The sequence below is a fragment of the Hypanus sabinus genome, chromosome 1 (assembly GCF_030144855.1).
Source record: "Hypanus sabinus isolate sHypSab1 chromosome 1, sHypSab1.hap1, whole genome shotgun sequence".
Taxonomy (NCBI): domain Eukaryota; kingdom Metazoa; phylum Chordata; class Chondrichthyes; order Myliobatiformes; family Dasyatidae; genus Hypanus; species Hypanus sabinus.
Genome location: NC_082706.1, coordinates 104253378 through 104474046, shown reverse-complemented (window position 1 = coordinate 104474046; position 220669 = coordinate 104253378). Strand labels below are relative to the sequence as shown.

The 220669-nt window shown below is 41.2% G+C and overlaps 1 protein-coding gene across 1 annotated transcript; it reads right to left on the bottom strand.

Moving 5' to 3' along the window:
• Positions 1 to 24535: 24535 nt before the first annotated feature.
• On the bottom strand, positions 24536 to 189637 carry LOC132396041 (eukaryotic translation initiation factor 3 subunit E-A). Its single transcript, XM_059973374.1, has 13 exons — positions 189488 to 189637; positions 181103 to 181220; positions 165850 to 165967; positions 146782 to 146824; positions 145997 to 146101; positions 132519 to 132644; positions 132216 to 132340; positions 118343 to 118469; positions 102306 to 102407; positions 66684 to 66793; positions 46650 to 46752; positions 34771 to 34905; positions 24536 to 24727 (listed from the first exon to the last, which is right to left on the bottom strand). The coding sequence occupies exons 1-13, from the start codon at positions 189575 to 189577 to the stop codon at positions 24689 to 24691; spliced, it is 1341 nt and encodes a 446-aa protein (XP_059829357.1). The 5' UTR covers positions 189578 to 189637; the 3' UTR covers positions 24536 to 24688.
• Positions 189638 to 220669: the final 31032 nt, after the last annotated feature.

Sequence of the window (220669 nt, the reverse complement as noted above, 5' to 3'; positions counted from 1 at the left end):
TGGGGCTTCAAATGGTAAACCCGCTACACGCCCTCAACAACTCTGGAAACTTCGCACGATCCAGGATAAAGCAGCGACCCACACCCTGAACACTCCCTCCCCCCCCCCCCACTGGTACACTGTGGCTGTGGTGTGCCCCCTCTACCTCACTCCACGCCCCGTCCACCCCACCCCACCCCCTGAACACTCCCTCCCCCACCACTGGTACACTGTGGCTGCAGTGTGCCCCCTCTACCTCACTCCACGCCCTGTCCACCCCACCCCCTGAACACTCCCCCCCACCACTGGTACACTGTGGCTGCAGTGTGCCCCCTCTACCTCACTCCACGCCCTGTCCACCCCACCCCACCCCACCCCCTGAACACTCCCCCCCACCACTGGTACACTGTGGCTGCAGTGTGCCCCCTCTACCTCACTCCACGCCCTGTCCACCCCACCCCACCCCACCCCCTGAACACTCCCCCCCACCACTGGTACACTGAGGCTGCAGTGTGCCCCCTCTACCTCACTCCACGCCCTGTCCACCCCAACCCCTGAACACTCCCCCCCCCACCACTGGTACACTGAGGCTGCAGTGTGCCCCCTCTACCTCACTTCACGCCCCGTCCACCCCACCCCCTGAACACTCCCCCCCACCACTGGTACACTGAGGCTGCAGTGTGCCCCCTCTACCTCACTCCACGCCCCGTCCACCCCACCCCACCCCCTGAACACTCCCCCCCACCACTGGTACACTGTGGCTGCAGTGTGCCCCCTCTACCTCACTCCACGCCCTGTCCACCCCACCCCACCCCCTGAACACTCCCCCCCCCACCACTGGTACACTGAGGCTGCAGTGTGCCCCCTCTACCTCACTCCATGCCCTGTCCACCCCACCCCACCCCCTGAACACTCCCCCCCCCACCACTGGTACACTGAGGCTGCAGTGTGCCCCCTCTACCTCACTCCATGCCCTGTCCACCCCACCCCACCCCACCCCCTGAACACTCCCCCCCACCACTGGTACACTGTGGCTGCAGTGTGCCCCCTCTACCTCACTCCATGCCCTGTCCACCCCACCCCACCCCCTGAACACTCCCCCCCACCACTGGTACACTGTGGCTGCAGTGTGCCCCCTCTACCTCACTCCATGCCCTGTCCACCCCACCCCACCCCCTGAACACTCCCCCCCCCCACCACTGGTACACTGTGGCTGCAGTGTGCCCCCTCTACCTCACTCCACGCCCCGTCCACCCCTCCCCACCCCCTGAACACTCCCCCCCCCCCACTGGTACACTGAGGCTGCAGTGTGCCCCCTCTACCTCACTCCATGCCCTGTCCACCCCACCCCACCCCCTGAACACTCCCCCCCCCCACCACTGGTACACTGAGGCTGCAGTGTGCCCCCTCTACCTCACTCCATGCCCTGTCCACCCCACCCCACCCCACCCCCTGAACACTCCCCCCCACCACTGGTACACTGTGGCTGCAGTGTGCCCCCTCTACCTCACTCCATGCCCTGTCCACCCCACCCCACCCCACCCCCTGAACACTCCCCCCCACCACTGGTACACTGTGGCTGCAGTGTGCCCCCTCTACCTCACTCCACGCCCCGTCCACCCCACCCCCTGAACACTCCTCCCCCACCACTGGTACACTGTGGCTGCAGTGTGCCCCCTCTACCTCACTCCACGCCCTGTCCACCCCACCCCACCCCACCCCCTGAACACTCCCCCCCACCACTGGTACACTGTGGCTGCAGTGTGCCCCCTCTACCTCACTCCATGCCCTGTCCACCCCACCCCACCCCCTGAACACTCCCCCCCCACCACTGGTACACTGAGGCTGCAGTGTGCCCCCTCTACCTCACTCCACGCCCCGTCCACCCCACCCCACCCCCTGAACACTCCCCCCCACCACTGGTACACTGTGGCTGCAGTGTGCCCCCTCTACCTCACTCCACGCCCTGTCCACCCCACCCCACCCCCTGAACACTCCCCCCCCCCACCACTGGTACACTGAGGCTGCAGTGTGCCCCCTCTACCTCACTCCATGCCCTGTCCACCCCACCCCACCCCCTGAACACTCCCCCCCCCACCACTGGTACACTGAGGCTGCAGTGTGCCCCCTCTACCTCACTCCATGCCCCGTCCACCCCACCCCTGAACACTCCACCCCCACCACTGGTACACTGAGGCTGCAGTGTGCCCCCTCTACCTCACTCCATGCCCCGTCCACCCCACCCCACCCCCTGAACACTCCCCCCACCACTGGTACACTGTGGCTGCAGTGTGCCCCCTCTACCTCACTCCACGCCCTGTCCACCCCACCCCACCCCACCCCCTGAACACTCCCCCCCACCACTGGTACACTGTGGCTGCAGTGTGCCCCCTCTACCTCACTCCATGCCCTGTCCACCCCACCCCACCCCCTGAACACTCCCCCCCACCACTGGTACACTGTGGCTGCAGTGTGCCCCCTCTACCTCACTCCACGCCCCGTCCACCCCACCCCCTGAACACTCCTCCCCCACCACTGGTACACTGTGGCTGCAGTGTGCCCCCTCTACCTCACTCCATGCCCTGTCCACCCCACCCCACCCCCTGAACACTCCCCCCCCCACCACTGGTACACTGTGGCTGCAGTGTGCCCCCTCTACCTCACTCCACGCCCTGTCCACCCCACCCCACCCCACCCCCTGAACACTCCTCCCCCACCACTGGTACACTGTGGCTGCAGTGTGCCCCCTCTACCTCACTCCATGCCCTGTCCACCCCACCCCACCCCCTGAACACTCCCCCCCCCACCACTGGTACACTGTGGCTGCAGTGTGCCCCCTCTACCTCACTCCATGCCCCGTCCACCCCACCCCCTGAACACTCCCCCCCCACCACTGGTACACTGTGGCTGCAGTGTGCCCCCTCTCCCTCACTCCATGCCCCGTCCACCCCACCCCACCCCCTGAACACTCCCCCCCCCACCACTGGTACACTGAGGCTGCAGTGTGCCCCCTCTACCTCACTCCACGCCCTGTCCACCCCACCCCACCCCCTGAACACTCCCTCCCCCACCACTGGTACACTGTGGCTGCAGTGTGCCCCCTCTACCTCACTCCATGCCCTGTCCACCCCACCCCACCCCCTGAACACCCCCTCCCCCACCACTGGTACACTGAGGCTGCAGTGTGCCCCCTCTACCTCACTCCACGCCCCGTCCACCCCACCCCACCCCCTGAACACTCCCTCCCCCACCACTGGTACACTGTGGCTGTATTTCAGTTACTCGCCCAGCCCTCCTCGGACAGAAGTCCCAAAATAGGCCTCCCGTCCCACCACGGACAAGGGCAGCAGGTGCAGGTTCTGCACGGGGACACATTCATCACCGCTGGGTCCAAATACAGGAAACGGGAGCAGGCCGTTCGGCCCACCTGCTGCGCTTTCCCTGTTCCTGCCGTCTGCCCATACTCCTTGAACTTGGGTCTTCCCACCACCTCTGTGGAGGCACTTCCCCCACACGGACTGCAGAGGATCGAGGCAGCAGCTGATCCCACCACCCCCTCAGTGGTAGTTAGGGTTGGACAGGGAGTGCTAGTCTTGCTGTGGACGGCCTGGGAATGAATAATTAAAATATGCCTCCATCTGGGAACTCTGATTATACTCAGCCCTAGTAAAGCTCTAGTGGATGGCTCCAACATTTACCTACATAGGTGATTTCCATGTCGTGAGGGAAGTATTGACCAGGTCCCCTTGTACTTGCCCAGGCGGCAGATAGTTTTGTTTATTGTCTTTCACACCGTTTTGAAAAGATCTCACGGGGTGATTATAGAGGAAAAGCTTCATTTTTTTTAATTGGCCGGTAGTCCCACTCTGTGCCTCACTCGCTCCTTCCCCCTCTCCCCTTCCCTCACCTCTTCCTCTATTGCCCCATAACCCTCCTCTTTCCCCATTCCTTCTCCTCACCAGTACACCCTCCCTCCTCCCTCTCCTTCCTTTCCCTCCATCTCTGCTCATTCTCTCTTCACTCCCTTTACTCGGGGTCAAAGCGGACAGAGTCACAAATCAGTTTCCGCTGCTGCCCCTGGCCAGTGCTGCATGCAAAGTAGGAAAATCGCAAGCTATTGTCAAGGGGAACTGGCGGGAACCAGGAACTGGCTCTCCCTGTCTGGGCTGGGGGCCAACCCACCACTGTTGGGCAAGAGGCTCAAAGCGTGTGGAGCATCCAGCCAGGATCTCATTCCGGCGTAACAACCTAAAGGGGCCGAGTAGCCTCCCCACTGATCCTCTATATCCAAGCAAGATGCTTTGACAGGGGTGCTGCTCCCTTTCGACAGTCACATCTGCATCCCATCAGGGCCGGTACCACAGTTCCATCAGCCTCCTCACTGACCATGATTTACCTCTTTAATTCAGCCAAAGATAAGACGGGAATGTCATTATGTTAAACTGTCGTGACCCGAGTCCAAATCCACAGAAGGTGAACAGTGATATTTGTAATGAATGTGATCATTTATAAGCTGTTCAGTTGTTTTTACATCACGCAGCCACTGGCTGACAACAGTGGTGTAAGAATTAGCTCAGTTATTCAGGGAATGCTAGACAGTTCATTTTCAGTCTATGAAACTAACTAGGTGGTCTATTAAACTCCATCACAGCTTTACACAAAAATCTCAAGACACCACCGGAGAGTTGGGCTTGTTGCTTAGGGAGGAAGCTTTTCTTCATGGCATACAAGCCTGTAATCTCACCTCCGCACAATCTCTGCCTTAGGTTGACTTCTGAAGCCAGGTCTTTATTAAAGCAGGAGCTTGCGAATCCCACCTTTCTCCTTCTTGCCCCTTCTAGTTACCCATCCCGGAGCCTGGCAGAGTGTGCCCAGCAACTTTTGTTCACACTGCTGGGAGTTTTACTCTGAACAGGGTGCAGCATCACTGCAGGTTGGAGGGGTGACCCACAGAGGTCAGAAAGATCCGTCTCAGCCAACCAGGCAGTTTCATCAACATTGTTTGAGGGGAACTTTTCTCACACAGAAGAAAAGCAACTAGATCTTTCACACCTTCTCAAGGTAAGGCCCTAGCTCTATAGATCTCTAACCAGTCTGCAATGCTAAGGTACACCACAATGAGGAATGTACAGTCAAATCTCGAGTCTGAAGCTCAACTCCACAACTCAATGGCTCAGAGGCAAGAGCCCTCTGATGCATAATTAAACTAATTACAGTATGAGAGAACACAGCGAAAAGGGCATTAGAACTCAATGAGAAATTAATTAGTACTCAGATTGGTGCACTCCTTGATGCACGGCTTGCTTCACTTTATGATACGGATAACGAGAGGCCAGTCCAGGCTTCAGGCTTTGTCTGCTTTGCTGGAGCTGAGCAACTCGGCTCTCGCAGAGCAGAGGAACCAGGAGATGTGACAAACTGCAATCAAAACACAAACAATTTGCTGGAAACATATTCCAAAATTGTCAGCATATTAGGTCTTGCATCTTAGACTTTTTCTCAGGATAGAGGAGTGTAAAACTAGAGGACATGGAATAAGGGGAGAAGGGGAAAATCTTAAAGCGATCTGAGGGGCAAATTTTTTTATACAGAAAGTAGCGGGTAAATAGGAACGAGCTCCCAGAAGAAGTGGTTGAGGTGGGGACAATGATCACATTTGGACAGGTGCATGGAAAAGGTTCAGAGGGCAATTGACCAAAAAGTCGTTCCTATTTATCCAATGTATATTAAGGTATTGAGGAAAGAAGTCTTTTCCACAAACATAATACGCTGACAATTTTGGAGTACAATTTCCAGATGAAATGCTTGGGGAGGGTACTGGCGAGAGGGATCTCAGAGTAACACAGACCCTTTAGCCCACCTGGACCATGCTGAATGAACTGTCTAAGCTAGTACAACCTGCCTACTTTCGGTTCGTTTCCCTCTGAACCTTTTCCATGCACCTGTCCAAATGTGATCATTGTCCCCACCTCAACCACTTCTTCTGGGAGCTCCGCTACTTTCTGTATTAAAAATTTGCCCTTCGGGTCCCGTTAAAATATTTCCCTCATCACCTTACTCTATGTCCTCTAGTTTTACACTCCTCTATCCTGAGAAGAAGTCCAAAATGTAAGACTTAAGGCAGTAGATCAGTTGTAAAGTCTTTATGACTGATAACCACGGTCAAGGTGATACACATGGCAGAATCCTCCAGCATGCACGAACACTGCTGCACAGTAAGATCCCACAGTCCCGAAGTCTGCACCTCCCCTGAGTAAATTCTGTGAGCAGGTGCACAAAAGAGAAGCAAGTAGGTAGCAGCTGATGAACATGCCGCATTTCCCAGCCAAATTGTGGATCATAAGTTTGGCTATTATTGCTACAAGTTGGCGGAGTTTAATTTTGCTCACACAGCAAATGACTACAGTGGGCCAGTTTCTCATTGGCTGTGAAGGCCTGTCGGAGATCCTATGGACAGAAAATGGCATATCCCTCCTACTGAGGGATGTACTTACACTGACAATATTTGGCACGTTTGAAGAAGGTCTATGTAATTCAGGTACGACACGTACATACAAAATGCTGGAAGACCTCAGCAGGTCAGGCAGCATCTATGGGGGAAAATGACCAATTATTTTGTGTTTGTTGAACCAGATTTCCAGCATCTGCAGTGTCTAACACAAGAGATGCTGGAAATCCAGAGCAACACATGCAGAATGCTGGAGGAATGCCATATTTATGGAAACAAATACACTGTCGATGTTTCAGGCCAAGACCCTTCATCAGAACCGAGTCTCTCTTGCTCTTGTGTATTGCACGTTTGCTCTTCACAAGAGAATTACTGTTAAAACCTGTATGGAACTTCATAAAAATCATTTATTTCAGTTTCTGAAACATTGAAATTGATGATGTAACAGAATTATATGGACATATTTAATACGTGACAGATGTGTTCATATCCTGAGTGCTTAGATATGAATGTACTGCCTAGATGGGCTGTGCCACTAATGACCGCCATCAGTACTGATGCACTGTTTTGGCACCTGTGCAGAATCGAAAGTGTTGCCACTTTATTGCCAGCCCGATGTTGGTTGACAGTGCCGGAATCAGTGGTGTTAGTTCCATAATCGGTGCAGGCCAATTAACAGACAAAATACAAAGGATATAGGAGAAAAGAAAGGGAATGAGAGATGGGAACAAAAGAGAAAAGAAGAGGAAGAAAGCAGAAGAGGGAGAAATACTTGCATCACTATAGTGTCTTTCACAACATGGCATTATCCTAAAGATCTTCCCAGCCAATGAAGCCATTGACGTGATACAGGAAATGAGGCCACATTTAACGGTCCCATAAATGTCTAGATGATCTGCTTTTGTGATGTTTATTGAAGAAAGTTATTGGCTCATGGGTCTTGAGCAAGAGCACCCCTGAGCTCTTCACCAAAGTGCCACCAACTCTCCTGAAGCCATCCACAAGCTCTCAGTTTAGTGACTCCACATGCTACTGAGCCCAATGATCTCTTCATAAGTGACTTCAAAGGGTGAAATGTTCCCCGCTCAATGTAAAGAAGGTCTGAGTCCAGCATCCCACATTGCCTTCATCACCCACCAGACAAGAGTGGGAATGACCCGAGGCTGGAGTTCATGGCCTAAGGAAGAGATGGTGAGAATGGAGAAAATTGGAGAGAGCAGACAGCTGGTAGGGCAGCACATCAACTGTGGAGAATTGCCACAGATTGGTGAGGAAGGTGAATTTGCATCCGAATGGCTGGGAGTGAATGTGGGTGATGATCCTGTCCTGAGCTCACTAGGGAGAGGAACACATAAAGTTTGGGCTGTGCATTATCTGTGAGTTTGAGGGCAAGATTCCAGGGAATGAACACACACCAATGACTCAGTGCCTGGACATTACACTGAACAGATAGCAAGTGACAATCCAGGCATTCAATGTTTATCCATTGCCCTCCAATGCTAAACTATTGGTATAGGTTTATTATTGACACATGTACTGAGATAAAGTGAAAAGTTTTTGGTCTGTGTCTGATCCAGACAGGTCATTCTGCACATAATAACCTCAAAGTGGCAAATAGAAAACAGAATGTTTTACAGTTACAGAGAAAGTGCAGAGCTGGAGGACAATTAAAGTTCAAAGGCCACGACAAGGTAGATTGAGAGATCAAGTGTCTATCTTTTAGCATGTGAGATATCTGTTCAAGAGTCTGATAATAGATAAGAGTCCATACTCCCAGGCTTTAGTGTCTTCTGTCCATTGGGAAGTTTAACTCAAGCCCCGGATGTGAAGTCCAGGCCAAATCATTGGGCACCAGCACTTGGGGAAGAGTGGATGGCATTTCATGAAAGGTCGGGGACTTGGCTATTAAATTAGAGGTGAGGAAATTCTGGACAAACCGAGGCGTATTTCCTAGAGTTAAGACTAGTGGGGATTTTAAAGAAGGCTTGAAGCAGGGTTGAGAGAGCAGAAGGATAGGAACTTTACCCACTGAAGAGGAATCTGGAATTGCTGAACATTAAAACTGGCATTTTTGGAATTGTTAGAAATTCACTTCTGCAGAAGATGATCAAACTTTGTTGCCTTCTTTTGCAAAGAGCAATAATTAATTTTAAATCTGGGCTTGATAGATTTTTGTTAATTGAAGTATTGATGGGGATGGGGAGAGAGTGAAATTTGAAATTAGGTCACAAGGTGAACCAGGTTGAGGAGTTCCCCCCGACTCCCTGTTCCTCATCGCAGAGAGCTGAGGACATAGAATAACAGTGAGCCGGAAAAAAACCACGAAGACAAGGGAAACAATTCTACGCATCAACCAGTTGTTATGCATTGATTGACAGGATGGTTTATGGCCCAACAGAAGCCTTCGCAAGGATAAGCTCTCCTAGAAGTTGTTGTAGTTGTACAAGGAGAGAACAGAGCAAAGGGATCGAATGGATTGATTCTTAAAGGGCCAGCATCCATTTGTTGGGCTGAATTGCCTGGGATCTGACCACAATTGCAAAAGAAATTATAAATTTTCAAATTTAAGATCTGATTGCTCCTCAGAGCTAAATAAGATTTAGTGGATTCTGAATATCAGGTTGATGTAAACATTTTATGATAGTGAAATAAATTATTCATTATCCCTCTTTGCTGTAGCGGTGATCATGTTACCTTCTCCTAAAGCCATTACAGTGCAGCATGACACATTTGGGAAGGACTTTAGTAAGATTCAAAATTGTCTCCAATAAATTCCATTACCTGCACTTGAATGTAAGCAGACTTTTCAAAATTGCATGTGTGCTTCTCAGAGTTTTGTTTTGCAATTCCACAGTGACAGTTCTCGGCACGCAGTGAATTAAAATCATAATCGAGGTAGCGCTGCATAGTGAGGGAGAAATGGTGAACAGAATGTGCCTAATGTCATTTCAAAAAAGGTTATATATGATAGTTGCCTAGGCATATCACGAGCTAAAAAGTTATGGGTTTCAAATTATTAATAGATGATCCACAAGTATGAAAAGCATTTCAGAAGAATTACATTGCTCAAGTCCTTGATGCAAGTCTGTGAGATAATATGCATGCTTTCAAGGGTTATTCTGATTAAAAGCAGGCAACTTTTAATGTTGAGAGTCCACCATCACTCACAGGCACAGAGCACTGCCTGTGACTTGGAGAGCCATAATTCAGTGGCTATGCAAAGAGGTTTGATTAAGGCTAAGCAGACAGGTCAGTTAATCGGATTCTGTACCATTTGATAGATGTGTTACCCTGTTACGCCATTTCTAGGGTACACCGTTTCATTCGGCCTCCCACGTGGATTAGGTGTCTATCACCAATCTATCACCAATAATAGGGGGAAGCCTCGTCTAGTTCTGTGACTCCTGGTACTGGCAAAAATATTAATTCCATTTCTCTCTTGAACAGTGCGTGAGTTGAGCAATTTCAATGGGGTAAAAGATAATCATGTGAGTTCGAAAGAAACCAAAGCTGGGAATTGGGGAGTAATTTGGAATTGTATGCTCTTCCTAAGCTTGGAATGCATTTTTTCTGCCTCCCTGGCAGTGTAGAGCAGTTCAATGCTTTCTCCAGTAATTCAATTGAACAAAGGTGACTCACTCAACAGGAGATGGCAGCCTGACCAACCACAGCCTTGGAGTGAAAAGATAGAGGGAGGGCAGGATTTTAGGATGATTTGAAGGATTAGTTTACATACAAAGCATTAGTACTTATGTGTGATCTCATCAATGACAGAAGTTCATGTAAAGATACTACAGAGAGAGGAAACAAAACACATTTCTCTGGGTGGGTTAGCTCAAAGGTGGTCTACCTTAGAAAAGGGGCAATCCGAGGGTATTGCAGCCTCTCTCAAAATGGGCTGCAAGACCATAAAACTAAGAGCATAAATACACCATTCGGCCTATTGAGTTTACTCTGTCATTCCATCATAGCTGAATTATTATCCTCTCAACCCCATTCTCCTGCCTTCTCCCTGCAACCTTTGACACCCTGACTAATCAAGAACCTATCAACCTCTGCTTTAAAGATATCCAATGATTTGGCCTCTGCAGCAGTTTGTGGCAATGAATTCCACAGATTCGCCACCCTCTGGCTAAAGAAATTCTTTCTCATCTCTGTTCTAAATGGACATCCCTCTGTTCGGAGGCTGTGCCCTTTGGTCCTAGACTCACCCACAATGAGAAACATCCTCTCCACATCCACTCTATCCAGGCCTTTCAGTGAGATCCCCCCTCATTCTTCTAAATTTCAGTGAGTAAAGGTCCAGAGCCATCAAACACGCCATATAGATTAACTGTTTCATTACCAAAATTGCTTTCATGAAACTGCTCCAGACCCTCTCCAATGCAGCTCTTCTTTTCTTAGAAAAGGGGCCCAAAGCTGCTCACAGTACTCTGATCAATGCCTGATAAAGCCTCAGTATTATATCTTTGCTCTTATACTCTAGTGCTCTCAAAATGACCACTAACATAGCATTTGCCTTCTTTACCACTGACTTAACCTGCAAGTTAACCTTTAGGCAAGGGTTCACAACCTTTTTTATGCCATGGACCCCCTACCATTAGCCAAAGGGTCAGAACCTCAGGTTGGAAACCCCTGCTTTAGGGAATCCTGCACAAGGACTCCCAAGCCCCTTTGCACCTCTGATTTTTGAATTTTCACCCCATTTAGAAAATGGACTACACCTTTATTCCTCCCACTAAAGTGCATGACCATAGATTTCCCTACACTCCATTCCATCAGCCACTTCTTTGCCCATTCTCCCAATCCATCAAGGTCCTTTTGCAGACTCCTGCTTCCTCAACACTACCTGCCCCTCCACCTATCTTTGTACTGTCTGCAACTTGGCCATAAAGCCGTCAATTCCATCATCCAAATCTTTGACATAGAACATGAAAAGGAGCAGTCCCAATACTAACCACCATGGAACATCGCTTGTCACTGGCAGCCAACCAGAATATGCCGCCTTTATTCTTTGCCTCCTGCCAGTCAGTCAATCTTCTGTCCATCCTATTAACTTTTCTGTAATATCACGGGTTCTCATCTTGTTAAGCAGCCTCATGTGCTGCAACTTGTCAAAGGGCTTCTGAATTAATAAGTAACCAGCATGCACTGACTCTCCTTTGTCTATCCTGCCTACTATTTCCTCAAAGAATTCCAACAGATTTTTCAGACAAGAGTCCTCCTTAAAGAAACAATGCTGAGTTTGGCCTATTTTATCATGTGCCTCCAAGTTTTCTGAAACTTCATCCTTAATAATGGACTCCAACACTTGCCCAATCACTGAAGTCAGTCTAACTGGCCTATAATTTCCTTTCCTCTGTTTCCTTCCATTCTTAAAGAGTGGAGTGACACTTGCAATTTTTCTGTCCTCCAGAACCATTCCAGAATCTAGTGAGAATCTACTCAGCTACCTCTTTCAGGACCCAAGGGTGTTGTCCATCTCATCCAGGTAATTTATCTACCTTCAGACCTTTCAGCTTTCCAAGCATCTTTTCCTTAGAAACAGAAATTTCTCTCACTTCTACCCCTGACACTCTCGAAATTTTGGCAGATTGCTAGTGTCTTCCACAGTGAAGACTGATGTAAAAACAAAGTTTCTTTTTTCCTCATTACTAACTCTCCAGCATTATTTTCCAGTGGTCCAATGTCCACTCTCACCTCTATTATTCTTTATACACTATCTGAAAAACACTTTTGGTATCCTCATTTATATTATTAGCTTACCTTCATTTTTCATCATTTCTCTCCTTTTGGTTTTTTAGTTGCCTCTGATGGTTTTCAAAGACTTCCTAATCATCTAACATCCCTCTAATCTTTGCTATAGTATACACCCTCTCTTTTTTTATGCTGTCTTTGACTTTCTTGTCAACCACCGTTGCCTCAACATCCATTTAGAGTATTTCTTCCACATTTGGATATGTCTATACTGCACCTTCTGAATTGCCCCCAGAAACTCCAGCCATTGCTGTTCTGCCATCATCCCTGATAGTTTTCCCTTCCAATCAACTTGGCCAGCTCCTCTCTCATGTCTCTGTAATTCCCTTTACTCCACTCTAATACTGATAAATTTGATTTTAGCTTCTCCCTCTCAAATGCATGATGTCTCCCAAGGGTTTCTTTATCTTAAGCTCCCTCATCAAATCTTGTTCATTACACAACATCTGATCCAGAATTGCCTTTCCCCTAGTGGGCTTAACCGCAAGCTGCTCAAAAAAGCCATCTCAAACAAGAGAAAACCTGCAGATGCTGGAAATCTGAGCAACACATACAAAATGCTGGAGGCACTCAGCAGGCCAGGCAGCATCTATGGAAAAGAGGATAGTTGACGTTTCGGGCTGAGACCCTTCAAAAGGACTTCAGCAGTGCCATAGAACCACAGAACATTACAGCACAGTACAGGCCCTTCAGCCCTCCATGTTGTGCCGACCGTATAATCCTTAAAAAAAAAGTACTAAACCCACACTACCCCATAACCTTACATTTTTCTTTCATCCATGTGCCTGTCCAAGAGGCTCTTAAATACCCCTAACGTTTTAGCCTCCACCACTACCCCTGGCAAGTCATTCCAGGCACTCACAACCCTCTGTGTAAAAAATTTACCCCTGATGTCTCTCCTAAACTTCCCTCCCTTAATTTTGTACATATGCCCTCTGGTGTTTACTGAAGGGTTTCGGCCTGAAACGTTGACTGCACTCTTTTCCATAGATGCTGCCTGGCCTGCTGAGTTCCTCCAGCATTTTGTGGGTGTTGCTAAAAAGCCATCTTGTATGTATTCAACAAATTCACTCCCGTGGGATCTGGCACCAACCTGATTTTTCCCAATCTACCTGCATATTGAAATTCCCCATGAATATCATAACATTGCCCTTTTCTCCTGCCTTCTCTATCTCCCATTGTAATTTGTAGCCTACATCCTGGCTACTGTTCGGAGGCCTGTATATAATTCCCATCAGGATCTTTTTACCCTTGCCGTTTCTTAGCTCTACCCACGAGGAATCTACATCTTCTGATCCTATATCATCTCTTTCTAACAATTTAATTTCATTTTTATCCAATGGAGCCTCTCCACCTCTCTGCTTACCTGCCTATCCTTTTGGTACAGTGTGTATCCTTGGATGTTAAACTCCCAACAATGATCTTTCAGCCACAACTCAGTAACATCCACAGCATCATACCTGCCGATCTCTAACTGAACTTCCAGATCATCTACCTCATTGAATATACTGTGTGCATTCAAATGTAACACCATCGGTACTGAGTTCATCACAGTTTTCGATTTTGCCCCATGTGACCCCTCAACCCATCTCACTGACTGCAATTTTTCTCTTTCGCCTGCCTTTCCCTCCTTACAGTCTGAAATCACATTGCATCTACTTGTATACCAACAGCCCCCTCCTCTTTCCTCTCACTCCAGTCCCCATCACCTGCCGAATTAGTTTAAACCTTCCCCAGCAAACTTGCCCACAGGATATTGGATCCCCCTGTGGTTCAGATATAACCGATCCTTTTTGTTCCGGTCACCTCTGCTCCAAAAGAGGTTCCAATGATCTGACAGCCTGAAACCCTGTCCCCTGCACCAGTTCCTCCTGCCACTTATTCATCTGTACCATCATACTATTCCTGTCCTGACAAGCACAAGGCACTGGAGCAATGCAGAGATTACTACCTTGGAGGTATTGCTCCTTAGCCTTCACCCTAATTCTGTATACTCACTGCACAGGACCTCTTCCCCTTTCTACCTACAGCACTGTGCAAAAGACTTGGTTACAGATACGTATGTAGCCAGGGTGCCTAGTGCTTTTACACAGTATTGTATTTGTCAACGTGGAGTGGAGAGCGAGTTTGTAAATCTGGATGTTAGGAATGTTGAGGGTGGAATGCCATGGGAGGGGTGTGGGACAGGTGACAGAGAAGGAGTACCAGGGACAGGGGGTGGCGAGGGTGCAGACACACCCAGAACCGGGACATCAGGCAAGGCCATTTGATTCCAAGCAATTGGTTTATTAATCATTACAGAATGTCTCTCTTATGCCTCCTGCTCCCTCCTCTCTCCCTTCCCACTTTCCCTAAAAGGATTCCCCTCTCCTTGCTCCCTTTCAACTCTCAGTCCATAATATAGAACCATATCAGAATCAGGATACATATACATAGTCCTAAGACTTTGCATATTGTTGTATGTCATTGGTGCCGAAGTGCATTACGACTTTTGGCTGCACACCCCCCCTCTTGAGAATATTCTGCAGCCACTCAGACATCCTGGATGCCAGCACCTGGAGGTAACTCACCATCCTGGCATCTATTCTGCAGCCACAGAACTTCCTGTCCATCCTCCAAGTTATTGAGTCCCCTGTCACCATCGCTCTGCCTGACTTTACCCTTTGCAGCTGAGCCTCAGAACTAGCCACAGTGCCACTGGCCTGGCTGTTGCTGCTGTGCCCAGATGGATCATTCCCCCAAAGCAGTATACAAAGGGCTATCAAATCGCAGACGAGAGAAAATCTGCAGATGCTGGAAACCCATGCAACACACACACAAAATGCTGGAGGAACTCAGCAGGCCGGGCAGCATCTATGGAGAAAAGTACAGTTGAAGTTTTGGGCCGAGGCTGATGGGAATGGCTGCAGGGGAATCCTGCACTGAATATTTAGTCGCCTTACTTCTCCCGGTGGTCACCCATTCACTATCTGAAGCCTGAATGTTCATTTTCACATAGCAACTCATAGCTGAGTGGGTTGGAGGAACGATTCAGCTACAACCTGATTGAGGCTGGAGGTGGGGTCTAAATGCCAACTCCTTTCTGGCAGACATTTCCTTTTTTTCAAGAGCAGCACAAGTAACATTGGGCGAAGATCAACTTGGCCCAGATTGTGCACCAGAGTTGCCCTAATAATGCAGAGAAGGAACAGCAAGATCCTGTGCCATTCAATGCATGTAAGCAAGTTACAGTGCCTATAAAAAGTACTCATGCCCTCCCTTGTAAGTCTTCACATTTTATTGTTTTAGAGCATTGAATCACAGTGGCTTTTTGACACTGATCAACAGAAAAGACTCTTTTGTGTCAAAGTGAAAACAAATTTCTATAAAATAGTCTAAATTTAATATCTCTATTTTTCCCTTTCGGGGTTCTTTTGCTGACCCTGACCTGCAGTTACACGGTGACTATGGTTCTTTGCAGGAATGGGACCTGCTCTCAGGGTTTCATGACTGGCTGTTATCCGACGTGCCAAGGGCGCGGCCTAAGATTTCGGCTCACATTTGGAGGCCTGGGATCTTGGAGCTCTGGAGACAGGTTGATTGAAAGTCGGTGTACCGACAGACTGGTGTGTTGTGGGAGCTGGAAGATCTTTGGCTGTGTGCCCAGAGACCTGGGCACAGAGCTTGGAAAAAGTGACACAACGGACTTTTTAACATCATAAACCAGCAAGTTGTTTGTTATGTCTCCCCTCTTGCTGTGAAACGGAGACACCTCTTTCTCAGTTATTAGAGAGAGAGAGAACCTGTGGTATGTCGAATACAGGGTGAATGAGTAGTCTGTGTCTTCACTATTGCTTTTGCTGCACGCTTGAGTGCTCAGTGGTGGGTGCTGATTTTTTTTGGGGGGAGATTGTTGCTTGCTGCCGCCTATGTGCGAGATGGGGGGAGCTGGGGGGTACTTTGGGGTTCTAACATTTAACTGTCACTCATCCTTTGGGGCACTGCTCTGTTTTCAAGGATGATTGCGAAGAAAAAGAATTTCAGGATGTATATTGTATACATTTCGCTGACATTAAATGTACCTCTGAAACCTTTGGAAATTTATGACAATTATCAAACACAAAATAATTGATTGCATAATTACTCACCCCCTTCAAGTCAGTATTCAGTAGATGCATCTTTGGCAGCAATTACAGCCTTGACTCTGTGTGGATAGGTCTCTATCAGCTTTGCACATCTACAATTTTTCCCCTTTCTTCTTTACAAAACTGCTCAAGCTCTGTCAGATTGCATGGGGATCGTGAGTGAACAGCCATTTTCAAGTCCAGGCACAAATTCTAAATTGGATTGGGGTCTGGACTCTGAATTGGCCACTCCAGGACATTAACTTTGTTGTTTTTAAGCCATTCCTGTGCAGTTTTAGCTTTATGCTTGAGGTCATTGTCTTGCTGGAAAACCAATCTTCTCCCAAATTGCAGTTCTCTCACAGACCGCATCAGGTTTTCTTCCAGGATTTCCCTGTATTTTGCCACATTCCTTTCACCCTCTACCTTCACAATACTTCCAGGGCCTGCTGCAGTGAAGCATCCCCACAGCATGATGCAGCTTCATGGTAGGAATGGTGTTTTTTTGATGATATGTGGTGTTTGGCTTATGCCATAGTGTTTAGTCTAATAGTCAAAAAGCTCCAATTTGTTTTCATCAGACCACAGAACCTTCTTCCAGCTGACTTCAGAGTCTCCCACATGCCTTCTGGCAAACTTCAGCCAAGATTTCATGTGAATTTTTTTTCAACAGTGGCTTTCTCTTTGTCACTCTCAAAGCTGCGACTGGTGAAGCATCTGGGCAACAGTTGTCTGTGCAGTCTCTCCCATCTCAGCCACTGAAGCTTGTAACTCCTCTAGTGTTGTCAAAGGCCTCTTGGTGGCCTCCCTCACATGTCCCCTTCTTGTATGGTCATGACAGCTTGCTCGAGGCAGATTTACAGCTGTACCATATTCTTTCCATTTCTTGATAATTGACTTAACTGTACTCCAAGGGATATTCAGCTACTTGGAAATTTTCTTGCATCCTCTCCTGTTTGTGCTTTTCAATAACCTTTTTACATAGCCGTTTGGAGTATTTGTTTGTCTTCATGGTGTAGTTTTTGCCAGAATACTGATCCACCAGCAGATCTTCCAGATATGGGTGTTTTTACTACAATCAATTGAAACACCTTAACTGTGCACAGGTGATCTCCATTTAACCAATTATGTGACTTCTAAAACCAATTGGCTGCACTAGTGATTATTGGTGTGTCATATTAAAGAGGGCAAATATTTAAGCAATTATTTAGTTACTGGTATTTTTAATTAAGTTAGCTCACTTTGTAGAGATCTGTTTTCACTTTGACATGAAAAAGTTTTTTTCTTTGATCAGTGTAAAAAAAAGCCAAATTAAATCCACTGTGATTCAATGTTGTAAAACGATAAAACATGAAAACTTCCAAAAGGAGTGAATAGTTTACTTTCTGAGCAGTGACTGCCCTCTCAATCTTGGGGGATGTTACAATGGCTCCTGAAAGATACACACCCAGGGGAGCATAAAGAGGTAAGGTTTCCCTGAACGGTGGATTCCCTGAATGTTGGACCCTCATATGGAGCATTAAAAGGGAAGCAAAGAGCTAATCTGGGTGAAGGCTGTAAAACTTTTATACTGGTTGTCAAATCTTGTCTCATCTGCTGAGTGCCCTACACCAGTTGAGAAGGAAGTAGAGGCCATGCTGCTGAAGGTTGAAGGACTGAGCCCAGTACTCAGGTATACAGTGGGTAATGATCTGTGCTAACGTTCAGAAGGGAAGTGGACACAATCTCATTGGATAGGAGATTTCAGACACTCATATGCTCACATAATTAATTATGGAAGATCCCAGGAAAGGTAGGCTAACAGAGCTTCTTTTCAGTATGTTAAAGTGTAGGTATCTGGTCACTGAGCTAATGATGGGTGTTCAATTATTGATTTCTCTCACAACATAGCCTACCCTTCCTGACCACCTGTTAGGTGCCCATCATGTCAGCATCCAGGCAAATCTGCTGGTCCTTTAGATCAGACATTCCTGTATTTTTCAATCTGGTCACAAGGCCACTTGAAATTCTGTCACACCCCAATCCCATTCCAGTGTTTCCTCACCAGCCCCTCCAAGTTGAAGGACAGAAAAGTCCTTGTCTGGGCACAGGCTTCTCAACATCAGTCCAAGGATTGCCAAGTGCACAGTAGTGTTCACTTTGCATGTTCTGATTATCAGAGAACACTGTCATTGAGCTGATACTCTGCTTCATGGCATTGCATTGAAGTGTCCCTGCTGACAGATTTAGATCAGGTCTGTGAACATGTGGTCGAGTAATTCTCTTCCTGAGTCTCACTATCAAACTGTCAATTGATGCTGTACATATGTATTTATAAACCTCCCAATCTGTTCAATTCGTGCCATAGCTTATGGCTGGGAGTGTGAAATACTCACATCAAGAGCTTTGATTACCCCACGCTACATCTGTGTCACACGGAACCTTCATTCAGGGCTACAGACTTGCCCTTCCGTGTGGGTGAACTGTCACAAAAATAAAACAGAAGGCAGCTTTGAAATAAATGCTTCCAAAGATGAAACCTCTCATCTCCTCACCACAGTACTGCACATACCCTCAATGTGCTTAAGGTATTTCATTCACTGCATTAGTTATCATAAAACAACAATTCAATAAACCTTACTGCACAAACCATTAGACCTGTGCTAGTCCATTGAAAGAATGCTCCAATTAACTCCACCTTCCCTGCACATGCTTCATGCATTTATCCAGTTTCCCTATTCAAAGTTCCAGCTGAGCAGTTCCCAGATCACAATACTCTCTCCTCCTTTCTTCATTTTCATCAGCAATATTCTTTGATCAATGTCCTCCAACATTAGACATAGGTTGTCAATGACTACCAAAACCATTGCTTCCTTTAAATTTCCTTCCCCTCTGCTCCAAAATCTACCCTGGCTTCTCCAGCTACAGTCCCTGTTTTCTGGGACTCCCAAGGTAAACCTCTCCATTTTCCAGAGCCCCATCATCTTTCTTAAGAGTTGGTCTCAGGACCTGATCCAAGTGAAGCTTAAACAAAACGGATTAATTTCCAAGCATCTACTACACCTTGACCCTTTACCCCAGCTCAGCCCTCCTTATGGCCCTGCTTCCCTTTCTACAGCTGCTGCCTGAGAGTTCCCTGCAATGATTTTATTTCTGCTTTCCGTCATCTGCAGCATTTTGCTTTTAGATTTAATTACCCTCTGATAATAATAGTGTACAAAGTGGGTAACCCTCCCAAAGCTGAGAAGGTTAAGAGGAGTTCTAAACAGTCCCACAGCCAACTGTAAAACATATCAGGTTGCTGTTTGACTGCAGCTCAGCATTCAATACCATTATCGCCTCAGTATTAATCAACAACCTCTGTGCCTCTCTCTCCAACCGGTTTCTTGACTTTATCAGACCAGTCAGTCTGGATCAGTGATAACATCTCCTTCTGATAATTTCAAGGATATGTGCTTGACTCATGGCACTACTCTCTTTACACCCAGAACTGTGGCTAGGCACAGTTCAATTGCCATTTATAAATTCAAAAGTTAGCACTCTTGTTGATAAAATCTCAGATGGCAATGAGGAGGCATACAGGAGCGATAGATTGTTAATTCACTGGTGTCACAACAATAATCTTAGACTCAATGTCAGCAAGACCAAAGAATTGACTGTGGATTCAGGAAGTATTTGTTGGAGAACACACACCGGTCCTTATTGAGGGGTCAGTGATGAAAATGGTGAGCCACTTTAAGTTCCTAGTGTCAATATCTCAGGATCTCTCCTGAACGAACATATCGATGCAGTCACAAAAATGGCACACCAGTGGTTCTACTTCATTAGGAGTTTGAGGATACTAATACTGACGTCAGGCTGCTGTTTATTGACTACAGAGCATTTAACTGTCATTCCTACAGTTTAAAAAGCTCCAAAGCCTGGTCCTTTGTACCTCCCTCTGCAACCAGACCCTTGACTTCCTCACTGGAAGACCACAGTCTGTGCATATCTATAAATTTGTGTATGACATAGCTATTGTTGGCAGAATTTCAGATGGTGAGTGAGATAGATCAGCTGGTTGTGGTGTCGAGCAAGAACCTTGCATTCAACATCAGTAAGACCAAAGGATTGACTGTGGACTTCAGAAAGGGTAAGACAAGGGAACACACACTTGTCCTCATAGAGATCAGAAGTGGAAAAGATGAGCAATTTCAAGCTCCTGGGTGTCATAATTTCTAAGGATCTATTCTGGGCTCAACAAAAAAGGCATGACAGCATTACAGCAGCTTATTTCATTAGGAGTTTGAGGAGATTTGGACTGTCACCAAAGATACCTGCAAATACTGTGGAGCCACTGGCACAGGATTGAAATAAGCTGTAGAAATTTGAGAATGCAGTCAGATCCATTATGGGCACTAGCCTTCCCAGCACCCAGGACATCTTCAAGAAACAATGCCTCAAAAAGGCAGCATTCCATCATTAAGGACCCCCACCATCTAGGACATACCCTCTTCTTATTGGTACCATCAGGGATGTGGTACAGGAGCCTCATGACACACACTCAACGATTCAGGAACTGCATCATTTTTCTGAATGGCCATTGAACCCGTGAACACCACTTCACTGTTTTTTTCTCTTTTTGCACTACTTATTCAACTACAAAGGTATATATATATCAATTTTTATTATGCATTGCAATGTACTGCTGCTGCATAACAACAGATATCATGACATATGCCAGTGATATTAAATCTGATATTAATACTTGGTATGTCACCAAAGACAAATTTCTATAGATGTACAGTGGAGGTTCTGACTGGTTGCATCATAGCCTGGTATGGAAGCAGAGATGCACAGGATTGCAAAAAGCTGCAGAGGGTTGTAGACTCAGCATCTCCAACATGGACACAATCCTCCCCGCCATCGAGGTAATTTTCAACAGGCAGTGGCCTCAGGAAGGTAACATCCATTGTTAATGGCCTTAACCATTTGGCCATACCCTCTTCTTCTTACTTACATCAAAGAGTTGGTGCAGGACCACAAAGGCACACACTCAATCATTCAGAAAAAGCTTCTACTCACTGGTCCTCACCATCATATTTCTGAAAAGTTCAAGAACACTAAGCCATTATTCCACTTTTTTGTAATTTATAGTAATTTTATGTATTTAGCACTGTACTATTGCAGCAAAACACTAATTTCAGATTGTACAAGACAGTGGTAATAAACTAGATCCTAAAGAAGGGAAGCTTGGATGCAACTTAACAAGGGCTAGTGAAACTGCAGGAGGGCAAGAATACCCAAAAGACAATGATTATGATAAATGGAATGGATCCTTGTCTAGGTGAGTAGGCAATAGATGATGCTTTTACACAGTGAGTATTGTGATGTGGGATGCTTTAGCAGAAGGGTTAAAGGCAGCAGAGTCACCAGTATCTTCCAGAAGGGAATTGGATGAACACTGAGAAGGAAAAACCTGTTTATGGGAAAGAAGTTGAGTGGGACTAATTGGAAAACTCAGTGCAGGTCAGCTGAATGGCTTCCTGTGCATCCACACCTAAAAATCACTAGCATGATGTTAATGAAGCTTTGGTAATGAATAAAATCAAACCTTTCTTGCTGTAAAATATCTAAATATAAAGGGCCAACAGTTGAGATGGGGAGAGAGCAGAACCTCAAAACATGCAACAGCCAATGAATTCTGTTTAGAATTTGGAGATGCAGGAAACAGTGACCAACCTTTACAAAGCAGGATCCTATAAACAGATACAATTAATAAAAACATAGAGAACATTACTGCATCAGAGTAAGCCTTTCAGCCCACAATGTCTATGCTAACTAAACCGACAATTTAAATGGCACAGCATCCACACGAGGCCCATACTCCTCCATTCTCTAACTATGCATGTGCCTGTCTAAATGCTTCTTAGACATTTGTTGAGTGCCACTGTGCCTTATTGGTTATTTCTGAGGACTTGTAATGCATAGGATGGATTATAAATTGGAACCTTGCCCCAGCAGTGCTTGGGGCACCAGACAGCTCCAATGAAACTTAAATCAGCGGAAGCCAATGTAAGCTCCACACCCCCTGCAGAGCACCCCACACAAAGCACAGCCCCAGGACCTCACAACTGGAATTTTTCAGCATGGTATTCTAGACCCAACAATTTTATAAATTTCCCTCCGCAATACAGAAGAACGGCGGATTCTGCCTAGAGATCCGGCAACACTGATGAGAGGGTCTTACTCACAGACAGAGCTAGTGAATAACATGGTCCATCCCTGTCTGATTTATGGGACACACAATGACTACTTCCAACAAGTGCTCGACTGTCTCTTCTGGTATTCAGTGTATGTCATCATGGAATTAACATCCTAAAGCCTGTCATTATAACTGGATCAGCCACATAGTGGTGCAGAGAGTGGATCAGAAGCTGGGCACCCTGCAACAAGTGGCTCCACCATCCATAACCTACAAGTCAATAGATTCTCTCCACACAAGGTCATCACCATCCAGTGCCAAGTAGCCCATATGATTGGTGCAGCCACTTCCATGAACATAGACCCACTCCATCAACAAGGTGCAACACATAATGTGACTCAACAAACCTTCTCCACCAGCAGTTTCCAAATCCAAAGTTGTGACAGCTTAGAGACGGTCAGAAGATGCCTTGGTTCATCAATGTCTAGCTGAAAGGGTCAACTGTTTAAGGAGAAACAGTTCCTCTTAAGAAATGATTCCAAACTGATCTTGGTCTATCATTTAGAAATCTTGTTCATCTCCCTGAACTGCCCAATGAACTAGAGGAATTCTACCCAGTGAACCATTTTCAAACAAAACAGTAAAATGAAAATGCTAGAAATACTCAATATGTCAGGCAGCGAGTGTGGAGAGAAACAGGTTTAACGGTTCACCTGAAGGGCTATCGATCTGAACTGTGTCTTCACAGGTGCTGCCACTGAGTATCTGCAGCATTTTGTTGTTTTCTATCAGGGTTTCATCGTGGGCAATATTTGGGCTGTTGGAAAAGTGAGAGAGACTACTTTGAGGAAGATAGCCAAGAGAATGCCAGGCCAGCTCCCACTTTATCACCAGATGCATACAACAGTGATGTGAATTCCACACAGCCGAATAGAGAAATCTGTATCATAGAACATAGAAATTTACAGCACATTACAGGCACTTTGGCCCACAATGTTGTGCCAACCATGTAAGTTACTCCGGAGACTGCCGAGAATTTCCCTAGCACATAGACCTCTATTTTTCCAAGTGCCATGTACCTAAGAGGCTCTTAAAAGACCCTATTGTATCTGCTTCCACCACCGCTGATGGCAAGGCATTCCACACACCCACCGCTCCCTGTGTGAAAAACTTACCCCTGACATCCCCTCGGTACCCATTTCCAAGCACCTTAAAACTATGCCCCTTCTGTTAGCCATTTCAGGCCTGAGAAAAAGCCTCTGACTGTCCACACAATCAATGCCCCTAATCAGGTCACCTCTCATCCTCTGCTGCTCCAAGGAGAAAAGGCCAAGTTCACTCAACTTATTCTCATAAGGTACACCCTCCAATCCAGGCAACGTCTCTGTGAACCTCCTCTGCACTCTCTCTATAGTATCCACATCCTTCCTGTAGTGAGGTGACCAGAACTGAACAAAGTACTCCAAGTGGGGTCTGACCAAGGTCTTATATAGCTGTAGCATTTTCTCACAGCTCTCAAACTCAAACCCATGGTTGATAAACGCCAACAGACCATATGCCTTCTTAATAACACTGTTAACCTGAGCAGCAGCTTTGAATGTCTTATCGACATGGACCCCAAGATCTCTCAGATCCTCCACACTGTCAAGAGTTTTACCATTTATATTATACTCTGTCTTCAAATTTGACCTACCAAAATGAACCACTTCACACTTATTTGGGTTGAAGTCCATCTGCCACTTCTCAGCCCAGTTCTGCATCCTATCGCTGTCCTGCTGTAACCTCTGACAACCCAGATTATCCACAACACCCCCCCAAGCTTTGTGTCATACACATCTGTTAAGTTTACACTACCTGCTGAAAGTAAGCACCATGTGAATTCTTGAACCGTTTTGGCCTTGTGATTTCAGCCTCTGCATCCAGCGGCATTTACAAACTTTAAGTCATGACAGGGCACAATGCTTCACCATTTACAATCAGCTTCCTCCTGCAGAACATTCAGAATAACATCAAAGCAATTTCCTGATGTATTAATAAATTACTATTAACAACCACAAATAAACCTCACACAAAAATAGTTGCAAATATTTTAAAATCACATTTTATTTGACCCATAAACACAATTTTCAAAATGTGACAAAGATATTAAAAATGGATTATTGCAAAGATGAACTTCATTTGGTCTGGTAAACCAGGACTGGTCTGATCTTCAATTTGTATATTATTCAGCATTTATTTTCAGTAAAAGCCAGAGTCTGTAGTAGTCCAGTTGGGAGCCTGCAGAACAAGAACAAGATCATATTCATTAAGACAAAGCACAGGAAGATTTACTTAGCACATGCTACACCTTGGCACCTTAAACTGTAAATGCATTCAGTTAATCAGACCACACTATAACATAACTAGTTCACATTTGCTAAATAAGGAAATCTGTATTGATTTAAACTGAACATTTATTACACTCATTGGTTCAAATACCATTAATATAGTCCAAACAGCAAATATCCCTAAACAATTAAGTTCCTGAAGTGTGACACATCATTTTGATAACAATTGAATGCATGACGTAATGTTCCTCTCCTAGAATGGCAACAAATACCAATTTTCCAAAAAAAAACCAAAGGCTGCCGTAGAGAGAAGGCTGGGCATGATCAATATGTACCAACCACATCAGGAAACCATAACTGCTTCACCAAGAAAATAGGAGGTCACTCAGCCTCTCATTCTAACCTTCACTGCAATCATGGCTGATTTTAACCCCATCACAAACAAGAAAAAAATCTGCAGATGTTGGAAATCTGAGCAACACACACAGTGCTGGAGGTATTCGACAGGAAAGACAGCATCTAAGAAAAGATTTTAACCCTATCCACCTTCTCTGTTTTTATAATGCTTCTAATTCCCAAATTTTTCTGGATAGTTTTTCTTCAGCTCTTCTATGGATAAACTGCTTCCTGTTTGAGCCAAAATTTTCAAATTTTGACTCATCAGTTCACTTGCTGCCATCGTTCAGCAAACCAGTCCTTGTGTTTTTGTGCATAGGTGAGTATCTTGATTTTGTTTCCACTTTGAAGGAATGGTTCTCACAGCAACTTTTCCATTAAGACCATTTTTGACTAGACTTCTCCGTACTATAGAGGGTGTTCTTTGGTCACCGTGGTTTCTGTGAATTCAGAGTTGATAGCAGTGCTGAACTTCTTTGGATTTAGAAGGGTTGTCAGCTTGTGCATCTTCAGAAGAGCTTGGACAGCACATCTTAAACCGTCTGCTACAACATTTCTGCTTGGGAGAGACCTTGCTGATGCAGAATGACCACCTTGTGTCTTTTTGCTATGCTCACTCTTGCCATGGTATAAGAATTCTTGAGTTTAGTTCATTCAACTCATTATGTTATTAATCAGCACCTGTTTGTTATATTGTTTAATCCTGCACAGGTCTAGATACCTGCGAAGAAATCAAGTTTTCATTTGAAAAGTGGCCTATTACTTAATATATTACTTTCTTTAATGAAATACAAAAAAATCTCCAATGTTTAATCTTTTGGAAAAAGAAAGTTGAGATCTAAAATCCATTCTTTTCTACTGACACATTAATGTAGAAGACAAACAATAAACATCTAAAACAAAATTTATAAAATCTAGGGTGCCTAAGACTTTTGCACAGTACTATTACGTCAGTGATATTCAACTTGATTCTGATCTCTTTAAAAATGGAAAAAAAAAGTCACTGGTATATTATTTCCCATCTCTACATCATGCAGCATGGTCCCTGAAGCTCTACTGACAAAGTACCCAGTTATGCCAATGAAAACACAGATGCTCAACAGAAATGCTACAAGGGATAGTCGGCATAACATAAATGCTGTGTACAAACACTTAAAAATAGGGGATAAAACAAAAGTTATATTATTATCCATCTCCAACATGGACAGAAATCAATCAAAAAGGAGACTCACTGAAATAAGTATTGAGAATTTCAGATACTCTATGTAGCAGTTAGCATAATGATATTACAGCATCACCTGTAAGAACAGAGTTCAATTCCTGCCGCTGTCTGTAAGGAGTTTTCCCTTGAGCATGTGGATTTCTCTGGCTGCTCTGGTTTCCTCCCACATTCCCAAGATGAACAGGTTAGGATTAGTAAATTGTGGGCATGTTACCTTGGCACAGGAAGCACAGTGACATTTGCAGACTGCCCAGCACAATCCTCGCTGACTTGATTTTATACAAACAACATATTTCACTGTGTTTTGATATACATATGACAAATCTTTTATCATCTTCTTTTATTTAAATATTTAGATATTACATGAGTATTTCCAAAAATATGCCAACTTAGTTCTAAGCACCAAGTTAGTTGTGAAGAAATTCTTATGTATCTACCTTCACGTTAACAATAACTTAAACTCAAACTGTCTTATCTGCTCCAGTACACTTGAGTCAATGCTATTCTGAACACTGACTTGTCACACCCCAAATGAATGACAGTAATACTTCACATATCAGAAGCTTGATCTGTTAAACCAAAATCATCTGCACCATTCAGCAGAATTTCCAACATGCAGAAAGGTCTTGGTATCCCCACAAAAATAATGAGAATGGCTCAGCCAACTGCAGGAGCACTGCAGTCATGTCATCACTGACAGTGTCAAATGTTCAGGAGCAACATGCAAAATGCTGCAGGAACTCAGTCAGGCAGCATCTATGAAGGGAAATGGATAGTTGAGGTTTCAGATCAAGACCCTTCATTACAACTAGAAAGAAGCAAGCCAGTGTCAAAGATCGGCGGGGGGTTGGGGGGAGGTAGAGGGTAGAGCGGAGGAACAAAATCTGGCAGGTCTCTTTCTTGTGTCTGTCAACATTCAGGCAGCTTTAAATACAACTTGATAGCAAGTCAACAAAAATCCAGTAGATACATGGACTACATATCTGCAAGGAAGGATAAAGAACTTCCCTATTTAGGATAACTGAAAGCATTTGATCACTAGGAAATATTTTGAAGAGCATTAATGAAAAGTAGGAAGTGGAAAGAATCCTCTGCGTAGCAAGCGCCTGAAAGCAGCATGTAAAAAGGAGAGATCATTTAATATTAGTGGAGGCAAGGTGAAGTATTTTGAATACAGTTGGGGAGAGGGGGAAACAACCTACCTGGGGGATGTAACTGGGCAGTGTCTCTAGCACTGAGTCTACCCCTGTGGCTCAGAAGGGTAGGGAACTGAAGAGAATGGCAGCAGTAATAGGGGACACCATAGTTAGGGGGATAGACAGATGACTCTGTGGATGCGAAAAAGAAACATGGATGGTAGTATGCCTCCCAGGAGCCAGGGCGCAATGTTTCTGAATGCATTCACAATATCCTGTAAAGAGAGGGTGAACAGCCAGAAGTCATGGTACATATTAGTACCAAGGACATAGGTCGAAAAAGGGAGGAGGCCCTGAAAACAGAATGCAGGGAGTTAGGAAGAAAGCTGAGAAGCAGAAGCTCAAGGGTAGTAATCTTGGAATTGCTGCCTGTGCCACGTGACAGTGAGGCTAGGAATAGAATGAGGTGGCGGATAAATATGTGGCTGAAGAATTGGGAGCACAGGTCAGGGATTAAGATTTCTGGTTAATTGGGACCTCTTCTGGGGCAGGTGGAACCTCTACAAAGAAGACGGGTTGCACTTGAATCGGAGGGGGACCAATATTCTTGTGGGCTGTTGGGAGTGGTTTAAACAAATATGGCAGGGGAATAGGAACCAGCAGGATAGAGCTGATGATGAACCAGGTTTACAAATAGACGATAATAAAAATAACATGAATATGGAAGGACAAGCCAGTGATAGGATACAAATATAGACAGAGCAAAAAGTTAAGTTAAATTGTACCACAGAGGCAAAATTCAAAAGGGCGAAGAATGCAGGACTAAAGGTGCTGTACTCGAATAAAGTGGGCGAACTTATGGCGCAATTAGAGACTGGTCGGTATGACTGAGTCATAGCAAAAAGAAAGCCATAGTTGGAAGCTTCACATCAAAGGATATACTTTGTATCAGAAGGACAGGCAGGAAGGCATAGGCAGTGGTGTGGTTCTGTTGGTAAGAGATGGATTTACATCTTCAGAAAGAGGTGACATAGGGTCAGAGAATGGTGAATCTTTGTGGGTGGAGTTAAGAAAAAGCAAGAGTAAAAAAAATTATGCAAATCACATATGGGCCTCCAAACAGTAGCCACGATGTGGGGATGAGAAAGCAAAGGAAGCTGGAAAAGGCATGTAATAAGGATAATGTCACATTGCAACAGAGGGAATTTGTTGAATGCCTATGAGATAGCTTTTCAGAGCAGCTTGTGCTTGAGCCCACTTGGGGAAAGGTTATCTTAGTTTGGCAGTCATGTAACAACCCAGATCTTATTATGGAGCTTACTGCCCTTAGGAGACAGTGATTATAATATGATTGAATTCAGAGGGCAATTTGAGAGGGAGAAGCACAAGTCACATGTATCAGTATTTTAATGGAATATAAGGAATTAGAGAAGCATGAGGGAGCATGGTTCCCAGGTGGAACGGAGGAGGATACTGGCAGGGATGACAGCAGAACAGAGACAACTGATGTTTCTGAGAATAGTTCACAAGGCGAAGAATAGATATGTTCCACAGATGAAGAAGTTCTCAAATGGCAGGGTACACATCTGTGGCTGACAATGGAAGTTAAGGATTGCATAAAAGCCAAGGAAAGGGCATATAAGGTAGCAAAAGTGAGTGGGAAGTTGGATGTTTGGGAACATTTTAAAATCCAACAATAGGCAACTAAAAAAGATCTAAGAAGGGAAAAGATGAAATATGAGGGCAAACTCGCCAATAATATAAAGCATGATACCAAAAGTTTTTTCAGTTATATAAAAAGGGAGGTGATAGTTGATATTGGGCCACTGGAACATTATGCTGGTGAGGTAGTACTGGGGGACAAAGAAATGGCAGATTAACTTAATGTGTACTTGCATCCGTCTTCACTATGGAAGACACTGAAAGTATGCCAGAGGTCCATGAGTGTCAGGGAGCAGGAGTGAGTACCATTGCTATTACAAAGAAAAAAGTGCTAGACAAACTGAAAGGTCTTCAGGTGGATAAGTCACCTGGACCAGATGGACTACATCCCAGAGTCCTGAGAGAGGTTGCTAAAGAGATAACAGATGCATTGGTCATGATCTTTCAAGAATCACTTTATTCTGGCATGGTCCCAAAGAACAGGAAGACTGGAAATGTCAATCCACTCTTAAAAAGGGAGGAAGGCAAAAGAAATTATAGGCCAGTTAGCCGAACCTCAGTGGTTGGGAAAATATTGGGAGTCTATTATTAAGGATGAGGTTTTGGGTACTTAGAGACTAATGATAAAATAAGTCAAAGACAGCATGGTTTCTGTAAAGGGAAATCTGACAAATCTGTTAAGAGTTCTTCGAGAAAGTAACAAGCAGGGTGGGCAAAGGAGAGGCAGTGGATGTCATTTACTTGGATTTTTAGAAGGCAATTGATAATGGCCCACACATGAAGCTGCTTGAATGAATGAATGAATGATCTTTATTGTCATTATACATAGATACAATGAGACTCTGTTTGGCTTCCTCTCAGGCAATCAAACAAAGCGGTAGATAAAAACAAGACAGTAATAGAAAAACAGTATTAAATAGATAAGACACAGAAAATAAGTTGCAGCAGCACCAGAATATCACAGTAATGTACAAAGTGCTGTTAGTGCAAGTATTCGAGTCCTTGTGTGTGCATGTGTGTGCTCACAATTTCAATCATTGTTCTGGCTTTTAGTGTCCTGAACCTCTTGCTGGACAGCAGCGGGTCAAACAGGGAGTGGCCGGGGTGTGTGGTGTCTCTGGTTATGCTGATTGCTTTTCTCCTGAGTCTGCTGGAATAGTTGGTGTCCAGTCCTGGGAGCGCCATCCTGACAATTTGCTGGGCTGCCTCCACCACACGATGCAGGTCTTGTCACTCAGTGGCTGTGCAGTTGGCATACCACACTGTGGCACTATTAGTCAGGATGGTTTCAATAGTGCTTCTGTAGAAGTTAAGCAACAGCTTTTGTGGGAGTTTGGCCTGTTTCAGCTTTCTGAGGAAGAAGAGTCTGTGTTCTGCCTCTTTTACAAGCAGCGAGGTGTCGGTGGTCCATGTCAGCGAGGTGTCGGTGGTCCATGTCAGCGAGGTGTTGGTGATCCATGTCAGCGATGTGTTGGTGGTTCATGTCAGCTGTTTTGACAACATAACTCCAAGGAACTTTAGGTTTTCCACACTACCTCTCCACGTATATGTCTTAACACTTACCTTAACAAGATAAAATCCTATGGCACTATAAGAAAAATACTGGCATGGATAGGGGAATGGCTGACGAGCAGGAAGCAGTGAGTGGGAATAAAAGGGGCCTTTTCTGTTTGGCTGCCGGTGATGAGTGGGGTCAGTATTGGGACTGCTTCTTTTCAAATTGCTTGTCAATGATTTGGATAATGGAATTGATGGCATTGTGGTAAAGTTTGTGGATGATACAAAGATAGGTGGAGGGGCAGATTGCAGCAGGACTTAGAGAAACTGGAAGAATGGGCAAAAAAAGATGGAAAACTGTGGGTAATGTATGATAATGCATTTTAATAAAAGGAACAATAATGTGGAGTATTATCTAAATGGGAGAAGGTTCAAACATCAGAGGTGCAGAGGGACTTAGCAGTTCTCAAGCAAGACTTCCAGAAGGTTAATTTACAGGTTGAGCCAGTGGTAAAGAAGGCAAATGCAATGTTGGCATTTATCTCAAGGAGAATAGAATATAAAAGCAAGGAGATAACACTGAAGCTTTATAAGACAGTAAGTAGTCAGGCCGCACTTGGAGTATTATGAACAGTTTTGGGCCTCGTATCTCAGAAAGGATGTGCTGTCATTGGAGAGAGTCCAGAGGGGGAGAGGAATCTTATTGAAACCTACCGAGTGTTGAAAGGACTAGATAGGGTGGGTGTGACGTGGATGTTTCCTATGGTGAGGATAGCCTGAACTACCTGAACTAGAGGGCACAGCCTCAAAATTGAGGAATGACCTTTTAATATAGAGGTACAGAGGAATACTTTTAGCCAGAGAGTGGTGAATCTATGGAATGCTTTACTACAGACTGTGGTGGAGGCCAAGTCTGTGGGTATATTTAAGATGGAAGCTGAGTTTCCTGACTAGTCAGGGCATCAAAGGATATGGTGAGGATGCAGGTATATGGGTTGAGTGAGATCCGGAATCAGCCATGAAGAGATGGAGGTGCAGACTCAATGGGCTGACTGGTCTAATTCTGTTCCTGTGAGTTATTGTCTTAAATATTGGTCAGGGTAACTGGGAGAATGACTTGTACTTCGGAGGGGACATGAGTTTCTTTATATACATTAAGAAGCACAAAGTGAAACATGAAATGCATGTTATTTAGCAAGACCATTCTGGACCAACGTGCATGCACCATCAATGACAAATGTTACAACAAAAAAAAACACTCTATTCTGGCAGCTACAGAGGTTTGGCAGTGCTTTTCTGCTTGATCTTTAAAGGAGAGACTGAGTTCCAATACTAGGATCACTGGGATTTTTCCCCTCTTTCTTTAATTAGTAGTTCTAAAATTAAAATTCTGAAGTTGCCTGAATTTGTTTGGTGCTAGTCACTTCCTTTACTAAAAACTCTTTAGCAATTTTTGTTCAGCTTAGAAGTTGAACAAAACTAATTATTTCCACAAATGACATAAAAGCAGAAGGATATTTGTTATCTTAATCTGGCAGAGTAGTTAAAATCAATTCTATCCCACCAGTCATAGACCTAGCTAATCTGAAGGATTATTAGAAAAATGGAACTGAAGTGCTCTTTTAGAACTTAAAGATACTTAGTGTTAATTTAGCTAACTTCTAGAGAAGCAGCTCACAAGATCCCTTCATTATACCAGGGAAATAAAATAGAGACATCCTGTTCTTTTCTTTGACACATATTGAACATGGATTATTATTTCAGGAAAAAACCTCTCTGGACTAATACTTACCTAACAGTTTGCAAAGACAGGATTCAAAATAACCTACAGTTTAAAACAGCAAAGCACTGTCAAAAATGTTTAACTCTTCTCAATAAATAAGGCACAAAATATTATCCACATGATTGCTGGTGTAGATGGTTGTGCAAACAACAGAAATTTTCTCAAATTTGAAAAAATAAGCTGCAAGCATGATGCACTGACCAAGGAAAGAATTCAGAAGAACTGGCGGAAATCCTACAGATTCAATAACAGATTTAGTATCCTACAAATATTTCCTTCTTTCCAGATCACAGCCTTTCATTGGCTGGTGGAGAATGAAGAAAGGAGGAAGGCTGCAGCACAAGCAACTTGGACAATGAACTGAGCATGCCCACTTGGGCTGTACTGCGAAAATACGTGGCATAGAGTAATCCTCGGCACAGCTGGACGTTGTTTTGTTGACTGCACAGCTTGTTCACATGCTTCCTCCTCTAACCCAACCCCCCCAAAGTCCCCCATCCCAACTACATATTTCAGTCAGGATCAAGAACAATGAAAAAGAAAACAGCAGTCTGACACCAATGTTTAATCACTCATGACCAATCCCCTATCTTCATGGCATGTAATTTTGCCACCACCCACCAGAATAGCTAAACAAAGTTGCATGTGGATTCAGCTCTGGTGATGAACAGATCGGAGATATTAATGTTTTTATTAAAACCATGTAGAACAAATGTACACACAGTACTTGTTTCCAAAGTTCCCTTTTAACACTTACTATTCAAGCTACACAAGACGTTTTCACTAATTCCCCAAAGCAGCCTACAGATGTTTTTTTCTATAGTCACTTACTTAATTTTGCATTTTATAATCACACTAAATTTAACCTTATGTAACTATGAAGTTCAGTTTTGATATTAGTTATTAAAAACAGACATATCATGGAATAACCATCAACATGGCTGAAGGATGTACTGATTTCAACCCATCTGAAAAATCCCTAGATAAATCAGTGCAAGAAATTTACACAGCTCCTTTGCAAAGCCAAATAAAAATGGGAAGCAAGGTAATTTTTCTGATTGGGGGCACAGGAGAAATGACCGGCTCCCAATTTGATGTGTTATTCAAATATGGGTTAAAAAAAAGTAAGACACTGATATATTTTACACAAATCAATGTCGAAGTTTTTCCACAGTACAGCACCCACAGACCCTAGAAGACTTTGCATTTTTGCCAAGCTGACTATGGAGAAGGGAACATTATGATGAATGCCTAAGATTCAGTTTAAGATAAAATGTGTTACAATAAAATTGTTTCCTATTACATTATTTTCTGAACAAACTATATAAAAGCTGTGCATGAAATACCAAATGGAAATGTAAACTAGTGGGAAGGAGACAATACTCACTGGAAAGAAATTTCTTGAGAACTTGTAGTGAGGGAAGATTAGGTCATTACTTACTGACATTAGGTCATCACTTGTTAACTAGAAAAATATACCTTTTCAATCCCCATTTTATTTGGCTCTCACAATGGATCTTGCGATGAAACTGTGTGGATCTCATGTTGATTTAACTAGGGACTTTTTAAATGGAATGAAGTCAGTACAAGCTTTCAGCTGTATTGGCAAGTCTGTTTTTAATAAACAATAATAAGGGCAGCTGCATGGAGCAACGAGGCGAGTTGCTGCCCTGCAGCTCTGATGATTCAGGTTCAATCCTGACCTCTGGTGCGGGCTGCATGGAGTTTACATGTTCTTCCCATGGTTCCAGGTGCTTCAGATTCCTCCCACATCCCAAACAAGGACACTATAAATTGCTCCATTGTGCAGGTGAGTAGCAGCGATAGGGGGTAATAATATGAATGTGAAATGAATAAGATGAGATTGACACAAGATTAGCTTAAGTAGCTGCATGATGATCAGTATAGCCTCAATGGGATGAAGAACTTTGTTGTACAAGTCTTTGCTAAAATAAATTTAATTTAGTGCCATTTATAAATGCAAAAATTATGTTGTTGCAATTTCTTCTTCATTACCTTTGCTCTAATTTCAAAGAGACTCAATTCAATCTGAAGTTGTAGTGACTATGGGTCACTTAATTACACATCATTTGCCATTTAAAACTTCTGTTTTGTGCTGTAGAGCTAATGATAACTACATTATATCAACTTAAAATGCTAAATTAATATTAAAGAACTGGCTTACAGATTAGGTTTAATAATGAATAATTAATCAAACCTAGTCTAACACTGCATGGCTCTGAACATTCTAACTCTTACAGAGACCCTGTAAGACCACAGCAGTTCACATTGCTCACCTCAGTCCTGTTGTTTTGATTCATCTTTTTCTCAATGTTCATAGCCAACATCTGACTCCGAAAAGAGAGGCTTTTTGTTTTCTCAATAACCTGTTGGTATGGTGAAACAGCATTGTTTCCCATGACGACATGTCCCTACAAACAAAGAAATAGTTACCTCAACCACTGGAAAATTTCAATGAATTGCACACATCTGTAACTTGCAGTCAGTGGACTAAAATAAATCAAAGTTTATTGAGCAATGTAAATAATTAAGAAAGAATGGGAAATTCTCAGGTTACCAACACTTATTTGATATTTTCTCCATTTAAAGCAGAGATTGTTGAAGATGGTGATGGTCACTCATGGTCTTCCACACAACATTACAGAGGACAGCTGTATCCTTTCAATACTTAATATGAGCCCATGAGTCACATTATCTCACCAACATTCAATCCTGAATTATACCAGTTTTAATGCAGCAAGGTTATTGAGCTTCACTCAACATCAGAGCTGCAGCACTTAGAAAAGCTCGTCAAGTATAAGTGGTGGCATTCCTGAACTAAAATCCTTCTAGGGTTAAAATGAACTCATTCTTCAATTGGCAAAAGTACATACAATGAATTACAATTGGAGTAACAGCTCAGCTGGAGGGCAACTCTGAGAAATCATGCAACCGGTGTTAACACAAGACAACTACTTCATCAAAACCTAAACAGGCAAAAACAGCTGTTGCAGATTTCCTATTTATTAGTTCACAAGAAAAGTGCCTGACAATATTTGTTTGTTTGGCCTTCTTGAATTTTCTAGTGAGTTGAGGTTTAACAAAAGCGGACACTGTAAAGACTCTCATTACAAAAAGCTGTCAGCTTATCAACCACTGGATATGGTTAGCTGAATATGAATATTCAACTTACAAAAAAAATAAATTTGCATAAGATATGCAAGAGGTATTCAGCTCTGAAATGTTAACCTCCTCCAGCTTAATCAGGGCTCTAGGAAAAAGTCAGCTTTAACATCAGTCAAAATCATCTGTTCATTACAACACCAGTCACCAACCTGGGAAACTGTACATAATATATACAGCAACAAATACGACGACTGAACCCAAACAGTCCACGTAACACTCCATTCATGTCCCTTCCAATCTCTCTTATCAAAATCTATCAGCACTGCCTTCCTCCCCCACCCCCTCTCATTTACTTACCTGGTCTCCCGTAACTATTCCTTGTGAGAGCAAACCCCACATTATCATCATTGCTCAAATGGAGAGTTTATACTGAATTCCTTGTTGGATTTATGGTGACAATTTACACTGAAAAACTTTAATTATGCTTTGGCAAGCAGATGCAAACATTATCTCTACACCCGTTTTATTAGAATCTTCCGTCTTCAATGGTCGCTCCTCTAACTGGCTTTTTCAAAAGTAGCCCAATCTGTTCATCCTTTCCGAATGTTTATATCCTGCATTTCTGCCATCTACATTATAAATCATCTCTATGCTCTCTCTAGTGAATAATTTGCTGACCTAAACAATAGTAAATGCTCTAATCGTGGTCTAACCCAGTGGTCCCCAAAGCATGTGCTACCGGGCCACGAGGAAACTATATGATTTGGCTGTATGAAATGATACGAGACAGCTGCACCTTTCATCATTCCCTGTCATGCCCACTGTTGAACTTAAAACGCACGTGAGGTCATCAGTCAGTCATTACCCTACAACTACCCGATGAGTGAAAAACAAATGTCGCTTGAGAGTTTCTTTGGAAGAGGTGGTAGGGACATAAAAGGCCTAACGATGATGATAACACAGAGACAGCTGAGGCCAAGACTGCAAAAAAAAGAATGCTTCCTTCAACAGAAAGTACGACGAGTCATACATAAAATATGGCTTTAATGCGACCAGTGACTTACATGCTCCAAGCCCCCTGTGTGAGATATGTGGACACAAGCTGTCAAATGACACAATGAAGCCCTCAAAACTGCTTCAGCACCCTGCACTTAAAGACAAACCCGTTAAGTTTTTTGAGCGGAAAAAACATGAGCAAGCAGAACAGAAGCAAGTGCTGAGAGCCACCAGCTCCACAAACGCTGCTGCTGACAGCGTCGTACTTAGTGGCCAGCTGTATTGCTAAGGCTAAGAAGCCCTTCACTGTTGGTGAAGAATTGATTCTGCCTGCTGCCAAGGACACGTGCCGTGAACTGTTGGGAGAAGCTGCAGCTAACAAGATGGCACAAGTTTCTCTTTCAGCTAACACAGTTTCAAGGAGAATTGATGACATAGCAGAGGACATCGAAGCACAGCTGTTGGAATGGCTTAACAAGTCGCCATGGTATGCTATCCAGGTCAATGAGTCTACCGATGTCGACAACAAGGCAATACTGCTTCCTGGTTTATGTGCGATATATATTTCAAGACGATGTGCACGAGGATATGTTGTGTGTATTACTGCTGCCAACTAACACAACTGAGGCAGAACTATTCAAGTCTTTGAATGACTACATGTCAGGCAAACTGGACTGGTCATTCTGTGTTGGAATATGCACAGACAGGGCTGCAGCTATGACTGGACAGCTGTCTGGTTTCACTGCCTGTGTCAAAGAGGTTGCTCCTGAATGCCAGTCTACACACTGTGTCATACACAGGGAAATGCTGGCTGGTTGAAAAATGTCACTTGAGCATATTGAGTTACGTTGTCTTCAAGCTGGCAGATAAAAATGTCTGCTTTCAAAGCCAAACTGGAACCGTGGGGGGACAGCGAGTGGACAACGGCATATTTGATATGTTCCCAACATTAGCTGGGATTTTGGGAGAGACTGAGGCTGCACCATCCTTCTCACAGCTGGTGCGCGATCACCTAGCTTTGCTGTCGACAGAATTCGAGCATTACTTCCCAACCGCCAATGACCCAAGACGTGCAAAGGAATGGGTCCGTGACCCATTTGTGACCCCGGTGAATCATCCAGTCAGCACGGGAAGAAGATCAACTCCTTGAGCTTGCAAATGATGATGGGCTGAGAAGTATGTTTGACATAACATCTCAGCCGGCATTCTGGATCAAAGTCAAGGCTGAATATCCTGAGATAGCCACGAAAGCACTCAAAACGTTGCTTCCATTCCTAACATCATATCTCTGCAAAGTGGGGTTTTCTGCAATGAATGCAACAAAAACTAAATTGTGGAATAGACTGAACATATGGAACCCCCTTTGAGTATTGCTGTCTCCCATCACCACTCGATGGGACCGTCTTGTTGCAGGGAAACAAGCCCAGGGCTCCCACTGATACACCAATATTGGTGTGTTGCAATGATTTTATATGTTCATATGGAGGAAAATATGCGCTGTGTTTAATATCCAAACGTTACTTAAAATGTTATGATGCTATTGACTTCTAAATGAGTTTTAATTGACTTATCACTATATTCATGCAAGGAAAATATGTGCTGTGTGTTTAATATTAAATTCGTTAGATAAACCCTTTTAGAAACAAAATTGAGTGTATTAGTCACTTGTAAGTGATTTACAGTTAACTTATCACCTATATTCCAGTTGTAATTAACACCTGCCCCCCCACCACCACCCCGTCGGCTGGTCCGCAAGAATACTGTCAATATTAAACCGGTCCACGGTGCAAAAAAGGTTGCTGAGCCCTGGACTAATCCAAAGCTGAATACAGCTTTGATCATAACTACCCCATGCAAGCTAACACATCTAGAAATAAATCCTGGTCTTGGTTTGCATTTTATATGGCCTTGCTAATCTGTGGTGCAGCTTTTAATGACTGCTGAAGTCCAAGATCTCATTGTTCTTCTAGCCCGTGTACTGTAGATTCAAAGTTTCCAACTAAAGTGAACTCCTTATTCCTTCCACCAAAAAGTATCTCTTCACAATTAGCTGTGTGGAACTTCACTTGGTAATTAATTGCTCATTTGGCATGTTGTTTAATATGCCGCAGTAGTGCTTAAGAGTGCCTCTGAAAGCCCAATCACCACTTCCAATCTAATATTACCTGCAAGCTTTGGGATTCTGAAACTTGAATCCTAAATGTTTAAAACTGCCTTTTTAACTTATGTGTAACAACATAGGGGATTACTTAGTCTCTTTTATCCAATAATGTCAACAGAGTAATCCCATCAGTCCCACTTGCCCTTCCTTCTGCATTCCTCTGCAACTTATTCTCCTGCATGCTTATGAACTCTGATTTGCTTTGTGTTTACTGCCCACCTGCATCTTTGGGATGTGGGAGAAAACACCCCAGTGGGTGGGGGGGGGGGGGGGTTTGGTTGTGAGGGGGGCAGATGGTAGGTGAGCTGTGTGGCCACGATTGTAGTGAGGATTGGGCCTCAAGCTGTGGTGTCACAGCTGCCCAGTACAGAGGTGTTGGGGTTGGTGCACTTCATCGGAAGCAGTGTGGCACAGCATCCAAGCGAGAGTCAGTGATGCCCCCAGTGTTCCCTCAGCAAAAGAGAAGCTGTATTGTGTTTGATTGCAGATTGCTGCAACATTCATGGACTCACTGTTTTGGACTATATTGTTTTTTGTGTGATTTATTTTACTGATATCTGTACTTGCTATATTATATGTGCTACAGGTGCCTTTGCTGTGTATGACTCTACTGTGTTTTGCACCTTGGTCCTGGAGTAACACTTTTATTTGGCTGTACGGTTATTCATGTATGGTTGAATGACAATTAAACTTGAACTTGAATCTGAAACAGGGATGATGTGTAAACTACACAAGAGACAGCACTAAAGAGCAGGGTAGAAACAGGGTGCCCACATCTATGTGACTGAAATCTCTTTAAATTGTGAATATAAATGGTATAAGTGCTCAACCTTGTGAACATCAGTACCCATTTCCTTCCAATATGGTAGCTACCCTTTACTTCCACTCTCAAAGTTCAAAGTTAGTTTATTATCAAAGTACATATATGTCACCATATACAACCCTGAAATTTGTTTTCTATCAGGCATACACAGTAAATCCAAGAAACACAATAGAATCAGTGAAAGAATACAGACAAATGTGTAAAAGACAGCAAGCTGTGCAAACCCAAAAAGAAAGAAAAATAACAAACAAATAAGCAATAAGTATTGAGAACCATGAGATGAAGAGTCCTTGAAAGTGAGCCCATAGGCTGTGCGAACAGTTCAGTGATAGGGCAACTGAATTTGAGTGAAGTTATCTCCGTTAGTTCAAAAGTCTAATGGTTGAGGGGTAATAACTGTTCCTGAACCTGAAGGTGTGGGTTTTAAGGTTCCTGTGCCTTCTTTCTGATGACAGTAGTGAGAAGAGAGGTTCTTGATGATGGATGCTTGGTTGGTGGATGCTGCTTTCCTGCGACAGCACTCCGAGTATATGTGCTCAATGATATGGAGGGCTTTACCTGGGCTGTAACCATTACTTTTTGTAGGATTTTCCACCCAAGGGCATTGGTATTTCCATACCAGGCCATGATACAACCTGTTAATATACTCTCCACCACATATCTATCAAAGTTTCTCAAAGTTTTAGACTTGGCATGACATCTTCACAAACTTCTAAGGAAGTAGAGGTGCTGATGTGCTTTCTTTGTAATGGCACTTACGTGCTGGGCCCGGGACAGATCCTCTGAAATGTTAACAATGAAGACTTTAAAGTTGCTGATGTTCTCCACCTCTGATCTCCCAATGAGGACTGGCTCATGGACTTCTGGCTTCCTCCTCCTGAGTTCAATAGTCAGCTCCTGGGTCTTGCAGATATTGGGTGACACCACTCAGCCAAATTTTCAATCTCCCTCCCATCGCCTTGGATTTGGCCAATGACAGTGGTGTCGTGGGCAAACTTAAACATGGTACTGGAACTGTGCCACACAGTCATAAGAGTAAATCGAGTAGAGCAGAGAACGAAGCACACAGCCTTGTGGTGTATCTGAACTAATGGAGCTTGTGGAGGAGACGTTGTTGCCAATCCAAACTGACTGCAAGTGAGGAAATCGAGGATCCAGATGCACAAGGAAGTACTGAGGCTAAGGTTTTGAAGCTTACTGATTAGTTTTGAGGGGATAATTGTACTGAATGTTGAGCTGGTCTATACAGAGCACCCTGATGTTCAGGTGTTCTAGGGTTGAGTGAACAAATGGCATCTGCTGTGAAACTGTTGTGATGGTGGGCAAATTGGAGCAGATTCTCAGGCAGGAATTGGTATGTTTCATCACCAACCTCTGAAAGCACTTCATCATAGAGGAGATAAGTGCTACTAGACGATAGTCATTACCACATTTTTCTTAGGCACTGGTACTGTATAAGTGAAAACTGCTTGAAGCAGGTGGGTATCTCAGACTGCCTACATGAGAGGTTAGAGTTATTGGTGAACACTCCAGCCAGTTAATCAGCACAGAACTCCAGCACTCGGCTAGGTACCCCATCTGGGCGGGATGCTTTCTGTGAGTTCACCCTCTTGAAGGATGTTCTCAAGTCGGCTTCAGAGACTGAAATCATGGGGTCATTGTGGGCTGTGGGAGTTCATGAAGTTTCTACCATGTTTGGATGGTCAAAGTGAGCACAGAAGACATTAAACTCATCTGGGAGCGAAGCCTTGTTGTCACTTATGTCGCTTGGTATCACTTTGCAAGAGATAATCACATTCAAACCTTGCCACAGCTGTTGAGCATCCTTCTCTGCCACTCTCTGCCCTGAAGCCATCCAGTATTCTGCTGCTCATTCCCTGATCCACATTTTCTGAGCTTTTGTCTTTTATATTAAAACTCTCAATATATTATATCTACTGCATTACCCAATTCCCACAACTCTCCAAAAAGATTCATCACGCACAAGTTTTCTTTTGGAGTCCATGTTGATTATCAATTCACTTACTTTTCATTTTTTACATTCTATTATTTCATAAAATTTGATTTTTTAATGTCACATGTACTATGGTAGTGAAGAACTGTTTTGCACCCCAACCATACAGATTATTTAATCACATCACTGCATTGAGATAGTACAAGGGAAAACAATAACAAAATGCACAATAAAATATTACTGAGAAAAGTGCTGTGCAGGCAGACAGTGAAGTCAAGAGTCTGTATTCTTTCAGGGAAATGATGGGCTGGTGAACAGAAGGGTGAGAGGGTAACCAGAATGGGGAATGGAAAGGGATGGGGTGGGGGCTAGACCAGAAGTCAAGAGAAATGGATGTTCAGCCATTAGATTGGAGGCTATTCAGATGAAATATGACATGTTGCTCTCCTCCAAACTGAGTTTGGCTTTGTCATGCAGCAAAGGAGGAGATGCACAGACATGTCAGAATGGAAATGGGAAGTTGAGATGAAGCGGATAACCACCAGGACTTCCTGCCTTCTGTGGCTCTTGTGTTTAAGTGTTCTTCCTTCAGCAAGAATCCCATTACATTATCCATCATCAATACTAAGCTGACTGGTCTATTGCTTTCTGGATTTGCTTCATCCCCATTCTTACCATTGCCAGTCATCTAGCAGAACATCTTTTTCCAGTAAACTCTACAGCTTCATTTTGCCCCTAGATTACTTTAATATGCAGTAATACAATTCATTTAGAGCAGAGTTCTTTAAAGTACTTCAAACTGCCCACCATTGATGAGCTGTTTGATTTGTGGACTAACAAAAACACCTTCCTTAATCTTGGCATCAATTATCTTGGGAAACATCTGTCTCAAATATCGAAATTCTTCACATAAAATTTTGTGGCTGGTGTCAAGACGATTCCATCCTTGAACCCAGTAATTCTGCTTTTGCTTTTGACAACCCAAAGTCTCTGACCAGATCATTTAACTCAGATTGAGTTATCAGATAAAAGTTCAAAACTTGTACGTGTCTCAGCGTTGTTTTCCATTCCTGGCTTATGCATCATGGCATCTTCACCTCTAGACTTCATATCTCTGGTGGTTTTGGTACTGGAAGACTATTGCCATGCAGCAGAGGTCCAAATACTCCCGAAAATACAATTACTTCTTTACAATGAGTACAATACAACATGCTATGTGCGTAGAACATGGGCAACAATGTGATCGCAAACCGATATATATGTAAATGCAATGAACAGAATGGTGTGTGTGTGTGTTGTTTTTATAGCCTTTCTAATACCTCCCCTCCTACGCATGCCCAGGCATGCCTGGATAGGATAGAAAACCTTTCAGCTTACATTGTGGGCAACATTTTAATTTACGAATAATGAATTAAAATAACAAATAGAGTCGATTTTTTAAAAAATGACGCCTGATAGTGATTTTCAAGATCAGCAGCCCAAAATCTGTAAGATACACCCAAATGCATTCAGGAAGCAAAATCTTTGTTGTCTAGTGTTATCAACCCAACCTGTATTAGTAAATACATTTACTTTACTTTATGATACTTGATAATGTTACTCTTTTTAAATTAATCTCTTCATTGTTTCATTAGTAATTTGTTATTTACTTGTTGATTGTTCAAGTTTGCCAATGTCCTCCTCTAACCCCTACATCAATTCATTTATGTACTATTTAGTGCTCTTTGTTTACCCTCAATTATTCTCTTGTCTTTTTTAATTCATGGAGTACTTATTTTGCACTTTCCTGGGGAATCAATCTGCACAGCGGTGAACACAACTGCAACTGATTCTCATTGTCCTACGTCACTGAGGGGAGGTATTTGTTACTTTATCTGCACAAGTTCCATTCTCAGCTTCTGAAAAACAGCTCTTCTCCAATCTGTTAGCTTGGCGTATTTACATTATTCCTGTCACTTCAAAACACTACTTCATCACACTATGGTCACTAATGATTTATCCTATACCTGGATTTGTCCCTATACATTTTATCCTCATTCTCTGTTATTAGCTCAATTTGAATTCTATTAGTTTGCACTTAATATACAGTGTGGAATAGGCCCTTCTACCTCAATGAGTTGGACTGCCCAGCAACCCACCTATTATAACATTAGCCTAATCACAAGACAATTTACGATGACCAATTAATTGACCATTTACAACTGACCAATTACAATCCAAGTATGTCTTTGGATTGTAGGAGGAAACCAGAACACCCAGAGAATCTACTGAGTCATGGGAAGAATGTACAAACTTGTTACAGACTGCACTGGAATTGGTAGGTCTGTAGTCTAGTGTAGTTGTTTTTTCTCTCTTTGTGTCGTTTTTTTACGTAGTTCAGTCTAATTTTTGCACTGTGTCATGTAACACCATGGTCCTGAAAAACATTGTCTTATTTTCACTATGTACTGAACATAGCAGTTATAGTTGAAATGACAATAAGAAGTGACTTGACGACTTGAATTCTGAACTCTGAGCTGTAATAGGGACAAGCTAACCTCTGTGCTACCACAGTGCCTGGTTTAGAAAGAAGTCTTGTATATTTTGTAGGGACTCCTTTCTCTGATCCCCTTTATTGTTCAATTAACATCAGGGTGGTCGAAATCCCCTGTGATTATTCTATTTTTAAATTCATTTCCTAAATTTATTTCTATATTTCTTTCTTTACCTCCCTTTCACTAGTAGATGGCCTACAGGCTCCACCAATTAGTGCAATCTTGTAAGTCACCCCCTCACCATCATTACATTTGCTGCTAATTTCAAGGCATTGGCACTATAATTTCTGCTTGATCACAGGTCCCATGCAGTTCTGTTGAATCCGTGCTGTTGGTCCTGTCTTGGAACTAGTGTCAAGGTATCATGAATATGAATCCCTTTGTCATGTTAATCCTTTAGCTACCAATTAATTTGATGATGTGAAGGTCTATATCAATTTACACGTTGAACCAATTAAAAAATTCTCATTCTTCTTTCTATCACTTCCTGCAAAACTCCACTCTACATGGCTTCAACGGTTATCATTAATCCTAAATCCTGGAACAGTGGATGCATCTTCAACATATGGACTGGAAGGGTCCACAGCAGCTACTCATCCCCACCTTCTTGAAGACAATGAGAGATGGATGTTGTTCGGTATTGTTAGCGATGCTCACATCTCACAGGAATAAAATATTCATGGTTTGTAAGTGTAAAACAATGTTATTTATATACAAACCATGCTCCCTGATCTTACCTAACTTTTAGCAAAATGAACTTGTTCATAGCTATTGAGCAAGCCATGGAATGAGTGAGCTAAAACACTTGGCTGAAATATTCCGACAGTAGTGTGAACCATCAGGCTCAAGGGAGAGAGGGTGAGTATGTATGTTTCAACGACAGATCGTCTTTCTATTTGGATTACAACGTTTCAAGTCTAGTGTTCTGATTGATTTCTAGTGTCGGGAGACAATGAGGAAATCAATGGTCTACTTGGTTCAGTCAGGGAACCACATCATGAGGTTTTATATCGATCAATGCCAGATCTTAAAAAAATCTTAGTGCTGTTCAGTCTGTCCATTAACACGAGATGGACCCTCTAGCTTTAGGTGTCCAGGCAGTTAACAATGCTCCTCTGTTGGCCAGATGAAACAGTAGAAAGGCTGACTGTGAATATCCACAGACAACAGTTTCAGTCTACTATGTGCCATAACCCATCTCATCAAAGCTTATTCCTTGAAAGAGAATTTATTAGGGTTTGGTTTAATGCCACATGGCTTAGTGTCTCAAAACACTACACAGTTTTAAGTATTCTTGTTATTGCTGTATAGGCAAATTCAGCAGCTCACATGGTGCATGCAAGCTCCTGCAAAATATGGTAATGTACATGGCAAGGGCATTGTTTTGGGGTTTAATTGTAAATTTTGACCAGGTCATCTAGTCAGCTCCCAACTTCTCAAATGTTTACCCAACTGCAAGAATGATGGTCTTAGTTTACAGGCTCATCTAAAAGAATTGCACTTGAAGGAATGCAGCATTCTTTCAATACTGCACTGAAGTCTTGGCTTGGATTAATTGCTCAGTATGGATTGAACCCACGAACATTTAGTCAGTCTATTACATTAACTTGTAGGTTCCAAATCTTGAACTGAAATCTGAAATTTCTTTTAGTACATCTTGCAAATTTATTTTTCATCAAGTTAACTTGGTGGCACTGCAATTAACATTTCAAGTATATTTTATATTTATATTTTATATTTGTTACATGAGTTATGAAGTTAAACTCCTTATAAGGCCTGAAGAAGCAGCTGAACCAAAAACAGTATCAATTAAAAACACAAAAAATGCAACCACATTGTGTTTGTAGAAATAGAAAGCATTTAGAGATCATATAAAGATGTGTGATTAGGGATAACTAACCATGATTGTCTGAACAGTGAAAGGAGAATGGCCTGCTTTCTGTGAGGAGTCACTGTAAATGGAAAGCCTGCAGACAGCTGGTTTATTGGAAAGTAAAGAATTTTTCGCCACAAGTTTTTTCATAAGGTAGTTGCAAGTTTAAGTAGGTAGGGCAGCCCGATAGCATAAAGAGTGCACAGCAGTGTAATGGGCAGCACAGTAGTGCAAGTACGTTAGTGTAGCAGTTGGTGTAACACTTTGCAGCACCAGCTGTAAGATTGGGGTTCAATTCCTGCTGTTGTTTATGAGGACTTAGTACGTTCTTCCCATGGGTCTCTTCTGGGCGCTCCATTTTCCTCTCACATTCCAAAGGCACTTGCGGTTGTTTTGGAGTACACATGACAGATAAAGCTAATCTTTAAGTTGGCTATTCCATAAACAGCTTGCCCAACTTTTCTTTCAGTAAAAAGGTTACATAAAATTGATCAAAAACTATACAAAACGCGATATGCTTCCATAGAACAATGAGGCCGTCTAGATATTGCACACTTCTGTTATATACTTTGAAAAGGGGACAACTTGATACTAACCACTGAATTCCCCCCCCCCCACCTCCTTGTTTCACAATAAGACACAAAATCCACTTGAATTGATTTGCTTTTGAAGCAAATGAACAAAACAACATTTTCAGAAACCCTCTTACCAGTTTGGAATCTATTTTTGCATCTAGCCTGGCATTTCGAATCAAGTTGACAATCCATCGCTCTGCTTCTTCAGGAGTCATATTCAGTTTCTCTGCAAGCATGCTGAAACAAGGAGAAAGGAAAGTCTTTACAACAAGGCAATTTGATCATTTACATCTCTGAACAAGCTGCAAGAGTCTTATAAATTGTCTTCAGATGTGGTAAAGTGACCAGCCTTTAGCAGTAGGAAGGATAGAATCTACAGCACAGCAATGAATAGGCTTTAAATCTGGTTGCATCAACTGTTAACTATAGCAGAAACAAAAACCAAAATTGTGATTTACTACATAATTTGTAACTGCAGGTTTAAAAGAAAGAAAGTTCCTAATCAATATTTAACTACAATTTTACTAGCAGATCAGCACTTTTGTAACAGCAATGTATCATTTGACTAGGTTATCCAAACCATACGTAATCTAAATTATTTACCAGCACATCAGGACCAGAGATATTTTGTTTAAAGGAAGTTGGAAACAGTTGAAAAATTACAGCAATTTTAAAGGAAAGGAGGCAATGACAGGTGGAAGGAAATAATTTTATCAGTGTGTACAAATAAATATGAACTGGGTCTGAATGGAATAGACAGACATTTGTCACATGGATACAGTGAAGGTGGTAGGGAAGGTAGCATAGTGCTTGTCAGTAGGGTCAACATCACTCCTCAGAACAATCCTAATAAACAGCGGAAGATTTTCAGATATCAATGTGTCAACATTGACTTAATACAATCACAGTAAACAGCTTAGGTCTGGCCAAAATAACAAACCACGTGAGAAAATTATTACTTGCTTCACATTACCCAACTGTGGGTCAGACGATCGGCAAATGAGAATAGAGGATGCAACTGAAGGCACTTGGGACAGTAGTTCATCAAGAATGGAAGTGGATTTGTGTGCCTATGTGGTGAATCCAAGATCATTCTACAGTCTTACACTACTGGACAGTGTTAATGTTTTCCATACAGTGATAATGCCAGTGTCACCAATTTCCCCAGAAACCTACTCTAGTACCTCCACCAAAATTCGTAGTTGCCTAAGCTATCCGTGTTCCTTAAATCTTTTCTTTTTGTTCTCTGGATAGCATTCAGTCCTAAGTTGGCAAGTTCAAAACCAAGAATTCAGTTCTAAACCTTAAGCAGGAGGTCTTGCCTGTTATAAAATTTCATGGAACTGCTTTCAAGAGAGAAGAGCTTGATGTAAATAGATTAACCAGTATTTGTGGTAGCAACATAGTTGGTTGATACACTTCCTATTTCATAGCTTTGAGACTTTGATGCTGGGAAAGGTGTTGAATGAATCTCTTTTACCATTTTGATCTTCTGTGAGTGTAGTCCTAGAAAATCTTTACAATCAATTTCCTGTGCAGATGAACATAGTCGTTAATTCCTTTATGATTTTAACCTTACCAGCAATGCCCAAAACTCCCCACAGAACTCTGGAGAAACTATATTGCATCACAAATTTCCTTTCACTTTCCTGCTGCTGAACTCCATGCCATTTCTAATTCAAAATCCATGTCAATAATGTCAAAATCCACATTAATAATAAAACTTCAGCTTCAGTACTGAAACAAAGAGCTTTTAGATAGAATAGAATGGCCTATTCTATTGATATGAGACTGTAAGACTGGGAGGATTTTTACTTGAAGCAGACCAAAACTACAACAGCTGTTGGAGTCATACATTATATATCAAGTGTTAGTAAATTATTTCAAATTGCACTGGGAAAGTTGAAGAAAGGGGGAATGTACTTGAGGCTTTTTATCATTTTGATGAAGCCCTGAGTGTTTGCTCGTTATTGCATAGTGCCTTGAAAAAGTATTCAGCCCCTACAACCACTTTAGCATTTTATTGTCTCATTTTCTAAATCTAAAATATACTGAAATAAGATTTTTGAGCTAATCTACTAAACATTATGCATCATGTCAAACCAAAAAAATTTCACAACCTGTCAAAAATCTACTAAAAAATTATTAACCAAAATTGTGAGGCAGTAACAGTATTTGTTCCCTTTGCAATTACTATGCTAACTTTCCTCAGGTTCAATACTGTGTATTATCTTATCAACTCACCCAATGTGTTGATGTAGAAAATTGGAGAATCACCTATTTTCTATTAATTCATAAGAATAAATAACCCTCTTTCTGTAAGATCCAAGTATGGTAGATTTTCAAGAGACCTAGCCAAAATGAAGATAAAAGAGCATTGAAGACAAGTCAGGGAAATGATAAAAGAGAAGGGTGATTTTGGGGAAAGACTACAAGACCATCTCAAAGGCACTGAACATACTTAGGAGTTCAGTGTAGTTCATGCTGAAAATGTGGAAAGAGTATGAAAACACAGCCACTGCATAGGTTAGGCTGCCCCTCTAAACTTGAGTCGCCAGAGAAGAATGGTACAGAGAAGAGAGGCTACTGTGATTCCAACAGTCACTCTGAGTGTGCTGCAGAAGTCAGAGGCTGCAACTGAAGATGTTCATGGTTCGCTAATCTCTAAGGCCTTGCACAAAAAGGGCTCTTATGGAAGAGTGGCAAAGTAGTAGCTCTGGCTAAACAAAAAGCATATTCTTGCCCATAAAACATTTTGCAAAGTGTCACTCAGAAGATAACATAAAGATGGTACATGGATGATAAGGGTATGGAGAACTCTGGTCAACGGGAGTAGGCAGATTAAATGGCACAGCATGGATTAGATAAGCTCAAGGGACTGTTCCTGTGCTATACTTCTCTATGTGGAAGAAAGATGAGATTAAAATGGAACATTTTGGCCTTAACACTAAGCGATACATGTGGCATAAATCTAATACTGTACATCAACCGTCTCTATTGTAAAGTGTGGTAGGGGTAGCATCAAGCTGCAGGGAATGGAAATCTGGTCAGGATTGATGGGAAGATGAATGCTGCTAAACACAGAAAGATCCTGGATAAAAATCTGTTAGTCTCTATCAGAAAGCTTAACCTGGGAAGGAAGTTTCCCTTTCAGCAAGACAATGACCCAAAGCACATGTCAGAGCAACCATGGAGTGGCTTCAAATGGAAAAAACATTGTTTGAGCGGCCCAGTCAGACCTAACATTATCCCAATTGAATAACTCTGGCAAGAGCTCAAGGTTGCTGTCCCCTGCCACTCCTCAACCAATGAGGCACAGCTTGAGCAATTTTGCAAGGAGGAATGGGTAAATCTTGCTGCATCATGCTTACTAAAAAGACCACCGGCTGTAAAAGCTGCAAAAGGTGGTTCAACTAAGTACTGAACAAAGGGGGATGAATACTTTTAAACTGCTGACATTGCAGTTTTAACATTTTTAGTTTTTCATTTCTTCGGCTCAACTGTGAAAAAATGAGCATGTAATTCACAAATAAAAATTCTAAAATGAACTAGATCAAAATCCCTGGTCAAGGCACTGTTTATCATCCAATGCAACAGGATACCAGGGTTACAAAACCCACCAGCCCAAATTTTTACAGCACAATACCTGACGTCTGATGTGGAGTTTGCAATCTCTCCACAACTACAGGTTTCCTCCGCTATGCAAAAGTAAAGCGTTCCTATGAAACCTTTTGTAAGCTGAAATGGCGTAAAGTGAAGAAGCAATTACCATTAATTTATATGAGAAAAATTTTTGAGCATTCCCAGACCCAAAAATCAACCTACCAAATCATACCAAATAGCACATAAAACCTAAAATAACACTAACATATAGAAAAGGCAGGAATGATATGATAAATACACAGCCTTTATAAAGTAGAAATAATGTATGTACAGTGTAGTTTCATTAACCAGAATTGGAAAGATTTAGCCAAAACCGATTTGTAGAAAAAAATCGGCACGTACCCGCATGCGCACATACCTGCCCGCGCAAGGCTTCACTGTCATGGCAGTCTTTTTCGGGGTAAACACAAGTTTAAAGTAGGCGTCTTTTTTCGTAAAAGCAAAAATCCTCTTTGGAATTCTTTCGGTTAGCGAAAACAGGTACTAATGTAGGTCTTTCATAAAAGCGAAGTGGCGCAAAGCAAACATTCATAAAGCTGGGGACACCTGTATGCAATTCCGTTGTACTATATGTTAGTGGCACACCAAGAAACCACAACAAAAATTATATATACAAAATGCTCATTAGTACTTTGTTAACCTGAAGCACTAATTCTGAAATGGCAGCTCAAAGAGATTCTGAGGGTTTGCAAACATGGTATGTAGTACTCAGCGTCAAGACTGGATCTCAGCTCAGATTCCAGACTTGTCTCAACTATTCTCCCTGCCTTCAACAGAGAACATCCAAGATGTTCTACTTTTGACTAAGAATCTCAAGCATAGATGTCATGGCTTGTGTCTTTTCAATAAACCCAATACATTTCCTGCTGCTCTGTAGCTAGTTTCAGAGCCCCATAAATCCTCATCTATCAACACTACAGCTCTCAACCAACTGCTGGCATTTTCCTCAGCAATCTGAGTCTACCTGGCAGTAAATAGCATGCAGTAAACCCTCAGGCCAAAAACTCTGCAGCTTCCCATCACTTCCTGCAATTAAATTTCTTCAAAAGCAGACTCTCCACAATTAACTGTCTTCAACACAGTAAAGGCAATCATAAAAGGTCTTTATGCTTTAAAGACGAACATTTGAATTTTTTAAGACTACACTTGGAATACAAAAAAAGTACAGGCCTTTGACCTTTGTAGTGTGCTGACTGTGTCCATTTTTTAACCTACTCCAAGATCATAGTCCTCTTTTTTTTCTTTCAAAAATGGAAGGTCCAATGGGCGGTCTCTGTAAGGGTCGTGGAACGTGTAGAGCACGACTAGACACAGAAGACGTCCTGGTCATCCACTGCGCCTAGTCCCATCTCCAGCTGTCTCGACTCTTGACTTGCCACTGGATCCAGATGGGAATTGGGAATCCCTCACTTAAATCCAAATCAAGCGCTAGTCTTGACACCATCATAATGGTGTTGAGGTCTTCATCGACGACAATGGACAAACACACAGTTCCTATATGTCATCCAACTCCAGTTCTCACAGATGTATTAATCATTGGGGGTCTCCCAGGTCTCCTACATCTTGCAAGAGGAGCACACCACTGTTCTGGGATTTATTTGCACTCTTCTAAGTAAACAGTATTAAAGTAAGAAGTAGAAACTTGATAGAAATCTCAACTCTTCTCACCAAAGCCACAGTTCCCCAATCTAACTCTGTCCACTCACACCAGGGCTGCTCCCACAATTATATATGAACAAACCTCTATGATAGGCCCCACTTTTGAAAATAATAGCATATTTGCAGGAACACTAACTAGGGTACTCCCCCTGTTCGTCCCTCACCTAACAGCACTCACAAATAAGTTAATTATTTTCTTATTTTGAAATACAAGCCCACAAGAATACACTTATTGGTATAATCATCCATGTAGTACATGGACATGAGCATGTATACACATATACCCAATACCACCATCGAATCAAATCTCAATGGCAATAAGGGATAGAAATAAAACAAAGGAAAACTCTCCAACCTAAGGATAACAATGAACATGCAAAGATTCACTTAATTCACCCAACTTTACAGGACAGAATCTGCTCCAAACATACCCATACAAGAGGAAGAATTCCTTAAAATTTAGTTCTACTTTTGCTGAAGCATAATGCATGCCCCGTGGTCTACCGATAATGGATAAAAGTAGGCCATTTTAGACTACAGACGCACTATGCAGATTCGAATAATCTAAGCCCAACTTATCAAACCTGAATATCAAAGCTTCAAGTCTTTTTCTGTTTAACCTCTTTCAGGCTCACTTATTTCACCAATTTGCTCTAACAGTGATGATGATACCACACCATGAATTAACCTGGCTGCAAAGCACTCTAGGACATGCTGAGGACATTAAGGCATAGTGCCTCCTTACAAAGCATCGGCTAAGAGAATGAATGAACAAGTTGTTAGAGAAATATTTCAGCCTTGTTTCCCATAAAATATTTCAACAGTTGCAAAATAGCAGTAATTTTCTTTAAGGAGCGTGCTAGATTTGACCATGTTTTTGGGAATGTTATAAAACTTAACTGGCAAGAGCTTGCTCGTGAATTATACACAGGCTCTGCACAAATCAAAAGCAGTGTCGGTATCCTTGTGATATAAAAAGTACAAGAGCCATCTGCACAACACAAAAAAGCTCTCAGCTAAAAGCCATTGTATTCCAGTAAAAATAGTGAAATCTGTTATCCTCTTGGAATATGGAATATCTTTAGAATACATTATTAAGCTTTATTTTCCCTGGCATAATTTATTAGAATAACTCAGGGCTTTATCAACAAAACTTCACAATGAGTTCTTCAATTTAAGTAGCATTGCTACACATTGGGGAGAAGGAAAGGATGTTGAAGCAGAACAGAAGCAGAATAGAGGCAGAACAGACATTGAAGGTAGTAAAAACCTGCACACAAGCCAGCTGGTTCAAAAACCAAAATAACAGGGCATGGAAATAGCCTTCTTGTGTTAACTCACTGGTTAGACACATGAAGGTCCATAAAACGAAGCGTGAAAAATGGTTGTTTATTTCCTAAATAAAATTTTGCTTCCTTTGTAAATATGGAATAAATCTGGAGGCATAATCCAGTAGTAGAATCGCCTACAGCAGTGCTGCATTGGAGAAACATCAACTAAATGAGGTGACTGCAACAAGTTTTAGCCAATACATGCATTGATAGAAACTACCTTAAATACATTTCCACTAGATAGGATCTGATTAACAGTAATCTGTAATATGGGCACGTCAATGGTTGACTAACTCACCATACTGATTACCAGACAACTTTTACAGACAGTGCCAAACATTAACAAATGCTCTTTCACTTCACTAATATGATACAGCAAGTAGTGAATACCCCAAGTGTATCTACTTACAAGTTCACGTGTAGAAAAGTCTGACATTGAAATCTCTGCTCTCTTCTGTTTGGTTGATAAATTGTGATCAAAAACAAAGACCACTCCTACATTTCTTCAAATAATGCAAAGGGATCTTTTGCATTTGACAGCCAGGACCTCGAACTACTCTCTCATATCTTTTATAACGCAGCACTGTTTTCAGCACTAGAGTGTAGTATCTGCACAGATTAAAGACTCAAGTCTGATGATGTTAGATAACTCATAGTCGAGTCTAAAATTCCTGCAATGATTTGTTGAGTTACTTCTACTATGGCACACCTACTTAATGTACCAGATACAAGTTATCCTCAAGTATTACCTTAATCCTCTTTATGCAGCTCCCAATTAACCATACAACTAATAGATCATGTTGAACAATATTCAAACTGCTACTGGTAACTTTACTTACATGGCTAATCCAGGTTCAGATTACACAGTACACAAATGATGGAAATGATAAACAAGGATATTCATGACCAACAGTTGCAAATATTTTAAATAATTTGATAGAACAAAATGAAGTGATACTACATAGCTTTTAACATGGCTTCCCAAAGATTCAAAAGGAAAAGCACATATAACATACCAATCCCTCCCTCTGTCCCCAAATGTTACAGTAAGGTGCAATGAACTGAGATATGGACAAAAAATTCCAAACGCTAGTTTATGATATTCCAGACATCCTATGTAATGAATCTCAATTTGACAAGGAAGTTTTTCACAGATGTCCATTCTTCAGCAATGATTCAGTGTCCAATGATACAACAGCTGAATCTCCCCTCAGCTGTACACTGGTTTCCCTCATTCTGGGAGTTGGCTTTAAAGCAGAATACCAATACCTGCAGAAAACACCAGCTTAAAAGTCCAACAAAAAAAAACAGGAGAGCCAAGTCAGCCAGAGCTCCGAATAAATCAAGGTCCATCAACAGTTTTGGAGGTAAATTTTCTGCAACACTTTTGTTAATGAATCTTTTGTTCAACTGCAAATTCTTCAGCCATGAAACGCTTGCAAAAGCACTGGCATTTCAACATCAGCCAACAAGAGGTAAAATTCATTCAAATAGTTTCTTTAACAAGGATGGTCTCAGCTGAGTTCTTCCAAAATGGGAGATGAAACTGAAAATTATTTCTCAACTTAACATCACTGGCTTTCAATGAACATTTTAACAAAAGCTTATTGAGTATTCAGTTGGCCCTTCATATTCATCTGTGCCCATCTCCCCCAAAAAATCCTCTGATCATTAAGGAAACAAGATATCTGCATTTAAAAATAACAGCAGAGAGACAGATTTCAGTGTCCAACAGGTTCAGCTCAGTTTTTTGGCGAACACATTTCTTAGCTGTCCAAACTTCATTGCAGAGCTTGAGGCTTCTGATATCATGGAATGAAATTTGCTTCTGTGAATAATGCTGAGTGATCCATAGCTAGAGTAAATGCTAGCATCTAGCCTCAAAGCACAATGGCCATTTCTTTTGTATTTCACAATAAAAATATTTGTGGGATTCCATCTTTACTTCCTCCAGTGTTGAACACTTGCCATACAAGTCTATGTATGGCTTAGCTGCAAACTCTAACAATAAGTTCACTTCAAGCAGCAGCTCAATGATTTAAAAGGAAATTAATCTGATTATAATGCTTGCTAGAAAAGACCAACTTTGATTGTAATTGAGCATATTAGTGCTATCACATAGCAGCTCTTGAGTCCGTTAGCTACTGGCAAGCACTCAGCAGCTTAGCAATTCTATTTGTCCTTAAAAGTCACATTTTAAAACAATTACTTTCTTATTTGAAGCATGTGACTAATTGTTTGTGCAAACTGTGCTGCCCCTTTCTCAAGTTAACTGCAAGACAAACAACTAGTGTGGAACATTCTTTTGCCATGATGAGGCCACTCTCAGGGTGGAGGAGGAACACCTCATATGCTGTCTAGGTAGCCTTCAACATGATGGCATGAACATTGATTTCTCCTTATGGTAATTTCCCATCCAGCCTCTTCTTCTAATCCCTGCTCTGCCCCTCCTTCTTCCCTTTCTCCCATGGACCCCTCTCTTATCAGATTCCTTCTTCTCCAACATTTTATCTTTGTCACCTACTTGGCTTCACCTATCACATTCAAGATAGTCCTCCTACCCCTCCTCTCACTTTTTTATTCTGGCATCTTCCCCCCCCCCCCCCCCCTTCCTTTCCAGTCCTGAAGAAGGGTCTTGGCCCAAAATGTTGATGGTTTATTCAGCTCCAAAAATTCTGCCTGACCTGCTGAGTTCCAACGACTTGTATGACATAAATAAACAATATAATGAAAGGAATAATGATGTTAACTACCCAAACAACTTCTCTTGAAAGCTTCTTTCCATGATCAAATTTCATTTCCAATCCTTAGGTCTGTGTAGTTTTTTGTCAGAGTGATTTGGCTCTGTGAAATGCCTTTCGGCATGAGGAGAGATTGAATAGGCTAGACTGCTTACACTCAAGTTTAGAGGAGTGAGAGGCAACCTATGGAAACTTACAAAACTCTACAAGGCTTGACATAGTGAATTCAGAGAAAATGTTGCCCCAGCTTATGAGTCCAGAAACAGAGTGCATGATTTCAGAACAAGGGTTATGCTGCAGTGGTTATGACTTGGAATGAGGACAGAGTAGATGTGGAAAAGCTGTTTCCCTCAGTGGGTGAGTCCAGGACAAGAGGTCACAGTCTTAGGATTGGAGGGTACCCATTTAAAACACAGATGAGGAGAAATTTTTTTAGCCAGAGGGTCATGGATTTATGGAATTCGTTGCCACATACAGCTGTGGCGGCCCAATCATTGAGGGTTTTCAAGGAGGAGATTGACAGGTATCTAATTAGTCAGGGTATCAAGGGATATGGGAAAAAAGGCGGAAATTGGAACTAAACGGGAGAACAGTTTAACTCATGGTGGAGCAGCTCGATGGGCCAAATGGCCGACTTCTGCTCCTTTGCCTTGTGATGTTGTGATATCCAGGAACAGATCAGGCTCAGCTCATTTCCAAAATGTGCCAGGTCTCCACAACAGAAAGTTACTTAATTACTCACAAACAACATCATACTGCAAATGCATATTTGTCACTTAGCCCCACTTGTAACTAAAAGGTGCTGCAATATGCAAAGAATACCTTTTGCACAAAAGCCTGTATTTATCTGATAGTCTGTGAAAGAATAAGTTTTTGCAAAGCAATAATCAATTAATGTAGATAAAAGCAATTTACTTCATTGAGGTTTGTGAAACATGCCATCATCAAGCTTCCCTTCCTGACTATAAAATTTGTGTATTGTGCGAAGTAAACATCCAAATGTCCCAGGATGGGGAAAGTAATGCTCCAATAATTAACATGGTTTTGTGGCAGTTCAATTAAAAAAACAGGACACTGATTATTAATTGAAAAGCAGTACCAATTGATCAACAAGCTACCATCAATCCTGAATTTTGAGAAACCTGTTAATATTTCAGATGTCAGGTGTTTCTGTTTAAGGCCAGGTTTTACTCTGCAAGAATGAACTACAGATGTGCAAACCTGTGCTTACAGAACCTCATTAAAGAGAAAATTATATCAGTGGTTTCTTGGAAGTGATTTATTTTCTTGTGTTAAGCTAATATGAAACAGGAGAACCAGTCAATTAACTTATTACCTTATCAATGGTAGCTCCCTGATAATCTGGTGCAGAACACCAAAAATAATTAACAATAAGATAACATGACCATATAATAGAAACACCATCACTTCCCTTAAAATTTGTATGCTTCAGTGCATTTTTTGTATCTTTCACGAACTATTTTAAATCAAAATGTCAGTAATTTTAATTTTTGTCTGCAAATCGAAGCAATACCAAATTAAAGCTAAAATGAATTCAGATTTGGATAACTTTTCTGCAGTCCTTTTTATTTAAAAAAAAGTATTTAAAAATTTGCACTTTTGCCCACTCTAGTTATAATACTGACATCATGTCTTAATCCACTTGAATAATAGTATCAGAAGCAGAATCATATTTTCACAGAATGCAGCTAGATCAGACCAAAGTTCTTGTGCGTATATCTGCATTAATCACAAGAAAACTGACCACAAAGATGAAAGAACTGACTTCGTTGTCCAGATGGAATAATTTCAATAGTAATTAGGAAATTAAGGATTTCTAGAGATTACATGATTTATTGATGTACTTTATTAATAAGTGTATGTAACTCAGTGTCTCCCAAAAGATTTTTGATCACATCTCTGTCTCAATTCTCTCAATGCTAATATTGTTGTATCAACTTGTCACACTGTACATTCAGCCTCTGGTCATAAATTGGCAGTGTCACAGGCAGATTTTAAATGAGAAATTTTTAAAACTTCATTTCAGAAGCACATGATAATTCTTGAGAGGGTATGTTAAATTTATAGCAATACTATATCTTCTGATTAACTATAAAGAATCCCTTTTGTTATTGTCAGATTTGAATACTAACTCAGCACTACTTATCCTACATAACGTGCTTTTGGTAAAACTCAGGGGCACCCGCACTCCACAAAGCTTGGCAAGGGAGTGGGATATAAACAAATCAGCTATGAAACTTATCTAAAGACTGGTTGGATTATGCACTACTTCATTAGTCGTGTGGGTTACTACCACTTTATTTATGGAGACCAATTTACAATAGGCACTCCTGACAAGATCCACCAACAGTCACTCTGTAAGATCCTCCAAACCCAATAGTAAAATTGGCAAACCACGTCAGTATCTGGCTTCAGGCCAAATCTGTGGTGTCAAGACATGATGATGCTCAAATCATCTTTTCAGGGTGAGAGATAGTGTGCTTCATGTGGGTTCTGGAAATCAGCAGACTTTGCCAATAGGCTGGGTAGGATCTTTGGCTGGGTGTATGTTCCTTCCTTTATTTGTGCTTGCCCTTTGAGTGCTCTCTTGTGGGAAATGCTGAATATCCTCAACCTTCTTGGATCCTCACTGATAAGATTTAGAGGTGTTTGGGTTCCCATGAGTTGTTGAGGATGTGGCAAATTTCCCAAGGTGGCTTTAAACACATTCTTAAAAGTTTAAACACGAAGTCCTGACAAAGGGTCTTGGCCCGAAACTTTGACAGTGCTTCTCCTTATAGATGCTGCCTGGCCTGCTGTGTTCCACCAGCATTTTGTGTGTGTTCCTTAAAAGTTTTCTCTGTCTACATCACTCACACCAGACTCTAGAAAGAAACACTTTATTCTAAACAATGTCACTGCAGCCGATTTCCAAGGACACAGCAGTCACTTCTATGGTGTCTTGAAACAATAAACAACTCACCAATTCGAGAGAATCCCAGACCTAAGACAGATCACAGATCTCAGACAGCTAATCACACACGAAACCACTTGGTGTGTGTTGCAGCATCTCTTGTGTCTACCGATTAAGATCATAATTGCCTGGAGAATAATCCTGAAAAAAATGTAAATGCCTAAAATAGCTGGAACAGTTAACATCCCTCAGTGAAGACTTTTATGAACAACAACAGAAGCCATATTGGTGTTTGCCAGTACTGACCCCTAACTGGTAGATTCTTAGACAACTGTCAAAACTCTGTTGCATGTGACTGTTCTGTTCAGCCTTTGCCTTGATTTGGTATTTTATAACTTTGCACTCTTATGGTAAATTTTAACTTGCGATTTACAGTTCAGCAGCATTTATCTACCATTAGGGCAGGATTACTTAAGGCCAGCTGTCAAAATTGCCAAGGTGCTGCATGATATGCTCCATCCAATATACTAATGCTATTAGATTGACAACATTCAGCTCATCCCACCCAGTCAATGGCTGATGGACAGATGCACAAGTATGCATTAATATCAGAGACATGCAATTATGTGACACTGAAATTTAATGTTAGGCATTTCACTGCTCAGCTCTTGAGGGAAAAAGTGACTAATGGTACCCTTTTGGTCTTTGTAGAATACCTCAAAGCAGGTGGTGTAAAATGGCATTTCTTCTAGTTCAAAGAAAGGTCATTCACCTCCATGTGACTGCTTGGTAAAAAAAAATCACTACTTGCAGTATACTACTATTGCAGACGGTTGGTAATAGAAAGATACACAGTAGTTCCATGTACAAGCTTTATTTACATTTTGGCACCAAAATGCCTTATATTAAACAGTTTCAGAAATTTCTGTAGCTGATATTATCTATTTGCAATGGAGGTACAAGATAGACTGCAGATGATGTAAGTCGAGCAACACACAAAAATGCTGGAAGAATTCAACTAGTCAGGTAGGATTTATTTAGGGAAATGGACAGTCAACATTTTGTAGACTGACCTGTGTGCAGGACTGGGAAGAGGGGAGTTAGCCAGTATATAAAGGTGGGGTGGAGGTAGAGCCAGAGCTAGCAGGTGATAAGTGAATCATGACGAGAAGGAAAAGACAGGCAGGTAGAAGAGGGGGAGAGAATGGAAAATAATGTAAGGGAACAAAATGGAATCTGATAGGATAAGAATAGATTATGGAATATGGGAAGGAAGCAAGAAAGGGAATTAGAGGGTGCAATGAGTAGGTGATGGGCAGTTCGAGAAAGCGGAGGAGTAATAAAGAATGGTTGAATAAGGGTAAACGAAAGGGCAGGGTCAGAAGTGAGTGGTACGCTGAAGAAATCAATATTCGTAACATCAGGTTGGACAACAGCAAGGTAGAATATGAGGTAATATTCCTCTCATCTGCACCTGGCTTCAACTTTGTGAACAGACACGTCGTCATAGAAATGGTAAATAGAATTAAAATGGCTAGCTACAGAGCGATCATCACCATTACAGCAGATGGAGTGGAGATACTCAACGAAGCACTCATTAATATAAATGAGACCACACTAGGAATACCAGATGCAATAAGTGACCTGATGGACTCACAAGTGAAGGACTGCCTCATCTTGAAGTTCTGTTCGGGATCCTGAAAGTTGGTGAAGGGAAGTTGTAGAGGCAGGTGTAAATGCTTAGTGCTACATCTATTTGCATTGGACAAGAAAACAGTCAATTTCAATCGTTTTTCATGAGTCAATTCAAACAGAGGTCTCAAGCAAGTGTTTCCCTCACTCACAAAGACCCTCTTCTTGTGAGTATAATCTCAAGATTTACTGAGGATACATACATATACAAGCAAAACAATCTCAGTCTGCATGCATTTTTACACAGGTGTATAACTACTAAGTCAGATTCTGACAATGAATCTACAATTTATGGGTAATTTACTAGCCTTTAATTGCTTTCAGTTATTAACAGCTTGGATTCTCATAAGGAGAACTTACAAGGGCCTTAGATTAGCCAGGTGAGCAAATGAGTATTATGTCTGTGCTCCAGGCTAGGCATGAGCAATGCCACATTACATCCAGTGTGCATGTGTCATATGCAGTATCCTGTACAAATGAGATATAGCATTAAGGTAACCCCAAAACACACTTCCAATTAAGTATATTTCTGACTTGAACCATGAAGTTGCTGTTTTCTCTTCAACCTACAAACTTTCACAATCACATATTGACGTTAACGTAATGTAGCTGGCAATGTGCATTGGGAGGGAGGAAAGAACTGGGCTTGTTTTCCTGTTGTGCTTAGCGCATGTTCTGCTCTGTTGTGTTCTGTGTTGCACTGCCAAGCATTCCGGCCATGCTACGTTGGTGCTGGAATGTGTGGCAACACTTGCAGGCTGTCCCCAGCACGTCTTTGGCTGTGTAGGTTAATGGAAATGACACTTCACTATATATTTTGATGTACATATGATAAGTAAATATAAATCCGAATCAGAAGTGGGCTAAGAGAGGGATGGGAAATGTAGGTTGGAACTTGGTTTCAAGCCAGGTTGTGAAATCAGTGCAAGAGATGGCAAAACCACACGAGCTAGTTATACAGAAGAATTAAATTTAATGACCCCCAAGAAGTGAGTGGTTCAGGCTCAGCTCTGCTGTTTTGCGTGATATGATATTCTATAATCACAGCTCCATCTTTCAGACAGACATAAGCAAAAGACAAGAATCCATATTCAACAAAGCTGGAGCTGGAATATTCCACATCATTTGGAAAAGACAAACTTCTGCAAAAAGAAACTACTCAGCTGGCTTTAATTGCAAAGATTTTGGCAATAAAGCATCAGATTATTTTTCAAAAGAAATATCTATGCCAAATATGGCAAGATTGGTTAATTCATACATGTTGGGGAACTTCTCACCTAATCCATTAACTTGGGAAACAGACTGACACCCAGCTGAATCCTCCAAGAACTAAAGAATTTCTTTAGGAATTTTAATCCAATATTTTACTGCTCCCTTAGCCTACAAAATACATGTGTGACTGACTAAAGAGCCATTACTTGTAGAAGTGTTTCTCACAAATGTCTAGTAACTTATATAAACATACAAGCTTCAAAAACCATTACTAATAAGCAGTAGAATTGAAACAAATAGACACTGACACTGTGGGGCCCTGCTCTCCTCAGAGAAATTTAAATACATGAGCTGCTCTGTTAGGCATTTAATGGTTTTATGAATTTTTAAAAAGTAAAATATAAAAACAATTGAGTGAACTTGGCCATTTCTCCTTGGAGCAACGGGGGATGAGAGATGACCTGATAGAGATGGATAAGATGATGAGAGGCATTGATTGTGTGGATAGCCAGAGACTTTTTCCCAGGGCTGAAATGGTTAGCATTAGAGGGCACAGTTTTAAGGTGTTTGGAAGTAGGTACAGAGGAGATGTCAGGGATGTGTTTTTTTTAAAACGCAGAGAGTGGTGAGTGTGTGGAATGAGCTGCCGGTGACAGCGGTGGAAGCAGAAACGATAGGGTCTTTTACAAACCCCATTTCCAGAAAAGTTGGGATATTTTCCAAAATGCAATAAAAACAAAAATCTGTGATGTTAATTCACGTGAACCTTTATTTAACTGACAAAAGTACAAAGAAAATATTTTCAATAGTTTTACTGACCAACTTAATTGTATTTTGTAAATATACACAAATTTAGAATTTGATGGCTGCAACACACTCAACAAAAGTTGGGACAGAGGCATGTTTACCATTGTGTTACATCACCTTTCCTTTTAATAACACTGTTTAATCGTTTTGGAACTGAGGATACTAATTGTAGTAGATTTGCAATTGGAAATTTTGTCCATTCTTGCTTGATATAAGACTTCAGCTGCTCAATGGTCCGTGGTCTCCGTTGTCTGATTCTCCTCTTCATGATGCGCCATACATTTTCAATAGGAGATAGATCTGGACTGGCAGCAGGCCAGTCAAGCATATGCACTCTGTGTCTACAAAGCCACGCTGTTGTAGCCCGTGCAGAATGTGGTCTGGCATTGTCCTGCTGAAATAAGCATGGACGTCCCAGGAAGAGACGTCACCTTGATGGCAACATATGTCTCTCTAAAATCCTAATATTCACCTCAGAGTCAATGGTACCTTCACATACATGCAACTCACCCATGCTGTGTTCACAGATGCACCCCCATACCATCACAGATGTTGGCTTTTGCACCTTTTGCTGATAACAATCAGGATGGTTGTTTTCATCTTTGGCATGGAGAACTCGACACCTGTTTTTTCCGAAAACTAGCTGAAATGTGGACTCAGCTGACCACAGCACACAGTTCCACAGTTTTTCAGTCCATCTGAGATGAGCTCAGGCCCAGAGAACTCGCCGGCATTGATGTATAGCTTCCTCCTTGCATAATACAGTTTCAAGTTGCATTTCTGGATGCAGCGATGGACTGTGTTAAGTGACAATGTTTTTCCGAAGTACTCCCAAGCCCAGGTGGTTATAATTGTCACAGTAGCATGACGGTTTCTTAGGCAGTGTCGCCTGAGGGCTCGAAGATCATGCGCATTCAACAGTGGTTTCCGACCTTGCCCTTTACGCAGTGATGTCTGAATTCTCTGAATCTTTTCACAATATTATGTACTGTAGATGTTGAAAGACCTAAATTCTCTGCAATTTTGCGTTGAGAAATTTTCCTTTTGAACTAACAATTTTCTCACGAATTTTGGCACAAACGGGTGAGCCATGACCCATCCTTGCTTGCAAAGACTGAGCCTTTGATGGATGCTACTTTTATACCCAGTCATGATACCTCACCTGCTACCAATTAGCCTGCTTAATGTAGACTCTTCCAAACTGGTGTTACTTGAATATTCTGTGCATTTTTCAATCTTATTTTAACTTTGACCCAACTTTTGTTGAATGTGTTGCAGCCATCAAATTCTAAATTTGTGTATATTTACAAAATACAATTAAGTTGGTCAGTAAACTATTGAAAATCTTTTCTCTGTACTTTTGTCAGTTAAGTAAAGGTTCATGTGAATTAACATATCACAAATTTTTGTTTTTATTGCATTTTGGAAAATATCCCAACTTTATTGGAAATGGGGTTTGTAAGAGACTGCTGGATTGCTACATGGAGCTTAGAAAAGTAGAGGGCCATGGGTAAAGCCTAGATAGTTCTAAGGTGGGGACATGTTTGGCACAGCTTTGTGGGCCAAAGGACCTGTATTGTGCTGTATGTTTTCTATGTTTCTACAATAACTTTTGAGAGATTTTTCCAAAGGCCGTGAGATCTGTGCTATCTTCTGCTTCCTAAACAAATTAATCACCATAAATAATAATTGTCATTTTCACCACTGCCATATGCGTGGTGCGATATTTTTATTATGCATGCTTTGAGCTTATTTTTAGTTAACAGATTTCTTGATACTGAAAACTATTCTCCTTCCCAATGCAACCCCCCAGAACACTAGTTAACAAGGGGCCAACAGGTCTTGTCTCATTAGCCAAATGCATGTTAATCATTAGTTAAACAATTGCTCTCAATATGTTGAAATAGTACGTGTATTCTGCGGTATCAAACAGTGCCAAACAAGCAACTATTATACCAAATATTACAAACAAGTCACAATTCTGCTGTAATGGCTACACCTCTTTTGTCAGCTCCAAGGGAAAATAAGTTATTTTATTCAAATAGATACACACGCACACTGAGTGGCTTTTAAAGACACTTCAACAAAAATAAAATTCTAGTAAATTTCTTGTATTATTCACCATTAAAAAATTGAGAAGATTCCACACTTTTATTTAAAACAAACCACATTCAATTCTATATAATTGACATAAAGATTTTCTTTGTTCTTTTCAGGATTTCAGCCGCCAATCAAAAATTAATTATCATATATTGAAAAGGTGGGTGAGGAGGTTTTTACTGTCTTAAGCCTACACACCAACATCCTTAGGTTCAATTTTCCGTTACGTTATCTTTCATATCATCATGTTGCAACAGATTTCATATTCTTAGCCATAAAAACTATTCCCTCACCCCTCGGAAGTTCTCATGTTTCATTGTTTTACAGCACTAGATCACAGTGGATTTTATTTGACTTTTGTGACACTGATTAACAGAAAAAAATTCTGCGGATGTGACAAAACACACTAATCAAGAGAGAGCAGTAGATGTAGTGTATATGGATTTCAGCAAGGCATTAGAATAGGTACCTCATGCAAGGCTTATTGAGAAAGTAAGGAGTCATAGGATCCAAGGGGAAATTGCTTTGTGGATCCAGAACTGGCTTGCCCACAGAAGGCAAAGAGTGGTTGTAGTTGGGTCATATTCTGCATGGAGGTCGGTCATCAGTGGCGTGCTTCAGGGATCTGTTCTGGGACCCCTACAGTCGGTCAATGATCGGAACAAATTTAAAGGATAAAGTGAGAAAGGCTGTGCCCCAATGAAAGCTACAATTATTACTAGGCGACGCAGTGGTTTAATTATTTGGTTTTGGGGTTTTGATCCTCACATCAACCCGGCACAGCGGAGAGCGCACTCGATAGCGATCTGTCACTGGATCGAACTCGGGAAGACGTTCCCGAGTCTGGCGCTGAAACATACGTTAAGTGTTTTATATGCATAGAAAGGTAAAATATATACTATATTCTAAGACAAACGTTTGACTAACTGACACTAAATAATACCAGATGTACCTGTTCCAACTCACTGAGTAAGAAAACTTCCGATTTTTTTCAATCCCAATCCACAATAACCCACGCACATCCTCCCATATAACTTTAAATCATCTCTAGATTACTTATAATACGTAATACAATGTAAATGCTATGTAAAATAGTTGTTATACTGCATTGTTTAGGGAATAATGACAAGACAAAAAGTCTGCACATGCTCGAACAACAAGTGCTGGAAAAGCACTTCTGGGTTTTCGCAATTCACAGTTGGTTGAATTCGCGCATGCGGAACTCGCGGATAAGGAGGGCCAACTGTTTATAAAAGTCAAATAACTGTTAAACTAGAGATTAGTAGTGATATCTCAGATCCTAAAGGAAACTAGTCACAACATGAAAGTGTGTTGAAAACAGACAGAGGAGATGCAACGGTGAGAGAAGTTTGAGCACAAGGTGTCTGAAATCACAAGCTTCACTCAAAATCAAATCTATATCAAACAATACATCTCAAAAGGAATGAGGCAGACACACAAAGCGCCAGAGTATCTCCAATGAATCTCACTTCAAGTGCAGACACATGAATTCTCTCAAACTCCACTGGTTTAGTCCACTGGTTTAGAAATTATTTGAACAGTAGTAAGCACCTCAGAACTACATAGACAGTAACATTTATTCAAATAAAACTTAAACACAAGGTCCCATGACCACTATCCACTTAATTTGCAATTCCATCAGTTAAACTGAAGTTAGAGTATTACTCAAGCACCATTCAAAAGACTGGCTATAATTGGGTTCCAGGAGTTACACATTTCTGGGAAAAATCAACTGTTGCTGGAAATGAAAAAAAACAAAATGCTGGAAACACTCACCTTGACAGGCTGCAGCTGCAGAGAAACAAACAGATGAATGTTTCAACTCTGAGACCCTTTGTCGGAACTGGGAAAGGGTAGTTCCCAGTTCTGATGAATGGTCTTAGACCCAAAGCATTTACAAGTTTCCCCTTCCACAGATACTGTCGAGTGTTTTCAGTATTTTCTGTTTTCATGTCTAGAGAAGCTCACTGTGAGATCATGATTTAAGACGTGCTTCTACACAAGCTGGTGATTAAGAGGCATCTGTACCTGATGCTAATGCACTGATGAATACGACAAAATGTCTCAAAGATAAAGAGCCGGGCATTCTCTATGAAGTCCTCAAGGCAGGCCACCAAGAAGAAATCATTCACAAGCACCTGAAATGAGAATATATATATACATAAATAATCAATGAAAATTCCACAATAAACCATTAATATAGCAAATAACACACGTTTTACACGGCCCTCTTTCACTACATTTGTAGTAGTTTGCAATACATCCTAACCTGAAATGATTCTCATCTTGGAACATCAGCACCAAAAAAAATTAAGTTTCTACATAACAGCAATGAACAGAAAGATTTAGAGCAACTCTACGAGCAGAAAAATTGTTAACCAGCAAAAACACATCTCTAAGCAAAACTATTCATTTTGGAAACCAGCAAGAGAGTTCTGCCCTTAGTAAGGTTAGCTGTTAGATAAAGGGAGAAATAAAATTCTTTTAAGTATTGTTTTATTCCCCTGAACAGATTGACACAGATGGATACCAAACTTATCAATATCAACCCAAAATTCTCACCAGCCAATCTAAGATTTTAAGATGGTACTGACAAGTGGTTAATCTTTGCATGCAGCTCCAAAGGGAATCATCAAATATTCTCATTTAGGACCACTACAGCTGAAATCCACAGTCATAGCCATGGGTATTTTAGTAAGAAACATCATTTTAAGATGTTTTTAAAAATCTACCTATCTTCTATCAGCAGACCCCGGACTAGAGCATCAGGTCACGAGTACAATTCCTCTTTAAGATAAAGTTAGTTAGTTAAAGTCTGTCCCGAGCCTCATAGGCTCATCAGGCTGGTGTTAATGCCGGTTTCCGTGGCCTGAAGCGACTGAGAGTACAAGACTCACCCCCACCCCCCGGATAGGACACCAGTCTATCGCGAGGTTAACCCCCAGCATTTTGCCAGTACCCATTTTCAGCTGGGTGGACTGGAGCAATGTGTGGTTAAAAGCCTTGCTCAAGGACACAACATGCTGCCTCGGCTGGGGCTCGAACTCATGACCTTCAGATCACTAGTCCAATGCCTTAACCACCTGGCTACGCGCCACTCTTTAAGCAAAAGAAAATGTTAAAATGCAGGGCCGTTAGATCCCCATTTCCTACTATCCTACTGGCAAATGTACACCCTCTGGAAGATAAAATTGAAGATTTCAGAACAAGATTGCAGTACCAAAGGGACATTAGGGGCTGCTGTGTAACTTGCTTGCAGGAAACATGGCTCCCCCCCCCTTCCCCTGCCATTTTGGATGCAGCTCTGCAGCCTGACTGCCAAGACAGGACAGCCAAACCTTTTAAAGGTAGAGAAGGAGAATTATGCTTCACGATTAACTCATCGTGGTGCACAGATGTGTCAGTTCTGCCTCAGTCCTGTTCATTTGACCTGCAACATCTAGCAATCAAGTGTCTTCTATTTAATCTGCCAAAGGAGTTTACTACCATCATCCTGGCTGCAGTATACATTCCACCCTTGGCCAATGTCAGGCAAGCACTGGAGGAGCTCAGCACAATGATCTGCAGTCATGAAAAAGGGCACTGATACCTTCCCTATTATCGTGGGGGATTTCAACCAGGCCAGCTTGAGAAAATCGCATATCAACTACCAACAAAATATTGCTTATGGACCCAGAGGTGCCAACACGTTTAACCATTGTTACACCATCATCAAAAATGCTTATCATGCTATCAAACACCTGCATTTTATAAAGTTGTGATCACATCTATGCTGTACATCTATGTTCAGCACACAGACAGAGAGTAAAGATCAGAGTACCACTGGTGCGGACTAAGAAGGGATGGTCAAGGCAGATGGAGGAACATTTACAGGACTATTATGAGCTGCCTTCGAATTTGAATTAATATGTCAAGTTGTTACTCACTTCATCAAGACTTGTGTAGATGAGTGTGTGCCTTCAAAAATATACTGAATATACCCAAACCAAAAGCCGTGGATGAACCAACGGAATCGTAGACTGCTGACAACTACATATGTGGCATTTAAGACAAGTTATCTAGAATTATAAAAGGTACAACCTATAGAAGGCTATTTTAAGAGTGAATAAGCAAATCTGATTGAAGTTAGGAACAAGAGTAGACGTACCATCAGTTCTGGCAGAGTTTGCAGGCCATTACTTCCTACAAGGTGAAACTTAACATCATGAACATCTGTGATGCCTCACTCCCAAATGAGCTTAACACCTTTTATGCATGCTTTGAAAGAGAATAAAACTAAACCTGTGTGAACTCCTGCAACATATGGTAACACGGTGATCTCTGTTTCGGAGGTAGACGTCAAAACATCTTTCAAGAGGTCAAATGCACGCGTCAGGGCCTGATGGTGTACCTGGTAGGCCACTGAAAACCTGTGCCAACCAACTGGCAAAAGCATTCAAGAGCATCTCCAATTTCTCACTGCTATAGTCACAGATTCCCAACTGCTTCAAAAGGGTGACAATCATACCTGTGCCCAAGAAGAGCAGACTATTGCCCAGTTTGAACCATAGAACATTACAGCACAGAAACAGGCCTTTTAGCCCTTCTTGGCTGTGCCGAACCATATTTCTGCCTAGTCCCACTGACCTGCACCTAGACCATATCCCTCCATACACTCTCATCCATGTACCTGTCCAAGCTTTTCTTAAATGTTAAAAGTGAGCCCACATTTACCACTTCACCTGGCAGCTCATTCCACACTCCCACCACTCTTAGCGTGAAGAAGCCCCACCCCCAATGTTCCCTTTAAACTTCTCCCCCATGTACCTCTGGTTTTCTTCTCCCCTAGCCTCATGGAAAAAGCCTGCTTGCATTCACTCTATCTATACCCAGCATAATTTTATATACCTCTGTCAAACCTCCCCTCATTCTTCTACGCTCCAGGGAATAAAGTCCTAACCTATTCAACTTTTCTCTGTAATTCAGTTTCTCAAGTCCCGGCATCATCCTTGTAAATCTTCTCTGCACTCTTTTCAACCTTATTAATATCCCTTCTGTAATTCGGAGACCAAAACTGCACACAATACTCCAAATTCGGCCTCACCAATGCCTTATACAACCTCACCATAACATTCCAACTCTTATACTCAGTACTTTGATTTATAAAGGCCAATGTACTAAAAGCTCTCTTTACTACCCTATCTACCTGTGACACCACTTTTAGAGAACTTTGTATCTGTACTCCCAGATCCCTGTGTTCTATTGCACTCCTCAGTGCCCTACTATTTACCTTGTATGTTCTACCTTGGTTTTTCCTTCCAAAGTGCAATACCTCACACTTGTCTGCATTAAACTCCATCTGGCATTTTTCAGCCCATTTTTCCAGCTGGTCCAGATCCCTCTGCAACCTTTGAAAACCTTCCTCATTGTCAACTACACCTCCAATTTTTGTATCGTCAGCAAATTTGCTGATCCAATTTACCACATTATCATCCAGATCATTGATATAGATGACAAATAACCATGGACCCAGCACTGATCCCTGTGGCACACCACTAGTTGTACTTACATCTGCGATAAGTGCCTTGAGAGGTTGGTTATAGCCAGAATCAACTCTTGCCTAAGCAAGGACCTGGACTTGCTGCAATTTGTCTATTACCACAATAGGAATAACTATGCTGTTTTTTGATTACAGTTCAGCCTTTAACACCATCATCAAAATGCTCCAAAACTTAGGCCTCTGTACCTTCCTCTGCAACCAGATCTTTAACTTCCTCATCAGTAGACCAAAGTTAGCACAGACCAGAAATAAAATCTTACTGACAGTCAACACCTCAAGAATGCGTACTTAGCCCATTACTCTACATTACTCTACTCTACCTACACCCATGACTGTGTGATTGGGCACAGTTCAATGCCACCTATATGTTTGCCAATGGCACAGCAAGTTTTTTATGCAGAGTGGTGAGTGCGTGGAATGAGCTGCCAGCAGCGGTGGTGGAGGTGGAGATAATAGAGTCTTTTAAGAGACTCCTGGATGGATACATGGAGCTTAGAAAAATAGAAGGCTATGAGTAAGCCTAGGTAGTTCTAAAGTAAGGACATGTTCGGCACAGCTTTGTGGGCCAAAGGGCCTGTATTGTGCTGTAGGTTTTCTATGTTTCTATGTTACAATTGTCAGAATTTCAGATAGTGATGAGGAGGCACAGAGGAGTGAGATAGATCAGCTGGTTGAGTGGTGTCACAAAAACAACCTTGCACTCAACATCATTAAGACAAAGGATCTGATTGTGGACTTCAGGAATCAGAAGTTGAAGTAAAATACAGCAGTCCCCATTGAGGGATCAGCAGTGGAAAGAGTGAGCAGCTTCAAATTCTTAGGTGTCAACATCATGAAGATCTATTCTTGACCTAACATACTGATAACATTATAAAGAAGGCATAACGGCGGTTATATTTCATTAGGAATCTGAAGAGACTTGGTATGTCAACAAAGACTCAGCGAATTTCTACAGATGTACCATGGAGAGCATTCTAATCATTTGTTATGAAAGGACCAATGCACAGGATTGGAAAAAGCTGAATAAAGTTGTAAACTCAGCCAGCCCCATCATGGACATCAACCTCCCCAGCATGGAGGACATCTGAAAGTGCGATGCCACAAAAAGGCTGCATCCTTCACTAAGGACCCATCGCCCCAGACATGCTTTCTTTTCACTGCAAGCATCAAGGAGGAGGAACAAGAGCCAGAAGACATTCACTCAATATTTTGGGAACAGCTTCTTCCTCTCCATCATATTTCTGAATGGACAATGAATCCACGTATACTAACTCACTATTCTTTGCATATTTTGCTTTCTTTTTGTACTTCTTATCCCCTTTAATTTTGTATATACTGTGTATACTGTAATTTAAAGACTTTTAAAAATTACTATGGTTGCACAGTACTGCTGCCCCAAAACAGCAAATTTCAGGACATATGCCAATGATATTAAACCTGACTTTGAATCTGACTCTGATATTGAAGCAGCAGCTGGGGCTCACTGGCCAAATGCCAGTGTATGCAGTAGTGTTTAAATGAAAAATAATCCAAAAGTTAGATATCAATGTTATAAAAAATTCACAGGGTCTTGCTGTGGGAATAACCTGAGTTACAGCCTCTTTCAATTTTGTAATGGTCGGAGAAAGGGAAAGTCAGCTCAAGAAGGCAAATGCCAAAAGGTTCTTTGGGTGTGATGCCTGACATATGCTGCAGCTTATTATTTAATACTTAATTCTGTACCTTTTCCATCATTCTTCTTTATCACAGTGCTTATTAACTGGACAACAACTTTACATATCACTTATTTGCTCCAAGCAGATTATATCTATGATTTAGTTTAGTTTCCTTTCAAATCCAAAATCAACATCATGAAAAATAACTAGCACCAGCCATTACTGGAAATTCAATCCAATACTCATGCATGAAATTAAAGCAAAACAGGAAAACAGCCAACAAAATGCTAATGTATTATTCACCCTGACCATATTACCTACTAAGTCAAGTTGTAACGGCTACCTTCAGACCTATATAATCAAATTGCATTGAGAATACTGTGAGAATGTTTGGGTAAACAACTAACTCACAAAGGACTACAATCTAAAACTTCACTATTTCCCCAGATAGTGTTTTGGTACTCCAATATTTGCAACAGACCGTCAGTGTCTGCAGTTTCAAGTTGCCACTTTGGGCTGTGAATTGTCCATTATTCATCCAAATTAAGTAATCTTCCCTTAAGGTGGAAAATTGCAATCATATTACTTTCTACTAGTCTGATTGATGATGATTTTTACATTGGTCTAGCCTCCAAGGAGATCTGAAAGCACAGACATTGCTCCTTCCAAATGGCAATCCACTCTGTGTTGTTACAATGAGAAAGCTCGAACAATATTTACGGTCTGGTTTGTCAGTGTTGTGTCCTGTCACAAATGTGATTTTCCAACAGACAGATATGGACTGATCCTCACTGTTAAGTGATATCAGAATACATGTTCCATTATGAAGTGACGATAAAATTCCAAATCAGAAGAAATCAAGAAGTCACAAACTCCTATAACCACATCAGAGCCGTTAATATTTGAAATATTGCAGGAAGCAAAAGCTGGAGAAATTACCAAGCCAGCCTTTTCTATGTTTTATTAATTCATGCATCCAGGTTTAAAAAGATAATGAAACAGCCACTCTGACTTCAACATAATACCTGGACTGGCAGTCTCTCTCAAATCGGCAACTTCAATCTGTTTTGATGTTTCTCAAGAATTAGTTTAGGGGTTCTACAACTGTTAAAGCACATCTTTTTTCAAACAATGGAACTTACAAAATTCTGCTTTACAAAGACTCCAAAATCCAACATTTTGTTTTAACTAGTTTCAGACCATCCCAGATAAGCATGCTCTGGATTAAAGAGGCGCGAATGAGGTATTTCACATATATAAAATTATGAGAGGAATAGATAGCAGGATCTTTTCTCCTTTTCAAAAGTGAATAAAATTTAGTGGGCATAGATTTTGGGTAAAGGATAAGAGATTTAGAGGTGAACATAGGGGGACCTTTTTTTCCACCTGGAGAGTGGAATGCACTGCCAGAAAAAGTAGTGGAAGCAGAGTCACTGTGAGCACTTAAAAAGTGCCCAAATCATCAGGCATAGAAGGCTACAGGCCAAATGTTGGAAAACATAATTAATATGGAAGGGTCCCTGCTGGTTAGTGTAGATGTGGAAATTCTTCCATGTTCATCCCACTTTCCACCCTGTATGACACTATGATTTAAGCCAGAAATTTGAGCCAAGTGGGTGAGGGGAAGGCAGACAAGCTGGAAGGTGGTAAGTGAAGCCAGGTGGGTGGGAAAGATAAAGGGCTGGAAAAGAAGGGATCAGATAGTACAGGACCAGTGTGGCCTCTTACCCCTTTTTCCTCACCTATTGCCTCCTCCTAATGCCCATCTTTCTTCCCTTTCTCCCATGGTCCACTCCCCTCTTCTATCAGGTTCCTTCTTCTACAGCCCTTTACCTTTTCCATCCACTTGGCTTCACCTATCATCTTCCAGCCTGTCCGCTTTTCCCTCCCCCACTTTTTAAAATTCTGTTATCTTCTCCCTTTCTTTCCAGTCCTGATGAAGGGTCTTGGCCTGAAAAATTGACTGTTTGTCCAGTTCTATATACGCTGCCTGACCTACCAAGTTCCTCTGCATTACACAAATTCCATTTTATTCTCCTCACCCACATTTCAATCAGCTCCCCCAACCAGATTCTACTTTTCTTCAATACAATAGGAGCAACTTACAGAGTCAATTAACCTACCAATCAGCACATCTTTGGGATGTAGGAGAAAACAGAAAATTCAATAGACTTGTGGACACAGAACTCCATCTTTTACTTTCTCTACCCATGAGGGTAACTATATTTTCCATGTTTGTTTCATTTGTGTTGTCCTCACACTTGCACTTTGCCTGCCTGTATCCCCATTTGTCACTCTACCCTCTGCACTCACTGTCACCTAGTTTTATATGAGCACCAAATTTGGATACAATGCACTTAATTCCATCATCCAAATCACTGGTGAAAGTCATGAACCACTGGAGACTCAATAAACACCTTTGTGGCAGAGATTTCTCAGCTTCCATTCTTAAAATCTGTTCCCAACCTCTTTTCTGACTTTGACCAGTCATTAACCAAGATCAATATACAGTGGCATGCAAAGTTTGGGCATCCCAGGTCAAAATTTCTGTTACTGTGAATAGCTAAGAGAGTAAAAGATGACATGATTTCCAAAAGGTATAAAAGTTAAAGATAACATATTTCTTTAATATTTTAAACAAGATTACTTTTTTTTATTTCCACCTTTTACAGTTTCAAAGTAACAAAAAAGGAAAAGGGCACGGAACAAAAGTTTGAGCACCCTGCATGGTCAGTACTTAGTAACACCCCCTTTGGCAAGTATCACAGCTTGTAACTGCTTTCTATAGCCAGCTAAAGGCTGATTTATACTTGTGTATTGCATCTACACCATAGGTGTCACATACCATACGCCATACCTACACTGTACCCTACACAATAGGGTGACGTGCACCTCTCCAGAAAAGTTACTCACGCGTCATGGCGACACAGACCACAACAACTGCAATTGGTCCGCTTGGTAGCATCGCATTTCCAGTTGTTTCTTCTCCATGTCTGTAGGCTGTGCATACACCGATGTGAAATAGATGTACCAAATCATCAAATCTACATGCTGACATGTGAAAATGTTTGAAATGTATTTCCTCGTCCATGTCTCTCATGAAGAAACTCAACACTGTGGCATAGAAACCCCACCACCAACTAGTGTTTTGGCGCACACCAATGCAAACTCGCTACAGTGTAGCCTGTACGCACAAGTATAAGTCAGCCTTAAGAGTCTTTCAATTCTTGTTTGGGGGATTTTCGCCCATTCTTCCTTGCAAAATGCTTCCAGTTCTGTGAGATTCTTGGGCCGTCTTGCATGCACTACTCTTTTGAGGTCTATCCACAGATTTTCGATGATGTTTAGGTCGGGGCTGTGAGTGTCATGGCAAAACATTCAGCTTGCGCCTCTTTGAGGTACTCCATTGCGGATTTTGAGGTGTGTTTAGGATCATTATCCTGTTGTAGAAGCCATCCTCTTTTCATCTTCAGCTTTTTTACAGATGATGTGATGTTTGCTTCCAGAATTTGCTGGTATTTAATTGAATCCCTCACCAGTGAAATGTTCCCTGTGCCACTGACTACAACACAAGCCCAAAGCATGATCGATCCACCCCCGTGCTTAACACTGGGGAGGTGTTCTTTTCATGAAATTCTGCACCCTTTTTTCTCCAAATATACCTTTACTCTTTGCGACCAAAACATTCTATTTTAACTTCATCAGTCCACACGACTTGTTTCCAAAATGCATCAGGCTTGTTTAGATGTTCCTTTGCAAACTTCTGATGCTGAATTTTGTGGTGAGGATGCAGGAAAGATTGTCTTCTGATGACTCTTCCATGAAGGTCATATACTGGTGTCACTGCACAGTAGAACAGTGTACCACCACTCTAGTCTGTTAAATCTTTCTGAAGGTCTTCTGCAGTCAAATGGGAGTTTTGATTTGCCTTTCTAGCAATCCTACGAGCAGTTCTCTCGGAAAGTTTTCTTGGTCTTCCAGACCTCAACTTGACCTCCACCGTTCCTGTTAACTGCCATTTCTTAATTACACTATGAACTGAAGAAATGGCTACTTGAAAATGCTTTGCTATCTTCTTACAGCCTTCTCCTGCTTTGTGGGCATCATTTATTTTAATTTTTGGAGTACTAGGCAGCTGCTTACAGGAGCCCATGGCTGCTGATTGTAGGGACAAGGTTTGAGGAGTCAGGGTATTTATAAAGCTTTGATATTTGCATCACCTGGCCTTTCCTAATGATGACTGTAAACAAGCCATAGCCCTAGCAAGCTAATTAAGGTCTGAGAGCTTGGTAAAAGTTATCTGAGAGCTCAAATCTCTTGGGGTGCCCAAACTTTTGTATGATGCTCCTTTCCTTTTTTTCCCACTCTAAAATTGTACAAAACAAAAATAATACACTGATCTTGCTTAAAATATTGAAAAGACTATTTCATCTTTTGGAGATCAGTTCATCTTCTACTCACTTAACTATTCACAGTTACATAAATTTTGACCGGGATGCCTGAAATTTTGCATGCCACTGTTTTCTCACAATACAATGTGCTTATTGGTTTTCATAAATATTCTACTGAAGGTCTTCTGAAAGTCCAAATAAACCATGTATAAAGGCTACCTCTTATTTACTCTGCCAGCCATAGGTCAAGAACTGGCAAGTAGAATTTCATTTCCATAAATCCATGTCGACTTTGCCCAGCCAAATACTGCTATCAATCCCTTAATAAGACGTTTGAGCAATGAAGTCAAATGTTCCTCAATTTGGCCCTACCTCCTTTCCTAAATAAAGAAGGCAACTTGCATTTATCACCCAATCTGCGAGAACCATACTATGTAGTTTTGGAAGACGACAGCTGACGTCTCCATTGCTACCTCGTTTAAAACTCTAGGATACCAGTAATCATCTCCTGGGTATGTGTTGGCTTTCAGTGTCATTAATCCCTTCAATGTATATATTTTCAATACCATAATACTGAAGACTCCCAGCTCCACATTTATTCCAGAACTGCAGTACTCCATTATTTCATACAGAAATCGTGAAGGGTTTAGTCATTCAATAGATGAGAACATCATAAACCCAGAGAGCAAAGATAGAAGGCAATTGGCAAATATACCAAAACCAATAGAAGAGAAGCATTTACATGTTGTGAGTGGTAAGGAATGAAAATAGTGGGTAGACAGTGGAGACAGATTAAATTCCCATTCAAAAGGAAACTGGGTAAGGATTTGAAAAGAAACAGAAACTGCAGGGGAGAGGGAAGGAAAGGTGGTTGAAGTACTCTTGCATAGAATCAGCAATACTCATAACCTCTCATTCAATTAAAAGAATAATTATATTCAGTACCAAAGTGCAAGAAAAAGTTTGTGAATCTTTTGCAATTGCCTGGGTTTCTGCATTAATTACTCATAAAATGTGGTCTGATCTTCATCTAAGTCACAATAAAAGACAAACACAATCTGCCTAAACTAGTAACACATATCTCGTCAATACCGAGTGCACCATTTAAACAATCACAGTCTAGGTTCAAAAAAGTATGTGAACTTCTGGGTTAATGCTATCTACAAAAGCTACTTGGAGTTGGATGTTCCAATCAAGAAGGGATTGGAGGTGTGGATTGTAGAGGTGCTCAGCCCTGCAAAAAAAGACACACAAAGTCAGGTTATTGACAAAGCCTGCTCTTCTCAAGAAAGATCTGTTTATTTGCACCATGCCTCGATCAAAACAATTTTCAGAGGACCTTAGAAGAATTGCAGAGAAGCATGAAGCTGGAAAAGGCTACAAAAGCATTTCTAAAGACCTGAGTGTTCTTCAGTCCACAATATGAGAAATTGTCAACAAATGGAGGAAACTCAGTACTGTTGCTACTCTCCCTAGGAGTGGGTATCCTGCAAAGATCACACCAAGAGCACAACGTGCAATACTGAAGGAGGTGAAGGAGAACCCATGGGTATCTGAAAACCTGCAGAGATTTCTAGACCTTGCTGAAGTCTCTGTTCATGGAAGGATGCCACGGAGGAAACCACTGCTCTCCCAAGAAAAACATTGCTGTACATCTCAAGTTTGCAAAAGACCACCTGGAAGTCCCACAATGCTTCTGGGACAATGTTCTGTGGACAGATGAGATAAAAGTTGAACTTTTTGACAGAAATGCCCACCCTATGTTTAGAAGAAAAAGCGCACTGCATGCCAACATCAAACCCTCATCTGTGAAGCATGGTGGACAGAGCATCAGTGTGCTTTGCTGTCTCAGGGCCTGTACAGCTTGCAATCATTGAGGGCACAATGAATTCAAAATTGAATCAAGACATTTTACAGGAGAATGTCAGGCTAGTGGTCTCTCGCCTGAAGCTTAATAGAAGCTGGATAATGCAACAAGACACGATCTGAAACACAAGAGTAAATCAACAACAGAATGGTTTGAAAAGAAGAAAACCTGTTTGGGAATGGCCACATCAGAGTCCAGATCTTAACCCAACTGAGATGCAATTTCATGACCTGTTCATGCAAGGTATACCAGAAATACTGATGAACTGAAAATTCCTCACCATTGTGTAAGTCTGATCAGCAGTTACAGGAAATGTTTGGTGGAGGAAATTGCTGCTAAAGAAGGCTCGACCAGCCTGGACTGTGAATGATTAAACAATGTGTTCAATTAAGACATGAAAAGTACAATAGTTTGTGTGTTATTAGTTTAGGCAGATTGTGTTTGTCTATTATTGTGACTTAGATGAAGATCAGACCACATTTTATGAGTGTTTAATGGAGAAAAGCAGGTAATTGCAAATGATTCACAAACTTTTTCTTGCAACTGTCATTGTTGCCTGAAATAGCATTAAAAAATGACATTACAGGCAGTCCCCAGGTTACGAACAAGTTCCATTCCTGAGTCCGTCTGAGTTGGATTTGTAAGTAAGTCAGAACAAGTACATCTGGTATTATTTAGTGTCAGTTAGTCAAACATTTGTCTTAGTACATAGTATATATTTTACCTTTCTATGCATATAAAACACAAGAAACATATGTATTCCAATAATTAAACCACTGCTTAGTAATAACTGTAGCTTTCATCGGGGCAGGGCCTTTCACATGCTCCATTATTCCCACTTTATCCTTTATCCTTTAAAATTGTTCCGATTGTTGACCAACTGTAGCCTAATGCTTTTCCAATGACCGATGATGTTTCACCTCTTTCCAAACGTTTTATTATTTCCACTTTATTTTCAATCGCTTCCCGTCAACGGAACAGAAACACACGAGTCCCAACCTCCACTGGGTCCTAAGGATCATCGCACTGAATTCCCCAGGTCCCAAAGTCCACCGCACTGAGACAGGTTAAATGGGACAAGTGGGGGCTGTGCTGGATTTGGGTATTTGATCTTCCTCAATATTCCGTGTGGGAATTTAAACTGGAGGTGGCAGTGCTTTTTTTTACGAGGTCCAGTTGCGAACTTGACATCAACCCGGCGTGCTTGGGAGTGGTCTGTCACTGGATCGAACTCGGGAACCTCCGTTCTCGAGCCCGGCGCTAATCTCACTGCGCCACCAGCCGACTGGAAAAGGTGGGGGGGGGGGGGGGGGGGGGATCAGGGTGAATCTTGCTAAGAAAAATGTAAGCCAATTACGAAGTTACACACTCAACACAGTGTCAACGGCAATGACAAAATGGCGGAAGGTGTTCTCCTTCCTCGGTTCGTAAATATGAGTTGTTCTTAAGTCGGACATTCGTAATTTGGGGACTACCTGTACTGCAGTGTTTTCACGTTAACTTGCGATTAAAGTAAAAGCAAATTATTATTTAAAATAACTATAAAGATTTTCTAACTACTGCCATCAAGTGCTTATCACTTGCTACAGACAGGTATTTCATTATTGTATTCAGTTGAATTTGACAGCAGGTTAAGTCAGCTGTAGACGCTTGCATACTTTAAAGAACAGCATTGGCAACTCAATAAGAAAAATGGTCTTTCTACCAACACCTGCTTTAAATGTAGGTGTTCATAGTGCCAACTATACCCTCAGAGTTACTGCTCCATTTAGGTAACACCTAACACAAGAAAAAGATAGAGATACTTATCAATGTATCAGAGTTACTGGTGTTGGGCCACTTCTTTACATGTTATGTATCATTGTTCTGAATGAAGGAATTGACAGCTTTGTGACATTATGAAGAAAGGTGAAGAGGCAGAAAGTGTTGAGGAAGCAGGGAGTCTGCAGAAGGATTTAGACAGATAGGAAGAATGGGCAAGGAAGTGGCAGCTGGAATATAGTGTAGGAAAGTGAATGGTCATGCACTTTGGTAGAAACAATAAAGATGCAGACTACTTTCTAACAGAGAGTAAATTCAGAAATCAGAGTTACAAACAGATTTGGGAGTCTCCATACAGGATTCCCTAAAGGTTAAATTGCAGGTTCAGTCAATGGTAAGAAAGGCAAATGCAATGTTCGCAGTTATTTTGAGAAGACTAGAATATAAAAGCAACAATGTAGTGCTGAGGCTTAATAAGACTTTGGTCAAATCACACTTGAAGTATCATGTGCAGTTTTGGGGTGTTTATCGAAGAAAAGATGTGCTGCCATTTGAGAGGGTCCACAGGAGGCTCACGAGAACGATTCCAGAATGAAAGAATTAATGTTTGAAGAGCGTGATGGCTCTGGGCCTGTACTCACTGAAATTTAGAAGAATATGAGGAGGAAATCTGATTGAAAACTTTTGAATATTGAAACTTGTTGAGTGGATGTTCCCAACCTCTTTTATGCCTACCATTAACTGAAGCATCTGAGGACCATAAGTTGGGAACCCCTGCTGTAGAGTCTAGGACCAGACGGCACTGCCTCAGAAAAGAGGTGCGCCTATTTAGAACAGAGATGAGGTAGAATTTCTCTAGCTAGAGGGTAGTGTAATTGTGGAATTAACTGACATAGATGGCTATGGAGGCCAAGTTATTGGATATATTTAAAGCAGAGGTTGAGAGAGATAATAAATCAGCCATGATGGAATGGCAGCGCAGACTCGATGGGCCAAATGGCCTGATTCAGCTCTATATCTTATGGTCTTCAAAATTATCATAAATCAGTTGATAATGAGCTCTTGGGTGAATGTTGACGAGAAAAACACGTCCATATGATTAGAATTAAATTATCACATTAGTTACAGTATGCAGAATAAGTGGTTCAATGGAAAGAGGCCAAAATACCTAATGATTTGATGCAGCATGTATAAAATAAATAATTGCCATTTTATTATGGCATAACAGGATTATAGTACTATATGACAATTTAAATCTTAGCTAATTTTAATTCCATAAAGAATAAATCTAATGTTTATTTCTAATGATATTTGAACTAAAATGTTGCATTTAAATAACAGTGACCAAAGTGTATATACAAGATGCAAATGTTACTTCTTCACAGACCTAATTCACTTTTTGGCAGATGATATGGTGGACTGAGATTTGCCAAAAGTCATGGGCTGCTGCAGAAATGTTTCCTAGGAAAAGTGAAATGAGCCCTGGCCCTCTGACAGCCTGACTTGAGAGTGCTGATCCTCAGCTTCTCTCCACCTATGAGAGGGGGAAGGTTCTATCAACAAGTAGTTAGGTTACTAAGTTTCTCTAAGAGTGGCCTGAATTAAAACTAGGAGCAGCACGATAGTGCAGCAGTTAGCGCAACATTATAGCAGCAACAGTGACCCAGGATCAATTCCCACTGCTGTCTGTAAGGAGTTTGCATGTTCTCACTGTGACTGCATGGGTTTCCTCTGGGTGCCAGTCTCTTCCCAGTCTGCGGGTTAGTAGGTTACTGATTACATGGATTTGACTGGGTGGCACAGGCTTCTCGGGCCAGAAGGCTTATTGCTGTGCTGTGTCTCTAAATAAAATCAAATAAAGCAGCTTTGTAACGTAATGGTAGCATGGATAGATTTTTAATCTCTGTTTTTCTTCTGGTGCTTCAGATTGCTGATGTCTGCCACTTACAATCCCCAGACATTCCTTCTGTTGCTAACTAACTTTTGCCACCCTTTTTAAGCCAGCTCCTCCACCACTGCATTAGTTACTCCCTCCTGGTCTCCACTCTTTTGTAGACCCTCCCTTTTGCTCATTGCAACATCATCCTTCTTTTCCATGGCTGATGACAAAGAAAATGTTGAGAAGCTGAATGGTCCTTCCAGGTCCTAATGTATTTAACAGGCAATTTCTTAAACTTTGCATCTAATTTTGAATAAATACTATCCAAATTCTTTCGTTTTAAATCTATCTATGGATGGTTAAGCATGTTCACAGCCATTAGTGAACCAACTAGAGTGCAAATGAATAGCTGCCAACATTTAACATTGGATGCAAAGGATAGAATTATTATGCTGTTCCTATACAACAATGAGAAAGATGAATCATTAAAATGAACAGCAATTCAAAGACCCAAACGTACTTAGATAACTGAAAATACCTGTTGCTCATCACAGCCATTTATTTTTCAGCAGTATGTTAAATTGTCAGAAGTATTATATTATCTAAGTAAACAGAGACTCTGATATGAATCAACCCATTTCCAAAGAATACCATCGACCCCTACACGAAGGCACATGGGTGAATCAAGCTCCCACCTACAGTGGCCATTTGCAGCATTGAAATTTATACAACACATACAAAATGCTGGTGGAACACAGCAGGCCAGGCAGCATCTATAAGGAAAAGCACTGTCAACGTTTCGGGCCGAAACCCTTCATCAGAAATTTAGAGATCTCTTACAAACACCACATGGAATTCAAGAAAAACCATTAATTTACCTGATTCATTTAGCTCTCACACAATTTTAGAAAAAACAAATCACAAAAGCATCATTATTTCCTGCTTTCATCTTTTGCCAGTATAATTAGTTACTATCATAATTAAAATCATCTGAATTCAGCACAAGTTGAAGCATCAAAATTCTATGTTAAGGCAGAAAAAAAACATTACTTCCCTTTCCTTTGACTACGCTCCATTTATCTTTTCTCCCAGCTGAACATTCATGATTATTGAGTCTTGGTTTCTGAACAGAGTAACCACTGTATCCACAAGCATGGCAAGTATTCTTTGTATGCAAAAAGGAGTGTCTTGCTGATTGCTAAATAAATGATAATGGCTTCTTTCTCCCATGCTCCCCATGTGCCAAGATGAAGCCACCCTCAGGCTGGAGGAGCAACACCATATATTCTGCCTGGGTAGCCTCCAACCTAATGGCATGACAATGATTTTTCTTTCGGGTAAACAAATTACCCCCCCCCCCCCCCACACACTCCTCACTCTGATCTTTTACCTCTTCTCACCTGCCTATTACTTTTCCCCAGGTCTGCCCCCCATTCCCTTTCTCCTATGGTCCACTCTCCTCTCCTATCAAATTCCTTTGTTCCCACCAGCTTGGCTTCGCCTATCACTTTCCAGCTAGCCACCTTCCCCTCTCCTCCACCTTTTTATTCTAGCATCTTCCCTCTTCCTGCTTAGTTCTGAAGAGGTTTCAACATGCAAGCCGATTGGGAAAATCAAGTTGGTAATGGATCTCAAGAGAGTGAATTTGCTGAATGCCTACAAGATGGCTTTTTAGAGCAGTTTGTTGTTGAGCCTACTAGGGGATCAGCTATACTGGATTGGGTGCTGTGTAATGAACCGGAGGTGATTTATGGAGTTTAAGGTAAAATAACCCTTAGGAGGCAATGATCACAATATGATTGAGTTCAACTTGAAATTTGATAGGCAGAAAGTAAAGTCTGACGTAGCAGTATTTCAGCGGAGTAAAGTAAATTACAGTGGTATGAGAGAGGACTTGTCCAAAATAAATTGGAAGGAAATGCTGGCAGGGATGACAGCAGAGCAGCAATGTTGTCAAGTTTCTGGGTAAAAAGTAAGGTGCAGGATAAGTGCACTCCAAAAAGAAAGAAATACTCCAATGGCTAAAGAGTACAACTGGTAAGGGAAGTCAAAGCCAATGTAAACATAAAAGAGAGGGCATACAACAAAGCAAACATTAATGGGAAGACAAAGGATTGGAAAGCTTTTAAAATCCTACAGAAAGCAACTAAAAGAATTAGGAGGGAAAAAATGAAATATGAAAGCAAGCTAGCAAACAATACCAAAAATTGTAAAAGCGTTTTCAAGAATGTAAAACATGAAAGAGAGATGAGAGTGGATATTGGACCTCTAGAAAATGAGGCCAGAGAATTAATAACAGGGACCAAGGAGATGGTAGATGAATTAAATGAGTACTCAGCATCAGTTTTCACAGTGGAAGACTCTGGCAGTATGCCAGATGTTGAAGGGTGTGAGGGAACAGAAGTGAGTGCAGTTACTATTACATGGGAGAAGGTGCTCAAAAAGCTGAAAGAACTAAGGGTGCACAAGTTACCTGGACCACATGAACTGCAGACTAGGGTTCTGAGAAAGGCAGCAGTAGATATTGTAGAGGCATCAGTAATGATTTTTCAAAAACCATTGCACTCTGGCATGGTGCCAGAAGACTGGAAAATTGCAAATGTCACTCCACTGTTTAAGAAAGGAGTAAGGCAGCAGAAAGGAAATTATAGACAAGTTAGCCTGTCCTCAGTGGTTGGGAAGATGCTGCAGTCAATTGTTAAGGATGAGGTTATGGAATACGTAGTGACACAGGACAAGTTAGGACAAAGACAGCATGGTTTACTTAAGGGAAAATCTTGCCTGAAGAACCTGTTGGAAATCTTTGAGGAGATTAAAAATAGGATAGATAAAGGAGATGCAGTGGATGTTGCAAATTTGGACTTTCAGAAGGCATCTGACAAGCTGCTACACATGAGGCTGCTTACCGATTTTAGAGCCCATGATATCACAGGAAAGTTACTGGCATGGTTAGAGCAATGGCTGATTGGTAGGAGGCAGTGAGTGGGAATAAAAGGATCCTTTTCTGGTTGGCTGCCAGTGACTAGTGGTGTTCTGCAGGGGTTGGTGTTGGGACTGCTTCTTTTGATACGGTATATCAGTGATTTACAGGATGAAATATATTGTTTTGTTGCCAAGTTTGCAGACGATATGAAGATTGGTGGAGGGGCAGGTAGTGTTGAGAAAACAGGTAGGCTGCAAAGAAATGCAGATTATTTTTTAAAGTAGAGAAAATTCAAAAATCTGAGATGCAGAGGGACTTGGCTTCGTTGTGCAGAACACCTAAAGGTTAATTTGCAGGTAGAGTTGGTGGTGAGGAAGACAAATACAATGCTAGCACTCATTTCAAGAAGTCTAGAATACAAGAGCCGGGAAGTGATGCTGAGGCTTTATAAAGCACTGGTGAGCCCTCACCTTGAGTACTGTGAACAGTTTTGGGCTCCTCATCTAAGAAAAAATGTCCTGGCATTGGAAAGGAGGTTCACAAGGATGATTCTAGAAATGAAAGGGTTATCATCGGAGAACATCTGATAGCTCTTGGTCTGTGCTCAGTGAAATTTAGAAGGATGGGGGGGAATCTCATTGAAACCATTTGAATGTTGAAAGGTCTAGACAGAGTAGATATGAAAAATATTGGGAAAGTCCAAGACAAGAGGTCACAGCGTCAGGATAGAGGGGCGTCCATTTAAAACAGAGATGTGGAGAAATTTCTCTAGCCAGAGGTGGTGAATTTGTGGAATTTATTACCACAGGCAGCTTTGGAGAAGAGGTCATTGGGCATATTTAAGGTAGAGTTTTAATTGGTTCTTGATTGGACATGGCATCAAGGACTACGGGGAGAGGAGAAAATGATCAGCTATGATTGAATAGCAGAGCAGACATGATGGGCCAAATGGCCTAAGTCTGCTCCTACACCTTATGGTCTGAGGCTGTAGCCTGCAACTAATGGGCTCCTAGATAGGCTGCAGTGCTGACTGGCTTAGTTGCTGGGGACCTACTTCTGTGAATTTCAGTTCTGAATTGCTTACTTTTATTGTTTTTATTTTCTTCTGCACATTGGGTGTTTGACGGTCTTCTTTTATTAATGGGTTTTATTGGGTTCTTTGTTTTGCAGCTTACTGTAAGGAGACGAGTCAAAGTTGTATAGGGTATACGTATTTTGATAGTAACTGTACTTCAAACTTTTTTTGAACTTGGATCAAAATCATTATTGACTGAGCATGATCCCAGAAAAGTGAAACCAAGTCTAAAGCTAAAAATTTGAATGTTCACCATTAAAGCTGGTTTATATCTGCCTGACTCTTAAAACATACACTTTTCTTAATTGTAAGGTAAAGTCATGATCAGTCTGAACATTCAAGCTAACACTGAGCAAACTATGCATTAAAAAAAACACTACAGATACCTTTTACAAGAAAACAACATTTAAAAGCAACAAATGTTCTTTCCACACATTCCTATACCAAGCCAGGGCTCTACTTCCTCTTGATATGTTAATGCAACCTTTATGCATTTGTCACACTAAGACCAAAAACACCAGCATAATTGGAGCTGAAAAGTGAGAAGGGGCCATGTTTCCACATTACTTCGATAACCATGAAGCAATTTAGAAGTTTTAATGTTCAGAAAGATGCTGTGAAAAGTTAAATCAGATTTATTTTTAGGGAGATTACAAATTGAATCACCTTAATATTTCACTGATATGCCTAAACTCAACTAAATGCATTATTATGTATTTCAGTGCAATTTTGTTTTTTATATATTGTATTGTGAAGTTTGAGAGAACTGCATAGATATGTTGATATCTTGTCAAACTACCTCTTCTAAAAAACAATACTACAGAATTTGACAGAAGACTGGCTGGTGTTTCAGAAAACCACAGAAAGGTTACAAAACAAGTCATTCAGTATATCAACTCCTTCCCTCAGCCCACTCCACAGCCTTGCATCTTATCTCCCTCTTTGAGTATATATCCAGATCTAGCTTCTGCCTTGTTCTTGAGCCTAAACAAATTTGTTCCTCATTTCTGAAGAGCTATCACTCTTCTCTAGTGCTATAATTCCCATTCCAAACAACTTGCAAGAGCACCTTCCAACAAAAATTAATTTGTCAATCATGCTGGATGTGACCCACTGTTCATTCATCAGTCATTATTTTATACACCTCAAATTACCCAAAGTCTACTCTTCCCTAGACCTCTCCTCAAATTGTTCTGTAAATAAATCTAAAACTGAGAAATTATCAATATTCTTCACTGGGGATAACCAACAAAACACCTTAACACCGAGAATTAGACAAGATATTGTAAAATAACAAAGTGGCATACTTTCTTTCTATTAACGTCAATTGGACTGTGAATATAACTTCAGTTCTAAACTCTGGGAATGGCAAAAGAAGTTTATGTCAGAAAGAAAGGCAGAATAATTTATGAACAATCACAAAACCAGGATCCAATATATAATTTTGGAAACAAGGTCTAATAATTTGTTTGGTGCATTCATCCTTGCCCAAAGCATTAGTTTAGCTGGAAGATGGCATTCTGTAAGGGCTCCCTCTGTGCATCAATGGGTTGACCTGGTGCAAACACAATTGAAAGTCTAATAACTTCACTAAAAAAAAGCAATTTGAAAAAGTATTAATGAATATTGTTCAGATGAACAAGGAACAAGATATTGCGCAGGATGCGCTATTATGAATGGTTTAAATATACAGGTCTATTTCAATCTATTCATTAACAGATATTAAGAAAGGTCATAGCATGTTTTAAAATACTAAGACACACAAAGTAAATAAAGGTACATCTCCATATACTTAAATAAGGATTAAATAAGGACATTTTAAATATGTCTAAGTTGCTGCTTTGTATTCAAAATATTTGTCTCATTCTGGAAAAATCAAAACCTCCAAACATCTCCTCCACAATCATCATCAGCACAAGTGTATAATGAAGGTGTATGTTTAGCTTCCTGCTCTACTCGCTTTATATTTATGACTATGTGGCTAAGTACTCCAATGCCATATTCAAGTTTGTTGATGACAGCACAGTTGTTGGCCAAATCAAAGGTGGTAACGAATCACATATAGCAGGGAGATCAGAGGATTCATCCTGGGACCAGCACATAAGTGTCACACAAAAGCAGCGTGACAATGCCCCTACTTTCTTACAAGGTTGCATAGATTTGGTTTGTCATCTAAAACTTTGACAAGTTCTATAGATACACAGTGAAGGATATCCAGATTGGTTGCACCATGGCCTGGTATGGAACATCACTTCCCTAGAATGGAAAAAATCAACAAAAAGTGGTGGAAACAGCTCAATCCAGCACAGGCAAAGCCCTTTCCACATTTACAAGGATCACTTCCACAAGAAATCAGCATCCATCATCCAAGGCCATGCTCTCTTCCCACTGCTGTGCAGAGGTGGCTCAAGAGCCTGTGGTCCACAGCACCAGTTCCAGGAACTCACTATAGACAACTGAGTGGTATCCAATAAGAATTAAGCTTTCACAAATTAAGCTTTTTTAGGTAAGTTATTGTAGGTGATTTTGATTCCACTCAGATAACAGCTACAAAAGACTGATTTATATTCAAGATTATCTTTATAGTGGCACTCTTAAAATGATTTCCTCTAAACTTATGATGATTTGTTTGGAACTTCATCACAAAATCTGCAGCACTCGAGCAAGCTTGCTCAGTTTTCAACATCCAGAAACGACGAGCATTTACATTTCATTTCAAACACAGGTTCTACAGCAGCCCAATATGCACAACAAACTTCCACAAAAACTAATTTGCTGATGATGAAATAATATGCTATCCTGATCGATAAACATTCATCCATCAATCAACAAGCTATTAGAAATAACTCCTCTGTCCTTCTTTGATATGGTGTCATTGTTATTACAAAATTCATCCAAAAGGGAAGAGTGGTCTTGGCTTAATATCTCATCCAAGATTGCACCTAGACTGATGCTGTATTTGAAATAAAAAATCTGGGACACAAATTCATGAAGGTGGCTACGTGGAAAAAGCACTGGAAAACATTTCAACCATAAAACAATATCAAAGCATTGCAAATGTTCGAAATCTTATATTAAAAACTCAAATTTTCTGCAAACTCTATTCATGAACTACTTGAGCATTTGCAATTATTGAAGCTAACTATATGTAAATACAATAAACTCTCAGACCAAACTCCCTCAGTACTACCTTGAGAACAGCAATGACATAGGTTACATTCAGTCATATTCTGTTGCAAAACTCCAATAAACAGTTTGAGAATTTCAGAAATACAGAAAGCCAGGGCATTAGCTGGTTGCTAATCACAACATAAAAGACCGATACCGTATCAGGCATACAAAGAATGCTCTCAGCAGACAGCAATAGACCAATTCCCAAACTAAAGGGCATACAAATCTCTAGGATGATATTCCAGACCACTGCAGCACAATAATAATAATTTAATTGAAAACTCAATGTAGTTCTCAAATAAAAATTAGGCATAAAATAAATGCAGAGAGCTAATTTTGACTAAAAATCATTTCTGTTCATTTCCAAGCCCATAATCTATCAACTTATCATATTCAATCATGGCTGTCTCACAGCTGTTCGTCACTGTCCATGTACCTGAGATTCCGAAATGTTATTCATGGGAGTACAAAAAGTGAACTATTATATTCATATTTTCAGCATGCGATACCACAGCATGCCAGGAGGGCAGCCTGTATACATTAAACTGACAAAATATTTGGCTGGGTACATTTTAAAAGGCACTAATATAAAGTAATATAATTTAACTTGACTTAATCATGGCATAAAATGCTCAACCTTTACATTTATTAGAACAATTCCACTGCTTTTGAATACCAAACAGTGCCCAGAACCAATTTGAGTTACCTCAATTACCACTGCAGCACCTTAACAATTCAACCTGCACCTTCTATAAATTGATGATCCTGTGGCGACACATTTCCTGGCACATCCGAACCGACTCACAATCAGATAGCCTACGGGGGTTTGCGAGCACAGAGCTTTGGAGCCTCTGCGCCACGAGGGAGGCTTAAAAAAGTGAGGCTGAAGATTTCGAATAAAGTTTTTTCCTTCGACTGCAGTTACCGACTCCGTGTCGTAATTTTAGCGCTGCGTGTAGCACACCGCTACAATCCCTTGAATCTACTGCTGGATTTCAAGACCTTGGTGTTCTAAAGGCTAGAAGAGAGTAATAGCTTTCAAAATATCACCTTTTGTAAGTAATATAGGCTTGGAGAGAGATTATGGGTTGATCTTTACTTAATTTTTGTCCCCGGCACCACATCCTCATGATCAATACAATCGTTTTTAAAACAAAAATCACCTTGTTTCATCATCAAGTGCTACATCACTTCCCAGTTCTGAAACACTGGGGCAATTCCATTGCTATTTTTCAAACAACATCTCAAAAGTTACTTTTACATTCCACATTAGACTCAGTGGGGAATAAGCATGCGCCTGCCAGGTTGGACATCAATGTGTGGCAAGAACGATCAGGCCTTGGTATTGAAGCAGCAAAAGTCACCTTCCAGAATGTTGATCCAACACTTTCAGCATTCAAACTGAGAGAGTTCATTGGATTTGATGGCAGTTCCTTAATAGAATGGATTCCCAGCACAACCATATTATGCAACAACTACTTCCCGTGGTAATGTAAATCTACTTGAGCCAGCTGAGGACAACAACAAGAATGGCACCACAGATAGATATTTTCAGATAGGCAAGCAAAAATGGAATATAAAAAAAGAAAGGTTGGCCTTCAGAACAACAGGATATTGCTTGTTGAAGAGAGTCTACAGAATACTCCTGCTCAGAGGAATCCATCTGAGTTCATAGATGAAATACAAAGTAAGTATAAGGGTAGAGTAATAATTAGGAAGGCACAAGGAAGATTGGCTTTGTTAATGTTTCAAAGTACATACCATAGAACCATTTCAGAAAGTGAATCACACACTAAGACCATTAAACCCAACACATGAGAAAATAAACAAATTACACAAACAGCAAAAAGTGAGCATATAACACACAGAATATTAAACATAAAACCACAGAGATCCCAAAACACAGTCCAGGAGCTGATGATCCAATCTGCTCAGCACTCTGATAATGGCAGCAGGCCAAAGCGCGCAAAGCACCTCAATCAAATCACACAAATAGTAAAAAAGAGTAAATCAGAATACATGGTACGTGAGTCCCCAAAAGCAAATCCACAGCCATGGAGTGTGTTCAGCACAGAGGATATTGCACATCAAACCACAGACATCCCGAAAAGGAGTCCACAGTCAAAAGCCAGCTAAGCGATTGTACCTTGAAATAATGGACCCTTGACTCCTGCACCTTCCACTGGCAACAAGTGGGACACAACTTGAATATAGGTAGATGGTGCTGAACACCCATTCATTTTTCACTCTTGACCTCGTTAATTTTAACCTTGCTTGACAGTTTAATTGCTGCAGAGTAATTGGAGCCGACTACAGGATTGTACTCTGCCATTAGGGATGGATGGCCACCCTGCACATTCCATTCTCAACCTTGCCAAAGCCCCCAAGAGATCACAAAAGTGCCAGATCATTTAGTTGGTTCAAAAATAGATTAAAATGGAAATTAAAGGTAGCAATCAATCACAGCTCAGAAGTATATGTAAAAGAAGAAGAATATCTAGTAGTGTCGTGAGCTGTTTGCAGGATATCTCCCCATTGATCATTAGCGCCATCTTGCCAGAACATTATGGAGCAAAGGGAGCATAAAAGTACAAACAACTTGCTGCATCTGCACGAAGCATTTGTGAGACCACACCTTCACTATTTTGGCTTCTTTACTGCAATTTACAGTCCAATTGTTTAGAAAAGACTTAAGTTGATTATTGGGGAATGCTTGCTTTATGAGGAACAGTTGTGCAGATTGGGTTGATATTCTGTAGAATTCAGTAAATTGAGAAGTAATTGAAACAAAGATTCCAAAAGGACATGTAAAAGCTGACAAGCTACTCCATCCCACCCTCAAGAGAGGAAACAGAATAAGGGAACACATTTTCAGAATAAGGTTAACTCCAAAACTGAGATTAATGTTGTTACTCAGAGAGTTATGAATGTTCAGAATCGCTATCCCAGGGAACTATATTTAAAGCTGAGAGAAACAATTGGGAACTAAAGGGGAGTTACAGACTATGGATCAACCAACAGGAAAATTAAATTCATTGTTGGATCAACCATGAACTTAATGGAACAGACTGTCAGGAACCTACATTCAACCCCTGCTCCTAGTTCTTATATTCTTTTTGGATGTCAGCAACATCCACTATCTTGGTGTATACAAAATGCAAGGGGAAGGTCAACTTCCCATCCATTTAGTATTGCACGTTAAAGATGTCTCCATTTCAGGATTGATTAAAAGACAATCAATCTTGAACAGATTGACTTCTGCCTAAACAAATAATGTCCAATTGTTAAACCATTTAGAAAAGGCCCCTTCTCCCAAAGGTACGGCCCACAGCCCTGCAAAATTGGACTTCTGTTCAGAATGAGATGTGTGGGCAATAGCAGAAAATTCCTGGAATGTTTAGATACTGCAATGAGGCACATTTGATTCTGGTCAGCATCTGAATATGATGAAATCAGTAAATTTAGCAAGATAATTACAAATGTACTGAGAAGGCAGCTTTTGGTTAAAATGGGTAATTTAGCCATGGCAATGCAGGACACCCTAATACACTCCTGAAAATTTCCCCAGAGAGATCACTGTTCCTCCCTCCACCCCAATGCCAATCCATTATTTTATTTATTAGAAAATAAAAGGAGGGGATTCTAAATCATATCCACAGGCTTCATCTACAGGCAACTTGCAGTTAATACCAATTGCTGAGTAGTCCTATCTCAATTGTTTGGCGGAGCATCTGAAAAGGCATTTTCTGGCGGAACGAGAAATAAAGAGTAGGCTAAATGAAGGGGCACACATGTGAAATGTCAACTACTTATCCCTCATTGAAGGCCAGATGATAAGCACATTATCTATGTTTTAAGTTTGCAACATAGCATTTTTTGTCTCTGAGGTTAACGGGATAAAAAGCTCAGGTTACCATATAAACCAACCTTGCTGGAATTTGGGAGTACTGGAATTTCAGACACTGCTGGAGCTATTAACATAACCCTCAGCTCCTTCCACTCAGTATTTACTCAAGGTACCATGAGGCAACATACTTCCTTACTTTTTCAATTCCCAAGCTTTTAGTCAATATACTTTTCCTTATGGTCAAAATCTGGTGAAATCTACACTGACTTCAGAGTTAGTAAGTAAATCTGAAAAATTGATGAACAATGCCAGAAGTCTAAAGAAATTAAAAATCAAAACAGAAAATGTGGTCAAATAGAATACTTCTAAGATGTTAATATATAAGCTTTTATTAAACTCCTGATGGAGAAGTAATCTCGATAGGTTTACCAACCAATTCAACAACATTTATTATGGTTTATCATTTGCTCAAATGGATCAAATACAAAAGGACACCTTTTGAGGAAGATGGTTGACCAGGTACACAAGAGGAAGAATAAAGAATCCATTCTGATGACATGGCAATTCAAACTATTCACACATTGCACCTCATTGCCACAATACCATTCAACAGCGACTCAACTGAACTTATAACTGCTGTCATGATCACCGCTTGGCCACAAGAGTTTTAAATTTTTAACTTTTTCTGCCAACATTTTACTGCTCCACTCTTATATTATATGGTAAGTAAATATGTAAATAGGACTATGAGACCTACGAACCTGAAGAAGGTCTCAATTAAAAGTTCCATCCATAATACTCAGGAATATTCTCTGGAAGTTATCTACTGTATCTTCTATGTTAGAGGTACTTAAATCTCTTAAACACAAAGATATTCTGCAAACGCTAGAAATCCAGTTCAGCACACAAAATACTAGAGAAACTCAACAGGCCAGGGAGCAGCTATCTAAGAAACTCCTAGAAACATAGAAAACCTACAGCACAATACAGGCCCTTCAGCCCAGAAGGTTGTACCGAACAAGTCCCTACTATAGAAATAACGAGCCTTACCTATAGCCCTCTATTTTTCTAAGCTCCATGTGCCTATCCAAAAGTCTCTTAAAAGACCATATCGTATCCACCTCCACCACCTTTGCCAGCAGCCCATTCCAAGCACTCACCACTCTCTGAGTGAAAAAACTTACCCCTGACATCTCCTCTGTACCTACTCCCCAGCACCTTAAACCTGTGTCCTCTTGTGGCAACCATTTCAGCCCTGGGGAAAAGCCTCTGACTATCCACATTTATTTCTACTATCAAAGTGCATGACTATGCATTTTTCAACATTGTATTTCATTTGCCTCTCTCTTGCTTATTCTCCTAATCTGTCTAACTCCTTCTGCAGCCTGTTTCCTACTTGCCCCTTCATGAATCTTTGATCATCTGCAAACTTGGCGTTAAGTCATCTATTCCATCATCTAAATCATTGATATTCAGTATACAAAGCAGTCCCAACACCAACCCCTGCAGAACACTACTAGTCACTGGCAGCCAACCAGAAAAGGATCCTTGTGTTCCCACTCATTGCCTCCTACCAATCAGCCAATGCTCTAACCATGTTAGTAACCTTCCTGTGATACTAAGGGCTGTAAACTTGGTAAGCAGCCTTATGTGTAGCACCTTGTCAAAGGTCTTCTGAAAGTCCAAATATACAACATCCACTGCATCCTCTTTATCTATCCTACGCGTAATATCCTTAAAGAATTCCAACAGGATCGCCAGGCAAGATTTTCCCTTTAGGAAACCAAACTAACTTTGTACTATCTTGACCTGAGTCACTAAGTATTTCATAACCTCATCCTTAAAAAGTGACTCCAACATCTTCCCAACCACTGAGGTCAGACTAACTGGTCTATAATTTCCTCTCTGCTGCCTTCCTCCTTTCTTAAAGAGTGGAACGACATTTGCAATTTTCCAGTCCTCTGACACCATGCCAGAGTCCAATGATTTTGGAAAGATCATTACTAATGCCTCCACAATCTCTACCACTAACTCCTTCAGAACCCTAGGCTGCAGTGCATCTGGTCCAGGTGACTTATGTACCCTTAGGTCTTTCAGCTTTTTGAGCACCTTCTCTCTTGTAACAGTAACTGCTCTCACTTCTCTTCCCTCACAACTTGCAACATCTGGCACACTGCTCCTGTCTTCCACAGTGAAGACTGATGCAAAATACCCATTTAATTCATCTGTCATCTCCTTGGCCCGTTATTATTTCTCCAGTTTCATTTTCTAGTGGTCCTATATTAACTCCTATCTCTCTTATTTTTTTTTACATACTTGAAAAAGCTTTTACTATTTACTTTGATATTATTTGCTAGCTTGCTTTCATATTTCATCTTTTCCCTCCTAATGATTCTTTTAGTTGCTCTCTGTAGGGTTTCAAAAGCTTCCCAATCCTCTTTCAACTAATTTTTGCTTTGTTGAATGCCCTTTCTTTTGCTCTTACATGAGCTTTGACTTCCCTTGTCAGCCACAACTGTATTATTTTCCTATTTGAGTATTTCTTTTTTTTTAATACATCTATCCTGTACCTTCCTCATTTTCCCCAGAGATGCACGCCATTGCTGCTCTGCTGTCATCTCTGCCAGTAAGTCCTTGTATTTTGGCCAACTCCTTTCTCATACCACTGTAATTTCCTTTACTCCACTGAAATACTGCTACTTTACTTTCTCCCTATCAAATTTCAAGTTAAATATTGTGATTACTGCCTCCTAAGGGTTATTTTACCTTGAGCTCCCTAATCACCTCTGGTTCATTACATTAACACCCAATCCAGTACAGCTGATCCCCTAGTAGGCTCAATGACAAGTAGACCTAGTAGACTCCTGCCCTCCATCTGACAATGTGACATGCATGATGGGACTCCACTAACCCACCTCAAATTCATTAACTTAGATTTATCCCAGCTTCTGGTTAACTGTTTCTTCCTTATCCCCTCTTTCTTGAGGACTGTGCACTAAATCTAACTGGGGAGGAGAATTACAATTGGGCATAAGCTTCCCAAATTTGATGAATACTGGGGCTCATAGAAACATAGAAAACCTACAGCACAATACAGGCCCTTTGACCCACAAAGCTGTGCCAAACATGTCCCTAACAGAGAAATTACCTAGGGTTAACAATAGCCCTCTATATTTTTGAGCTCCATATACCCATCCAGGAGTCTCTTAAAAGACCCTATCATATCCGCCTCCACCCTCACTGCCAGCAGCCCATTCCATGCACTCACCACTCTCTGTGTAAAAAACTTACCCCTGATATCTCCTCTGTACCTACTTCCAAGCACCTTAAAACTATGCCCTCTCATGCTAGCCGTTTCAGCCTTGGTAAAAAGCCTCTGACTATCCATATGATCAATGTCTCTCATCATCTTATACACCTCTATCAGGTCACCTCTCATCCTCCATCACTCCAAGGAGAAAAGGCCGAGTTCACTCAACCTATTCTCATAAGGCATGCTCCCCAATCCAGGCAACATCCTTGTAAATCTCCTCTGCACCCTTTCTACAGCTTCCACATCCTTCCTATAGTGACGCAACCAGAACTGAGCACAATATCCAAGTGGGGCCTGACCAGGGTCCTATATAGCTGCAACATTACTTCTCGGCTCTTAAATTCAATTTCACAATTGATGAAGGCCAATACTCCATACACTTTCTTAACCACTGAGTCAACCTGCGCAGCTGCTTAGAGCGTCCTATGGACTCAGAACCCAAGATCCCTCTGATCCTCCACACCGCCAAGAGTCTTACCACTAATACTATATTCTGCCATCATATTTGACCTACCAAAATGAACCACTTCACACTTATCTGGGTTAAACTCCTTCTGCTACATTAATGATAGAAAAATGGAGGGCTATGCAGGAGGGAAGGATTATATTGATCTTAAGAGTAACCTGATCTTTACTGCACTGTTCAGTGTTCCAAAACAGTCTCTTTGAAAGCTGCAACATATTTACGTAGACATCCTGGACACATAACTTAGCCACATAGAAAATCCAACTTAAGGATAGCCTCCAAAAACCAAAGGAGGTTTAAAAATATTCAATGAAGAATGAATGCAACAAAATAATTAGGGGGAGTGAACACATTATTGGTTAAATTTCTAAAATAAATCTACTGCAAAATTATCCTTATGCTCGTAGCTTGCTGTTTCTGATGTATAATACAGCAAAATCATAAACTAGACAGAGCAATGGTGAAGTTATCAGTGACGGTAAATGAACCTTTCCTATAGAGCAGTTAGAAATAACTATATTCAGAAAAATAACTTTAAAAAATGTCCCAATGTCTCCGACAGCAAAAGAAGGCAATGACTGCCCTGAGAAAACTCCACAAAGACGTGGATTGAACAATTTTATGAGGAAGCCATTATTTCAGTTACATGATGGATTATGTGTTTATTTATTGGATGAACAAAATATCAGCATAGTACCCTGATCAGCATTGCCATTGAAAGTCTGCTAAGATTTCTAAGCATCTTAAATTTTAATCATATTGACTTCTGATTATTATTTCTTTGACATGCCTTTCAAAATCCAATTTCCAAGTTTAAATCAGAGATTACAATTACAAAAAAACTGCATTTTTTATGCCTTCAACAGTCAGAGTTGACAAAACACATAATATATTTAACAAGTTTATTTAAGTTTCTGCAAATGATATATTTATGCAAATTATTACTAAATGATGTTACAGATTTTGAAGCAATTCCATTGTAATGTCTCATACAATTATAAATAGTGACAGCCCATTTAGAATAGCTTCACCATCTTCACATTACACACCACTACCATTCACTTTTCAATGCCAATGTAGGATGGGTTACAAAAGATGATGCTGGAGGAGACCCTCAATTCCCCCCCCACCCCAATACCCAATACCAGAAACATTCTTTACTTTAAATGTGATACTAACCAATGTTTCAGGATTTGTGGGTGACATTCCAGCAATAAATTTTAAACTACATGCAACTAATTTTGAGATAATCATTGTAGTTTCTGTGCTTGCACATTGCAATTCTGTTAACTGCCCATAAAAAGAGCAAACGCACTGTTGCGCTATTATATACCAGGTTTAATGCAGGACAACAATTTAGAAATGCATCAAATTATTAAGCTAATAAAACAGTATTGGTACATTAGATAACAAGGACATTTAAAGTTTTAGTACTTCATGCTTAACGAGTCCCAATTAATTTAATCCGATTTGTTCCCTATTCAATAGCTAGGACAGTAATTCCTTCTGAGCCTTTGCTCAGGAACGTACCTCAAAATACCATGCAAAAGAAATCAAGCAACAAACTCTCTTTGCACTTAGAACAACCCCAGAGAAATGTAGTCTTATTCCATATGTTCACTGGGTTTTGCCAAGGACCTGGCAGATTTCTGCTAGAGGGCAGTTCTTGGTCCTGAATAGAGTATCCAGCTCACCACAATTCCAGATGGACCCATACCACCTCCTGATGAATTTATAAATGGAGGCATCATAACACAGCAGTGCCGAATGCCATATTTCCACTCATCTGCTCACCCAGTCTCAGATTTATTGCTGAGTATTATACTGGGTCAAGGAAGACTGTCAGCTTTGGAAACAAAACATGTTTTCCACTTGGATAAAACTCTGCCAGGCAGTATTCTTAGGTTAAAGCCTTCTTTTCATGAGGCCCACAATAAATCCGGTGTCTACTGCAGTCAATCATTTTCATGTCTACTTCACTCATACTTATAGTCAGAGAGGCAACCTACAACAAATAACAATCAGTTTGCTGATGCAGGCCATGTCCCTCCAAGGCTGCCAGTAAAACTCCAAGATGACTCCATTCGACCATAAGACATTGGAGTAGAATTAGACCATTTGTCCAATCGAGCCGGCTAATTCTCTGCAACCTTTGATGCCATATCCTATCCAGAATCTATCAAGATCTGCCTTAAAGCACCCAATGACCTGGCCTCCACAGCTACCTGTAATAATAAATTTCACAAATTCACCACCCTCTAGTTAAAGAATTTTTTTTGCATCTCTGTTTTAAATGCACACCCTTCTATCCTGAGGCTGTGCCCTCTTGTCCTGGACTCGCCCACTATGGGAAACATCATTCCCACATCTACTCGGCATTTGACAGGTTTCAATGAGGTTCACCACCACCCCATCCTTCTAAATTCCAGCGAGTACAGGCCCAGAGCTATCAAAGTTCTCGTATGATAACCCTTTTATTCCTGGAATCATCCTTGTGAACCTTTTCTGAACCCTCTCCAATACTAGCACATTTTTTCTTAGATGAGGAGCTCAAAACTGAAGGTCCAAATTTGTAACATCCACTGCATCTCCTTTCTCAATCCTATTTTTAATCTCCTCAAGAAATTCCAACATTTTCCCTGAAGTAAACTATGCTGACTTGGTCCTAACTTGTCTTATGTCTCCAAGTACTCCATAACCTCATCCTTAACCACTGACTGTAAAATATACCCAACCACTGAGGTGCTGGTAAATCTCCTCTGCACCCTTTCTATGGTTTCCACATCCTTCCTATAGTGAGGCAAATAGACAGTACTCCAAGAGGGGTCTGACCAGATTCCTAGATACCTGTAACATTACCTCTTGGCTCTTGAACTCAATCCCACGGTTGATGAAGGCCAATGCACTGTATGCCTTCCTAGCCACAGAGTCAATCAACCTGTACAGCAGCTTTGAGTGTCCTATGGACATGGACCCCAAAATCCCTCTGATCCTCCACACTGCCAAGAGTCTTACCATTAATACTATATTCTGCCATTATATTTGACCTACTGAAATGAACCACCTCACACTTAGCTGGGTTGAACTCCAAAAGCCACTTCTCAACCCAGTTTTGCATCCTATCGATGTCCCACTGTAACCTTGACAGCCCTCCACACTATCCACAACACCTCCAACCTTTGGGTATCATCAGCAAATTTACTAACTCATCTCTTCACTTCCTCATCCAGGTCATTTATAAAAATCACAAAGAGAAGGGGTCCCAGAACAGATCCCTGAGGCACACCACTGGTCATGCCAATTCTGGATCCACAAAGCAATGTCCCCTCTGATCCCATGCCTCTTTGCTTTCTCAATAAGCCTTGCATAGTTTAGATAGGCCTTGGTCAGCATGGACAAGCTGAGCCTGTTTCATGTTGTATAGTTCTATGACTTTACTTAAAACTCCTTTCTACTAAATCACTGCTAAGGTTGTCCTCTGGTCTCATAACTGTGTACAAGAAAGCATACACATTGAGGATCTCTTACTACTTTTTTTTAAAACAGCCTTTGCACTTTCTCCCCCTTGACTCAATTTTATCTGGAAGATATCAAACTGAAAATTAATCCAGAATGTCTTAACATGATTCTGTCAACAAGACTAATTCTTTCAAGTTTAATGCCACATTAACCATAAACCAGAAAACACAAAGAATAACTCCAGAAATATTATTTTCAAAAAACTATTACTTGAGGTCGCACACTGTGAATGCCATTTTATGTTTTCCCTTCAAAAAACTCAGAAGCAATGCAATTAACTTTTGCCACTTTGCTTATATCAAGATATCTTTATATTGTAAAACTTTGATGAACTTTGTCAGAATCCATGATATTCCAAAGTTCAGCAATTCCTACACATGTTAGTTGCCTTTCATGAGGCTAAAAGTGGGTCAATTGCACTGGGGAGTGCAGAGAGCAGGATGACAGGTGAGGTAAAGTTTGCATGGAGGTGGGAAAACTGAACTGACATCAAAACAGAAAGGAGGATGGAGAAGCAAGTATTTCACATAGTTGGAAGAGAAGTTGAAGTGATTGTGAATCCAGATGTTGTGATATAAATTTGAACCAGCAATTTTGGCAAAGCCAAGAGTTGGACCCTGCCAAGAGTGCCCAGAAAGCTACGGTCCAAGCTAACACATAGCATCTCATGGAAATTGATCTTTGGATAAACTGTGCCAAATTGTCAAATGTATTATAAGGTTAAGTGTGCAGCTGAAAAGAGTTGTGTGTGAAATACTGAGTTAACTTCATGAGCCAGTGAAACTACATGTGGAGAAAGAAGACTATTACGCAGAGAAGAGCTTCAGTAAACTGACATATAACTTGGGTAGCAAGCAGGAGAAATTGATAAAATAGAACTTGGACAGGGGTCAATACAAAAGTAGAAAGAGGAACATCAAGGATGCATGTTGAAATAAGAGCGTGCCTAAAAGTTCATCCCCACTCTACTGATGAAATGATCTTTCAAGGCAGAGTACAACACACCAGTACTAGTGCATCATTAAAGAGGTAAAGGGTCCAACAAAGGTAAGAACACATTAGAGTCCTTGGGGGGAAAATAGAAACTAGTTAAAGCTAACATGATTACATCAGAATGAAGGATTCAAAGCAAAATAGATTAACTTGTGGTACTAATGGAAATAACCTTTAACAAAACGGAGACAAAAGTGATTGCCCGCAAGAAAAGGAATTGCAGGTTTGTATATGATAACATACAAGTACTGTGTAAGTAAATTTACTTTGAACTTGAACTTTAATTTACATTGGGAAATTTTCTGAAGCCCTTCAAAATTTGGATGAAGTAATGAAGCTGTGAAGAGCTTTCTGAACAAAGTATTACACACTGTCTGTTGCTGTTGAAATGCATGCTCTGCGTTTAATTGCAGCCAATGCAACTGCAAGCAAAATTGTGGAAGAGGTGAATGAAGGGAAGTTGGAGGTATAGAACATCGAACAAAGCCTTCAGCCCACAATATGTGCACCAAACACTGCCAAATTAAACCAAACCTGTACATGATCCATACCACTCCATTCCTCATATATTCACCTGTCTAACAGCTTTCTAAACACCACTAAGTGTCCATATTGTATCCGCCCCCAACATGCTGTATTCGAGGCACCTACCACCCTCTGTGTAAAATGCCCATCCCTGACATCTCCCCTATACTTTCTTCACTCACCTTAAATGGATGTCCTCTGGTACTGCCCATTGCTACTCTGGGGAAAAAGGCGTCGGCTGTCCATTTTATCTATCTCTCTCATAATTTTATACACTTTTACTCCTCCTTCAACTAAGCCCAGGGTGCTCAACCTTTCATTATTTTTGCTAGAGAAAAGATTCTGACTGCTCACCCTATCTATAACTTACTAACTTACTAAATTTCTGTCACGTCTCCCCTTTGACTCTGACACTTCAGAGAAAACAACCAAAGTTTGTGAAACTTCTCCTTTTAGCTCATACCTTCTAATTTAGGCAGCATTCTGGTAAAACCTTTCTGCGTCCTTTTCAAAGCCTCCACACCTTTTGAATGTTAACGATTTTCCTAAATGTCAGCAATCACAAAGGTGTACTTGAAAACGCACAGGTTCACTCATTTGTTTAAGACGTGCTTCGTATTTGAAATGAAACACAGACTCTTTCAAACATTTTGAACTAGTATGAGTACTTGTCGCAATGTATAACTGCAGGAATTAATAGCGCAACAAGATTTGAAACAAACTTACCGATTCACACTCTCTGAGCTTTTTCTGAGCACCATCAAAATCAAAATTCACATACAGGCACTCCACAAATTCTGTGATTGGGTCTTTGTATGTGTAAGACTCCTGCAACAAACATCAAAAAAATAAAATTACTGAAGTGAAATAGCAGTAATCATGAAGTTGCACATCACTACCACCTCTGTTTCTAAGCAGGTTTCAAAACTGAAGGACAGTTCAGTGAAATGACATGACACACCTTTACATGGTAAAAGATTCTTCCAGTACAATCAATTTCTTTTCAGAGCTATTATGCACAAGAAAAATCAATTGTTCTAGTTCACATGAAACCTATTCCAGGATTATTTAGTTGATTGTTCATACATAAAAGCTCACACAAAGTTAATTGTTGGCTATTAAAATATTAATATCACAGACTGCAAAGACAGCTTGATGTTCAGCACAGTTAAATATAGAAATAGACTAACTGTTCTTATTTTCCAAACCACCAGCCCATAATAGTAAATCTAAAGCATGCATTTTGTTTCTGTATGCAAGATCCTTCTACATAACTTTTATCATAGATATTTCAAATCTTGCAAATTTTTAAAAAAATGTAATTTGGGTTCTTTGAATCCAACCTTTTGTGGGTCTCTGGTACCGCTACAAGTTTGGACAGTGGGAAGCACAAATTCCCTTACTGAAGATTCAAATGATCCACCTGTGTCAAGCCAACAAGTTCAGCAATGGCCAATTGTCTGGGCAGGAAGAGGAAACCAATCGGAGGTGTAAGAGTTTGTATATTAATAATATCCAGAGTCCACTAACTTTGGGTGAAAGCAATCACTCTGTAGGCCTAGCCATGAGTAATGAATAGGAAACAGAGTATGTCTACTGTCTTCAAGGGTGTTAATGTCAGAACAGAATAGAAAACAAGACAATAGAAGAAATAAACCAATCATTGAAATGATGTGGCGGATTGAATATATCCATTGGTTGCCCAATGGGATGAATAACTTGGTTTAATGCTCTTTATTATTCAATGTGTTGAAATTTCAAGAGGAAATTGCAGAATTAGTAATACAAAAAATATCCATTTGTGAAACAAAAACATCAGTTTGATTGCCTGAGACAGATGCAATGAAATTGAATGAATCATCAGAAAGACAGTGACTATTCAATGACACTTGACCTCCAACAGTTTCAAGCTTTTATCAGCTACCATCATTCAGCTCCCTGTTTACTAATTACATCTAACACCACGAGAGAAAGGCAAGACAGGTAGAATAATCCAAAATAATGGTACTCCACAGACTCAACATTGCAGATCCAATGAAAATCTGCTCTTTGCTGCGGAACAATATGCATCATGATCCCAGCAGGTGCAGGTGATTTCAATGCACAGACATCCTTACACAAAGGAACCAGCTGATCAGTTCTCTATATAATCGAAAGGTGCAACTTTGACTAAAATTCTAGCGATGCTACCATTACAGAGCTACTTTATTTTAGGTTATTTAGAGATGTAGCACAGTAACAGACCCTTCCGGCCCATGAGCCTGCACCACCCAATTTTACCCATGAGACAATGAACCTACTAACCTACATGTCTTTGGAATGTGGGAGGAAACCAGAGCACCCCGAGGAAACCCACACACTCACGGAGAGAATGTACAATTCTGCTTACAGTCAGCAACAGAACTGAACTCGGGTCACTGGTGTTGTAATAGTATTATTCTAATCGCCACGCTACTATTCTGTTGCAGCTCTCCATTTTGTTGTCTGCTTACCAAACTGCTTTCATTTAAATGCTGCAATCTGAGATTCCACCATCTAATTCGGGTATAGAACTGATCACCACATGCTGAGCCAAAGTAATTGGAGCCATCACTAAATTATTGGAAAAATTTGACTAGAGTGGCACAGTAGCATCGCGGTTAGTGCATTGCTTTTACAGCAAAGGTTTTAAGATTGGCTTCAATTCCTGCCAGCTGAACGTTCTCCACATGACCACATGGGTTTCTTCCTGGTGCTACAGTTTCCTCCCACATTCCAGATACATTTGTGTTAGGGTGAGTAAAGTGCTGGCATGCTAGGTTACTGCCAAAAGCATGGCTGCACTTGCAGCACTTTCTCGATGCAAAAGATGCATTTCACTAACGTTTTGATGCACATGTGATGAATAAAGCTAATCTATCTGGAATCATCAGCCATTCAAGGAGTTTTAAATGTTACTCCAACTGCAATGTAGGAGCACCTTCACTTAAAGAACTATAGTAGTGCAAGGCAGTGACACAACCCTGCTTTTTAAGAAGAAACCAGGTGGGAAAGTTTAATATGTACTTGCTTTGCCAACCACACCCAGACCCCAAACCCTATAAAAAGCCATCAAATTTAAACTTTGAGCAACACCTGGACTCTGGTAAGTTTTGTCAGGCTTGCCAGAGTAAAGATAAATATACATACACACTGCCTTTGGAACTTTCATTCAAGAGTATTATAGAAACACCCATGAAAGATTAAATTTAAATCCATGTAAACGAGTAGGAACTTTCTGAAGAGATTTGTCAATTTATGTTTGACATGTTTATAATGTACTGCTGCAAAAAGTTAATTTTCAAAGCCCTGAGCATGTGTGCCATGACAATCAACTTCTTTGGAACCTAAGATTAATGTGCATATCCCAAATCTGTTTGAACATCTCTAGAAGGACAAAGGAGAACCATGAGATTTTCACAACTATTTGGTGAGATGAGAGAAATATCAAAGATAAACCAAAATATTCAGAACCAACTAGAATTGAATCAACATATATTCTATATGAAGAATGCTTCAAAATGAGAATTCTTCAAATTCTTTGCATCTCAGATAACAGTTTAAATAGGAATCCTTACCAGCCAAGGTCAACTGCTGGGTCTTCAGTGCAACTACAATTTCTATTCCTGGTTCTGAATCAACTGGCACAGTACCAAGTGTACACCAGCTTTAGTCACTACTAACATTGAAACAGATTAGGGTTGTGTAATATTTTATCCTGGAGAAGTCTCCATTATCTAGCACTCCAAGGTCACTGAATTATTATGGCTACCCATCAACCAAATGGCATGAGTTTTAACAAGTTGTAATGAATTCTACTTCTTTCCTTCTGTAATGAGTATGATCATACTTGGCTGCTTTGTCCAAGTTACTGGAAGTTACTTGTTTTATTTTTGTTCAAAAACCAAGCAAGTTGTTGAAACTGGGAGAACTTACCATGATTATATTCACATTTCCAGTCCACATCAGTTAAAGACTGTGTATCAATCCTTTAAATGCTACAATATAGAGGCCATCCCAGAAATCATCATAGATCTGTGCCAGAAGAATAATTAGCTGGAGAAAGGCAAAACTGAAAGTAGTACAATAGAAGGAACTCAAGGAAGGAAGTGCTGGGATTGCACGCCACGCTAATGAATTTCATAAAGATTAAAATCTAGCCAAAAGAAACTACAATGACTTAATTTTACAAAAATTAATGTTTGCACTGGAAGTGTGAATTAAAAAACATAGTCATTTGGTTGGGTTGATTTTAAATTAATAATTTTCATGCCAAGCTTTTTGATTTCTATAAACAAAGCTGGACAGAAGACAGAACAGGGAATTGCAGGAATACATCCTTTGGAACACACAGGAGCGGTATAAATTTAGTGATGACTATAAAAGTAATGTTAAAAAATATATCACCACTTAAAGAAAGATGAGCAGTATATCCAAACCTGGCCAGTGTAGTCCACCACCAGAAACAAAAAACAAAAAATTCTGGAGAAACAAATTTCAATAGTTTTTTTTCTGAAACTTTTGTCATGATATGATGATTATTCAGTTACCAAGCACCTTCATTATTTTGTGCATTTATTTCAGTTTTCTAGCATCTGCAGAATTTTTCATTTGTAACATAAACATCTCACCCCCAACCCCTAACCTCAATATCCAGGGCATAACAAGCAGAAGAATTCAAAGCAGTTACAGACGAGTGCAAATGTAATGGAAATATTTGTCAAACTTGGCTGCAACCTTACATTTCTTATTTCAGCCCACCCTTGGCATTGAAAATGCTCTTTTCCATTTTCTACTAACCCATCTATAAATCTGCTATATGCTTCATTGCACAAAGGTCCAGACTTTAAAAAGTTGTTCCAAGTTCTTTTTAAAAAAAAAGTTTTCAACACCTGGCACTGATATTGAATCCAGAGAAAAAGCCCACGACAGTACATAGGGGTTTATCAGACCAAAATAAAAGCCAACAAATTGGGTTTTAAATGGAACAATATTTGAATATTCAATCACATTCTTATCAAGGACATGAGAGAGGGTTCAGGTTGTGGTTTGAAAAAGATCTCACAAGCACCTTTAACATGTTACAAATAAAAACCGAAAATGCTAGAAAAAAATCATTGCAGGAAGAGAAAAGCTGAGAAACACTACAGGTTGGAGGAACAAATCACTGATTGGGTGACCACTTTGCAGAACATCTTCAGTTCTTCACTCAGCACACAGGGAGGATCTCGTAGTCCAAGCTACCTGTGAGTTGAATTCTCCATTCTATTCCCAGCCTTACCTCTCTGCATTTGAGCTCTGACACCGACCTAACAAAACTTGGGAAGCAGTGTCTCATCGCACATCCAGGCACATTACAACCCAAAGATTAACAATAAATTTAGATAACCAGTCTTTCCAGTTTGTTATCAGAACTGGTTCATTCTGATGAAAGGTAACCAATTTGTAATGATAATTTCACTTCTTTCTTCCCACAGATGCTGGCTGATCTGCCAAATACTTCCAATTTTTTTTTTATTTCACTAATCTAGCAAATGCAGTAACCCATATCTCACAGTTCCACTGTTTTTCCCTCCTTGTCTCTCCTCTGTCATCCACTATTGACATTGCTCAGACAGATCAGTTGTGATTAATAAGCTTTCACTACTGTGTCTCAGCTAACACCACCATTTGTGTCATTTCGTCCTCTGCCTCCAGCCCATCACACTGCTCCTTCAGCTTTGCCTATTCCTTCATCTTTTCTGCAATTTGAAACATGCCTGTCTCCTAACATTTCCTTGTTCAGGCTTAAAAAGAATCAATCCGAAATGTTAACTTTCTGCACATGCTTTTATTTCAGTTTCTAACATCTCAACTTTAGTTTTCTCAATCACTTTGCAGTCATTTTGCTAGGCTTTTAAAGTATCATGAATATAACTAAGTAGACTGAATCCATTTTTATTTGATTTGAAGAATGCGTCAGAATGAGTTTGCTTCAAGTGTTGACAATGTGCAAAGGCAAAAATGTGTTTTCAGTACAGAAAGGTCAGTATGTTAGCTATGGTAGAAGAGACAGAAAAAGGTGATGCTGGAATTGGCTGAAAATGGGAAGAATTAAGCATGATAAAAGGAAGCATTGCCTCATGAAGGGCAATCCGCCTTTGAAATTGTTTCCCAAGAGAAGTTATAAGATCAGTATGCAACTTGGATCAAATTGAACCAATATCTTGCAGAAATGCACCGTCCACTTTTACCATTAAAAAAATAAGGGTGATGGACAAATGCTGATGCTAGCTAAATTCAATTATATAAATTATTTGAAATACAGCACATGATGTGGTTACTTTTCAATGGATGTTTCAAGTTTGCTAATCATCAGCCGTTAAAAATTATATTATTTTGCTACAGTTCAACACGTTGTCACTTGCTTGAGATTTTACATATTTTATAAATCACATGACAGGTGCACAGTTTCATTAGAGTGCAACATACAAATTCTAATAAATATATAATGCAATGTACTGAAGTTAATACACAATATTGAGAAATAATGTGGAAACTTATTAAAATACACTATTGAACTTAAGCATCTATTTAATTTATTAATCTGTAACATAACAGTGCAGATATTGAGAAAAGTTTATATTGTCAAACACTGCATAAAAATTTTAGCCAGTTGTCCAGTTGTTGCCTGAAGAGAATAACTACCTGCAGTGTTATCACTAAAATTCCAGACAAGCAGTGTGGATAGTGCTACCAATTACTGTAAAATATCGTCAAAACAACCTGTATGTTTTAGTGTAGGCTCATATACATTTTAGATGTCCCACATGCTCTAAGTAGTCCGATAAATACACTAGTGAAATTATTTATCTCTGTCAACTGCATTTTCCAGCCACATCTGGGCCACCAGGAATCACTGTAACATACTTCATTCAGGAGTCCAAGGAACAGACTAACTGACCATATTTGATGGAGTGTATTTGTATAAAAAGGCTTCCTTAGGGGCATCCCAGGTATAGAAGAAAAAGAAAATAGTTCTTAACAATCCATCAAATTGGTTTAACTTATTTTCATGAAATTAATTATTACTGTCTCACATCAATGAGTGCTAGCAAGTAAACTCAAGGCTTATGAGATCATAAGACATAGGAGCAGACTTAGATAAATTGGCCTTTGAGTTTGCTCTGCCATTCCATCATGGCTGATTTATTACCCCCCTTGACTCCATTCTACTGTCTTCTCCCCATAACCTTTGACACCCTCACTAATCAAGAAATTTTCAAACCCTGCTTTTAATATATCCAATGACTTGGCCTCCATAGCTATTCATGGCAATGAATTCCACAGATTCACACCCTCCAGCTAAAGAAATTCCTCCTCATCTCTGTTCTAAAAGGACATACTTGCATTCTGAGGCTATGCCCTCTAGTTCTTGGTTAACATAGGAAATATCCTCTCCTCATCCACTCTGTCTAGGCCTTTCAACATTTGATAGAATATTGTTTCTTTTCTTTTGCCACTAAAAAGTAGGAGAATTTGCAGGTCTAGAAGCAGAAGCATACTAAAGGAGGATGGACGGCAGTTAGCTGAAACATAACTGAAAATACAAATTTAAATCTAGAAAGCTCAGAATTATGTGCCAGATCATAATTGGCAAAAAAGTCAGGTGGGCCGAGTAACACTCTTCGATGTTTAATAAGCCCCAAAGGATTAGATTTCCATCAATACTTACTGCAGAAAATGAGATCATGGTTCACATTTTACATTGCAATAAGTCAGATGATTGTTGAGCACTGTACTTTCTAAGTGCACTTTAAAGATTAGAAAACTGCATATACCAACATGAGTATATGCCAGCAACAAAGACAATCAGCCATCCAAAAAACACCAATTTACCTCAATTTCTATACAGACTTGAGCAAATTACATTATCAACATGCAATTTAGCTTTTTGTTTTCTTTTAGAATAAAAATTGACAAGGACAATGCAACAGAGGAAAATTAAACTGCCAGAATAATGCAATGAGGCCTAGTATGTAGGAAGGTACAAAATGCAAGCTCAATGCCGTCCACCATCAAGTCATTTGATTTGCACCATATCCACCACCCTGAACGTCAGTTTCTTCCACCACCCATCACTTCAGTATGTACTTTTTGTAAAATGCAGTTACAATTTATCCTGAAAAGTAACTCTCAAAAACACAATTTCTATCACGAGAGGAGGCAAGTGCTTAATGTGAATGGAATCAGAATCAGGTTTATGGTAACTGACAAATGTCATGAAATTTGTGGCAGCAGTACAGTGCAAAACATAATATACTTTAAGTAACAAAAAGATATATGTAAAGAAAAAAAAGTAGTGCAAAAAGAGAGCAAAAACATTGAGCTAGTATGTGCCTTCAGGCTCCTGTACATCCACCCTGAAGTTAGTATGAGAAGAGGGCATGTCCTGGGCGGTGGGGATCCTTATTGATGACGCTGACTTTCAGAGGCACTGCCTTTTGAAGATGTCCTTGATGCTGGGGAGGCTGGTGCCAATGATGGAGCTGGTTGAATTTACAACGTTTTGAAACTTTTCCTATACTGTGCAGTGGCCCCTCCATACCAGGCAGTGTTGCAACCAGTCAGAAACTCCATGGTACTTCAGTAGAAATTTGCTGAAGATGTAGGTGACATACCAATTCTCCAGAAACTTCTTTTGAAATATAGCTGCTGGTGTGCCTTCTTTGCAATATGTGGAAGCATTGCCATCCATATATTCCCACAATATTGGACACTATCATGACCCTGGAGTTATATCACCATTCCTTCCCTGTTGTGCTTCTAAAGTCTGGAACTCCTTCCACAACAATACTGGGGGGGGGAGGAGGACCTCAGAGTTTAAGGTGGCAGTTGACGACCACCTTCTCAAGGCCAATCAGAGTTTGCCTTGCCAAGTAATGTCCACATCCTGAAAAAAATGAAGAAAATGTGATTCTAGTCCAAGGATAGTAACCAATTGAAGCAGAGATGCACAATGGCTTTCAGAACCAGGCAGTCCTGAAGTTTCAGTGTCTTGGAATGGATGGTAAAAACTGACTGCATGGGGCATTTAAATCCATTCACTCAAACACTCCACCAATAAAATTTAGTTCAACAATATGTAGTGGATTTGTCCAGTGACACCATTGTAACTTATCAGAATCAGGTTTATTATCACCAGCATGTGACGTGAAATTTGTTAACTTAGCAGCAGCAGTTCAACGCAATACATAATCTAGAAGTGAAAGATATTATAATAATAATAATAAATAAATAGATAGGTAGATAGATAGATAGATAGATAGATAGATAGATAGATAGATAGATAGGATAAATGCAAGAAAACAAAAGATACAAGGCCAACAGATTCAAATGTGGCATTGTTGCTGGAATCTAGCAAGAGCAGCAACTCTGGAGAGTGGTATTGCAGAGGACCGATTCTGAACTCATGGGTGCAGAGAGTAATACAAAACACAGCAGCTAAAATTTCTCTCTTGGTCTACTTGTACATCTTGCCCAAAATGGGCAATGCAAGATGTCTAGCTTTCCCATAAAATATTCATACATTTTAATGAAATCTATGTGATTAAAACACCAGTCTTACAAAGAAATGTACACAATATATAAACATTAAAAGGGCATTGAAGGATGCAGACACTGTTATCATAAAACTGCTTGTGTACTTGCATTAATATTCTGCATGCCAATCCCAAATCATCCTAGTCTAATATTTTAATAATAAGAGACTTAAACCAAGTACTAAGCTAGTAAAAACAATGTGAGGTTAGTCAATAAACAGCCGAGGAACACTGCATTAGATGAAGTTGAAGGACAGAAGTGTAATGTTACAGGGGATCAGCACTATAACACAAGTGATGTAATGAGGACACATTATTTCTTGTAATATTACCCAAACAATTTAATACTTCAGTTGCTGCAGAACAGATTGACTAACACAGACAGTATTGTTTTCTAACCCCCTTCACCATATCTGATACATAATCTACATATAAAACTTGATTGTCACATATTGAGGCAATGTCATCAAGATTCAAAGCCACATCTTAAAATGAACTGAAAGTCTGAGCTGTGGATGTGGGATCATTAATATAGTCTACAAAGTGATCTGTCAGTTTCTTCCACCTGATAGCTAAATACTTGCATGTCTCTGAATCAGAACAATGCACTATCCTCAATTTTTTTCTTCATTTAGGTTGAATAACAAAATATAAATCAAAAGATGAACTAAGTGTTCTGCAGTTCAATTAGACAAACTTCTCTACACGACACTGATGCAAACAGCTGGCAATTCCAATTCTCTTGCTATTCTCCTGACGAATCTTGCACACTACTTAAACTTCAGCTTGCTCAAAACTCTTGTTATTATATTCCACTCATTCATGTGACCTCAAATGGCTCTTGATCTAACATCCACACTTTTCAATTCTTGTCCCCAAGATTAAAAACCTCAGTGATTCAGCCCTCCCCCTCTCCTCAAATTCTCAGATCATTGCACCTCTATAACTTGGGCTCATTACATGTTCCTTATTTCTTGAAAATTCCATTAACAGCTGTGCTATAATCAGCAGAGAATCCATCCTCTGCTTTCTCCTTTCCCACCTTCTTTCAAAATTTAAAGATAAAAATAAGATAACGATTAGCTTTATTTGTCACATGTACATAGAAACATGCAGTGAAATAATGTCACTAGTGACAACACAGATGTCGCCATGCTTCCAGCAGCAACATGATATGGCTAGAACTTACTAACCCTTAACTCTCATGCCTTTGGAATGTAGGAGGAAACCAGAGCACCAGAGGAAACCCATGCGGTCATGGTGAGAACATACAAATTCTTTACAAACAGTGGTAGGAGTTGAACCCCTACATCACAGTAATTCCCACTTTAATTCCTACTTCTATGACCAGTCTTTGCTCATATTTCCCATCTAGTGAAGTGTTTGATTGTGTGTGATTGCTCTGCACAACATGCAATGTTATTCTATATGTCTAGATTTGCAGAACTGCAGGTGGTTACAGTGATTTAAATTGTACAAGCTGAGTGAGGAAGTAGCAAATGGTATCCATCTGGGGTTTAACAAAAGGTGGACTGAGTGCAAGATCCTTGTTGTTAGATGGTAACGGAAGGGCACAGCCATTATGCCTTCTGTATCACTGTAAGTTTGCAAATTTCATTAAGTGCCACACAGAAAAAGAGTGTATATCAATGGCAAAAAACAGCAAGCTTTGATTTTCTCAATATTGGATGTTTAGTATGTGAGATATCTCAGTAAAGGCAGAAAGGGATCACAGTCTGGAAATTCACATGCAAAAGCAGAACCTATGCACTTGAATTTGAAAAGCAACACCCATGTGATTTTGGTCCCAAATTGAAACCAACAATTGCAGTTTCCCAACCCACCCCATTGATGAGTTACTCTCCAGCAGGAAGCTTGAAGATGGCATTAAGTACTGGAGAGGGCTACAGAAATGACTTGGTTTTACTTGCCCCTCCACCACCACCTCCCATGACAGGTGCAGTGGATCCATTTCTAAGGATCAAAGCTTCCATGCCATTTTAGATCCAATACATGATGGTGATAAATTCTGGTGGGCACTTAAGACCTGTAAAGAATCCTTCATAATTTGATTAATGGCAAAGGCTTCTGTGAGGACAAGGTCAGATATATGTAGTGATTGATCTAGTCTCTGCACTTATCTTGGACCTGTCGTACGGTGAAAATTCTGTGCGACCTTGCGAAGAGTCTTTAGCTCCTGAAAGTTCATCGAGGATAACCCCTGTAATGGCTTTCCTCATGGCAGACAGCAAACAAACTACTATTCACAAACTACCTTGTGAATAAAATAATCAAACTTTCATCCTTTCGTGTTTAGTGTGCCATTGTGATCATCTAGCATGTTCTTTTTTCAAAGTGGGAGATGAGAAAAGATCATGAATTTATGCTAGAAGCACTTCTGTGCCATGTTTTAGAATTTCAGCAAGGATTTGTCTGCTCCTGTCTGTTTTACAACTAATGCATGTCCTTTTCTACATCTTGCTGAGCTGGCACAGTAACAACTGAGATGGAGAGTGTGCCATGAGGTGAAGTCAAGGATACATGCACCATGTCTTGGTTGAGGAGATCTTAGTGCACGCTCCATCAAGCATACACTTGGCTCATAATGATTCTTTAGAAGCTTTTCTCCATTCCTGGCTCTCAACAGGTTGGGATATTTAGGCTATAGATGGAGACGACGACACTGGTGCTGTGGTTTTCAGTTAAATGAATCACCTCTTGGTGATTTATCTGCCTACGTGTTCTTGAAAAAATTCATTCAATATTCTTATATTTACAGAGAGTCAGAGAATATGAGCACAAGAGTTGATTTGTTTATTTTGATGTGTAAAGTCCATCTGTTCCCTAGTAATATCTACAGTTTTCCATTATAAAGATTTGAAAAAAATACCAAAAGTGTATCTACATCATCTCCCGAAGGTGTGAAATGAAGTTCTATGTAAATTTTATTATCAAGCATATATATCATCATATACAACCGAGATTCACTTTCTTGCGAGCAATCACAATAAATACAAGAAACACAATAGAAACAATGAAAGAGTACAACCAACAGAGCCGACGACAACCAATGTGCAAAAAAAAACCAAACTGTGCAAATACAAAAAGAGAAAAAAATAAATAAGCAACAAATGTCGAGAACCTGAGATGAAGAGTCCTTACAAATGACTGCAGTTCAGTGTTAACAGTTTGGTGATGGGACAAGTAGAGTGAAGTTATCCCCTCTGGTTAAAGGGCCTGATGATTGAGGGGTAATAGCTGTTCCTGAACCTGGGAGCGTGGATCCTAAGCCTCCTGGACCTTCTTCCTGATGGCAGCAACAAGGAGCCAGCATAGCCTGGATGGTGGAGGTGCTTCATGATGGAGGCTACTTTCCTATAAAAGCACTCTGTGTAGATGCGTTCAGTGGTGTGGAGGGCTTTACCCGTGATGTACTGGGCCATATCAACTACTTTTTGTAGGCTTTTCCATACAAGGGCATTGGTGTTTCTATAGCAGTCCATGATGCAGCCAGTCGATATACTCTCCACCACACATCTATAGCAGTTTGTCAAAGTCTTAGCTGACATGCCAAATCTTCACAAACTTCTAAGAAAGTAAAGGTACTGCCGTGCCTTCTTTATAATGGCACTTACATGCTGGACCCAGGACAAATTCTCTGAAATGATACCACCAAGGAAATCAGGCAGCTGGAATTAAAATTATTTCCTGTAGTACTTTTAAGTTGGAATCAGTGAGGCCAAAATATCCAGAAGAAAATAATTTGCTTTTGATGCATGATCACAAAATTGACAGAAATGAGAGCTGCATAGATAGTGCATTGGTAGAATATGCTGCTTCCCTGACCGTGGCAAGTGGGCTTGGGTATATCTTCACAAAGTTAACTTCTTAATTTCTTTGTTTGATTCTAAAGAAGACTCAAATGTACGGACTCTTCCTTTGTCAAACAGTTTAAAAACTACGTATCATAACAACATTCAGCCTTTCTGGACATATTTTAGTTTGTTATTCTTCTGTGTAGTTCACTCAGTGTTTAGTCTGTATAAGAAAAAATCTTGCAAATAGTTTTAACTAATAAAATTTCTATATTTGTGTTACTTTTTAAACTTACAAAAATTATTACAATGCCTAATAGTCGTGCAGTCAGATAAGATTGCATCACAGTTTTGTTAAAGGTACTATACACATACATTTCGATTATAAGCCATTTCACTTACAAAACATTCAGGCCCTATGTCAATTTTTTTTTGTCACAAATACCGCTCAAAACACTGAGAAAGGAGAATTTTCAAACTCATGATATGATCTTCGAGAGACATCCTTGAAACAGATCAAAAGCTAACTTAAGCCGGAGAAACAAACATCACTGATAAGCAACAGAAGGTGTATCAGGTGGTTAGGTTGAGACGCTTCAGGGCAATTCCATTAAGTCTTGAGTAGAAACGACAATTATACAGATTCTGACTAGCAGTAAGGTAAAAAATGCTGGGAAAAAAATAGGAGTCCTAGTGGACTAGAATGCTGAATGAGAGGTTTTCACATTTATAACTGTTCCTATTCCATGCTATTAGGAGCTGCCCAAAGCTTCACAAATATCGAGAATGTCAAAATACGACTAAAGTAATGAATTTGCCACTTGGAAGGTTTTCCTTCAGGTTTTACATTTCCTTTCACAACAGAGGATTCTTTTTCATTAGAAATGCAACTTGGATCCTCTTTTTTTAAAAAATGAAAACCAGAATCTTCCAATATGCTGATAAAGATGAGAGCAAACAATATTCATGACGCATCTTCACCTATTTTGAGATGCCAATGTGGCTTTGAAGTATAATTCTCAGCACGGCATCTTGGAAAAAAAATTAAATTCCAAACTATGCACTTTGTTCTTTGTTCCAAGCACTTCAGGCAGACATACACGAGGAGGAATGCAATGACAAATTTTTCATCAAGTCTTCAAGTTACATTTGCTGCATTTTAATCTCATTACATAGTGCAAGAATGTACATTATTTCCTTACTATTCAGCCTGCTGCAGAAACTAAACAGCATTCATTTCCTCAACTAATTCCAATTCTGTACAACATAAACGTGCACATTAAAATAACGAATGGGTAAGTTGTGGGCAAGCTATGTTGATGCCAGAAGCACAGTGAGCTGCCCACAATGCATCCTCAGACTGTGTTGATCATTAATATAAACAACACATTTAATTGTATGCTTCAATGGAAAGATGGTAAATAAAGCTAATCTTTAATCTATAGATATTCCAAGCTGGTTGATCAGGAACTCACCAGGATTGACATATACAAACATGAGAAAGTATCGATTAGGAAGGAGACCCTTCAGTCTCTAACTTTGCCTGAGGATGCTGTACGCTGCATCCTGTGAATACAGAAGCCGTCAAGTTGTTTGGAACAGTCAGGTGAAGTGGGCGTACACCACGCTTCAGTGAAACACGCACACAGAAGTATCTCAATTCTCTTGGATAGGCCAGCCCTGCTCTTATTGAATCAAATTTGTTCTCAATGGCCTGTACATTAGTTGATAATGTGCTGGGGAGCAGGGACTTGAACATGCACTGCTCCAGTCTCACCTGCAGCCCAGCTCTCTTACCATGCCTCTGAGGTACATGGCTGCGACTGATTGGTCCTGAGGGTCCTGAAATGGAGATACTTGGGACTGGGAAGTAAGTGACTGCTTAAAGACAAACCTGGAAGACCTGGAGTGCATTCATCTGGACTGAATCAGGAAAACCTGGAGGTGGATTCAGTGGTATATAGTAAATGATAAGACATTAGGAATATTGATAAATAAGGATCCTGGAATTTAATTTCATAATTCTGTGAAAAGTGGCCACACAGCCAGATAGGGTGGTGAAGATAGACAATATGGCATGATTGCCTTCAGAGGATGAGGCATAGCATACAAGAGTTGGGTTGTTACCTTGGAACTTTATAGTATGCTAGTTAGGTCACATTTGGAATTCTGTGTGCAGTTTTGATCCCCAAAAACAGCAAGGCATGGGTTTAAGGTGAGAGGAATTTGTTTTAAATGACATTTGAGGAAAAATTTTGTTTCCACAGTTTGGCTGATATTTGGAACACACTGTCAAGAAGCGGTGCTGGAATCACATCATCACATTTAAGAAGCACTTCAGCAGACACCACTTGGAGTACTGTACTCAGTTCTGGTTGCCTCACTACAGGAAGGATGTGGAAACCATAGAAAGGATGCAGAGGAGATTTACAAGGATGTTGCCTGGATTGGGGAACATGCCTTATGAGAATAGGTTGAGTGATCTTGGCCTTTTCTCCTTGGAGCGGTGGAGGATGAGAGGTGTATAAGATGATGAGAGGCATCGATCGTGTGGATTGTCAGAGGCTTTTCCCCAGGGCTGAAATGGCTAGCACAAGAGGGCATAGTTTTAAGGTGCTTGGAAGTAGGTACAGAGGAGATGTCAGGGGTAAGTTTTTTTTTTGCGCAGAGAGTGGTGAGTGTGTGGAATGGGCTGCAGGCGGCTGTGGTGGAGTTGGAAATAATAGGGTCTTTTTAAGAGACTTCTGGATTGGTACATGAAGCTCAGAAAAATAGAGGGCTATGCGTAAGCCTAGGTAGTTCTAGGGCAAGGACATGTTCAGCACAGCTTTGTGGGCCAAAGGGCCTGTATCATGCTGTAAGTTTTATATGCTTCTATAACACTTAAATAGCCAAGACAAGAAAGATAAAGACCAAATAGGATTAGTGAAAATGGGCAAAAATGTTGGCATGAATGTGGAAGGTTGAAGGGCCCATTTATATAGTATATGAATCTATGACTCTTGGAGCACTGAGCTTGAACAATGTTATTAATTACTTTGTACTATTCTGGTATTTTGTGCTCTTTACTATACTTACTATTGTATTTATTAGTACCATAGACACTATTGACACTATGAACACACAAGAATTTCATTGCACACATTGATATATTTGACAATAAAACCGGCTGAATATGATCTCACTTGTGGAGTGTCAATGGTCTAATGGTGCTAAGTTTGGATTTTTAAAGCCTGAAGAGTGCAGAGGATTGAAGGATGAAAGTAAAATGAGATGCTTCCTGATTTACGGTAGTGGGGAAAAAAAGGAGTTCCTTGTGAGAAATACCCAAATAGATATAAGCACTCACCTGCTGGATGACTTTTACTAAATCTTTTAGGACCTGCCTACGTTTTCGGACATCCTTATTGGTGATCACAGCTGTGGTCAGGTAACGAAGAATGTGTGGACACATAGTCTGAATGGCATTTAGATATCTAGAGAATGAAAAGACAAAGACAGTCAGTTTATGAAGCACTGCACTTCAAATACATAAATAACACATGGTGAGAAACAGATGTTTTTTGTCTGAAAATGGATGACAATGCCAACCACAACAATTCCACAAGCTATAACCCACGTTCCATTCATTATAATATTTGTACTTGCTCATCATCCACAAGAAAAAACTGTACCAAAACTTGGGTTTCAGAAAGAAACTTCAAAAACAACCTCCTGGAGTGGTTGTTTCAGCCTCTTCTGTTTTGAATGAGGGAGTGTACAGAAAATGGGAGCAACAACAGTCCATGACAAAACCAAAAAAAGTGCTCTAAAAACTTAAATGCACAATCATGTCAATAAACAGTGTTTAGCTCGACCGCAAAATAAATTTACTTCAAATAGCATGAGCATGCTAATTTCCATATCACAGCTGCATGAAATGGGTCCAATTTCTTGCTGAAACTTAAACTTCTCTGTCAGCAATCCAAGAATAATACTCTATCTATTACCTTTTATTTCTCTGCCATTAAGTATTTTGAGTATTTCTTTGACATTGAGTATTTTACAATCAGCAGCTTGGGAAGAAGCTGAGCCAATAAGCACCTATTATCAGAGATTTGTGACAAACTCATGCTTGACAGTGATATTCATAACTGTGCAATATTTAGCATTTTGGGTTTAGTACTGTGACTTACCAATCACTTCAATAAGTTTTGTTGGAACTGTTAAAATTCAACCTTGAGCTAAGAAATATGGTACCATGTAGTCAGGGTTAGCAGAAATAGTTAAGTACAACAGCTCCTATTTTATATAATGCCCATAAGGTTCTGATGACAAGGATATCCCAAACAGTTTAATTTCCTATCATTAAATGACAATTTCAAAACTGGAATTGTTACACCTGAAAATATGCACCCTATCTTTTCACCATTTTTCAACAATCCCAACACTCACCAATTTTTCTCATAGTTACTACAGTCTTTCCAAACTCAAATTTCAAGGCAGGTGGGTTATTTGAGAAGGTACCTTCCCTGTATCAGACATACAAGATGAAGGGCCTCAAATTAGCGTGGTATCTAATTCATACAATGTTTTTGAAATGTTCCTGCCTCACAATGCTCACACTGGATGTCCATCAAATGAATGTAATTACAACAAAAAAGACCTCAAAAGACCTCTGCCTACTGAAAGGTGAATTTTGAAATATACAGCATAAAAAGGGCTGAGGCCATACCAAGACTTAGCAGGTCTTTCCTAGTAGCTGTTTCCTTGGCCTGCCAAGATTCTCTTTTTAATCATTTATACAAATTCTTCATTGCAGACACGGGTCTGATCATCATTCCAAGTGTGGTTTTCCAGATCACAAGTCAAAAATTTTCAACTTATTTCTGGTTCTTCTAAGTATTATTTTAAACCCAGTTGCCAACCCTCCTACTGTTGAAAATGTTTACTCTAATCTGCAGTATTTCCAACACTATGTAAGTCAAGATATTTTTTATTGTCATTGTGACCATAACTGCTGGTACAGTACACAGTAAAAACAAGACAACGTTTTTCAGGACCATGGTGCTACATGAACAATACAAAAACTACACTGAACTAAGTAAACCAACACAAAAACTACACTACAGACATACCCAGGACTGCATAAAGTACACAGAACAGTGCAGGCATTACAATAAATAATAAACAAGACAATAGGCACAGCAGAGGGCAGTAGGTTGGTAGTCCGATGGCTTGGGAAAAATCTGTTACATAAATAAACAGCTGAATGGCAGCGTCTGGGATTCAGTCTGTTTCTGTACTCCCGCCGAGTATTTCATTGCCACAGATGTAGCAACGAATGGATGGGAGAGCTGGTCGGCTACGGCTTGCTTTTTTCCTGGCACAGACTCCTGCCTGCTCGCCTCGCTTCCGCTCCCTCACACATCGCTTACGACGTCCCCACCTCCGGCCACCGGCATCAGGCGACTCCGAGGACTGCAGGCCCGATTCCCTCAACAAGCCGAGGTCGCGCAATCTAACCAGATTTTCATGAAGGTTTGTTTTTGGGCGATCTTTGTATTCTAGCAGTATCCAGCGATGATAGATAGTTGCCCTGTTATCCATTGCCATAAACACTAATTGTGCTTTAAAATTAAATTTAAAAACTAAATTAAAGTAGCATCAGATCCAAAAGGCTGCTGCTGCCGTGTGCCACGCCGTCTATAGCCTATAAGTTTCAGATTTCCAGAATCTGCTAGATTGGCCTTTGTGAACATTTACTTTCAGGAGTTCAGTAATGCAGTATATTCAGGTAATGTAATAATAAATTCAAAATTGCTCCAGGAGCATGCAATATCCTACATCAGGTTTAACTAATACTGTCAAAGGAGCTGCTAATTTGCTTCTTCCTCACCGATTATCCAAATTAGTTCGTCTCTGGGTCTTGTGTTTCCTCTACTGTCCATCAACATAATTAAAACTATCTTCCTGCTAAGATCCAGAGGAGCCATTAACTCCAGCTCATTTGGTCGGCCAGAACACAACACACAGCTGGTTCAAAAAAAACCTAAGAAAGAAGCTACCCCATTCACTTGTTAAAATATATTTATTCATTAATGTGACTTTACTGCTCAAACTAAATTGTCCTTAACTCCTGCTATCTCAGAAGTCAAGGGTTCAACTATATGATGCTAGAACTTTTTGTACATACAGTATGCAAAACCTCAACCATTCACAGGAGTTGATGGATAGGACAACGTGACCCCTTCCCCAGTAGCATCCAACACTGAAGAGTGAATTTACAAACTTTAAACAGAAATATTTCAATACACCTCTCTAAAGAATTTTCTATAACCTACTGCGGTGATACTACAACCAATTTCCATAACAAGCTCCCACAAAATGTGAAAACACACTCACTCACTCACAGAAAATGCTAGAGAACCACAGCAGGTCAGGCACCATCTACAGAGGAGAATGAACATTCAACATTACAGGTCGAGACCTTTCATCAGGACTGGAAAGGAAGAGCAAAGCCAGAATAACCTCCAGTAATTTCTCCCTCCCTTCCCCTTTCTCTCTTCCACCATTCCCCATTCTGGCTTCCCTCATACCCTTTCCATTCACCTGTCCCCTCAGATTTCCCTCCTCCTCTTTCTCCTATGATCTACTCTACTCTATCAGATTCCTTCTTCATCAGCCCTTTACCTTTTCCACCTATCACCTCCTAGCTTCTCACTTCACCACCCACCCTCCCCCACACCAACCTTCTTACCATCTCAACTGGATTCGCATGTCATCTGCCAGCTTATATTGATTCCCCACTGGCCACATTCTTAATCTGACATCTTGCACCTTTCTTTGCAGTCCTGATGAATGGCTTCAGCCCGAAATGTTGACTGTATATTCTGTATTTGTTAATGTGGAGCAGAAAGCGAGTTTGTAAATCTGGCAGGAGAAAAGGATACTGGGAATGGTGAGAATGAGGCACTGCAGGAGGGGTGTAGGACAGGTTGGGGTGGGGAATGTCACAGTTTTTTTTATGTGACAGCAATACAGGGCAATACATAAGATTACTACAGTATTGTGCAAAAGTCTTAAGCAGCTGGCAGGGGTGGGTGTGTGTGTGTGAATACAGGATTGAAGGTGTTATACTTGAATGCACTCAATCTACAGAATTAGGTAGATAGTCTTGAAGCACAGTAATTGGTAGGTATGAGGATATGAGAATCTCTAAGTCGTGGCTGAAAGAAGATTATAGTTGGGAGTTCAACATTAAAGGAAGGATACACACTGTATCAAAAGACTTGGTAGCTAGGCAGAGGGGTTCGGTGGCTCTGCGGGCAAAAAAATTAAATCAAATCCTCAGGAAAGGGAGACATAGGATCTGAAGATGTAGAATCCTTGTGGGTAAAGTTATGAAACCACAAGAAGGGTGGAAAGACCCTGATGAGAGTTATATACAGGCCAGGATGTGAGCTACAAATCATAAATCGGAGGTTTTTTAAAAAAACATTCAAAAAGGGCAACATTGCAATAATCATGGGGGATTTCAATATGCAGGTAGACTGGGAAAATCAGGCTGGTGCTGGATCCCAAGAGAAGGAATTTGTAAATGGCTATGAGATGGCTTTTTAGAGCAACTTGTGGTTGAATGCACTGAGTGTTATGTAATGATACAGATTTGCTTAGGGAGCTTTAGTAAAGAGAACCCATAGCAAGTAGTGACCATAATATGATAGAATTCACCCTACAGTTTGAGAAGGAGAAGCTAAAATTGGAGGCATCAGTATTACAATGGAGGAAAGAGAACTACAGAGGCATGAGGGAGGAGCTAGCCAAAGGTGATTAGGAGACACTACTAGCAGGGGTGACTGGAGAACAGCACTGGCTAGTGTTTCTGAGGAAAATTTGGAAGGCACAGTTAAGATATATCCTAAGGATAAAGAAGTATTCTAAAGGGAGAATAGGGCAATGATGGCTGATAACAGAAGTTAAAGACAGCATAAAAGCTAAAAAGAGGGCAAATAGAGCAAAAATTAGTGGTAAGGAAGAGGATTGGGAAGCTTTAAAATCCAACAGAAGATAATCAAAAAGCCACAGAGAGAAAAAAATGAAATGTGAACATAAGCTAGCCAATATTATAAAAGCAGATACATAAGGAAAGTTTTTTCCAGATACTTAAGAGTAAAAGAGAGACAAGAGTAGATATTGGACTGCTGGAAAGTGATGCTGGGGAGACAGTAATGGTCAAAGAACTAGCAAATGTACTGAATAAACAGTTTGTGTCATCCTTCACTGTGGAAGACACAAGCAGGGTGCCAGAAATGCAAGAGTGTAAGAAGGCAGAAGAAACTGTCATTGTTATTAATAAAAGTGCGTAAGACCATAAGATAAAGGATAAGTAGACCATTCGGCCTATCGAGTCTGCTCCACCATTCAATCATGGGCTGATCCCATTCTTCTAGTCATCCCCTCTCCCTTGCCTTCTCCCCATACCCTTTGATGCACTGGCTATCAAGAACCTATCTATCTCTGCCTTAAATATACCCAATGACTTGGCCTCCACAGCCGCTCAGGGCAACAAATTCCAAAGATTTACCACCCTCTAACTAAAGTAATTTCTCTTCATTTCTGTTCTAAATGAACATCCTTCAATCCTGAAGTCCTAGACTTCCCTACCATGGGAAATAACTTTGCCATATCTAATCTGTTCAGGCCTTTTAACATTTGGAATGTTTCTATGAGATCCCCCCTCATCCTCCTGAGCTCCAAGGAATACAGCCCAAGAGCTTCCAGACATTCCTCATATGGTAACCCTTTCATTCCTGGAATCAATCTCGTGAATCTTCTCTGAACCCTCTCCAATGTCAGTACTTCCTTTTCTAAAATAAGGAGCCCTAAACTGCACACAATACTCCAAGTGTGGTCTCACGAGTGCCTTATAGTCTTCGCATCACATCCCTGCTCTTATATTTCTACACCTCTAGAAATGAATGCCAACATTGCATTCACCTTCCTCACCTCACCTGACATCTATTTTTAGTGTCACACCATACATGGAATTTAGCACAAGAACAAGTCTTTCATTCCACAATGATGTTCTGAACTAAGTAAACTAGTAATTAAAAGTCTATTAAACTAGTCTCTGATGCCTACACATCCATATCCCTCCATTCTCTGCACATTCATATGTCTATCTAAAAGCCTCTTAAAATACCCGAGACTGCTTTCCAGACAACCACCGTGTAAAAAAACTTGCCTGGCACATCTCCTTTGAACTTGCCTCCTTTCACCTTAAATGAATACCCTTCTACTATTAGACATTTTCACCCTGAAGAAAAGATACTAGTTGTCTTACTCCATCATAACCGTATCAACTCCATCACTCCAGAGAAAACAACCCAAGTTTGCAAATAGCCTCTTCTGCACCCTCTCCACATACTTCCTATGATAAGGCGGCCAAAAATTAATGGGATACTCCAAGCCAGATATGGCCTAACCAGAATTTTATAAAAATACAACACAACTTCCTGACTCTTGACTAAAAAAGGGTAAGCATGCCATATGCCTTATTTACCACCGTCAACTCGTGTAGCTCTTTTAGTGAGCCACGGAATTGGACCCCAAGATGCCACTGTAAATCTACATGGTTAAGGGTCCTGACATTAACTGTGTACCATCCCCTTAAATTTGATCTCCCAAAGTGCAATGCCTCACACTTGGCCAGATTAAGCTCCATCTGCCATTTCTCCACCTATGTCTGCAACTGATCTGTATCGCAATGTATCCTTTGGAAATCAGCTATACTAACCGCAATGTCATCAATCTTGTGTATTGCCTGAAAATTTACTAACTCAACGATCCTGGTTCTTATTCTATATATATAAATAGAAATTTGTGTATAAAATCTTAAAGCATTCAAATGAAAAGTTTGCAAACATGAGGAAATCTGCAAATACTGGAACTTCAAGCAATACATACAAAATGCTGATGGAACACAGTAGGCCAGGCAGCATCTATAGGGAGAAGCACTGTCAACGTCTCGGCCCAAAACTTCGACAGTGCTTCTCCCTATAGATGCTGCCTGGTCTGCTGCATTCCACCAGCAAATGAAAAGTTTGCATGTGTTTGAGCTGGGTCTTTAGCCAAGTATATGACATGGTATCATGCAGTACAGTAATTTATCATAAATTCAGTAACTGTCAACCATAGACAATACACCACCACAAAGTACCTAAGCAGCTACTTTCAATCACCATTTTCTATGTCTAATCTTGGATATTATTTCACTTCAAATAATTATCCAGGGTCTCAATATCCAACCTCAAAAACACCCTTATGATAAGAGGCAGAAGTTGAATTAGGTGATGATATAACCATAGCAGAGACTTTAAAAATCTAAGATGCAATTTCAGTAACGAATATAATTGCATTACATAATCCTACCTTACAACAGGCTTACAAGGAAAACCATGCATTTTTTCTTAATCTCACTTTTAGTTTCAACACACAAACCATACTATTTATCTAATTTATTCACAGAAACTCATTAAATAGATGTCAGCAGAAACTGGGATTGTTGTTCTTGTTACAATGTGGATTTCACAGATGTCCAATTCCCAAAGGAAATCCTCTCCAACTATCTCCATGTTTGCAGCAGAAAATAAAAACTACAGATGCTGGAAATCTGAAATAAAAACAAAAAATGCAGCAAACACATTTCAGTTCAGGCAACATCTGTGGGAAAATAAACAGATTTAACACAAAAGATTCTGCAGAAGCTGGAAATCCAGAGTAACAGAAACAAAATGCTGGAGCAACTCAACAGGTCAGCAGCATCTATGGAATAGTCAATGCTTTGGGCTGAAGCCCTCATCAGAACTGGTAAGGAAGGGGGAAGAAGCCAGAATAAGAAGCTAGGGGAGGGAAAGGAGTACAAGTTTGAGGGTGACAGGTGAAGCCAGGTGAGGGAAAATAGGGTGGGTGGGGGAAGAGAGGATGAAATCAGAAGCTGGGAGGGATTAGATGGAAAAAAGTAAGGCTGAATAAAGAGGAATCTGATAGGAGAGGAGAGTGGAGTATGGGTGAAAGGGAAGGAGGAAGGACACCAGGGGAGGTGATAAGCAAGTGTAGAGAACAGGTGAGAGGGGAGTCAGAGTGGGTAATGGAAGAAGACGGAAGGGGGGGTAGAAATTACCTGAAGTTAATGTTCATGCCATCAAGATGGAAGCTACCTAGGCAGAAAATGTGTTGATTGATAGGACGAGCCCCTGGATGTTAGTCCAATTAATTTAGCCCCCATGCCAGCCAAGCCCTCTAGTGCCTTACAGATTTAACATTTTCAAACTGAAACCCTTCAACAGAACTAAGAACTTTTGACCAGAAACATTAACCACAGATGCAGCATAATCTGATGAGTGTATCCAACATCTTCTGGCTTTATTCTATCTTTCCAATGCTCTCTTATATATTCATAAGAGTTACACAATAAGAAAACAGGCCTTTTGGCTCAACTTTCCCATTCCAAGTAAGATGCCCATCTACACTAACCCAATTTACCTGCTCTACAACAGCCTTCTAAACCTTTTCTATTTGCATGTCTATCCAAATGATTGTTTTGGAATAGTGTAACTGTACCCATCTCTATCATCTCCTCTGGCATATACCAAGCATGTTCTCTGAGGAAAAACTTACTCTTTCTCCCTTAAAATCGTTCCTCCCTCACCTTAAACATATGCCCTTGGCTTTTTGACTCCTCTATACTGGGAAAATGACTGGCAATTTTCCCTACCTATGTCTATCAAAATTTTATTAACCTCTGTAAGGTCACCTCTCAGTCTCCCTTGCTTCTGGGTTACGATGTACCAGCCTATCCAATTTGCCCTTATAATTTAAACCCTCCAATGCAAGCAACATCTGTGTGAACCTTTACTGCAACTTCTAGGTTAATCAGGTCCTTCCTATAGTGTGGCAACCAGAATTGCAAACAATACTCCCAATTACAGCCAGGCAATGCTTCGCACAACTGTAACATGAGGTTCCAATACAGCAGACACAGCCCTTTTGTATACCCACAAGCAATTTTCAGAAGACACTGGATAATGATTGGGATGGCTTGCTCAGCTACCTAGTAAAAAAGTTATAGAAATAAAATAAGCTGCAAATGATACACTTCAGATGATGGTATAATAAAAACACACAAGTTGAGACTACTTCCATGGTTCAATATTTTGGGTTGTGACAGACATTAAGATATAACCAGAACAAGATGTTATAGTTGACAATGAGAATTCAGACAGCTATAATTTAAAATGAATTGCAATTGCCTACTAGAATGTACAACAGTGTTGTAATTAAGTACACTGTATATTCCAAGAGGTATAACTCCAATAGTTTTAAATATGTAAACGTGCAGGGTTGAATAAATGCACAACATACCAGAATATAGTTCCTGCCCACCACGTCACACTTGGACATCCATAATCCCTGGCAAATCTCCAGCATTTTAAACTAACTATTTAAAAGAATTACATTTTCAAAAATCCTCTATCACTTATTTCATTTTCTCAGTGACTTACAATACCTCACATAAATAGTCAATATTTAAAACTGTGATTTGTGAGATTCGGCAATGACAAGTTTTCAGACTATTAATATGAATTCATCCTCAAAAGTTTTTCATTCAGGATCCAGAATTCTCGACCTGAGATTTGAATTAATGCTAATGTTATATATCAAATGCTGAAATTTGCAATTTTCTGTGCATCATGCTATTTATGAGAACCCTAAGTTTCATTCTTTGACTGGCCCAACTTTAAATCAAGATAGTCCAAGAGTTTTTATTTGCTGCTAAAACAATTGAAGAGGGATTGAAGATTTGCATTCTCTCTGTGATATTTATCTAGAGCAGGTCAGTTCTCCTCAGGTCACCTTTGCCTAAATATATTCTGAATTATATGGGTGTTTTTCTAAATCACTTCCAGACTAGCTAAAGGCAGAATGTTTAATGCACAACTAAACTATTCCTAACAGCTCTATTTTACTTCACAACCAGGAAGGGGGTGTGGTTTTAATCACTCTGCAATATCCCAAATGTAGGTGCCCACTTTGGAAATTAGGGAAGTGACCAACTCTAATTAAGGTTGAGGTCAGATGGGATCAGGCATTTTTTAAATTGTGCAGCAGTTGGCTAATAACCAGCTGTGCAGGCTTTGTTTTTTGAATACACTGTTTTAACACTCAGAATGTGTTGCCAGGAACAAGAGCACTAACGGAATCAGCACTCACTGGGTCATCACAGCATGTTGCACACTGAAATGCAATACTGACAGAGCTGGCACTGCAGGGAATCTGGCTTGTTCCCTGCCTTTCCACTGCTGCAGGCTGACATGCCTGGTATCTTGTTGCCGGGAGCTCAGTATGAACCATTACCTTTCCCACTGCTGTGTATTGGAACGTTGGGAACATCATGGTTCAATGTGGAGGAGCTGCCAGCGATAGCTGATGTTGGGCCAGTAGGGTAAGTAGTGTGGCAGCTCAGCGTTGAGGATGGGCTACTCCTGGGGAGTGTTGGATAGGTCAATTACTCTCTCCTCCTCTCGATTTGGCAATTCAGCTCTGTCCAGACAGGGGTCTTCTTTCTGGTAAAAAGCTCGACTGACAAAGGGACACAGAAATTTCTGTCACAACCAGCAGTTAGTGATCAGACAGACCATAAAATATGAGTGGTCTGCCAACAGAGCAGCCGTTCTACGCAGATGCACTAGCTGAGTCTGAAGGCTTGCATCAAGATCCCAATACAGCAGCAAGCAGATTCAATTTATAACATGTACATTGAAGCATAAAGTGAAATGCCTCACTTGTGTTAACAACCAACACTCCCAAGGATGGGGCACCAAATACTCCAGATCCTAAAAACACAGTGGTTGGTAAATTATTTGACATACATAAATTTCTCCTAACATTGGTGGTTAGTAGGAGATACAGGTTGGAGTTGATTGGCATGTGAGAGTGAGTACAGTACAGGCCATCTAGCCCACTATGTGCCAACTTTTTAACCTACTTGAAGACCCTCTCCCACAGAGCCCTTATCCATGTATCCATTTATGAATTTCTTAGATGTCCCTGATATACCTGCCTCTGCTACCACCCAGCAGTGTTACAAATACCTACCACTCTGCGTAAACAAGCCTACCTCCCTTCAATCACCTTAAAAGTATGCCTCCCCATATTAGCCTTTGCTACTCCGGGAAAAATATATCTCTTAACATTTTGTACACCTCTAGCATGTCGCCCCCCCCCCCCCCAACCTTCTTCACTACAAAGAAAAAAGCCCTAGATCACTCAACCTATCCTAATAATAGATCACTCCAATCCAGACAGCATCCTGGTTAAATCTCCTTTGTATCCTTTCTAAGCGTCCATATCCTTCTTATATTCAGGGGGACCAGAAAAGAACACAGTACTCCAAGTGGATGAGTAAGGATACCAATACAAGAACGAATCAACTTAGAAAGTTCCAACTGAATCAGCTACAATTATAATTTAATGCAGTTTCTTCCAAATAAAAATCCCCTCTCCGGTTCTTTTGTCACTTGCATTAAAACCACATCTTCATCTACTGAACATTCTTTCAATCAAATTGGCTTCTTGATTGAATTATATTATATCACTCCTCCGAAAAAGGATTGTTGACTGAAATGCATCAGCATTTCTCACACCTCTTTGGTCAATTCCAAATGTTTCCCTAAGAGTCCTGGATACCTTAGAAGATGAGCTTAACAGGTATCCAAGATATATTTTTTTAAGGAAACAAACTACTTTCATACAAAAAAAAGACTGAACATTACATTCCTATATTAACGTTAGTAACTTTGGACCTTGCAACACAATCAACACAACATACTGAGTTCCCCAACCACAAAATCATTTTGGGTTCAATTAACTCCGGGTTTAAAGCACTATACACAGTAACTGATTGAATGCCACAGGCTAAGTAGGCAACAAATAAAAAAAAATAAAATGTAACTCCTGCAAACAAAAAGCTGAAATAAGCAAGCATGTCTCTTTACCAAAATCAATATTCATGGAAAAGGGAGCAATTAAGAATCTGTGACATACACTCAAGGGCAAATTAGAACAGCATACAATGGTCAAGACATCTTGTAATTTTAAACAGAATTAATCCACACCATGCACTGCAATAGGCTTGTGGCACTCATGTGGTCCATATTAGAAACTTCCTGTATGTCCTTGATAGAATGCAGACCAAAAACTAATGAGGGCACTTGGTCAGATACATTAGTGGTGTGCAATTTCATGTGGATGGATAATTAATCTAAAACTACACCACACAAGTTCTAAATCCCAATAATTTCATGATCTGGACTCCTGCCTGTTTAGAAGTTAGTAGACATTTTGCATACTACAAGTTATTCATTTTCATCTTGTGTTTAAAATGAAGTCTTCTTACATTTCAAATAGGAAGCTGGTTTATGTATTAATACATTTATAGCCCCTCATGTTTCAAATGAAACACATCTACTGCATCTGCTAGCAGGAAAAGTTCCATAACACACATTAGTACAGCTGGTCTCGTTGAAAAGTCTACATGTTTTGTGGTCATAGTTATTTAATCTTTAAATATATCAATGTTTACAGCTAATTTTATCTCTTAAGGCACATAAAATTCATGATGTACAAATGTCTAACCCTATTAAACCCGTTACATCCTCTTCACTGTCGCAGTTATTTAGCTTTCTATATACTTGGATACATTAATTTGGGTCCGCTCTTTCAAATAATTAACAGCCAGAGAATGTTAACCACTGGGCCTTCAGCCTCAATCTCCACAGCATCTACTAGACACAGCCTCGCGACTCAAAAAAAGCTGTTTTATTTTAATTAGTGAACTCTCATGTGGTATTTTAATCAAGGCCTTCTGAAAGTCCAACTAAATCACATCAACCAGTTTCATCTTATTTATTCTGCTAATTACCACCAAAGAACACTAACTAATTTGAAAATTTTTCTTTCATAAGTCCTCTCTTATTAATAGACTACAGCATATTTATTAATTCATTAATTGTCAATTTGATCCGACAAATGTCAACATTATCACACTCAAAGTTAACTAATCTTATGCAACAATTTAATCCTCATAATAGACAATATTAAGTTTTCATTGAGAAAGTATTTCAACCACTGTCAGGAATTTGTAGTTTATCAAAACCACTCAGGTATTACCCCTGTACTACCTACTCCATGATTTTATATTAATCACATTTTATAAAACATCAGCAATAACACATTTACAGGAATAAATATTTATGCTTTCAAATTCCCCAAAACGACACCAAGGCAGTAAAAACTTACTGAGAGTGAATGCATAAGATGCATTGCTATTACTTTGGACTAATAACAGGCCCTTTATCCCTTGGAAGTATATTTCTTCCCGAGCTTAATAAAGAAATAAATTGAAGATAATTTTAAACTACAATCTAAAATACAAATATTGACTTTTATTTTTAGAATTTACATGTCACAACAGCCAAGCACAAGTTGTCAATGCACATGCAACTACCAAGTCCACTTTAGTGAAATGTGAATCAGATCTAGTTGTATGGACAAGAACAATAATAAATTCACTGTTCTGAGGTTCTCACCGGGTCACCTCTGCTCTAGCTCTACATTTCCTTTTATTGCTTGGGACAAATCAGTCTGCTGCTGACTTTTTTTTCCTTCCTAACTATTCATGGTTTAAGAGTCGCTGTAGATTTTTACAGCATACTATGTGTACTTGGTTATGAATGCCAAATTCTTTATACAGAATGATACATCTTTTACAAATCATCTGTTAGATTCACGTATCAAACTCAGCCGCTTATTTTTTTTAAATCACACAACTGAAAACCAAACAACCTTGTAGTGTTGAGAACTACATGCAAGATTTGACTTTAAATCATTATCGTACAATATTAGTGTTCAGAGAATATTTTGCAAAGTCCTTCCATTAAGAATTGACCCATTATGAAAAGAACAAATTAGGCAAGTAGAGCAAACAACAAACATAGTCTTTGACATTGAAATCTTTCTATTTTATTAAGGTATGGTGCCTGGAACCACACACAGGACTAATTGGACTTTATAGTTTTCCATTTTAATTTTTATCCAATATTCTGAATAAAAGGTCAGCATTTCTTGACTCGACTAACCTATATGGAACAAATGAAATGCTCGACATGTGCTGTACTTACTGCGGTTGATAGAGGAAAAGGTCAATGATGTTGTCTCTGCCTTTGGGGTGGTTGAAGAATACGAACAGTGACCAGTGGATTAACCATGTCCTTTGCTGAAGAGACTGAAGAGGAGAACTGACAGTCTGAGAAGGAAAAACAAGTATTTTTAATCTACAGGTTGAAGCTGATGGGAAACCAACCTTCTTCAAAGTGCAACTCATACCAAATACACCAAAAGAAGAGTAACCCTGAAACTTGAAAAATTATCACTTTAATGTACATGCACTAAGTTCAACCTTTATGAGAAGAATGAACGCTCACATTGTTATCAATGGTCTCTTTGAGTCGTGTTAGATCCTCCATTGCAGCTTCCCAATTCTGCATCAGTATCTCTGATGCTAGTTTGCCCCAGAGGGAACTTAAAGCATTCCGGTCTGTTGAAGGAACCTGTAGAAACAGGAAAAAAAGTATTATTCTCTTTGGATATTTCAATCCAAAAAACTTGCACTTCTCTGCAAACAGTCAAAAACAGTGGATTATATGTGACGGTTATTAAAAGCCAGCATCAGCGACTTCTGAATCATCTCTATTTCAAGGCAGAACTGCATACAAATGAGAAGTATGGCTTAAGGTTTGCACAATAACACCTGTTAATACACAGTTAAGATAGCCTTGCCAGAATCGGTTTTTATAGTATATTTAATATTTCAGTAATATGAGAAATAATGTAAATACATTGCTTGATTAAGCATTCTGTTTGTTTACATAATTCCATAAGACCAGAAGAAATAGGAGCTGAATTAAGCCATTCAACCCATCAAGTCTGCTCCACCATTCCATCATGGCTGATCATGGATCCCACTCAACCCCATACACCTGCGTTTTTACTATATCCTTTGATGCCCTGACCAATCAGGAAATTATCAACTTCCGCCTTAAATATACACAGGGACTTGGCCGCCACCACAGCGTGTGGTAGAGCATTCCACAGATTCACTACTCTCTAGCTAAAAAAATTTCCTCCCTGCTCCTGTTCTAAAAGGTCAACCCTCAATTTTGAGGCTGCACACTCTAGTTCTGGATAAACCCACCACTGGAAACATCCTCTCTACATCCACCTTATTTAGTCCTTTCAACATCCAAGATGGCGGCGCAACGCAGCTTGCAGCGGCCACTCCGGAGCTGATTATCTGTTATTTGTGAAGCAGGGTGCCCTGTGCAATCATAATCGGCTGAAAACAGACGTGGGAGCACGGAGGAACATCTGGAAATCTCCAGGAAGACCTTCTTCATTGCTGCTGCTGCTGTGAGGTCCGGGTCTCTGCTGGGAAGAACAGGCCCTCAGTATTTGGGGTTGCGTTGCCGATGGCCATTGGCGGGGCCGTCTTAATACGCTCGGCAGAGGATGGTGCTTGGAGAAGCTCTGCTGGAGGGGATGGTCGGAGGCTCGGAGGTTCAACGGACTCGGAGTCCGCTGCAGTCAGGTCGCTTTCGGTGTGTGTCGCGGCTGCGAGGCTGGGTCGACGGAGCTTTCATTGTGTGCTGCGTCTGTGAGGCTGGGTTCAACGGAGCTTTCACTGTGTGCTGCGTCTGCGAGGCTGAGTTGGGCGGCGCCGTGGAAGTCCACAGCGGGGGTATTCCCTTCTGCCGCCAGCATGGGATGATGAGTCAAATCGGGACCCCGAGGACTTGTGGAATCTGTGTGGTGGTTTCTTTCAAACTTATAGTCTTTTAGCTTCTTTGGACTATTTTTACTGTGCCCATGGTCTGTTTTTTATCAATTATGCTATTGCTTGCACTGTTGTAACTATGTGGTTTTGTGCAGGTCTTGTAGCTTTAGTTTTTGGTCTTGTTTTGTCTGGTGAATTTGAAGCTCCATTCCAGGGAACGTGCTAAGACGGTAGCACGATATTAATACGCAGCAGCCTCTCTGGACTCTGGATTGGGGATTGCCAAACGTTATGTGGATTTTCTGGTGCAGTCTGTTTTGTCATATGCTTTTGTGATATCATTCTGGAGGAATGTTGTCTCATTTTTTAAACTGCATTGCATTTGTGGTTTCTAAATGACAGTAAACTGAACCTGAATCTGATCTGGCAGGTTTCCATTGAGATCTCCCCACATTCTTCTAAATTCCAGTGAGTACAGGCCTAAAGCTGCCAAACACTCCTCATACGTTAATCACTTTATTCCCAGAATCATCCTCGTGAACCTCCTTTGGATTCTCTCCAATGACAACACATCCTTTGAGATAAGGGGTCCAAAACTGTTGACAATACACCCAGTGTGGCCTGACAAGTGTCTTATAAAGTCTCAACATCATCTCCTTGCCTTTATATTCTATTCCCCTTGAAATAAATACCAACAAAACATTTGCCTTCTTTACCACAGACTTAACTAGTAAATTAACCTTCTGGGAGTCTTGCACAATGACTCTCAAGTCCCTCTGCACCTCTGATATTTGAACCTCCCCATTTATATAATAGTCCACCCTATTGTTCCTTTTACCAAAATGCATTGTCATACATTTCCCAGCACTATTCTCTCTACCACTTTTTTGCCCATTCTTCCAATCTAAGTTCTGCAGCAATCTTATTGCTTCCTCAGCACAACCTACCTCTCCACCTATCTTCGTAACATCCTCAAACTTTGCCACAAAGCCAACAATTCTATTATTCAAATCACTGACAAACAATGCGAAAAGTAGTGATCCCAATACTGACCCCCTGAAGAAAACCACCAGTCACTGGAAGCTAACCAGAAAAGGCTCCCTTTATTCCCACTCGCAGCCTCTTGCTGTCAACCATTCCTCTATCCATGCCAGTATCTTTCCTGTAACACCATAGGATTTTACTTTGTTAAGCGCCCTCATGTATGGCACCTTATCAAATGCCTTCTGAAAATCCAAGTAAATATCATCCACCACCTCTCCTTTGTCCACCCTGCTTGTTATCTCTTCAAAGAACTCTAACAGATCTGTCAGGCAAGATTTTCCTTTACAGAAATCCTGATGGCTTTGATTTATTTTATTATTAGTCTCCAAATACTACAAAACTTCATCCTTAATAGACTCCAACACTTCCCCAACCACTGAGGTTAGGCTAACAGGCCTATAATTTCCCTTCTCTTGCCTTCTCCCTTCTTAAAAAGTGCAGTAACATTTGCAATCTTCCAGTCTTCTGGGATTGAGTTCAAGTGCCGTGAGGTAATGTTAAAGCTACACAAGACCTTAGTTGGACCCACTCAGAGTACTGTGTTCAGTTCTGGTCACCTCACTACAGGAAGAATGTGGATACTACAGAGAGTGCAGAAGAGACTTACAAGGATGTTGCCTGGATTGGAGAGCATGCCTTATGAGAATAGGCTGAGCGAACTTGGCCTTTTCTCCATGGAGCAACGACAGAGGATGAGAGGCGACCTGATAGAGGTGTATAAGATGATCAGAGGCATTGATCATGTGGATAGTCAGAGGCTTTTTCCCAGGGCTGAAGTAGCTAACATGAGAGGGCATAGTTTTAAGGTGCTTGGAAGTAGGTACAAGGGGCATGTCAGAGGCAAGTATTTTTTTTGTTAAAAACACAGAGAGTAGTGGGTGTGTGGAATGCACTACCAGCAACAGTGATAGAGGCGGATACAATAGGGTCTTTTAAGAGACTCTTAGATTGGTACATTGAGCTTAGAAAAATAGAGGGCTATGCGGTAGGGTAATTCTGTCCCTCCACAACTGGATTTCGACTTCCTCATCAGAAGACCATCTCCATCTCACTGATAACTGCCAATGGTGCATTTCAAAGATGTGTTCTTGACCCACTGTTCTACTCTCTCTACACCCATGACTGTGTGGCTAGGCCCAACTCAAATGCCATCTTTAAATTTGCTGACGACACAACTATTGGCAGAATTTCAGACGGTGACAAGGTGGCATATAGGAGCGAGCCATCAGCAAGTTGAGTAGTGTCACAGCGTCAACCTAGCCCTCAACGTCAATAAGACCAAAGAACTGACTGTGGACTTCAGAAAGAGTAAGAAGTTGGAACACACACCAGTCCTCAGAGGGCTATATACATACATTTGCAAGAAAAAGGTTGTGAACCCTTTGCAATTAGTGTGAGTGTGAGTGTGTGTATACACACAGTGCCTATAAGAAATATAGACATCCCCTCAGAAGTTATGTTTTATTGTCTTACAACATTGAATCGGTGGATTTAATTTGGATATTTTGACACTGATCAACAGAAAAGTACTCTTTCGCGTCAAGATAAAAACAGATTTCTACAAAGTTATCCAAATTAATTACAAATGTAAAACACAAAATATTTGACTGCACAAGTATTCATCCCTTAAATATGACACATTAAATCATTACTGGTGCAGCCAATTGGTTTTGGAAGTCACTTAATTAGTTAAATGGGGATCACCTTGTGCAGTCATGGTGTTTCAATGGAGTATAGTAAAAATACATCTGTATCCGGAAGGTCTTACTCAGTACTCTGGAAAAAACTACACCATGAAGACAAAGCAACACTCCCAGCAACTCCACAAAAAGGTTATTGCAAAGCACAAGTCGGGAGATGGATACAAGAAAATTTCCAAGTCACTGAATATCCCTTGGAGTACAGTTAAATCAATCATCAAGAGACCTATGACAGCTCTGCAGGAGTTACAAGCTTCAGTGGCTGAGATGGGAGAGTGGCAAAGAGAAAGCCACTGTTGAAAAAAAACCTCACTTGAAACTTCAGCTAGAGTTTGCCAGAAGGCATGTGGGAGACTCTGAAGTCAGCTGGAAGAAGGTTCTATGGTCTGATGAAACCAAGTTGCGTTTTTGGCCAAAAGACTAAACCCTATGTTTGGCTTAGGCCAAACAGTGCACATCATCATGAACATATCATCCCTACCATCAAGCATGGTGGTGGCTGGAGCATGCTCTGGGGATGCTTCACTGCAGCAGGCTCTGCTAGGCCTGTGAAGGTAGAGGGTAAAATGAATGTAGCAAAACACAGGAAAATCTTGGAGGAAAACCTGATGCAGTCTGCAGGAGAGCTGCGACTTGGGAGAAGAATTGTGTTCCAGCAAGACAAAGACCCCAAGCATAAAGCTAAAGCGACACAGGAACAGCTTAAAACAACAATGATCTACAGTGGTCACGTCACAGTCCAGACCTCAATCTAATTGTGAATTTGTGGCTAGATTTGAAAAAGGCTGTTCACTCACGAACCCCATGCAGTCTGACAGAGTTTGAGCAGTTTTGTAAAGAAGAATGAGGGAAAACTGCAGATGTGCAAAGCTGATAGGAAATCTATCTACACAGACTCAAAGCTTTAATTGCTGCCAAAGGTGCACCTACTAAAGACTAACTTGAAAGGGGTGAGTAATTATGCAATCAATTATTCTGCATTTAATAAATGTAGAAAACTTCGACCAATTTGTAGAAACTTGTTTTCACTTTGACACCAAAGAGTCTGTTCTGTTGATTAGTGCCGTGAGGCCAAATGAAATCCGCTGTGATTCAATGCTGTAAAACAATAAACATGTAAACTTCCAAGAAGGGGTGAATACTTTTTATAATTTATATATATTATTACACACACTTCTTACTGTAATTCAATTTTTATTATTATGCATTGCAATGTACTGCTGCCACATAACAAGAAATTTCATGACATTTGCATGTGATATTAGATATGATTCTGATTAACTTTACTAGAAGGAAGACAAATTGATTTTCAACTTAAAACCTACAAGTAGTCTCAGCAAATATTTCTTAACATAGAGTACAAAAAGTCATTTACATTTAGTTGCTCTGCCCGGAGGAGAAAGCTTAAGTCATGATTTGATCCTTAAAGTTACATTGGAAATTCATTTCATCTCCTTAGAAATTAAATTCAAGCTTTTATTCCAGTTTATTACATTATAAAATCTGGTTTATCTCCAGGGTTACATTACATAATGTGGCATTAACTTCAACCCTGGAAGAAGCACTGAAACTTCACAAGTGTCCTATCAGGTATCAGCACTTAAGATTCTATTAATCTCTTAGGCTGACTTCATGTTTAATATGGAAAGCTATTACTGTTGATAACAGCAGCATCACTTTGATAGCTGTGAATGATGTCTCAACTCTTCTTCCATACAAGCTGTCCACCATAATCACTCAGGTACCACAGAGAACGCAATAGATACTGTAGCAGAGTGGTTATGTTATTGATCTAGAGATCCAGTGAATTGGACAAGTGATCTGAAGAAAGTCTTCCAAAGCAGCCAGGAAAGGTAAATTTAGTTAATGAAATAACCTGGAATGTGACCCTGAAATGATTCAGTACACCACGGCTAGAGGGTCTACTATTTACCCACTTCAGAAACCTACTACAACCTTCTTCACAGCACCAAACAAGCTCATTAGCATCATCCTCCACAAAGATAAGGACCTCACCAGAACTGCTCCACCATACCTGCCAGTTCTTTTCCAAGTAAGTCATAACCTCAGCTTAAAATATATCAGTTAATTTACTGTAGATGTTCAAAATCCTGGAGTTCCCCACGCCACCAAAGACTAAATCATAGAGTGTGCATCAGACTAAGAGGATCAAGTGAACAGTGTGCCACCAACTTTTCAAGTGCAATTCAGAATAGCAAATATTGGCTTTGCTAACAACACATATAGCATATATAGACAATAGGTGCAGAAGTAGACCATTCAGCCCTTTGAGCCTGCACCGCCATTTTGAGATCATGGCTGATCAATTACTATCAATACCCGGTTCCAGCCTTGTCCCCATATCCCTTGATTCCCCTATCCATAAGATACCTATCTAGCTCCTTCTTGAAAACATCCAGAGAATTGGCCTCCACTACCTTCCGAGGCAGTGCATTCCAGACCCCCACAACTCTCTGGGAGAAGAAGTTTTTCCTTAACTCTGTCCTAAATGACCTACCCCTTATTCTCAAACCATGCCCTCTGGTACTGGACTCTCCCAGCATCTGGAACATATTTCCTGCCTCTATCTTGTCCAATCCCTTAATAAGCTTATATGTTTCAATCAGATCCCCTCTCAATCTCCTTAATTCCAGCGTGTACAAGCCCAGTCTCTCTAACCTCTCTGCGTAAGACAGTCCTGACATCCCAGGAATTAACCTCATGAATCTACGCTGCACTTCCTCTACAGCCAGGATGTCCTTCCTTAACCCTGGAGACCAAAACTGTACACAATACTCCAGGTGTGGTCTCACCAGGGCTCTGTACAAATCAAGAGGATTTCCTTGCTCTTGTACTCAATTCCCTTTGTAATAAAGGCCAACATTCCATTAGCCTTCTTCACTGCCTGCTGCACTTGCTCATTCACCTTCAGTGACTGATGAACAAGGACTCTGAGATCGCTTTGTATTTCTCCCTTACCTAACTCTACACCGTTCAGATAATAATCTGCCTTCCTGTTCTTACTCCCAAAGTGGATAACTTTTCACTTATTCACATTGAATGTCATCTGCCAAGTATCTGGCCCACTCACCCAGCCTATCCAAGTCACCCTGAATTCTCCTAACATCCTCATCACATGTCACACTGCCACCCAGCTTAGTATCATCAACAAATTTGCTGATGTTATTTTCTATGCCTTCATCCAAATCACTAACGTAAATGGTAAACAGCTGTGGTCCCAATACCGAGCCCTGTGGCACCCCACAAGTCACCACCTGCCATTCCGAGAAACACCTATTCACCGCTACCCTTTGCTTTCTATCTGCCAACCAATTTTCTATCCATGTCAATGCCTTCCCCCCGATGCCCTGAGCTTTGATTTTACCCACCAATCTTCTATGTGGGACCTTATCAAATGCCTTCTGAAAATCGAGGTACACTACATCCACTGGATCTCCCGTCTAACTTCCTGGTTACATCCTCGAAAAACTCCAACAGATTAGTCAAGCATGATTTACCCTTGGTAAATCCATGCTGGCTCAGCCCAATCCTATCACTGCTATCTAGATATGCCACTATTTCATCCTTAATAATGGACTCTAGCATCTTTCCCACCACCGATGTCAGGCTGACAGGTTGATAGTTCTCTGTTTTCTCCCTCCCTCCTTTCTTAAAAAGTGGGATAACATTAGCCATTCTCCAATCCTCAGGAACTGATCCTGAATCTAAGGAATATTGGAAAATGATTACCAATGCATCCGCAATTTCCAGGGCCACCTCCTTTAGTACCCTAGGGTGCAGACCATCTGGACCTGGGAATTTGTCAGCCTTCAGTCCCATCAGTCTTCTCATCACCGTTTCCTTCCAAATGTCAATCCGATTCATTTCCTCTATTACCTTATGTCCTTGGCCCATCCATACAACTGGGAGGTTGCTTGTGTCTTCCTTAGTGAAAACAGATCTAAAGTACTCATTAAATTCTTCTGCCATTTCTCTGTTTCCCATAACAATTTCACCCAATTCATTCTTCAAGGGCTCAACATTGTTCTTAACTATCTTCTTTCTCTTCACATACCTAAAAAAGCTTTGCTATCTTCCTTTATATTCCTGGCTAGCTTGCGTTCGTACCTCATTTTTTCTCCCCGTATTGTCTTTTTAGTTAAGTTCTGTTGTTCCTTAAAAACTTCCCAATCATCTGTCCTCCCACTCACCTTAGCTCTGTCATATTTCCTCTCTTTTTTTTAATGCTATGCAATCTCTGACTTCCTTTGTCAACCACTGTGGCCCCTCCCCCCCCCTTTGAATCCTTCCTTCTCCGGGGGATGAACCGATTTTGCAGCTTGTGCATTATTCCCAAGAATACCTGCCATTGCTGTTCCACTGTCTTTTCTGCTAGGCTATCCGTCCAGTCAACTTTGGCCAGCTCCTCCCTCATGGCTCCATAGTTTCCCCTGTTCATTTGCAACACTGACACCTCCGAGCTGCCCTTATCCTTCTTAAATTTCAGATAAAAGCTTATCATATTGTGATCACTACCTCCTAATAGCTCCTTTACTGTGAGATCGCTTATCAAATCCTGTTTATTACATAACACTAAATCCAGAATAGTCTTGTCCCTGGTCGGCTCTCATACAAGCTGTTCCAAGAATGCATCCCGTAGGCACTCTACAAACTCCCTATCCTGTGGTCCAGCACCAACCTGATTCTCCCAGTTCACCTGCATGTTGAAATCCCCCATAACTACTGCGACATTACCTTTGCCACATGCCAATGTTAACTTCCTATTCAACTTGCACTCAATATCCATGCTACTGTTTGGTGGCCTGTAGACAACACCCATTTGGGTCCTTTTGCCCTTACTGTTCCTATGATTAATAACAATTGTAAAAATGTAACAGAGTACTGTTCAGGCCTCTTATCACCAAGGAATGACAATGCAGAACTTAATCCAGCCTCTTCTGCTTTCTGATTATGAAACCTCTAAATTTTCCAGTAATTTGTTTTTATTTATTATTTTCCCCCCAAAATGTACCTTCCTGAGCTTTAAATATCAATTTAAATTGTGATTCAGAACAGAATCAATGGAAGTTGATTTTCTGAAAAGCTATGTGAACTCTGCTATAAAAATATAAACATCAACTGAAAAGTAATTTTTCAAAGATTATTCTTTCAACATTGTTAGTGTCCTCTGTAGCTGTTGTATCTAGATCTGCCTAATCAGATTTAAATTTTAATAATATCATGACAAAATGGTTGCAACGTCAGCATCTCTGGCACTGAGTCTGGTTCTGTGGTGCAGAAGGGAGAGAAGATGATGAGGAATGCATTAGCCATAGGGAATTCCATAGTGAGAGGAAAGGACAGGAGATTCTGTCAGCCTGATAAGAGATATCCACATGGTGTGTTGCCTCCCAGGTGCTACTGTACAGGATGTCTCGGATTGGATGCAGAGTATTCTGAAGGGAAAGGGTGGACAGCCAGAAGTCTTGGTACACGTTGGTACCAATGACATAGGTAGGAAAAGGGAGGAGGCCCTGAAGAGAAAATTCACGGAGTTGGGTAGGAAGCTGAAAAACAGGACCTCTGGGGTAGTAATCTCAGGATTGCTGCCTGTGTCACTTGCTAACAAATGCATGAATAGCATGATCAGACATATATTAATGTGTGGCTGAGAGACTGGTGTAGGGGGCAGGACTTCGAGTTCCTGGATCATTGGGGCATCTTCTGGGGGAAGTACAACCTGAACAGAAAGGATGGGTTACACCTGAACCCAACGGGGTCCAACATCCTAGTGGGCAGGTTTAATAGAGATGTTAGGGAGGGTTTAAACTAATTTGGCAGGGGGATGGGAACCAGAGTAATAGGGCTGAGGAAGGGGAGAACAGAAACACATCAAAGATAGCATGCAACAGAGATGATCGAAAGGGCAGGCAGAAGATGGAGCATAATCACAGCCAGTGGGATGAGCTACAGGGCAGTAGAGGTGTGGTGCAGTTAAAACAGAAAGCAACAAATACTGGACTGAGCGTTCTATTTGAATGCATGCAGCATAAAAAATAAAATGGATGATCTTCGCAGATGGGTAAGTATGATGTTGTGGCCATCTCTGAAACTTGGCTAAAGGTTGGGTGCCATTGAGAGTTGAATGTACAAGGATATACAGTGTATCGGAAAGATAGGTTAGTAGGCAGAGGCGGTGGTGTGGCCCTGTATATAAGAAATAATAATAATCATTAGAAAGGAAAGACATAGGATCGGAAGGTGTAGAGTCTCTATGGGTTGAGTTAAGAAATGGCAAGGGTAAAAGGACCCTAATGGCAGTTGTATACAGGATTCCAAATAGCAGCTGGGATGTGGATTACAAATACAGAAGGAATAGAAAAGGCATGTCAGAAGGGTAATGTCATGGTAATCATTGGGGATTTTAACACGAAAGTAGATTGGGAAAACCAGGTCAGTACTGGACCTCAAGAGAGAGAATTTGTAGAATGTCTAAGGGATGGCTTTACAGAAGAGCTTGTTGTTGAGCCCACGAGGGGATTGGCTGTGCTGGATTAGGTGTTGTGCAATGATCCAGAGGTGATAAGAGAGCTTAAAGTAAGGAACCCTTACGGAACAATGATCACAATATGATTGAATTCACTTTGAAATTTGGGAAGGAGAAATTAAATTCCAGTGTGTTGGTATTCCAATGGAATAAAGGAAATTACAATGGCATGAGAGGGGAACTGGCCAAGGTTGAATGGAAAGGGACACCAGCAAGAAGGACAGCAGAGCAGCAATGGTTGGAGTTTCTGTGAAAAATGAGGGAAATAAAAGACAGATTTATTCCAAATTAAGAAGAAATTTTCAAATGAAAGAAAGACACTACCATGGCTGACAAGTGAAGTCAGAAACAAAAGACAAGGCATACAAGGAAGCCAAAACTAGTGGGAAGATAGAGGATTGGGATTGGGAAGCTTTTAAAAATTTGCAGAAAGAAACTATAGACCTGTTAGCCTGATCAGTGGTTGGGAAGTTGTTAGGACCAATTGTTCGGATGAGATTACAGAATAACTGGAGGCACATCTCAAGTTATGCCAAAGCCAGCATGGTTTCCTGAAAGGAAAATCCTGCCTGACTAACCTACTGCAATTTTTTTGAGGAAATGATAAGCAGGGTAGACAAAAAAGATGCTTTAGACATGCTGTACTTGGATTTTCAGATGGCCTTTGACAAGGTGCTGCAGACGAGGCTGCTTAGCGAGGGGAGTTACTAGTATGGATGGAGCATTGGCTGACGGGCCGAAAACAGAGAGTGGGAATAAAGGGATCCTATTCTGGCTGGCTCCCGGTTACTAATGTAGTTCCACAGGGGTCAGTGTTGGGACCGCTTCTTTTTACGATGTACCTCAATGGTTTGGACTGTGGGTTTAATGAATTTGTGGCTAAATTTGCTGATGATACAAAGATAGGTGGAGGAGCACATAGTGTTGAGGAAACAGAGAGCCTGCAGAGAGACTTAGATAGTTTAGGGAAATGGGCAAATAAGTGGCAAATGAAATACAGTGTTGGAAACTGTATGGTCATGCACTTTGGTGGAAGAAATAAACAGGCAGACTATTATTTAGATGGGGAGACAATTCAAAATGCAGAGATGCAAAGGGACTGGGGAGACCTTGTGCAGGATACCCTAAAGGTTAACCTCCAGGTTAAGTTGTGGTGAAGAAGACAATGCTGGCATTCTTTTCTAGAGGTATAGAATACAAGAGCAGGGATGTGATGTTAAGACTCTTATAGGGCACTCGTGAGACCACACTTGAAGTATTGTGTGCAGTTTTAGGATCCTTATTTTAGAAAGTATATACTGACATTGGAGAGGGTTCAGAGAAGATTCACGAGATTGATTCCAGGAATGAAAAGGTTACCATACGAGGGATGTCTGGAAGCTCCTGGGCTGTGTTCTCTGGAGTTCAGGAGAATGAGGGGGATCTCATAGAAACATTCGAAATGTTAAAGGGCCTGAACAGATGAGATATGGAAAAGTTATCTCCCATGGTAGGAAAGTCTAGGACAAGAGGGAATGACTTCAGGATTGAAGGATGTCCATTTAGAACAGAAATGCAGAGAAATTACTTTATTTAGAGGGTGGTAAATCTGTGGAATTTGTTGCCATGAGTGCCAATGGAGGCCAAGTCATCAGGTGTATTTAAGGCAGAGATAGGTAGGTTCATGAATAGCCAGGGCATCAAAGGGTATGGGGAAAAGGCAGGGAGTGGGGATGACTAAAAGAATTGGATCAGCCCATGATTGAATGGCAGAGCAGACTCGATGGGCCAAATGGCCTACTTCTGCTCCTATATCTTATGGTCTTATAAGCTACTTTTTACGTACTTCTTTCAAACAACAACATTTCAGAGGGTCTATACTGGGCCCAACACACTGATGCAATCATGAAGACAAGGAGACACCTCAATGGCACTACATCATTAGGAGTTTGACGAGATTTGGTATAAAACCAATCACTTCCAAATTTCTATAGATGTATGATGGAGAGCATTCTGTTTGCATTACAACCTAGCATGGAGGCATCAATGAATGCATAGATCGCAAGATGCTCAGAGGGTCGTACATTTAGCCAGCTCCATCATGGCACAACCTCGCCACCATCAAAGACACTTTCCAAAGGTGGTACCTCAAGGTGACTGCGTCCATCACTAAGGACCCTCGCCATCTAGGACCTGCCTTTTGTCATTACTACCATTGGGATGGGGACACAAGAGTCGAAAGATGTAAACTCAATGATTTAGGAACAGTTACTTCCACTCAGTCATCATATTTTTAGATGAACCAATGAACACTACTCTTTTTTGCACAATTTATTTGTTCTCTAACTTACAATTTTCATGTCTTCAGCTAAACTGCTGCCACAAAACAACAAACATTACCACATGCAAACCGGTGATGATAAACCGATTCTGTTTCTGACACTGTTGCAAAAGAAAATAAGGCTGGTTAAATTCTCCCCAAACCATTTTTCAATTACATCTGATGGCATAGTCAGAAATTATATTGGTTATCAGTGTACTGGCTAAACTAACAACAGAATTGTAGACTACACATACAGCTTTCCAAATGTGTGGCTGTTGTACAGGCATCCTTAACAGGGGTTCAATTAACTCATTATTTTTCATGGTTCTAGAAAGTTAAGTGAAAAGGACAGTTCAAGCCTCCAAGTCATATGCAACTTGGCTAGGAAAACAGGTTTAAGAGGGCTGGAATTAATCAAGTGATATGCATGGTTAGTTGAGAGGTTGATAAATGTATAAAAATGCATCTAAAACACAGTGCTATTATTCTCGGACAGTAGAGCACCAAGCTTCACTTCTCTATGAAATGGTACTTACCAGAACTCGGAAAAAGTAAAGGTACTCTGCTGCACCCGAATAATTACCACACTCATATTGGAATTTAGCATATCGGTACAAAGTGTCTAAATACTCCTGACGAAACTGCAAAACAAATACACAGCACATAAAAATGAGCTGAAGAAAGGCAAGACCTTTTTACATTAAGACATTACCTGTTCCAGTTAAGGCATTCCCCAGCACTCAACAATTTATGGACTGCTTCTTACCCTCTGCCATCAGATTTCTGCACAGCCCATGAACACTAGTTTGTTATTCCTTTTGTTTTGCACTATTAGTTACTTTGTAATTTTATATTAATTGTTTTGGCTTTGCACTGTACTACTCTTGCTACAAATCTCATGACAAAAGTCAGTGATAAGAAAACCCTTTTCATTCAGAAGTTAAAGAACATTCTGCATTATATGAATTGTATGAAGTTTGCATATTTAAATACAATAATTTTCCATCAACATTCTCTCCTCTAACGCAGTGATGGTATTAAAGTGTTAACAGAGTAAATCCAAATTACTGATTTATTTTAACAAGTAATGATGTCATTGGTTAAACAATCATTGACTAGCACACCAAAAGTAGCATCAACCTCACTATCCAAACATTTACTGAATCAATCACATTTCAGGGCAAGTGTAATAAAGGTTCTAACGAACTGCTTCAACTATTACTCATGATCACTGTCATTCATTCCTCAGCAGCTGAGGTATAATATTATGCGATCGCTAGCTTTAAATATTCATTATAACAAACACATATCCATCACTTACCCCATGCTTTTCTGCTAAATAATCAAACAGCATTCGCCCATCTCTATTTGGGGGAGAAAAAAAATGTTTTATTGGAAACACATTCCTTCAGCATTAATTTAAGACTGAGAGACACAGTAGGAATCTTGTGACAGTTTAAGAATTTCTATTTTAAAAAAACTCTTTCTTTGAAATCAAGATCAGTATTCTAATCAACTGCTTTTGGAATTGTTTAGCATCATCTTTTGGTGATATGCGCTAATGGGAGTTAAGACCAAGACCACCATCAACTCATTAAATACTTGTTCACGTACGTAATCACAACTGGTCAAGGTGAATTAAAAGAGACAAAAGTCATTTCAAATCAGGCTAAATCCTCACTAGGTTCTTAAAAGTTGAAACACAATGGCCTGGTTTTCATTATTGCAGCACATTTGGGTTAACAATGAAAATATGCTTTGGCTGGCAATGTGATAAACTCCAGCCAGTTTTTTTCAAAAATCACTCAATGTGTGTAATGCATGGCTGCGGTCTCCCATCACACTCAAGTGCATTTCGTGCTGAAGGAGCCAATTACAAATTTTTTGAGGCACACCTGGGGGAGGGATCGGCACATCTGTCAGTACAGTGCACTCCCGACCTTGATGCACCTTTCATAGGAACGTGGAATGAACATCATTTTGCATTCCAAATTTTCCATTAAAAGAGAAATAAAGACATCTGTTGGAAAAGTGATGAGGCAACCTCAAGGAATGAGAACAAGACTTCTTCACTTTTCTGCCATATGCTTTCATGGAGATAGAAAAGTTTAAAGAATTGTAAAAAACTTCACAGATCATTTTTCTTATTTTCATAATTTTTATTATGGATATTTGCTTTAATTTTGACTGAGCATTTTACAAAATTTCTCCAGTCTCTTGTGCTCAATGCACTACAGTATATACAAAAAATTAATAGATGGCATCAACAGGAACAATTTTTCTCTCAAAATTTGGACTGAAATATATTTCATTCTTGGAAAGTTCTCATGGTTTTTGTTCACATTTTTAAAAATAACATAATAATAAATAACAAATAATTTTTAAAGATTATGTGTTTCCTTTGACCATTTTTGCAACTTTGCCTCAATTGGGAACTTACCCACCACTCCCCTGACACGCACCCCCCCCCCACCAAACAGTCACCCAAAAGCTTGTACAACAAATAATAACAGATCCCAGGCAGCCTCCTTCATTGCAGTCAGTAGAAAGGTAGTAGAGATAGTTAATGTAGAGCAGGAATATCAATGAAGTTTACCCCTCCCCGCATCACTGCTGTGGGTGTCATCATTTGCACTTATACTCAATATCCAATCACCTGCAACTGCAAGGATGGATCCATTTTCAAAACTTTACCTGCATCCTAAATCCAATTAACTCAATGCAGCTAAAACATAAATTTACCGATGCAAAAGAAACCTGACAGTTCACATCACAAATGCTTCTAATTACTGCTAAGATATTTCATACAGCTTGTTTCAGATGCCATTATTAATTCTAAGCATCCGGCTTGATTCTCCTGGTACAGTCTGGGCACTGCATGAGCAAGCTGCAACAAAACTCATCACGTGTTTCTCCCACACACAATTTGTCTACAGGAAGTTAAAATTCGTTTACAGCAGCTGTCAGTTCCAGGTGAAAGTAAGATCTCTACAGAGTACCATAACCATAAGTGTCAAATGCTATGACTGAGTTTATTCCATAAATGACCCATGCCAAAAAAAAATCATGTTACTTAGCAATCAGCAACTTCCAAGTTTTAACGAGGCACTAAGCTATACTGTTTAGCATATTCCAGCTTTAACAGAGCTATAACTAACAGGTTGTTACAAGGATCAGTACTGGCCCTTCCTGTTCACAATCTGTATCAATGATACTGATAAGGGCATCAACCATAATCTGTCCAAGTTTGCTCATGATTCATAGATGGAGAGTACAATAAGGCTTCAGGAGTTAAAATTAGGCCAAGTGCATGGCTGTGAGCATGTTAGGTGCAATACAATGAGGAAGAATGCAAGGCCATACACTTCAATGAAAGAAATGAGAAGTGTTTTTTTTTAAATGATGAGGATTGAAGCATTTTGTTCAGAGGGGCTTGCTTATTTTCATATATGAACTATTTAAAATTAACATGAAGACATAGCAAGCAACTAGGAAAGCAAGCAGTTTGTTAATCAAAAAGCTAGACTATTTACTTAGAACATAGAACAGCACTACACAGGAACAGGCCCTTCAGCCCATAATGTTGTACCAAACTAATTAAATTAGTAATCCAATGTCCAAGTAAACTAATCCCTTCTGCCTGCACAATGTCCATATCCTTCCAGTTCCTGTACATTCCTGTGCCTCTCAATAGACAATAGACAGTAGGTGCAGGAGTACGCCATTTGGCCCTTCTAGCCAGCACCACCATTCACTGTGATCATGGCTGATCATACACAATCAGTACCCCATTCCTGCCCTCTCCCCATATCCCTTGACCCCACTATCTATAAGAGCTCTATCTAACTCTCTCTTGAATGCATCCAGAGACTTGGCCTCCACTGCCTTCTGGGGCAGAGCATTCCACACATCCACCACTCTCTGGGTGAAAAAGTTTTTCCACAACTCAGTTCTAAATGGCCTACCCCTTATTCTTAAACTGTGGCCTTTAGCTCTGGACTCACCCATCAGTGGGAACATGCTTCCTGCCTCCAGTGTGTCCAATCCTTTAATAATCTTATATGTTTCAATCAGATCCCCTCTCATCCTTCTAAATTCCAGTGTATACAAGCCCAGTCGCTCCAATCTTTCAACATATGACAGTCCCGCCATTCCAGGAATTAACCTTGTGAACCTACGCTGCACTCCCTCAATAGCATAGAGCCTCTTGAACACCTTTATTGTATTTGCCTTTACCAGTCTCCCTGGGAGCACGTTCCAAATACCACCTCTCTGTTTATAAAAAAAAACACTTGCCCCATACAATTCTTTTAAACTTACCCTCTCACCTTAAATGCATCCCCTCTGGAAGACATTTCAACCCTGCGAAAAAGATATTGGCTGTCTGCTCTCAATGCCTCTCAAACTTATAAACTTCTATCAGGTCTCCACTCAAGAGAAAACTATCAATGTTTGTCCACCCTCTCCTCATAGCACATCCTCTAGTCCAGGCAACATCCTGGTAAACCTCTATTGCTTTTGAGATAAACAAAATGAAGTATATACTTGCAACTGAGGGAGGATTGTCATTTTAAAACAGATTACATACTGGGCCTGTACTCTTGAATGAGGAGATTGCAATTAAACTTTAAATTCATACAGCACAGATGCAAAAGGTCAAACAATCTACTCTGCTTCTATTTCTTCTGTTCTTATATTTTGTATTTAATTCAAATATTTTAAAATGTAATAGCTTTTAAAATATTTTAACAAAAATTCAATATAGCGGTTTTAACAGTGACAATGTGTTCAAAAATGTTTAAAGTCAAAATGTTAATCAGAAACTGTATCATTCCTTCTTGATTTGTTTTTCAACCATCTTTTAATGTGATTAACTACCCAACCAGCTTCGTGACATCATAGCTATAAGATGTCAGAGATCCTTCAAAACTGACGCTGGCAGAGTCAAAGTTCTTTCTGGATAGCCCAGGAGATCAGCACAAAGGCCAAGCTCTCATTTGGAAAAGTCAAAACAAAAACAGCTTTTACTGCATAGTTTCTGTAAACCACAAATTAATTAAGTCCACTACTTGCTTTCTCTGTCAACACGGACAAGAGGAATGGCAACAGACCAGAATTGATGCCTTTACAGTTTGGTGTTAGATATGGGAGACAGGCATACAAAAGCATAGTTTTGCTAACAGTTTTATCTTCCTACAGGTCATTAACCAAGAAGGTGACTGACACCAGACCAAAACATCCTCTTTAAACAAGATGGACATAGAGTTTGGCATTAGGTGTCACTTTAAAGAACCAGAAAGACACAGAAGTGGTTTGGAAAGAGACTTCGGAGCTTAAGCCCTCAGGAGGTAGACAAATAAAAGTGATGTACACAAGAAGCTGGATTTTTAAACTTTTACGAACAAGAGAAAATCTGCAGATGCTGGGAATCCAAGCAACATGAAGAACTATTCAGGCCAGGCAGCATCTATGGAAAAAAGTAGTTGATGTTTCAGACTGACACACTTCGGCAGGACTGGAGCAAAAAGATGAGGAGTAGATTTAAATGGTAAGGTGGGGGGGGGGGGGGTGCTAATCTACTCATCCTTTTTTTCTCTATTCCTGCTGAAGGGTCTTGACCTGAAACGTCGACTGTACTTTTTTTCCCATAGATGTTCCCTGGTCTGCTGAGTTCCTCCAGCGTTTTATGTGTGTTGTTTTTTAACCTCTTAAATAGCTTGCAGAAAGGAAAAATTGTTATTGAGCTTAATTAGCAAGTGCTAACCAGTGAGATGATAAAATTTAAAATGGCAGCGCTTTATCTTTCATTCTCAACAGTCCTATGAAATTTATTCAAAGACTGTCTTTATGCTTTTAAACTTCAAATCTGACTGAAACATTGACTCAATTAAAATCCAACTTCAAATGTTTAATTAGTCTAAGTCCTACCAAACAAACTCATCTTTCTTTGGGTAATATAGTAGGAAGTTATGTTTCCCTTAACTTGCTCTAATCCACCAGCAACCAGCATGGGTAAGGAATTATGATAATTATAGGCAGACATTGTCAGTGCAATAACCCTGGAACAGCATTAAAGTTCAAAGACAGCTTGCTACAGCCTTATGGCACTGCCCTTCTCCTGAAGCACAATTATACAAGGACTTAACTTCAAACACCCAAGCAGCATGGGGCACCTAAATTACCCTTAGATGACAGCAAGAACAACCGGATGAGCACAACTGGTTGTCATACATAAAATACCAGTCACCGTTCTATTCTTTCTTCAAGGGTTTCTCTACACTAAAGAGTCTGATCCATGTGCATCACAGTATGTAATTTATAAATATCTTACAAACATTAAAAGGGAAATGAAGACCACCTGTTCAGCATGTGACTACCATCCCACAAGCTGGACTTGATGAATACATTTTAGTCCAATCCCAGTTACCTTATGATTCCTTTCAAATGTGTTTCTCTGCAATGAAAGAGCAGGGGGGAACTAAAGATTTAAACTCAGACAAAACAGATTAATCTCCACTGCACTTGTACGATTTTTAAGTATTTCCCAATGATCTTTTAGATTTGCACATAGTTAATAGACCTAAATTATTGCAGAGGCTGTGCAAAATCTAACGGTTATTGGGATTTTACAAGGTTTCAACTTGCTTGAACTGTGGATGATACAGCACATCAATGTCTTGTAATTCAGTCAATCACATGATCACTGACTTTAAATTAAAGCATTTTGTGCCATATTGATTAGCCTATTTTTTCACCATTTGTAGACCACTTGTATTTTTGGCTACCAATACACTATTTGTGTTAGACCACCACGCCATTGAATTCCTGCCTGCACCACACAGCCATGATGAACCCCTTGATATAATCATTTGGGAAATGAGGACTATCTCACTCATGCGTTAGAGAATATAGAATATTTTTATAAGCTACAGTGTAAATTCTATTAAGGAAGCCAATATTTTCTTGTGACCTGTGTTCAAGATGTCTCCAGCCACAGATCACAAAACTACTCATCTTCTTCTGAACTGCGATCAATTGCAGCCTGAAAGTTCCCTTTTAAGCATGTACTTGTGAGCCAACTAAATGATCTGGCATTTTTGTAATCTCCTGGGAGATTCAGCAAACAAGACTGTTGTGAGCGCAGATATGGCCAGGGAAGCCATTGCTGGGGGGGGGGGTGGTCGATGCCTGTTGGCAAAATATGAATCCATGGTCAGCTCCATTACTCCGTGCTGATTGAAGTACTGAGCAAGATTAAAAGGATAAGAATGGAAAACAAACAGATGTTGACAGCTGTCTGCCTGTGCCTAACTGGTCTCCCTCTCTACTCGCTACTACCCAAGAATCTTTGGTCCCATGCCGCCAAGATCGGGAGAAGTTGTTGCCCTGCAGCCATTGGGTCCCTGGACAGGCTTCACTCACCTCAGCACAGACTGGGCTCCACAGCCGTGGATTCACTTTCAGGGATTCTGCAGTTCCTGTTCCATTTTACACTTTTTTTTACTATATGCGTGATTTGATCAAGGTGTTTCAGTGCTAAACTGACCCTGCAGCTGTGGCCTGCAACCATTGGCACTCGCCTCAGCAAAGCATCGACTCCGTGCCTGTGGACTCACTTTCAGAGTCTGTGTGGTTAATATTCTGTGTGTTATTTGTTTGTACTATTTGTTCCTTTTTTTCCCACACAATGGGTGTAGGACAATCTTTTTAAAATAGGTTCCATTGTGTTTCATTGTTTTGTGACCGCCTGCAATAAAACAAGTCTCAAGGTTATATACTCCACCAGCATTTTGTGTGTGTTGTTCTTTGTTATTAAATGTACTTTGAATTTTGAAGGAAAATAAGAATCCAGGTTGCAAATCAACATTTCATTCTCTTGGTGGAACCAGTCAGTTTCCTAAAATACAAAGCTGCTCAAGATCCACTTGATGCTCATAAGAATCAGCAAACCAGGATTTGCCAGAGAAACCATATCACTGAGGGTGGCCAGCTTCCTCTTATAGATACTTAAAAGAAAACAGAAGCAGAGAAATTGGGGGGAAAAAAACTTAAGGCCAACAAATAACATTATGGCAATATGAAACGATAAAGAGGACATAAAAAGAGTCTTGGGCACAAATTTAAGATCAGATCCAACCACAGCTCATATGATCTGAACAGTGAAACAATTATTAAGAGGAATATCAGGAATATATTCATTTCAAAAAAATGTAGTAACAAATGTGTATCATATCAAGTAAGATGCCAGTTTATCTAGATATCATTTAGTTACATGAAAAGCTTGCATTGAAATCAAAACCCAGGAGGTAAAGTAGTAAACCCGGTAAACTAATTAAAATAGGAGAGAGAACATATGCTAAACCTGCAAGATCAGAAATAGTGCAATTCATCAACTAACTAATCACCAGCATTCTCTCACCTATGTAAATAACCTGTACATTCAAAGCATTCAGTCTGTCAAATTTACTGACAACATAAGTAAGATCAAGAGCTATACTAAAAATAGCTTTAAAAAACGATTTCAATTTATATGGTAACTTTAGAGGCAAGTTGCAAATTGAATTTAGCTAATGCAAACTAATGCACCCCAGTTAAAAACATGCAACAGTACACTGCAAAATGAAGCATTAACAACAGACGGCTTACAGCAGACCTGGCTATGAGCAGCCAGTGAGGTTAATAACACCAATGTCTAAAAGATGCAAAAAGGCAGTTCAAAAAGTAATGCAAATGAGGGACAGCCAGCCACAAAATTGAGGCTCTGTCCTGCAGGATTTTTGCTAAAGCAACTACACAGAGATAAAATTTTGAAGTGATCCATACAGGTGGCCCCTGTTTTTCGAACGTTTGCTTTATGACAGCTCGCTGTCACGAAAGACCTACATTAGTACCTGTTTTCACTAACCAAAGAGGATTTTCGCTTTTACAAAAAAAGATGCCCGCTTTATATGTGTGTTACCCTGAGAAAGACTATCATGACGTGAAGCCTTGTGCGGGCATGGCATGCGTAGGCATGTACATGCTAAATTTTTTTCTCCACTTCTATTTTGGCTCGCTGCCTTCCCGATTTTGTTAAGTGAAGCTACACCGTACATACAATATTTCTACTTTATATAGGCTGTATATTTATCATATCATTCCTGCTTTTACTGTATGTTCCTGTTATTTTAGGTTTTATGTATTATTTGGTAGGTTATTTTTTTTGGGTCTGCGAATGCTCAAAAATTTTTCCCATATAAATTTATGGTAATTGCTTCTTCGCTTTACGATATTTCGACTTACAGTTTCGTAGGAACACTCTACCTTCGGATAGCAGGTGAAACCTGTATCCATTTTGGACAATTTATAATATATAGAGATATATAGATATGATATATAGAGGAAGCACAACAAGAACAGCTACCAGTCCAAATCCTTGTGAACAATTCTCTTTCACAAAACATACTGCCACTTTCCGTACCATTTCTCCTGCCACCCTGCTACACTAGGAGTAATTCCCAGTGCCTAAATAACCTATAAGCAGGTGATTGAGATGTGAAAGGAAATCAGAGCATCCAGATGAAACCCACATGGTCAAAGAAAGACTCTATAAGTAAAACCTTAATTTAAAAGCTACCATGACCATACGAAGTGGACCAAACTTTCACAAAACTTGCCCCTTTCATTTCAAAGCTTTGTGTAATGAAGAACATTGCTACACCTGCAATCTACACCTAATGGATATCTGTGGACTTGCAAAGCAAGATAGAATATTCTCACATATCAGACCACAGCCTCTAACCTTCTCCAGGGAATTTGGCCAAGTCACAAAACTGTCACTGTCAGGAACATTTTACTCTTCAAAGACTTGACTAAGTAAATCCAGAACTAGCAGCAGAGGTTGTAAAGGAAGCTGCAGCTAACTCTTTCAAGCCTTCAATTTTGAGTCCTATATGGCTCTTACAGGAAGCACTAAATTCAGATTTCCAACCAAAGACGCAAGTGAAGAATACTTCTCTGATGCAGAACTGGAAAATGTTGGTGAACAGCTTGTAATGTCATTATTCCGTGTTTTTGGAAGTAATATCTAATGAACCAAATAACCTGCAGGAGGTTTCATGGTACATCTGGAATCTTACATGTTTGATTTGAAAACAAATCAACAAAGAGGCTCACTATTAAGTTTTCCTTTAAAGAGTTGCATGCTCCAGCACACCGTTCTTTAAAGGCTGAAGTGAGCGCTCAGCACATCAGCAGGGGATCAGCCTGGAGGAGCTGCCAAATCAGGCCGCGCGAGGGAGCTTACTATCAGTCAAGGTGGAGTCACAAACTGAAGCTGCAGGCATAAATCATGCTGTTCTAACAGGATATGTTAAACTCTACTTATTCAGTGTCAAACTCATTAACTGTTCAAAACCAATTTCACTTATACTAAATGCCTGAGAACAGCATGCCTTAACTTCAACCCAAGAATCAGACCTATTTTTTTGTAAGATGTAGACAATGCAAAGGTTCAGTTTTGCATTCCTTCCTCTATTCTGTTACAGTAGGTCGATTTCGTATCCATATGCACGCCAAAACAGCTACACTCTCATGAGACCCAATCTCAAGCACCCCATGCTACAGATCAATATAAGACCAGCTGCAATCTAGTAGTCTAAAGCCCTAGGCTAATGATCTACACACACATGTTCCAATCCCACAAAGCTGGATAATTAAATTTACTTGATTAAATAATTCTGAAATTAAAAAGATGAAGTAAGTAATTACAGAACAAGAAACTACCAGTGTCCTAAAAACCATATGGCTTACTAACATGTTTCAAAGATCCTAGACATCACTGGAAAACATTCCTGGAGAGACAAAGAACGCAGAGCTCACATACCATATCAGGTCCACCTGATGTATCTCCCTCTGGCTTGACTGGGATTCTCTGAAACACGAGAGCTACGTGTTTCCATTAAAGGCACCATTATTTAGAAACACAGAAAACCTACAGCACAATATAGGCCCTTCAGCCCACAATGCTGTGCCAAACATGTACTTACTTTAGAAATTACCTAGGGTTACCCATAGCCCTCTATTTTACTAAGTTCCATCTACCTATCCAGGAGTCTCTTAAAAGACTCTATTGTATCCACCTCCACCACCGTCACTGGCAGCCCATTCCATGCACTCACCTCTCTCTGCGTAAAAAAACTTACCCTTGACATCTCTTCTGTACCTACTCCCAAGCACCTTAAAACTGTGACCTCTCGTGTTAGCCATTTCAGCCCTGGGAAAAAGCCTCTGACTATCCACACAATCAATGCCTATCATCATCTTATACACATATTTGGTGATAATGAAAATAAAAAGAAATCAACCTCAACCCAGAAAAAAATGTATGAGCATTTGAGCAATGTGGGCCTTAAATTGCTCTAATTGTTGGTACATAATTCTAAAGTATTTAAAGGTTTGTCTGCCGAGAGGAGGCTTGTTTAAGTTTGACAAACTCAGGCTCCATCCCACTGAGTTGTCTGTTCCACATGTGTATTATGTTAATTTAATTGTAAAGCAATGAATCTTTTAAAATCAATGTGAGATTTTGGTTACATCAGATGCTCAGATTGCTTTTGATTTTCCAGCAATCCTAAAGGGCTGTAGAATGATTGCAAACAAATTTTGCTGTCAAACACTGGTCACAATTCCCAAAATCTTCAGTAAGAAAATTATCTAGTTATTAGATGATAGCAATCCCAATGAAAAATAATCCTTTTACAAATGTTAATATTTATATCTTCATTTACTTAAGTTAACAGAGCTAGTATGTGATCATACACCTTTAAAAAATGTTCAACTGGAGGCTGTCAGAAGGTATAACCATTTCTTCTGTTTCATATTTTCTTACAACTGGGAAAGCGCCTTTGCCCCATTGAGTCTGTGCCAGCTCTTACAGCAATTCCATCACTCGTTTCTCAGCAACCCACACTCTCACACATGTCCATTATCACCCTGCTGATTCTCCTGCCACACACCTACACAAATCATTCAGCCTATGCACTACCTTGCAAAGCCTGTCCTCTGCAGATACTCCACACTGATAAAAAGGTGATGTCATTCACACGTGACCTCAGCACAGTGCAGACTACCAAGACAATACATGAAGCCTGACGCTAGGGAAGCTGGGCAAACAGAGTGGATACTTGGTGCCAAGATACGAAGTTCAGGGGGCACCCTGACCAGCAAAGTGCGCGCGACCATTGCTTGGAATTAAAGCACCCTCACCATCTGGATCCTGTAATGGTGTCATCAGCTCCTATTAGATAGATACAATGGAAGCGGATGTCTGCCCTGCTGTTTGGCAGCACTGCTCCCTTAGCCTAAAGATTTTTTCATGTCAATAAGCTTAATGATAGCCACTGAGCCCATCAACTCCCAGGGTTGAGGAGAGTTGCGCAGCCAAACAAAGAGACTAGGAGATATCAGCTTCCTTCACAGTCAAACCTCCCACCTCCTAATGGCCCACATACAGTGTACTAGCTAAAATGCAGGCCTCACTCCCAGAGCTTAGTATCAAGAGCCACATCACCCACCCTCAGACTGTTCAACACCAGTCCCCTTCCACCCCACCACCCATAATCCACACCTTAATTACTGTAGGGCTACTATCCAAGCACCAAGCCTCAACTTGGTTCCTAAAACAGCAGCCGTCAGCAGGGTTTCACGTTTGCCCTATCACAGCCTATGGATTCACTTTCAAGGACTCAATCTTAAGTTCAATATTTATTTCTTATTTATTATTTCCTCTTTTTTCTTTTGTATTTACACAGTTGTCATCTTTTGCACATTGGTTGTTTCCTTTAGTCTATCATGTTTCTTGGATTTACTGAGTATGCCCGCCAGAAAACAAATCTCAGGGTTATATATGGTGAACACAGACGTAATTTGATTACAAATTTACTTTAAATTTTGAACAAATTCCACTAAGGTAACTTAGTGTAACCTCCACTAACAAGTAGCTGGGCCAACAGGAAAGTATCCAATTCCTCTAGACACAGAAGACTTCCCAGACATTATCACTCAGGGCTACCTTCAGATACACATGAATAAGATTTGTGGATCTTGTGCCCTTCATTTCAAGTTATGCTTTTGCTCCAGTTGTGGTTAATCAAACAGAAAACTTTCTAATCCTCCCACTGCCCATGTCTGATGTGGATTTGTCAGATCTACCAACGGCAAGGTCCAGTCTGCGCTCCACCTTTGATCTGCTTACATACTACCATAGCCTCTCATTTGATCCCCTAAAATACAAGCTGGTGGTATCTCTTGGAGCCATGAATTCAATAAAAATATAGGCTAATACATCTACTTTGAATTCAATTTCAAAAATTATTGATCCATTTTGTTTATACCAGTCACTCACAAGTAAAAATTATTAATGCTCATAATTGGAAACATCAGGGATCTTACTGAACAAGATTTTGTAGGTTACTGATGAAAATTAATAAAAATATTTTAACAAAAAGCACCTCTTTTAAATTTGGAAATAAAAATCATGTACTTAATTCTGCAATATCTTTCACAATCTCAGAACATCTCAGCCAAGTAAGTACTTTTCAACTGAAGTCTTTATTGTAAAACAGAAAACTTGGTTCTCAACTTGTACAGATCAAACTCCTTAAACAACTAGATGATATCAATCAATCTGTTTAATATGTTGACCAAGACAAAAACATTGGCCAGGAGGCCTAGGAATTTTCCCCCTGTTCAAAGTAGTGATACATCCATCAAGAGAGCCCATGGGCCTCCGTTTAACCTTTTTCTGTAAAAAAAAAGAGGCAATTCTAATAACGCAGTATTCTCTTAGTATTGTTCTGGAGAGTCAATCTAGATTTGTGCGCTCAGAATCTCTATGTTAGATGTTAAACCAGTAACCTACTGATTTAAGTATATTATTCACTGGATCACAGAAATTAAGTAAACTAGATTTTATATATATCACATAAAATAAACTTAAATTAATATAGATGCTGCTTAAGTGTATACACTCTAAAATTTAAGGAATTTATACACTCCCAGATTCTAACAGCCTGTAAAAAAAGATAAAGTTTCTGCCCAACTCACTTAACAAAATTATTCTGGTGAACAGAATAAAAAATTACAACAAACCTCCCTGAAATAATCACAATTGGACAGCTCATTTATTTATTCATGGTTATCATGGAAACTAACTGAAGAGAACTGAAAGAGGCCCTTCTGCATCAGTCTTACTCTCCCAGCTCCATGAAATTTTTTTCCTTTTTAAGTTTATATCCTAAATCCCTTTTCAAAGTTACTGAAACGTTTTCCCATTTCCATTCCAGGAACTGCATTTACAGTCAGAACAAAGGAAAAACCTCATTTATGTTTTGCCAGTTATATTAGAATTTTTCCCTTTACAAATCTTTTATGGCAAGATGAACAAGAAGGGAATGATTATCACAGCTTGTCCTTAGATATCATGAAGCTTAGGGGGATTGAATTTCAGTTGTTGGTAATACAGTACTGCAGCTGTAGATCTGTGGTTGTCACTTCAAGGAATTGGGAGAAACATTTTGACATTTTATAGTCAGAGTGTCTAAAGTGCTTTCTATTTGCATAATGCCAGCAATAATAGCTAATACCTTAAACAGAAAGACTGTCAAATTGAAAATCATCCAGTTTTGTTCAGTCAGCTTATGAATCACAATTCCTGAAAACATGTTGTAAAAACCAAAGCATTGAATAATTTACTTGACAAACTTGTAGGTTCGCTCGCATTGTTTTAATTAATTGCAAAATATCATGTCCCCATACAGAGCTATGCAGCGCACAGTAAGATAGTGAACATCCAGCAGCATGCCGATGTCCCTTACCTCAGGCATATTTCACGCTACTCCACTTGCCAATTACCTATCTTCAGTAATATCTCTTCTCCCCACCACCAAGCAAATACTTAAACAACCTTACTCATGAACAAATGATAGTTTTACACTGCCAATACTTTTTCAAATCACACACACAAACTGAGTTCCCTTTAAGATGTTGAAATACTTTCAAAGCCCTTTGATTGCCCCTTACTCAATGGAATGAAGAATGATCACCATGATCTGCAAATCAATCTTCTGATCAACTCTAACCCCAGAAGTATTCAGCCTTGATGCAACTGGTCATGCAGTTACTGATCATTTCCAACCACATTAGAACAAGACACCATTTGTATTGCCGAAACCTACCCTAATGGGACTTACACAGTGACAACAAATGCAGGGATTGCAATGATGAGCAATGTGCATTAGTGACTTAAAGGAAGGAAATAAATATATGTTGGCCAGATTTGTGGATGACACCAAAATAGTGGGAATGCAAGATGCATGCAATTTACAGACATGTACTGATGGGTAAGTAATTGGAAAACAAAATTAGGAAATAGGTATAATGTGAAAAAATGAGGTTGTTTATTTTGGAAGGAAGAACAGAATATTAATCAAATTGTGAAGAACTGCAGAAAGCTACAACACAAAAGGATTTGTACATATATATGAAACACAGAAAGCACACAGCAGTGCAACAAATAGGAAAGATTGAGAGACTGCTAACCCTTAATTCAATGAATGAGTATAAATGCAGTAAGTCCTGCAATTGTACAGGATTAGAGCAAGACCACGTTTACAATATTGTGAATAGTTTTGATTTTTCTATTTGAGGAAGTGGAAGAGAAAAGTTAACATTATGAAACTCAAATAAATAAATGTTAGCGCACCCAGAAACTCAGCAGGTATTAGCCCAACAACCTAATTGGTACAAAAATTTGTAAAGTGGGGAAGAGAAAATGAACATAACACTGCCAGAATGATAAACTGAAGATAAACTGTATAACTTAATAAATTGTAAAACTTACAGGAGGCCATTTATAATTACAATGCCAAAGCTAACTGGAGAGTGAAGATCATCCAATAATTCTACTCTTATGCAAGACTGGTGACTATGTTACTTATTAAATGATTATCTGACTTATGCATGCAAATTATATGTGACCATCTTCCACTCGTGACATTTTTTCAGAAGGAACTTTCCTGCTTTTACTGGGAAAAGCAAGTTCTGTCTTCTCTGCACTTTAAATGTACTAAAGTAAACTAACTTTATATAGAATATTGCTCAGAATGAAACATGTGCTATGTTCACATCTAACACAGGTTGTCAGTGTTGTTTATAAATATCGTTTAGATAAATTATGAACTGCAAGACTTCGATTACAGAGGCATCAAGTTATAGGTGAGGAAATTGCAACTCAAATTCTCTTTTCATTACAAGTTCAATAAAGCTAAATGGATGACATGACATTAGTGTGCCTGGGAGCTTAGTCCAATGTGTTTTCATTAGCCTTAACTTGTGCAGTTGAAAGTAGTTTGTCCACTCGACCAGGCCATCAACATACAAAAACAAACCAAGTGTGACAACCCCAAACAACAAAACACTCATGAGCAGCTCACAATCTCCATTCACACCAAGATGAGCAAAACCAATCAAACCATGAGAAAGGTTAACTGGGTAGGTGATAAAATCTGCATATTTTAGATCATGGTATAAAATACAGGGTGAATACAATGTTTAATGTAGATCACAATATTCCATACAAACCTTTTGTGAAACAGCAATAAACTTAATTATTCTTTAAGGCCATAAGACATAGGAGCAGAAATAGGCCATATGGTCCATTGAGTTTGCTTGGCCATTCCATCATGGCTGACCCATTATCCCTCTCAATCCCATTGTCCTGCCTTCTCCTCATAACCTTTGACGCCCTGACTATTCAAGAACTATCAACCTCCGCTTTAAATATACTCAATGCCTTGGCCTCCAAAGTGCATAACCATACACTTCCCTACATCATACTCCATCTGGCATTTCTTTGCCAATTTTCCCAATCCATCCAAGTCCTTCTGCAGACTCCCTGCTTCCTCAACACCACCTGTCCTTCCACCTATCTTCATATCATTGGAAAGCTGGCCACAAAGCCATAAATTCCACCACTGACATATAACATGAAAAGACGTGACCCCATACCAACCCCTGTGGCCATGTGGAACACCACTAGCCATCACCAGACAACCAGAAAAGGCCCCCTTTATTACCAGTTTTTGCCTCCTGCCAGCCAGCCATGCTAGTTAGTATCTTTCCTGAAATACTCTGGGCTCTTGTTGTCAAAGGTCATCTGATAATCCAAGTACACAACATTCACTGACTGTCCCTTTGTCTATCCTGTATGTTATTTCCTCAAAAAAATTCCAACAGATTCATCATGCAAGTTTTCCCCTAAAGGAAACCATGCTGACTGCAGCAACTACTTGAAAACAAACTAAAAGAGGCGGAGTGAGGGAGTATCGCATTGTATGACGTGCTTCCAATTAACTGAATTCCAAGTCAAAAAAGAATGTTTAATCCTTTATTATAAACTAACAAAATCATTTGACTCTTTCGTAATTCATGTAAAATGAAAATGAGACAATGTAATTGGATCAAATTCAAACAAAGAATGCACTCTTCACTCACCCTTTCCCATATTGCCAAATACAGGAGACTACATTTATATTTCTCCCACCACCCAAATCCACATGACAAACTACCATAACCCAGAGTGAGGATGTGCAACACAAATACAATACAGAAAGACAATACAGCTGTGCCCCCCTTTACAAAGGTAGAGCATTCCTATGAAACCTTTCTTAAGCCAAAATGGTGTAAAGCGAAGAACCATTAATTTATAGTTTTTGTAAAAGTGAAAATCCTCTGTAATGCAAAAACAAGTTATTAATGGAGGTCTTTTGTAAAAGTGAAGTGGCGTAAAGTGAACATTTGTAAAGTGGGGGACACCTTTAAGGAGATACATGACTCCTACACTGACTTTGGCCTATTTTATCAAGTGCCTCCATTTACTCTGAAACCTCATCTTTAGTAATGGACTCCAAAATCTTTCTAACCACTGAAGTTAGGCTAATTGATTTATAATTTCCTTTCTTCTGCCTCCCACCCTTCTTAAACAGTGGGGTGACATTTGCAATTTCCAGTCCTCCAGAACAATTTCAGAATCTAATGATTCTTGAAAGATTATTATTAATGTCTCCACGATCTCTTCCGTCACCTCTTTTAGAATTCTGGGGTGTAGTTCATCTGGTTCAGGTGACCGATCTGCCTTCAAACCTTTCAGCTTCCAAAGCACCTTCTCCTTAGTAACTACACTCACTTCCATCTTGACACTGTCGCATTTCTATCTTCCACACTGGCGCAAAACTCTTAAGTTCATCCACCAATACTCTGTCCCCTATTACTAACTCTCCAGCATCATTATCCAGCAGTCCAATATCCACTATCGCTTCTCTTTTATCCTTTATATATGTGAAAAAAACATTTGGTATTCTCTTTGATATTATTGGCTAGCTTGCCCTCATATTTAATCTTATCTCTCCTTATGACTTTTTATTTGCTTTCTGCTGGTTTTTAAAAGCTTCCCAATCCTCTAACTTACCACTAACACTGCATGAAAAAGATTTTGCTTCATGAATACTTTTGGGTGTATCTTGTGGATTTTGAGCAGCTGATCATGAAAAATCACCATGAAATTTCCCCATCAGGCACCATTTTTTTGAAATCACCTAAATTCGCTATTTCAATTCATAATTCATCAATTAAAATGTTGCCCACAATGTAAACAGAAACGTTTTCTATCTTGTCCAGACATGCCGAGGCATGCTTAAGCAGGGCAGATGCTGCACGGCAAGACAGGTTTTAGAAAGGCTATAAATGTCCTAAGGATTTCGATATTTGAGACAGATGTTTCCTGGAATAACTGATGCCCAGGATTAAGAGAGGCATTTTTATTGGTCCACAAATCAAATAGGTCATCAACGACAGGCAATTCGAAGGATTTCCAGTGGGACGGAAGAAAATCACACAGAAGGCATTCAAGGATGTTGCCGAACATTTTCTTGGCAACTACAGAGCAAACTACCTGCAGCTGGTTGATGACATGCTTCAAGCATACAAAACCATGAAGAGTAACATGTCACTAAACATTCATTTTCTGGATTCCCATTTAGACTTCTTTCCTGCAAATAATGGTGCTGTCAGTGACAAACATGATGAAAGGTTTCACCAGGACACTGTGATCATGGAGAAACAGTATCAGGGCAACTGGAATCCATCAGTGCTGGCTGATTATTATTGGGCACTTAAGCGAGAAACCTCAGACACTGAGCACAAATGAAAATCATCAACAATATATTTTTAGCTTAGTTTAACTATTACAAAGCATCAGCACCATTATGGAATTAAATTCATTTTCAATAAAAGTTAATTACTTGTTTCTCCAAATATAAGTAGTCTGAAATTACATGTCAGTTTCAAGCAATCATAAACCAAATAAAACTTCAAGGAAGCAACAGTTCCAAAATAATTTGTTGTCCAGTATAATTTTTGCTATATTATATGCCCTTACTTTTCAATTAATGCTGTCTTTGACTTCCTTTGTTAGCTGTGGTTGCCTCATCCTCCCTTTAGGGTTCTTCATCATCTAGATGGGATGTATCTATCCTGTGCCATCCAAATTGTCCTAAGAAACTACAGTCATTACTGTTCTGCCATCATCCTTGCTAGTGTCCCCTTCCTATCAACTTTGACCATTCCTCTCTCGCTCTATAATTCCCTTTACTCTACTATAATACTGATAACTCTGACTTTATCTTCTCCCTCTCAAACTACAGGGTGAATTCTATCATTATGATCACTACCTCCTAAGGGTTCATTAACCTCGCTTCCTAATCAAATCCAGTTCATTACAGAAACCCTAGTGAGCTCAAACACAAACTGCTCTTAAAAAACATATCTCAAAAGCCTTCTACAAATTTCTTCTTTTGGTTTCAGAACCAATCTGATTTTCCCAACCTACCTGCATATTGAAATCCCCTATGAATATAACACTACCCTTTTTATATGTTTTTCTGTCTTCCATTGCAATTTCTATCCCACATCCTAGCTACTGTTCAGAAGCCTGTATATAACTCTCACTGGTGTCTGTTTTTATTCTTGCAGTTTCTTCACTCTACCCACAAGGATTCTACATTTTCCAATCTCATGTCATCTCTTTCTAGGATTTGATTTCATTTTTCACTAACAGAGCAACCCCACCCCCTCTGCCTACCAGCCTATACTTACAATACAGTGCATTTTTAATAAAATTAACCATATCCAACTCCAGAATATTTATTTTATTTTATTTACTTATTTAGAGGGTTTTTAGGATTAATTATTAGTCGTAGCTGATCATCATGTTCGTTCTTCAAAGTTTAGGAACTTAGTTTGAAAACACGTCCATTTGACTTCCATAAATAACTGCAAGGTATATAGTGCATACCTGGTGGGCTGCATTTGCCGTGTAGTTTCTGGGTCCTCAAACATCTTCACAATTGGTTCCGTTTCTGACTGGAGTTGTTTCAGTTGTGCAACCACAGTTGTACGCTTTTCTCTCAGAGCTAAAAATACAGAGAGGTCTTCCTTTATCCAAATGGTCAAACATGAACTTTGATAAAAATAAAATCCTTTAACTTGTGACAACTAACTTGTCTTGGATTTGAAGCATTACATTCATGCCTTTATTAAGTGGGGGATGGGAAAACAATAACTTTGAAAACAAAATGTTCTCTCAACACTCAGGCTTTCCCTGTGTTGTCAGGACCATTTCCTCAAGAAAAACAGGTCTGTTATAAATAATGAAAACCCTCAGCCAGTAGCATCTGCAAAAAGAGAACAGTTAATGCTTCATGTCAAAGACCCTTCAGCAGATTCTGACAAAGACCCTGAAATGTTAACTCTGTTTCACTTTCCACAGATGCTGCCAGACCTCCCGAGTGCTTCCAGTATTTTCAGTTTTTCTTCTGCAGCTTTTCATTTTGGAAAAAAAAACACAATTCTGTTACCATTTTGGATACACAGGACTCATCCGACAACTAGCCTAAAGTTTACCCAGATGATACTGAGAATCAATCACACCAAAATTGAGATTTTAAAAGTTTGCTCTCTGTAAAGTACTTTGTGACATTGTTCAGGTGGTAAAGATGAATGGGAGTGAGACTACCCTTTTCTCCTGTGGTTATCAATATGGAATAATATTGTGATGCAGCTAAATAAAAGGCATTTCTCCCTCAAAGGATTTTTCTGCAAGCATTCATTTTAAAAATAAAACCCTCTTTATGTTCACATTACATACATATCATCATTCCCTGTGTTTCAGAAACTGACGGACCACAATGTGGAAGATTAATGCAGATCCTGCTTCACCTCACTGCTGCTTGCAATACAGAAATACTACTGGGCTCCCATGATTGCTTAATCAAGTGCTGTTAAGTGTGAGATCAATCATGCTTAAAATTGCTTGCAGCCTCTAAGTGCACAGCAAAAATTACTCAGTATTTTTCTATTTGGTTCAGAAATAAGTAAAGAAACACTTAAGAGCATTTAGATGGTGAACTTTGCTAAGGTGTCTGGCACTGATTTCACTGCATTTACCATCAAACACTTCATGTTGAAAACTTTTAAGACTTGAAATCCTGAAGTGAGAGTAATAATGAGTATTAAACACTAAAACATGTTGGAAATCAGGACCTCAAATCATATAAGTCATTGCTCAGCAGACTTGACTGTAAAAAGGCCAATGTGCATTCCTAGAGATTTCAAGCAGTCAAGCAACAAAACAAGAAATCAAAGTCGAGTTTATTGTCATAAACACAATATATGTATAAATACAATATATATACAGGTGCAATGAAAATCTCACTTGCAGCAGCATCAAGGCACAGGGCATCAAGTTTTTACAAGAAAATACAATTAGAACTTAAAAAGAAAGTCCATTTTTGTGCAAAGTAGTCAATGTGGTTGCTGAAATGCAGTGATCAGGGTTTTACCAGTAGGTTCAAGAGACAAACTGATGAAGTGAAGAAGCTATTCTTGAAACTGAAAGTGTGATACTTCAGGCCGGATGATAACAATGAGTGGCCCAATCATGTGCATCTTTGATGATAGATGTTGCCTTCTTGAGGCAGCGCCTCCCGTAGATACTATCAATGGTTGGGAGCAACACGCCCATGGTGTACTGGGGAGAGCGCATCACTCTCTGCAGCTTATGATGCTGCGCATTCAAATTGTCATACCAGACCATGATGCAAGCAGAATTTCCAAAGATAAGCCATATCTCCTTAATTCCTGATAAAGATACTGGCATGCTTCATTGTGATTCATTAATGTGCTGGGCCAAGGAAAGGTCATCTAATACGTTAAAGTCTAGAAATTACAGCTGCTGAACCCAAAATGCAGGTGGGCGAATGTTCACCCTCCGCACACCAACAATGTTCATACTGTAAATCACACCAGATTGTTCAACTTGCAACAAATGCAAACATAAAATGATCCAATCTCTCCCCACCCACCCCCCCTCCCGGTGAGCCCTATGAAATGGAGAAAACAGCAGTGAGCAAGTGCTGTGGATCACTGTGTCCGTGAAACAGCAAAAAGGTCAAACATCTCTCCAGCACTGGAGTTTGAGTGAAATGGAATCACTTTTGGGAATTGATAACTGACCAGAAAAGGGTAGTTAAACCCCAACAGATATTTTTTTCATAAGTTTAATTAAAACAGTCACAAAAACAATCTAAACTAAGAACACTCACCATGTCAGGCTACTTTTGTGCAGTTGACAAAAATAATTTTCAGGACAGACACTTTTTATAATGCATCTTCAAGCTGAAATGCTTATATTAACATGAAGTATCTTTGAGCAGAAAAGTTAACTCCAAGTTTCTCACTCCAAGGAACATGCCAAATGCTTTCAAGTACTTTCTGCTCCAAGATTTTATTTCAAATTTCAAGCATCTGTCTTTTTTTGACAAGGAAACATCTATGGTTATTATATATGTAATCCTCAGGCTCGGCCAGCACATGTTCATCTAGGGCAGGGGTCAGCAACCTTTACCACTGAAAGAGCCACTTGGACCCGTTTCCCACAGAAAAGAAAACACTGGGAGCCGCAAAACCCGCTTGACATTTAAAATGAAATAACACTGCATACAACGTTTTGTTTTGCCTTTATGCTATGTATAAACAAACTATAATGTGTTGCATTTATGAAATTGATGAACTCCTGCAGAGAAAATGAAATTACATTTCTGCATGCAACAAAAACATTTTGAACTCCGAAAAAAAGACGTTGGGTTGAAGGTTACTTTTAAGTAAAATACTCAACGTCTATTTGAGTCCTTCTTGTATTTATGAAAAACGCCAAACTTAAATTTGCCGCCAGCAGCAAACCAAAAATAACGTCAGCCAGCTGTCAACCTGAAAAATAAAAGGACTATTTCACTGAACAATGAAAACATATGAATATACGTAAAATAATAGGCAATTAAAATATTTATCATACTTGTTCAGGTTGACTCACACCTGACAATGCAGTCGTATTTAGTAGGGATGGATCGATGCTTAGGGGAGTGACCGGGAAGGATAATGTGTTTTTTTCCTCTCTGAACTCACAGAAGCGTTTCCCAAACGATGTTTGCATTGCGATGATTGCAGAATGTAAATACTCCGAATTTATCATGTCGTGACCTTGTTTGAACTCTCTCAAATTGGGGAAGTGAGACAATGTGCCTTTCTGTAAATCTCTGGCAAGCAACGTCAACTTGCGCTCGAATGCCAAAACATCCTCCAACATGTGCAGGGCTGTACGTCCTTACCCCGTTGAAGAGCTGTGTTCAGCGTGTTCAGGTGCGCTGTCATGTCTACCATGAAGTGTAGCTTTTCCAGCCACTCTGGCTGTTCCAGCTCAGGAAAGTTGAGCCCTTTGCTGCCCAGGAAAGTTTTCACTTCTTCCAGACACGCGACAAAGCGTTTCAGCACCTCCCCTTTGGACAGCCACTGGACTTTGTTGTGCAGCAGGTGCCCCATCAGTAGCTACTGACACCAGATGGGTGGTCTTTATTCCTTTGGCTCTTAAACAATTCAAGACAGCCTCACAGATGTCCTCCCCCCGTGTTTGGTCTTTTAGAGGTATCAACTCAATCAGTTCTTCCTGTGGCCCGGCAGAGTTTACATACCGGCAGAACAACGCTATTTGTTCAATATCACCTTTGTCTTTAGACTCGTCACAGGCAATCGAGTAGGCCACAGCTGAATTGATGTCTTTAATTTGCTGTCTTGTGATGTCTTCTGCCATTTTTATGGTTCTGTCTTTGACAGTCTTTGCAGAGAGGGGCATATCCCTGATTTTCTGCACAATTTCACTCTTGTTTTTAAAGTCCGTGAATAGATGTTCTGAAATCTTAATGAAAGATTCTTTTATATATTCACCATCTGTAAACTGCTTCCCGTGCCTGACTATTTCCTGAGCGGCAATATAGCGTATGTCGTTGATTTTCCAGACTTCATCCATTTCTGGAAATGATTTTTGCTCAGATCAACCTTCCGCATCAGTTCCGAAACGGCTTTTTTTCTCTCATCTCCATCCGGATATTTTTGAGCAAAGGCTGCGTGTTTATTCTGGAAATGCCTTGCGACATTTGACTTTTTGTTGTTTGCTAGTTTCTCATTGCATATTAAGCATACCGGTAAACCAGTCTCGTCAACAGTGAAAGCAAATGAATCTGTTCACGTATCATTAAACGTTCTGTTTTCTTCAGTCACTTTTCTTTTTTTAGAATTCTCCATAGTTGGCTTACCTTGGATCGAAAAATTAAAGAAATCGCGCACTGGCGGGTGTCAGGTATTGGCAGTGGTGACGTATATTAATAGCGATAAAAACACGTTGTAGCGGTGTGCTCACGCAGTCAGTAAACTGCAGTCGAATAACTTTATTCGAACTAAACAGCCTTGCTTTTAAGCCTCCCTCAACCCAGCCCCCATGGACGCAGATGCTGCAAAAGACGCGTACTCACAAACCCCCGTAGGCTATCTCCCTTAGCCGGAATGCTGGCTAATTGTGAGCCGTTTCGGATCTGCCAGGAAATGTGTCGCCACACTTAGATTGTACAAGATCACCATAATCTTCAAATTTAGAATTACATTTCAAAAGCTAACAAACTAACATAAAATACATTTTAATTAAATACTGACCAATTATTTCCCAAAGCCACAGGGAGCCGCAGCACAGAGGTGAAAGAGCCACAAATGGCTCGGGAGCCGCAGGTTGCCGACCCCCGATCTAGGGCAAGGGTGTCAAACTCATTTTAGGTCACAGGCCGGATTGAGAAAAATGCGACTTCATGCGAGCCGGATCAGTTGTGCATGCGTGCGTGCTCCCACAGCTTTTGTTGCCTTCATTTTTTCAACCAGCTCTCATGTGTCTCAGTCTCTGCTATATCTAAAATTGTTTCACTTTACGAATTTCGTTTTTTATGAAGCAGATTGCCTAGCAAGCATTCTTTTTATGATTGGTATTAACTTACAGACGTAGATTACAAGAAAGTAGGCAACGAGAAAGAAACGATGCTATTTCGGCTAAGATTGTTTTGGGAGCCATACTTTTTCCATTAATAAACCGTTTGAAATCAAGCATTAGCAAACACAAATGTAGACCTAACGCAAGGGTGTCAAACTCAAATACACAGTGGGCCAAAATTTAAAAATCGGTACAAGTCGAGGGCCGGACTGGTTCAGCATTTATTGCAAAACTTATTGAAATGAATTTATTACACATATTAACCTGGAACTAACAAAGCTTAGGTTATTGCCTACAAAAACAACATTGAACATTAAATAAATAAATAATCAGTTGCATTTATTTCTTATGGCTTTATCTGCAGCTTTTCCGGAGTAATTTCTAATGAAAACATTTTTTCCACAGGCCAACACTCTGTGATTCACACTAGTCTAAGCCAGATACTTGGCATCTCATCTTGGATGCAAATTCATCAATGTTTGGAGTCAGGCTCTGAGCTGAGGAAATCCTCAGAATTGAGTGAAGGTGTTCATCAGAAAGATGACTCCTGTGTGATGTTTTGTTTATCTTCATCAAAGAGAACAGTTGTTCACACAGATATGTGCTGCCAAACATAGAGAGCATTTGAGCAGCTTGGGTACGCAGCTGGGGCATTGTGTCGGGAATGAAACGTAGAAACTGTGCAGCGCCCACCGAGTGTACTTTGCCTTGAGTGTGTCACTACATTGGAGTTCAATCAGCTCCATTTGTATGTTGGTTGGTGCGCTTTCCACGTCAGCTGTAAATGGATTACTGAGCAGTTCAAACCTGCTTTTTTGGGCTTCAAAATCGGCAAACTTTTTTTCAGCAAACTTTGCACATGGGAACACTGCGGTCGAAACCTGCTCTTTCATAGTTTGGCAACACGGAAAATGGCTCAAGTTTTCTTGCTGCATCTGCGTCTCCCACAGGCGCAGCTTGGTTTTAAAAGCCCTCATTGCAGCGTACATGTCTGTGATCACACGACCCCGCCCCTGAAGCTGCAGGTTGAGCGCATTGAGATGGCTCGTGATGTCACACAGAAATGCCATTTCACAAAGCAACTTTTTATCCCGGAGCTCTGTTGTGTCTTTCCCTTTGCTTTCCATGAACTGACAGATCTCCTCATGCAACTCGAAACATCTTTTCAGCACTTTTCCTTGGCTTAACCATCACACCTCTGTGTGATAGGGCAAATCATTATATTCTGAACCCAACTCCTCCAGAAACGACTTGAACTCGCGGTGATTTAAACCTTTGGCTCTTATGAAGTTAACTGCTCGTGTTATGGTGCTCATTATATGTTCCATTTTCAAGGCTTTGCCACACAACGATTCCTGGTGTATGATGCAGTGATAAGCTGTCAGCTCACCTGCGCCGTTTTCCTCCCGCATCTTCTCCCGGATCCTGCCCACCAATCTGCTCTTTTGACCGCACATCGCGGGCTTCTGTTTCTTGTCCAGATGCTTGTATTTGTCGTGGTGTTTCGTTTCATTGTGTCGTCTTACGTTATATTCTTTAATTACAGCCACACCGTCTCCGCACACAAGACAAACAGGTTTGCCCTTCATATCTGCGAACATATACTCTGCCTCCCACCTGCCTTGAAAACCCCCGTTTTCAAAGTCCACCTTTCGTTCAGCCATTTTTGGGGTGAGGGATAGCTGAAAGTTGACCACACATGACTAGCGCCATAAGGATGCTGATGAGAGAGCATCATGAGAGAGCGCAAGCGCGAGCAATGCACTGGCAGTGCATTGTGGGATTTGTAGTATTAGTGGTGCATGCAATATACCGGCGGGCCAGCTCTAATAGAAAAAAAATTTATTCATTAATGATATTCAGGAAATAAATCAGGGAAACCGAATAAACACTAAAAACCCTGAAAACCTGGTACCTGAATAAACTCAGCATTAGCCATATCATATGCCATAGGCGCTTCGATTACTGGGGCCAGCTTTAATAGTAATTAGATATTATCTCGCGGGCCGGATTTGGCCCGCGGGCCTTGAGTTTGACATATATGATCTAGGGGAAGACAACTTCTGACCCCGCCAAACATGTCACTTTCCTATCAGCTTGAACCGGCCAGGCCATCTCCTCTGTACTCCCTCATTAACAAGTTGCTTTTGCCCACAGGACCATTGTTTACTTTCCCAACATTCCCTGTAAACCCTAGAGACTGCTGTGTGTGAAAATCCTGGATCAACAGGTTCTGAGATACTCAAACTACCCCCTCTGACACCAACAATACTTCCATGGTGAAAGTCACTTAGATCACATTTCTTCCCCATTCTGATGTTTGATATGAACAACTAAACCGCTTGACCATGTCTGAATGTTCTTATGCATTGAGTTGTTGCCACATGATTGGCTGATTAGATATTTACATTAACAAGGTATATAGATGTGCCTAAAGTGGCCACTGAGTGCATGTCACAATCAAATAAGTTTCCAATTACATTAATTGCTTGCTTTAAATTACAGAAGTTCTAACTCCTGCTGAAAGTCCTTATAGACACACTGATTGGCCTCAGAAAGCCATTGACATTTCCCTGTTCATTTCTTTCAATTCCACTTCCACAAAGTGAATCAGCCCCATTGGGCCCAGCTAACCCTGAATTAGCTCTCTTCTAATCAACTGAAAATTTACAAGTGAATCAGTAAGCACTCTTAAATTATGGAATCTAGTAATGTCACACAAGATATTCAGAGCTAATTGGTGCATGACTTCATGAAACTTTTTTTTCCTATTTTAAAAAAAAGTTCCTAAATCATGTCATGTTTACAAAATTATTTGGACAAGGCAAGGAAATTTACTGCCACAGCTGCGCTACCTAGATGAAAAATCAGTCCTTTTGTATGTTAAGCAAGAATGATCTGAGTAGGAAACTTTGTCATACATCACCATTAGCAGCACCAAGATTTCATGAGTTTCAAAACTAGGAGCTACCAATCTACCACTATAACGTGTGATCATAAAACCAACAAAAGGGGTGGAGACAAAAGAGACCACAGATTCTGAAATCTGAAGCAACAATCAGCTGGATTAAGCACATCTGTGGGAGTAAGGAAACAGTCAACATTTTGGATTATCTGGACTGCTGAGTTTCTGCAGCAGATTGATGGTTCAACACAGAGGGTATAACCTATGAGCAAAGTCGGAGGTTTCCTTTCTAGAGCATCAGAGGGTGAGGGAGACCAGTCAGAAGTCTACAAAATTGTAAAATGTATAGAGAGAATAGAGACAGAATACACTCTGCAGAGTGAAGATGTCAAATTCCAGAGGTTATGCTTTTAGGGGTGAGGGGGCAAGGAGTTTAAAGGTCAAGTTTCGAGCAAATTCCGGGGGGCGGAGCGAAGTTAAGATGGTGCTAAACGGTGACTCCTTTGCTTCCATCTCAGGAAACAGCTCAATTTCCATCTTTAATATCTTTATTTTTCCCTTTCAGGGTTCTTTTGAAGACCCTAACCTGGAGTTACATGCTGACTTCAGTACTTTGTGGGAATGGGACCAGTTCTCGGGGTTCCATAACTGGCTGGTGTTCAGCACGCCAAGGGTTCAGCCTAAGAGTCCAGCTCAAATTTGGAAGCCTAAGATCTCAGGGCTCTGGATACGGGTGGATCAAAGGTTGGTGTCACAGCAGGAGACCCGCGTGTTGTCGGGGGAGTCGGGATATCTGCTGTGGGCCTGAAGATCTGAGATCTTTGCGATCTCCAGGAGAGCTCGAAAAAGTGGGCGTAACTGACTTTTAACATCATAAACCAGCGAGTTGTTTGTTATGTCTCCCTGCTCACTGGGGAGAAAAAACGGAGACACCTCCTTCTCCCTTATTAGGGAGAGAGAGAAAATCTGTGGTATGTCGAATGCTGGATGAAAAGCGAAGTTTTTGGTGTAACTAAGTCTGTGCCTTTGCTATTGCTTTGCTCAGTGGCAGTACCGACGCTTGCTTTTATTTTGCCAGTAGGGAGAGGGGGAGTGTTGCTCGCTGCCGCTTACACACAGGAAGGAGGAGAGCTGGGGGGGGGGGGGGGGGACTTTAGGGTTCTTACGTTTAACTGTCGTTCATTCCTTGGGGTACCTCTCTGTTTTCATGGATGTTTACTAAGAACAATCATTTCAGGATGTATATTGTATACATTTCTCTGACATTAACTTGGACCATTGAACTTTGAAGTTCTATTTACACAGAGAGTGGTAGGTGCCTGGAATGGGTTGATAGGCTGCCAAGCATAGTAGTGGAAGCAGGTAGTGTAGTGGAGATTAAGAGGTTTATAGATGTACAGATGAATCTAAAGGGAACTTGAAAAGGACACTTAGTATAAAATTGGCATTGTGATTGGCCAAACATCATGAGCCAAATGGTCTGTTCAGAGCTGCGCTTTTCTTCGTTCTAAATTTGCAGATGATATTAAAATATGTGGCATCATTGACAGTGATTTGCCATTTACAGATGGATCTTGATCAGCTGGGTAAGTGGGCCCAGGAATGGCAAATGGAGTTTAATTCAGATAAGAGCAAATACTGCACTATGGGAAGATAGAACGGTGAAGGCAGCTTTTAGCAGATTCAGAAACAGATTTAATATCACTGCCATATGCTATGAAATATGTTGTTTTGCGGCAGCAGTACAATGCAATACATTAAAAATTACAAATTACAATAAGACTATAGATAAACTAAATGAGTAAAAAGAGAGGAAACAAATTAGTGACCGTTCAGCAATCTGATGGCAGTGGGGGAAGAAAATGTTCATAAAACGGTGAGTGTGAGTGTTTAGGCTCCAGTACCTCCTCCCTGATTATAGCAATGATACAGTGCCTTGAAAAAGTATTCAACCCTCAAAAATATTTTCACATTTTACTATTTCATTTTTCTAAATTTAAAAAAATTGAAGTAGGATATTTTGAGCTCATCTACAAATCGTTATGCATCATGTCAAATTAAAAGAAAAATTCTCAAACCTGTCAACAATTTACGAAAAATTAAAACCAAAATTGTTAGAACCAAAAAAAGCATTCATCTTTGTCATTATCGCACTAACTTTCCTCAGGTGCAATATACTATTACCTTACAAACTCACCCAATTTAGTGATGCAGGAAATTGGAGATCACCTGTTTTCAATGAAGTCATAAGAATAAATAAACCCATCTCTCTAAGATCCCAGAAGACCAAACCAAAATGAAGACTGAAAAAACATTGAAGACAAGTCAGGGAAATGATAATAGAGAAGCACAAATCTCTAGAGAGCAGCACAAAGGGGTACAAGATGATCTCAAAGTCACTGAACATACCTCAGAGCTCAGTGCAATCCATTGTGAAAAAAAAATGGGCAAAAAATTAAACCACAGCCACACTGCCTTGGTCTGGCTGCAACTGGAGATGAAGTTCATGGCTCCACAATCTCTAAGGCTTTACACAAAAAGGGGTATTTATGGAAGAGTAGCAAGGAGAAGCCATGGCCAGCAAGACTGCAAACCGTCATTTAGAAGATAGCATAAAGATGTGGAAGAAGGTTTTGTGGTCGGATTGACTAAAGTGGAACTTTTGGGCCTCAATACTAATCAGTACAGGTGTCATAAATCTAATACTATGCATTAGCCAGGTAACACCATCCCTACTGTAAAGAATGGTGGAGGTAGTGACATGCAGTGGGGATGTACTTCAGCAGCAGGGACTGGAAACCTGGTCAAGATTGATGGGAAGGTGAATGCTGCTAAATACAGAGAGATCCTGGGTTAAAAACCTACTAGACTCTGCCAGAAAGTTTAAACTGATGAGGAAGTTCATCTTTCAGTAGGACAACGACCCACTGCCAGAGCAACCATGGAGTGGCTTCAAATGAAGAAAATTGATGTCCTTGAGTGGCCCAGTGCTGACCTTAACCCAATCGAACATCTCTGGCTAGATCTCAAGACTGCTGTCCACCACTGCTCCCCAACTAACATGGCACAGCTTGAGCAATTTTGCAAGGAAGAATGGGCCGTCACGTTGTGCAAAACTTATCCAAAAAGACTACTGGCTGTAATATCTGTGAAAGATGGTTCAACTAAGTACTGAGCAAAGGGAGCTGAATACTTCTGAACTGCTGACATTGTCTTTAAATTTTTAGTTGTTCATGCTTTATAATCTTCCTTGTTTTTTGGGCTTTACTGTGAAAAAAGAAGCATGTAATTCACAAATAAAAATTCTGAATTAAATTGATCCAGATCCCTCATTGTAATACTCATTTATGTGAACAAAGGATAGAGGGGCTGAATACCTTTAAAAGGCACTGTAAGAGGGCATGTCCTGGGTGTTGGAGGTCCTTGATGATGGATGCCGCCTTTTTAGGCATCACCTTTTGAAGATATTCTTGATGTTGGTAAGAATACTGCCCATGATGGAGCTGGATCAGTCTGCAACCCTCTGCAGCTTTTTCTGATCCTATGCAGTGGCCCTTCTGTACCAGACGGTGAAGCAACCAGTTAGAATGTTCTCAATGGTTCATCTGAGAAATTTGCTAGAGTCTTTGGTGACATACCAAATCTCCCCAAATCCCTAAAGAAATATAACTGCTGTGATACCTTCTTTGTAATTACATCAATATGCTTGACCCAGGATAGATCTTCAGAGATGTTAACAGCTAGGAACTGCTCACTTTTTCCACTTTAGGTCCCTCAGTGAGGTCTGCAGTGTGTTCCTTCAACTTCTACTTCCTGAAGTCCACAATCAATTGACGTTGAATGCAAGATTGTTGTTCTGACACCTCTCAAACAGCCAATTGTTATCACTCCTGCATATCTTCTAGTCAACATCTGAGATTCTTCCAACAACAGTTGTACCATCAGCAAATTCATAGATGGTGTTTGAGCTGTGCCTAGCCACACTGTCATGGGTGTAGTGAGAGGAGATTAGTGGGCTAAGCATGCATCCTAGAGGTGTGCCGGTGTTGATAGTCAGCGAAGAGGAGATGTTATTTCCAATAAAAGTCATCAAGGATTTAGTTGCACGGGGAGATACAGAGGTCCAGGTTTTGAAGCTTGTTGATTAGTACTGAGGGTACGATGGTAGTGAACGCTGAGCTGTAATCAATAAACAGCAGCCTGACATAGATATTGCTGTTATCCAGATGGTCCAAAGCCATGGAGAGCCAGTGAGATACATCCACTATAGACCTATTACGGTGGTAAGCAAATTGCAACTAGTCCAAGTCCTTGCTTAAACAGGAGTTGATCCTGACCATGACAAACTTCACTTCATCACAGTAGATGTGAGTACAACTGGGCAACAGTCATTGAGGCAGCTCACCCGGCTCTGCTCGGGCACTGGTATAATTTGACACTCTTTTGAAGCCAGGTGGGAACCTCCAACTGCAGCAGTGAGAGTCTGAAGATGTCCTTGAACACCCCTGCCAGTGAGCTGGCACAGGTTTTCAATGGCATTCCAAGAGCACAATCTCCCTTTACCATACCTTTGTGGTCCTCACCAGTGGTCCTCAGTGTCAGTCTGTAAACCAGAAATAGTAAAGCCAGGAGATCAGACTGGCTGAAGTGCGGGTGTGGGATGACACAGGAAGCATTCTTGATGGTGGTCTAACAGTGGTAAAGTGCATTAATTCCTCTGGTTCTACAGGTAATACTGCATGTTGTTGGTAGTTGGGAAGAGACTTCTATAAGCTGGCCCAGATGAAATTTCCCACAATGATCATGAAGGCATCAGTGGACGCAGCTCCTCTAACGGCCGGGATGGAATGCACACAGAAACCAGGACTTGAGCTGAAATCTCCTTCAGCAGATAAAATGGACATCACTTGATCACTACATGTTCCAGGTCGCATAAGTGGGACTGAGACAGCTTGTCAGTGCAGCACGATGAGTTAATCACGAAACACTCTCCACCCCCTCTGCTCCCGGTGACTTTGCTGTTCTCACTGTGTGGAGGATAGTGGATGTTGTTTACTTGGATTTTCGGGAGGCCTTTGACAAGATGCTGCATGAGCCTGCTAAATAAGAACCCAGGGTATTACAGGAAAGATACTAGCATGGATAGAAATTTGGCTGAATGGCAGGTGACAAAGAGTGGGACCTTTCTGGTTAGCTGCTGACAACTAGTGGTGTTCCGCAGGGGTTGTTATTGGGACTGCTTCTGTTCATGTTATATGTCAGTGATTTGGATGACAGAATTGATGGGTTATATAGCCAAGATTGCAGATGATATGAAGATAGGTAGAGGGGCAAGTCGTGTTGAGGAAGCAGAGAGTCTGCAGAAGGACTTAGACAGATTGGGCAAATGGGCAAAGAAGTGCTAGACAGAATGCAGTGTCGGGAAATTTATGGTTATACACTTTGGTAAAAGGAATAAGGCATGGACTACTTTCTAAATGATAAGAAATTTCAAAAATAAGAGGTGCAAAAGGACTTGGAAGTCCTTGTGCAGGATCCCTAAAGGTTAACTTGCAAATTGAGTCTGTGGTAAGGAAGGCATATACAATGTTAACATTCATTTTGAGAGGACCAGAATATCAAAGCACACCTGGAGTATTAATGAACAGTTTTGTGCCCTTTATCTATGAAAAGAAATGCTGGCATTGGAGAATGTTCGTGAGAATGATTGGGTTAACTTATGAGGAGCGTTTGATGGCTCTGGGCCTGTACTCACAGGACTTCAGAGAAATGGGGGAGGGGGGAAATCTCACTGACACCTATGGAATATTGAAAGGCCTACATAGAGTAGATGTTTCCTATAGTGGGTGAGTCTAAAACCAGAAGGCACAGCCTCAGAATAGAAGGGTATCCCTTTGGAACAAAGATGAGGAATTTCTTTAGCCAGAGAGGGTGAATCTGTGGAATTCATTGCCTCAACAGCTGTGGTAACCAAGTCATTGAGTAATTTTAAAGCGGAGATTGACAGATTCTTGATTAAGCAGAGTGTCAGAAGTTACAGAGAGAGTGCAGGAGAATGGGGTTGAAAGGAATAAATCAGCCATGATGGAATGGTGAAGCAGGCTCAACAGGCCAAATGGCCTAATTCTGCTCCTAATGTCTTATGGTCCTTCTAGTCTGAGGCTGTGCCTAGACTCTCCCACTATTGAAACACCCTCTCCACATCCACTCTACTTATATATTCAATATTAGGGAGTTCCAATGAGATTCCACCCCCACCCACTCCAATTTTCTAAATTCCAGCCCAGAGCCAAGCACACCTCACACATTAATCCTCATGTTTGCAGAATCATTCACATAAAACTCCTCTGAACTTTTTCCAATGCCAGCACCCCCTGTCTAAGATATGGAGCCCAAAAACATTAAATGGAAAGAAAAGGATTAGATTGGGGGGTGCCCAATCTGGGGTCGACAGAGCCCTCGGTTAACAGTAAGGCCCCACGTCATAAAAAAGGTTGGGAACCCCTGGTTTAGATGGTTTTGTGGCAAATAGGACAACCTTAAATGTGAATCCTGGTTGGCATCAACTTGGGCCAAAGGACCCGTTTCCATACTGTATGACGCTAAATACAAAATTGCAATGAGTTTTGGATCCATACCAGTGTATTCCTTCATGACAAGTTGTAAATGATGCTTCTGAAGTGCGACATTATATAGCCTGAAAAATACACAATACTATATGTAACATGCTGTAGAATTTCACTGCTGTAAGGTTTCACTGATAATGTAATGGTTTCTCTGTCGCAGCAACGTTTGGGTTATGACTAGAGATAATAGGGTTTGGACTGCTGTTGTTCTTTCTTGTGAGCTGGAAGAGAGATTTTTGCAGTCTTCTGCAGGGGAGAGATGAGGAGAGAAGACGCGAATGGAGAGAACTGGTAGACCACCGAACAGAGTGGATTTGGAGCGAGGGTCCGAAGGGCAGCGAGGTTCGGAGAGGTTGATGGTAGACGATTGACTTACCAGTGAGCTCTAACATTGCACAACAGACTGTTTAGTGAGATTGGGCCCTTTTTTCCGTTTCTTTACTAACCATATAGTCAAAGTAAGAAAGAATTATAAAGCTCAATCATTTAATCGCCTATTGTGTACTGTTTGTTATTTCAGGGTACTGATTTGTAACAGGGAACACATCTCGCAGCATCCACCCAAACAAGATTTCTTAAGTTTGGCCGAGCTGGGAGCTATCCCCCCTATATTAAGCAGCTTGCCAAAGCAAGTTACATATATACAACTCACCTTGAGGAATCTCTTTATCAAGATACAAGTTTTTGTATACATCCATAGCGAAGTCAACCATGTTTGTGTCACTGAGTAGGTCCAGTTTCCCTTGGAGAAGCTCCTTTTCATTGTAAATCTATAATTAAAACATTAAATGCAAATATAGTACACATAAAACTTTACAAAAAACATCAACTCAGGCACATTTTGAGCATTACATGTAATTCAGTACAGACCTCAGCTTAATTCTAAACAACCCACAAAGCCCAACTCTAGCTCTGCACAGCGATCTTGAATGAAATCATCATAATTAAAAAGCACACCAACATTTAACACATAAAATTAAATGGTGAAGGGCTATTGGATGAGAGAGGAGACTTTCTGAAAACCTGAGCACTCTGATCTCTGCAGAAGTCATGCATGATAAGAACAGTTTTATTTCCCACTGACTATTCACTCCTTCCAATGAAAATATCTACAGCTCTGAATGATACACACAATCTTCCGATTTTACAGCACAGGAGTTCCTTCAACCTATCAAGCCCGTGGAGACTCTGAAGATTTGTTCAACGCACTCACAAAGCCCAGCTTTTTCCATACTTCCTGTCATTTATTTTTGACAGAGGCAAGTCATTCAGCCCAACAAATTTACACTAGTTCCCAAAGCAATTCCACACATTCTGTTCCTTTCCCTGGAATATATTTCATCTCAAATGCTAACTGACACTATTCTAATTGTGTCGCAGAACCTGGGCCTCTGTACCTCCCTCTGCAATTGGATTCTCAACTTCCTAACTGGAAGACCACAATCTGTGTGGATTGGAGATGACATATCCTCCTCGCTGACAATCAACATTGGCGCACCTCAGGGGTGTGTGCTTAGCTCACTCTGCTCTACCCTCTGCACGCAAATGACTTCGTGGCTAGGCATAGCTCAAATACCATCTAATTCTCCAACTAACCACCTATAATAAGGGGAATTTACAACAGCCAATTAACCTCCCAAACAATATACCTTTGACATCTATGAGGAATCTGAAGAACCTAGGGGAAATGAGAATAACGTGCAAACTCCACACAAACAGTGTGCAATATCAGGATCAAACTCAGGTCACAGAACAGTGAGGCAGCAGCACTACCTGCTGGGCAATTGTTGAAAGTGATGAAGTAATTGTCTAATTGCTCTTTGAGAATACAGGTGGAATCTTTTTCTGATCTCTTTGGTCAATGGATTCAAACAGCTGAAGACCCAACATGTGTCTGAAAGGATTAAGACAGAAGTGGGGTAGTACCAAGATAGCAAACTGCAATAAGATGGCAGGCTAATATAAAACTCTTAATGTTAATAGATGAACTAAATATATTTCATCTACTAAAATTGAACAGAACACTTCCATTCAGTGATGAATGTGATTCTGAGTTGCCTGTCTCTTTAACTCTCTATCTCATGGCTGCACGATAGTCAGCATGGCTTTGTCAAGGGCAGGTCATGCCTTATGAGCTTGTTAGAGTTATTTGAAGATGTAACCAAACAGACTGAGGGTAGAGCAGTGGATGTAGTGTATATGGATTTCAGTAAGACATTTGAAAAGGCTCTCCATGCAAGGCTCATTCAGAAAGTAAGGAGGCATGAGATCCAAGAACCCTTGCTCTGTGGATCCATAATTGGCTTGCCCACAGAAGGACAAAAGGTGATTGTAGATGATTCGTATTCTGCATGGAGGTCAGTGACCAGTGATGTTCTGCAGGGATCTGCTCTGGGACCACATCTCTTTGTGATATTTTGTAAATGGCCTGTATAAAGTAGAAGGGTGGCAGTGTGGAGAATCAGAGAGATCTTGGAGTCCATGTCCATAGGACAGGTAAAGCTGCTGTGCAGGTTGACAGTGTTAAGAAGGCATATGATGTGTTGGCATTCATCAACCGTGGGATTGAGTTCAAGAGCCATGAGGTAATGTTACAGCTATATAAAAACTTGATCAGATCCCACTTGGAATACTGTGTTCAGTTCCAGTCATCTCACTACAGGAAGGATGTGGATACTACAGAGACAGTGCAGAGGAGATTTACAAGGGTGTTGCCTGGATTGGAGAGTGTGCCTTCTGAAAATGGATTGAGTGAACTTGGCCTTTTCTTCTTGGAGCGACAAAGGATGAGAGGTGTCCTGATATAGGTGTACAAGATGATGAAAGGCACTGATCATGTGGTTAGCCAGAGGCTTTATCCCCCAGGGCTGAAATTGCTAATACAAGGAGCCATAGTTTTAAGGTGCTGGGAAGTAAGTACAGAGGGGATGTTGGGGATAGTATTTCCACACAAAGTGGTGGATACATGGAATGCACTGCCGGTGACAGTGGTAGAGGCGGATACGATAGGGTCTTTTAAGAGACTCTTAGATAGGTACATGGAACTTAGAAAAGAAGAGGACTATGCAGTAGGGAAATTCTAGGCAGTTTCTAGAGTAGGTTACATGGTCAGCACAACACTGTGGGCCAAAGGGCCTGTAACGTGCTGTAGATTTCTATGTTCGTTGTTACATTTCCAATAAAGCCCAACAAAAGCACCATTTCACCTTCCACTGACACGTTAAAGTCTTCAGAGCTCAAGAATTTCAGATAATCATCCTTTCCCATTTGTAAAAGGTGGACATATCTAACAGAAAGTTATGGATCAGGAACATTAACTACTTGTCTTTCCAAAACCACTAACTGTCCTAACTATTTCCAGTATTTTCTTCATATTTTCAGTATCTACAGCATTTATCTTCTCCAATTTTCATTTTTTTTAATTCAGGCTTTCTTTTAAGTTTTATCTATTCTCTCTGTTTTCAGTTACTTCTTAATTCCATTTCTTCCATATTGATCAGATTCAATGACCAAACTCTCAACATGCTCCAGGACGGTACCATCATTTGGTCTCTTTTGACCACCAATTACTGACATGTTCTTTGTTTGCCATCCCATCTGTCTGCAAATGAAAATATATTTGATTTCAAAGTTTTCCTAATTCTACGGAAAGGTCATCAATGTTGAACAATGACTCTCTATGCATACATTATACAACCAGAATATTGACAATATTTTCTCATTTCTATCCAGTATTGAATCTCATTTCCAGTGTTGCTCAAGAGCCGTACCCCAGCCAGTCCTTCTGCTAAAACCTGATTTCAATTGCCTCCTTCAATTTTTACCTCCCCAAATATGCCCTTCACTTGCCTCCTACACCCCCTTGTAGCCAGTCATTCTGATCTCCAGCTCACAGATCTGCTGTCCCTTACAACTTGTTTTTCTCCTCCCGATAATATGACAGAACATTGACTTGAAAAGTTCATGCTGATTCTCTCTCCATAGATGGAGTCCAACCTGCAGAGCATTTCCAGTAAAATAAACTCCGGTAAAATTCTGGAAACATTCAGCAAGACACGCAGTATCTACAGGCTGACTTAATGTTTCAGATCAAAGACTTCATTAGAATTGTTAATTTTGTTTCTCTTTCCACTGATGCAGATTGACCTCCTGAGTGTTTCCCAACATTTTCTGGTTTTATGTCAGCGGAGTCCCAGTAATTTGTTTTATTCCAGCTTGTTAGTGTCTGTCATAATTTGTTATGGAAAACAGAAAATATTGAGGCATAGGGAAATGTTAATCTGCAGCTGCATGAGATGCATGAAGAGCAAGCAAGTTGGGAGGCAACCAACATTAACATTTATTGCAAATGGCTTCATGTAGAGTGAAAGCAAATCTCTCCAAGAATGTACAAGAGCCTGAAGAAATCTCATTTTGGAGTACTGGTTGAAAAAAAGACTGCAGACCAGGGTGGAGTGAGGGCATTACTGCTCTGAGGGCGATGAGAGATTCAGATCTTTTAACATCTTTTCCCCCACCTTAAAAATCACAATCACCAAAGGATGTGGAAGTTGACTCTGGGGGGAGGGTTGAGGTGGGGTGTAAGGGGAAAGGGATTGGCTTGAGTGGGAAATAGGAAGATGCAGCCTTTGTGGTTGGGATGAATAGAGGGGGAGGGTAGGAGGAGGGGCACAAGAGTACCGTTTATTGTCATTCAGTCATACACATGTATCACAGCAAATGAAACAATGCTCCTCCTGGCCAAGGTGCACTACACAGTATGTATAACTCACACACAAAACAAAACAAAGTAACTTTACCAAAAATAAATTAACAAATAATGAAATATATTCCAGAATATTGACATATACCACAAGGTGTACTTACTATACAAGTTAAAAAGTAAATATAACTCTGCTGGCACTTCATACATGATGAGATCTGGGAGGTGGGGGAGTTCAGTAGTCTCACAGCCTGTATGGAAGAAGCTATTTCCCATCCTAACAGTTCTTGTCCTAATGGTACAGTACGCCCTGACGAATGGTAGTAAGTCAAAGAGATTATGGGACAGATGGGAGGGATCCTTGACAATGCTAACAGCCGTACATACAAGTCTCCTGATGTATCTTTGATGAGTGAAAGAATAACCCCAATGATGCTCTGAGCAGTCCTTGTACTCCTTTGCGTGGTCTTGTGATTCAGATGCCTTGCAATTCCCATAACAGACCGTGTACAGCTGCTCAGGACATGCAATGATCCTCCTATAAAATTGGTGTGATTGGGAAAGGAGGGGGTGAGGGTGGAATTTGGAACAAGAAACAATGTGCTGGAGGACTTCAATGGATTATGCAGTATCTGTGGTAGGTTTTGACCCAAAACATGACCAACTGAGTTCTTCCAGCACATTTGTTTGTTGGGGGTAAAAGGATGACAAGGGGATGGATGAGTGGGAATATAAGGTGGTAGGGAGGGAAAATGTGATAGTGGGGGAGGCATTCAGAACCTGCAATTATCTTAGGCCTCCAGCAGGACATTTGGCAAGGGTATAGGGGAATGGGAAGGGCCTTTGGCTCCTGAGGGGCAGTGTTGGGAGCAGGAGGGGAAATTAAGGGCTTGTGCTCCTCAGGCTTCTAGCGGGAACAGCAGTGAAAGGAGCAATGTGGTGAGAGAGTTGGGGTGGGAGAAGTACTGGACGATTAGTGAGGTGCAGAGATTTCATCGATGGGGGGGGGGGGTCCCCATTGCAAAGGAAGAAGGGGTGGAAAAGTGTGGAAGTTTTGGTATATGTGAGCTGAAATCATTCTCTCCCACTCCGGCTGGACAGAGTATTGGCAGTTTGGGTGGGTGGGGTGTCAACTTCGTGATGGCTTCCACTCTCTGGGTGCCATCAAGAAGGTGACTTGTGTAAACAGCTCCAATGGAAACCATCAAATGTTCCTGTTTCAGTCTGCAACAGCTGATAACCACAGCTACATCCAAGGTCTCAAAGTCGACAAAACTTGAATGGTCTCTGGTGACTGGCACTGTTGCCCTTAAGACAGCGAAAGAAAGGATACCATTCTGGTCTGAAAGTTGGTCCAACAAAGCATAGCTTTTGACTCCCAATACCAGCCATCTTGCTGGCAAACAAATGAACAGATTCCAGTAAATAAAATGAAGATTTCAGAGCTAGATTGCTGTACCAGAGGGATGTTAAAAGCTGTTGTGTTTTTTGTTTCATGGAATCTTGGTTATCCCCCACCATTTTGGATGCAGCAATACAGCTTGACGGTCTCTCAATAAATCACCAAGATAGGACTGCTGAGTCTTTCACAAGCAGAGGAGGTGGAATAGGATTTATGGTCAACTCCTTGTGGTGTACAAACGTTGCGGTGCAGTCCCAGTTCTGCTCACCCAACCTGGAACATCTCGCGATCAAGTGTCATCCATTTTATCTGCCAGGGGAGATTACAGCAGTCAACTTGTCAGCAGTATACGTCCCTCCTCAGGTCGGTGTAAAACAGGCTCTAGGCCAGGGGTCGGTAACCCACAACTCCGGAGCCGCATGCGACTCTTTCAGCTCTGTGCTGCGGCTCCCCGTGGTTTGTTAGGTTTTGAAATGTAATTCGAAATTTGAAGACTATGGTGATCTTGTACAATCTAAAAACATTGTGGAGACCCCATTTCCTGGCACATCCAAACCAGCTCACAATTAGCCACTGTTCCGGCTAAGGGAGATAGCCCACAGGGGTTTGTGAGTACGTGTCTTTTGGAGCATCTGCGCCCACGGGGACGGGTTGAGGGAGGCTTTAAATCAAGGCTGTTTAGTTCGAATAAAGTTACCTTTGACTGCAGTGTCTTTATTTTAGCGCTGCGTGTAGCACACCGCTACAACGTGTTTTTTATCGCTATTAATATACATCACCACTGCCAATGCCTGACACCCGCCAGTGCGCGCTTTCTTTTAATTCTTCAATCCAAGGTAGGCTAACTATGGAGTAACCTTCAACCCAACGTCTTTTTTTCGGAGTTCAAAATGTTTTTGTTGCATGCAGAAATGTAATTTCATTTTCTCTGCAGGAGTTCATCAATTTCATAAATGCCACACATTATAGTTTGTTTATACATAGCATAAAGGCAAAAAAAAAACACAATTGTATGCAGTGTTATTTCATTTTAAATGTCAAACGGGTTTTGTGGCTCCCAGTGTTTTCTTTTCTGTGGGGAATGGGTCCATATTGGCTCTTTCAGTGGGAAACGTTGCCGACCCCTGCTCTAGGCGAACTGAGCGATATAATCACAGGCATGAAACAGTGCAGCCTGTTTCCTTCATCATCATGGGGGATTTTCACCAAACCAGTTTGAAAAAGCCTCAAAATAATTTTTACCATGGTGAGCTGCCTGAATGTCTATTGTCCAGTAGCACTCACAACTACGGCAATGAAGTGCTTTGAGAGGTTGGTTATGGCTAGAATTAACTCCTGTCTCAGCAAGGACCTGAACCCACTGCAATTCACAACAATAGGTCTATGACAGATGTGATCACATTGGCTCTCATACAGCTTTGGATCACCTGGTCTATACAAATACCTATATCAGGATGCTATTTATTGACTACAGCTCAGCGTTTAACAACATCATTCCAACATTTCTGACTGAAAAGTTCCAGAAGCTGGGACTTCGTCAACTGGTCCTCAACTTCCTAACTGGAAGTCCACAATCTCTGCAGATTGGAAGTAACATCTCCACCTCACTGACGATCAACACTGGCATGCATACCTCAGGGACATATGCTTAGCCCACTGCTCTACTCTCTCTATACCCATGATTGTGCGGCTAGGCACAGCTCAAACTCTATCTGTAAATTTGTCAATGCGACAACTATTGTTGGCAGAATTTCAGAAAGTGATGAAAAGACATACAGAAGTGAAATATATCAGGTAGTTAAGTGGTTTCGCAGCAACAGCCTTGGACTCCATGTCGGTAAGACCAAAGAACTGACTGTCAACTTCAGAGACAGCAAGATGTGGGAGTATCAGAAGTGAAAAAAGTGAGCAATTTCTAGCTCCTGAGTGTCAATATCTCTGAGGATCAATCCTGGACCCAACGTATTGATGCAGCTACAAAGAAGGCACAATGGATACATTTCATTAGGAGATTGAGGAGATTTGGTATGTCACCAAAGACACTTGCAAATTTCTACAGATGTACCATGGAGAACGTTCTAACAGGCTGCATCACCATCTGGTATGGGGAAGGCATTTCACAGGATTGAAATAGCTGCAGAGAGTTGTAACCTTCAATCATATACAGGATATCTTCAAGCCAATATGCCAAAAAAAAAGACACAGCCATCATTATGGACCCAGATCATGCCTTGCCTTCATTGCTACCATTAGAAAGGAGGTACAGAAACCTGAAGGCACATACTCAATGATTCAGGAACAATTTCTTCCCCTCTGCCATCCCATTTCTGAATGGACATTTCACTCATGAACACTACCTCACTACTTTTTATTTTTACTTTTGCTCTACAATTATATGTATATCTTTTTACTGTAATTCACGGGTTTTTTTCTATAATTATGTACTGTTGTTATAAATGCAACAAATTTCATGACAATGCCAATGATATTAAACCTGGTTCTGACGGGAGTGAACCAGATCCCCTAATTCCTCTGCCCAGATGTGCAGTGAGTAGACGAGGGGGAAGATGTGTGCACATGACAGGGGGAAATCAATCTTAGTCGTGTGCTGGATGGCGGAGGTGGCAGAAAAGAGTAAAGGAGGAGGTTTATAGTATAGGTTGGGAGGGGGTAATGAAAGACAGTATCTGCCGCACCCGCGGGGCTTGGGATGCAGTGTCTTCCGCTCCCTCGATTCTCCAGCCCGGATGATGTTCGGTAGATTGGCACAGGGTTGTGAGGGTTGAAATCGGTGCCTCTCGTTCCCCAGGCCCCCAGCGGCCACGCTCAAACTAGGCCCCGGCTGGAGACCGCCTCACGTGGGTGCGCTGCAGATGCCGGGAACTGCAACACGGACACCGACAGCGCGGGTGGACCGGGCGCTCCGCCTTTACCTCTTTGACCGACAGGAACTCGAGCAGCGGGAAAACCAAGTGGCGATCCAGGAAATTTGCAATTCGCATCGTCAGATCGTAGTCCGCCATCCTGGCCAGAGAAGGATTCAAACCAGTGCAACTTTATCAATTGACTCTGTCCGCGGACACAGCCCGCCTCCTGCCGCAGCTCATTGGTGCAGCCCGCAGTCCTCTCCGTCAATCAAATGTTGCCTTTGACCTTTCAGCCCATTCATCGCCTATGCAGAGTATAGAAATATCAGAAGAAGAGTATGTAAAACAGAAGGTGACGAAGCACTAATGAGTAAGGAGGAATGAGGGATGATATCTGAGAAGGGTCTATGGTTGAAAAAAGGAAAGGATCACTTTGCTGGGTGCATTCCACAATTCTGACAGTCAGCAGAGCTGAGGAGCAGATATGGAGTCAAATTATGGAGTGGTGTAAGACTAAAGCAATATAGCAGTAGGGGAGTTTCACTTCCTGCAGTATTATCACAGCCTGAAAGGCCTAGAGGGGTGAGATTCTCAGGGCAGCTTTCTTACTCTTTGCATCAGAGGTTAGGGGATTACAGCTGGACAATTGGTTGTAGAGTCATTGGGAGAGCATCTTAAAGATAGTGATCATAATTGTATGATTGTAGGAATAGAATGGAACGGAACAAAAATTAAGGTCTTCAAGCGGGGGGGGGGGGGGGAGGCCAATCCACTGCTCTAGAGCTTTCCTATGAGGACATTGGTTCCAACTCGGAGTTCAATCCATCAAACCTGTGCAGGTCCCACCTGGCCCAGACCCAGTCCTCAGCAATCCAAAGCACTCCCTCCTCCAATATCAGTACAGCCACACAGTCATCATGGTACTGTACTAACGGGAGTTGAAAATGGAGTGATATGGGAATGGTAACTTTCAGGGTCTTTGAAATCTGCTTGCAGAACACCACCCCTTTCTTTATCTATGTCAAACATTTTACCGCTCCCCCCCCCCCCCGGCAGAATATCTTTTGGCCAGTCAATGACTTTGGCTCCAAGGCACAATTTTCCATGAAGGGCTCCTACATGACGCTATAACAGGCATGGGCAAGCTACGGCCCGCGGGCCATATGCGGCCCGTTAAGCTTTTTAATCCGGCCCGCAGAACTTGATGAAATTATATTAATAAACCTTGTTAACGTTTTTTTCCCCGCAGTTCTGGCGTTTTCCCAATAGATGACGCACTCTATATACATTGACCTTTGTTGAGGTGCAGCGTATTACTCCACATTTGCACTTTACTCTTTGTTCGGCTCGACCTATTTGTGTGAACAGGCGTTCAGCGTCATGAACATCAACAAAGCCAGCCACAGATCCAAGTTAACTGACCAACACCTCAGATCCATCCTGAGAATCGCCACAACAAAACTAAATCCAGACTTTGATGCACTGGCTAAAAAGGGGGACCAACAACAGTGTTCCCACTGAAATTAAAAATAAGTTTCTTCGTTGTGTTATGTAAAAAATGCATTTGAAAATATTTTTTTCAATAAGTCTTACATGTTACATGTCATTTCTGTTAAGTGATGGACATGAGTAGTGCACAGGTGCACGTACGTTCTCAAAATAAAAAATGCGCTCCAGATCAAATAACGCGCTCCGCATACTGGCGCGCTGTCAGTGTTCTGTCCTTGTGCTGGTCGTTGTTCGAGTTTTGGCACAGGGGACAATTGAGTAAGAAGGAGCAGGACAAGTAGACCTGCATCTCCTACCGTTTTTGAAATAAAGACAGTCAGGAAGAGAGTGATGATGATAATATCTTGAAGGATAACAGAATTTTCAGTGCTTTAAAATAATAACTTACTATTTAAAAAAGCTGTATTTTATTCATTTAATTTTCAGTGTTTTAAAAGTCATTTCAATAAATAGCTAAATACCATGGGACTTCAAAGACAGATATTTTGTTGTAATGCATTTGTTCATTTTCAATTGAAATTAAAGCACATGTTTTCTACATATCCCATGATATTTTATTTTCTCTTATGAGGTGTATTACCAAAACACTCCATCCATCTGCTCCTGGTCCGGCCCCCCTGTCAAATTTTAGAACCCTTTGTGGCCCACAAGTCAAAAAGTTTGCCCGCCCCTGCCCTATAATGAAAAGATTGGAACAAACTGCAGTGGTTGAGCTCAGCCAGCTCCACCATGAGCATTAACCTCCTAACCATCGAGGACATCTTCAAAGGACAATGCTTCAAAAAGTGGCATTTGAATGCTGTTCATAGACTTTGGTTCAGCATTCAACACAATCATCCCTCAGAAACTGATTGGAAAGCTGAGCCTACTGGGTCTGAACACCTCCCTCTGAAACTGGATCCTAGACTTCCCAACTGGGAGACCTCAGTCAGTCTGGATTGGAGGCAGCATCTCCAAAACCTTCACACTGAGCACGGGGGCCCCCCAGGGCTGTGTGCGCAGTCCACTGCTGTTCACTCTGCTGAACCACGACTGTGCTGTGACACACAGCTCGAACCACATCATCAAGTTCGCTGATGACACAACTGTGGTGGGTCTCATCAGCAAGAATGACAAGTCAGCTTACAGAGAGGAGATGCAGCGGCTAATGGACTGGTGCAGAGCCAACAACCTGTCTCTGAAGGTGAACAAAACAAAAGAGATGGTTGTTGACTTCAGGAGGGCACGGATCGACCACTCTCCGCTGAACATCGGCGGCTCCTCGGTAGAGATTGTTAAAAGCACCAAATTTCTTGGTGTTCACCTGGCAAAGAATCTCACCTGGTCCCTCAACACCAGCTCCATAGCAAAGAAAGCCCAGCAGCATTTCTACTTTCTGTGAAGGCTGAGGAAAGTCCATCTCCCAACCCCCATCCTCACCACATTCTACAGGAGTTTTATTGAGAGCATCCTGAGCAGCTGCATAACTGCCTGGTTCGGAAATTGAACCATCTCGGATTGCAAGACCCTGCAGTGGATAGTGAGGTCAGCTGAGAAGATCATTGGGGTCTCTCTTCCCGCCATTATGGACATTTACACCACACGCTGCATCCGCAAAGCAAATATTATGAAGGACCCCACACATCCCTCATGCAAACTCTTCTCCCTCCTGCTGTCTGGGAAAAGCACCAAAGCATTTGGGCTCTCATGACCAGACTATGTAACAGTTTTTTCCCCTGAACCGTCAGACTCCTCAATACCCGAAGGCCAGACTGACACCAACTTACTGCCCTCTACTGTGCCTATTGTCTTGTTCATTATTTATTGTAATGCCTGCACTGTTTCGTGCACTTTATGCAGTCCTGGGTTTGGTTCTGTAGTCTAGTGTAGTTGTTTTTGTATTGTTTTACATAGTTCAGTGTAGTTTTTGTATTGTTTCATGCAGCAACATGGTCCTGAAAAACATTGTCTCGTTTTTACTGTACACTGTACCGGCAGGTATGGGCAAAATGACAATAAAAAATGACTTGACTTGACTTGATCCACCATTAAGGACCCTCACCACTCAAGTCACACCCCTTCCTCATTACTACCATCAATAAGGAGGTATAGTAACCCAACAATATACACTCAATGTTTTGAGAACAGCTTCTTGCCCTCTCCCCTCAGACTTTTGAACAGTCCATGAACACTACACCATTATTTTTGCTCTCGTCTTGCACTACTTAATAATTCTTTTAAAAATATTTTTCTTACTGTAATTTATAGTATGTTTTATGTATTGCACTGCACTAGTGCTGCAAAATGGAAAAAAATAGTGATAGATGTCAGTAATAATAAACCTGATTCCAATTCTGTTTCTGATTCTGTTCCTACCATGACAGATGCTGCCTGACTGGCTGGGTATTTCCAGCATTTTAAATTTTAATTACATATTTCCAGCATTTGCTGTTTTTCTTCTTGATTTTTCAGGTAACTGGTATCCAAGAATCACTGCTACAACTATAGAAATGCCTGAACCCCTAACTACTGAATACTGCCCGTTCTTCCTCCTCCCTCCCTGTACAGCTGAGCCATCCATGGTGCTGTAAGTCTTGGCTCTGGTTGTACTCCCCAGGGAGAAACCTCCCTCGCCATCAGCACTCATTCAAAAATAGGTACCAAATCTCTAGACGTGTCGAGAAAGAACCATCCTTAAATTTGCATTTTGTTTAAAGAAAACAATAATGTTAAAGCTCGGTTAATACTCATAGGGACCAAATCAGAAATACTTGTTACAGATATTGGAGTGCTGCCAACAGTAGCATTGTCTTGATAACACACAAGGAATAATTAAGGAATTTGTTATTTTTACCAGTTGATCAAGCAATGTGGGGGTTCCGGGGTGTTTGGGTTGAATCTGTAGATAACCTTGTGTGAGAGAGTTCACTGTTGGAGGAGGAGGACATTGTGAGGAACAGTGAAGTCACATTCTTTATCAGCCAATTTCCCCACACCATTGCTCATGTAGTTCAATCAAAATTACTCCACAGCAGAGTTGATGAGATTTTAAGGTTAATTCCTTGCAGGCATTCTATACAAATTCCTATAAGAAATTAAACTATGTTTTATCTGGAGAAACTAACAACAGAAATCAGCTTATTGTCTAATAATTTTAATAATATTTTGCTTTAGAATGTAATGAGCAAAAATAGACACCAATAATTAATTATGTTAAAGCAATTCTGCAAAGGTAATGAGCAGTCTCTACCTACTGATCGACAATAAAAAGATTTGGCCGAGCTATGGGATAGGTTGATGTATCTGAATAACAAAAGCTTTCACTTAAAGTGTGCCCTTTATGCACTAAAATTGTCCCAAGGCATTTCACAGCTGTGAGCCAAAATGAAACCCATTGACCCCAAGGCATGTGATGAAATACTAGGGCAGGCGATCAAAAGCTTGTTCGAGGTGGAGATTCTGAAAAGTATGAAAGACAGGTGAGAGGCTGAGAGTTTCAGGAGAGGAATTTCAGTGCCTGTGGGGCAAGCAATTAAAGGGACAGCCCAAAATTTAAACAGTGTACAGACTAAAGTGGCAATGATCATGGAGCAAAAATAAGAGGAAGGTAGAGATCTCAGTGAGTCACAGGCTGGAGAAATTCAAAGAGGCATGAGGGAAAGAAGACAAGAAAGTGATCTGAATTAAAAGTTCAGGTGTTGTTTACATCGTAGGAGTAGAATTAGGACATTCGTCCCATCGAATCTGCTCCACCATGGCTCTCAATCTCGTTCTCCTGCCTTCTCCCCATAACCTTTAATGTCCTAACTAATCAAGATCAGTATACAGGAGGGAGATCTCAGGGTTGTATGTGGTGACATTTATGTACAGTACTCTAATAACAAATTTTTACTCCTACAACTGTACCGAATGACTTGGCCTTCACAGCTGTCTGTCACCCTATGGCTAAGTAATTTCCTCCTCATCTCTGTTATAAAGGGATGTCCTTGTATTCGAGGCTGTTCCCTCTGGGCCTAGATGCACCCACTATAGGAAACATTAATTCTATCTAGGCCTTTCTATATTTGATAGGTTCCAATGAGATCCACTTTCATTCCTCTAAACTCCAGTAAGTACAGGCCCAGAGCCATCAAATGCTCCTCATATGTTAACACTTTAATATGCAAAACCATTCTTATGAACCACCTCCAAACCCTCTCCAATGTCAGCACATCATTTCTTAGACATGAGACCACACTTGGAATATTGTGTACAGTTTTGGTCTCCAGGTTTAAGGAAGGACATTCTGGCAATTGAGGAAGTGCAGCGTAGATTCTCTAGGTTGATTCCTGGGATGGCAGGGCTGTCTTACGCAGAGAAATTGGAGATATTGGGCTTGTACACACTGGAATTGAGGAGATTGAGAGGGGATCTGATTGAAACGTTTAAGATAATTAAAGGATTTGATAGGATTGAGGCAGGAAATATGTTCCAGATGTTGGGAGAGTCCAGTACCAGAGGGCATGGATTGAGAATAAGAGGTCAGTTATTTAAAACAGAGTTGAGGAAGAACTTCTTCTCCCAGAGAGTTGTGGAGGTGTGGAATGCACTGCCTCGGAAGACGGTAGAGACCAATTCTCTGGATGCTTTCAAGAAGGAGCTAGATAGATATCTGATGGATAGGGGAATCAAGGGATATGGGGACAAGGCAGGGACTGGGTATTGATAGTGAATGATCAGCCATGATCTCAGAATGGCGGTGCAGACTCGAGGGGCCGAATGGTCTACTTCTGCACCTATTGTCTATTGTCTATAAAACTGCTCACAATACTCCAAGTATGGTTTGACCAATGCCTTATAAAGCCTCAGCATTACATATCTAAACATTTAATTAAAACTTAGCCATCCTCACGTTGGGTTCCAAACCAAAAGATCAACAAGTCCTTTCCTCCCACAGATGCTGCCCAACCCACTGAGTTTGACTCACAGGTTGTTTATTGCTTAACCACGAGGTGGGAACATCACGCATTTGCTTTCTATGTCCCAGCAGCAGATATGACAAGACAAGGCATCCAGCGTCAGACTCAGTAAGTGGGTGTTCAACAGGCTTAGGTAAAATGACAAACATGTTGGCAGAAAATCAGAATTAGGTCAGCTGTCTCATCTTCTCAAGCAAGCATTGCAGCCCAGGAACTGAGAAAGCTGGAAAATTAATTTAGGAAATGCAAGTGGCAAGCTAATGAGATACAAGCTATTACCTTCAATTAGGAAAAGTAATGTAATGACGAAGAAGCATCATTCATCGTTGAGTGTGAACCAGAATGTCCCAGTCTGTAAGGCATTAGAAAATGAAAATTAAGTTTACCTTTTTATCGCCTGAGGAGGAAAGGCTTCCTCATCTGCTTCGAACCCTTGAACAGCTCTGGGTGACCCTGGAAATGGAAGATGAGTGCTGCCGAGTTCAGAAGTGGACATTTAGCAACCTGGGATCAGAAAGAGGGGAAGTTCGCACATTACAGTAGTGAGCACATTTCCAATGTAGCGAGCAAAATGCAAACTTCTTCTGGAAGGCCTCAACCAAAAACGTAGATCGCCTGTTTCCCTCCACAGATGCTGCCTGGCCCATTGAAGTTCACCAGCATTTTATTGCACCAGATTCTAACTTCTGCAGTGTCACATGTCAACAATCCTGATGTAGTTCATTGGTAGAGAGTGCAGCATCCCAATGTTGGGATACTTGCTCCACAATTATAAGTCCATCTTTGTTTTGTATCTTTACAAAAAGCAAGAAAAATGACTGTGAATGGGATATTTTTGTTATTGAAATAAGACTGAGCAGGACATGCAGCTTGCACATGCTACCATTTCTTCAATCAGGACAGTCACCTCACTTCATGCAGTTGTTTTGAAACACATCTGGGGCAGAGCAACGATGGAGTTTAACAGCAACTCCTTCAAGCTCATCTGCAGAAATAGCTTAATTTCCACCTCTGACATCTCCCTTTTTTCTTTTCAGGGAGGATGAGATTCTGTTGGAAACCCTGACCCGGAGTTACAGTCAGACTCAGTTTCTTTGCGGTGATAGGAACCGCTCCCTGGGGCTCTCAACTGGCCACATTTTGAAACCCCAAGGACGTGGCCTAGAAGGCAACTGCACCTATGGGGTTCTGAGGCTTCACAGCTCTCTGGATGAGCCACAGTTTGGTTCAAGGATGGTGGGAAATGCAGAGGTAAAAGCACTGTGTTTTGGATTTCATCTCCTGACATTGCATAGGGTAAGGAGGGGCATGGCCCCAGGGGTGTCCTGGATGTTGTGGGCAAAGAGAATGGAATGAGTGTACAAAGGAGAATTGGTGGGGTGGTTTATATTGCAGAATATCCAGTTTCCCTATAGATTGATCTGAAATACACACATGGTGACCAAATCTGATCCAACCAAGTGTCAGTTCCAGTGTGTCATCTATATTTGAATCTTCCATTGGACAATGCATTGCATTTTTCATGTTTTCCATTCGTGTTGGGTTGAGCATAGAGCTAGCAACTCAGTCTCATTAAAAAACAGACAAATGCAGATGAACCGGCAAGGTTGATGCAAGGTGTGGAGAGGAACAAGATACCGCATGCTTTGCAAATGTCTCTCCACTCTCTGAGAAGAGACAAAGGCAAAAGAAAAGAAATCTTAGGCTGGCTACTCTAACCTCTGGGGTTGGGAAAGTGTTGGAGTCTATTATTAAGGATGAGGTTTTGGGGTACTTGGAGACTAATGATAAAATAAGTCAAAGTCAGCATGGTTTCTGTAAAGGGAAATCCCACCTGACAAATCTGTTGAGTTCTTCGAGGAAGTAACAAGCAGGGTGGACAAAGGAGAGGCAGTAGATGTCATTTACTTGGATTTTCAGAAGGCATTTGATGAGATGCCACACATGGTGCTGCTTAACAAGATAAAATCCTGTGGCGTTACAGGAAAGATACTGGCACGGATAGCAGAATGGCTGACAGGCAGGCGGCAGGGAGCTGGAATAAAAGGGGCCTTTTCTGGTTGGCTGCCAGTGATGTGGTGTTTCTCAGGGGTCAATAGTGGGACCACCACTTTTCATCTTGTTTGTCAATGATTTAGATAATGGAATTGATGGTTTTGTGGCAAAGTTTGTGGATGATACGAAGATAGGTGGCGGGGTAGGTAGTGCTGAGGAAGCAATGTGATTGCAGGAGGACTTAGACCGATTGGAAGAATGGGCAAACAAGTGGCAGATGGAATGCAGTGTTGGGAAATGTATGGCAATGCAGTTTGGGAGATGTGCAGAGGGACTTAGGAGTCCTCGTGCAAGACTCCCAGAAGGTTAATTTACAGGTTGAGTCTGTGGTAAAAAAAGCAAATGCAATGTTGAATTGAATTGAATTTCAGTTTATTGTCATTTAAAAACCACAACTGCAATGCAGTTAAAAATTGAAACAACGTTCCTCCAGAATGATATCACAAAAGCACACGACAAAAACAGACTACACCAGAAAATCCACATAACGTTTGGCAATCCCCAAATCCAGAGTCCGGAGAGGCTGCTGAGTATTAATATCACACTACCATCTTAGCGTATTCCCCCAGAAAGGAGCTCCAAACCCACCAGACACACCAAGTCAGGAGACCAACTCTACCACCCAACAAACCAAAAACTAAAGCTACAAGACCTACATAAAAGCACATAATTACAACAATGCAAACAATTTCATAATTGATAAAAAAAAAACAGACCATGGACACAGTAAAAATACTCCAAAGATGTTAAAAGCCTGTAAGTTCGAAAGAAACCATGACACAGTTTCCACAAGTCCTCAGGGTCCTGATAGACTTGTCATCCCACGCAGGTGGCGGAAGGGAATACCCCCGCTATGGACTTCCACGCTGCCGGACTCAGCCTTGCAGACGCAGCACACAGTGAAAGCGCCCCGACTGCAGCAGACTCCAAATCCGTCGAACCTCTGAGCCGCCGACCATCCCCTCCGGCACAGCCTCTCTGAGTACCATCCTCTGCCGAGCGCACTACGACGCCACTGCCAATGCGACCCCGAGGACTGGGGGTCTGTCCTTCCCAGCAGAGACCCAGACCTCACAACAGCAGCAGCAACAAAGATGGCCTTCCTAGGAGATTTCCAGATGTTCCTCCATGCTCCCACGTCCATTTTTCATCAGATGGCACCCCGCTTGACAAATAACAGATATCAACTCCGGAAAAGCCGCTGCAAACTACGTCGCACTGCCATCTGGAAGAAGCATTGGCATTTATTTCAAAGGGAATAGAGTATAACTGCAAGGAGATTATGCTGCGCCTTTTTAAGACACTAGTCAGGCCACACTTGGAATATTGTCAACAGCTTTGAGCCTGCTTTCTCAGAAAGGATGTGTTGTCATTGGAGAGAGTCCAGAGGAGGTTCACAGGGATGTTTCTGGGAATGAAGGGATTATCTTATGAGGAGCGTTTGGCAGCTTTTGGCCTGTATTCACTGGAATTTAGATGAATGTGGGGATCTTATTGAAACCTACAAAATGTTGACAGGACAAAATAGAGTGGATGTGGAGAGGATGTTTCCTGTGGTGGGAGTATGCAAAACTAAAGGGCTCAGCCTCAAGATTGAGGGGTGACCTTTTAGAATCGAGGAAAAGAGGATTTTTTTAAAGCCAGATAGTAGTGAATCTGTGGAAAGCTCTGCCACAGACTACAGTGGAGGCCAAGTCTGTGGGTATATTTAAGGCAGAAGTTGATTTTTTCCTGATTGGTCAGGGTATCAAAGGATATGGCAAGAAGGCAGGTGTCTGGGGTTGAGTGGGATCCAGGATCAGCCATGATGGAATGGTGGAGCAGGCTTGATGAGCTGAATGGCCTAATTCTGCTCCTGTGTCTTATGGTCTTATGCATTTCCAGGTTCCATCGCATTTTTACACCCTTTTGATACTCATTTTTCCAGATACTGTGTGACCTTCCAGAATGCAGTCTCGTGCAACCCTCCCCTACCCCACGCCCAACCTAAGTGTTCACTACCCCTCTCAACTCCAGATTTAAAAATAGTAGTTTTTGATTCCGATGTCTGAATCATTAATGTAAATAGTGAACAGTGGTCCCACAGTGATCCTTGTGGGGCACCACATCCTAATTCCAGGTGCTCTGACTGGCTGCCCTATGTGCCTTCTCTTTTCCTTCTAAAGCTTTACGTACATTCCACAATCACTTCCTGTAACAGCATGTTTTCTGACCTTTACCATCAGTCCTGAACGTGACGTCTTTTCAAAGGCTTCACGGAAACCTAGATCCAGTACAGCTACTGTTATTCAGGAGATTCAGAGTGATTAACTTCCCTCTGGGATGCTTCTAAACTATTTATTTAGAGTTGGGGGGGGGGTGATGTGTTAAGCCTGGCACTGAAAGCAGTATGCAGCAAGGCAGATGACGAGTGTGGAACAAGTGAAGCGCCAAGACCTGGAGACCAGACCAGCCTCTCCCTGCTCGGCTTCTGCAGGAGTCGAAGTGAGTGGTGGTGGGTTTGAAGGAGAACCTGAGCTGGACAAAGCTTTCAAATAAAGATATCTGAACTCAAACTTGTGAGCTTTCTGCAGACCGATATGAACAGTCCAGGCACAAAGCCGACCGCTCCCTCGTGGATATGTTCAGTACAATTTTCCTGATGGTAGGTATTTTACTGAGTATAAATCAGGCATAATCTTTAAAGACACATTTACAATCATTATCCCTTTCTCCAGCTGGCTTGGTGTTGAATTGTTTCATTATTTCTAGCATGGTGTTATTTTTGGGGTTTTCACAGAATAATACCTCATCAATATCCTTTCTATTCAGTGTCGCCTAGAACATAGAACAGTACTGCACAATACAGGCCCTTCTGCCCGCACAGTTGTGCTGACCCTTTAACCTACTCCAAGATCAATCTAACCCTTCTCTCCTCCATTTTTCTTTCATCTATGTGCCCATCTAAATGTCCCTAATACATTTGCCTCTATCACTACCCGTGGCAGCATATTCCATGCGCTTCCCATTCTACCTCTGACATCTCCCCTTAACTTTCCTCCAAATAGTTTAAAGTTATACTCCCTTGTATTAGCCATTGTGAACTGGGGAGAAGAACTTAGGCTGTCTACTCTATCTATGCCTCTTATCATCTTTTCACCTCTATCAAGTCATCTCTCATTTTCCTTCTTTCTGTAGTGTTGACAATGCTTGCCCTTTAAGAGACTGCTCTCACCTTTCAGCTCATCCTCTGGGGAATGGAACACCAACTCAAAGCTAGTGCTCCGATGCATCACTGGGTGAGTGGCATGCTGCTGGAGGTGCCACCTTTTGAATGAGATATTAAAGCAGGGTTTACTCAATGTTATGAATATACCCCCAGGATTTACTGGCTGACCTCAGTTCTGTAGATAAATGTGAATGGCTCTGAGATTGCATACACCTTGGTTAATCCAGAATATATAATCACAGAGTTACATAGCATAAAAACAGGCCTTTCAGCCCAACTCCTCCTTACCAACCAAAGTGGCTTCTTGAGCTAGTCCTATTTACCTGGGTCGGGCTCGTATCCCTGTAAAACTTTTCTATGTACACCCAGTGGCCACTATTAGGTACACCTGCTCATTAATGTAAATATCTAATAAGCCAATGTTGTGACAGCAACTCAATGCATAAAGGCTTGCAGACATGGTGAAGAGATTCAGTTATTGTTCAGGCCAAACATCAGAGTGGGGAAGAAATGTGATCTAAATGACTTTGACCATAAAATGGTTGCTCGTCCCATATGAAGTGGTTTGAGTATCTCAGAAACTACTGATATCTGGGATTTTTTTCACACAGCAGACTCTAGAGTTTACAAAGAATGGTGCAAAAAAAAAAAACCCATCCAGTGAGTGGCAGTTCTGTGGACATAAATCCCTTGTTAATGAAACAGGTCAGAGGAAAATGGCCGGACTGGTTCAGGCAGAAGACAACTGTAATTCAAGTAAACAAACATTACAAAACTGGTGTGCAGAAGAGCATTGCTGATCACCCAACATGTCGAACTGTGAAGTGGTTGGGCTATAGCAACAAAAAAACCACAAACTCTATCAAAAGAACTCAGTGTCCACTTTACTGGGTACATGAAGTACCTAATAAAATGACCACTGAGTGTGTACCTGCCTTATAGCTTCTAAAATTTGTAACTGTACCTGCCTTCACCACTACCAATGGTAGCTTCTTCCATGTGTCTACCTACCACACTCTCTGTAAAATGTTTGCCTTTCAAGTCTTGAAATCTTTCCCCTCTCAGCTTAAATGCTTGCCCTTTAGTTTTAGACTACTCTATCCTGGGAAAAAGATTATGACAAGAACAGTGGAAGCTGAAGAAATACAGAAACAGTTTACATTTCAGATTCCACTGAAAGGTTGTTGACCTGAATTGAGAACTTTGGTTCTCTCTCAACAGAAGCTGCCTGACCTGCTGAATATTCTCCGTTTTTATTTCAGAATGTTAGCATCTGCAATGCATTGCATGTGGATGATCGTATGATTTGTTCCTACTAGGACGGGAAGTAATGGGCCCAGCAGCACAAAATGACAGGCTGCTGGTGGCTTTCTACTTCACAAGAGGGCAAGCAGCTGCTACCTTGTTTGCATCAGGGTTAGCTTGCTGTATGCTGGGAGCAGCATATCACTGACGTGGAAAGTCTGGTGCTTGTGCGCAGTGGAAAGGCAGGGATGCCTTTCATGAAACCTCAAAAGAACAATACAGGAACAGGCACTTTGGCCTAACACGTCTCTGTCAAGCTTGAGGCCAAACTATGCTCATAAACAAGATCCCTCTACTTTATGGCTGTTTAAATGCCTCAAGTGCTATTGTTGTATCTGCTTCCACCTCCACATTCCAGCACTACCACTCTCTATGTAACAAAAAAATATTTGCCTTGAAATTCTCATTTATGTTTTCCTGCTTTCATTTTAAAGCTATGCCCTCTTACCATTTGATATTTCTATCCCAGAAAGAAGCGCTGATTATCCATTGCATCTATGCCTCCCATAATTTTATAAACCCCTTAGCCTCCTACACTTCAGATGCACAGTGACCTTATGTCCAGGACAATAGCAACCGGCTTAGCTCAGCAGGTGAGAAGGTCAGTGCACTGCTCCTGATGCAGTGATAATCTCTTCCACACTGTCTCCTCCAGCCTCACAACCTGCCTTCCTACACCTGACTCTTGGGAGAATCTAACATGGCTAGCTTAAGATGTTAAATATTGTTTGCAATGTTCTAATAACATGCCGCAGAGATATTTTATTTTATTTCCTTACTGTGACATAAGGAGGCCATTTAGCCCATCAGATCCATCCAGTCCCCAGCAGAGCAATCCCATCCACTCATTTCCCTCCTCCTTATTTTCCTGTAGTACTGCAACAATCTATCACCTGCCCATCAACTCCACTCCCTGATTCTTTTGCCACTCAATGACACCAAGGGGCAAGTTACAGCAGCCAATTAACCCACCTTTAGGATGTAGGAGGAAACTGGAGCACCTCAGGAAAAACGTGCCAACTCAGCACTGATACAGACACCAGAGGTCAGATCAAGGCCTCTTAGTAGTTGCACTACCTGCTGCAATTCTGAGCCATCCTTTATTAGCTTAAAGGCACAGTACTTGCTGAAGTTGTTATTGAATTGGAGTCATAAAAGACTAGAGCACTGAAATAGAAATTGCACAATGCACATCTCACAAATGTAGAAAGTTTGGATGAGCTTGAAAAAAAACTTTCATTTATATATCACCTTTTACATCCTTTACAAGGCTACAGATGAATTAAGGATGACCCTCCCATCTCCCCCCCCCCCCCCACCACCAACACCACCCATTCATTGGTTCACTGGAGACTGAGAGGAACGATGGAACAATCACGTCAGGTCGTGCTGTGTGTTCAGATTTTCCAAGGCTGGACATGTCTGAGTTGCAGTTCTTTCAGTGGGTTTGCACAGCTCTGAACTAGAGCCTCTATGCTGATCGTACCCAGCCAACACCAGCTGTTCACTCGGCCATTTCTAATAGGCTTCACTGACCTTGTTGTCTTGACAACCTCATGGCATTGCACACAGTGCTCAGTGGCTGCAGAATAAACCAGAGTCAGGGAAAACAGTGCTCCCCTTGTCTGCATGTGACCAAGCATCTGACCAGGGGCTGAGTGGAATTAAAGCTAACATGTCAAAAGGTGATGTATATATTACACAGCTACTGAATCTGGATGAGGTCAGCATGTTAACTGAACTTTTGCCATTCAGTTTTCAACAGTGCTGGATTCCTCTGTCTAGTGCAGCTGATGAAAGTCCAAGATAAAAGCCCCGGTTTAATTACTGACATTAACATTGCTGTTGATGCTGCTGCAAACACAGGGCCAATGAAACCTGGTACATGGACATATGCCGTGTGGCCCGATAGAGAGGGCTTACAGCTCACTGCATGAATACTGCCATTCTGGTTTGAAATGTCCTCCCATTGAATTGAGGGTGCAGAGGGAATGAAGGAATCCCGTCCCAAATCCAGCTCCTAAATTCATGGGGCCTTTTACTGTATGGACTCCCAGAATAGCTCCCCAACTGTTCCCACACCTCCTGCTCTCCCTCAGCAGAACACCCAACAAGAGCTTCTCTGGTTCTGACCTCAGAGTTCCATTTGGATCTGCTCAAACTGTCTGAGCAGCAGAGAGTTTTGGAACAACACACATGAAATGCTGGAGGAACTCAATAAGTCAGACAGCGTCTATGGAAAGAAATAAACTGTAGATGTTTGGACCAGTCAGGGTACCTGGCCATACACTAAAGAGCTGAGCTGACCATGTGTTCACTGGGATCTTTAACCTTTCACTTCAGCAGTATGTGGTACCCACCTGCTTCAAGCAGGCTTAAATTATACCAGTCGCTCAAGAAGAGTGTTGTAACCTGCTTCAATGACTATCGGCCTATTCCACTTAAATCCACGGTGGTGAAGTGTTTTCAGAGGCTGGTGATGTAACATATCTGCTCCTTCCTGAGAGGTGACTTGGATCAGCTCCCATTTGCCTAACAGAGCAATAGGTCCACAGCACATGCTATCCCCTTGGCTCTTCACTCAACCCTGGAACATCTGGACAGCAAAGGTGCATACATCAGGATTCTCTTTATCAACTACAGCTCAACATTCAAGACCATCATCCTCTGAAAACAAATCAATAAGCTCCAAGATCTTGGCCTCAATACCACCTTGTTCAATTGGATCCTAGATTCCCTCACTTGTAGGCCCCAGTCAGTTCAGATTGGCAACAGCATCTTCTCCATGATCTCCATCAGCACAGGTACCCCAAAAGGCTGTGTGTTCAGCTCCCTGTTCTACTCATTTTACACCTATGACTGTGTGGCTAAGCACAGCCCCAATACCATGTTCAAGTTTGCCGATGGCACCACTGTTACGGGCCGAATCAAAAGTGATGATGAATCAGCAGACAGGAAGGAGACTGAAAATTTGGCTGAGCGGTGTCATAACAACAACCTCTCAGTCAATGTCAGCAAGACCAAGGAACTGATTGTAGACTTTGGGAGAGGGAAACCAGAGGTCCATGAGCCAGCCCTCATCAGAGGAAATGAATCTCAGGGTTGTATGTGGCGATGTATATGTAGACCATAAGACCAGAAGGTATAGGAGTAGAATTAGGCCATTTAGCCTATCGAGTCTGCTCTGCCATTTCATCCTGGCTGATCCTCTCAGCCCCAATATCCACCTTTGCCCCATATCCCTTCATACCTTGACCAATCAAGAATCTATTAACCTCTGCCTTAAATACACATACAGACTTGCCCTTCACAGCTGCCTGTGGCAAAGGATTCCACAGATTCAACATTCTCTGGCTAAAGAAATTCTTCTTTATCTCCATTCTAAATGGACACCCCTCTATTCTGAGGCTGTGTCCTCTTGTCTTAGGCTCTCTCACCAAAGGAAACATCCTCTCCATATCCACTCTATCAAGGCCTTTCACCATTCGACAGGTTTCAATGAGGTCACCCCTCATTCTTCTAAATTCTAGTGAATCCAGAGCTATCAAACACTTTTCATATAACGGGCCATTCAATCCTGGAAACATTTTCGTGAATCTCCTTTGAGCCCTCTCCAGTTTCAACAAATCCTTTCTAAGGTAAGAGGCCCAAAACTGCTCTCTATACTCCAACTGAGGCCTCACCAGTGCTTTATAAAGTCTCAACATTACATCCTTCCTTTTATATTCTAGTCCTCTTGAAACGAATGATAGCATCACATTTGCCTTCCTTACCTCCGACTCTAACCTGCAAATTATCTTTTAGGTAATCTTGCACAAGAACTCCCAAATCCCTTTGCGATCAGCTTTATATTATATCTTCTGTCCATTTAGAAAATAGCCAACCCTTTCATTTCTTCTACCAAAGTGCATGACCATACATTTCCGACACTGTATTCATCTACCATGTTTTTGCCAATTCTCCTAATCTGTCTTCTGTAATCCCTCCACCTATCATCATGTTGCCTACAAACTTTGCAACAAAGCTATCGATTCCATCATCCGAATCATTGACGTAGGACGTTGATACACCATCAATAACTCTCGGAGACGTGAGGTGAGATATAGGCTTTTATTGGCTGGAAGAAAGAACAAGCAGCAATTGACCATCACGCTTCATCCTGGAGACTGAGCCTGGGGCGGTGTCTCCAATCGCCTTTATACCGGGGTCCATGGGAGGAGCCACAGTCAGTGGGAGGAGCCACAGGAGCAGTCAGCGGTGGGGTGGGGGGGGGGCGTGTCCAGACAGGTATATGTAGTTCACCACAGATGTATAAAGAATCAGTCCCAATACAGACCCCCCTGTAACAACACTAGTTATAGGCAGCCAGCCAGAAAAGGCTCCCTTTATTCCCATTCTTTGCCTCCTGCCAATCAGCCACTGATTTATCCATGCTAGAATCTTCTCTGTAATACCATGGGCTCATAGCTTATTAAGCAGCCTCATGTGTGGCACCTTGTCAAAGGCCTTCTGAAAATCCAAATACACAACATCAACTGATTCTCCTTTGTCTATCCTGGTTAGTGTTTCTTCAAAGAATTCCAACAGATTTGTCAGGGAAGATTTTCCCTTGAGGAACACCTTTCTGACTATGGTTTATTTTATCATGTCCCTCTAAGTACCTGAGACCTCATCCTTAATTATCGACTCCAACATCTTCCCAGCCACCAAGGTCAGACTAACTGGCTTGTAGTTCCTGTTCTTCTGCCTCTCTCCCTTCTTGAAGAGTGGAGTGACATTTGCAATTTTCCAGTCTTCTGAAACCATTCCAGAATCCATGGATTCTTGAAAGATCATTATCTCATCTACCTTCAGACCTTTCAGTTTCCCAAGAACCTTCTCTCTAGTTATGGCAACTTCACAAACTTCATGCCCCCTGACACCTGGAACTTCCACCATACTGCTAGTGTCTTCCACAGTGAAGACTGATGCAATATACTTATTCAGTTTGTCAACCATTTGCTTGTCTCCCACTACTGCCTCTCCAGCATCATTTTCAAGTGGTTCGATATCCACTCTTGCCTCTCTTTTTATTAATAAAGTGTACTTTTGTAATAAAATTTACTTTGACTTTACTTTGTCAGTTCTCTGCCATGTGATCACCTATCCTTCTGCCCTTCCAGGTTTCTCAATATTTACTGGATCAAAACCTTTATGTTCAATCCCCTCCTGATCTACCCTGCTGTAAGAAGAACAGCCCCAGCTGTTAATAAACAGTCAATAAACAAACATGAAGACCCTTATCCACAGTGGGAGGGATGGTACTGAGGGAGTGTCACACCGTGGGATGGGCAGTACTGAGGGAGTGTCACACTGTGGGAGGGGCAGTACTGAGGGAGTGTCACACTGTGGGAGGGACAGTACTGAGGGAGTGTCACACTGTGGGAGGGATGGTATCAAGGGAGCATCACACTTTGGGAGGGGCTGTACAGAAGGAGTGTCAAACTGTGGGAGGGACAGTACTGAGGGAGAGTCACGCTGTGGGAGGGACGATACCGAGGGTGTGTCACACTGTTGGAGGGATGGTACTGAGGGAGAGTCACACTGTGGGAGGGACGGTACTGAGGGAGAGTCACACTATGGGAGGGACAGTACTGAGGGAGTGTCACACTGTGGGAGGGACGTTACTGAGGGAGTGTCACTCTGTGGGACGGATGGTACTGAGGATGTGTCACACTGTGGGAGGGTAGGGGCAGTACTGAGTGTCACACTGGGAGAGGGGCTGTACTGAAGGAGAATGCACTCTAGGAGGGGCAGTACTACAGGAGTGTCACATTGTGGGAAGGGTGCTGCTGAGGGAGTGTTGCTGTTGGAATGTGTCTCGTGCATGGGTGCATCTCGTGGCTCTGATGTTCTTCAGCTGTTGTTTAACAAGCGTTTGGCTCCTTCCAACCAGGGTTGTGAAGGTCCCTCTATTTGATATTCTACAACAATAATTTTGCCTCTATGTTCAGGGACGAATGTGGGCAAATCTGCTCATCACCAGGGAGATTGCTGCCTACAATATATTGACTGAATCCCCAGTGCAGCAGAGGCCACACTTTGGAAGGTGGGCTGACAAGCTCGCAACGGACCCCTCATTGTTGAGATATTGCTTTATCTTTCTTTAGTCACCTTCCACCATCAGCAAGCTGGCAAATGAAGCTGTGACAGTGATCAGAAAGCTCTCCCACTCTTCTCACGGTACATCAGCCATAATCAAAGCTCACCCAGTCTTCAGGCCCACAGTGATCACAGCCCCAATGATCAAGTCTATTATTCCTTGTTTATTTACTCATCGGACGGATAATCAGCCGCATCTGGATGCCAATTACCCAGATGTGCCTGATGTATTGAGAAGCACAGAGCAGCGTTAATGCATGATAAATTGCCTCCTGAAGATACTCACTGTAGTGACAGCACCTCCTGTGTGCTTGTAAAGAACTTATTAACTATTGTTCCGCTCCGGGACTAACTCATATTTCACCTTGTGGCATTGAAGCATTAGGGTTGTCGGCAGTAATATCAGTCATGCTCAGTTACTGACACCAGCTGCTGATGTGAGTGGTCTGGCAATGTCAGTGTGGATGAGGCCAGGCACAGCTGAGCTGTGATTGACAGCTTCTACCTTCGGTGATCTGGGAAAAAGGACACCTCGATGGATTCAACTTTCATCGGCAATGTCATTATCTCCCAGATGTAATAGTGGCCAAAGGAACTAGGGTAAAGGATGAACTGAAGGAAATTTATATTAGGCAAGAAACGGTGTTGGATAGACTGTTGAGTCTGAAGGCTGATACGTCCCTGGGACCTGATGGTCTGCATCTCAGAGTACTTAAAGAGGTGGCTCTAAAAATCATGGACGCATTGGTAATCATTTGCCAATGTTCTATAGATTCAGGAACAGTTCCTGCTGATTGGAGGATGAGTAATGTTGTCCCACTTTTCAAGAAAGGAGGGAGAGAGAAAACAGGGAATTATAGACCAATTAGCCAGACATCAGTGGTGGGAAAGATGCTGGAGTCAATTATAAAAGAGGAAATTACGACACATTTGGATAGCAGTAGAGGGATCAGTCTGAGTCAGCATGGATTTATGAAGGGAACATCATGCTTGACTAATCTTCTGGAGTTTTTTGAGGATGTAACTATGAAAATGGACAAGGGAGAGCCAGTGGATGTAGTGTACCTGAACTTCCAGAAAGCTTTTGATAAAGTCCCACATTGGAGATTAGTGGGCAAAATTAGGGCACATGGTATTGGGGGCAGAGTACTGACATGGATTGAAAATTGGCTGGCTGACAGGAAACAAAGAGTAGCGATTAACTGGTCCCTTTCGGAATGGCAGGCTGTGACCAGTGGGGTACCGCAAGGCTCGGTGCTGGGACCGCAGCTGTTTACAATATACATTAATGATTTAGATGAAGGGATTATAAGTAACGTTATCAAATTTGCTGATGACACAAAGCTGGGTGGCAGTATGAAATGTCAGGAGGATGTTATGAGAATGCAGGGTGACTTGGACAGGTTGGATGAGTGGGCAAATGTATGGCAGATGCAGTTTAATATGGATAATGTGAGGTTATCCACTTTGGTGGCAAGAACAGGAAGGCAGATTACTATCTAAATGGAGTCAAGTTAGGAAAAGGGGAAGTACAACGAGATCTAGGTGTTCTTGTACATCAGTCAATGAAAACAAGCATGCAGGTACAGCAGGCAGTGAAGAAAGCTAATGGCATGCTGGCTTTTATAACAAGAGGAATTGAATATAGGAGTAAAGAGGTCCTTCTGCAGCTGTACAGGGCCCTGGTGAGACCCCACCTGGAATATTGTGTGCAGTTTTGGTCTCCAAATTTGAAGAAGGACATCCTTAGTATTGAGGGAGTGCAGCGTAGGTTCACAAGGTTAATTTCCGGAATGGCGGGACTGTCATATGTTGAAAGATTGGAGCGACTGGGCTTGTATACACTGGAATTTAGAAGGATGAGAGGGGATCTGATTGAAACATATGAGATTATTAAGGGATTGGATACACTGGAGGCAGGAAGCAAGTTCCTGCTGATGGGTGAGTCCAGAACTAGAGGCCACAGTTTAAGAATAAAGGGTAGGCCATTTAGAACAGAGTTGCGGAAAAACTTTTTCACTCAGAGAGTGGTGGAAATGTGGAATGCTCTGCCCCAGAAGGCAGTGGAGGACAAGTCTCTGGATGCATTCAAGAGAGAGTTAGATAGAGCTCTTCTAGATAGCAGGATCAAGGGATATGGGGAGAGGGCAGGAACGGGGTACTGATTGTATATGATCAGCCATGATCACAGTGAATGGTGGAGCTGGCTAGAAGGGCCGAATGGCCTACTCCTGCACCTACTGTCTATTGTCTATTGTCTCCTGATCCCCATTTCAGGTTATTTTTCCCCACCACCTTCTGGAGTTCTTGGCAAAGGTTCAGTGGTTAGTTTCCAGCTTTTAAACTCATTTATCATCATTTATCAGTCTGTACTGAATGACAAAGACTGCCATCTATGTATGCTCCTTTACCAAAAAGGGCATTTGGCCAGAGCTTCGCCTGGTACTCTACACCAAGCTGCACTAAGAGCCTCAGAAAGGCAGGTTACAGAGAAGGGGAGACAAAGAGAGATTTACAGTGGCTGGAGTGAAGGCCAGGTGAGATCCCCATGGTTTGTAGAGCTGGATGAAGTTAACACAGTATGAGGGTAAGGCCGGGATCTTTTCCCTGGTTGGTCACTGATTGGACTCGAAGGTAATCCTCATAAAGAGGCTGGAGGAACTCAGCAGATGAAGCACGTCTATAGAAGGGAACAAGTCGGTGTTTTGCGTTGAGACCCTTCATCTGGACCTAAAATCTTAACTGTCCGTTTCCCACTATAAATGCCCCCAGTTGGACTGTGAGAACGTAACTCTTTCCATGCAATTCTGCTGAACATGTCGAGATGAATGGCAGTGTGAGGGAGAGCTTGCTATCCGTGGCCTTGATCACTTTGCCTCTTCACATTCCCAATTGGTGGAAAGAACTTTCTGGGTAACTAGCAACAGCAGAGAATGGGTGGGATTGTGAGCAGGGAATTTTCCACATATATTTGGCCATGTCAGACACCTGGGACTGACCCCTGAATCAGCACTGATGCTATTCACTGGGTAAGTTTATATCCTCTTAAGCTTCCCGGGCAATATATGTTGGACAACACCACACTCTAGGAACAGGCCATTAATGCCAGTGTTTTCAGTCCTCCCATGTTTTGCTCCTTCTCCATAACTTTAGATATTTCTCCTTTACAAAATGTTACTCATTTCTGTATTGAAAGCTCCTGGTGAACATTCTCTCACTGCCTTTTCTGGCTGAATAGCCAGAGCACAATGACTCACAACTTGAAGGCTCTTTGCACCATGCCACCCCACCCCTACCCCCAGCCCTTTAGCCCCTGACATTCCTGCCACTGGAAATCCTGATTTACCGCTAAAATCTCTTCTGTTCCAAGAAGACTGAGACAGCTTCTCCAGCTCACCTCCCAAGAATTGTGGCCTTCCAGCACTCAACTGTTGTTTAACTGAGGCCCTGGCATAACAAGCTTCACTCTGATGCCACTTGGGTTCAGGGGCCTGAAACTGGTGGGCATAGAGGTCTTTTAGAATCAGAGTCAGAATCAGGTTTAATATCACCGGCAATGCGGCAGCAGTACATTGCAATACATAATCATAAAAGCTATAAATTACAGGAAAAATTAAATAAAATTAAATTGAATAAGCAGTGTAAAAAGAGAGCAAAAAAAAAGAAAGAATGATGAAGTAAATTGGGTTCTTTATCCATTCGGGAATATGATGCAAGTTAACCCAGCGACTATGTGAAGCCCACCAATCACACATGGACTGCAGGTTACAGAGATAGGACGTGGCACGTGGGTTAGCCGGACACACCAGGATGTAGGACGTAGATGAGTTGGAAGTACCAGCCACATCCCAGGATTTGGCTTCTGTCTCCACACTACATGAAATCATCAGAGCTCGATTGAATTACAGCCTCCTCACTGACGCTCTGCTCTGCAGAATGCGACATATTGCAAACAGTTCAATACCATATTGATCTGGGTGTTTGATGCCAAAGGTTACTCATTCCTGTAACTAACAAAACCGGTGAGCTCACTTTGAGTCTCGCACGTCTACAAGGAGAGAAATGAAATCCAGGAAACATCTCCCCTTCTACTTTCAACACTAGCCCCATGATAACATGAATGAAATTATGGGAAAGTAGCAAATCCAAAAGATGAAGAGTTGGGAACAATTTCACATTGCCCTGTTCACGTGCCTCAGGAGAAGGACAACAGCAATGGGCCAAAACTCTCCAGTACATTACAAGAGCAGTGTCCAATGAAAGCTTCATGTTGTGTTACTAAAGGAGGTAGTTGAATAAACCAGGCTAAACCAGAGGTTTGGTCAGGAGAGATTTGGAAAGAATAGATTGAGACTCATGCAGTGAAAGAGGAGGGGGCTGGTAAGATGTAGGAGGGGGTCTCAGAGCTTGGGACTCAGGCAGTGAAGGAGGAGAGAGAGGTGGGAGATGTAGGAAGGGAGTTTGGGGCCCAAGTAGCTGAAGATAGTGCAGCAATAGACCTAGGGATGTTCAGGAGGCTAAAGTTGGAGAATGGGACAGACATGGGAGCTGAAGGAAGAGAAAGAGAAGGAGGGAGGGTGTGACCAAGAGAGATGTTTTAGATCTTTCTGGTTCAATGTGGGAACCAGTTAGAATGTTCCCATGATGAACCAGAAAATGCGCCTTGCAAGAACATGCCCGATACCCAAGAATAAAATATGCCAGTTTGTATGAATTCAAAATAAAGACGGTGAGTGTAGGAAATAGGTCAGAGGGCACCAATGGAAAGAGAAAGAGTTAATGTTTCAAGCAGGTGATCTTTTATCAGAACTGAAGTCTTCTCCCTGACTGGCAGAGAATTTCCAACATTTTGTGCATAGAAGGCTTTTCCATACAAACTTCCCAACCTATCTCCTGGAGATCTGTTTCTTCATCACACACCTGACAGAGTTCAATCAGATTCTTTGATTCCAACTCTCTCCCTGTCCTCTCTCAGATGAGCCAGTTGCTATGTAAATACTTTGATGTTTCTGATCAAAGTTCTCTTCATCATGAAAGATTGAATTTGTTCATCTCACTCTGACCTCCTTCATCTACTTGACTCACATTCACCCCCCATTCCTTCCGCCCCACCTATCCCTCAACTGCATCCAAGTAATTCCCTGTGTCCCACTTACCTATCTCAGTCCAGTCATGATCAGCCAAAACACCACAGCCTGTTCCTTTACTCCCACTACCTCTACATTCATTGGTTCCCAATCCAAAAAGGCTTTGATTGTGAAACTTTGACCATTGTCCTTAAATCTCTCCAGTCTTGCCCTCTTTCTCTCTGTAACCTCTTTCATGGCTGTCTGTGCATCTGGTTTCTTCTACATCCTTATCCATTTTCCCTACCACTGACGTTGAAACCTTTCACCACTCACTTCAGAACCTGTTCCTTAAAAGTTGCCACCTCACTGCCCCCTCTGTTTCTCCTTCAGGCACGTGACTGGCTTTTAGATTTCTCATATCCAACACCTTTACCAACCCCTCTATGGCTTTGCATTGAGCTGGTTCTGACCCTGTTTGTGAGTTCAAAAGTCAGGAGTTATTTGATAACCCAGCCCTGCAGTGTTCCACAAAGTAGCCTCAGAGCAAAATTTTCCAGATTAGTTCCAGTTTTCAGCAACATTCATCCAGCAAGAAGAAATCGAAGTTCTTACTGCTTCAGTCGAAGTACTTGGAGCACAGTAAAACTCCAGGCCTGCTTCAGTGATCAGCAGTTAGTGGAAGCCCTTGACCTCCACTTGTTTAATTTATTAAAGCACTGGAACCCCTGATTTTAGAAATAGTGTGTGTACTCGCAATCATCTTTCCAATTCAAACACTTTGCAAGTGTTCTTGCTCATAGTTTCCTTCTGTGGTCTGGCTTGAGACTCAGGCAGACGATGAATCTAGTTGATGCATTGACGTCAAACAGTTCTCAGCGGGTCCCGTCCTTGTGCGCAGCTTGCTACAGTAATCTTCACCATTGACAGTGCCAGCAGTGCAGACTGCTGGACTCTTGGTAAGGCCTTGATTATTTTTATGTGGTTTCTTTATTATTTGGAATGTCTAACCAGCCTGGCCACATATTCACTTGAAGGCACATTGCAGGTTTGAAGATTAAAAGCCAAGCAGATCACTGAAGCATTCTGAGAAAGGAGCATGCACAATGTGTGTTTGTCAGTGTGGGCTGTGCGGGGGATCAAGCTGACTTCTGTATCAATATTTCTTTCAATAGTTGCATTCGCTTGTGCATTTATACATCATCAACAGCATCATAAAGCTTGACACCATGCAGACAACTTGATTAGCACCCCATCCACCACTTTAAATACCCCCTGTCTCCACCACCACCGGTGCACAATGGGAGTAGTGTGTTCTGTGACCAAAAGCACCATAGTGACTCACCCAGGTTACTCCAACAGCACCTCCCGAACCCACTACCTCTAACATTAGGAAGGACAAGTGCAGGGGACACTGAGGAACACCACCAACTGTGGGTCCCCCTCCAAATCATACACCATCCTGACTTGGAAATATATTGTTGGTCCTTCATCAGCTCTGCATCTAAATCCACAGCACTTTCACCAGAAGGACTGCAGCAGTTCGAGAAGGCAGCTCACTCCTGTCTTCTCAAGGGAAATTAGGGATGGGCAATAAATGCTGTTGTTAACTGCAAGTTGAGCTTACTGAAAGAATAAAAAGCTCAATTTCTTCCTCATTCTCTCATTCTGTCTGCCTCTCTCTTTCTTTCTTTCTTTGTCTCCGCTCTCCTTCCATCCCTTTCACCTGTCCTTTTTACTTCTTTCCTTCTCTTATCCTTGTCTTTTACTGTCTCTATACATCTTACTCTATCTGTCTTTGTCTCTCCCTTACAATAAAGCACACTCATTCACACCTGCACTAATGAACACGAACACACACACACACACACACACACACACACACACACACACACACACACACACACACACACACACACACACACACACACACAATTTGTGCACACTGGTTCAATGTTTTTCGGAATGCATGAAGGGTCACTGTACATCTGAAGATTTATCATCCAAATCCTGCAGGGCGGTGTGCCTCATATTTACTCTAACACCAGTCCTTGGTCCTTACACTTCCCAGAAATCTGCAATGTTTCCAGTAGATTGGAGGGTGGTCAATGTAACTCTATTGTTTAAAAAAGGGGGGAGATAGGAAACAGGAACCAAGGACCTGCCACCATTATTGAGTTTAATGCCAGAGTCCATTCTAAAGTATGCAGAAATGTATCATTAGCATCAGACCGAGTCAACATGGATTTCTGGAAGGGGAATTGTACTTAAAAGTCTGTTTGAACTTTTGTTGTGTGTAATAAGTAGAAAAGAGAGAACCTATGCATATGGTGTATTTGAATTTTCCAAGGACTTTGACCAAACCTTGTTTGAGAGGTTAATGTGTAAACTTAAAGTGCTGTGCATTGGAAGCAATGTATTGATTTGAAATGCAAATTGATTGATGAAATGGGAAACAAACAAGGGATAAAAGTCCTTCCCTTAGAAACCAAAACACTGCACAGACTGGAAATTGAAATAAAAACAAAAATTGCTGGAAACACTCAGCAGGCCAGGCCTCATCTGTAGAGAGAGAGAAATGGGGCTAATATTTGATGTCAGTGACTGTTCAAAGTCTTGCTGAATGTTTCTGGTAGTTTCTGATTTATTGTATGTGTGTTCAGGTTTCAGGCAGTAACTATAAGAACCCACAGGGAGAAGTCCATGGTGCTCAGTTATTTCTGACATGTTGTCAATGATTTACGTGAGGGAATATGCACAGGAAATGTATAGAGGAAATACAATGTAATCGGTACCTGTCCAATTTTACATTTATTCTGTCATTAAACTAATACATTCCATTTACAAAACAGCAGTGCCACTACTGCCTTCCATACTAAAGCCCCCTTGCACCAACATACACACGATGTGTTTGAGGGATGGTCACACAGGGCACAGCCTCTCAAACACTTGATGGGTATGTTGCCTCGACTGTGATTCTTCCTTACAAAGCCCTTGTGGTGGCTACGCCAAGTGTTAGTATGCCCTTCATCAAATACTCTTGCACCCCTGTAATGTGCCATACCGTGTGCACCAGCAATCAAAGACCACCAGGCTTTAGACATATTTCTTTGAGTAATATTCAAGAAGTACCTGAAGATTCCATCACCCACCCACTCCCCCTCCCCCACCTGACAGTACTTCCTGACAGTTGTAAACTCTTGCTCCAATCATTCTTGTAAATCCTTGAATACAGACACATCCATTAGATTATCAGGGTTGGGGGAAGACCATTGAATACTCATGTTCTGAGGTGACAGTGGAACTGATGACAGAGAGGAAAGTTGCTGAATTGTCTTGTAACTGCTGATGGAAATCTATCCATTTATCAAAGAGGGAGCAAGTGACATTGTGCTTTTTATAACCCCTGCTTTTGAGTCCTACTGGTTTGAGGCAAATGAAAACTTACTTTATTATTTCATTGTATTTTTTACATGCCATAAAACCATGGAGTTATACAGCACAGAAATAGGCCCTTCTGTGCAACCTCTCCATGTTGACTGTGTGTCTAACTAAGCTAGTCCTGTGTTTGTCCCATATCTTCCCATCAATGTAACCGAACGCTGGCAGTTCATTCCACACACTGTACCTATTGCCCTTTGTGTGAAAATGTTGCCCCCCCCCACTCACCAGCTCCCTGTTAATTTTTTTTCTTCTCAATTAAACCGATGGCCTCTGATTTTAGATTCCTCTACCTTTAAAAAAAGGATATTGTGACCATTCAACTTATCTATGCTCCTCGTGATTTTATGTATTTCTGTAAGGTCACCTGTCAGTTTCCTACATTCCAGGGAAAACAGTCCCAGCCTATTTGGTCACTCCTTATATTCAAGCCATCCAGACCCTGTAACACCCTTTTGAATCTTCTCTGCACCCATTCCAGCTTAACAATTCCTTCCTAGAATTAGATGACCAGAATTGCACACAATACTTCAAGCTTTCTCTCACCAATGTCTTGCAAAGCTGTAAAATGTCCCTACTCTTGGAGTCAGACCCCTGACTGATGAAGAGAAGTCTGTCACCCTGTCTACACTTTCAGGGAACTATGTACTTGTATTCCTATGTGTCTCTGTTCTACATTCCCCATGATCCTGTCAACTACTGTGCCCACTGATCCTTTTACCCTGTGTTCACCCACAGCAGCAGAAAAAAACATATGGTCCACAGTCAGTGGTATTTAAAAGGATCTTAAGCCCTCCCAGGTTTAAGTCAAACTGATTTCTCTTGGGTATTGTCACCACATCAGAAAGGTGTGTTGCTTTCCAGAGTTCTTTATTCCTAGATGAAAGAACAAGGCAGGTTCACAGAGGTCTACAGGCAAGTGGGCATGAGGCTGCAGGGAGGTAGCAGGTGGGTGCGAGTACAGATCTGTTGATCTCACTCTGGATTCCCTTAGAAGATCATGAAGCTGGACAAGGGAGGAGATTGAATTGATTTCCAGCCCGAGCTCTTGCCTGAGCTTCAGAGGACTAGTGTGCGAATAGTGAAATCTGTACTTCAACAAAGTGGTCTCACTGAAATACCCCAAACAGTGCCTCAGAGAGGGGCAGGTACTGCATTGTTTTTAATCATCACAGTGCCCATTCACTGATATGCTGCACCAATCATGAACAACTGGATCTGCGGTACTTCCAGACATTTGACCTCCTCACCATCAGTATGTGTCTGGAGTGCTCCCGGTGGATGTGATACCTTCTCTTCAAGGTCTCAGAACTTCCTGTCTTCTACACTGTGCCATTTGTCAATGTTTCATGGACATTCTCCTCCTACACAAACACAGTGTATGCCCCACCCAAGTGATACATCCCTTCAAGAGGCAAAGGCTGGCATTACACAGAGCCACTCACTACCTCAGCCAGTGAAGAGCACAGTTACTGTACACTGCTACAGACATCATTAAAATGACGAGACAACAAGCTGCCCACACTGGGCACTTCCAGCACCAGCTTAGTTCGAGTGCTTTTCCCTTTGACCCCATTTTCCTTTCCACAAACACATTGCTCTGATTTAAAAAGCCAGTCCCTGTTATTTACCTCACAGATAGAGGACTCCTAAAGGGTGCAGTATAACAGTGTCTCCTCAGATCAGTCCTGGAGAATTTGTGGTCTTTAATTATTCCATACCATTATAATGAATTTTAGTGCTGGAGCAGTTGGGAGAGATGGAATGGGAACAGGCTGCAGGAACCCACCTTGTTATTACACAGAACTCTTTAAACTCAGCTAATAATTTCTTTCTGGCATTTCCAGACCAGATTGTGAAGGCTATATCAAATTGGATTGCCTGATTTTAGGTCAAATCATGGAATGGAAAATTCCTGTGGAGACCATTTAGCCCATGGTACTTGCAGTGGCTCTGCGAAACGGTTTCCAATAAGCAATATGGCTTGAGGGGTAAAAACTGGCCAGGAAACAGTTCAGAAAAACTGTGTCTTTGGTGAAATCCTTCTATGAGCCTCTTACCTCATGGAGGGGGCAAACAGTGTGAGAAATTGCAGAGAGTTGTGAATGCAGCTTGGTCCATTGCAAACCAGCCTTCCCTCCATTGACTCCAACAATGATTGCCACTGCCTCAGAAAAGCAGCCAACATAATCACTGACCTGTCCCACCTCGAACCCCTCAAAAGCTTGAAAGCATGTGCCACCAGGCTCAAAGAACAGGCTCTGTCCCGCTGTTATCAGACTCTTTAATGCACCTCTGGTACACTAAAGATGAACCCTTGATCTTCTAGTCTTCATCATCATGGTCCTTGGACTTCATTTGCCTACCTGCATTACACTTTCCCTATAACTGCAACACTATATTCTGTCTGCATACCTCGACTACATTCTTCCCTCTTGGTTCAGTCCTTTCCCACCTACATCTGCAACACTTCACATGATCTCGATTTCCTCAACAACTTCCAATTCCCTGGCCTTGACCGCCTCATTTTCGTCATGGATGGCCTGTGCCCATACATTTTTATTCTCCATGAAGAAAGCCTTAAAACTCTCCATTTCTTTTTCAACACAAGACCCAGCCAGTGCCCATCCACCACCACCCTCCTCCATCCGGCAGAACTGATCCTCACCCTGAACAATCTCTGCTTCGGCTCCTCACACGTTCTCCAGACTCAAGAGGCAGCCTTTGGCACTCAGTATGCCTGCCTTTTAATTAGCTACATGGAATAGCCCATGTTACAGGCCTTCACTGGTAATGCTCGCCAACTCTTCCTGCATGACACTGACAACTGCATTGGTGTTGCTTCATGGACCCACGCTGAGCTCATCAGTTTCATCAACCTTGCTTTCAACTTCCACCCTTTACTTAAATTCATTTGCTCCATTTCTGACACCTCCCTCCCCTTTACCAATCTCTCTGTGTCCATCACTGGAGACAAGCTGTCTACTGACATGTTTTATGAACCTACCAATTCCCACGGTTATCGTGACTTTACCTTTTCCCACCATGTCTCCCGCAAAAATGCTATTCCGTTTTCAAGGTTCCCTCATCTCCACTGCTTCTGTTTGCAGGATGGAGTTTTCCTTTCCAGGACATTGGAGATGTCTCCTTCATCAAAGAACAGCATTTCCCTTTCTCTACCATTGATGCTGCCCTCACCTGCCACTCCTCCATTTCCCGGACATCTGTGCTCACAGCATCTTCTTGCTGCCCTAACAGAGATAGAGTTAACTCTTGCCATCACTTACCACACTTTGAGCATCCACATCCAATACATCATCCCCTGCAAATTCCACCGTCTTCAACAGGATCCTACCACCAAACACATTTTTACCTCCCCCACCCACCTGCCACTCACCGCTTTCTACATGGATCACTCCCTCTGTGATTCTCTTCTCCATTAATCTCACTCCTGGCACATATCCCTGCAAGCAACAGAAATGCCACATTTGCTCACTTACCTCCTCACTTACTTCCACTCAGTACCCTAATCAGTCCTTCTGGTGAGGCAACACTTCACCTGCAAATCTGTTGGGGTCGTCTATAG

What these genes read in the sequence shown, in the direction of transcription:
- LOC132396041 (XM_059973374.1), bottom strand. Translation starts at nt 189,577, where the DNA reads ATGGCGGACTACGATCTGACGATGCGAATTGCAAATTTCCTGGATCGC. An exon ending in CGGCAAATGCAGCCCACCAG is followed by an intron (nt 146,825 to 165,849) that starts GTATGCACTATA and finishes TCCCCCAAATAG; the next exon opens with AGATGGGCGAATGCTGTTTG. An exon ending in ATTTAGCAGAAAAGCATGGG is followed by an intron (nt 146,102 to 146,781) that starts GTAAGTGATGGA and finishes TTTGTTTTGCAG; the next exon opens with TTTCGTCAGGAGTATTTAGA.